The 283,619-nt window shown below is 42.9% G+C and overlaps 5 protein-coding genes and 1 long non-coding RNA gene across 8 annotated transcripts; 2 read left to right on the plus strand and 4 right to left on the minus strand.

The window, feature by feature from the left end:
- Positions 1 to 49,489: 49,489 nt before the first annotated feature.
- On the minus strand, positions 49,490 to 54,579 carry SEC61B (SEC61 translocon subunit beta). Its single transcript, XM_051611496.1, has 4 exons — positions 54,424 to 54,579; positions 54,231 to 54,328; positions 53,797 to 53,898; positions 49,490 to 49,823 (listed from the first exon to the last, which is right to left on the minus strand). The coding sequence occupies exons 1-4, from the start codon at positions 54,424 to 54,426 to the stop codon at positions 49,736 to 49,738; spliced, it is 291 nt and encodes a 96-aa protein (XP_051467456.1). The 5' UTR covers positions 54,427 to 54,579; the 3' UTR covers positions 49,490 to 49,735.
- Positions 54,580 to 54,852: 273 nt separating this feature from the next.
- Positions 54,853 to 56,601, plus strand: ALG2 (ALG2 alpha-1,3/1,6-mannosyltransferase). Its single transcript, XM_051611497.1, has 2 exons — positions 54,853 to 55,258; positions 55,681 to 56,601. Exons 1-2 carry the CDS (start codon positions 54,908 to 54,910, stop codon positions 56,581 to 56,583), a joined length of 1,254 nt encoding a protein of 417 aa, XP_051467457.1. The 5' UTR covers positions 54,853 to 54,907; the 3' UTR covers positions 56,584 to 56,601.
- Positions 56,602 to 113,768: 57,167 nt separating this feature from the next.
- GLIPR2 (GLI pathogenesis related 2) lies at positions 113,769 to 154,716 on the minus strand. 2 transcript variants are annotated; one of them, XM_051609141.1, is made up of 5 exons: positions 143,020 to 143,274; positions 129,554 to 129,662; positions 125,981 to 126,084; positions 116,357 to 116,434; positions 113,769 to 115,376 (listed from the first exon to the last, which is right to left on the minus strand). In XM_051609141.1, the coding sequence occupies exons 1-5, from the start codon at positions 143,030 to 143,032 to the stop codon at positions 115,216 to 115,218; spliced, it is 465 nt and encodes a 154-aa protein (XP_051465101.1). In that variant the 5' UTR covers positions 143,033 to 143,274; the 3' UTR covers positions 113,769 to 115,215. The 2 variants fall into 2 exon arrangements, with proteins under 2 accessions (XP_051465101.1, XP_051465102.1); XM_051609142.1 differs by lacking the exons at positions 129,554 to 129,662; positions 143,020 to 143,274 and adding an exon at positions 154,664 to 154,716.
- On the minus strand, positions 154,363 to 160,925 carry BLOC1S4 (biogenesis of lysosomal organelles complex 1 subunit 4). Its single transcript, XM_051609140.1, has 5 exons — positions 160,685 to 160,925; positions 160,225 to 160,296; positions 159,120 to 159,221; positions 158,285 to 158,419; positions 154,363 to 154,915 (listed from the first exon to the last, which is right to left on the minus strand). Exons 1-5 carry the CDS (start codon positions 160,898 to 160,900, stop codon positions 154,820 to 154,822), a joined length of 621 nt encoding a protein of 206 aa, XP_051465100.1. The 5' UTR covers positions 160,901 to 160,925; the 3' UTR covers positions 154,363 to 154,819.
- LOC127380367 (uncharacterized) lies at positions 160,680 to 162,628 on the plus strand. 2 transcript variants are annotated; one of them, XR_007888488.1, is made up of 3 exons: positions 160,680 to 160,717; positions 161,982 to 162,144; positions 162,306 to 162,628. It is a non-coding gene; the product is annotated as an uncharacterized LOC127380367 (long non-coding RNA). The 2 variants fall into 2 exon arrangements; XR_007888487.1 differs by lacking the exon at positions 160,680 to 160,717 and adding an exon at positions 161,503 to 161,701.
- An 859-nt stretch (positions 162,629 to 163,487) lies between these two features.
- Positions 163,488 to 230,490, minus strand: PARD6G (par-6 family cell polarity regulator gamma). The gene is made up of 3 exons (XM_051609138.1): positions 230,406 to 230,490; positions 216,964 to 217,186; positions 163,488 to 166,065 (listed from the first exon to the last, which is right to left on the minus strand). Exons 1-3 carry the CDS (start codon positions 230,475 to 230,477, stop codon positions 165,206 to 165,208), a joined length of 1,155 nt encoding a protein of 384 aa, XP_051465098.1. The 5' UTR covers positions 230,478 to 230,490; the 3' UTR covers positions 163,488 to 165,205.
- Positions 230,491 to 283,619: the final 53,129 nt, after the last annotated feature.

A 283,619-nucleotide genomic window follows, 5' to 3' on the forward strand; every position in this document is an offset into this window, starting at 1 on the left:
TCTTAAAAAGAATAGAGATTTTTTTCCTCTGCCTCCCTGAATCTAAGTCATCCACTTGCTTCCCCTTTCTTTCCAGTCTTGCTGAGCTCACTATCATCTCTATAAGTCTTCACAAAGCTGTTCCACTTCCTCTCTTTATCACTTCTCATCTGAAAAGATCCCCGCTTTCTGATTTGCCGTCACCCCTTATCCCCGGCTCATCGCTCATCACTCCTCACTCACACACAGAGGTACTGAAGAGAGATTATGCTGATGTACATGAATCAGTCTTCTTGAAGGCTGCAAAGAGTGGAATAAATGGGAAGGGCGCTAAAACTCTATTAGTCTAGTTTGCTGAAGCAACTGAAGGCTGCACAATGTTTGCCTTTAAGGAGATAAAGGACAGAGGTACTGTGCTGCTCACAGAAGCTTCAGAATTTAGAAGAAAAAAGGAAACTGCTTTGAAATTCTGTCATGGGAGTGTCCACTTTGAAGCTGTGCCAGAAAAACTCATCCTGGAGTGTTTATGCTCCTGGGAAAAGTCAGCCCAGATATGACAGCAAAAACTGTGATGTTGGAGCCACAGTTACAAGACCTTGCCATGAGGGAGCACTACCTGAGTGAGAATGAATGGAACCAAAGTACATTTCAATCAATGAACATATGCTGATACGCTTTGATTCAAACAAATAAACTTGGGTCTCTACTGATGCCTCCAAGGATGGCCCTGGGGCAATGCTGTTCCAGGAGAACAGAAGAGATGCATTAGTATTTCTATGGCATCTATTAAAAGACTGATGGATCAGCCTGAACAAAAACAGGCCTAACTCTAAACAAAGTTTAGGCGTGGCCTAGGACTGAATGAAATTTTCTAGGTGTACATAAGCTTTTGTGGCCAAACAAAATCTGGTCTTCAGAATTACTTTTTGCTTATATACAACGTCATGTGTATACGTATGTGTATATATACACACACATACATTAAGGAATATGAATCATACGTTTGCATAATCAAGCCTAATGGTGAGACTACAGTTAGTTATTTGACTTTCAGACAATGAATGGTAAGTGCTTGGTAAATGCAAAAGCATGTGGCAGATGCATAGGCATTCTCTTACTTTGACTGCATCACAGAAAAGTGAACTTGTGTGTTCATGCAGCTCACCAAGCATATGAGGGAGCTGAAAACCCTCTGATCTTCGCTAGCTCACTGAAGGTCGTTAGAGCACAGCACAAGGCAAATTTCAGCCAGGCTTTGAAGAGACTGTCTTTAAGGTGGTTTCTATTTCCACAAATGAGGGCCACCACAGTAGCTGGAGAGAGCAGCTGCGAGGCCAGTGGTGGGCAGGCGAGAAAGAGGCATCTTCAGTGAGACATCACCCATGCTGAATAAGAAACGTCACTTCACAGATTTGCTAGCATGCAGAGCTGGTGGCCAGCAAGTTTACATCATACTACTAAATGGGATTTCCTGAAAGGGACCAGCTATTGGATTCCTTTCACACTGTAAGTCTGCAGTTTAAAACAGGCCTTTGGTCAAGAGGATTCTGCCAGTTGTGAAGCATGGTGACCCAAAGATGACCTCAGGAGTTTCAAGCTGTCTGACTACTTTGATTTTAACGCTACATAAGAAAATGCCTCTATCATCTCAGTAGCATCTTACATAGCCATTCCCTACCTTGTTTTTACCTGCAAGTAAAGGAGTCTACGGTAAAGACCAGATGGCTAAAGAAACCATTTCAAATCCTAACCACCGTGACTGCCTTGGTTTTACACATCTAGTGGACATAAATTCTTATCATCTTGTTTTATGTGAGCAGCAGGATTTATAGGATCAGGCAAGTCATTAAGTAATTTTTTTCTATAATAATGTCTTTGATTCAGTGAAGTCAAATTTATGCTCTGTTATACTGTGCTAACAGCTATTTTTTGGCTAGGAAAGTCAGCAATAAATCTGAATTTAATAATCTGACAATAGATCTCAATGTGAAAGAGATTCAAGCCACTCATTTTTCCATTTTTTTAAACACAGTGAATCCTTGCATAACTGCAAGACTAATTTCAAATCAAAAGCATATTCCCTCTAAAAATATCTCATTTATCACAACATGCAATTCCACTTAATGTGGAGATTATTTTAAAAGCTATCTATCAATTGCCATAGTTTCCAGTGGCAGGATGCTCTTTTCACCTGCCAAAGAGAAAACAGAATTTGGGATTGCTCTTTTATGAACACAGTTCTTTTATGTTCACAGCTGTGAACAAGCGCATACACACCTCTACGTATACACCCTCCTCCTCCTGCTGTCTCCATTCTAGGCATGCATGCACACTAAACACAAGCACACAGAAAAAAAGATTTGGAGCTGGAGAAGCATGGTGGAACAAGTTGCACAGAGAAGTTGTGGAATGTCCATCCTTCAAGCTTTTGAAAACTCAAGATGGACAAAGGCTCTGAGCAATCTTGTCTTGCTCAGAGGCCTACCTAAAGACTGTGTGTAGTTCCAGAAAGCCTTGGTTGGTGGAATGCCTTTGACAGCTTACTTTATTAAAGCCTGCCACTTCATTCACCATCTTCAGTGGTGTTGCACCTGCCACTTAGATAGCTTTGAAGAGAGAAGGCATGTGTTGATCTGTTCTAGAGCACTGTAAAACAGAGGCACCAAAAGAACACCCAAGATATCAATCTTTTCCTGTGTGTCTGGCCTAGATTTGTCTCCTGTGCAACACGGGTTGAGGAGGCAGAAGACCTGCAGTCACAAGGGAATTGTCTTGTGCCTATGATGGAGCAGAAGATGATGAACTCATTGCTACAAAATGGACCTACCCCCAGCCCTTCTGGAGACAGTCATAAGGGTAAGAATGTCACCTTTCAATATCTGAGCCCTGTACTTGAATTCTCTTTTCACACCTCTTCACTTTCAAGAAGAACCCCAGTGAATCATACTGTCTGGCTATAAAAAGGGAAACTAAAGGAAATGTCAAATGTCACGATGGCTTTTTCGTGTTATCTCTCTGTTGTTCAGACAGGAAGTAGGAGTGCATCCTACTCATAGTACAGATAGGGGAGACAGCTGCCTCCAGAGTTTCTTTGTCAGGAGGGACTGCCCCTTTCAGAGAACCACAACTGTTTTATTTTCTTCTCAACACAGTTTTGTTTTCTGACCTCCTGCCTAAGTAACTAACTCTTGTCAACCTAGCTCACCCTCTGGGCCTCTCAGAAGAACCCATAGATGAGGAGCAATGTTTCAGAGTGTCCTACCTGTTAAAATTTGGTGTCATTATAGTTTTTAATCCAAATTTTGAGCCAAATATAGCTACTCTCAAACCATAGGAAGTGGTTGAAATAAAAAGTACTTCATTTCAAGTTTGAAAGCCTGATTGTCATCTCAATGAATTAGGTTAGGAACTGGTTGAAAACCATGCCACACTGGGTAAAAGAGCTCAAAACACTTTAATGCTTGAAGTGGAGGAGTATAACAGCCTTTCTCAAGCTAGGCTCAAACTTCTTCTCAGGTAAGGTCAGTTAAAACCTCTTACAGCCACATTTTCACACCACTCGGAATGAGCATCCGTTGCAGAGCCGCCATGAATATTTACTGCCCCAGCTGCACAACAGGTATGCGTTTTACACATCTCAGTGTGGAGACAGCCTATCAGCTGCTCCATAGCCAAATCCTTTCACTCTGTTCACAGCTACATTCCCACCTGGTAAGGTTCAAAAGATGTATGCAGTCCAAAAGCTAAAGTACCTGGCAACTACAGCGCAACATTACAGACTTGGGGAAGAGTGGCTGGAAAGCTGCCTGGCAGAAAAGGACCTGGGAGTGTTGGTTGACAGCCGGCTGAATATGAGCCAGCAGTGTGCCCAGGTGGGCAAGAAGGCCAATGGCATCCTGGCTTGTATCAGTAATAGTGTGGCCAGCCAGACTAGGAAGTGACTGTCCCCCTCTACTCAGTGGTGGCGAGGCCACACCACAAGTACTGGGTTCAGTTCTGGGCACCTCACTACAAAAGGACATTGAGGTGCTAGAGCATCTCCGAAGAAGGGCAACACAGCTGGTTAACAGTCTAGAGCACAAGTCTTACAAGGAGAGGTTGAGGGAAGTGGGTTTGTTTGTTTATTTACATGTAACAAAAAATAGGACAAGAGGAAATGGCCTCAAGCTGCACCAGGTTTAGATTGGGTATTAGGAATAATTTCTTCACTGAAAGGGTTGTCAGGCACTGGAGCAGGCTGTGCAGGGAGGTGGTGGAGTCACCACCCCTGAAGGTATTTAAAAGACATGCAGATGTGGTGCTTTGGGACATGGTTTAGTTGTGGAGTTGGCTGTGCCAGGTTAACAGTTGGACTTGGTAATCTTAAAGGTCTTTTCCAATCAAAACAATTGTATATGCCATAGTCTATATGCTAATAAGGGTTGCAAAGATATGGAGCAACCTGTGCAGATAGCTGCAGGATCACTTTCTCACTTATATGACTGGCAGGTAGAAAACTATCAAGTATCCTCAGACAGGCAAAGTAATTTCTTCTCTTCAGGAAGATCAACAATTGCTGCCCAGTCTGAATCTTCCTCTTTCTGGAGACTACAATTAATAACATGAAGAGACCAGTCTGTGATTAGACCAATGACATCTCAAGCAGATTCTCTCCTTGGTTTTGGCCTCTACTTAAATCTGAGGTTGAATTTCTCGGGGCCATAAATAAGCTCTCACAGATCCAAAAGTAGTGTTTGCAGCCCAATTAGCTTGCAATGGCTCTTCAAGCAGTTGATGATAGTAATCTGGGCTTGAAGTCTTGGCATGTAAGGGATACTTGTGATTGTAGCTCATGTTGTCTTGCATTGGCTGAAGCCGTATAGAGAGGACAAGGGTCACTTCGTGCTATCACAAACTAAGGCCTCCGACATAAGGCACCCCTCAGATATGTTCCCTATTGCTCGTGTGCTGAGCTTTGTTACTGAGATCACACCAAAGCTCAGGCTAAAGAATTATCAGCTCTCTGAAAGAACAGCATTATAACACTGCAGACAAAGCGCTCTTATGTGCTTTCTGCAGTGCAAACTGAGACCAAGTGGTAAATGTGTCAGTTCAGGCATGTTTTAGACTCGAGAAGCAATGGAATGTCCTTTATGTCTTTCGTAATGAGAGTCTGTTTGGATTTCAATAATCTCCATGTAAGCAAAAAAATTACCAGCCTTCCCATTTTAAAGCTGGCAGGGCATCTTACACAGGCCTCTATTCAAGCAGGCCCCTATTCAAAGGAATAGGGGACATTTCTGTTTAACTCAAATGCTGTGGTGTGTATTTCTAATATAAAAAGCAAGACAGAAAATGAACTCTGTCTAAGGCAAAAGATTTAGAAGAAAAAGGAAAGTATGAATGTTGGAAGCTGTCTGAACACAAAGGCAAGGAAAATGAACACTTTCAGTCACGGACGGAACATGTTTTTCTGAGTGTTAATAGAAATTTGGTGTGAGGATTCCTACAGTGACATCCTAGCCAGTACAGCTGGTCTGCAGATAGAAAGGCAAGAAGCTGGATGAACAGCAGGATCCATGAAATGTCTTTTGAGCATGTTTCAACAACAATTTCCAGCATTTTGGGAAGGTCTGAGATTGACAACCTAGTAGTGTTGAAAAACATGGTTGAAAACAAGGAAATTACAGCTGAAGTAATGCAAATCTATATATCATCTAAAAAATTACTGCAGACAGCTCTCCTACCAAAAACAGAGCCCAGGAGAGCACTGAGAAGTGGTCTGTCTATGCCAGGATGCTTTTCTCCAAAAGCTGGCAAAGAGCAGTGCTGGATATACGATTCCAAAAAAGGTCACTGTGTACAATTTTGCCACAAAAATGGACGTAAGGAAAATGTATGTTTAAGATAAAATTATTAAATACAGTTTACTATCTCAGGCTTAATTCTCAGGTACCCCTGCTAAGAAATTTCAGCTACCCCTTTCCCTCTACTTAACTTGCATTCACCCCACAAAGGAAATACCACCCTCTGGCTATGCGAGGAAGTACCAGAATAGTTTTCACAGTGCTTCCCTTTCTCATCCCCAACCCCACCCCCCCACTCACGCCCCCGATGAAACTCAGCTTTCTAGCTTTTATCTTACTCCTCAGAAGTTCTTCCCCACATACTCCCACATACTCCCAGCACTTGCCTACCTGCTCTGCTTAGGCCCTTTGCTTTCTGTCCCACTCACACTTCTGCCTGATGCCTTCCCCAATTCTCACCTCACTCGGTAACACAAACCCAGACCTCACCTTGGCCTTCCTCTGTTGCTCTTCTGATGACACTTGACCCAGCCTAGCTGCCTGTCCATCTCTGCACTCCTTCCTCTTCACCACCCTCAGGAGCTTCTCTTGCTATAACCTCTCCTGGCAACACGCCCAAGCTGAATACTTCTCTACTCAGTTTTTCTCTCTTGACCCTGGTAGTCTGTTGCATGACCATTCCGTACCTAAACTTAGTGCAGACAGCCAAACTATTTTCTCCATTACCTCCCAGCCCTGACAGAGACATGGTTTTTCTGCTGTCACTCTCACTGAAGCCATCCGTTCACAAAGATGCCTCTTCTTCTCTCACATTGCCTTCCTTTTCTCTTTCTTCTCTTCCTCCTCCTTTCTGCACTTTTGAGTAACCCTTTACCCAAGCCCTTTCTCTGCTCCCACGTTGCTTTCAGCCATTGTGCTTCCTGAGAAATTTCAAAGTGTTTCTCATCCTCTTTCTGCCCTCACCCATCCCTGGATGCAGAAGTTTGTGTGCTGATGACAAGCTGATCCCAGAGGTCTAAGTTTCTTCACACTTGTTTCTTCATGCTGTCTGCAGCCATGCCTCCACTTTCCTTCTTACCTAAGAGGCCACTCATCAGGCCGTGTTCTCTCTCTTTGTTCCCTCCATTGTTGAATACCCCCTCCTATTGTGACCAAGCCTCATTTATAACAATCCATTGCCCCTGGGTACAACCACTCACCTGGGATTCATGTGCTTTCCAGTTTATCAGCATCTGCACCCAGCATTTTGTCCTTTTCCCCTACTAATAGTTTTGCTGAGGCTCTCTTGATGCTCTGATTCTTTCCCCCCTTTTTCCCACTCCAAGTCTCATACTGGCACTGGCTCAACTGCAAGAACTGTTCCTCCAAGAGCAGGCTGACAACTGCCACTATGAGCTTGTTCTCTCCTTTTTTCCATTCACCAGTTTCATGCAGCACTTAGCACAGTGGGCTTCTGGCCCACAAGCGAGGCATCTTAAACACTGCACTGGATGCAAATATAATCACATGGCTGTGGAAGTTGTTCCTGTCATTCGTATGAATAGTTAACTGCTTTTTGTTCATTAACTTTTTGCCGCCATGAAGTTTTGTAGCAATCTTTATGCTGCTCAAGACCGATCCTCTCCTGCAGGAGCAGTTGAATAATAGCACCAGCTGGATGTGTCATAATTATCACAGCCTCGGCACTGTGGAAATATAAGACTTCTGGTGGGTGGAAGCCATTGCCTCTTTTCTTTTCCTGTATGCTTGGACTTATCACAGGATGTCATTCAAGGTTAAAAAGCTTAGCATCCCTGCTGATCATGCCTTTCCCCCTGGAAAAAACATGTGATGGATACGATCAAAAAGGGTTGTATTTCAGCTGCACAGTCTGTTCAGGCTTGTCCTTCTTTACCTAACCCATGGTGTCCCAAAAACAACATGTGACCCTGTGCACATGAGGGATTATTAACTGGGATTCCGTTTTAGTGACACTGAAAGCATCAGATCATTGTTGTGGGTCACTTGTTCAGAAAGCTGAAAGCAAATGAGCAGAAACCCAGTGCTACTGCTTGCCTCACACCAGAGAGAGGGAGCCTGACTTTGGTTTTACCACTTCAATGTCTACACCATTAGGGAACATTCACTCTAGTCACATTTGAGAACTCCTTGCCCTGCAGTCACTTTTTCCCCTTTCTCTTGCCTGTCAGTGATGTTCTCATGGTATGTTATGGAAAAGGATGAATATGTATTTCTTGTTCTTAGATGCTAACATGGAATTTCCATCCCTGTGTCTTCCTCTCTATCTATAAAAGGGTGCCACTAGGTATTTGAATGCTACATTTTCTGACATGAACATAGCTGATCCTGTATTTACACTTTCTTAACATCCCTTTCTATTCTATATCTGCTCTAAAATTCAGCAAGATCAGGCAGGAAGAGGAAATGGTTTACTCCTGCAACTCAGACAGGTAAAAGTATTAATGTTTTGAGAAAAGACACTGTCTTGCAGTTCCCATTGATCATCCTACAGTGAGCATATGCCTGGAAAGACTGTCTTGTCCTTCTTCTTGAGGATATGGTTATGCCTCAGTTTACCTAGATTTGGGATTGAGGCCTCACATACTCCACAGCCAACTCCACTGTAATTGGATTGGAAGAGTTCCTAGATTCTGCAACAATCTGGTGGAGACAAAAGCCAATTCTGACACTGCTTCTTCTCTACGTAACAAAGGATATATTTGATCAAATAAATATCAAGATTAACAATGAGGACAGTGCAAAGATATCTCTGCTACTGCCTCAGACATCACTTTTCCTTTATTTAATAATCTCCGTTTTCAGTACAACAAAGTGCTGGGCTGTTTTTTTACAGCAGCAGCTTTTGTCTCTGTTGTGGTGTTTGTAGGAAGGATTGTCCCCCAGGCAAAATCAACAAGATACTTCATAAAAAGGACATTGCTGTTTAAAACGATGAGGACTCAGTTGTAACAAAAACTGGTCTCAGGATGTGCACTTTTCTGAGGTTTAAATATGAGATCTCTATGCTGCCTCTTTTCTTCTTTGCCAACGATTTGTGTGTTATTCCACTAATGTGACATGTCAGATTTCTGCTTACATATCCCCTGTTTATTCCTTCTTTTTTTGCTGTATTGCCAGAGTACTTCATAAATACAAGCAAAACCAGATTTTTGTTAGGTAGCTACAAGGCTATATTGGTATAAGGTAAAAAACCTATGGAACTGTGAACTAATTTCTGACCTGAATGCAGGGCATAGTCTCAAATTTGCTGATTGTTAAAAATGCAGATAATGTTAATGTAAATTCCTTGGACAAACTAACTAGACAGGCTGCAATATTCATTTTCCTGGACTGACATTATGACTAAAAGATTGCCAAAACTTTACACATTTTCCTGTGGTCTGCTCTCCAGACAATGAGATCCAAGCTACCAGATTTTTCATTAATTAGTTCTTCAGTGAATGGTAGAAAAGCAAGAAGAATATAACCTCAGATGTGTTTGTTTACTTAACATCTGCTGCCCCTTAACCTCCAGGTTCCACATTTCTCTAGCAAATAACTTTTACTTCATTATCTCAAAACTACAGTGCATCCAGATTTTTTCTTTCCATTCCTTGTATGCTTTTGCCCCTTTGCCTTCTCTTTCATTACTGTTTTCCTGCCATTGACTTGAGGGCACCTTAATCCAGTCACTGACCCACCCCACCTTTTCCTCAGAACTGCTCTGCTGTGGGGTGAGATGACTCAGGAAAAAATGTGATCTTTCATCAACAAAATGTGCACGAAAGCGGCTCTGTGACACCGGTCAGGTCTGGAAAGGCAGATGAGCTTCTGTCAATACAGAATCATAGATTGGTTTGGGTTGCAAAAGACCTTAAAGATCATCTAGTTCCAAGCCTCCTGCATGGACAGGGACACCTCCCATGAGACCAGGTTGCTCAAAGCCCCATCCAACCTGGCTTTGAACACTTCCAGGGAGGGGACATCCTCAACTTCTCAGGGCGACCTGTTGCAATATGTTAAAGAAAAGGGAGCCATTCACATGAGTCTATTAAGAAAAGAGAACTGCCAGAATCTCCCTCTCTTCTGCCTCACTCTCCTGGCTAACTCTGTAGGAGTCACTGCTGTTCTTGTCCCTGGGGAAGAAGGAAAGAGAAGTGAAAGCCTCCAGGGTATATTAAAAAAAAACATTAAAGAGGGGGCAAACACTGTCTGAACCACAAAAAAGGGATATAGAGAAAAGTGAGAAAGTAGAAACTGTACCTCCTTTGGAGAATGCAGCAGGGCACAAACGCGGCCAGGGGAATGTGTGTGGGCAGAGCAGCAAGGGCTCACTGATCCCTTGTGCAGCCGCTCCTGGCTGGCATGGCCAGCTGTCCTGTTACACAGCACAGCCAGGGCCTGTGTCCCCCCAGTGCCCCCATCCCGCACCCCCACAGCTCGGGGGCTGCCCCACACTAGCCGCCCTGCTCCGCTCCCCTTGCTAGTCAGCTGGGGCGGGCACGGACCCCGTGGTTCTGTGGGGCGGTGGAGCCTCTCCCAGCTGCTGCCTCCTTGTGCCTTGACTGTGGCCTCCAAGAGAGCTTCTGGCTATCAAACAAGGCATGAGCACAAAGCACAGGCTTGGCCTTTAAGGCACTCAGGAGCGGAGCATTCACCCCTCTTCCCAGCCACCTGTTCCCATGAAGTGTGCAGAAACTTAACTCTGAAATTTCCACCTCTCTCTCCAGCTTGATCCATAAGGACAGACCCATGTGCTCACCACAGACCTGACCACAGGCACCCTCCTTCCTCCACCAAGACAGCACCAATACTGAAGCCTCCTAGTGCTGCAGCCATTACAAGACAGAAACCACCAAAGGCTTCTATTCATTTCACGATCCCTGCTGTATGACCAGCCACTTTGTACGTCACAAATGCCCCTCATCCTAAAATGTTCTGGTGCACTGATAGCACTTTGTGCTCAGGTGGCCACTTGTGGGTGGTCCCCTGGTAATAAAGGTAAAGGCAGATCAGGGTGAGAGATGCCAACACAGGAAGGTCTGCATATCCTGATTCATGCTGTATCCTCATGGTTAGGTTTGGCAGGCAATGCATCACTGAGACTGACAGACCTTATGCATAAGTCAAGAGGGGTGAAAATTTGAGCCGTCTGAGCTTGCCTGGCCCAAGGCTCTGGACAGGTCTTGACCAGCAAAACTGATACTTCTTCCCTGCTGTGCTAGTAACTGCGCATTGCCAGCTCTCTCATTCACCTTCTCTGCTGCCCAGTGGTTTTCCTTCTTCCCGGATACTGCTCTTTATCTAAGGATAAAGGCCTTCCTTTATCCTTACACTAATTTTCCTTCTTAGTGTATGCCTCTTGTCTCCCCTTTCCTACTCTCACACAGGAAGTTTACAGTAGCAGATTGAAGGAGGAAAAAACAATTTTCAAGAATCAAGTGGAGAACATGGAGAATGAAGAGAGGACCTAAGAAGACCTAAGAGGACCTAAGAAGATGGCCATTGTGGGACAGACAGGTTGAAAGGGAGAGCTTCTCTAGTGGTTCCTTAAGGTTGTTTCTTTCAAGTTGTCCCATGTCATGGAAGCCAAAGAATGAACAATCCAGCTCACGCACATCCTTTTTCTGGGCAAAACCTTGTGTACTTGGTTAACAGCCCATAAAGCAAACATAAATGCCTAAGTCCAAGAATGTCATTTCAGCTAGGAGCATCTGTATCAACATCATGGTGACTTTGCTTGCCTCCTGTTAGTGTGCCCTTGAGGAAAATACATATATTATTTTTTATTCATCTTTAGGAGTTTGGGCATGCACTGTACCCAACCCTCAAAAGTCACTGTAGTTCCAGCAGAGTAGATATGTGAGATCAAACAAGGTAAGCTCTGAGCTTGTAACAATTAATTTTTTAGCCTTATTTAAAAGTAGAATAAGCAACGTTAACCCAGGAAAGCTAGTTATCATGCAATAATACCTACAGGGCCCACATCAGCTGAATAATTTAGAGTAAACTTTGCATAGAGTGCCATAAACTATACTGTCCAAAAAAAGTGTACACAGTAAAATCAGTTTGTTCAGCTTGAAATAACCAGGTCCTGATCCAGGATTTTAGCCTGTATTTAAATCACGTTACCCTCAGTCTACATATCCATCTCCAGTGAGAAATGCCCATCTGCCTCAATCCACACAGAGCAAAGTCCAGTACAGCCTTAGCTGTGCATTCCAGTGCAGGACTCAGGTTTCCTCTGGGACGGGCATGTGTCTTCTCCACACACATCAGTCCTGTCCAAATAATACTGCAACCCTGACTGACCTTTCAATATTAATGACAACATAATCAAGAAAGCATTAGGAGAGAGGGTTTTCAAAGCTGCTGAAAGACATAGATAGTTATCTTATGGGATTTTCAAATGTGACTAAACAGTAACAAAATCAGTAAGAGCTGGGTACCTAAATTCTTCAATCATGTTTGGAAACCTTGCTGCAAGCATCTTGAAAAACTAAGAAGGTATGGACATTTGTCCTTACTTGTAGATGAAGCCTGCCCAGGCACCCAGTAAAACCAAAAAGAATCCTCCCCAAACTGAGCCTAGTACTGAGTACATGAGAGTGCTCAAAATAGCTGAGTTGCTCCAGACAAGACTTACTGACTCAGTTTTAGCTTTGGTTCCACACGCTTTGTATCTCAGATTCAGACCCAGCAGAAACCAGGATGGCACTGTTTTACTGAAGCCTGAGCATCCTCAAGGCTAACAGCAACAGCAATGTGAAGCAGGAATCATGAGTGGAAAGCACTGGCAATTGGGACAGCTGCTTCATGTACTTGGCTTCTGAAAGAAAAAGGGAAAAAGAAAGGCTCTGCATCTCCATAACTGTGCCTGCCTCCCAACCTGGCAATCTGGAGCATTTCTGGCAAGGGCTGCCAGGTAGCCTACAACCTGGAGCTATACTCCAGAGGCCTCTCACCTGGGAATGCTAACCTAATTGTGGGCTGTGATCTGCTCACCCCCATTTTGCCTGCCACCCCAGATGCAATGCAGGAGACTACACTTCATTGACAACCTCTTGAGCAAAGATTTTTACCTCTGCCATAGCAAATAAACAGAGATTTGCAAGAAGTGCAACTTTCAGTAAAGTTAGTTCTGGTTCAAGGAGTAATTGTTCATGGCTGTCTTAATCATTAAACTTTCATTTGCTTCAATTGTTATAGGGGAAAAAAAAAAAAAAAAAAAAAGCGTCTTTCTGTATTTCTAAATTTCAGTCTGATGTAGAAATCACAGTTCACCACTGACCTCATCACTAGCATTTGAAAAATATTTTTGGAAGTCACATCACACAGGTCTTCCCCAGAAATGGACCGAAAAACATATACATCACATATATTGCTCATCACTTCTGCACAGATCTGGGTTCATCAAATTTGAGCTTTGATTCATTTTATCCACATGGCCTAAATGATCCGTATGAATCTGCATGAAATCATCTGCTTTTCTGTTCCAAGCTCACACCTGCATTCAGAACCAGCAACAAACATGCACCAGTACTGGTATTCATCTTCTGGTTCCTCCGACCAAGCCCCCACCTCCAGCAGTATTTGCATTCAGGCTGCAATAGGAGGCAGCACCCCAGCAGGGAACTTGATGTGAAGCTCCACATTTACAGCCCTGTCACCAGGACTAAATCAAATGGTATGGGGTCCATAACACTGTCAGGAAGGTAGGGTATGCTGTTCTGCATCTGATTAGGAGTGATATATTCAGTCAACCCACATAATAATGTCGGTTTAGGACTAAAATGAGAAACTATTGGAAAATGCAATCATCTTCTTTCACAAATGATGAAGAGGATGTGCAAATACACCCGGAGTATAAAACCCTAGCCATCCTAACGATACAGGGATCCTGGGATCAAGACTGGGATGCTTTACAGCCTGTGTGTTCTGCCTTTTGCCTCCTGGTAGTTGTTTACGCTCAGGAATAGAGCTGTGGGGGACGGGGTACTTAGGAACTGTCACTGCAGGAATGACATATGGGTGCTGCCTGGCTCATGGCATCTTTATGATGGTGTGACTTCTAATCCAGACATATGCAGATTAGCAGCGGGTTCAGTCATGCTGAAAGCATCCAGGGCTTCCTTTTAAGCACCGATCCCTTTCTGACTGGCAGTGATGTGACTGTCAGCTACTGTTTCTTGATGTCTCTCTCACATGACTCCTGGGTGCCGTGATCCACCGCGCTCGGACAGCTATCCAGTTTCCAATCAGCGTACCGTGGCAGCCGACAGTAACGGGGGTTTCTGTTCCTGGCTGGGTGCCACAGTGTACTTGGAGACATTTGCTGCTTGCATGTGAGTTTTGGAATCCCCTTTTACAATCAGGAGGTCTATGGAAAAAGAAATCCCTAACACAGCATGAACATAATACTGGCTCCGTTTGATGCCAAAAGCAGTAATCTCCTCGGCCTTAAGGACGTGGGCCTACAGACTCCAAATGTCCTGGTTCACTCAGCACATTTCCCTCGACCTTATGCATGATTTTTTAAGAATTATAATGTTACATGATAGCACACTACACTGTCTTTGAATTATGAAACACAGGCTTCACATCAGTAGAAAAATACAGGTAATTTTTTTAAATCACTCATAGGAAAATGAAGAAGCCATTAACCTGGACTGCAAACCTAATGGTAGTGTAGCTTCCAAACTTCGGGATGAGTTGCCTTTATCTTGGTTAAATTATGCTCTAGTTTAAATTAAAATATCTCAGTTTCATTTTCATTGAAGACCATGGAACTCTACCCATAAGTGTCACTGGCAATAGAGCTCGCAGCCCCACTTAATTCAAGCCAGGATTCCACTTAAAATGCATATAAAGCAGGAACAGGTGACTAAGTGGTCTGCAGAGAGGCACATCAGAAATGCTTTTGGTAGACAAAATTTTTGGCTTTGTCTTTTGTACCGAGTGCTGAGTAGTTTTTCAATTCAAAGAGGTGTTAATAAAAAAAAGGGCTGTGAGCTCTCCTCCTCTCTTACTGTCCCTCACAACTGCTCTGTTTTCAGTTTTGGTTTGCTTGTTCTGCCTGCCCAGGGAGAGGGCAGTCCTGTTTTCCAAACCACTTTGGAAGTATATGATTATCTTCCCTTTACCATCTCCTGCTGAATGTCTTTTTAACCCGTTTTTTATATCATTCACAGCATGTGAATAGGTCAGTGTCACTGTCCCTTGGTTGCCCACTGGGCATAATTTAGACACTCAGGTTACTGAAGAGAAGGGAGTCTGAGGCAATGCCATGCAAGTGTGGACCATTAGAAACTGAAAGCATGCTTTGTTGCCTCCAATTTGGGCACAGAATGGCTGCAGTTGTTTGGCAGGTCAGGAAGGGCCAGCAAATTTATTTTTACAAGACTTAAGAAATGCAGTAGGGATGAGATCAATGTGATCCTACAGAAACTTGTGAAAAATCAGTAGAATTTATTTTTTGATACAGAAACGTCTCCTTTCTGTTGAACTTCCAAAACAACTGGTCTATAAAACATGCAAGTTCAGTCACACGGTTTATAAACACTGCAGGAAAATTACCGTTTTCTGCACTTCTCTATAAATGCAGCTCCTGTAGGGCTGACAGAGAGGAAGCTTCAGGTTTCTCACTTTCCTTTGTATTACTGAGTGGGACCCACGTGCCTGGATCAGCTGAGCGTGGGTCACAAGACCAGCAACAGCGAGGTTCACCACAGATCCTCCTGCCTGCAGCTCTGGTCTGCCAGTCATCAGTCGAGGCACAGGACCACAGACCCACTTCAGCTGGGAGGGACATTTGTAGGTCACCTATTCCAACCTCATGCTCAAACAGGGAAACTTCAAAGTTAGATCATTGCTAATTAACAACACAGTGAAACACAACAGAAATACTGGGAATGTACGTCTGCACTGGATGTGCAATATCAAAACACAAAATGCAGAAGAATTTCTTTAGTACCTTCATAAGTAAACACGTGGCCATAAGTTAACCACTACCTTAATTTTAAAGGTGTATTTTAATGTGCCACTGATTGATGATCAGCTTTCTCACATAAATACAGCATACCCAAAAAACAGAAATTGAAAGCTGCTCAAACTTAGTAACAAACTGACCGTAGGAAACTTAATGCTTTAATCCAAACACAAGCAGCAGACAAAAAAAATATGGTTGTCAAACATAGCATAATCTTGGCTTTTACTTTATTTCAGGTTTTAATGTTTTTATTTTTTTTTAGGAACTGTAATTTAGCCTTGTCAAATAGGGGTTTTTTTCTGGGGGGATGGGCTCCCTCCAGATCAAAGCAGAGACATATGAGGAGAGAACTGAGAGCAAGCATGTGCTCTTGCAGTCACTGCTGGGCAGCTGAGGGTGACTGAATCTGCTCCTCGTTTATTTCTGTACAGCTGGGGATCTCTAAGAGTACTCTGCTTGCTCTGCTCATATTTCCTTTTTACAGGGGAGAGCCTTTCATCAGAAAGCTGGAACAAATCGCACCTTTGGTTAAACCATCATGCATGCTAACCATTGCTTCCCCTTTCCTGGTATCTGACATCAGAGCCGTGCTGTTCAAGGAAGTCACAGTTACACGGGCTGTTTCTAACCACTGCTCCCTTGTGGTTTAGACCAGGTGAGAATGATCCCATCCCTTCCTACACTGCTTCTGGCTAAACACACTTATGTCTGTAACCTGTATATCCAGAAGACAAGAGGCCAACAAGACATTTCTGTGCAGAACAAAGAAGCAGAAAAGGAAAGCGTGGCTCCTTTTTATTATTATTTATTTTGTATCGACTTGAAATTCACTAGCCAGGGCAGCACTTTGATTGATGCCAAGTCACAATGAAGCCGCCGCAGCCTTGGCGGTGTGATGAATGCTCCTTTGACCTTTAGAGATGGTTGGCCTCATTCCCCCACCGCTGTGCACCTTGGGTTGTAATTTATACCTGTGGCAGAGCGGTTACCGAAGCAGCATGGGAGCAGTTTATAGTGACTTGTGCGAATTGCAACACAAGGAACAAGGCGGCGGGAAATCAGGCCCAGCGCCTTCTCCCACAAGGCATCAAAGAGACGGTCTTTTATAATTTACTACAATGCCGCCTAAGTACCCACCCGAAGCCAGGCCCTGCCAGGCACCCCACGGATGGCTGCTTGCCGTAGCCCGAGGGGCTGGTCTCTGGGGGGGCAAGCTGCTGCTCATTAAATGAAGGTGTGCTCGGGGAAAGTGGCTCTTTGTGCCCTGGGAGGAGACGGAGCTGCCTGCCGGCTCCCGGCTCGCCCCAGGGTGCAGCGAGCTGCTGGGCTGACTGCAGGCTCTGTGTAAAACTGTGGGGCTGCACGGCAGAGAGGCAGAAGGGCTGGAGCCCCACTAGTACCCCTCCTAAATACACCCTGCCTCCTGAGCAGATGAGCCCGGGGAACAGGTTCCCAGAGCTGTGTACAAAATCCTGAAAGGACGGTGTTGGCCACATCTACAGGACCTTGCTGGAACACTCCTGCCTGTCTCACCGTGCCCCAAAGTGGAGGAACCTACCTGCGTCCACACTGAAGGTCTTCAGGCATCCCATATCCCTTCTGAGGCAGAGACCAGTTCTCTGCTCTCTGGCATGAAGTCAGTCTCCAAAGCCCACCAGGAGAGAAGGGGTCCATCATCAAGGCCCTTTACTCATCATATCCTCAAGGCAAATGCACCATGGTCACCCTCTAACCTCACCATGAAGCCCTACAAAGGCATCTAGCTTTACTGTGCACTGTCCAAGATCACTCAAAAGCAGATCTAGACAATCAGGTGTGCCAGGGCTGGGGCAGAGGGAACACAATCCATCGCCCCTTTGCCAAGGACTGAGGGCCAAAATGCTCCTTTTTTTTTTTTTTTTCCTTTTTTTTTTTCTTTTTTCCCCATGAAAAGAGTGTGCAGACTTGAACAGAAATAAAAAGAGGTCTTATACAGCAGGTGTTTTGAACACATAAGTTCCTGGGCCCTCACAGGGAGATGGCTTTTCAGATGATTCAAGGCAGGTTTGTCAAGGTGCCTCATGATACCTACCTTCACTAAACACAGTGATCACCCAGTCCCAGGGCTTAGGAACAAAACCAGCTCCCAGCAGAAGAAACACAATCCCCCCAATTTCTTCCAGACATCCAGGGCAAGTTCCAGGACCATCTTACTCCCTTGTCTTTAGGGGCATGCATTTGGAGTCAGTGATACACAGCAGTTTCTGACCCCAAGCAAGCAGCACAAGCAAGTGTCCTAGAACAGGGCAGTTTGGGCTAGGAGTCACAGCCTGTGACCGTAGGAGATGGCTTGTCTTGCCCTTTGTGAGAAAAGCAGGAAAAGCCAGAGAGCAAGGGCTGATCAGGGCCTATGAAATGACACACACAAGTGTGCACTCCCTCTTCTGTTTTTTGAAAGTCCTGCGATTGCCCTGTCTATCCCTAACATACTAATTTTGAAATTGGCCAAGAGGAACTGGGATTTGGCTTATTTATCATGTTGCGACAAGCAAGTTTGTATGAAACCTCTGTATAATGTCTCCCTGGACATCAGCAGCTCCAGGACAATGCAGGCTGTGTGTGAGTCCAGAGTGCCTGTCTGCACTTCATGCATTCCCTTGCAAAAGGCAGGGTATGTTAAAATGGCCAATTCACCATGATTTTGCACACACACACCTGCAGCAGCACAGAAAATATAGCAGACAGTGGATACACCGGGGGAACCAGCATCAAAAGCTCATCCAGCTCTGACATGTGATAGAATGTCCTTCCTTGAGTAGACACGATCTAAGACCATGTTCAACCCCACTCCATATCTCAGTCCTGCCAGCATCAACTCTACCAACAATTTCACAGAACTCCCCAAGACGTACATCCAGAACTATATCTCTGCTCCTCAATAGCCAGATATGATGAAGCCTATGAGGTGTCTCAAGCATAAAACACTGCAGAGTTTGACTTGTGTGGTCTTACAACTGATGGCGGATGAGTCAGCTGGCTAACTACTAGAAAACAAAACCATACTCATTGTAAGCTTTCAATTAGAAACCATAAACTAACAAATACACAATTACTTCTTAAAAAGTTCCTTTTCAAAGCAAGCCTCCTCTGCTGTACCTGCTGATTTCTTTCAAGATCCGAGGTGAAGACAGGCTCCACCTCCTTATGAAAGATCAGAGGGGAGAGCAGGACCAGGTGCAATCTAGAACAGTAATGCTAAATATCAGGAAGATTTTGGCTGGAAGTGGTCTCTAGAGGTCTCCACTTCCACCACCTTCTCAAGGCAGGGCTAGCTACAAGGCAGACCAAGTTGCCTTTCAAGTTTTTAATGTCTCCATGGACAGAGACCCTGCAACATCCCAGAGAGATCTTTTCCAGTGTTTCCCTAGATCTCCTGGTACAGAATTTCCTTCCTACAGTCAGAACTTCCCTTGCTGCACCATTGCCTCTTGTTCTTTTGCTGAGCAACTCTGAGAAGAGTCTGTCTCTGTCTTTTCTCTAACCCCACCCTTTAAACAATTGAAGACAGCATTATATCACCCTGTCGAGGTTCAGTGCTCAAACCAGGACAAACCCCTTGTCCTTTTCTTCTCTGGGCCAAATACTCCCAGTTCCCCCAGCCCACCATGCTACATTACACACTCCAGCCCACAGCACAGGAGCATTTAACTCAAAATTAATGACACTATTCCATTCCTGCAAAGGTCAAAACCAATGACCTCAGGATGTCACCCTGTGTATTTTAATGATAAAATGCTGTCATTTCAAAATAATTTGAGGATTTTTTTCCCTTGTTTTATATAGGTTAAATGCTCCTCTAACACCACAATAAATTGAAAATTATATGGAATTAAAATTTATTACAAGTTGCATAAAATACAGCAACAAATCACATCCTGGCAGGTGACCACCCCTCTCTGTTTTGTATTAAGCCTGTTGCTTGGCCAGCTGAGCTACACTGAGTATCAGATAAAACCTGCAGATTGATTAGACCCAACTGGCACCTGCAGAATTAACACCTGCAATTTTGGTCAGCTAGCTAAACTAATTGAACTGAGCAGCACAAAGCTATCAGATTTCACTCCTTCTCTTGTCACACATAACTCTTGACGTCCTTTGCAAGCAGTTGTGAGAAACTGCGTACTTGATTTAGTTTGAAATCTGAGCATTTTCGCAGGTGACTGCAGCTTTGTAATGCAAACATGGGAGATACCTCTTTATTCTCACTACAAAACAGCGTGGGTTTGGTTTTTTGTTCTGCTTTAGGGAGCTGCTGTTGGATATTCAGTGACAAGCAGTTTGAATAGATAGATTTAATTTTTGCTACAGCCCCGGTTACAATAACAATCCTTACATCTCTTGTAATTACCACCCAGGATTTCATCCATAACTACATAACAGCGTCTCTTTCTGTATATTTAATCATCCTCTCCTAACCTCCCAACTCAATTAATGGAGCTGGTGGTTGATTAGCAAACAAATAATCACCAGAGTGCCAGATACAGACAGCTGCTCCGTGTGCGTGGCACTTGCGACCCATCTGCAGAACACAGCAAAAGCCAGATGCTTGTCTTGGAGCAAGCTCTGCAGCAGAGCACTGGACACCAAGAGTGGTGCATACATGCATGTGTGTGCTTGCATGTACGCAGATAACTGGGAGCAAGGAAAGCCTGGAAAATGTAATGGAAATATTTTTATCTTCTCTCGTGGCTAATTTGTCTCTTAGCATTTCCTCAGCGTCATGACTACAATGCCATCTGCTAAGGAAAAAAGTTTGGTGCAAGCCCAGGTAGTTAAAAAATGAGCTGGTTGCTCAGACTGTGCAGTGAGAGTGAATTTTGAAAGTGGTCCTGACTAATGTGGTGTGTCTGTCTCACAAGCCTTATAGTTTCTAAACATTACAAGACGGCAAGCAATTACAACTAATACAATGTTTGGCAAAATCTCCTGACTAAACCCAAATTTTACATTTCATTCAAAAGTGAGTGGGCAGTTCAACAAAAGGTGGCCTTGTAATAATTGTTGGCATTGTTCACACAAATTACTATTTTGATATTGTACACATCACCTCGAAAAGAAGTGAGAGACTCAATGCCAGCTTCAATGTATAAACACCAGAATTCTTCCGAGGTACATCTGAGAATTCTCATTTAATGATGTGATGCTTTATTTTAAAATATACATTCAGGTGTGTGGTGATCATTCAGGAAAAATATAAAGCTCACTCAAATCCATTGGCTTCTCTAAAGCTACATCTTGCTTTACTGTTTTATTTTCTTGACAAAAATGGCATTAATACTTTAGGGCAAACTGGGATTATAACAGAGCCTTATTAAACTGAGCACCGTAAAAATAAAACAAAAGAGAGACTAAACTTCAGAAAGTGAAGATTTGTTTCCACTTGGAAAGAGGCAGTGATTAGGCTAGAGGTAGCCCATCGTTTAACTAACCTTGAGCAAAGCTCAGACTTGTGCCCAGTGTAAATGTCCATTAACACCGCATTAACATACTTACTTTTCAGTGATAAAGACAGACATTAGCAAAGACAGACAAACTGAGGTAAAGAGGTATTCAGTTTTTCTCTTACACAGGTGTAACTGTGAATGTCGGATGATATGTTGCAAGCAGAGAAAACACACAAATGGTGGGAGCAGCAATAGACTAGCAGAAATGTCTTCCCCATCTTAGGTAATGTCTGCCCCATTACGAGGGAAGAAGGGAGGGGAAGGGGAAGTCCTCTGTTTTCTTTAGACTTACCTCGTCTGTCCCCATTAGGCTTTAAATGCCCATTCATTTGCTCAGATTGTGCTCTTTCTTCAGAGCAACATGTTTTCTTCTGTGTTTGACACAACTTCCTTAAACATCTCCTCTAGCTGAAATTGACCACCAAACTAGAGAAGTCCCTAGGTGTAAGTCTATGTGAGGAAATGCAAAAATCTTATGCAGTGCTCAACCAAGTATTTCCTTGGTAGAATAACACCACTGTACCACCAGCAATCCCTGTTTGTGCAAACTAAACTTGACAGATGAACCTTCTGAAAGATCTAATCTTAGAAAGTGTACTGTGCTGCTTGATCCACATAATTAAGTGCTTTGTGGGTTATATCTACACTGCTGGATCAAAACTTCCATCGCTTCTACATTTTTCCATCCCCATCTTGGCATTCATTATGAATATATTTATATGGAATCAGTCATAATCATCTTTGCCATAGGTGAGCTGTTACCAGAACTAGAGGGTATTAATTGCTAGGAAGAAACTGAACTAAAAACACACTTGGCTTTGTGTTGTAGTATGTAAAGGAAAGAACAGATGTGAACAGCATCCTGCCCTCCTGCTCTGCTGGATACCATTGCAGCACTGACTCCACGGTAAATTGTGTGTGCATGTGTGTTGATAATGCAGAAGCAATAGTAGCTTTCTCAAAGTAGGGAAGGGAGGGTCCACAAGCCCATCTATATTGGCTGCATACCAGTGCCCACCAGTATCTGCGGAGAGTGAACTTCTGTTACCCGCAATCTGTCAGATCTCACAAAATGAACCCGACTCTTTCCTTCAAAAAAAACGTACTATATGGAAGTAATCTCCAGAAATACAGTATAGATGGAGGGGGAAATGCCAAACTATGTATTTAATCATTTGCACTTAATGCAGTGGTATGAGAAGTGGTGTGAACAATCCCCTTCCTTGGAGCAAAACTCAGTGCCTGAAGGTTTTAAACGCTGGCATCCACCTGCTGGGTCACAATTCATATAATCTGCATCTATGTGACAACTATAAATTTCCTTTCAAATTGTTGATAAAAGTATTGAGCAATGCTGAACCAAGAACAGCTTCTTATGCAACTTCAGCTCAAAATTTACAAAGCTCCCCTGCCACCTCTTCCAAACCAGAGGTTTCCAACCTGACAGTCCACATGCAACCTCAAAGGAGCAGCCAAACACAATTAAAACTCTGTCCTGCTGCTTTCTTCTGGAGGAAATGACAGAGTGCTTGAATAGGTAAGAACTTACTGTCATACTTGGGCTCAGTCTCATAGAGTGAAGGGAGCTACTACCCTGCAGCTGCTGTCTAACAGCCTCTTCTTCCACCGTTTAAGACTACTACAGTACACACAAGCAGAAACTGAAGGCCAGCTTTTTTTCTGCTGAATACAACATCACCTTTGCTTTCGATTTCACCGACAGCAGTATTTGCTCTGAATAGCTCAAATACAGAAATCACTACATGATCATCCTGTGCAGGGATAGCAATGGAAAGTGGAGAAGTAGTACCAAAGTAAAACCAAAATGTACGGCTGAAAAAGCTGGACGTGGTAGTAAAATCTCAAATCATTAATAGAAACTAATTGATGAGAGCTATAATCCAGTTAATAGCCAATGAAAAGGAGGTGAAGTTGGAGAAACAAATGCAAATAAAAAGATCAGAGAGGACAGAATCAGGTAGCACCTCACAGAGCAGCAGACATTCAGATATGAAATAGGAAGTAACAAAAGAAAAAACAAGGAAGATAATGCAACAGTTACACAGAGGAATGGAAACCACCAAATATAACAAAAAAAAAGTCAAGGAAATAACATTCATAATCCCAGCAAATGTCCACGTCAGTCCCAGAAAACTGTATATAGCTTCTGGAAGTTGAATTCAAAGGGTGTTGTTTTTTAACAAAGGCACACCGGGGAAAGTGGGACAGGTGAAAAGACAGACAACAAGCAAAAACAACTCTTCCAGTATGTTTTGTTCATTTCACCATTGCATCAACATATTCCCCTTATCCCATGTGTGCGCACACACACACACACATGCTCCATTTCTTTCCTTGCTTCAGCCTGTTGAACCCTGTCACTCATCAGCTGTCTTGGGTCTCCTATAGTCTTTGTTCCTTTTCTGTACAAATAACTAGCCCAAGGAAGCTGCTAGGATTCCTAGTTGTGTAGCTACAGAAAAATGTACTTACAAAGTCCAAGATAAAGTCCAGCAAACTTTAAAAGATGTTTGAGGAGTGAGAGTATCTGAAGAAGTTATTGTGAAATTAAGAGCTGAAAGGCAGAAATCTTTGGGTCTCTTGAAGGGGATGCCTTACATTGCACTTTCTTTGTTGCCTTCAGAGGTTGATGGGAAATTACCTGCTAAATATTTTTGTTATTGTTATCAAATACTTATTAGTCAAATACAAACTTTGTGGGGAAATAGGGCAGTATTGACAAGGAGAGCCACAATTTTTGCTCAAAAATAGGAAGAAAGTCATGCCAGGATAGCTACTAATTTGCTTGGGAGGGAAATTCGCATGGCATGTGAGAGAACCAGACACAAGTCCCAGCTCCGCCTGATTCACAACAAGAATGTGAAGGAAGCCAAGTCAGTCTTTCTGTGGTTCAGTGACTATTAATACAAGACAGAACAGACGTAACTGGAAAGCTTGTGAAAGTCCCACACACACTCCCTTGCAAAAGGTGCTGTCTGGAGAGTAGGGAGGCCGCAGCCTAGTTTCAGCAGAGCAGACACTTGCAGCAACACTGAACTGTCTCAGATTTATGTTAAAATGTGGAGGGCATATTTATAAAATCTCAGTGGGTTTGATGGGCTGCTTTGCACCTACCTCCATGCTCCTCTTTCACAGCCCTAAAAAAATGTACGATCCTAGTGTCTCCACTACACCCTGCTCTCCTCTGAGAGTTCAGAGGAGCAACAAGTTGTCTGAACTAAGTCCTTTTTGCTTAAAAATTCAGGCACTCTAAAAAGGAAGACTGCTAGTTCCATGAGCTACTCTTTGCCCTGTCACCTCTCCTGAGCCTTTGCAGGAGTTTTATGCATCCAGTGCTACTACAGAGTAACTTCTTGCTTCTCTCATTGTTTTAGCCTGCATCTAGCTTGGCTTTCTTTTGTTTTTGTAGAAGCACAGGAACTCTGTGCCCCCTAATACAGAGGAAACTGAAGCAGAGTATCTGAGAAGACTACAAATTAAACTTTTATAAAACTTAAGCTCATTGCAGTTGTATGATCTAGGATGAAGGTTGTTAAAACCAATAACAGCAACAAAACCCAACCAAACCCAACAAAGAAACCCAAGAACAGAAATAAAATTTTAGGAGTCATGACTCGGGTACCAAATGATTTTACAAGTCCACAACAAAGGAAAGTTCAGCAGAAGTGACTTCAAACTCCCTGAGAAGACAGATCAGATACACAGACTAATACTGGGAAACAGAATGTTTAGTGGCTATCAGGAAGAGGAAGAAGAGTGTTTCAGGAACCATTTCCTGGAGGCAGAAAAACAGGACCGTTCCTTTGTCAGGACACATGTGAAAGGAAAATGCAACATCACAAAAACAACTCCTAGAGATTTTTGCTTTTGCTCTAACTCAGAAGCCCATCTCAACTTGATGATACTGGGTTTTGCCTCTGTGCAATCACCCAGGTATCTCCTGTGACTTACAGATTATATTTATCATAAAATCATAGAAAAGTTGCTTGAAAGGGGCCTGAGATCATTTAGTCCCTCCTCTGCCACATACCGTGGGTATCACCCACACTAGCTCCCATCAGCTGTGGTTTGTCTGGACAACTCTTGAGAATTTCCTGGGGTGGAGAATGCACATTGTCTCTCAGTAACTTGTTCCAGGACTACACTACTGCTCTCATGGGTTTTCCCAACCATCAAACCTGACCCTTTCAACTGCATGTCTTGGTTGTTGCTCTTTGTGATACTGTCTGCTAGTAGATGGTAGAGCTTGGCTCTTGACTTTGCTGTTTCCCCTCCAGTTGTGGTAGGCTCAAGCTATATAGTCTCCTCTTCACCAGACTAATTCCTGAGCTTGTGCTCTTGGTCCTTCACTATTCTCCACTGGACTCCCTTCAGCTTCTTTACAGTCTCCTTTGAACTTTGAGGAGGAAGGAGGGTCAGTACAGGATACATGATTCCAGGTATGGCCTCACCAGTGCCAAATAAAGATGGATGAGAACAACAACTTCACTTGATCTACTGGGTATGCCCCTTCTGGCTCAGTGTCTAGTTTACCTTACAATGACTTCTGACTCAACCATATGTGGTTCAAACAGTCCACCTAAACCCTGAGGTCCTTTCCAACCAGGCTGCTTTTATCACTTTGTACTAATGCTGCAGCTATTCTGGCCTAAGTGCAGAACCTTGCATTTTTTCTCTCTTCATATAATGAAAATTCTGTTGTCCCCATCTTAAATTTTCTGAAGATTCCTCTGGTCTAAAGCTCTGTCATTCTGTGTGTCAATCACTCCTCCCCACTTAACACAGTCTGGAAATTTGCTAACGGTGCCATCTGCCTCCTCATACAGGCCATTGCCTTCTTGTCTTGTTTGAAAATGCATTTCAAAAAGATGTTCTTTTTCAGTGACTGAGGTGAAAATAACTGGCATATTGTTCCCTGGATTCTCCTTTTTGCCTTTATGAAAGATAAGCTTTTAGCCTTTTTCCTGTCTTAATGGACCTCCACCAATCACCCTGATTTTTCACAGATGATAAGCAGCAGGTACCTCTTTCAGAACTGCTAGATGAATCTCATCAGGCCCTATGGATCTCAATACATCCAGTTGTTCTCTCTAATTCATTGCTCCTTCCTCGTAGACTATCCTCCATAACAAATAGTGCTGGTACATATAAAGCTGGGAATATACTTTGTCTGTAAAAGCTGATGCAAAAATAACACTGGGCACCATGTTATGTAATGTTTGCCCCTGTGTTGTTCTCCCCCATTCATCAGTGGGCCTACAGGCTCTTCAAAATTTATTTTGTAGTTAGTGTCCTGTACAATCCCTTCTTGTTACTCTTGATGCCCTCTCCTCATCTTAGCTCCCACTGGGGCTTGATGTTACTAATTTTTTTCAAAAAGCGCTCAAACAATATCTTTGCATTCCTCCTTTGTTGTACATTCAACTTTTCAAGTCTTTGGTTGCATTACTGGCTCACCTGCTTAGTCAGGAGACCTCTCTGCACCATGCAGCTCCCTGCTTAGTCAGAAGAGACTTCTGCCGAAAGTCTGTCCTGCACGATGACGCAGTTTGCTCCTAACCTCTTAGTAAGTTTTGTTTTGTTTTGTTTTGCTTGGGTTTGCCTGGTTTTTGCTTGGTTGGTTTGGTTGCTTTTTTTTTTTTTTAAATCAGCCAGCCCTCTTATGCCCTTTTCCCCTTTGGTAGATTCCCTCAGAATTTTGCGTATGAATTCCCTAACTAAGGCAAACCCTTCTCTGTAAAATCCAGGGCCCTACTGCTGCTGCTTCTCTTCTCAGCCTTCCCCTATACCTTGAACTCAATAATCTCATGGTCACTGCAGCCCAAGTTGCCATTTCTGACAGTTTTTTCCCCTCTTTTGAGCAGCAGATCAAGTACAGCCCCTCTACTATCTGCATTATAAACTGTCAGCAACATTGTCTAGGGACTTCTTAGGTTGCTTACCTGGTGCAAGCCTAGCCATACCTATCCGGATAGCTGAAATCTCCCACGGAGACAAAGGCTTGCAATCAGGAGACTTCTGTAAATGCCTATAGAAAGCCTCACTCTCTACATCTAGTTCAGGAGCTGTTGGTCAGACCCCACCACAGGATCCTCAGTGTCACTCTGCCCTCAGACCTTGACTCTTGACAGACACATCCTTGGAGTTCTACTCTCTGCAAAGTCAAGGAGCACCTTTAACAGAGAGCATAGACCCCCCTGCTGATCTTGCCTAAACAGCCAGCGCTCAGTCATGACAACAATCCAGTCAGGATCTAACAGATAGTTATGTTTCAGAAGACCTACCACCAGAAGTCGTCGTATCATGCATTTTGTTTAAGACAGTGTTACACAAAATATTTCTGCTCTGTTTTCACTTTTTTTCTCCAACTTTTCTCCTGTCATCCTATTAACGAGTATTTCAGCTCTTTAGGGCTAAGCTTGCCCTCTAAATTTGTATTTCACACACTTGAATTCCAATCCTCACTGGCATTAGCGTAACCATCATCTTTTTTAAAGTGTAATGTAACTGGGGTGAGTGTTGGAGCTGGAGGGAGGAAAAGAGGAGTAATAGGCTCCCAGTATTCATAATCTGCAATTAATCAAACTCAAAAAAGATGAACGCACCTTAAAACACTCAAAACAATTTAGCATCATTTACAAATGTAAGCAAACCTCTAGTTACGGTCATTTATCGTTATTAGGAACAGGAAAAACATTTTGTTTTGAATCCATTCAAATGAATGGGAGACAGACCTGTAGTGATCAAGAAGAGTGAATAGACTGTAATTACACTTACTTTTACTTGAAAATTCATTGCAAAATTATGCGCAATAATTATGCCATTGTTGCACTGAAGCAAAAAATGAATTTAAAAATATCCTTTACTTACACTGATTACATTCTACAATACTTTTTATGAGACCTAAGAGGACAAAACCAGGTACAGACACTTAAGTTTCTGTGTTAATCTTTCAACAGAATGCCCTACTGCTTATTGATGAATAGCAGTTCATGTCCTCTAAAGAATATTCAAATGAATTCACAACTCTGTGGTCTCCAGAGGGTGAAAGCAGATGCTGCATACTGACTTCTCCCTATCCTGTGCCACCTGCAAGGTGTGCTTTTTGAAATTTAGGAGGCCACACACCATAAGCGTACCCTCCAGAAGGTCTGCAGCATTCATGAAGTGACAGCTTTCTTGAACACATCCTCCCATGCTCACCTTTGCCTTCTATTCCAAGTCTGTCTCCCTGTCAATAGCACCTGAGACAGAGACATTTGCTTTCCAGATGCTCTATCTACTCACATATACTGGTGCCTGCTGATGCCAGCAGCCACATCTACTTGTCCAGCTGGCTGCTGGGCTTGATTCAAGTGATAGGGAAGCAATCACCTCCATCTAGCTGAACCACCACATCCTGGGTCGTTATTTTTGTGAAGGGGATTTCTCAGATCCAGTGAGCAACAAAACAATAGTGAGATTTTAATCCACTTTTTACTTCCACTGTAAGTATGGCACAATTCAGATTTTATGTCAACTTGCAACTAGTATCCTCACTCTAAAATGTCTGTTAAAACATGGTTCCTCAAGGAGCAACATCAAAGCAAACCTGCTGACTGAATTAATTGCCACACCCAGACAGTCATCTGTCTGTCTCTTAAGCTCTCTTTCCTCCTTATGTGGCCTAAACAGAGCATCTTTTCACGTCAGTTTTTCTACTTAAGTCTTCATTGTGAGGAATAATAATCAAGGACACAATTCTGGCAGTAGGTAGCTTCTGTGTAGAGCTCTTCTTTGCTCTTACCAAGACGAATAGTGCTGCCCCACTCGCTCTTGCCCAGCATTTTACAGGTGAGGAACCAGAGGCCCCAAAAGGTGATTTATTGAGCTGTTAAATGACAGAGCCAAATGTCAGAAATAGCCTGCTGTCACCATCCAGCATTCTAGCTAGAAGGTGGTTTGTTCTCTAATCTCAACGATCGCTACTGATGTGAGTCATGTTTCCCACGCTGTCACTGATTCCTCACCTTCTAAACCGAGGTCTGAACGGGGATTTTAGAGACCAGCTCCTGTCCAAATTACTCACACAGACTTGGCACTGTTATGCAGAGACCGATACAGTAATTAGACCTATTTCCCATCTCACAGCTTAAATATTGCTCAAGGCTCCTTACATGCAGGATTTCATTAAACAACCTTAGATTTTCTGAAAGCACAATCATGGCACAGGTTGGTTCGAAGAATTTTAAGGTTTTGAGAGCAATTTTTGTTTAGTTAGTTGGTGTTTGGTTTGGGGTTTGTTGTTTTTTTAAAGTCCATAAAGAGTAGAGCTTCTTTTTGGCAAGTACATGTAAAAGCATGAAAGCAATAAGACAGTGCCAGCCTGACTCTCAGTGACAGACAAGATCTTTAAAATCATATTTCCGCTCCTTTTGAGGCTACAGCCTGTGGTTTCATCTGAAGTACCTGTGTGGCAACCTATTCAAATGAGCCCACAGAGTCTCATATGTTGAAAGACACACGAAGGAAAGAGGAATTTCCAGTGGAAAATGTGATTGAACGGAGAGACGTTCACTTGGACAATCTCTTACCAAAGCAGCACAAACGACTAGAGGTATCTGCCAGTCTGTTTTTCCATGCCATGAGGCACTCTCTCTTTACTGCTTACATCAATCAGAACTCATAATGCAATTACTGGGCACATCAAAGTATCGTGCCTCCCTTCAGAAAGACTCACAAGCCTGCCCACTCACATTGTGGTCTGCAAGTAACTATGAATCCCCCAGCAATTATTGATGTGTTTCACACCTCTCAGCTCAGGGCTCTGAGTGATGTTTCAGGCTCTTTTAGCCCTGGCAATTACAGACACCACCCCTCAGAAACCCTCAGGCTTAGTCAAACAGTGTCTCTTTTCCGTATTTGTATATTAATAAGAACTACTTTTAGAAGACAATACTCACAATTTAGTATATAGTTAGGAAAAGAACCATTAACCGAGTATCTCAAAACTGTGGTAGTAGTACAAAACACTGTGAGCACATATGTATTTACACACTTCAAAATAAATTGTTCTCAAAATTTGCATGTGGGGTTTTCAGATTCTCAGGGAACTTGTATGTGCATGTATATTTATCAGAATCACAGCCTTTCTGTATGCATCAAGCTCTTTTCCAGCTATAGATATTAATTATACTGATCACTGAATTTGTCAACATGCCTGGGTTCAGTTTTTTTTGTAACCTGGAATAATCTCTAAAGCTGATGTTTAAAGGCAATGTCAGGGGAGACAGGGTCAATTTGAAAAGGGCAAAGGGAATAGAAATGTCATGGTTTGGGAGCTTTTTTCAGACAAGTCTCATATTATTGCTTTTCATCACAAATAACCCTTTTAGTTTCAGTGACAATAACTAGAAATGTATTTCGTCTACAATTACAGGGGCCTGATCTGGACACAGGACATTCTCTACTAGAAATAATCCATGTTGTGTCCAAAACCTCCAAAGCAAAGCTAGGTCCAGGCCCTGAAAAGAGAGGCCTGAACAGAAGTTGAATAAACCAAATACTCTTGCTGATCTGAGCCTTCTGTTCTGCACCACAGTTCTGCAGGGACTCATCCCAGCTGTACATTCAAGCCTCCTCCCTGGCATGAGATCTCATACTCCTCTGCTCTACTGGTGATCCAAAAGGGTTCCCTTCTGTTAAGTGGTCAGTTTTGTGATCTACTCACAGTGTACAGTCACCTGAGACACCACAACAGAAATGACACAAATGTGTAACTGGGGAGGGATATTCAGCAGTGGTCCCAATTTAAATGTTGCTTATCTGCAGCCTGAGAATGTACAGCTTGTGAAAATACCCAGGAAAGTGTAGTGAAGGGATACTAGTGAGAGGTCAGTGCTAACAGCCCTTACATATCTCTGGGGCTGAGGCACTTCTGCCCGCTTGCCTTCCACCTTGGTGTTCAACAGGGCCAAACCTAAGCCCAGAGGATGCAGCTGCCTTGGGCAACAGGCAGCAACCACAGTTCTGATGTCTGTCCTGAGTACCTGGAGCTGCAGAGAGCCAGGTCAGACCAGCTGTTGACACCAATGAGAGGGTGGACACAGAAGTTTCAGCTGGGGTCTTTGCTCTCACTCATCCAATTTAACAGCAGCAAGAATTTGCATTCCCCGGGCTCTCCCCTCTGTCTCTAAGTTAGCTCCTTTTCCTCTTTTCTCCTCTCCCACAGCCTGGGTCCTACCCAAGCATCTCACTTTGGAGCTAGCAGCACTGAGTTTGGTTTACAGTGCTAAGAAGCCCTAATCAACCTTTGCCATATGGCTGTGAGTAGCCCAGTGGCATCGCTGTGATCACAACAGCTGCTGGCACTTGTGCTTCATGCAACAAACAAAGCTGCAAAGGCCAGGAGGTACAGGCCTCATCACCCTACCCTAAATCTTCAGCTAGTGCAATCCACAGTTGCTTGAACTCCTTTGGAGATAAGTCATCAACGGTCTCTAGAACTATGGCTATCTGCTGCATGCAGCCATGGACATACTGGTCACTGTGGGTCAGCAGACACAAAGTTACCATAGCTGGTCATCAGCCCAAACAGACAAAATGAGAATATCCAAGGGTAATGAAGGATTATACTGGTATCCATCCAAGTGAACCTCAAGAGATTTATACAACCCTTCTGTAGCAAGCAACGGATCTCAAGGCCACCATCTTCTTTGGGATGGTTTCTGCAAAGCTCGAAGCAGCTGAATCACTCCAGAGACAAACAGCACAACTCTCTGCTGTTCTGGATCTCAGTAGTGGGACCAGCACAAAGAGCTGCTTGTGGAGATCATCACAATAGTGTGACAGGAGGGTTTGTGGTTGGTTGTTTTTGTGGGGTTTTTTAAAGGTCAAAATAGCTGAAAAATGCAAAAATAAAATTTACAAAAATGAAGTTTTGCAAAAATGAAGGCAAATGCAGTCCTTTGCCCAGCTGGGTATGTAACTGTAGTTTCCTCCCATGTCCTAGTACAGATACATCTGAACTGGAAACAGGGGTGATCTTAATAAACGGTGTTAAACTGTGTATTTTTCATTGGACTGGAGGGGATGGAAGTGAGGAGCAGAAAGCTAAGACACCTGTTGCAAGCCTCCTTCAAAAGAAGCTATATAATACTAATTGTAGGCTGCAATAAAAAGCTTTATAATGCCTCAAAGGCATTGGGTCAATGTGTTAACAATTTGGTTCATATACTTAGTGGAAAATAAAGAGGAAAGAACTTCAAGGTATGCTTGTTCCCTGCAAACTAAAAACTTCAGCTGTATAGTTTGATGAGTGGCTTAAAGTTGGAAATGCCTTTATAGTTATAGAAAGAGTAAAAAATCCGGCAACATTGCAGACCTAATATTGAAATAGTAACAGTGAAGGAACAAAAGAGAGGTTCCCCAGGAGTGGAGGAATTATTGATAAGTAATCAGAGGACTATTTTTTCTTCCTTTCTTTCTCAAAGCAAAACTTTGGTTCTAGTCTCTCTAAAAAGAGCGTCTTTGCTTTTCAGGTGATGTCTGCTTCACTCACTGAGCAAAGAAGTGTTAGAAAGGACAGAGTCTGGGGAGAAACAAAGCCAAGAGCATTTATTGGAAGATATTAACTGTATCAGAAAGGGTACTTCAGACTCTGATTTAATTGAAATCAGGAATGTAGCTGGAGAAAAGAAACATCACCAGAATACCCTAGAGAGCAATTCTGAAATCTCTGCTACATTGACCACTGACAATCCATAGAGAGCTGGCAGGTCACACAGTGCTGGCTCTTCTTCTTGTTTCCAGCCACTAAATTACATTAAAGTCAGCTTAAAATTCATTAAATGCCTTCCTATTATTTCTTTTCCATATACACAGTTGTTACAGCTGCTGCAGAGATATTGTGTGATGGTGACAGTGAAGGGAGAGGCCTGAGTAAATATGAATAGAAAGGAGAGGTGATTTTAACCAGGTAAATGTTTGGGAGCTTTTGCTTCAAAATTTAACTGCTCTTCAAAAGATTAAAGCAGCTACACAGTAGACTGGGGATTCAGATGCTTAAATGCTCTAGACATACCTTCAGACTGAATGTGGAGGTCACATTTTCTTTTGCAGTTGTGTATAAATTCTGAACTAGCGAGAGTCACCAGTCTGTGAGACTGTCACTGCAATGATGCTGACCCAATGTCACTGATAATTACAGGTAATTTCAAGTGCTGTCATTAATTTGCCTTTTTCAATCACTCAGCAAAGCCTTGCAGGCTTTGTCCTGTATATAATGATATTGAAGGTAATAAGATTTCTTCCATCAGGGATCTAAGGAATTGGATTTAACTTTTTTTTTTTAAAAGGCTTTGCACTATTTCTTGCAGGTTTTGGAGAAAAAAATATATATATTTTTAGCAGTTTTCACCAATTTCAGTGGGAGTTTTTTCTAGAACAGGATACCAAGGACTGCAATTCAGGTGTTACCAGGAATATACTGCAACTCAGCTCAGAAGCAAAGCTCCTTTACAGGTGGAAGTTGAGGAAAGAGCAGGGGTTCTCACCTCCACCTCCATATAAGCCTTTTTGTGTATATGTTAATTTTTTATAAAAGATCTTTGCTTGAATTCTGACCTTTAATGGCATGTCACATGCAACAAAGAAGAATCAAGTGGCATGAAGTAAGTGTGGCTTTGCCAACAGGACAGAAATGAAAGTCCAAACTGAATATTAAATGGTATTTTGAAGGCAGACATCAGTCACAGTGCTGTCCTTTCATTACCTGCATAATCTGATGTACGTGAGAAAAACATATCAAAGGGCCTTCAACACCCCCTTTTAGCCTGACTGAAAGAACAAGCCCATCCGTTTTTATGGGAGAGCAAAGCAAGAATCAACTGGAGAAAGAAACTTTTTAAATCTAAAAAAGAAGATGCAAGCCCTTTTTAGTGACTCATATGACTTCGCTGTAGAGACTTTTTAAAATAGTATTGGCAATTTCTGCAGGGAAGACTTTCAGAATAGCATCACTAAAAATACCCCAAATGCCTTTAAAGATTTACTGTCCATGTCCAGAATAATATAGATCCTGCCAGAAAGCCATGCATCTGCAAATCTTACAACTGGAGTGAACATGGGTGATGCAGAGGTCCATACACTCCAGACTCCTTCTGCGTGCTGGGCAGTCCCTCTGCGTGTGCAGTTCCGACTGGCGTCACACTTGACCAAGCCTACACAATGATGCTTCCAGCACACAGGAGTCATGTGTACTGTTGGCTCGTTCTGATCTTTGCTAAACATTTGCAGCTGAATTTAGCTTGCTTGACAACTCAGGTGCAGCAGAAGGTATGAAATTTCTCATTATGGTGGGCTTCCTATGTCTTGGGACTATAGCAAAAAAAGTAGGAATCAGCTATTGTAAATATGCAGAAGGACAGCATGAGACAGATGAGACTCTCCTGAATCTAAGGGGCTTCTAGGAAGCTCAGTTTATCCTCCAGGTTTTCTCCGTGGAATACATGCTCCTGTGGAGAGATGAGCTGCAAGCCACCGGCTCTCTTGGGCAAAACTCATTTCATGCTCCTAGGTGGAGCGGTTCTGCCCCCGCATGGCAGGTCACCAGCAGAGCATGGAACCAGACCTCTGCTTCACAAAGACAAACCCACCATCTCGTTGCAAAGCATGCCGAAGACTTTATGCCACATGGAAAGGACCTGTGTTGGTGTTCAGAGCGTTGTGTTCTGTTACAATTGCACATGACAGAAAATTGCCTGAGCGAGGCAGCTGTAGGGAGTTTATAAAAACTTAATGGCTGACATAATATCGACCTCCGAACAAAGAATGGTCAGAAGTGAAGATGCAATAGAACTGAAAGTTGTGACTTACTATGGGCTTTGTGATGGGTTCTCATTTGGAGTACTGATTTTAAAAGATGAGGAATTAAAGGCAGCTTTTAGACAGGATGCAAACATGGCCTCCTGAGGCAGAACCCAAAAATGTGTATAGGGTGCAATTGGAAAGGAGGGCCCTGGTGATGTAAACTGCTCCATAGATGCAAAGACTGAAAAAGAGAGGAATGAAGCAGAAAGCTTCAGTGGAGGAACTCAGCGTTTGAGGGGAAGAGGAAGACTATGTCAGGAGAGAAAATTAAGACTAACAGCATGGGAAGTTCAGAGGAACGTGGTGAAATGTTCTTAAGAGACAAGACAATCTGTCCCATTCCCCCTCCCAGGAGACTGTAGGCAACACCAGCAGTTACTGAGAGCTAAACAGGGGCTAGGCTGCATTCAGCTGACTCCTCGGAGAGTGGGAAGAAGATCGTGACTGTTTCCTGACTACATTCAAACAAATGTATAGAGCTTTTATGTGGGCAGGGGCATCTGGTCTTCACACCATATGCTCCTTCTGGAGTATAAGTATATAGCTGAGTAAATGCAAGGGGATGTTTATATGATGAGCATGAAACAGTCTGAGATTACACCAGAAGCCAATAGTAATACATGAATTTTGATTTCCATTACAGGACTCCAAATTCTCTTGGTAAACTTTACATTATTCTACTTGATCTTAAATGAGATGGCACTTGGGCATGGAAGGGGGGAAACATACATTATTTTTCAAGATGTGCGTGGAATACACTTGTTACTTCCCAAACATCCAGAATATCATCAATGAAACCAACAGAGAAGAAGTAAAACACAACCAAACCTCACAAAATTTAATCATGTCCCAATCAATAGTCTCAGCCTGCAGTGCTTACTACCAAAGATGCTGTAATCATTGATGCTACTATATTCATTGGCAAAGTGGCCTCTTGCCATTCAACGTAGGGAAGCTGTGACCAAGGAACTAATAAAAGAATAAAGAATTTAAAGAATAAAAACCCTGAAAAAAATAAATAGTGTAATTGATGCAGAAGTGCGAAATTTAAGAGGGCACCACGGGCTTCATTATTTGCCAGTGCTGAGGGATCCTTTCTGTCTTGAAAAGGTTTCCACCAAAACCCTTCTTACAGTTAACACAATAAGGAACAGCACAGGCTATTAGTAAACGAAAGAATAAAAAAACAATTTCACTGCCTCTGGTGACTGAGTTTATTAGTAGTAAGCTGTGAGGAAAGACAGTCAAAACTAAACTACTGAAGACTACTGAAAGGAAAGCATCTGCCAAAAAGAGGTTGCATGTCTCAGAGTGAAACCTCTGTAAGTCAGTGCACATGTATTATTTGCTACCAGTTTCTGCTATTTTCAGTGAATTTCATACCAATGTTACCTCCCAAGGAATGAAAGAATCGTTAAAAAAATAATGTTTTCCTGGAAGAAACTTGAGGAAAGAGCTTGAGGTGTATTGGTGCACACCCAAACTAGTTATCTGTTGTTAAGAGTATAAATGGCACCAAATAATACTGCCAGTACTGGGAATAGGCAAATGTACAACCAGCATGAGCAATTTTCCTGACATGAAATCTTTGAAGAAAGTTGTCCAGCAGAGAAAGCCTGAAAATGTGCCAAACATTATGCAACCATGAAGGCAGGACACAGGGCAACCATGTAGAGAAAGTGATACAAGTGTCTGTTTCTAGCCAGGGAAGATGCCTGTGATTGATTAATTAGTAGTTGGTGGATGCTTGACATTCCAAGCCATGCTAAGAATTTTCAATCAGACCTACATTTCAGAGTTTCCACAGAGGAACACGTGGATTTAGGAAGTACACATAAACTCCTGATGGATCAGGTACACACGAACATACATTTATATTTCTTTGAACACACATCCATATATTTAGGAGTACAAATGCAGAGCCATCAATGTATGTTTATGTGATTATACCTGGATGTAGTTATACTGTGATTTTATATTTGCACCTGTAATTATAGATAACATTTTGGCACTGTTTAAAAATACGGATATATACTGGAGATTTCTTTCTATAGCCAGAAGAAATAGGAAATGCGTACATGAGATAAAGCTGTACATGAAGATCTGGCAGCCTGACACACTGAGTAGGCCTGTGCCTACTGAAGGGTTGGGGCTGCATTAATGTTAGTTTCCTTTCAACCATGACAGGGAAGGAGGAGGGAGGTCTGGAAAGCACCATCTGCTTTTCCAGATTGCTGTTAATCTGCCAATAATTCATATTGGATATAAAGAATTAATGCTATGGGAGAACATTAAAAATATGCAAAGCTTTCATCTTCAGCATATGGGCCAAAGACCAGCAAAGAACAGGCATCAGGTTCTCCTCATGGACCAGGAGACTGAAGAGCCCTCAGAAGTGGCTCACCTTGTGGGTGAAAGAGAATGCAAACACAAACAAGCGTGGAAGAGGAAGGGGATATTTCTTTGACAGTCAAAAGAAAGAAACCTGCAAATCAACAAAAATGCTTTACAAAGAACATTTTAATGTTGGGCAAGCAACACTGGAGAAACAGGGCCCAGGCCTGGGCATGTATAGGAACAAATGAAAACCTGGCTTTGGGCAACGTGCAGGCTGTGCTTCATAAGCCTGTGATGGCTCCTCTGGGCACACACTCTGGAAACTGCCATGAGAAAAAGTTTGCATGAAGGGAGCCTGAAGACACTTGGAAAGGGTGGCAGGATGGCACCAGTGAGAAGCAAAGCGTGGGGTGAAACACTAATCCCGTAACAGTTGATCGTGGTTTTTACATTGACCAGAAAAGGTCAACATATGGTGTGCCAGGAAAACTGCCAGCAGCACTACTTCTATTTTTTGAATGTTTTTAATACAAATTTCAGCCTTTTCCTTATCTATGCAGCTCCATTAGAGAGAAAGAAAAAAAAAAAGAAAAAAAAAAGTGCAGGTTACTACAAGGAGTGATCTCTACTTCTTGTAGCTCCTCTGAAGATGTAGGTTGAGTAGTAGTGAGCTACATGCAGCTGACCATTTGCTGTAACAGGACCGGTCTGTCCTGTGCTTGGCCTTCCAGCATGACACAGGCATAGGAACCTCTGACTACCTATCCAAGTAACCTGAAGAGGGTGTGGGCATGGACATGAGTACTGATAAGCAACCAGCCTTAACACGAAAACATCAGCACGGTTTCCAACACAGCTTTGGCCCAGGCCAAATGTCATTGCTGATCTCTAGGAACACTTCAAGAGCCAATGCAGGCCAACAGCCATGCCAGATGCGCCCAGCCTCCCTGATGGGGAGGGTGGGTTAAGAGAATCTAGCTTTATAAAAACGACCTCAGCAATTCCTGTTGGATCCAGGATTGGAGAGCAGTCCCCAGTCTACCTTTTTATCAATGCAAATACAGCCTTTGTGTCCTGACTCCATCCATTGTATGTGCCTCTAAACTTTGCTCCTATGGTCTTCAGGCAATGACACACTGCGCTCTTTGGAGCAACGTGCCAGTTCCAGCACTTGAATCCAATCAATCCAAACAAGAATGAAGGCTTTTACATCTACCAGGATGGTATTTTTGATCCATCCTTCTGACTCTTCCCATCTGAGGTGGCAGAGAAGCTTTATAGTGGTCAATAAATAATCTTTCAAAGCTACTGCCTTTACATTCCTACAAAGGTCTCGGGTGTCCCAGGTATGAAATTGTCTTATAACAACAACATTTAAGTTTCATGCCAGAAGTGAAAGAAGTTACCTACTCTGACACTAGGAAAAGAAAATCACCCATCTCTCTGAGGACAGAAAGCTGGTGCTGCAGCATAAGTGATCTGGCAGTTCTTGCATAAACAGGAAGGGAAGACTTCCACAAATTTGATGACATGTGGTCTTTATTTTCAGAGTTGTTTGATTGATGAGTGCTGTGAAGGGGTGCTGTGTATGGGGAGCTCTGCTGATGGGCTTCTTGATCCAGAGCTGGAAGGAGCTCTAGATTGGTAACATTGCTACCTGATGACAATTTTCTGGCTCTGGGGGGTATTTCTTCTGTCAGACATACTGGATTTTGAGTGCTATATCTCCTTCATTTCATATGTCTCTTTTTTTTCTCCCCCCTTTTTTTTTTCCTTTTTTTTTTCCCCCCTTAGGTTTTGCGTTTTTTTTTTCCTTCTCTGAGTTTTCTTACAGTATAAAATGTGTGAATGGGTATGGGCTGTAGTCTGAAATGTGGTGTCATGAATGTGGTGTCTCTGTTTCACTGTAATTTTTACAATCCTTGCTTTACACACAATAAAAACTACCAGTAAAACAACTTTTTTATCCTCCTCTCTGGTAAATTTAAGTCGCAGGTTAAGAACTTCTTTAAAGTTCAGCCTTTGTGAAAAGACTACAAAAGGAACAGGGGTCAGAGTCTAACGCTACAATACCTTAAGACCCTCCATCAGCAAAAGCACAGACTAATGTCTCACTTTCTAGAAGCAGCACAAGGTTAGTAAACAATAACATTTTTGGACCAAATAACATATTTGTGGGGGGAAAAAAAACAAACCAAAACAAACCCACACACACAAAAAAAAACAAGGAAAAAATAATAATAATAAAAAAAACACCAAAAACCCATAAAATTTTGTGCACACCAGCCCTTTAGGGAGTTCCTTACCACAAGATACTCTTGGTTTAAAGATTTAGTATTCCAGATATTAGCCTTAATTTCCACAGATGCAAAATGATTTTTAAGGGGAAAAACTCAGCACACTAAGTAATGTTCAGTTTACCTGTGACTTGCAAAACACAAATTTCAGAAATTACACTTCTGGCTATATGAAATGCACTTGTATTCCAAAGTATATGTTGTTTAACTTAGTGGTTTGTTTTATGAAAAGAAAAGAAAATACGTCATTTGTATAGCTGCTTAATGTTTATTCCTGGCTGGGTATTTGGACTAGGAAAACAGCTGCTTTCCTTTTCCCTGCTAATGTTTAATTATTCAAATTCAACAACCAAAAAGTAAGCTGTTAGCCCTCCTCCTCATCTTCACAGCTTTTCTCTCCCTAATGGGTATAAATCTGTCCTTCACGCATATGAAGAGCAATTTGAATTGTAGGGACAGCATTTTGGCCTCAAAGGAAAGAGCCTATGGCTTAACAGTATTTCCTTTTAATATCGGTGTGGTTCGTGCTCCAGTCTTTCAAAACAGCACAGTAGCAGCTTCATTTCCTCTGTCTCTGATTATCTCCATTAATCATCATTGCAAACCCTCCTTCTTCACAGACCTGCTCCCAAGATAAGCTCTCTCTGTACAGTTTCTGAAATGTAATTACTATTCTACCCAAAGAGCTGCATCTGCTGCTAGACAAAGTAAACAAGCTATAAACATGGTGGCTTTACTCCTGCTTCCTCAGAAATCTTAATAGCACTCAAAAGGTCTAACTAGATTCAATCTAGAAGCATTTAAAAGTTTCCTTGAAAGACAGCAGATCCTGGTACTAGATGATGATGGCTGCTTGGATCATCCCCAAAGAAAACCTTACAAAGTATCATAGAATCATTGAATGATTTGGGTTGAAAGGGACCTTAAAGATCAAATAAACCACATGTTCATTGTATCTGGTCAAGTGCGTGAAGGCCAAATCCATTAGTTTCATCTTAAGTAGTGTGCAAGCTGTCTTCTTCTACAGACTCAAAACAGTCACACATCTCGCTTCTTCATGATGAGAGCAACTCATGACACAACCACACATCTTCATTGAACAGAGTTTTTCCCTCTACTCTCTTTTGAAAACATCTCCACCAACCAATTCATCTGCTGCAGCTAAGCATGACAAAAAGTGCGTGCATACCCCTCCATGATAAGTCATCCCCAGCTACTTTTGCTGTATCTACCATTTATGACTGATTCCTAATCTTTGCTACCAAATAATTTCATTCAGGTTACATTATAAACTGCTTGGATTCCCATCAGTCTGATACACTTGAAATGTTAAGGGCAAAAATAACACACTATATATGCAAAGCCATCAACTTATTGTGAGTCTGGCTGAAGTCTCATGAAAGAATTACCCGCCCAGCTACAATGCTGCAAACACCTCACAGTTCAAATTATATTCAGTTAAAACTGTATATATAGAACATTTCAATATTTGCCCATTTGTCTGATGCTGTGCTTTCCTTTCCACTGCTCCATTGGGCCTTAATGATGATAAATTCAGTGCAGGTAGATGGAAGCTGTGAGCTATCAGTATCAAAGTCTTTTGCCTATATGATGTTGATGGTTCCTTCCTCATCAACTTAGGATCTGCTTTGGGTCCTTCTTACATGTTTTCTTACACACTCTAAACCTTGGTCTCTCCTCACTCGTCTCCAACTCAATGTTATACATGTACTTACTACATATGGTGTGTATTACATATGTTGGACACTTAATACTCTTTGATATCCCTAACTGGTTTTACTCAGCTTTAAAGGCTGCCTTCCTTCCATGACTATTAAGCGATCCCTGTGAGCAGTTCATAGCCCTGGGGCCTTTGGTATCACTCTGTCCCTTTACTCTCAAGGTGTTTTATTCTAGGATCAGTCATACATAGCTCACTCTACAGAGGGTAAATATTTGTTATTAATATCTTCTAGTTACGAAAAAAAATTAAGAATAGGTGTTACACCACACAGGTGAACAAAGCTAATCAAAAGTAATAGTTACCTGGCCATTAGACAACTGCTATTATAGCTAAACAAAAGAAACCCACAGGCAGGCCAAGACAAGTCTATTCAAAGGTCGAGCAGCCTCCATCGTTACCTTCTCAGGCCTCTTACAATAAACAGCAACACCGTATCTACTGGGCCACAAGGCTACAGCTTTTTCTTGAACACTAGAAAGCCTTATGTCAGAGATCTGAAAGTCTGCAGCAGAAAAGCATCTAGTCAAATTGAAAAAAACCTCTCAAGACTGTGTATGTCTTCAGATCAGAAGTGGACCTCTGGCAAGTGGTGGGGACTGTGATACAAACTCATTCTCTTCCAGATCAGATATTAGATTCAAAGTAGATTACAAGAATCCAAATTTCATTACATGTCATTCAGCCTCTATGACAAATGTCTGAACTACAAATTCACTGTCAAACAGTAAACAAACAGGCAATTTTATTTGTTGCAAAGAAGAGCAAAACTGAAGATTCCACCGCTGTGAAGAATATTGTTAACATCCTCTTTGGTCCAAATTAAAGCTTACTTTGAGTATGATGAAAGGAATCATACCCCTGAAAGGTGCTCACTGCTCCCTCTCTAGCTCAAAATACAGGAATAAACAGCATATTTGAGTCTCCAGGAGTCAACATAATCCTCAGCATCTGCCTGCATATCCAAACAAAACCACAGATTTAGACTGAGGCTCACTCTTTCTCTGACCTCTCTCCATTTCAATGTCTGTGTTACTTAAAAAAACCTAGTTGTTACTGATAATATAATGATAATAAAAAGACATCTATGCAATCCATATAACTCTTAGCTTAGCTTTTACTCATTCTTACTGTTTTGGTTTTTTGGCTTTTTTGTGAAGTTCCTTCATTTCAATAGAGAAATCACTATCAGAAATGGAATCTCATAGCTCATGGCCAAAGCAACATGACCTGTATTCCTATTGTCTTCCAAAAATATATGAGATTTTACTTCTATCCCAACATGCTTCATGTTATTTTCAGACACCTTCAACACCATCATTCTCGTTTACCTCAGTCTAGATTAATTCAGGAATTTGGTGAAGAAACTTCCAGCTGCTGATGTTGTGTAGAGAAGTACTATTCAGGGACCACTGAGCTAAGCCCTCTACAAACAGACAGAACACAATCCTGGACCACAAAGACCTGATCTGCTCTGGATATTTTGACAAATCTGGAAGCCAAACATTCTCACGTTCTGAGTCCACATCATCAAATTTTTCAGGACTGTCTCTTCTTTGCAGCCCATCAGCCATACTGATTTCAGCTACTCATCTTGAAAAAAAGGGAACAGGACAAAAAATTTCACCTGCATAATTTTTCAAAACCCAAAATTCCCCAGACACGTTAAGATCTCCTGTCTGTCCTGTATAGCATTAGTAGTACAAAAAGAAGGACACTTGCTCACAGACACAAAACAGATTGGAAAACCCCTGCCTTTGTTATTGGAGAATGTCTGCACCTCTAAACACTGGAGGTTGTTATTGATTTCCCCACCAGATGGAGTAGCACATACAGATTTGATTCCTGCAGACATGTGATGTATTTATTTGGCATACATACTGTATTCTTAGCTCATATCATGGGACTATCTCTACTCAGTTGAATACATAAAAAATTCAACCTCTAAAGACTGAATAAAATAATAGATAAACCCGAGAATTTTCTTTCTTTGCACAAGTTTCCAGGACCTTTGACAAACTGAAGTAGGCTTTTATTGAGGTTCTGCTCACCTTCAGCTCTTCACCTCCACTTCTGTCAGCAGAAATATCCCAAGTTTCAGAGAATGCAGACATTTAAATCGGTGTCAGAAAGGTTTAGCAAGAATCACCAGATAATTCCGGTCGGAAGAGACCTTGAAAAGTCATCTAGTGCAGCTCTGTGTTACCTACAACTCAAAGATGGGTCATCTACGAGATCAGACCAGGCTTTCCAGGCCTTTATTCATCAGGTCTTGAAAACATCCAGGGGAGGAGACCAAACAGTCTCTCTGGTCAGCTTCTTCCAGTGCTTGTCCTCATGGTGAAAAGGTTTCTCCTTATATCCAACCTCTCTCGTTTCAACTTACACCCATTGTTTCTCATCCTCCTGCCACGTACTGCTGTGAAATCATGACCTCTGTGTAGGTACAGGAAGGTTGCTATTAAGCCTTCCCTTCTCTGGGCTACAAGGGTCCAGTCCCATCAGCCTCCCCATATTATGCCTCCAACCTCACTGCTAAACGGTGCATTTTCACATAGGGAGATAGATAACTGCTGCATGTATTCCCGTGTAACTTGTCAGATAAGACATGGGAAGTTCATATATCTTAAATGATGGAGTTTAATCAGTTTATAAAATGCTTTTTTGTTGCATTGACTGCAAGAACAGGGAAAGTGAACTCTGTGGCACTGGTGTTATTTTCTCCCTCTAGGCTTTGATGTCTATACGACGGAGAGAGACAAGTCTAAACATCCAGACAAATGTTCCAGCTATTTTGAGTTGCTGTCCACAGTTCTTCAACTGCCTGGAGCAACAGATAGCTTTTCACCTGACACCAAAACAGGTTAGCAGAACTAAACCCTACAAATACAGGTTTGTCATTAGTGTCTACAAGAGGCGCACAACGATTAGCAGCTACACTGTGGAAATCTAAAGTTAATTAATCTAAAGTTAAATCTCACCTTAGAGAGGTGAGATTTCTGTATCACTCACATAGAGAAAAGGAGTTAATCAAGTTACCCATCCTCAAGAAATGCCAGGAAAAAGTAGGGAGAAAGGGCTATCACTGAATTAAACAGTGCCATTCCTTAGATGTCAGGAAGGAACTATTAGGTGAACTACCCTGCTTGGTCTCCAGGACAAATAAAAACTTCTGTGCTATCTGTAAAACATAGATGCTTTTTCAGAGAAGCTATTCTGCCGTAGCCTCTACAGCCTAAACAAGAGATTCAAGGTTTGCTGCAGGAAGTAATTTTACTAAAAAAAATTCCCCCTCAAAGTGGTCAATCTCCATGCAGTGGTCCAAGACAAGAGGTCCTATCAGATGCTCTTCTGTTCTTGAGTTTGCCACGGGGCAGAAAGTTGTTAGAAATAATTTGAACTTAGAGGTGGAAAACATCCTTGGAAGCAGAACTAGCAAAACCATTTTTCTTCTTCCTGCAGGTGTTGTGAGGTTCTTTCTATCTTCAGAAGCAGGGAGATATCTCACTCCACAAACTCTTCATTCAGTAAAGGCAATTTCATTGTAATTTTGCATGTAGACAGCCGGGAGATCAAGATTATTTAATATTCCACCCAGAAACAAGGACAGAGAGGCTCTAATTCTACAACCCACCACTCTGAGTTCCTCCATTCATATTTTCGAGCTTGTGTAAAGTTTTTGTTTGCTTAAGTCATGTCTAAATGCCATAAAACACAATTAAAAAAAAAACCCGTAACTTTTCAGCAAGAAGCATGGAAACAACAATAGAACAAAATTAGACAGCAAGGTCTACCAAGCCCCACAACTGCCTCAGGTTCAGATTCACACTCTATTACAAGAGTTTGGTGCTTCACAAACTTCTCAGAAGTTTGTATCATGCTGTTATGTTTTTTCCCCTCACAGATGTCTTCCTGAGGTGAGGAACACATATGCTCTCTTCCAATGATTGTAACATATGCTTGTAGTCTAACTGTACTTTTATGTAAAAAAGGAATAACATTACCTACCAGCTATCTTGAGAATGTAAGGCTACATTGTTTTAGGTTCTTTTCATGTTACTATACTACAAAAACAATTTGATCAGGAGCTAATAAGCTTGGAAGGTCTCACAGAATGGTGCTCAATAATTACTAGATGTTGGGGATGCAACCCCTCTGGAACTGAAACATACTGACCCTAAATTTAGTCCTGATTTTATTTTGGAATAATGAGATAACACTGAGATAACGTCTTACTCTGCAGCATTTGTAAACAAATTTGGTATCTGTCTGTAGCATCAGAGGAAGAAAACATGTTGGTATATTTACTCAGTGATAAATGCTTGAACTAAAAAAAAAAAACAAAACAAAACACTAAACTAGCTAGAATTTCATTTTGTTAACATTAAGGCAAAGAAGTCTCTGGAAAAGGCAGTGCATGAAAGAAGATTTGCTTAATTTTGTTTTATGAAATGATAGCATAACTTCAAATAATTCCTCCATTTCTGGTTGGTCAAAAAAACACACACATTATTCTCTAATAAATCCTTCAAAATAATTATTTGCAACATGCAGCCTAATCTGAGAGAAAGGTGTCAAATTTCTGGCGATCCACATCTGAACTGGGAGTTTGTCATAAGTAAAATGGGTCTGTTCTGTTCACTATTGTTACTACCTGCCCTATCTCTGCATCAGAGCATTATCCTACTCCATGGCACAATTCAGTATAATTGGCAGTCTCCAGAAAAAAAAAAGAGACAACTGGAATATAAAAGGAAGAAGAAAAGATCACAATGGGTTGTACTCAATAACCACACCTGCTCTTGCTTTGCTTGCCTTTCTTTTAATCAACTTCTGAAGTCAAAGCAGAAATCACAAATGCTACACCTTTTCCCCTCAAAAAAAACCCACAAAAAGGCAGACAGTCCCCTCTTGCAGCTCACTAATTTACTAAAAATGACAAGTCTACCAAACATAGTCTTCTATGATACAAATTCATACAAACAGCTAATATGATAATATAAAATGCAGCCTTATTATCAACACTGGAAGTAGGTAACAAGTTAGCATTTGAAGAAGTAAGAGGTATCTCTCTTTTCAGACACATACAGGAAAAAAAAAAAAATCAAGTCCCTCAGAGAATCCATTAATATATTTATAAAATCGTTTAGCCCTCACCGCATGATCTCAGTATAGCATCCACTCATCTCTAGCCAACACAGCTGAAGAAGAGAACACAAGCTGTTCTGTTTGCTTCTCTGCACTGCTGTCATGGTGCAGTTGAATAAGGGCGTTCCATCTTCCATTTTCAGAGACACATCCTTCTGTATTTGTGATCTGATGGAGCAACCACACACATGCGGATGCATGTATCAATACAGATATTTATGTATGCCAGTGGTAAAGGCATTGTAACTTACTGTGAACAGTACTGAAGAGAGCTTACACCAGTTTATACTGAATCTGATAGGCTCAGAGAGCTTAAGCAACAGCTGGAGATAAATGGGATGTAGGAAAGAGCCAACAGGTTCTTCTTGGAAGGTAGATTCAGTGTCTAATGTGATAAAAGAGAAAAAAAAATCCTTTTGCTGCAAAAGAGCTGTGTATGTATGGGGCAGTCAGGAATTATGCACTTGAACAACTGCCCTCCCCTTTGGTCCCTTCAAGAATGAGAAACCTTGTGAGTGATTATGAAAGGCACAGTATATATCATGACATGACGGTTAAAGATGGACACCAGCAAGTAGTGAAACCTGGAGAAATAAAGAGATATATATTGGGTTTTGTGTAGTACAGCTGGCTTCTGCACATACAGCAAAAGTAAAATGGTAGCTCTGCAACATCTAATGAAACCCCCCATCCCTAGATGATGATCCATAGCTTGTGGGTGATTGACTTCAGCACATACAAAGGTGCAAGAGTGCAGATTAAAGCTTTTCCTGTCAAAGCATTTAAGAAGTGCAGCTCTCCTCCTATTATCCCTAGGTAACAAGGTAAAAGTGAAAGCCTTTTGCTAAGAGGGAACTTCTGGAGTCTCCTTCCACCAGCTACCTGTTCCATCCAGCTCTCAAGAACAGTGTCTGTCAGCTTCTACTCCTCTGTGAAATCAGACTGAAGTTGGCTTACATGCTCAGATCTATTACAGGGGGAGGGAGGGAAAGTTTAAGTGACACACATGAACTCATGTACAATAGGACCACTTCCTTATAAAACCCCTTCTTCACTTGAGGAATAAACAGCGCCTGAGGTTGCAAATATTTTTATTGGTTTTTAAGTCAACAATAAAATGTTCTAGTACTTAATCATATCTTGTATGGAAACAAAAGTTCTTCCAGATTTCCTGAACTTTTATTTTTAAGGAGACAAAATAAAGATTTTTGTGGACTTAGCACTGTAGCACTTAAGCAGACTATAAAGATATTTATAATTTCTAACAGTCAGCTCAGCCAAACTTGTATTTCGATTGCTTACAAGTAGGTGTAAGAATTGAAAGTCTTACTCATTTCTAGTTGCCTGATATGAAGCTTTGAAATGACCATCCTTTCTTTTTTTCCACCTATTACTAGAAGACACTAGTTTTTCTGTATTACAGATTAGCTGCTGTTTATCAACACGGTCGTAATTCACTCACCCAGGCCAAACAGAACTTCATATTCAGTACTGGCCAAACTTCTGGTAAGTCTTTACAACCTGCATTTCTTTATCTGTTCTTCTGTGAAGCTGACATCCTTCTACAAAACACTGACAGCAAGAATCCACTATAGCTCATGTGCATTAAATGCTAAAAATACAAGCATTAATATCTTGCACTTTCACGATCATCATTAAAATCATCACAAATTGAAAAGATACACTAGAGAAACCTGTCCTTTTATCATGTACAAGATCATCAAAGGAAGCTATGGATGTTTCAGCGTGCTGAATCCAACTGAAGTATCACTTCTTTCATTAATTAAATCAGCAAGTCTTTTTTTAAACCATAGAAAAGTTCATACTCCCAAAACATAAAGCAAAGAAGGGATGGAAAGTAATCTGCACAAAACCAGAGACATTAGACTCTTTACAGTGTATGCAAAAATCTATGAAACAGGTAATTCTAGAAAACAAAGTATTTGATCAAGGACAGCACTGTCAAAATAGTCAACTTTTTTATACTCAGTTAAATGAAACGTAGGCTGCACAGAAGTAAGCCTGTCCCTTTTCTGAGTTCATAGCTGATTTTGTTCTATTACAAGCTGATATTCAAACAGGAATCATAGCACACCCAGCAGGCTAAAATAACGTCCAACTGAAAAGGCCTGATTTGGTTACCCAATTCTCAAGACCACACCAGCAGTGAGAAACAACTGAAACATGATTCTAATGCACAAGTACCTGTGTACCTTTAACTAGAGAAGGAAGAGCTGCCTGTTCAAAAGGAAAACAAAGAACAACACCCAGAAGAAAACTAGAGTAGATATGTGAAGAGCCACTTAGCTGTAGCTTAACTTGTTTGCATGTCCTACTATTTAAAATGCAACCATTGCTTTTACAGTCCTCCCATTGCATTTTCCTCCCTAAGACTCCTTGAAAGAGTCTGGATCTGCAGAAGAAACATGTCTCTGAGAGCCATGCAATTATTCTTTTTAAAATCAGCTACCAGTTCATATTATTCCTGAAGTGCAGTTTGAAAAACAAGCATACTTATGTACTTTTATGTATCAAGAGCAATGAGTAAAGTTAGAAAAATGAATAAATCCAGCTATTTTTCTGGAGTGAATAGAACATGACCAGCTAAGCTACCATCTCAGTTTTACTTCAACAAACACGTTTGTTACCTTCGCATGTTTGTGCATCTGATTTTGCCTCTTACATTCACAAAAATGCCAGATCATCTGGCATAAAATTATACAACAAGATATACTTTAGAAGAATCTGGTCTGAAGTGTCAAATGGCATTTACTCTGGAACATGATTATATATGAAAACCACAAGTATAATGCTTTAGTCATGGTAAGTTGGAACAGGAGGAAAAAATACAGTTAAGACTGTTTCCATTTCCATATACAACTTTTATTGCAACATCTCTTTTCTGAGTGTACAGATACAAATATAAAATGACGTATGACAGACTTTAAACCTGCCCAAGTAGAGAACTGAGAAATTGACTCGGTTTTAGAGCCAAAGTTGATAGGACTTCAGTAGGTGATACGAAGCTTCCCCAGTCTCTCTCCAAGAACAACCAGGATCCACCATACTTTTGGTCCAAGATGTATGCTTTAAGCTGGCAGCTGCATCTATGAACGAGTGTATTTACCCCAGATGTGCAGCATAAACACAGAAGCAATAAAAAGAAGACTCATGACCAAAACTGGAACAGGCCCACTAAAAATAAAGAAAAAAAAAAAAAAAGGCATTAACACAAAAAAGGTCTGTTTTGTTCAAAGGCCAGTCATTATCAGCCAAGTGAACTCAGTTCGTAAGTTTTGAAAACCCTTATGCCATTCCCACAGAAATACCTCAAAACACACAGCAATTAGGTAGAGAGGGCTATCAAAAACTGCTGCTGCCCCAATGTTTTTAAAGATAATTTTACACCCCATAAACCCCAGTTATTTAAAAAGTATTTAATGATTCATGATTACTCATCATTGTAAAAACAATCTCTGGAAAATTATCATCTGTATTTACTACTTGGATAACCACCTGAGCAGAGATTAGTCAGATACAAAAACCAAGAGAGTCCTCTAGCGGTTAGTAAAATTTTGGCATAAAATTCACATTTGCTGGTTTTTGAGGTTTTATTTCATTTGAAAACAATGGCAGCAGTGGGTGAGAGACAGGGACTTCTGTGTTTATTTTAAAAAGATACAAAGAATGTCAAAGTTAACTCCATCAGTAAATCATGACCTAAAATGCATAAATTAACAAATCTCTTAACTTTTTCCTTCCCACTTTTTTACATTGTTTAGAAATTGTACAGTGATGTTTTTAAAAAGCAGTTTAATCCTAGGGTGCACGTTGAGAGGCCAAATCAGCCATTTCACATGGTTCTGAGCCACAACAATTACATACACTGTTACACAACTACACACACTCAACACTGCTTCATACCACTCACTTCATACAATCACCTTTCTGATTTTCAACCTCCTGTTGGAAGAAACACCCTGGATTTACAACGTGAATATACAACCTCCAGGTTACTGTTTATAAACAGATAAATGTTACTTGAGCAAAAAAGAAACTGAAAATGGATTGAAGCAATCTATTAACAATTTTTTCATGGGCCAGGTACTTAAAATGTTCATAATCATAATCCTCCATTGAGTTTTAAAATTCAGTTATTATTTATCATGCCTAGTCTTATTCAGGTATAGAGAACCCTGAACACAGACATAAAGCATTTAGAAAATAAACCAATGACAAAACACACAAATTAAAAAAAGTCTACACACACATTGACTAGATAAACAACTCCTATTATGGGATATCTTTCACTAAGCAACAGAAGGTACTTCTCAATCCCATATGTAGTAAGTATTTGAAGTGTATGTCCTAAATAACATAAATTGTAATGGCATCAGGTGCATGAAATCCTTACAATGTATCTATCTGAATTAGTTTGAGCCTTTAAGGAGTAGCAATGCACAAGCTACTCTTTGCTGAAGGCACATAGGAATAAAGGAGCACCACTAACCAGAACAGAGCTACACAGAAATAAACAAGATTGTTTGTGTATTTGGTGTTTTTTTTAAACATGCAGGTTAAATTGATTCCCTACAGAACAATCAGCTTTCCAATACTGACACATATATCTCATTTTCTCCAGTCACAAAGACAGCCTGCTGAAACCCTGCAACCTTCCTCCATCCACCTGGAAATCTTCTCAGCCCACCATGCAGTTTAAATCAAAAAATAAACCTGATTCAGGCACCACTAAAGATCTGGTTCTGTACATTCTCAGAATGTCTTTCAAAAGGCTGCATACTAGTCCACAATCCCAATTTGATCCCTTGTCGTGGCTCCACAGGAAATGCTCCCTGTAGCTCTTTAAGCAAGAAAGCTCAAGACAATATGCAGGAATCACAGGTACCAAGTGCCACAAAAAGAGCAACAAGTTTGCCTTTAGTTTTCTTTTCAACGTAGGCAATACTCATCTCAGTTGTAAAGAGAAAAATACCATCTCCCACTCTCAACCACATCCCCATATAGCTCTATTTTCCTAATTCTCATTTTTAAAATATACGTATCTTGTAGCAACGTGTACTATACAGAAATGTACCTTCTTGAGGCAAAGAAAGCTTGCTTATTCAGCATATTTACTCTTTATTATTAGGTTGAGTAAAGATACTAAATACATGAAGCACCAGAAGTATAATTACACACAATTTAAAAATTTGAATCTACAATGCAATTCTATTGATCACAGCTAGCATCACATACCTTGTTCTCCCATGGTTTTATGTATTTTTTTCATGGTAATTCTAAGAGCTCATATTTTTAAAAATGTGAATAAAGAAAACACACCAAAAAATCCACCACCTGGCTGAGCTTTTACATTGCTTTATACAGTAGTGACCACAACCATTTTTAAAAACAACTTCAGCTGAAGCACGTTACTGAAGACACCACAACCTCTCTATAATCCATTTTTATTTTTAAGCCTACTGAATAGGGCAGAGATCATAATAATTGGTTGCTACAGAAAAAAACAGATACAGAAAAATACAGGGAGAGCTGTAAGCAAGAAAGATGCTCCCAAGCCGTGGTTCAAAAAAATGTTACATCTCATGGACAGATGATCTGTCAAACCAACTAACTTTAAAAATATTGGGTTTTCTATTAAAAGCCTGACCATACAACCACCTATGGTACCTTTCAAAAAACCCACTCCCAGTGCTCCAGAACCTTCACATTTGGAACCACTGTCCTGCAGCATAAATAGATGGGAAAAATCTATCTACTGACGTGCTTGTATTGAAGATTAGAACAACTGAGTGACCATTCATCATAAGAGAAGGATTCACAAGGAACCTTACTGAAATTGGCAAAGTTGCTTTGACAGCTTGTATCACAGGTCTATTGGAAAAAAATACATCTACCTAATGGTAGAACACATCTATTTTTTCCCCTCAGATTGTTGGTTTGTTGTTTGGGTTTTTTTTAATTGAGCCTTAGTAGACCAAACAACACATCAGATAGTTGCCTTGCCCATCTGCATAGATTTGCTCTAGAACACTATTGTTGCTCACTCTTGTTTGCTTTGCTTTGCCTTGTCTCTCTGGATCCAGAATGGAGAAAGGAAGACCTGCAGTAGCAAAATGCCACTACTTTCTTGGATGGTTTGCTGTATAATTTTGCTTTTTAAAATATACATACGAAAACATGTAAGACAACTTCAGAGGAAGGACTGCTCACAGCACAGTCACTAACTAGACTATGACCAGCTCTTCCCCAAATGTTCTGTTCCTGCAGCCAGGAGCAGCACTCTTAAAAACACTCCAAAATAAAAAACTAATGGATTTAAAAAAAAAAAAAAAAAGCAGCAATGGGCATATCCTCGAGTGTCTTTAATCTCTTCAACACAGTAATAATAAGAGGCCTTGAAGCGTAACTCTGCAAGAAGCACAAACTACCCACTCAGGTTAGGACAGCACACCCATCAGGTGAAACACACCTCCCTCTTTTGTTATCCAAGTAGCAGGCTGCAAAGCTTACTTGGAGAACTTATCAGAGTGACTCAGACTGGCCAAGAAGTAAAAAGTTAGGCTCTCTTTACAGCTTAAGGGACACTACCACCATTTGACCATAATCTTGGAATATTCACCTTGTAAAACCAGAGACCTGCAAGCTACTGCAGTGGTATTCACTTTGCAAGTTCAGCTAAAATAATTTATCTTCAGCTTTTCAATGAAAACACTTGAGATTCTGCAAGCACATTGCAGATCAGTAATGTTTTCAAGAGGGGACAAGAAAAGCACAGGATGATAACATATCTATTAGTAAAGAAAAGAAAAAAGCTTTAATTAAAAGAGAACAAAAACATGCATGTAAATGCCTAAATTCACTGCAACAAGTAACGTTTCCCAACTGCAGCCTTCAAAGACCACTTATGGTATGTCTATAGCCAGTTACAAAATATAACTTGTACCTACCTTTTAAAGGCCACTATGAGTTTTAAAACTACCTCTCCAGGTTTAGAGATGAAATATTCCATCCCAAGCCTACCTAAGCAGCCAAGAATTCAGCATGTTTTCCCACGCAGACCAGCACACTGAACTCTCAATTCAAAGACGGAATAAGGAGAGGAAACGTAGAGCCCCCGTGCCTGCCACCACCCACACCTCCAACTTACACTTTGAGCCCTGGAGAGTCCTCAGTGTAGAATCGCCACATCCCACCAGTGCCCGTGGACGTGGCACGGCCGGCACTCCTCGTCCCGCAGCTGGCATTCTTCCTTTACAGGCCAGAAAAGAACACAACACAGGCCGAAACACGTGAACCGCCTGCCAGCTCCTGGCAACTCACCAACCCCAAGAGACCCCCGCGGGCGGGTCACGCAGACCACCCTGCGCAGCCAGGCCAGCGGCGGCCGGCACAGCCCCGCCGGCGGCGGCAGCCGGGGCACCGCGGAGCCCCCAGCTGGGCCCGCAGGAGCCCGCACAGCCCAGGGCAGCGGCCGGCTCCGCCCCCGAGCCCCCCCCCCTGGGGCTGCCCAGCCCCCGGGCACCGACGCCGGGGGGGGCTGGAAGGGTCGCCGGGCGCTACGACCAGGCGGCCGGTCCCTACCTCTGCCGGACGGTGGATCCCGCCGCGCGGGGAGCCACGGCCTTGCTGGGGGAGCGGCCAGAGGAACCGACGCTGGTGGCGCTGGGGTTGGGCCCGGGCTGCGGAGAGAGGAGGGAACGGTGAGGGGCTGGGGGGGGGGCGGCCGGGAGGGAGGGAGGGGTGGGGTGGGGGGGAGCCCCGGGCAGGGCCTCACCATGGCTCTGGCGGCGCGGCTCGGGCTCGGCGCGGCGCGGCCTCACACCCGCTCCTCCTGACACACACCCGCACTCACTCACACCCTCACTCACACCCTCACTCACTCACACCCGCTCCTCACACCCCCACTCACTCACACCCGCTCCTCCTCCTCACACCCGCTCCGGACACGTCCCGGCCCGCGTCAGGCCCCACCCCCGAGCCGCGCCGGTCGGGGGCCTGGCGGCTGCCCTCCGTGCTGCCTGAGAAGCGCCGACCCCTTTCCCCTCCTCGCCTCCCGCCGCGGCCGCTTTCGGAGAGCGCTGGCTCCGCACGACGCCTCACTCGCCCCCGCTCCCTTCACCAGCGGCGGGGCCGGGGCAGCCGAGCGGGGCCCGGGCGGGCAGAGGCAGCAGGCAGCGCGCCGGGCGCCCGGCGGGCGGGGCGGCAAGGGAGGCCCGGCAGGAAGGCTGACGTGTCGCGCGGCGGCGGCGGCACCGCGCATGCGTGCGTGCGTGCGTGCGGGCATGGCGGGCGCGGCGGGCGGGCCGGGCCCGTCCGTGCTGTTCCTGCACCCGGACCTGGGGCTGGGCGGGGCGGAGCGGCTGGTGGTGGACGCGGCGCTGGCGCTGCGGGCGCGGGGCTGCCGGGTGCAGATCTGGACGGCGCGCTACGAGGCCGAGCGCAGCTTCGCGGAGACGCGGGGCCTGGCGGTGCGGCGGGCGGGGGGGTGGCTGCCGCGCAGCCTGTGCGGCCGCGGGCACGCCCTCTGCGCCGCGCTGCGCATGGCCTGCCTGGCCCTCTACGTCCTGCTGCTCAGCGGCGAGCGGGTCGACGCCTTCGTCTGCGACCAGGTGCGGGGCCGGGGCGGGCGGGGGGGAGCGGGGCCGCTGCTGCTGCTGCCGTCGTTTTTGTCCCCGCTGCTCCGGGGGGAGAAGGCCCGAGGGGAGGCGGGAAGGCTGGCGGGGCAGGCGGAGGGGTCAGGAGGGCGCTGCCGCTGGAGGTGGGCCTGGGGGGGAGGAGGTGCGTGGGGAAGGGTCGCGGCGGAGCGGGGGGCTTGTTCGCCTGGCAGGCCGGGGGAGGGAGGGGAGCCGGAGCAGGAGGGCCTGGGGCAGGGAGAGCCGCTCGGGGCTCTTGCGGAGGGCGGGAGGGAGGAGGCAGTGGGCTTGCAAAGGGCTGTCTCTCGGGCCGTGGCTTGGAAATCAAATGTACAGCCGGCGGCGCTAACGCAAACGACTGATCCCTCCTCTCGTTCTGCCTCTTCTGGTTGCACTAGGTGTCCGCTTGCATTCCTGTGCTCCGACTGGCCAGAGTCCGTAAGAAGGTTTTGTTTTACTGTCACTTTCCCGATCAGCTTCTCACCAAGAGAGACTCTCTCCTCAAGCGCATCTACAGGCTGCCACTTGACTGGCTGGAAGAGTACACCACTGGCATGGCAGACTGCATTGTTGTGAACAGCAAGTTCACTGCCAGTGTGTTCAAGGACACCTTTAAGTCCTTATCTCACATAAACCCAGATGTTCTCTACCCATCACTCAATATCAGTAGCTTTGAAGCAGTAGTTCCTGCGGACATAACTGATCTGATACCCAGAAAGAAGAAGTTCCTGTTTCTTTCCATTAATAGGTATGAGAGAAAGAAGAATCTAGCGCTGGCTCTTGAAGCTTTGCATGAGCTTCGAGGAAGACTAGATTCTCACGAGTGGAATGAAGTTCACTTGGTTATGGCAGGGGGTTATGATAAACGAGTCCTGGAGAATGTGGAGCACTACGAAGAGCTGAGGAGGCTTGCAGCCAAGCTTGATATTCATGACCACGTCACTTTTCTGAGATCGTTCTCAGATGAACAGAAAATCTCTCTTTTTAGTAACTCCGTGTGTGTGCTCTATACACCAAGCAACGAGCATTTTGGCATTGTTCCTCTGGAGGCAATGTATATGAGGTGTCCCGTTGTAGCCGTTAATTCAGGAGGTCCTTTAGAATCAATCCTGCATAATGTCACAGGATTTTTGTGTGATCCTCTGCCAACGCAATTCTCTGAGGCCATGGAAAAAATTGTGAGAGATCCTCTCTTAAAGGACATGATGGGAGCAGCTGGGAGAGCCAGAGTTATGGAAAAATTTTCCCCAGAAGCATTCACAGAACAGCTGTACCAATATATATGCAGATTAACACAATAAAATTATGTTCCCATAGTATATTTACTGTTTTGTGTCTCTCATTTGTAGAGGGAACCAGTATTCATTGTGACTATGATGAAGAACCTGGGACACATGAATTTCCTTGTTACGCTGCTTCTGCCTTACCTTGCTTGATACAAAGAAGGAGCAAAATATGTTGCGCTGTTTCATTAGAAGGTTAAAATGTCCATGTGGTGGACTGATCTGCCATTGCAGGAGTTCCTTTGTGTACTGTGCCTTGGAAAAGTGCATCGTTAAATGGCAGGAACTCACTAGGAAATTACTGCACATTTTACTTTATTACTGTACAGTATGACTGATTCAGTTTACAAAATGTGGATTTGTACATACCACAGCTTTATGTAGTTAAGATGTTCATCAGTAATTTTTAATAAAACAGTTACTCCTCTGAAGTGTGGAGAGAGTCGAGCCAACTGCGTTGTTTACAGGGAACACCACCATTAAGAATATGAATGAAGTGGTTTTGTATGGTAATGGTAAGATGATTGACCTTTTCCTGTACTTCTCAAGTTGCATCATGTAATCACGTTGGGTGTCATAAACAAGCATAAAGGTGTGTGTGTGCAGGAGGAAGCAGGGACTAGAATAAAACCAAGGACATTAAACTATCTGGGGCAAAAATGTTGCTGTTGAAATGCTCTGCAGGTACCCACAGTGCTTAAGGGTGTGATTTTACTTTCCAACTTTATGGTTTGTAGAGACTTAAATGGTGTCCCCCTTGTTGAACATTTCATTATAAATGATATAACACATTTTTTTTTAAAGGTGGTAATCTGGAGCAGGCAATAAAGACCTGTTGTATTTTGCCTGTTTTAGTGATAACTTGAGTAGTTTAGCTTGGCGATACTTTTCTCCTGCTGCAAGTGACTGCCCACATGTCAGTAATTTGACTTGTTTTTTCAGGTGTAATACCTGATCTGGGTCCAGAGATACCTGATTTTTTGATCTACCACTCTTCTTAGCACATCTTCATTAGTTGGCTGTTCTGTTTGGTTTCCATTAACACACAATCCATACATTTAAATTTTAAGTCTGAAAATGTCTTTATTAACTATACCGTTTCCTCATTCTTTGAAATCCAGTTTTATCTATAAAATACGATTTTCTAGTCCAAGTTCTGCGATTTGTATTTAAGATAAAGTTTAAGGCACTGTCACATTTAGTACTTGACAACAGGGATCAGTCTTTCCTTCTGCAACCTAAGTCTCGGTATAAGGCATTTATTTAAAGTAAAACAAGAATCCACAAAGTCTGGCCTTGTCTTTAATCAGGAAGTTAGGGTATATGGCATAACCATTATGTTTATTCATTGTGGACTGGGAGTAGGTGGTTTCACAGGTTTCACAATGTCCGACATTTCTGTTCATGTCAGAACTGGCAAGCCTGAATCTGTCATCTCTTTAGTCTGTCCCTGCATTTCTGTTCCTTCCCCACCAATTAAATGTTTTCTATAAATCTTTGTGCCAGTTTTTCAGGGTGAGTATAGCAATGACTGACTGAAGGGTCTGGAGAGAGAGAAATAATTTCTGGTCGTTGATGTGAACACTTTCAAGAGATATTTGGTCTGGGTTTTAAGCTCTAGTTAGTGCAAGATGGTTGGAGTTGATTCCTGTAGCTGCTAAGTTTATCATAGAATCTTGGGATGGCTTGGGTTGAAAGGGACCTTAAAGATGATTTAGTTCCACCCCTCCTGCATGGGCAGGGACACCTCCCACTAGACCAGGTTGTTCAAAGCCCCATCCAGCCTGGCCTTGAACACTCCAGAGAGGGGGCATCCACAACTTCCCTGGACAGCCTGTTCCCAGAGTCTTCACAGCCCTAAAAGTGAAGAATTTCTTCCTAATTTCTAATCTAAATCTACCCTTTTCCAGTTTAAAGCCATTATCCCTTGTCCTATTGCTACATGCCCTTGTAAAAAGTTCCTCCCCAGCTTTCCTGTAGGCCACCTTCTGCGGGGAAGAACTTGTGTTCTTCTCTTCAGTCTGTACAGGAGTTAACTTGGTGCCTAAGGTACATGGCAGTGCATGCTTGCCAGCAGACTGGCACAAGTAGCTCCGTTTGACCCCAGATCTTGTCCTCCAGGCCTTTCCTGAGCTGTCTGGAGGGCAGGTGTATGCCTATCTATTCCCTGCAGCTCCTGTTGACTGAATTTCATGAGTTGCACTTGGACTTGACCTATCTCACATTTACCTGGTGATCACTGGGCTGTCAAGAGACACTGTCACCAGGCTGCCCTGGTTGGCATTGTGCCGTGGTTGGTGAGATCACTGTCCCTTTGTGGTATGGTCTGCCTCAGCTTTTGATTCATCCCTTGCAGAGCAGCCCCAGTCTTGCTGCTTCCTGATGGGTAGCTTGGACCACCTTAAGCCCTGAGCTGACTGTCACAGAGCTTGGCCTTCAGGCTGCCCATCAGCTGCAGGTTAACCTCAGAATCCTGCAGGAAGCTGTGGTCAGCATGGAGAGGCGTGGCACAGGTTTTCAGGCTGCTTCTGCCTCTCTTTCTTCCCAACTTACAAAACCATTCAGTTGGAACTTGGACAATAGGATCAGGATTTATTAGTCAGATGTGGCTAATCTTTACAGCCTATCCAGGGACTGTTTATCCCAAGGAACATTAGGTGCTCAGCAGTAAGAATCTGCTGGAGAGCAGCCCTGTGGAAAGGGACCTGGGGGTCTTGGTGGACAACAGGCTCCACAGGAGTGCACAGTGTGCTGCAGTGGCTAAGAAAGCCAGGATGCTGGGCTGCATCAACAAGGGCATCACCAGCAGAGATCAAGAAGTCATCATCCCACTCTACTTGGTGCTTGTCAGACCACACCTGGAGTATTGTGTTCAGTTCTAGTCCCTGCTCAACAAAAAGGATGCAGACAGGCTGGAGAGGGTCCAGAGAAGGGTCACGAGGATGATCAGAGGACTGGAGGACCTGCCATATGAGGTGAGGCTAAGAAAACTGGGTTGGTTCAGCCTAGAGAAAAGAAGGCTTCTGGGAGACCTTGTTACAATGTTCCAGTACCTAAAGGGTGGCTACCAAGAAGGTGGAAACTCCCTATTTACAAGGAGTCACATGGAAAAGGGGTAATGGGCACAAGTTAGTCCTGGGGAGATTCTGACTGGACACAGGAGGTAAATTTTTCACCATGAGGACAATCAAACATTGGAACAGTCTCCCAAAGGAAGTGGTAGATTCCCCCACAGTTTTAGGAGGGACAGTTTTAAGTCTCAGCTTGACAGGGTGCTGAGCCATCTCAGTAGTACCTAGAAAGGTTGGACCAGATGATCCTTGAGGTCCCTTCCAACCTGGCATTCTATGATTCTGTTGAGGGACCCTGTGACTGCCACTAGACTGCTTGGGTATGGTGGAGCTGTGGAGCATCCTCACTCCTGCAGCTCCCTGACAGTTCAAACACTCTTGAGCCAGCTATGATTTCTTTGTGTTACTCAAATAGATTTCTCCTCCATCACTTTGTCCAGTTTCCCTTTAAAATTCATGTTTACATGCATAACACCCAACTACAAGGGCTTCCACATGTGGCAGAAATAGTTTCAGTTATTCTCATGTCCATTAAGCACTGCATGTGCTCTTTGGGTGCCTCCTTGATAATTTCTTCCGCAGTTTGGGACACTTTAGGATACAGGGGTTCTGCCTAAGAACAGAAGAGGTCTGAATATGGATCAAAGGTCAGACTGGATTGATATTCCATTTTCAGCACTGTCTGAAAGCAGATGCTTATGTGTAGTATCATTTGTGTGTTATCTAACAGTTTCCAACTCCTAATCCTCAGTTATTGATGGACTTCCTAAGCAGGGGCTGAATTTGGATCATCACTTTAAAAATCAACCTATTTGCCTAACCTTACTTTGAATGCATTTTTGCAATAAGGAAAGGAGTTCCTACAATGTAACTGTGCTGTGAGGAAAAAGATGTTTTTGTTTTAACCCTGCAGGAAGCCTGCAGAACCTGCAGTTTAATGATAATGTTAAACCAGTGTCTTCGTGCAGAGAAGAAAGCAGAATAATCAACAGCATTAGAAAAAATATTTTGTACTTTCCTATCTAGTGAGGTTTTTTGTGTGTTTGTTTTTTCCTGCTGGATATCAGCACAAGCACAAGTTTAACACAGAAGCATGATACTGGGTTTGCAACACCTAAAGCTAAGGAATAGACTGAAACCCAGGAAGCAGTAGCAAATAATTTCCATTCATACAGTGATGTCCAGTGGGTCCCTCTAGAGGCTTTCTTCACTTTTGGTTCCCATCCTTTAAGCAGGAATAAATGGTAGATTTTCAAAGCAATAATTATTTGTACCTGTATCAAACCTGTTTTAGAAATCCATACTCTGTGTGTATAACTTTCTTCCTTTCTCCTTTATTAAAAAAAAAAAAAAAGAGAGTTTTACTTAAATCAGATTGCAAATGCCTTGTCAATCTGCAGCCAGGAGATACATTAAGTATTATACTAGTACAATTAAATAACTTACAGTTAGCCCAGAAGAAAATGAAGGTTTTAAATTCATATCTCACTGGTGTGATGTGAAGGATGATGCAACAGGAAGAAAATGGTTGCAAAGAAAAAATTCATGTCCTTATCCTCTCCCATATCTGCATAGCTTTCTACCTTCAGTTAGAACCAAACATATAAAAAGAAGTCAAATAGAAAAGCTTTTTAAAAAATAGTTGGAGAAATAAGGGCAGAGTACTAGTGTGAACAACAGAAGGCAAGAAGAGAGGTGATTAGTTTGCAGAGTTTCTTCACTTACCAATATTGTGGGCTGGAAAGTGGAAACCCAGAGTTTTCCTTCTCCAGTTTACCTGCAGTTCCTACAGTAAATAAGGTAAGCCACAAACAAATGATTTTGTATGTGTAATTTTTATACTCTCATTTTCAGATTATAAATATAAATCAGAGTAACCACAATCTTAGGATTAAACCAGCCTGCTAATGCAGCTTTATTTCCCTCTCTCCCACCCCTTCATAATATTTTTTTACAATTTCACACAATATAAAAGATTTATAGACTGTAACACTTACATGGAGTCTATAAAAACCTCATGCTACATTATCATCTTGCTAAACTTTAATCCTTTTTTATTATGGTTTTATTGTTCTTGCTCATGATGAAATGGCTGATATTTTATTTTGAATTGTAATTTATTATACAGTTAATATCACTGGGGTATTTTTAATGAAATGATAATGGTAGAATACTGAAAAAAAATATTATTATGAAAGGGGTATATTCAATAGCATGAATATTCACACAAATAGTAGAGAAGGAAATAAACACTTTAATTTTAGTTACCTTTATCTGCTTTGATGGTGAAAGTAGAACATGTGACACAAAAAGAAATAAATCAGAAGTTAGTCTCTATTGATTTATGGATAAGCAGTTCTTCAGTGCCATTTATTTATGCCCAAGACTGATTGAGTTCATTCCAGATTTTTGCACAGTTAGTCATATGGGAAGACCAACAAGTTTGACCTCATGAACTCTAAAACAAATCTATTAGCATTATGGTATGTTTATCACTCCAGTTCCTGTGCACTGAAAGAGAAGAAAAATGTAATGATTGACAAAATGAAAAGAAAAATAATTTGGAGTTGTTTCACGGGAAGAAAGGAAGAGATGCTAAGTTTTAAAACCCTTACGTAAGATAATCAATCCCTGGGAGATAAGCTTTTGAACAACCTACACTACAACTACAGGCACGTGCCATATTTAAATTTTCAATTGGCACCCCTCTTCTAGGACCTGGCACATGAGACAGACCATTTGCCTCCTGCATCCTCCTTTCAAAAAAGCAACAACTTTTCTTTACGGAGTGAAACCCACACAGATTAACATGGCAAAGGACTGCTCCGAGGAACTCAGTGACTGGATGCTAGCAGGACATTTGACCATCCAACAGGGTGACAGAGGTCCAAGCAGATGTCCTACCAGAGCAGCACAAGTAATGCAGCAGCTGAATGAAGATGCCTGTTGTTCTAGTGGGAGCTCATTAGTGGTCAGGAAGAATGGAGCCATCTTTGGTGCTAAGGAAGGAAACAGCACTCAGGCCAGGAAGAAATCCAGGACCACCTCAATAATCCCCAGCTACCTCAGTTTCTCTGCAGTCAATCCTTTCTCTTACCTCTCACTACCTGTCTGGATCCAGTCAGGATAGAGTTAGACTTCCAGGGAGAAGCAAAGGGCCATTTGGGCCTTAATGATAAGGGGCAGGGAGCCAGGAACTGTGTAATAATGAGGTGGGAATCTCACAGGATGCACCAAGGTGAGCAGGGCAGACCTGGGGACAACAGGATGTGTGAATTGCTGAGAACAGCTGTTGCACAGCTGTGAACTTACTGCAGCAGAAAGGTACCCAGAAGGCAGTCTGTACTCTAGGCAGGTTAGTGTCAGCTGGGTGAAAGAACTGGCTGTGTAGCTGTTTGTCCCCATATTAATCAAAATACTGCAAATATATCATATTGTGAAAGTATCTACTTTCCCAATTATACTGAGAGGGAATGTTTGTTTCGCTCAGAGCTAGTTTCTGCTTTAATAGTACTTAAAGGAGAGAATGCCTTGTCACATGTCACATGTCAGCATGGCAAATATACCAGCCCAATGTAGAGTATGAAATACAAATAACAAACAGGAAGAACTCTGGAGAGAGCTATTGGCTGGAGTGAGTTTCAGTCCACACATCCCCTCAAAGAGGCTGGAATACCAGGCATCATGATGGTGAATATATTACAGAGATCAGTAATGGAAATCACATTTGAATTGTGACTCTGCTGCATATTACAGTTGTGATACTCTCCTGATTTTATTTGTGATTTAAAGACATTGCTACGTCACTGACAGATCAAAATCCTGTGTAATATAACTTGCAAGTAAACCAGTAGACTTGGTGTTAAATATTAAATCATTTCTGCATGGAATATGTAACAGAACCTGATCAGAGAGCAGCACGTGCCCTGTGAGGAGAGGCTTAGGGAAGCAGGCTCATTAAGTTCCAGTTCTTGCAAGGGGTTTCTGGAAAGGAGGAGGAAGGCACTTCACCCTGGTGCCTAGTGGGATGACAAGGGAAAAAGGGCATATACATCAAATCAAGGAAGGTTCCAATTGGATATAAGGAAAATTTTCTGGTCACCATGAGTACAGACAAGCCATGAATCCAGCTGCCCAGGCAGTTAGCACAGTCTCCATCTTTGGAAGCTTTTCACGACCTGACTCAATAAAGTCTTGAGCAGCCTGGTCTGATCTCATAGCTGACCCTGCTTTGAGCAGGAGGTTGGACTCTGGCCAGAGTGTGTGAGTACCTCCGAAGTCACTATTGTGTCCAATAGTATTGAACATCTTTGTGAACGATCTGGATGATAATATTGAAAGCACCATCACCAAGGGTGCACTTGACACCAACCTGGGAGGAGAGATATATGGGCCGGAAAGTAGTGCCAACATTCACAGAAGTCCTGACTGTCTGGAAGATTGAACCACCAAGAGCTGAAGACGGCAAAGATCAATGTAAAGCCCCACACTTGGGGCAGAGTAGGCTGGGGTCTGACTGGCTTGGGTGGAACTGTCTAGTGAATTTAAAAAAACCCTAAACAGCCTCTTACATATGTACTGTCCACAGCTAGTGAGCAAACAGTTAATTCCATTTATCTAAACCAAGTCTACTGGTTTATCTGTATTCTGGCACTGTGAGAAGTCCCAATGGTCTGCAATTGTGATCTGAAAGTGATACTAACAGGACTACTAATTCCTGCTTAAAGGATGGGAACCAAAAGTGAAGAAAGCCTCTAGAGGGACCCACTGGACATCACTGTATGAATGGAAATTATTTGCTACTGCTTCCTGGGTTTCAGTCTGTTCCTTAGCTTTAGGTGTTGCAAACCCAGTATCATGCTTCTGTGTTAAACTTGTGCTTGTGCTGATATCCAGCAGAAAAAAACAAACACACAAAAAACCTCACTAGATAGGAAAATACAAAATATTTTTTCTAATTCTGTTGATTATTCTGCTTTCTTCTCTGCACGAAGACACTGGTTTAACATTATCATTAAACTGCAGGTTCTGCAGGCTTCCTGCAGGGTTAAAACAAAAACATCAAGTTTTTTTCCTCACAGCACAGTTACATTGTAGGAACTCCTTTCCTTATTGCAAAAATACATTCAAAGTAAGGTTAGGCAAATAGGTTGATTTTAAAAGTGATGATCCAAATTCAGCCCCTGCTTAGGAAGTCCATCAATAACTGAGGATTAGGAGTTGGAAACTGTTAGTAACACACAAATGATACTACACATAAGCATCTGCTTTCAGACAGTGCTGAAAATGGAATATCAATCCAGTCTGACCTTTGATCCATATTCAGACCTCTTCTGTTCTTAGGCAGAACCCCTGTATCCTAAAGTGTCCCAAACTGCGGAAGAAATTATCAAGGAGGCACCCAAAGAGCACATGCAGTGCTTAATGGACATGAAAATAGACTGAAACTATTTCTGTCACAGAAAAAAAAAACAACCTATGCTTCGTCAGAAACAGCAATACACTAAAAGAATTCTACTGAGAGGGGATATTTATTTCACCCAGGGCTAGATTCTGCTTTAATAGTACTTAAAGGAGAGAAAGCTTTGTCTCCTATTCCAGGAGCATTTAATTTTCTGCATAGAAGTATTCTTGGAATACTTCAGTGGGAATTCAGGACAAGAAATGGACACTTTTAAATTAAGCTATCAATTTGTGACTTACTGTGAATAAGCTGAATAGTATTGCAAAACATAATCTATGAATTTTTGATCACTAAAGCTACATGAAAGTTCTTTCTAGACGGACAGACTAAAATTCCTCCGCTTGTGTTCCTGCTATATTTCATAAATAATCTGGGACTCTCGGTTCTCAAAATACTTTGTATATATACAAACCCACTGTGGAGATCTGACCTTTTGAGAGAGAGAGGTCCAGTCCAGGCTGTCTCTCGTAGTGACAGAAATACTTACATAAGTATTGTTTCTGCCTATATGTTCTTAAAGGGAAGTCAGTTCCCAGAACTTGAGCGTTATGGGGTTATTAGTGAGACTACATTTCTAGAGGCTGAAGCAGATAGGAATTAGAATTAAACTTAAAATATTCTCTACAGTGAATAAGGGGACTTGCTATTCATCTAATATGGTAGTCTTCCTTTGCAACTCTAACAAACTTCTGCATTTGACTAGGAAAAGAAATTTTGTGTTTGTACCTGTTTAATCAAAATTAGGCAAAACAAACTCTGTCTCATGCAGATGAAACGGTTCCTTAAAATGTTATTTGAAAAAAACACCAACTCCGGTCATCTCAAACAAAACACCTCAGCAAGGATTGTAGAGGCAGATTTTTAAAAGGTTAATAGACAGCAGCCCAGAAGGATTAGAGAACATGCATCAATCTGATAGCAATGATTAAGCATTAACATTCCTTCCTTTAAGGTGCAAAGAACTCAGTACCTACATTTTTTAAATATTCCTCGATTTGTATTTGGTTCCAAGCATGAATACTGTTCCCAAAATTAACTTAGAGCAAAATTCTGTAGTTAAGCAAAGGAGACTGTTCCATATGTTCCAGATCTCACAGTACTAAGAAATGATTAATTGTTCTGTTAATCCTTATAAAAGGACAAAAGGACTCCTGAGACCACTATACATAGAAGGGCAGCAAGTCTTGAAGCAGAAAGATCCATTTTGAAGAAGCAGATCCAGCGAGCACAAAATGACCACAAAAGGTATTAAAATAAATGGTTAATAAAAAGGATTGGAAAGATAGGATATGGCCTGAGGGAAAAAAAAACACTCTGTGCCTGGATCTTCTTCAAACTGAGACTCAGGAGGAACCACCACTTCCACAGGTGATCATAATAGCAGGATTTTCAGTAAAAATGTGGTTTTCTCCAGAGTAGGTAGGTTCCACCCTGAACCAGTCTCCTAAAGGGCATTTCTCTCCATCAGTTTTAAAATAGGCCCTAGCTACATTCAATTCTTAAAGAAGAAACTTGGAGTAACAGCAGTGAGTCTACACATACAAGAAATGACACATAATTTTCCTCACAGTTACAGGAATCAGAATGTATATACACACGTGCATATTTATTTTAATGAACTGGAGGAAGGCACAGCCTCTTCACCTAAATTCCAAGTAGATAATTATGTTCTGATTTAAGAAAATATTTAAAACAAGATTTTCTTATGAACTCAGATGGATACAGTAATATTTTAATATCTTCATCTAGAACCTGATATAACTTCACTTCAGTTGCCAACCATTACATCATTTTATGTGGGAGCAATGGTGGTAAGAGTTTTATGCCTTCTGAAGAACAGTCCAGAAGAGAGGAAGAAACTCACTGAAAAAGAGCTGTATTGTGCTATGAGCAGCCACATCTCAAGTCCAGGGTCACACTGTGATAAGCAGTGGTGATATTGTCATCAAGACCCTGTGTTTCCTGTCTCTCACTCTCTCCCCTCCCATGCAATACACTTACTGTCTGCTTTTATCAAGTTTCATTCCCTCCATCTCTTTATCTCTTATGATAGCAAACACACCTTGTTACAAAATACTCAGGAAGCTGTTTGGCTCATCTCAGACAGTTTGTCCTACAACACCCTGTGTAGTCACCATGTGTAAGAGGAAAGGAGCAGAAATTTCTGCCTATTGTGATTAGTACTTCATGTAACTGTACACGGCACAGAGGTGCTATTCTTTTAGGAGCATGTGAAAGCCATATAGAAGAGTGAAGGAAAGACTAAATCCATGACACACTAGGATCTGTGAGATTTTTTCCAATGACCACGGTATGAAGTGGAAAAAAAAAAATTATGGTCACAAGTGGTGCTCCTCAGGGTTCAGCACTGGGACCAGTTCTGTTTAGTATCTTTACCAATGATCTGGATGAGGGGATTGAGTGCACCCTCAATAAGTTTGTAAACGACACCAAGCTGGGCCGGAGCGTTGATCTGCCTGAGGGTAAGATCGCTCTGCAGCAGGACCCGGACAGGTGGGATTAATGGGCGGAGGCCAATTGCGTGAGGTTCAACAAGGCCAAGTGCTGGGTCCTGCACTTGGACCATGACAACCTCAGGCTTGGGGAAGAGTGGTTGGAAAGCTGCCCAGTGGAAAAGGACCTGGGGATGTTGGTTGACAGCCAGCTGCACATGAGCCAGCAGTGTGCCCAGCTGGCCAAGAAGGCCAGTGGCATCCTGGCTTGTATCAGGAATAGTGTGGCCATGCCCTTGTACTCAGCACTGGTGAGGTTGCACCTCAAGTTCTGTGGTCAGTTTTGGGCCTCTCACTATAAGAAGGACATTAAGGTGCTGAAGCGTGTCCAAGGAAGCGCAACAAAGCTGGTGAAGAGTCTGGAGAACAAGTCCTATAAGGAGCATCTGAGAGAACTGGGGTTATTTAATCTGGAGAAAAGGAGGCTGAGGGGAGACCTCATTACTCTCTACAACTACCTGAAAGGAGGGTGTAGTGAGGGGGGGATTGGTCTCTTCTCCCAAGTAACATGTGATAGGACAAGAGGAAATGACCTCAAGTTGTGCATTGGAGAGGTTTAGATTGGATATTAGGAAAAAATTTCTTTACTGAAAGGGCTGTCAGACACTAGGACAGGCTGCCCAGGGAAGTATGTGGTGGAACCACCATCGCTGGAGGTGTTTAAAATACATGTAGATGTGGTGCTTAGGGACATGGACTTGGCAGTGATAGGTTAATGGTTGGACCGTATTATCTTAAAAGCCTTTTCCAACACAAATAATTCTGTGATTCTATTATTCTATCCCTGGTGCTCAGATGGCAGTACACAGTCACTGCAAGCAGCTGCTTGAATGGAAACTCCTCTGGATAATAAGCAGATGATAAACAGGCAAGAAGATAACTTCTTTTAGAACTTAATCCAAATCTCCTTTCTCTTGCCTGCAGGACTACTTCTAGTTTTCACCTTCCTTCTTTAGAGCCCTTTTATATCAAATTCTCTCACCCAGGCAAAGAGCAAGCTCAATTACAATGGCAATAGAAAGTTGATTAGAACAAATAACAAAGGCTGTAGTTTCACCAAGTTAAAAAACTTTTAGAGCATTAAACAAACAAAAGCTGGGCAGGATCTGCTTATGTCAATAGACTCCCACAGTGGCTTTTAAGACAAGTGTTCCCTTTTCATAGGACTCTCCATGTTTCCCCCACTGTAGTGATTCTTGGCTCAAAGTTCACCATAGAACTGTGCTGTTAAGAATTAGTGCACGAAAGGCCAGTGTCATGGTTTGACTCAGGATCAGCAATTAAACCAGTGACAACAATGCTCTTGATTCTCTCCCCCTCCCACCCAGGTAGGGAAAGGAGAAAGAATAAGGAGAAAAGCTTTCCGGATTGAAAACTAAACTAGACAGATTTAATTGAACACAAATCATAAAAGAAAATATGTATTATTGTATACAAGTATGCTCAGGAATGTGCAAAACCCTATTGCTCCCTCCCACCCCCAGCAACTCCCCTGGCATCTCCTGAGCTGTGAGCAGCTCCAAAATATCCTGGAGCTGCTGGAGAGAGCAGCAGAGCAGACAGGAGCTGAGGGGAGAGTGGTGAGGGTCAGGAATGCACAGGCCTGGGGATCAGTGGTGATGGACAGATGGAGTCCTCTCCGGATGTCGGCCATGGATGGAAGAGAAGGGAAGAAGAAGCAGGAAGAGGCTTGACTTCTGTGATCCCGGACTGTATACCAAGCTTATGTAGATATATGGATGGAATACTTTGGTCAATTTTGCTGTCTGTCTAGTCCACTCCTCCCTAAGGGAAGGTTACAGATACGACTCTTCTACTCCTGTAGCATCTGAGGCAGCAGAGCAAAGTGACCTTGAAGTCTTGGCAGTTACATAAACATTCCAGTGTTATCAGTCCACTACCTGAAAACTTGCTACTAGTTAAAAGAGAGCTTACTGAAGTAAAAAAATCAGTAAAAAGAAAACTGGCTTCATCCTGGCTCAAACCAGGACAGCCAAACGATTGATTCCTAAGATGCCTGCAAAATAGCAGGCTACACTCCAGGCCTTTACAAGCTGAGAGAAGTAACTAAGTTCAGATTTGAAACTCCCACCTCCTCAAGATATTAAAATTACCCATTAGACTGTTCTTACTTCTGGTCTTGGTGGATGGGGATAGGAAGGATAAAAATAATTTTTCCCTTTTCAATGCTGTTTGCATTATCCGAGTAACAGGCGCTCTTTGCTCATTGCAAAGAATATTCCAACCCCTAGACAGGGAAAGAGCAGGAGAAATGGATAGAGGTGGGCCTACAGCCAGAAAGTTATCCATAGACTTTCAGATGACATCTCATTTAGGCTGGTGAAATGCACTTTCACATGAGTTATGACATAACTGTGTCAGGAACTGACAAGTGTCAAAATCTTCCTGAACAAATAAGATTTCAAGTCCTGTTCCTCTGCACTGATGAAGAGCCAGTAAATATTACACATTTATCCTGCCTTTTCCCATGGCACTAACTCCTCTCAGCAGCTTCATTGGCTCTCTATAAGAATGAACAATTCTTGTTTTCACTTAGAATAGCTGCTGCTATTTAAACTGAACTTTTCATGGCTTTCCCTTTGGGGTGGGATACCTTTCTAAATATCACTCTGCTGTGGGGAGAAAAGTTACTGGATGCCATCAGGATTGGGGTTTCTGTGCTGATTCTTGACCCCGAGAAGCAACCCCTCCTGTTGATCAGGAGACCAAGGAATTATCTTATTCACAGGCCAGAACATCTCTTGTCCCTTTTTCCAATGCTTTCACCACACACCAGTGTCTTAATGGAACAGACCAAACAGTGTGGGCCTGGGCATAAAGGACAGATACTGGAAAGAAACAGATAGATTTAGGCTTCACTAGATCATGGTGGAAACGGGGAAATTTCCAGCAGCTTCTTCCCCCTTGCAGTCACTTAATAAGCATATACCAAGGGATATTGTGACCTCTTGAAACTTATTAGATCCTTACTTTTTTCCCCAATAGTGTCTGCCTGATACTGCTGTATAGAGACAAACCACATGACAAAGTGGCTTCCTCATAGCCTCTCACTGTGCCTGCAGCCACAGCCATAGGTGGTGTCTCCTGGCAGCTCTCATCCCCACCACTCAGCCCAGCTGCTGTGACAGGCACTAGGTCTGCAGACTTGGTGTGGCTGAAGGAGTATGGAAGACCATCTCAGAAAGCAGAACCAGCATGACCTGGAAGAACTGCAGTTATTCTATGTTGGGAAGGAAGAAGTGCTACGCAAGTGTCCGTGCTGTGCCTTTTCGTCTCTCCATTCCCTGCTTTACACAAGTGTAAAGACGAAAGTTGCCTTTTTCTCAGTCACCCTCTTCCAAGGAAGGTTTCTTCACATGTCTAACTGTGTTCTGACAGCTACCCCAAACCAGGCACAGCTTTCCTCAGGACATGTTCCAGTATGGATCATCAGATTTACCAAGGAGTGGAGCATCTCAAAACAACAGAATGAGACAAGGTGAGCTTGTCCATTTGCTCTGTCAGAGCAGGCTCAGGAGAAATGCATAAATGGCAAACAGAACAGCAAGTTCAGGAACTCTTTTGCTAGTGAACGTCCCTTTGCTCCTGCATGGATTTCCTCCTGGAACTCTCTCACTTCCCTCCTTCCAGATGTATGTTCCCTTGGGATTGTACATATGGGTGAGCCATACTCATAGTAGGCTCTGCTGCTAATTCCAGGCTTAGGGGTGGAGGAATAACCCGCATACACCATGGTAGAATAATCTGCTCTTCCTCTTCTGAATCTGTACTACATCATCTGCTTAACAAAGTGGACAGTTCCCTGCCGTCTCAATTCTCAAAATTCACACATGCCTTCAGAGTGAATGCTGATGCATTCCAGGTTTCTCCTCTAAGAAGAATAAGTCTTATAAAGTAACATCAAGGGGCCATCAGTTCTAGGTCCCTTATCCATCAAAAGTAAGATGGTTGTCCCTTTCTGCTTCCGTTGTTTGCGATGCAGTCCTTTTTCCCGGCAATTCCTCTTCATCCTCCAGCAACTCAATAGTGCAATCACTTCCTTGAGGAGTCAAACCAAGGTCCACAGTTCAGAAAGACGTGCAATATCCAGTGAACAGGGACAGTACAAAGGAAGCCTCCTTGGCAAGGGAGGGCCCTGCAACATAGAGCAAACCTCTTCATGAAAGAAAAATTTTCCTTGTGGGATTGACGTGTTCTACAGAGCAAACATGACTGAGGACAAAAAAGTTCTCCAGCCTATGACTGCCTCACATATGTCTGGGGACTTTTGGAGGAGAAATTATGAAGTAAAGAGAGAACAGCATAAAACAGAAATAATTTCGTTCTGAATCAATAAGGTGTGGTGGCAAAGGAGGGAAAGCATTTGAGAGACCTGGTAAAGGCATCCACAGCTCTATAAACCCCAGATTAATGCTTTTTCACTCACTGGTGCCATCTGCACTTGTGCAGCATCCTGAAGAGAGATGATCATGTTATCTCCATATCTGGTGAAAGTTTTCTCAAGGCTTTCCACAGAATCACCAAATTGTCATGGTTGGAAAAGACTTCTAATATCACTGCATCCACCCATCAACCCCCCACCCCCCCCCTAGGAAAAAAAAATTAATAACAATAATAACAATAACAACAACAATAATAAATATAAATATAAATATAAATATAAATATAAATGTAAATATAAATATAAATATAAATATAAATATAAATATAAATATAAATATAAATATAAATATAAATATACTACACTAGAGAATGTCCTGAAGTGCCTCATCTACATGGTTTTTAAATACCTCCAGGGATGGTGGCTCCACCACCTCCCTGGGCAGCCTGTTCCAGCATCTGACTGCTCTTTCAGTAAAGAAATTCTTCCTAATTTATAGTATAAACCTCCCCTGGTGTAACTTCAGGCCCTTTCCTCTAGTCTTACTGTTATTTACTTGAGAGAGGAGGCCAACACTGACCTGCCTACAATCTCCTTTCAGGTAGTTGTAGAGAGCAATTAGGTCTCCCCTCAGCCTCCTCTTTCCAGAAACTACAGAGAGCCAACAAGGATGTTGAAAGGCTTCACAGAATCATGGAATCTAAGGGGTTTGAAGGGACGTCAAAAGATCAACCAGTCCAACCCCCATGCCAGAGCAGGATCCCCTAGAGTAGCTCACACAGGAACGCATCCAGACAGGTTTGGGATGTCTCCAGAGAAGGAGACTCCACAACCTCTCTGGGCAGCCTGTTACAGTGCTGTCATCTTCACAGTGAAAAAGTGAAAGGCTTGTTGGCCTTTAGTTTGCCCTTGCTGTAAACAAGATGAAGACAAGCCATAGGTTCTGTGAGGCAGGAGTTCAGGGCCTCACTGAGACCTCTGAACATCCTCTGACTGTGGCTACACATCCCAGAGTGTCAGGCAGCCTCAGTGCTGTAATGCAGAAGGGTAGCCAAATATTGAAAGTGTCAGTGTGCCCCAAGGGACAGAATAGCAGTTAGTTCCTGCAGGAAGACATCATGGACACTGTTCAATAGAGTACATCACCGTCTCTAAGCCATCTCATATCCCCTCTCAATCTCCTAATGCCCTGCTGGATCATGGATCAGCATCCCTTCCAACTACACATACTGCAGAAAGCACGTCTGTCTGCAGGGGATGGTGCCACCAGCACAGCTTGTACATGATGCAGTTAAATGGGGAAGGCTAGTACATTAGATGGGTCTATGTTGCATGAGCAGAAGAAATGAGAGAGGATTGCTCTTGAAGCTTTGATACATTCCCAACTATAGAGTACAGACAGGGCTTGGGACCATAAAGGCCCTGATATGTGGACAGCACAGGCTCATACCAGTCTGCTCTCTCATCCAAGTAACAGAACACAGAAATAATCCATCTAGGACAGATTGATCCATCTAGGGCTGCACAACCTACCTGAAGTAAATAGTTTATCCAGTGGCTTACCTGCAGCCACTAAAGGCAACAGAAATCTCTCCATTATTTATTGTTAGTACCTTATGAGTTGACATTTAATTTAAGTCTTCCACTGTGTCTTGCCCAGCAGCTTTAGCATTATAAATAGAGAAGCATTTTCTTTCCCATTTAAGAACTAGCCACAAGGATACAGATTTGCTTGCTGAACCTTTTTGTAAGGCTTGCATTCTGTTGTCATAAGTGGGTGATGTTCAGAAGTTTACAGGCAACTCTTTTTTGAGGAAAGTTACCTAATTGCTGAAGGCACTATTGCTTCAAGGCATCTACCAATGTCCAGCCTTCATGGGCAGACACATTTCCCTAAGTGCTCTAGAAATGAGGAAGTGGTTTGTTTTGTTTACGATTGCAAACTTCTTTACAAACTGCTTTCTCTGAGAAATTGTATTTTCTTTGTTACAAAAGCACTCGGGATACCAGGAGCTTTGACACAGAGAGCAGTCAGGATGGCCATGCACAATGTGCCCGTGGCAAATCCATGTTGAGCATTGCTGATTGCTTTCTCACACATCATATGCTCAGGTATGGATGCCAAGAGGACACACTCGCACCATCTTTCCAGGGAGGGCTTTCACTTTTCTCACTGTACTTCATCCTTACTCATGCTGCTATGATTGTCTATCCTTTACAATGTCTCAGATGCTGTATTACATTTATTTCTAACAATGACATTAAGAAGACTCACCACTTTCCTTCAGACGGCCCTTGATCCCCAGCACTACAGTGTAAGTCATACACACATAGCCTACATTCTCGAAACAGAATAGACTAATGCCAAATCCAAACACCCATCAGATGCAAAAACTAGCCAAGAAACATAAAATAAGAGCTTTCTCCTCATTGGAACAGGCTGTTAGGACCTAGAAGAGTCTAAAAGAAGCATCCACTCTCACTGCTCTTCCAAGGCAACCTCTCAGTCTTTTGTAAGCCTGGCCTGAAACCTATCCATATATCTTGCAGCTGGAGCTGAGAAGTAAATCAGGCCATCTGGGCTTCAGACCCTTTGCCCATGTAACAGATTAGCCACTTCATCATCAACAGCTTTTCAAAGCACTAATAAAAGCACTTCCACCACTTAAACTTTCATAGGAAAATTACCTTCAACTTACAGGCAAAGAGAGGTTTTAAGCTCTCTCTGCGCAGCCTCCATCTTCTGACAAGACTTGCCATTTTATTTCTGAAAACAGGGCTTCACTTCAGCTTCTTGGACCTTGCAATGCTGATCACAGCCACACATGATTAGAGCACACCCCTTGGATACAGAGGCTGCAGTATGGGAGATAAGGAAGAGAGCTGACAACCTACACATCAGAGACCACAAGTGAACTTGTCTCTGACTTGGGCTGTAGGTGGGAAGCATCATAGCCACCTTTTCTGCAAGCTGCTTCTGTGTGGAACTGGACTCACCAGGCCCGTCCTAGGAGCATCTGCTAGATCAGGTTCACTGGCTGAGGAAGCAAGTGCTCGGAGGTACCTGAGCCATTCTGCGCTGCTCAGAACTTACCCTGGAGCACAAATCGTGCCAGGGGCTTATCCATGTGATGCCCATGAACTAGAAAAGGTTCCTATGTTTATATATGCAAACTTAATGTTTGTAGATGGTGTATTTTTGGAATGGCTTTCTTAAGCCAGCAATTGTGATTACATTTGAATAGCAGTGGGGATTCAGTGTTGCTAAAAATAGTACTTTGACCATTGATTCCATTTCTTGAACTTTTATTTTTGTTTTCACCACATTTCTTTCAGAAAAACAAAAAACAACCAACCAACCAACCCATCTTGAATTCTCTTAAGGGAGAGGTACAACCAATTATTGGCTTATATACTTGGTCTATTGCTGTCATGAATATGGTTCTTAGGTTCCAGAAAGAGTTTTCCCTCACATCTGTACATCTTGAAGACTGCATGAACTAATTAATACTCTTTTCCTTCCTACAGTCTAGAATAGTCTGTATTCCTGTATCCTGAGGTTTTGTTAATACAACTGTACATGGCTGCACCCTCAAGATAAAATGGAACTTTTACTCAGAAGATGGTTTCACCACTTATCTGTGTGTTTCTTTAACAGAATAATGTATAAGGGAACGATTCGTCTTTATCTTTACCTCCATTTTCAGGCTCAAAAAGTAAAAGACCACACTGTTGACATTTATTTGTCAGCTGAAGTAACTTTCCATGCTTTGGAAAACAAGACTTTTAGCCCTAAGGAAAGGATCCTTCAGTGCAGGAATAATGGCTTGTGTTAAATGTCTTTGGGATAAAAAATGACTTCACTAAGAACATTAAGCACTGGCTATTCCATGACACCTTTCAACTACCTCTCTCCTTGCAGCAGAATCTAACAGCCTTGAGAATGTTGCCCAGGCTTTCATTTCAGTGCCTCAAGAGATGTGATAGCTCAGGATATCAAATACAAGTATCAGGGGGAAGCCCAGTGAAATAATGAAAACTTCCTTGGAGGCAGAGGCTGAGTGGAAATAGGCCTCCATGGCAGAGTGGTGCTTCTACCCCTGGTTCCTATGGTGCTGCTCTCAAAGGGCTGAATCCTGATCTGGGTGAATCCTCCAAGCTTAAGCAGAGTCTGTTTTGAGCAGGGCCTCATCTGATAGGTTTGGATTAGGGAGCAAAATCTTGACATAAACTACAACATCAAGACTGACTATGCTCACCAATATACTATTAAGATCAAAAGCAAAGGTGCCAGTGTCAGGTGAGATCCAGCTGGGGAGACGCTCTGAGGAATACAGGCTGGAATTCAGACGTGTGAAGTGGACATCTGGTAAGATCTTGCCATAAAACTCCATTTGAGGTATAGACTTAGTCTTCTCAGGCCACTTACTAAAAGGCTTTATTTTATTTTATTTTATTTTATTTTATTTTATTTTATTTTATTTTATTTTATTTTATTTTTAGCTGGAAAATCCATAGGATTTCAGCTGATATTACAAGTATGCAGTGCATACAGATGTTACACATGTCTATAGTTTTCTTTTTATTAGCACACAAAATCAAAGCATCTTCTTCCCCAAAAAAGCTACCAGTGCAACTTCGTGATTTGTTTTATCAGTAATGCAGGGATAATGATGCCTTGTTTTTGATAGATGAAAATTCTAATAAAAATCCAAGTAAAACCCACTAAGCCCGATAAACTACTTCCTGACCTTGGTTGTAAAACTTCTATTTCAATCACTTCCCACTCTTTTCCTAGCTATTGTAAATTTCACTAGGAGGAAGACCAGCAAGTTAAAGGAAGTGATTCTTCCTTCTATCACAACATGCTCATGAGTACTTATCTCCACTTTAGAAAGTCAGATAACAAATCTGCATTAATTAGGGTATACTCTCAAAAGACCTCTAAAAGTTCTTGAGAAGCATTATTATTTATTTCGGAGGGAAAGTGTTTTGTTATATGATTAGAGATACACCAGACATGTACCTAAATAAAGTTAGAAGGTAATTTTTTTTAGGTATCAGAAGTGTCCCCACAAGCCCCTGATTTTCTATCTGTAGCTCTTTAGCTACTTATGTCCTAAAGGTAGGGTTTTAACAGTGCTCTTTAGATCTGAAATAATGAAGGGTGTAATGAAGATGGAGAATCTCCTCAGAGGTGCATTGAGAAAGGGCAACAGACATAAGTTGCAGAATTCTGACTACAGAGTGAAGAAAAACCACAGTGTAAGGATGGTCAAATTCTGGAGCAAGTTGCCCAGAGAAGATGTGGAATCTCCATCCTTGTCGATACTTAGAACTCAACCAAATGTGTATCCAAGCAAGGAACAGGTTAAGTCCCTGGCTGGACCAGATTGTCTCCAGAGTTTCCTTCCATCCTAAGATTTTTTTTTGATTCTGTGATTATGACTACATGAAGTCTTCTTTCACATTCACATGAGTCATGTGATGTCACAGCATGAGCTCATATCAGTCCTTTGATGTCATAATATCAGTCTTGTGGGGTTAATTTCTGTTCCTATCTTATACTGTGTCAGCCCTGACAGAGAGTGAAAGTTTTTAAATCAGAACATTATGCTTGCTGACTGACTCTAAGCATGACTACGGACACATGCTAAATGCCTATTATGTTAATTGTTGGGGTTTTTTTTGAGAGCTTACCTAATACAGCTTGATAGCAAGGTTCCTAATTTTTCACAGCAAATGTAGCTTTATAGCTAATAAAACTAGTGACACCTGTATTATGGAGAGTTTCAACATTTTTTACTTGTCTAGATGGCCTCTTATTCAAGTGGAGTTACTTTGGAAGTGCCTTGGAATGTGTATATCAGTTCTATGAAGCTTGTGTATTTCTTTTGGGTGAAATGAAAAATTTAATTATATGAAAAAAATGCAAATTGCTGCCAACTGTGTTAACTGTGAGAGAGTTGCATTATCTTCTAACATAAATTGTCAGTGAATTGAAGAAAAGACGTTTTGGAAGCTGATCTGATTACTGTCAGGGAAAGTGCTCAAACTCAATTGTTGGCAAATGTCCAGTACCCATCACTGAATGATCATCACCTCATCATTCAGCCTTCTCAACTGACATGCAAAACAACATCCAAATATTCATTGCACATCTGTGCTGGACAGATTATGCATTAGCAATTCAAATCAATTCAATGTACAGGCAGTTTCTGTAAAGGCGTCTGTTTGGGTGAGATGCCTTGTTGTCTGGGATGGATAATAAGGCAACTCTGTCTAATCTTGGAGAACAATCAACCCATCTTGAGAAGGTGACTGACTACGTATGCTCTTGCCCTGACAGCACTAGAACAATGGCCCCATAATGCACTTGACTCAGCTGGTAATAAAATCTACTTTTGATTAGCAGCCATGGCTTGTGTCAATCACTGCGTGATGTACCATTGTCCTCTGGTCCTGAACACCATTTATTTACAGGGAAACAAAAGCTTTTTGGATATGGCTGCTGCCCAGAGATTGCAAAATAGATTGAGCTGTCAGCCTCACACACTAGATGAAGATTAATGAGTTGTGCAGACAATAAATATGAAGCAATGACCATAAATATGCTAATAGGTATTATCCATATGCACTATAATTGCTACAAAAATTAAAAAGTAGTGTGAAGGAAATAGGTCACGGGGTGACAGATAGATAATCTTGGATGCTGAAGATCTTTGGTTCAGTCAGATTCTCTACAGGTTTATTTCCTTCAATTAGACCCTTCAAAAGAGTAATTGTTTAAAAACTGTTTGAATAATCTCTTTTGAAACAGAGGTTTCTGGGAAAAATGTTTATGAAAAAGTGATTTCAATGAACATGTTATTGGAATGAAAAAGGTGACTACCAAAAGCAGGGAATGCAGAGATTAATGTCTCTGATCAGCTGCCCAGCTTCACCACAAGGAAAATATCTCTAAGTGGCACATTAGTGAGGACTTCAAGAAAAACATACCAAAGAGACACAAAAGTTTATATCCACAGACACAAGTAAGTAAGGTCATTTCCAAGCAAAATATAGTCTGGTTATGTTGATATGTTTGGTGCTTTCAGTTTATCTCTTCTTTTTTTAAAAAAAAAAAACACACACACAAAAAAACCAAACCAAACCAAACCAAACCAAAAAAAACTGAAGAAGGGAAGGATGCCCAACTAAGCCTTTGGTTTTCCAGTTCCCTTCCAAGAGCACACAGTCTAGACAGCACGATTTTTAACATATAAGGATTTCATTTGAACCTGCAACTCAGAGAGTTAAACATCAAACTATGTTAGCTACATGTATAAATGTTTCAGCACCTAAGGCTACTGAAACTGTAGTGACACTGAAAATAAAGGTGGTTGTATTTGTGGTATTCATGCCTTTGACTCTGTTCTCTGAGGCTTAGAAGTGTCACTGAATGTTTTTCAGGTCAGCTTACACCACCCATCATCTCTCAGATTTTTAGTTTCTGAAGAGGGGAAATTGCTAAGATACTCTCCTAGATCAAATTTAATGTTATAATGTCAGGCTTGGTGATACAAATGAGTTATTTTCTCTTTCCCTTCATACTTCGACTAGATGTTGCAACAGTTAGACTCTTAAATTATCACTGCTAGTATTTTTGGCAAACAGTCCACAAAGACTTACAGCTGCCTTAGTGCTTCTGTGCCAGGCTCACTGCAAACTCAGCTGAACATCATCTGTTCTTGCCTAACATCTTGGAAGTTATACTTTCTAACCAGAAATACCAGTAAAAAGAAGCAAAAATCCCCTTGGGGGCCATTTAAGAAAATATCTTATATAAAGCCAGCAGGTGAGAGGAGAAGCACGTATTTCTGTATGGATTGGTGGAGGGAGAGAATGTCCGGAAGGTGTAGGCTAAGGGATTGAGTTCTTGTTCCCAGTTCCACTTCAGCAGAGACACAGGGTCTTCCTAAACTGGAGGCTGTGATTTTAGTCATGTTGGGTGTTGCCAGGGCGCAGCAAGACCCTGTCCCACCATCCCAAGCAACGTGAGCACAGGAGACCCAGATATGATAGGCAGGCTGAACCAAGAGTCCAAATCATCAGATGAGTTTGTAGTGATGGGGCAAGTCCAAGGTCAAGCCAGAAACAAGAGTCAACTAATCAGGTTCAGGTCTGGTGGGAGTAGCCAGGGTCAGTCAGTGCAGTGATTGTCAAGCAAGTCTGTCCTTGCTAACCAGGCAGGTCCAAGGTCAAGCCATGCAGACAGGCTGTAGGTCAGTCTGGATCCATGAGGTATGGCTGAGATGGAGCTGCAGCCAGGTGCATCCACAGCATCACCCAGGCAGGGACTGAAGGCCCAGGGGAGGCAGGCCAGGGCTGTTGAGACCTAATAGCAGACTCAGCCTTGACACAGGTACAAAAGATTGACCTTGTTTTCATCCATTTTCATACAAGAGATTGTCCCATGTTTTCATAATAGGCTGAAAACAAGTAAAAGCAAACCCCTTCCAGGCCAGAACTTCTCCATAGTTTACATTTGCCGTGCCACTACTGTAACAAAAGCATGAAGGTAGGCAGAGGTCAGCTGTTTTTAGCACTGTGTCATCTAGGCCTACTTACATGTTCCTCATCAAACTCACTACAACCACGAGGCAGATTTTAGAGCCACTTCCATGCTGACTAGGTCCACGGCACACTTGCAAACAGAGGCTTCCACTGAATCCCTTTGGTGGCTTCCCTATCCTTATTGCATTGAGGTTTTTTGCCTTGCTTTTATGAGACTGCTATTAATTTCTCCTTTCCGTGCTTATTCACTGATATTTCTGCCAATCATTAATTGCTTTGAGGCAGCTTGCTTGCAGAAAACTTTTATTTGATCTAATTATAACTATTTTTAGTTAAACAACTTCGTGTGTATCCATTATGAATCGTGTTTTAGGACTGAAAAAAAGGTCAGCACATATAGTCTCTGCAACTTTGTGAAGCCTTCACTTCCCATGGCTTTGCCAGACTTCATAATCATTTCCTGATGGGCTGTTTGGAATATTAAGTAAATGTTATTAACAAAGTTCCAAAAGACTTTAGCAGTTTTGCATGAAGGATCTGTAGCAATATGTACGAAGAAAGTGATTCTTTTGGGTTTATTGTCACTTTGAAGAGGGTCTATAGCATGTATTTTCCTACTCTTACATGGAATTTTACTTGCAGCTGCAGGTATTTTATAACATTAAATAATTCAAAATGTTAAATGAAAGACTTGAGAAATTATAGGGATAAAGATGCATCATAATTACAGAAGCCCTAATGCAAGCAGAGAGGGAAATAAAGATAACAAACATTAGAATTAAAGAAAACTAACATTAATTAAAAAAAAAAATCAAGAAAAGAGTTTAAAAAGCAGTGCTGCTCAGGGCTATATGGGGCAGATATCCCACTGCTCAGGTACATCGTATATATGAGAGGAATGGACTTTGTACCCTTTGTTCTACAACTATGTACAAGGTACAAATATTATACAAGCATAAAAACATCAGATTTTTCATTCCATAGATTTCCACTTCGACAGTCATCCCTGTTGTAGTGTGACCTAATCAGATACTCCTCTTTACCTAAGGAAAGAAGCCCATGGATTTTTAAACAGCTTTATTTAAACTACTGGCTAAGAAAAACTGCAATAAAGGAGTGTGTGCAGTTTGCAAAGGCCTGTTCATTAAAGGCAGAGGCTCTGCTTTATCAGGATTTGCATGGAGAACAAAATATCTGTGTCAGTTTCCTCATGTGACGCCAAGTCCCCTAGCAGCTTCTTCCATAAGTAAGATGGATTAAGAACTGGCTGAAGAATAGAGCCCAGAGAGCTGAGATCAACGGTGCAGAGTCCAGTTGGAGACCTGTGACTGAGTGTTCCCCAGGGGTCAATACTGGGCCAAGTCACGTTCAACATCTTCATCATTGACCTAGATGAGGGAATAGTGTATCCTCAGCAACTTTGCTGATGATACGAAGCTGGGAGGATTGGCTGATACGCCTGAAGGCTGTGCGACCATTCAGCAAGATCCAGACAGGCTGGGGAGCTGTGCAAAGAGGAACCTAATGAGGTTCGACAAGAATAAGTGTCGAGTCCTGCACCCGGGGAGAAAAAACACCATGCACTGCTATAGATTAGGGGCTGACCTGCTGGAAAGCATCCCCATGGAGAAGGACCTTGGAGTCCTGGTGGACAACAAGTTATCCATGGGGCACAGCAATATGCCCTCATGGCAAAGAGAGCCAATAGTATCTTAGGATGCATTAAGAACAGTGTGTCCAGCAGGTCAAGGGAGGTTCTCCTTCCTGTCTACTGTGCCCTAGTAAGACCATGTCTGGAGTATTGTGTCCAGTTCTGGGCTTCCCAGTTCAAGAGGGACAGGGATTTACTTGAGAGAGTCTAGCAGAGGGCTACAAGGATGATTAAGGGACTGGAACATCTCTTCTTATGAGGAAAGGCTGAGAGACCTGGGGCTGTTTAGTCTCAAGAAGACTGAGAGGGGACCTTATTAATGTCTATAAATATCTGAAGGGTGGATGTCAAGAATGGGCCAGTCTATTTTCAGTGGTGCCCTGTGATAGGATGAGGGGAAACAGCACCAAGCTACAACACAGGAAATTTCACCTCAAGATGAGGAAAAACTTCTTTACTGTGAGGGTGACAGAGCACTGGAACAGGCTGCCCAGGGAGGTTGTGGAGTCTCCTACTCTGGAGACTTTCAAGACCCATCTGGGCATGTTCCTGTGTGATCTGCCCTGGGTGTTCCTGCTGCAGCAGGGGGGTTGGACTCGATGGTCTTCAGAAGTCTCTTCCAACTCCTATGCTTCTATGATTTTTCTTGGAGTTCTGATTTCCAGCTCTGTGTAAACCAGGTTTTTGGGGGGTAGCTGTACCACAGCTGAACTCTGGGTTCTATAACCAACTCAAGCTGCAGTTTCCACATGACCCCCACCTTTGCTGCCTTTTTGTCTGCTGCCTTTACTTGGAGTTGTATTAGTTCTTAAAATGAGGAGCTGTCTTCTACAGGTGCTATTCATTAAATTAAAGTGCAATGCAAAAGAATGAAGAAGCAAAGTTCTCAGCCACATCGGTTGCCAATCAACAATTCATATGCCACTGATTTTTTTCAGTATGATAGGAGAAGATAAGTTGGTTTGCCAAAACTGCACCAGGACAGCTGTAATAAAAAGACCTGTTCATATAGTTTAGTTTCATGTCCTGAATGGGAATGTGTTTCCGTTTCTTTTCTCTCTGATCATGGCAGCAGTTTTGTGTCTTTGCTATCAGCTGGGCAGTGTACAAAGACTGGCTGGCCCCCAAAACGTCCACAATGCTGGTTTCACTTCCTCTGGGATCTCCAGAGGATCTCTTGCTTCATCAATGATGTCCCAGGAAGCGATAGCATCTGAGGGAGGTTTGCATTCTGGAGGCCCTACCTCACCTCTCCAAGAAATGGGTATGAGCAATATTTTGTGGTTTTGTGGTTTAGTGCATAGGGCCGAGCAATATTTTTTCCTCAAAAATCAGCTTGCCAAGTAACCTCCTCTCTTACATTCCTGTATTGCACTGAAGACAAAAAATTCCTATATTCAACTGCACATTATGAGTGGGATGCTATTAAGGTGTTTTCTATTAATGTACATATGCATGAATGGACACATCCATATGTGGTATTCATGAGGTTCAGGGCAGTGTTTATTTGAAGATTGTGCTATCTCTGCTTTCTGCTAGGAATCATCAATAATATGCAAGTCACAGTAGCAATAAGCAACAATGCATTTATGCAAGACCATGATCTGTGTACCTACATTTCATATAAATTATCAGATTTCCCTTGCTCTTTACCCACATGCATCCATACAGGGAGAACCCATAAAGCCTTATACAAATGGAGGGGAATTAGCTGCAGTCCAAGAGCTGAATTCACAAAGAGAATATATACACATCCTTGACAGCACATGTCTAACTGCTAAAATTAGGCAGAACAGGTTTTCACATGAGCTAACCCTGCCAGTACTTGCTTTTCTGTTGCATGCACAGAGCAATCCCTACCTGACAACTCTAAACAGTTTGGCACTTGTTTAACCCCAGATCCCACAGGATCATGCACAAGGTGTTCTCCCCACCAGTCCTGCCTGTGTGACCTGACTCAGCAGGTGTAACTCGACACAAGAGAGTGCCCTGTGTGGTCCTGCTTTATCCAGCAGCACAATGGCTTGGAAAAAGCACACTGACCTTGGAAAAAAGCTTCAAAACTCCTTCTGCATTAGGGGTCTTGGACCCACATCTCTGACATGTTGGGAGTTGCTCACCTCCAGGCTCATTAGAAGTGGAGATCTCTGGCATACTGGTCAACAGCTGTTCTCTTCCATTTGTAGTAAGCAGCTAAAAGTCTACTGAAGGATGGAGCTGAACCTGACTCTTCAAGCATTAAAATGGGTGGTTGGCCAGATGAGCTGGCCAGAGTCCAGATTTGGGCCATCCTTTAATAGTAAAAAATCATAGAATCATAGAATCATAGAATCCTAGGGGTTGGAAGGGACCTCGAAAGATCATCTAGTCCAACCCCCCTGCCAGAGCAGGGTCACCTAGAGTACATCACACAGGAAGGCGTCCAGGCGGGTTTTGAATGTCTCCAGCGAAGGAGACTCCACAACCTCTCTGGGCAGCCTGTTCCAGTGCTCTGTCACTCTTACAGTAAAAAAATTTTTCCTGATATTCATCTTAAACCTCCTATGCTCCAACTTGTATCCATTACTCCTTGTCCTATCACTGGTCATCACCGAAAAAAGCTTAACTCCATCGTCTTGACACTCACCCTTTACATATTTGTAAACATTGATGAGGTCCCCCCTCAGTCTCCTTTTCTCCAAACTAAAGAGACCCAGCTCCCTCAGCCTTTCCTCATAAGGGAGATGTTCCACTCCCTTAATCATCCTTGTGGCTCTGCGCTGGACTCTTTCAAGCACTTCCCTGTCCTTCTTGAACTGAGGGGCCCAGAACTGGACACAATATTCCAGATGTGGCCTCACCAATGCAGAATAGAGGGGGAGGAGAACCTCTCTTGACCTACTAACCACACCCTTTCTAATACACCCCAGGATGCCATTGGCCTTCTTAGCCACAAGGGCACACTGCTGACTCATGGTCATCCTCCTGTCTACCATGACCCCCAGGTCCCTTTCACCTACACTGCTCTCCAGCAGGTCAGCCCCCAACCTGTACTGGTGCATGGCGTTTTTCTTCCCCAAATGCAAAACTCTACACTTGCTCTTGTTAAACTTCATCAGGTTTTTCCCCGCCCAAGTCTCCAGCCTGTCTAAGTCTCTCTGAATGGCAGCACAGCCTTCTGGTGTGTCAGCCACTCCTCCCAGCTTGGTGTCATCAGCAAACTTGCTGAGGGTACATTCTGTGCCCTCATCCAGGTCGTTGATGAAGATATTGAACAACACCGGTCCCAGTACCGACCCCTGAGGGACTCCACTAGTCACAGGCCTCCAACTAGATTCTGCCCCATTGACTACAACTCTGACTTCTTCCTTTCAACCAGTTCTTGATCCACTTCACTGCCTGATCATCAAACCCATACTTGATCAACTTACCTACAAGGATGCTGTGGGAGACGGTGTCAAATGCTTTACTGAAATCAAGATAGACCACATCTACCGCTCTACCATCATCTATCCACCTAGTAATTTCCTCATAGAAGGCTATGAGGTTAGTCAAACATGACTTACCCTTGGTAAAACCATGTTGACTGCTCTTGATGACCCCCATCTCCTTGATATGTCTAGAGATAGTGCCAAGGACAAGTTGTTCCATTACCTTTCCAGGGATGGAGGTGAGGCTGACCGGTCTATAGTTACCCGGGTCCTCCTTCTTGCCCTTCTTGTAGACTGGTGTGACGTTTGCTATCCTCCAGTCCTCAGGCACCTCTCCAGTTACCCATGACTTACCGAAGATGATGGAGAGTGGACTAGCAATGACCTCCGCCAGCTCCCTCAGCACCCTTGGATGCATTTCATCCGGACCCATGTCATACGCTTTATTGAGAGGAAGTTAGTTATAGGCTTTTAATAAATTATTTATATTGCTGCCAATATTATTCATAGTGCAAGGCTCTCTAGACAGTGAGCAATGACATAAGGGTCATTTAAAGAGATCCTGCCTGTGACTCCTGTGAGGCATTTTTTAACTTTTACTCTGTATGCTTTGATCAGTGAGATCAGCCTACTGAATACAGTGTTTATTGACTATAAACAAAGCTTAAAGAGCTTAAAGGATGGTAACAGCAGAGGGACAGAATATGAGAAACAGTCCAGAGAGATGGAAGGAGAGTGAAGACCTGCTCAGGCATCACACTGCATTGGCAGCAGAGATCCTGGTACACAGGAGATGCCAGTTACTTAGCCTAGTTGTAGACTAGAGCAGAGTCAGCTGCACAGTCTTGCCTTCTATTACACATAAGGGTGGTACTGCAGTACTCAGCACACCCATAACCAGTGGCAGTCTTCAGTGGTGACGCCCTATATAGAGTATGAAGGTGCAGTTTCTAAACTGAAAGACTGGTGGCTTGTATCCCTCCATGTGCTGCAAAACTTCAGAAGAGAGAGAAGAAAAGTAAACAACTAACAATGCTTACTTTTATTCTTGCAATATCTGTATCAACTATGGACTTTTATGAAAACCACTGTTTTGGTGAAGGGAATATGAATGACTCTAGGAAACTTTAGCCATGCTTACAGGAGAGACTCCGAAAGCTTTTATCCATGTGTTAAATGCTAGCTCTGTAACATTGCCAAGGCAGGTGTGAGCTTTGGCTCCCTGCAGCAGGAGAGCTTGCCACACATTCTTTGCCTGATTGAGAGCTAAAAGGGCCTGATTTCATTTCCGCAGGTGCTCACTGAAATCTCTCACTCTTCAAATGCATCTTCTTAACCTTTTCATTCAGACTATAACCCCTTCTCCCCCCAGAACAAACATGCTCGAAGGAGCGTCTGATTCTGCAGAACATGAGTATTGTTCAGTATCACTTTACAGAAGATGTTATAACAAGCTCATCACCAAAATATTTGAGCATCCTCCAGGAATGCTTTAAGCATTATCAGTAACATTTGTCATCACTGATGCTTTACTCCTGCCCCAGGAGTAGAAGAGTTTGCAATCGATTACTTTGCTTGGGGCTTATTTGTAATGAGATGGAGACATACATATGAATTGGCCACTGGCTACCACAGCTTGCTGTGTTTGAGTTCTACAGGTATCTATTATGCATAGGTTTATGCTGTGGAAAGTGAAGTGAAAGGACCATATCCATGACCCGGAACAGTAAGAGGTGAGATTGGCAACAATCCTTACTTCCTGTAGGAGTTTGATCCATAGTCCTCAGGCAGCTCTGGCCTGTTACCCTGTATATTTTCCTGTATGGCAACTTTCCTTTAATTTGGTCTCATGTGTTTCTTTGTATTTGTCCTTAGCAATGGGTGGCAAAGGAGGAAGGTGCTGAACAGAAGAGAAACATCAGTCTAGAAGAAAGCTCTGCAAGCAGTTCATCTTTTACAAACTGTTACTTCACAACTTCTCCCCTTCTTTGGCTCTGTCTGTCACTTGACTTGAACAGCAGAGCTTTTTTCACTTGCACAAATAAAGTTTTTACTACACTGATGGATTCTTGCATGAAATGCATGGGGATGGGGATGAGGGGTTAAACATTTTTGATCCTTGGAGAAACAAGGAGAGGGGTTAGTAAAACTGCCACCTTAGAATTCCAGAGGGCAAACTTTGACCTGCTCAGAAGACTGATTGACAAAGACCCTTGGGTGGATGCCTTGAAGGATACAGGAGTCCAGGAAGGCTGGACATACTTCAAAAAAGAAGTTTTAAAGGCACAGGAGCAGGCTGTGCCTGTGTGCTGGAAAACCAGTAAGCGGGGTAGGAGACCAGTCTGGCTAAATAGGGACCTTTGGTTGGACCTTAAGAACAAAAAGAGAGTCTATGACCTTTGGAAGAGGGGACAGGTCACTTATGAAGTCTATAAAGATGAAGTGAACCTATGCAGGGTGAAAATTAGGAGAGCCAAAGCACAGCTAGAGCTCATACTAGCTACAGCTGCTAGGGATAACAAAAAATGTTTCTATAAGTTCATTAACCACAAAAGGAGGATTAGGGAAAATCTCCATCCCTTATGGGATGCAAAGGGAATCTTCGTAACAAAGGCTGAGGAAAAGGCTGAGGTGCTCAGCATCTACTTTGCCTCAGTCTTTAGCAGTGGAACTAGCTGTTCCATGGATATACAGCCACATGAGCTAGGAGACAGGGAGGAGATGCAGAATAAGGTCACCACTATTAAAGAGGAAGTGGTCAGAGACCTACTACACCACTTAGACACACACAAGTCTGTGGGACCAGATGGGCTACATCCAAGGGTGCTGAAAGAGTTGGCAGATATGATCACCAGGCCACTTTCCATTATTCAACCTGAAGTCCTGGCTAACTGGGGAGGTCCGAATGGACTGGAGGGCAGCAAATGTAACACCCCTCTATAAGAAAGGCAGAAAGGAGGATCCAGGAAACTACAGACCTATCAGTCTGACCTCAGTACCAGGGAAGGTAATGGAGCAGATCATCTTGAGTGTTATTAGAAGACATAAAGAGGATAACCAGGGGATCAGGCCCAGTCAGCACGGGTTTATGAAAGGCAGGTCCTGCCTGATGAACCTGATCTCCTTCTATGACCTGATGGCCAAACTATTGGACGAGGGAAAGGTTGTGGATATTGTCTATCTGAACCTCCAAAAAGCATTTGACACTGTTCCCCATAGAACTCTCATAAAAAAACAGGCTGCTCATGGCCTGGATGAGCACACGATCTGTTGGATCAAGCACTGGCTGGACAGTTGGGCCCAAAGAGTGGTGGTCAATGGGGTCAAGTCCAGCTGGGGCCAGTCACAAGTGGTGTTCCTCAGGGCTCAGTGTTGGGACTGTTTCTGTTTAACATCTTTAGTGATGATCTTGATAAGGACATAGAGTGTATCATCAGTAAGTTTGCAGATGACACCAAGCTAGGAGGGAGTGTTGATCTGCATGAGGATGGGGAGGCTCTACAGAGAGACTTGGATAGATTGGATCATTGGGTTGATGTTAATGGTCTGGGCTTCAACAAGGCCAAGGTCTGGGTCCTGCACTTGGGCCACAACAACCCCAGGCAATGCTACAGGCCTGGGGAAGTGTGGCTGGAAAGTGTCTGGCAGAAAAGGACCTGGGGGTTCTAATTGACAAGAGCTGAATATGAGCCAGCAGTGTGCCCAGGTGGCCAAGAAAGCCTGGCTTGTATTAGAAATAGTGTGACCAGTAGAAGGAGAGAGGTGATTGTCCCCCTGTCCTCAGCACTGGTGAGGCCACACCTGGAGTATTGTGTCCAGTTTTGGGCACCTCAATTCAAGAGGGACATCGAGGTGCTGGAGCTAGTACAGAGGAGGACAACGAAGCTGGTGAAGGGCCTAGAGAATCAATCTTATGAAGACCGCTTGAAGGAGCTGGGAATGTTTAGTCTGAGGAAGAGGAGGCTGAGGGGAGACCTCATCACTCTCTACAACTACCTGAAAGGTCGTTGTAGAGAGGTTGGTGCTGGTCTCTTTTCACAGGTAATTAGCGACAGAACAAGAGGGAATGGCTTCAAGCTGCAACAGGGGAGGTTTAGGCTGGACATTAGGAAAAAAAATTTCACAGACAGAGTGGTTAGACACTGGAATAGGCTGCCCAGGGAGGTGGTTGAGTCACCATCCCTGGATGTGTTTAAGGGTTGTTTGAATGCGGTGTTGGTTTAGGGGAGAACTTTGCAGAGTAGGGATGATGGTTGGATTCAGTGATCCCAAGGGTCTTTTCCAACCTGAATAGTTCTATTATTCTATGATTCTCTGAAGCATGGGCACATGCAAACACAAGCTGATGAATGGAAACTAAGGTGCTTTGGACTACAAGGGTGTCTTATAAAATATCTTGGGTTTAGCAACACTAGACTCTCCAATGAGAGGCAGCTTCCTTTCTTTATTTTTAAAAAATAATCGCAGTGCAAAAGTCACCCTCTTGTGAGAGCACAAGGCAAAAAGTTCGGCCAGACATAAATGATACAATCTGGAAATCCCTGCCACCAGCCCCTTAAGAGGGAAGGAAGAAAGAAGCTCCTGGGTTTATTCTGACAAAGTTTTTGTCTGGTTCTTCTGTTCTGCTTGTCCCTGCTTGTAATAGTCCTGGTTTTCCCACTCTCCCACCAAAACATCCTTCAGGTAAGCACTCCCCTCTCCTTCTCATTATCAGACTTGTTGCAGAGTCATCCTCAGTTCATTTCACAGCAGCAAACTCACAGCTGCTGCAGGACATGAGCAGGGTCCTGTTACTTTCCTCTCCCACCTTGGTTCACCCTCTGTGAGAGCTGTGTTGGAGCACTTTGCTGCCTTGCATTCTGCTTCCCTGACCTCACGTCACCTCTAAAAAAAGCTGCAGCAGCTTTGTCAAACAGCTACAGGGACACAGGTGGAGAAAGCTGGCTACGTGGCCAAAAGCACAGCTAAACGTTTCTAAGGCACTTAACGTTCTCCATTTGTGGCTGCTTCACCACAGTTCTGCCATGTCTTCACACGGGGGGGAGGGAGCATAAGGTCAGTGTACAGCAAATGCGGTTTTGACTGAACAGCTTTTTGTGTCTATTTACTACAGATTAAAGCATGTGGGCAAGTGAAAGGCAAAGGAGAAGCTGCTTCTTGTCTTGATTGATTTTTACACATCACCAGTGATTCTGCTTTTGCAGCCCTGTCCGTCCAGCATAGTAAGAATAAAAGCATTGAAACTGGCCATTTGGCATAGCTTCAGTGCATGTGTGCAAAGATGGACTCAGCAGTTTGCTGGTCTTCAAGTCAGGGCCAGTACATGACCCTAATGAAGCCACCCTACACTTTCCTTCCAAGGCCTAATGCAGCAGCCTGTGACTAGCAAGAGGTAGCCGTCATCTACCAGCAGATCTTTATTCCCTTCTATGCCCTTAGCACTGGCATGAGGTACAGCAAGAAGGTCTGTCCTTGCTGTTTCCCATTCAGAGATTCTCCCATGTGCAAATGCCAAGAAAGCAACCGGGGCCTACATTAAACACATTAAAGACATTAAAACACCTGCCTCAGTTAAAATGATGCTGGAGTGAGTCCTAACCATGAAGCTACTGCAAGAATGACAAGCAATATTAGAAAAAGTCAAGCACATACAAAACTTGTCAGACAAACAGGTTTGTAAACTCAAGCTGTATTACCTGAGAAATAATGTGCGACCATTTCATTACAATTAAATACCCTGTTTCCTATTTTCCTTCAGAGGGGGAAGATTTTAAACTAGGTTTCAACTTCAATGTTGGCATTTCTTTGTCTTAAGTGCTTTTGCCTTGGTTAAAAAATGGCTATCATTAGTGAGAGCTGCCTAAAAGACAGAAAACCAACACAAACTAAAGCAAGGATCCTTAATCACAAATCATTACACTTTTCAGTACTTACGCCATTCTGGCAGTACTAGTTTGGATTATTTTTTCCATCTTTAGATCTAGGTGTGTTGAGAACTATCCTAGATAGCTTTACTGAGGGAGGGAGCATCCTCAGCTGCATTTGAATTCACTTCACTGAGTCAGCTCTGATAGGTTTACAGGAGAACAAAGGTAAATGCTTCCTCCTGAAAGCCTTACTTGCTGACCACTTAAGCAAATTCACATGTACATTATTACAAATGAAGTATTTACAATTTTAACAGAATGTAATTGAAAAGGTCAAATAACAACAAATATGGCAATCTAAATCCCTCCTGTCTCTCAATCAATCTTTCCACAACAAACAGACCGAGAGCGAGCAAAAAGGAAAAGAGGCAGCCGTGTGTGATTACCAGAGCAATAGCACTGAAGCAATACACTGCAGAAAGCACATAGCTCCCTGCACAGAAATCAATTTCTCCCATGGGATGGGGTCGATAGTTGTATGACAGGACAGGATACCGGCAATTTAATAGCATTTTATCTAAATGAATCTACTCCTCCCCCCCACCACCACCAGCCTCACAGATCATAAGAAGGTTTTCTTAGTAAAAGAGACTAATTTATTTTTTATCATACAGCAGGAAAGAATTTTTCATTCTGACGACACTACCATTGTCTATTACAATTAATTTATCCCTGTTAGTTACTCATCACCTGCAACTCTTTCCAAACATGGTTGTTCTAATTAGGTAACTCATGCACGCAGCCCATAAAAATCACTTTCAGTTACTCTGGAAACATTTTTCTTACCCCAAAACATTTTAAACCATAGGTCACCCTTTCAGGAAAAATAAATCCACAAAGCAAGAAAACTCATTTGATTTCAAGGAGTATTGGTACCTGAAATGATATTTTTTATGCAAGACAAAGCTTATTTTTTTTGAGGGATGGATTATACACAGAAATTGGTTATCCAGTATCTATTTTAATAGTACTTAATAAGCAATAAATAATAAAGCTGAGCTGATCTTATTAGTGGATATCTGTGTGAAGTAAATGGTAATGAATGAAAATCCCTAATAAGCATAATTCCAAGGATGGATCTTCGGCGCTCTGGGAGTTTGGTATTGTGCCCCAAAGGCTCTTGTAAATCCAGCTGCAGTTCTTGCTCATCATTTAGAAGATTAGGGGCTGATAAGTGACAGTCAAGCCTTATTAGAACAGGCTAAGGCAACAGGAAACATTAATTGGGTAATTTAATGCACAAGGAGACAATAAATGCCTGCATTGTGGTTCAGGTGCTGTTTCCTCTATTGATTCGCACATGTCTTATTTTGCAAAAATCTCACAAATTCTTGGTGGAGAAACTGCACAACAAAATCTAAGTTTAAAAACACCAGAATACTTTTATTTCATATGGTTCCCCTTTATGTTTTGTGTTACTAAGAAACCCTTAGGTAGCTCTGCCTTTGGAAACCAAAGAATGAAGACTACTCCCTTTCCTGAGGACTCCTCCAACAAAGCAGAAGAGAGACCCAAGCTACAGCAGCAGTGAAATGGTGTCTCACCGTCTCACTTGTGCTGTGGCTTCATCACAGCATGTGCACACAGCAGGAGCAGTGTGAGCCTGAGAGGATGTCCAGTCCCTCTCTCCCTCTGGAAAGCTGGGAGCACTTAACAAAGCCCTCTTCTTTTCCATTGTTCTGAAGGAGATGTAGAAATAGCTGCTTCCTCTGAAAATAAGGGAGAGGAAACTCCTGACATGGGTGTTTCTCCTCTGCCTAATGCCAGCTTGAATCCACTCGTGAGTGCATTGACTCAGTCCTGTCAGTGAATGGTATTCCTGTCTAGAATGCCAAAAATCTCTGTTATATACCAGCTTCTCATTCTGATCCCATTCTGAGATTTTCTTCCCTGAGATATCTTTCCCACAGCTCAACAGGAAGGAAAAGAGGTTCTCTTGCCAGTGGAAGAAATTCAACATGAGAACAGACGAGTCTTTCATTTACTTCGCTGACCTAGACACTCCTTCCCTCTCATTCTCTAGCACTGTAACTTGGAAGACTGGGGGGGATAATTAATGGACACTTTATTTAAATAATTTACACTTGCAGAAATTTAAATATTAAAATGCATTTTGAAGGCATGGAAGCATCATTAATTTCAAATAAACATTGTACCTTATGCTCTGTTTAACAGCATTCACTTTCACTTTTTGTAGCTTTATTCCGCTTTCAAGCATGGATTTTGAGTCATTCCTTTCAAAGATTGCCAGCCAGTCTCTCCCTTCCACCTGGCACCTTGGCACCATTCCTGCTGCTAGCAAGGTTCCCCGTTGCTGTGGCACTGGCTGGCAAGGTCACTCCTCATTCCCTGCTGCAGCAAAACTTGCTGTGGGCAGAGCACCCCTATGCTTCAAGCTTCTTCAGGACTGTCACATTTGAAGTGGGTGCCCTCTTCCCACCTCCCTGTATTTAAGGAAGCAGGTGGCCTCTCTGGCTCCATTTGGCATATTATGTAGTGCTGCAGGGTGCTAATTAACAGATACCTGAAGACACAGAAGCCTTGGTAGAGGAGGAAGGGTCCACCACCAGCCCAGCACAACATTCTCTCCACCACCATGTTAATCAGTGCTCCAGCTGCACTTTTTGCATCTCCCCAAGAACTGACAAAATCAAAACAATCTGAGAGCGTCCATTAGACCAAAAACAGGACACGTGCACACTTTCTTGTTGACACAGATAAGTAGTTGCACTGAACACTATGCAGGACAGGCAGTAGCCCATTCCTGAAACCTATTCTGCTGGACACTGTGCAACTATATGTCAAGGCACAGCTCCACATCTCAGAAGATCTGACAGTCTACTTGAAGCAAGACCATCCTTTCAAACCTGCAACCCAGCAGCTGGGTTAAACAGGTTAGCCTTTTTCCTCATCTGGAGAGGAGATCCCGGTGCTCTTTCTTTGGGCTCTCATTCCACTGAAGCTCTGAGTGTTGGAACCATACTGAAAAACAATAAAATTATGCAGGCTGCCCACAATGGGCCCATTTCCATAAGGCTTCACATATTAAAAAGGCACGATTAATAATTCCATACAAATACACAGTAATCCAAAAGATTGTAAGCGCATTCCCTAATAAAAATATTCAGCATTAATGATTACAGTAATTAACATAGTTTCCAACCTTCTCTGCATCCCCTTGGGGAAAAGTGAGTACTGAAGTATAATCTAGTTTAGTGCTCATCTAATGCAAGCAATATTTTGTCTAATCTATCTTCGTTTTACTAATTGTTTGTTTGGGTTTTTTTGTTGTTGTTTTGGTTTTGGTGGTGATGGTAGTGGATTTTTTTTAAGAATGCCTGAATATGGAAATAAATAAATACATAGATTTCCCTTAATTTAGTAAAATTTAATAGAAACTATTGTCCCTAAATAAAAGTTTATGCTACAAAGAAGTTATTAAAATTATGATGTTACTTTTTTTGCAGTCTTTTGAAATTGGAATTTCCAGCCAGCCAAGATTTTTACTGGCCAGTTTTAAGCTACGTCTGCAATTTATGTTTATACATAAACAGCTCTGATTTTAATTGCTATCAACTTCCTATACTTGATAGATGGTCTTAAACATCTTTTGCCTCCAGAGACTCTTTACTTTGCCAAGTATTGACACACTTTCAAGATTTATACTTCTTTACAGAACAAAATTTACCATAAAATATAATGTATTCCGTGGCTGTGAATGATAATGTTACTAAGCATCTAAAGATATTTCACAACTGATAGTTATTTCCCTCACACTCAGCACAGCACTGGTTTAATCCTACTATAGACTTAAGTTTTTTAAGAAAATGAAAATGCTTAATTTGCCTAATATAATGTTTCAGAGATCCAATATTACTTAATTTAGATTTCCTTCCACTATAGTAATTATTGGACTAATGATTATATTTTCTTTTTTCCCAATAATTATTTTAAGAGGGTGACTCCTGTGGAAGGGATTCATTCACTCACAGGATTGGAATAAAGCCTTACAGAGCTCAACTGTTACACTGCAGTTAGAAATAGGAATTGGTACAGAGGCATAAAACACAATGTCAGCTGTTCATGTGGTTACTGATTATTAAAAGACATAAATTGGTAGATGAATGAAATCGTATCTAGACCTAAATATCTGGATTGGATCCAGTTTACTGGTAGCAATCATTAGTCACATTGCCTAGAGAAACCCCAGAGGACAAGGAAAGGTTCCTAGAAAAAATACAGCAAGTTTTGCCATCTCCATGCAACTGCTGTTCCATTAGTGCAGAAGCAGCATTTTCAAGCTCTACTAGGAGCTATTTTAAAATCAGCCTAAAAGATCTCCAGCACTGAAACTATTGGTAGATGTTTATTTAGTGACAAAGCACAGCTCTCAGCCTTCTATGGATAAACTTTAAATGGAGAAGCTTGCATTTTCCTTTTTCTTCCCCAGCCATTTCAGCTCTTTAATACAGACTTTTATATGTATCTATTTTGCAAATAGGTAACTTGATATCACACAAGCAAAAGGAAAGATAGTTCTGTTTTGCTCTCTTTTCATCTTATTGTTACCCCTTCTCAAAGATGAGCAGGCTCTCCAACAATGAGAGGAAAGTCTTCCACTTGTACCATGACTCATCTACCTCACCAACTGGGGAAAGGAAAGAATGCAATCCAAGAGGGTCTGTAATTTCCCTTGGCTAGGCCATGATGCAACCTGTACAAGAAGAATCTGCGGTGAAGTTTTGAATTCAAACATCCCAATGCCTGCTCATGGTGAGACTACAGTTCCAGGTTACTTGGCTTTTGACCTGGAGATGGACTAGACATTCCCTACAATTTCTGAAAGAGATGCTATAAATCCTAGGAATAAATTATTGTGTCAAAGTAATAAATTCTGTAATTACTCACTGGGAGTTCTTGCCCTGGCAATCCTCCCTCTTTCACCCATCTAAGGATTTTTCTACAGCAAAAAAGTTTAAATTGCAGACAGAATAAAAACTGAAGTATGATGAGACAGAAATGAGCAGTTGCTTAAATCTGTGAATAACCAGATATAGAAACAATGAATTAGAATGATCAGAGAACTGAAGAGACCAAATAAGAAAATATTCTTGCATATTTCATCCCTGTAGGAGAAAGCAATAGAAATGGAGACCTAATTCAGGTTATGGTTCAAACAGCATGTAAATGCTTATTTAAACACTTAGTAGCTTACATAAACATTCATACACAAATGCTTAAGAAGTTCTTCACATTCTGCCATCATGAAGTTAGTTTTCACTTGGGCCTGGTATTTTGTGTTGCAAAGATTTCCTGCAATATCACTAGTAGAATTAAAAAAAAAATCATGAGTGAGGATGGAAATGAACACTAGGAATCTGTTTCAAGATATACAACTAATAATTCTTCTGTGCTGCATTTTATTTATTCCTTTTGATGCAAGGATATAAATCTGACAGTAATTTTGTACCAATACAATAGAGAACTTAAAAAAGACAATGGATGAGATAATGAATTTCTGATTATTCATGTTTGGTTTATATTTAGCATAAATAGATTATGAAAATGTTCTTTTCCTTGGCTGGTGTTTTTCTGATGAATTTCAAATTATTTATGGAATATTCTTAAGAGGAGAGATACTGAAAATATAAATTTATTATTTTGAATTCTGTTGCCTCCTGTGCTCAAAACAAAGAGGTTAATGGCATTATGATTCTCAGATAACCTGTTTTTAAGCTGCTGACTTGAAAACTGTGAGACTAATAGCACTGAGAACATCTAAAGGTAATAGGATTACAATTTAATATTAACAAAGTGTTTCTTGAAGGTCTGTGTAGCAGTGCCTCATCTCTGAGATCCACTGGAGTAATTAGTCTGCAGTGTCATACAGTGGTGGTGCCTGATAACTGCAGCTTCTTCTTGCTGCAGTTAGGGCTTCCCATTCTCCGGGAACTAGTTTTTATTTGTAATATTAAGAGGCACAGACCAAACTTGCAATGCTCTTGCCCTGAGCAGATGCCGACTGGGGAGAAACCAGTTCTCAAAGGGTCGCATGCTGATCCAAACACACAAGGAAAGATTTGTTTGCTTTTATTTCAGATAGCAGAATTGAAAGAAAAATCTGCTCTCACTTCTACTGCACTCCAGGACCAGTGATGTGGCACAGGATCTTTAAGGGAGCCTGTTGCAGCCCAGGGTGGCCAGAGGTGGTGGGCATTGTGCTGGCTGCAGGACAGGAGGGCAAAGGGAGAGGCAGCTCCTGCCATACTATAATGTAAATCTCTATTTTTAACCTCCTTATTTGCTAATTAAAATATATCCATGTGAAAGGGAGTTGGCCTCCTCCATCCCATGTTGCAATTCTGTCTGGGACGAAAGGGGGGTTCAGTTCATGTATGATTGCTTGACCAACCTACACCTGAAACAGCAGCCACAGCTAATCAGGGCAGTGGAGCGAGGGTTGTGGAGACTTTCCTCCTTGTTCCTGCTGCTCACACTATTCCTGATGCAGACCAGGACACTGCTGGCCTTCTTGGCCACCTGGGCACACTGCTGGCTCATGTTCAGCTGGCTGTCAATCAGCACCCCCAGGTCCCTCTCTGCTGGGCAGCTCTCCTGCCACTCCTCCCTAATCCTGTAGTGCTGCTGGGGGTTGTTGTGGCCAAAGTGCAGGACCCAACATTGGGCCTTATTGAACCTCATGATACTGGCCTTGGCCCATCGATCCAGCCTGTCCACATCCCTCTGCAGAGCCTCCCTGCCCTCATGCAGATCTACACTCCCACCCAGTTTGCTGTCATCTGCAAACCTACTGAGTGTGCACTCTATCCCTTCATCCAAACCATCAATGAAGATGTTAAACAGGAGCAGCCCCAGCACTGAGTCCTGGGGAACACCACTCATGCCTGGCCACCAACTGAACTCCATTCAACACAACTCCTTGGACCCAACTGCAGTCAACAGCAGCCAAGCTCATACACATGGAGGAAGGTGTTGTTTACATTAAGATCAAAAGGCCCATGCTTCAGTAAGGCCAAAATACAGCTGAGTCAGCAGAGGACCTTGATGGGAGGATGGCAAAAAGGCATTCTGTGCCTGACCTTGCTCCTCTTGCTTTCCCATTGGGACATAAACCAAGCTTAACATTTACACATTATCTCATACTAAATATTGAGCTTTAGAAGGTCAAACAGACCCTTCCAACAAATCACTCCATGATGACCAGTCCCTGCCAGCTGCAGGAGTGCAGTGAGGACTCTGCAGCCAGAGCCCCTTGTCCTCCAGATCACACAGAGGGATGTCTACTCACTCCTTGAGGAGACATGCATCTCCCCGTTTGCATGCAGGCGTGGGTGAGTGAAAGCTGGGAGAGCACTGTACATTTGGTGAGCAAATGGAAGCATTTAAGTCAGAAAAGTAGACTAGCAAAATATACCAAAGCCCCTGTACATCTTCATAATCATTTGAAGTGGGATATTTTAATAACCTCAATTTGCAGGATATCCTCCCAAAACACAAAGCTTGAAGAGTTTACATACTTCAAGGACTGTTCCCCACAGAATGTTAGTTGGAGTTAAATGCTGTAATTTGTGCATTTTAAACTCTACCTTTCAAGTAATAAGGAGTTTTGAACCAACAACTGCATGTCACCTGGAAAATTTGGATTCACAGAGAATCTCAGGTACTGCATCCACTTCAGAGTAGTGTGATGCTCAATACTGACACTCTTTATACCTTCATTCAGTTCAGCTGTTCAGATTTTCAGCTATTTTCAGACAGCATTTTTTACTCCTTTGCTTGCTAGGGTATGTATTTGTACCAGTAGGAAAACAGTTAACAATGTAAAAGGGATAATGACTGAAAGAGTGAAAACAAATAACAAACCCACAAAGGTAATACATAGAATACAGAAAAAAAAGGACTGGGTTCTAGTCACAGTTTCTCTCAGTCTCAACACCTGCAGTTTGATGAACCCCATTAGGCTGGCAGATGTGAGCCCACTTTACACTCACAGTAGCTCTGTGACGGTACCCTGAGGCAGAAGATGTTATCTGGGAGCAACTGAGGGCAAGAGGAACCTGAATAAGCTGTTCATGGCCACAGAGCAGAGGAGGGAACCTGAGACTTCCTAGATGATACTGATACAGACATTTTTTTTTCCTCTAGGGAGTCACAGGGGCTCAAAATACACCTTTTCAGTCACTGACATGACAAGAGCCACTGACGATCCCCACTTCTTGACTCTGGTCCCTCCCTGATGTGTTCCAGAGTCCATAAGCCCTAGTCAGCTCTAGCTGTGCTGCAGTTCCCTTCTCCTCATACACAGGCTTCCCTTGTCCAGAGCCCTCTGTTAAAAACCCGGTCCCACAGTGTCAAAAGACACACAGAGCAAATGGAAAACAAATTGCCCAATACAAGTGAAACATACATTGAAAACATGTGGCCACCTGCAAACAGATACCAGAAGAATAAAGAAGAGGAAAGATGAAAGGGAAGGTAGGACACAGGTTTATAAGGGTAAAAGCAATGGCAGCAAACCTCTGGACTGAAGGGAAAAAACTAAGTAAGGAGCAGCCGTAAGCAACTCTAGCTGAGAGGGTAAGGACAACACCTCAGCACACAGTTCTCCTTTTAACAGCTTCTTAACAACAATGGGTCACAGAAATGCTGGCCAGAAGAGACCTCTGGAGGTCATGTCCCACTCAAAGTGGGACTGCTGCCTGCACCGGATCATGTCAACTTTGTCCAGCTGTCTTGAAAACATCCAAGGACGGAGGTATCAAGTAATGTCACCGACTTCAATGGAATTTGGAAATGCAGACACATACACAAATCTGTGTGTAAAACCATAAAGCAAGCCAGGTCTTCCACTAGTGGTAAAAAAGTCACTGCTCTTTGAACTTGTGATGATTCAATTTATGTAAGCTGTGTTAGAGGAGTACCAGCATATCTTGTACAGGTTAGCTTACTTCTTCTTCCCTATCTGAAGCACAGAAGCTTCTGTAGGTGCACTCGTGCGACTGTCATATCCCTTATATGCAGCAGAAGACTAGTGACATGAGAGCATTCCTTGCAGGACCATAACAGTGTATCTGCAGTGCATAAAGGACTGTCTAAATTGACCCCTTCTCGTGACATTTGCAAAAGCAAGCAGGCAGTTGTTCACTACATATGGTGACCAGCTTAGCCCTCCCAGGAGTTGTTTCAGACCATTGCTACTGATCGTTACCTGTAGTGAGCTAGCTAGGAAAAGTATTAAACATTAATATATTTCAGTCGTGCCTATTGACTGTGCATTTTAAATAGACTCTGCTATGCCCTCCCAGTGGAAAGATTTTACTTTAAGAATATATAGGGCTGTGCTTTCAGTACTTTTTCTTTGTTTAACAAGAAGCTCTTTTACTGAAAGCCCAGTAGACCACAAAACCAGTCAAGGGCTTTTATCCAGGATGTCTGACCCTTTGCCTGACAATAATTAGTTCAGGTTAATTACAGCAAATCTGTAGATTTGCAGCCTGAAATCATCTCATCCCTTAAGCTGAACCCTCCAGAGGTTTCTTTTATGAGCTCTGCATCCTAAGGGTGGACTTAAAGTAATGAATTTGTCTCTAATAAGATTCATAGGTTGGTTCCCTAAGCAATGGTGTCAATTACAGAATCTAACACTGATGGCTTATTTTGCTGAAAATGGAGAAATGGAGAGTTTTTAATGAAGAATGCAGGATTTTTAACATTCTTGTTTAACTCTTTGCTTTGTTGACAAGTATAAAAATACAATGATGTGAAATACTGTTCCACTCTCTATGTATTTCTGTGTGTGCCAATAGCTAATTTCCTTCTGCTCTATAAAGGAAAAGGTTAATGTAATGACTCTGAGATTTCATTTGGAAATGTTCCAGAAGAGTGTCTGAGTATTTGCTGCACTTAATGGCAGGAACTAATAAGTGAGGTTATGTATTGGTGAAAAATGTTTCATGTGCTGAGAAGATTAACACTGGAGAAAGGCACAGGGGACACAAGCCTGAGGCTTCCTCCTCAATTCTGACACAATATAATATCTCCATACTTGATACATGCCCTTCTGTAGTTAGTTCTTAATCATTAACAAAGCAGACATTAAGTCTCTGGGGGATGTGGTATTGGGAGAAAAGAAGGAACCAGCCATAGGATTCTCTTCTTTCCTACAAATGACTGGCAGGCACCTCCAACTGGGAACACAGGACCAGATGGCACTGGTACCAGCAAGGTATCTACATAGCAAGATGATGCTGTAACACCCTTCAAAGGTTTGACTCTGTCCTGAGTATTTCATTGTCTATACTAATTTTTGTGCATATTGTACGTGGCACTTCTGGAAGATTAAACACCATGTCACAGCTTTATTTCAGCATTTTATTTCACATTTATTGTATTAATTACAAAATATTTAGCATTATTGTGTATGAGATATATAGCCCCTTCCTTTATTTCAGACTTCCCAAATTTACTTTTAATTCAGATCTCATTCCTGTTGTCTGAGTCAGTCCAAGTCACAAAATTAATTAATTTACTCAAGTCTGTTTTGCTTGCGACAGTAATTATCCTTACCTTGATCCATAAGCTTTTCATCCTGTTTTCTGCCCCTGTCCTGCCAAGGAGGGTGAGTGCTGGAGCTGTTTGGTGCATTTCTGGCATCCAACCAAGGTCAACCCACCACAAGTACTGATTTAATGGAAAATGACCTGATTTCATATTGTCCCACCAGGGTCCTGGATTGCATTTCTGGAAACCCATACCTAAAAAAGCAAGTAGACAGATCACTTGTCTCAGCCAGCAAATGTTTAAATTTCAGCTGCTGTTTTCTCTGGTTTAAGGCAGGGATCTGAACTTGCAAACTGGGCCTTGTACATGGGTATCCATTCTGCTTGAGAGAAGAAAGGGTCTACACCGGCTTGTCTGTAAGACTGACTGCCCTCTTACTCATTCATGCAAATAAAAAAACTGTTTCAAGACAAGCAACTAAAGATACTAACTACAACCTGGCAGTTACATCACTTGTCTTGAATACAACTTGGATCTGACACTTATATTACTGGGGAGAGGGGAGGGTTGGAGGATCGTATTAGAAAAGGCTCATTTTTCTTCTGATGTTGAATCAAAGAAAAATTCTGCAGTCTCTCACAGCTCTCATAAAACTAAAAAAAATTTTTTTTCAGGCAGCCCTGGTGAGTAGCAAGTGGTATGAATTACTTAGAAAATTACTTTGGCCACCTCTTTGAAAATATTTCTATTACAAAGTTATCAAGCAGGGGTTTAGTTAGGTGAGGCATATGCTACTCTTGGTTCAGTTCAGCCTGTTAAGTCAGTGTTGAGATGTGTTTTGCCACATAACAACCTCTCCCCGTAGAAAGACCACAGGAAAGCTCAGGTGTACAGAATATTCATCTTTTAATCCTGTATTGCAGTCGGAACTCTCCTCACTTAGAACCTGTAACCTGTTAATTGTCTTAGCCTCATTTATATGATAAGTGGTTCATTTCCTTTATTGTGATTGAATCCCCTCCCTATATTACAAGAAAACTGGAGCTGCAGAGAGTGCTTGATTGGATTTCATTGCTGCAGGCCATTTCTTAAACAGGTTACAGGTTGACAAACATAGAAGGGGGATCAATATCCATCCTTTGCCTCATTGACAAGCTAATCTTTTCAGTAAACATTTCATCAGTACCTGCCATTTGTATACATACCTGCCTCATGCAGATGGAGAAAGCTCTGCTTTATAAGGTTTAGGTAACTAATAAATTAAAAGGCAAGAATATAAATGGGGCAAAACATCAAGACAGCATTTTTAGGAAAATAGCCTTTCATTGCCTGCAGAATATAACTGAGCACATTTCCAACCATTCTTAATTTTAATTAGGTTGCATTACACTCAGACCTGGTGTCAGCTCTGTTTCTGTAACTCATCTCATACCGCTCTCTCAGAAAGGTCTGCCCCTCAGCCCAAAATCTCCAACCATGTTACAAACGCTTTTGAAGATCACACTCACCAGAACTAGAGGTATTAAATGAGCTCAGCACATGTAACAGGAGAACTAAACTGCCACTTTTCAGTGCATGGGGCCTGCCTGCCTTATGGCCTAGAGTCTAGAGAGGAGGGTCACCATGCACAGGAAAGTGACATCCTCCTCGTTCATCAGATGTTACAGGACTATGTTGAGTGGGGGGTTAATGAAGCTGAGGCTCTACTAATCACGTAAAACTCATGAGTCATGCTCCAAAGGAAAGCAAGGGAGTTATGTTAAGTGTGTTTGGAGACATCTTTTTTTTTGTTTGCTTTTGTGTCACACGTTGAAGTCTCCTTCCCCCACAGCTATGTGGGCTAGAAACTGGCATTGTCTCTGACATAAATGAGGGCCAAGATGATCACTATATTTAGGCTTTTCTTACAGTCCTGCCTATTAGAATTGCATGGCTGAATGATAAATGCTACAAAATTTTGCATTGCCTAATTTTGGTCTAATCTGAGACCGAGCATAAAGGCAGTCCCTGCAGGGTCTGGGGTGAAAGAAAACAGACAGCAAACACAAAACTTTAGGTTCACAAGAAAATAATTCTGTTGTTGATACTTTAGTAATAAGTTTATTATTACCTTCATATCTTCAATATCCAAAGAAAATATACTAGTGATGCAGACAGGCAGTAAAGCATGGCAGGTAATCAATTTCTCTTACAAGCCCTTCTTCTGCTTTAGGATCCAAATCTACTACTAGCCATACTAGAGGACTGTACTATTTCCTCTTTCACTCCTGAAATATCACCAAGCAGAAGAATGCATGCATGGAAATAGCCCCTTTCCACATAGACAAGTTTATCTTCATTGCTCCAGCCTCAGCCTTTTCACTCAGGCTAATAGCAACAGGCATGCTTGTGCAAACTGGCCATTGGTGCACGTTCTACATTATCTAAGCTGCTTCTCATCACAGTTACAGGCCCTGGCATTTTTCTAGCTGTAGGCAACATTAAGGCTTCTAGACCATCTCCACATAGAATTGCCAGTGGATGCTACAATGGGAGATAACATTCCTGTGCATTCATATCAACACACCTAGGATACCGCACTGATGCTGCTTACACTGTGCATTCATTCCTTTTGACATTTTTAATTTGCCATCTTGCCAAGTCCTACAGACCAGAAATGTTCCCTGCAATAATTTTGGAGACAAACTGTCTCTTCAATTTCTCACTAACTTTCCCATTTTCTTTCTTCTGTAATGTAAAGAAGCTCTATTGAACCACACAGTAATGTTTACCAGTCAGATAAACTTTGTAGAAAGTATTAAATATTTGAGGTGAAGAATACCCTAGATGTAACTTTGAAGACTCCACTGAAGCAACAAATATTTCAGTTCGGCACCTGAGAGTGAAAATTGAGGTGACATAACTGTTCACTGCTTAAGGAACAAGAATAGAGTGAGGCAGTGTAAAGGTGAGGAGAACACATATGCATTTCCTCTTCTTCCCAAGGGAGTCCTTCAATAAGTCTTTAAAAATAAACATTAACCAACTGCAACATACCTCAAACGTCTCTTCATCATCTAAATGTTAGGAAGAGCAAGTGGAAACGAAGAGCTCAGTTAATGTTCAGCAGTCTGGGAAAGGAGTTAATGTAAAATATTTCCAGCACATCAGATGCCCACTTTTTCATACCACGCTGTTTCATGTAGATCTGAGAACTTTTGTTTTCTAGTGTTTTAAATTAGCAAAAGTAGTGTTGGGATACATCTTCTATTTGACGTGCAGATTAGAACAGAAACGTAACAGGGAAAAAACATTCCCATAATCATAGGTTAATTGCTAGTAAATGTTGCTGAAGCAGTCTTGGGTATGTTGATTAATGGCCTCAGTGAGCAGATGAAAAATTGCAAGGCTGTTGGAAAGATCATTAGCAATTTTAACTCTACAGTTATTGTGATGGGTGCAGAGAAACAATGACATTTATAATACATTTCACTGAGTACAGTAGCACACTGGAATGCAAGTTACAGGGAGGCAGAAACAATCACTGAGTTTTTCTTGTATTCAATTTGAAATAAGTTTAAGACAATGAGAGAAAATAATTTTTTTAATATTTTTTTTTACTTCTTTTTGTAAAGCTTTTGGACATATCCTTGACAAATGTATGGGAGATTTTATACATAAACACAATTAATCTGCTCATTATTCTTATTATTTGAAAGAGGAGAGGGACAGAGATGCTGCATGAAAGGCAGCATGCTGGCAAACAGACCCTGTTTTAGCTCATAGAGGCACAGCAGTATTAAGCTGTGCCTTGCAACAGCACAAAGCTTGCAGTTCAGGGACTGAAGAAAAGAATTATAGGCTTTCAAGCTGTCTCTGATCTTTTAAAGCTGTGAATACCATAGCCTCCCTCAGAGCATCCAGGAGACCAATATGCTTGTGGGAATTCTGAACAATGTGTCTTCTTACTGGGACCGACTGCAGACCCTGACAGTACACAGTGCCTATTGGAGCTTCAGGGAGGGGATCTCTCAGCAGTCAGAGAGGGGATTTCAGAGCTCTTACAGACCACTCAAGACTATTTACACCTCATGAAACCAGGCCAAGGATCTCACTGTCAGCCTTCAGATAGGCATCCAGCTCCACAAACACAGTAATAAATTGTCTTTTTTAACCTAGTCCTCAGAAAAGAAGGAAAGCAGTACTACCACCCTGATCTTTCCAGAGAGGCTTCTACAGGCTAGAGCATGGTCCCACAAATACCTGAAACACTGCACCCAGGAGGGTGGGAGCATTAGCAGCTGAGCTCACCAAGAGAGGCCCACAAAAACCCACATGCATGCTCTGCAGTGAACACTGTTTTGTTCAGATACAAGGCAGGCTCCAGGAAGTGTGATCACGGTCCCTGAAATGATGTATCTTTCAGCTGCATGTGCAATGTTTTGGTAGGTAGGTCTGCCAAAATTAACTCTACATTGCTGAACGCTCCGTCTGGCCCTAAGTTAGAGCCTTCAATGAAGTTCAGGTGCAGCTTTGGCAATATTTGAGATTTTTCTGCAAAAAACCTGGCAGATTTGCTGACTTTTTTTCACTCCTCCAATATCCTTTGGGCCACTGTCCACCTTCTGCCCTAGGAATTGATCAGTTATTTCAGTATACCAAATAGTCTCTTTACTGAGAGTAGCATAAGGGTGGTAGACAGTCATGAACAGGCATCTGACCATCTCTTGGGAGGCCCTGATCTAGGGTATAAGCACGATATAAAGCTTTTATGAAGCATATGCAGTGCTTAGAGCCCTCTCTTCTGTCCTCTCCTGTGCTAACCCAGGTGAACTTGTGCCCCCTACCTTCAAAGACTCTATGACCCATATTAGCATTCAAATCCCAGGAGAGGAAAATAAAACAATCCTGAACTGCAAAAGGATGGCAAGAAGCTGAAGGCTGTGTCTGGCTGGTAATGAGACAAGTTCAGCTGTAGCAGGCTCCTGGGAAGCTCATCAAGAACAATCCCTCACATGGTATCAAAAAATATGCAACAGGAAATTACAGCCCGAAGGCAGTGTTCGCTAGCAATTCCCAACCAAGAAAGGGAGAGAGAGGACAAACCAAAATAATTGAATAAGGCTCTTTGAGTTTCATGTGCAAGCTCTGCACTTGCCAAAGGAATTGGGCAAGCAGCCAAAAGGGACATGCTATATCACTAATTAACAGAGAGAAATGGGCTGTTTGTTGAAGAAACAATTTGTGTAAGGCTTTCTCTATAGTTCCTACTGTAGATGCTGTAACATTGGCAGTACTCAGTAAAATTATGTATTTTCCACAATGTAACTTTGCCTGGAGTGAGGCGTTTGGTAATGTAGCTATGACGGAAGGGCAGGGGGAAAGTCCACTCCCATACTTCCTAAATTGACATAGCTTTAGTGTTGGCACTTCTAAGAGGAGACAGCCTGTGCATAAAGAATGCAAGGCACTGCAAGCTGCTTCATGGGAGAAATATGTGGGATAGACAAACATATGCAGCAATTTGCCACAGTCATGCAGCACATGAACCCCTTGCTGGCAATACCCCAGTAGCAGCCAACTCAGTGTTGCAGGGGATTTCTTCTCTACTTTACAGAGCCTAAGGAAACGCTGGGGAATGAAGAAAACTGGAGGCAGAAGGAGAGAGGAAACCACCTGCATCCCCTACGTCTCCAGGCAGGACATTGCATCCCCTCAGACGGGAGCACTGCAGATCCTGAGTGTACGCAGAGAAGCTGCTCTGAAGCAGCCTGCCAGCACCAGTTCCCCTGGAGCTGTGGCCACAGCTCTCCTCCTCCGTCTTCTCCCACTCCCACACACCCACGCACCCCCGACAGGACACTCGCAGGCACGTATCACCTTCTCTCTGCGCACCTGGCCAACTCAGCGCTACAAAAAAAAAAAAACAAAACACTGAGGCCTGCAACACCCAGGACACTTCAGCAACGGCAAGCTTTTCACGGCACAGATGTCCTTGGGTTTTTACTCAGCTTTCGGGAGTGCATGCTGGACGTGGAGCTTGGAGGCGGACACAGACAGAGCCCCCGCCCCGAAACTGCTGCGCCGTTCGGAGTGGAGCCTCCAGCCCCGCTCCGGGAAAAGGACAGGAGGGAATACAGGTCTGCTCACTCTTCTCACCATTTACCCGACGCTGTATTTGTAGGGGCTCGGCCAAGCCCCTCCCAAATTACATTTCCTGCCAGATTCACGCAGCAAAACAGCCCCGACCCACCTGTCTCCATTCCCCGCGACGCTGTGGCTGTTTTAAACACATCCGACCGCCGAGCCCTAAAGAAGGACGCGGGGAGCCGAAGCTCGGGCGTCCCGGAGGGCAGGGCGCGGCAGCCCCGGGTGCCCTCCCCGCGGGGAGGTGGCCGGGGCGGGAAGCGCGGAGCCACGCTGCCACCTGCCGCCCGCTTCCCGCCGCATTCCCGGCGGGAACACCCTCCCGCCAGAGGCAGGCAGCCGGCGCAAGCCTGTGCTCTCAGCCAAAGAGGGAGGGGGTGGGAACTGTAAGCCGCCGGCCTTTCAGGAGGTTTTGGCAGGCAGTCGTCAAGTAAGACAGGTTAAGTCTCTGATGAGAGGTCCGGGGTGAGGCAGACGTGGCTTGAGGAGCGTGGAGGAAACCTGTCAGAAACGCCTCTGCACGGGTAGCAGCACGGCCACCACTGCCCCTCGCTGCCTGCGTCCTGCACGCTCCAAGGTGATGGAGTAGTGGCCCCTGATTTCCACGGCTTTTCCAGCACACACCGTATTAGCCGTATTTCACAGCCTTGGCTGCCTTAACAGAGAGAGGGGATATATTTAAGGCCTCAGCTTTTATTGTTGTAGGCCTGCAATATGATAGACTCACTAAACGTTTTGGGTTGGAAGGGACCTCAAAGATCACCTGGCTCCAGCCCCCCTGCCTGGGCAGGGACACCTCCCACTGGACCAGGCTGCTCCAAGGCCCATCCAACCTGGCCTTGAACGCTTCCAGGGAAGGGGCACCCACAACCTCCCTGGGCAACCTGTTCCAGAGTTTCACCACCCTCACAGTCAAGAATTTCTTCCTGCTATCCTGCCCCTGGGCTTTACAGGCTGTGCTGGTTTGGTTTGGTGGGTTTTTCGGTAGCGGCAGAAGGGCCCCAGGGTGGCTCCTGTAAGAAGCTGAGAAGCTCCCCCTGCTCCAAACCCAGCCAAGGAGCCATTAGAGGGACAACTTAAAAAAAAAAAAAAAGCTGTGCTGGGGAAGGAGGGCGGTGCTGGTGGTTGGTGAGGAAGAAGGGGAAGAAGGTGCCCAAGCAGAAGTTTCCCTGCAACCAATGGCGAGATGGCAGCTGTCCCCCTGCACTCGTGGAGGAACGTGGTGGAACATTCCCTGAAGGCACCAGGAGGGGTCAACTTGGCCAGTGGACTTGGATTTTGTGGCCAGTGGACTCAGATTTGCTGCCTGTGGACTCTGATTGCACAGCTTTGGAAGACCCCGGCACCAGGGGAGGTGGCTGTTCCCGAAGCAGCCCCTGACTCTGTGGGAAGCCCAGGCTGGAGCAGCTCCAGACCTCGTGGGAAGGACTCATGAAGGAGAGGTTGGTGGAGGACTCTCTCCCATGGAAAGGACCCCATGGGGAAGCAGAGAAGGACTGTAAGGAATCCTTCTTCCTGAGGAGGAAGGAGCAGCAGGAACCACCAGCCTGTGAAGTGACTCTAAACCCCATCCCCTGTCCCCCTGTGCCGCTGGGGGGAAGGAGAGAGACAAACTGGGAACAAAGGGATTTGGGCCACCCCCGGGTGGGGTAACATATGTAAGCCCTGCTCTGTGTGTTGTCTGTGTCCTGTGTGTGTTTGATTAGTGTGAAATTAAATTAGTATTTTTTCCCCAAGTTGAGTCTGTTTTGCCTGGGACCTTAATCAGTGAAGAGCCCTCCTTGTCCTTTGTCTCCACCCAGGAGCTTTGTCCTCCTCATCCCAAAGTGTGTGTGGGGAAGTTGAGTGAGTGGCCACAGGGCTGCTCCTCTGTGGTCCTGTTGGGCCCAGACCATGGCACAGGCCTTACTGGGCCTTGCAGCAGGACTGTCAGGCTTGGGATAAGAGGCTGGGTGTCCCAAGTGTTCCAGCTCTCCCTATTGCTGCTCCGCTAACCTGACACCAGAGGGTGAGGAGGAAAGGGGAGACTGCAGCCCTAGAGAAACAGCTGGGGGCAAAGGGGCCCCAGCTGTTGTCTCCAAAATATGGGCAACCAATGAGACTTCCTGACACATCGGTGAGCCACCCCAGTGCTGGTAGATAGAGAAGTTGTGCTGAATGTTCACAGCCTTCTGGGATATGAAGCCCAGTCTGGATTTTAATGACCTGTCAGTACAGCTTTACCCAGATGGGTTGCCCCCAGCCATTGCAGATAATCAAGCTTTGCGCCCTGGCTGTGCTTTCGTTGCTCTTACCCTCCACAGAGCTCTTTACAGCTTTTCCTAGGTTGCTGTTAAATAAGATTCTCACCTGCATGTTGTCCATGTAACTCATATCTGCTTTTTCTGTGTTATCTCCTTGTAATTCACCTGGTATAACCAAAAGCCAACTGCATTTCATTGCATTGATGAAAAAATTTTTGCAATCGTATGTCTTGTTCAGCATCCTCCTAGACAGAGAGCCAGAGGAATTAATTTTTTAGCAAAAGGAGAGAACTTAAAACTTATTAGGGGATGTGGAGCACCCTGACAGCCCTGCTCAAGAAAGTAAAGCAGCTCAGAAGAGGAACCTTGTCAGGTAGGTGTACAGTGGCTGCTAGGTCATACAAGGCCAAACTCAGCTAGAAGACCCTGCTGTCTGTGAAGGAGCAGAGGAACTATGAAGTGTATGGGAAGGAGTGCAGCAGAGAGGTGGTCGACCAGCCCCAACACTGCTGTTTGGGCCACGGGGGTGTGCGGGGATGCACCCACCATCAAAGCATGCCTCCAGAGAGGGGGAAGAGAAGGCTCAACCCAGGCATTGCTGCAGACTCTCAGGCCTTCCTCGGCTTGCATCATTTAATATATTTCACAAAGGGCTTCCTTAGCAGCTCACAGAAGCAGATTGTTTTCTGTCTTGTGACTTGCTTCAGGCTGATCATACAGGAAAGGCCAGGCTTTGTGCAACTCCTGTTCTGTGCTCCTGCCACAAGAAGTGGAATCTTCACCCAGAGTCTGGTGTGCAGGGTTTTGGGAAGCATATATTAACCCATTATGTCCCACAGAGAAGCAAAGGGAGAGCTGAAAGGCACTAAAACTCAGTCCCTCCATCTCCTTCTGCTGCGGTTTGGGAAAGGCAATACAAGGATGCAACAGCTCACTGCGGAGCTGGAGATGCAGACAGTTTTTTTGTGTTAAGTGAGGGAGACAGAAATAATGATGTCATTTTCAAATTTCACTTTCCTACCATGTAACAATTGGAGCAGCCTAACCTCTGACTTTTTCCTGCATTCTCCCTGGGAATGCAGTTTTCTGAGATTTCTAGTGCCAGGTTCTACAAGGGAGGGAGGTAGCTTTGGCTCACTGGTTTTCTTTGTGCCATCTCAAGCCCCTTTTCCACTCTGCCTGGGGTAAAACAGCCTTCAGCGGCCATCTAACACACAGCCCTTCCCTCCTAAAGCCTCTGGAGAAGAGAAGAGGTGGCACTTGGCGTGTCCTGTGGCCGCAAAGCAGCAGCACTGGTTTTTGTAATCAACAGACCAGGATGGTCTGTAGCTTTGCTCACATTACCACATTCTGGGCTTTCCCATACAGATCAAAACAACTGTTGTACCCTGTGGCAAACAAAATGCCAGTGAGCACCTTGCCTTCTTAAAAGCTTTGTTTTCTTAAGCTTAAAATGTTCGATACCTCAGCTGAAGTAATACCTAGCTTTTTTGCAGTCAGCTGCTTGGATATTGTAGGAAGATAAGGAAGCAGATGCTGAAAAGAGGGCTCTAATTAGCACTAAAACCAGTCACATAGAAAAGTGCCTTTACATACTGAATAAGATAGAGGACAAAAAAAAGCTACAAAAGTCAGAGATACCTGCAAAAACATTCTTAGGGCATGTGTGACACTGCAAAAGTCTGCAGGTCAGAGGTGCACCAGTCTAACATGATTTCTCTGCAATTCACCCCATCAAGCCTACCATTTCTCAATGTCATCTTCCACTTTTTGAAGGAGAAATTGCCTGGGTTTTGTCCTTTTGGGACGATAACAGAGGGAAGTTGGAAAACAAATAACTGTTAATGCAGGCTTCCTTTTTTAGCACTTTTTTAAGACCAGTCCCAGTTCTTCCTTAAGTTCTTCCTTAAGAAGACCAGAAAAGAAGCCTCAGACCAGCTAGAATTCCTCCTGTTCCTGCTGCAAAAAGACCTTAGAAACCATCTGTAGGCTTCTAAAGACAGGTATTTTTCTCTGGTATTAGAGCTGTCAGATCAGCCTTTTCTTTATTCCCAGGGCAAACATGACTTTGTGTGTACAACCCTGGCAGAGGAAGCTCTTAAACACCTTGTTCTGCTCTAACATGGCACCAGATAACCTTTCTTTGTCACATCCCAGTCTCCACAACTCTCCAAGATGTGGTTGGGAGTCAAGCAATCCACCTCCACTGAGTCTTTTAATACAGATGACTGATAACTCAGGTTTCAGTGAACACTTCCCAGAAATCATATGGCTTCTGGGTGAGTCACATCAGCAATGTTACCCTTCCCTTTGCTTTTGGACTCCCATGTACACCACAGTTTAGTTTGCAGCCAGATTTCATTTGCAGAAGGCATCAATACCATGATCTTGGGTCATGAAGAACTAAATTGACAAGGGCTTTTTAATTGTTACAAACGTACTCACCCCTAGGGGTTCTCTGTGGAATGCATAAGCATGCATTTGGTCTATCCGAGTGGTTTTGTTCTTCTTCCACGTCTGATTATCTCTCACTCCTCCTCAAAATGCTCTATCTGAAAAGCTCTGAAAGTTCACTTACCACCATAATTTAAAATAAAGATGACAGGTTTGTTTTGTCCTTTCCTTACCCATCTTCCCAGTTCTCTCTGACAGTAAAATAAAACCTAGGTGGCAGCAGAGAGAAATTCTAACTTGACTCCTTCAACCAGAACACAGTTTTACAACAGTTCTAGGAATTATAGGGCCAACAGCTGCAATGTCCTTGGGGGGGGGGGGAAGAGTATTTTAAGACCATTAATATATTTAACAACAGTTTTTAACTTTATGTCAGCTGGAGCTAATTTTTCAATGTTTATTTATTTATTTATAGAAAGTCCTGTTTATTCTCAGGGATGATGTTGCTCTGCATATAAAACATTAGCCTAAATGGAGATGCAACATTTGTCAGCAGAGGGTTGAAGAGGGGAAGGCCCCAAGGCTGCAGTTATTGAAACACACACGTCTGAGTGGGAGTGGAGTGGGTATTCTTTACTCAGAACATGTCAAGTGAGAGAGGGGGCAGCAGAAATGAAATGAGATACAAAGCAGGAGTTCAACAGAGGAGTACGCCTCTTCAGCTTCAAGTGTTAACTCAATCTTTGTATAAAGGGTATGATTTATCAATTCTTAGAAGGTCTCTTCTTTCGTTCCTGGAATAGAACACTTGCTTCTCTTTTTTTTTTTCTTTTTGCTCCATGTTGCAAAAGTAAAAATGTCAATGTTTTGGAAGTAAAATTTGAAGATTATTCAACAAATATTAAGGTAACAGCAAAGACTTGAGTAGTTCATAATAAAAAAGATTTAATTTTTGGATGTTCAATAGTTGTGTTAAATTCTTGGTTGCAGCAAAAAGATTGTAACATACAGCATCACAGTGACATATAATCAAGCCGTAACAGTGCAGTTTATTACAACTGTGTAAAATAAACTGTGTAAACAAAACCAGGTATTTCTGTAATGGCACTCTTCATGAACCCAATTCTGGCACACAAAATCTCAGCAGAAGTCAAAAGAAACATTTACAAAGAAAAGAAAACCCCACGTTGAAGCACACAGTATATGAACCTGCCCAAAATGGACCAATCTGCATTTCAGAGGAGAAAAAAATGTTCTCAGAATGTTTGCTTGGCTGCTTTTAAGGAAATTCAATCTGAATTTTTTCAAGGCATCAATCCAGTACACAAAACATTTTTGTTATTACTTAACGATATGAACAAAGAGTAAACATCTCTTAATTATGATGAAGTGAGCACCTCTTACAGTGACATTATTAAAGGAGACGAGATGATTTGGGAATGTTATTGTCTGTATAGCATGACACCTGCAGAAGATATTCCCTAGGAAATAAAAATAAGTTACTGAGAAATAAAATCCAATGTGCTCCATCCAGGAAACTTTTAAGTATCTAAGAGGAAAGGCAGTATCTTGCCTTCTTGTAACTGAAGTAAATTATTTGATTATAAGACAATGTACATACTGTAAACGGTATAATGAGGGTTCAACTTGAAGTACACTCATCTCAAAGAGATTTTAAAGATTAGCACCTAAAAATGCAAGGCTAGGATTTACAAATTTTTAGTAGTTTTCAGGCCATGCATCAGTTATAGCTTGCTTGACAGATACCATTTTGCCGGCGACATTTTAGTGTTCTGTGAGATCCTCTTAACAAAAAAACTACAGGTCTGAATGCCACTACTTTTTTTCCACATGTACCTTTCATACGGGAAGTTTTGCGTATGCTCCATCTGCAGAGAGTAGGCCCCATAGCAGCAGGAGATATAGACAGAGCAAAGAATTTACAATTATTTAAAAATACTGGAAAACTGGGAGTACGTGATTTAATTCCAAGCTGGTGTCTTCAGTTTACAGAAAGCTATAAATGTGCCTGCTTAAAAAGAGACATCCGACATGTGCTTACTCACATGCCGACACAGAATTCATGCAAACTATTAAAAAAAAAAATAAAAAAAGAAACCCTTATAAATTTTACCCCTCAGAAATGCTGCATATACTTCCTCCTTGCATAAACTGAAGCCCCGTCAGAAACAACAGGGACCTAATGTGCAGATCACATTAAGCAACATGAATTGCTTCCTCTATCATGAGAAGTGAATGGCAGTATCCAACAGGAAATTTCACTGAATCCTACTTCATTCTAAACACCGTAAAGTCCAAATCCAGGTTCACTTGTCATTAAGTAATAAGACTACCTTACAAAAAAAAAAAAGTTATTTTCTTGGAGGAAGGACATTTTCTTCATAATAGCCTGGATTTACTACATTTCCAGCTGGATCATATCTAGCCACCACAAATGTTGAGCCATCACTAGCAGATGCTTTTCCGACTCCCATCTTTTTTGTGTTCTTCCAGACCATTGCTGTGAAGTGACCTGAGGAGAGTGAGATAAGCACATGCATTAATTTTAGATACTAAACCTATAGCATTCCCTTTAACCTGTGAGGGGGATAAAGAAAGAACAACATAAACCAGTTTATTTCTCCAACAGAAAAACAAGGAACGGACATAAAAGATAAAGACATTTAGCATCTTGTCCTGCAAAAGCCTGATCTGGTTCCACACTATTGTTCCCAATTCCATGTCCTATATCCAAGAATACCTAGAACGAGAATCATGAAATAAGTAGTTTGATGAGTATCTGATACAAAACTTGACAAGGAAATCATGGTCTTTACTCCCTGCAGTGTGACTAGCAGTTCTGACAGTGATGAGCAATTGCCTTGACCATCTTGTACTCTGCCAGGTGACTTCAACTGCAATTATACCACGTAACACTGGCGTTGTGGCTTCTGTACACAGACAGATCCCATGGGAGAAGAACTTCATTTTCTTCATCTGAAAGAAGCTTGGGTGTATCACCTGCTTGATCATTACTGCAGGAACAATATTCCTATGTTCATTCAACGCTGGATTGCCAATAGGCAGCCAAAGGCTGATCTCCAAATTAAACATGAAGTTATCTCTGTGATTGGAGGAATATAACTTGGTAGAAGACCAGTGTCTATGCAAACAACAGCATAATACAGTTACTGAGACACCTCTATGATTCCAATTTAGTATTTTCTACAAATTGATTTCCCTTAAATAAAGTTGCCTTCTAAAAACTTAGGAGTCAGTGGGAAAATACAGTATTAAAAATAACTATATTTTTTGCTTATTTCCTCATTTCTCAGTTTCCTTTTACCCTTTTGTGAGTTTCTAACATAAACACTTGAAGAAATTCTAATATTTTTTTCTAAGAACTGAAGGTAGGTTTTTTTTAAAAAAATACAAAAAACACCCAAGCTGGCTAGCCAATTTCTTAAAATAAAAGTTGTGTTGTTGAAGAAACAGGACCCAGTCTGAACTTACCTGTCCCTGAAGAAAACCCTGGGTTTTGAAAGCTGTAATTCTTTATTTCACTGTACCATCTGTCAGCCACATCCTTTCCTGAAAGAAAAAAGAAATCTGCTGTGGAGTCAAGACATAAACACGGAAGTGCAGCTCACTTACAGCTGGCCAGCAAGATCTTCCATTAATAGTTGGCAAGAACTTCTAGGAACATGGAGAAACAGTCTTTTTACTGAAAAGATTTTGAAATGTAGGTAACATGGCAATACATGTAACTTACCAAATACTTGTTGTTTTGCAACAGCTGTTGCTATTTAGTTACTAATTAGTCCAATGCTTTTGGTTAAGCATCTCCTGTCATCAATGACTTGAGTTCTGCTGAGTGCAAACACAGTCCATCAGCTCCTCCAGTGGACTGGCAGGGCCTGCGTGGCCAGCACAGCCTGGCTCAATGCCTGGGCAGGCCACCCACAAAACAGCTGTAGAAGCAGGTAGAGTTCATCCCATTCCAGGAAGAGTTCTGCAGCAAGGTGCTCGTCTGGTAAGACAGCGCCGATGAAGAGCGCTATACTATCACCAACAGATCAGGAAACAGAACCACCCACCAATTCTCGCCTGTGGTTAAAACTGTACAGCGCTGAAGTCAGAAAAAACCTGAGACATGAGGTCTGTGTGGCACAGCATTTGGATTGAGTTGAGGTGGAAATCCCTTTAGTACTCAGAGAAATCGTCTGGCAATTTAACACATTGAGTTTACTTCTTTTTTCTGCCCACAACCACCTGTACCTTTCAGCCTGGAAGGCAGTGAAGACACTTCTCCCTCACCTTAGATGGGTGCTCCTGTCATTAGCACTCTATATACAGCTTTCAGCAGCTATTCCCTCTTGGAACATGTTTGAAAAGACTTAAATGGACCTTGCCAGGTTTTCTGAGCAAAAGGGCACAAGGACCTTTTCTACAGGGAGGTCTCCCACCTGTGGATGCAGGTGTATGAAGCTATTCCCTTACAGCTCCAAGCAAAGTAAAGCAAAATGAAACTTCTTTCAGTGCTGTCATCAGGATTTAATACTTCAAATTTTGGAGTGCATTTATTTTCAGTGGTTCTTACTTAGCACTTCAGCCACCGTGGTTGTCCACTTTGAGGCATTCTAACTTGGGGTACTACAGTCAGACACCTCAAATATACATGCCAAGGAGCTGCTGCTATGTGAAAGTCCTTGTGTGCAGCACATTCATCAGAGGCTTTCACAGCTGTACAGGGACTATGACTATGGCCAGTGATGCTGCACTACATGTCTCTGGGTCTGTAAGGTTGATGTTTGCCAAATAAATAATCCTGCCTTGTTTTCTGATGAAAGGAGGACATTCTGATAATCTGCAATGGATCCAGGGGAATCATAGAATCATAGAATCATAGAATCATAGAATCATAGAATCCTAGGGGTTGGAAGGGACCTCGAAAGATCATCTAGTCCAACCCCCCTGCCAGAGCAGGGTCACCTAGAGCACATCACATAGGAACGCATCCAGGTGGGTTTTGAATGTCTCCAGTGAAGGAGACTCCACAACCCCCCTGGGCAGCCTGTTCCAGTGCTCTGTCACTCTTAAAGTAAAAAAATTTTTTCGGATATTCACCTTGAACCTCCTATGCTCCAATTTACACCCATTACCCCTTGTCCTATCACTGGTCATCACTGAGAAGAGCCTAACTCCATCTCCCTGACACTCACCCCTTACATATTTGTAAACACTGATGAGGTCACCCCTCAGTCTCCTTTTCTCCAAACTAAAGAGACCCACCTCCCTCAGCCTTTCCTCATAAGGGAGATGTTCCACTCCCTTAATCATCTTAGTAGCTCTGCGCTGGACTCTTTCCAGCACTTCCCTGTCCTTCTTGAACTGAGGGGCCCAGAACTGGACACAATATTCCAGATGTGGCCTCACCAATGCAGAATAGAGGGGGAGGAGAACCTCTCTTGACCAACTAACCACACCCTTTCTAATGCACCCCAGGATGCCATTGGCCTTCTTGGCCACAAGGGCACATTGCTGGCTCATGGTCATCCTCCTGTCTACCAGGACCCCCAGGTCTCTTTCACCTACACTACTCTCCAGCAGGTCAGCCCCCAACCTATACTGGGAACAGGCAGCACAGAGGGCAGGAGCTCAGCCCAGAACTTGCAGATGCTATGTACTCAAAAGTCAAATGTTACTTCTTTTCCATTGCTGGTTGTTAGGAAAATCTTGTGTCAAACACTGCAGGATAAAAAGGGGCAGGTTTTCCCCTGAACTACATCAATAATGAAATTTCTGCTTAGCGTTCCAGGAAGTTGATTTCATAGCAAGTTGCCAATGCTGTTAAGCCTACCATCATGAAGAACGCTGGTCCCTGGTGGACTGTTGGCTGCAGAACAGCAGTGACTCAGTGTTTTGCTATTTTGCAGCAAGAAAGTCTTAAACTTGCACTGTTCAAGCAGTCAGGCACTGAGCTGTTAACTCCTTGAAACTTCACTTGCTTTATGAGTGCAGTCTGCTAAGAGGATGGTGTTGCTAGCCTGGCAAGTTGCCTGTCAGAACTGTCACTGAAAATAAAATATTAAATGAAATGCCATCTCTTGACAGGTTTGTGAACTGAAAGTTATATGAACTTATCTGTGCCACACTGGTTATCAGGAATGATGATCTCTTAGTAAAGTCAGTTTATATTTTCTGCCTAAAAAGGTGGCAAAACCTCTCTTGGTTCCTTTCTTCCTTGCACAAACCAACAAACCCTATTGACCTGTTCTATGGCTCAAGTCCGTATTGGAAATAAAATACCTGTGCATTTGTTACTCATGCTACAGCTAAAAGGAAGACTGAAAAATGTGCAAAGAGCAATCTTTATGCAATTCAAGGGGAAAAGAAAAAGCACACAGTAAAAAAAACCCCAAAACCCCAAAAACACCATCCTGTCTCACCCTAGACTTCAAAGCTGTGAAGGAATTAGATGTGTTTGTGGCAAGCTGGATGGAACAGAAGTACAGAATGTGACTGCAGACATGTCAGATCTTATGAAGCGTATGTATTTTGCATGTAAAAGTGCTGAAGTTACTATATTCTGTAAGTAGTATTTTTACAGATGTAGGACTTCATTCCCTCCATTATTACATCAGTGTGGCATAGCATAAAGAGCAGTTCAAGAGAAAGTCATTCCCACTCTGCCTACTGCAGGTCTAAGAAGTGTACCCAAGCTCCACATGACAAGAACTTGAAATCTCCATAATGGAAATGTGGAAACACACATGGGAGTTTTGACAAATACAGTATCTCTTCATCATTATTGATTTAAAATATATATATATATAAAATAATACCATCATATGAGGATTTTGTGACACTTTAATTCAAGAGAGATGGCAATGGCATCAGGTAAGACTACCTCAGTCCCGTACATGAAAGACAATGGGCATAGTTGGGTAGCACCAACTATGATGTGTTAATTCCCAGCTTTTGGGAATCAAAGCTTGCCATTTATTGCAGCCAGGCAGGAAAAGCCTAGACACTGATAGCTATGCTCCATTTATTCATCTGCAGGGTCAGGTTATCATTATGGGGCATTGTTGTCATCCTCTTTGAATTGAAAGGGTCATTGCATTAATAGGCTGTGAGAAATGAAAGACTGACTTCCTCCTGGCAAAAGAGAAGGTGAACAAAGGACAAGGCAGCTTTCAGAGAATCATAGAACAGTTTGGGTTGGAAGGGACCTTAAAGATCATCTAGTTCCAAACCCTCTGCATAGGCAGGGATACCATCCCACTAGACAAGGTTGCTCAGGGTCCCATCCAACCTCGCCTTGAACACTTCCATGGATGGGGCTTCCACAGCTTCCCTGGGCAACCTGTTCCAGTGTCTCACCATCCTCACACTAAAGAAATTTTCTCCTAATGTCTAACCTAAATCTATCCTCTTCCAGTTTTGATCCATTACCTCTTGTCCTCTCACTACAAGCCCTTGTAAAAAGTCCCTCCCCAGCTTTTCTGTAGGCCCCCTTCAGGCACTGGAAGGCTGCTCTAAGGTCTCTCCATAGCCTTCTCTTCTCTAGGCTGAACAACCCCAATTCTCTCAGCCTGTCCTTGTAAGAGGTGCTCCAGCCCTCAGATCATCTTTGTGGCCCTCTTCTGGACCTTCTCCATGAGCTCCTTGTCCTTCTTATGTTGGGGGCTCCAGAACTGGATACAGTACTCCAGGTGGGGTCTCATGAGAGCAGAATCACCTCCCTTGTCCTGCTGGCCACACTTCTTTTGATGCAGTCCAGGACACAGATGCCCTTCTGGGCTGCAAGCACATGTTGCCAGCTCATGTTGAGCTTCTCATCTACCATTGCCCCCAAGTCCTTCTCCTTCAGGCTGTTTTTGATCCATTCTCTCCCCAGCCTGCATTTGTGCTTGGGATTGCCCCAACCCAGGTGCAGGACATTGCCCTTGGCCTGGTTGAACTTCAAGTGGTTTGCACAAGGCCACTTCTCAAGTCTGTTCCTTCTGGTTCTTTGCCTCTTTGGGAGCAGTAAGCCCTGCAGTGCTGGGACACAAGCCAAGCGAGTGTTGAAAGTGACAGCTGATATACAGGAGACTAAGGGAAAATTCTGTTTTGAACCTAGAGAAAATGACCTGAGATAAAACAGCAGAGGGGTCGGCAGAGCACTGAGCCCACCTGCTTTAGCAGCAACTTGCACACTCATACTTGCTGGTTCAGAGAACTGACCAGAGAATTTCCATTTCAAATTATTACAGAATAAGTGACAGAGTTAAATTTAGTGTCTGTTTTCCCTTGCATTTAAATGTTTCATTGAAAACAGTTCCTCCTTCCCCAAAGCCCCCTCAAAATGAGGAGTTCATTCTTGTTCAAAATGCATTTCAATCAGAAGGAAAGAAGTTTCACTCTCAGCGCTCATTTCAAATTATAGCAGAAATGATTGAAGTTTACTTCTACAAAAAGCAGGCAGATCTGTCCTACAGTCAGCACTGCAGCTTCTCTTCTGTTGCTCTGCTTGAAGAACCAGTCAGTAGATTGCTACTTTTGTGGGTTTTGTTGTTTTTTTTCTTTTTTAAATATCCTTCCTCTTTATATTGCTGTAAACCACATTCACACTTTCAACACTTTCTGTATGGAAACAGTTTGACTCCACCCTTCCAATGATAGCTGACTGATGACCTACTCAGTTAGACTTATGAGATGTTAATTTTGGAACAGGCTCTAATGAGTGTCATCAGTACCATGCCTCTGGACATAGCTCCATCACACAAACCGGTAAAACAATCCTTGGATTAATACCCAGGTGTATTTCTGCCCAAAACTAGGTCCAGAATCATCACAGTGATTTTACTTTATTTACTTTATTTGCACAAGCTATGAGGTAGTAACATGGACATAATGACCATGTCTCGAGCTGCCTCATGTGGTCAGAGGATTGACCATATGAGGTCATGCCATTCATAGGACTAACAGTCCTGGTGTAAAGTTTTTCTGCTGATACCAGTCTCTGAAGGAAAGAGGGAAGAAGGGGCCACTGTGTGTAAACAGGCATCAGTACTCTTGTCTGTCCTTACCCTGCATCTCATCAGGTGTCCTGTGGTCTCATTAAATTTTTTACATTTCTTCTGGAAGAGGACCTTTACCCTGTGTGGATGGGAGGGGAGGGGGTGTGTGTCTTAGTGCCAATAACTGGTATCAGATCAAGGGTTGCAGGGATATGGGTGTCTGTGGTGCCAGCAACTGGAGCATTAGTGCAGGTGTGACTAGCAAAGCACAAGCTGGACTAGCTGGGAACAGGTGAAGTAGCCTGGGAGGAGGTGCTGAAGTGTATGGTCCCCACAGGGACAAGGGGCATCCTGGCCAATGACCAGGGATCTGCCTGTGTGTGAGATGCACTGTACCAGCAACTGGAGTGGAAATGCATCCTCAAGGGCTTGTATGTCCAGGTGCCAGTAGCTGGGGAGACTGGGATACAGAGACAGCTACTGGGCAGACTGAGTGTCTGAGCCCAGCTGCTGCACGGATCCACACTGGAATTATCCTTCCACTACAGAAGTGTCTATGTTAGATAAATTATTTTATGCTATAAAAATATACATGTTTATAAATATATGAATACATTACTGGAAACATATATGGATATGTGCATATTATTTTTATATATTGCACAAACTGGAACACAGGAAGTTCCATTTAAATATGAGGAAAAAACTTCTTTATGGTGAGGGTGACAGAGCCCTGGAACAGGCTGCCCAGGGAGGTTGTGGAGTCTCCTTCTCTGGAGATATTCAAGACCCACCTGGATGCAGTCCTGAGTAATGTGCTCTAGGGGATCCTGCTTTAGCAGGGGAGTTGGACTAGATGATCTCTAGAGGTCACTTCCAACTCGAATGATTCTGTGACCAGACTTCATCATGATCAGCCAGAAAGGGGAAGTGGAAGAGGCCAGTGGTGCTGTTCCTGTGAATGCTGACTGCACCTCTCTGTGCTGATCTGTGTGGCCACATGCACATACACACACGTACATGCTGGATATGTATGTTTGTGTGCATCAGCCTGAGAATACTCTTAGCCTCACTACAGGGGGCACAAAGCTGTGGCAGCCCTTCTACTGTATTCTGCTCCCCACAACATTTATCTGGGCCCAGCCTTACTGTTTCTCTTCATACTAAAGAATCCTTACATCAAGTAATCCCACTGAGTAAGTTGCTAAAAACATTATAATGAAATCACACAGGACATATTTCTATCTGAGGATGGGCAGCACCATGGTAAACTACTTAAAACCAGCACCTGAAACCTCAATATTTTTTTTTCTAGCTTTTGTTATTACAACTTTAATTCCACCAGTCTGAGGGGAAAACAAGTAGATTTAAATTTGTCTCAGAAATAAAATATCTACCCAGCTTGAAGTAATACTAATGGTTTTGGGAAGTAATCCTCTACTTCCAGCATTCCTCATGCAGGTTCTTATTTTACAGTGCTGTATAAGCCTGGTGTTAGACAGCAAGAGATGCATCAAAGAAGGCTCTCAGAGCATGCCCCTGCTTTTTTCAGTGATGACCAGTGATAGGACAAGGAGTAATGGATGCAAATTGGAGCATAGGAGGTTTAAGGTGAAAATCAGAAAAAATTTTTTTACTGTGAGAGTGACAGAGCACTGGAACAGGCTGCCCAGAGAGGTTGTGGAGTCTCCTTCTCTGGAGACATTCAAAACCCGCCTGGACACGTTCCTGTGTGATGTGCTCTAGGTGACCCTGCTCTGGCAGGGGGGTTGGACTAGATGATCTTTCGAGGTCCCTTCCAACCCCTATGATTCTATGATTCTAGGGCTGGAGCAGAGGGTTCTATACTGCTCAGCTAGGCCTGATCTGTAGGCAGACCGAGGTCCCTCCTGTAACACATACAGTCAGTGTCTCTTACGAACTCTCTGGGGTTCATGAGCTGCAGCATTCTCACAGGCAAAATGGCACATTCTTCACCACCACACCAGCCATCCCAACCAGAATTTAGTCTTCCAGTGCTTGCCTCCAGCCTCCCGACACATGAGAAATGAGATGAGGCGTCCTGAGAAGCCTGACATGCTACAGCTGCCAAGGCAGGCTGCGGTCTCTCACATTAATGGCAGATGACAGCTCACTTATTTGAACACAGACAAAGAGAAGTCTGCCACAGAGCAGTTCCTCCTGGAGGGAGGAAACAGCTGACAACTATTTCTTGGATTACAGGGATAAACATATTTCCAGCAACAGCTTTAGGCTATGTAACTCTAAAATCCTGAATATAATTCAGGATATTCTTGTATCAGGAGAGGGGTCAAACTAGAAGTCTCCTATAGCTGAAAGCTTGAATCCTCTCACAAAAAAGAAATTCATCTTCTAGTATGATTACAGAACTTGGTAAGAGCCAAAATAAGCAACAGCATCACTTTTTAAAAGAGAATACAGAGTATGCTGAAAGATTATTGAGTTTTGCTTTATCTGGGAAAGAAACCAGAAGATGCTGCCTGCCTTTGTTAAGTCCTTGAATGGATGCCTTAATACAAATTTCAGGCTCACTGAGCAGGGTACACATTAACTATCCAAAGGAAACTATATGAGAAAAAGAGGAAGAATGAACCAGCTCCACAGAGATGAAGACTAAGCCCAAGCAAGAGAATAACTTTCTTTGAAGAGCTATTTTTCTCATTCTGGTACTCTGAATGATCCTGCTACATAGGAAATGTAGAAGTGTTTTACAGAACAAAAGAGGATGTATCTTAATTTTCTCAGTAAGTCATTCAATCCCGTGGATAAAAAACTAGCAAGAAAATTACTCCAATCTGGCAAGTTATGTATGGAAACAGTGCCCTGAAGACAACAAATGGGATCCAGAAAAAGACAGGCATTCGTGTTTTGTTTCCAGTTCTCTAAATGGGAATTCTGTGACTTTAACTTGGGGGGAAGGAGCACAGGCCATTAACAAAAACAAGAAAGAAGAAGTAAGCTCAGGCAGTGAGTCATAGGCACTCTGCAAACTTTGCTGTACATCTGTGTTTTCCCATGCTGCTCTGAACCCTTGCCTCAGACTCTTGCAACGGACAGAATGCCAAATATGTGTAGATCAAGTTGTATTTTTCCACCCTGGGTTTCTTTTTCAACATTAAAAAGTACCCATTAGGGACCAGAGTTGGCACTTGCAGAGGAACTAAGTGGATTCACTGCATCTAAAACTCACTCAAATGTCCAGGTCCTTCAAACAGCCTGTAGAAATGAGATTTTGTCTCCCTGAAACAGTGCTGGAAATTCTAGTGGTAGGTGGGAATAAAGCAAGCAAGTGGTCACTTTTAATACATCCCACCTGCTGTCTCAGCAGGCTAAGGCATGAGCCCTGCCCACTGTAGGAGTAAGGAAGGAAGAGCCTGCTGAACATCACTCTGACTGAGGGCTCAGCACAGGCTCTCAGCCTGGCCAAAATTGAACTCCTCTTCAGGCCTCCAAATTGAAGGCTGCCAGTTACATGTTACATTTATGATCAGAAAAATGCATGGAGTGGTTTTGTCATCAAAAGTGTGGGCATGGAAAAGGGCTTAAAGCCTGTTTGCTGAGAGAGCAGACGAGACTAGGTGTCTAACAATAGCCTCTGTCACTTTGGTGTCTGCCTCCACTCTGGTTTTGCCCCCACAAACAGGCACTGCTGTGTAGGATGCAATGGCTGTTTTTCCAGCTTCCTCACTACAGCTGGTCTCTGGTCAGCCCTCTTTTTGACAGGGACAAACTAGGGATAAAGGTGAAGTACAGTGCATTGACAGCTTCCTCCTCTCCTCCTATGAACACAGAAGTAGCACTCAAGACAGATCCACAGCTAGGACATACAGAGCAGCAGAGCTGCCATGCCCTACCTCCAAAGGGACAGAGCACACTACCAGTCCCTTACCCTCTCTGTGTCTACATGTGCTCCTTACTTTCAGCACATGTAGGTGACTGCAAGCCACCATCCTGACCCCAAGGAGCCTGGGGTGGTCTGGGTTGTGGTAGATGCATTTTCAAAGCAGAAAAAATGCCAGTACTCTTGCAACCAGATGCTCTGAGCCCAAAGCACATGAGACAAGCCCTGTATCCAGTGTCTGTGAGACAAAAAGAGAAGAAAGCTTACCTGGTTGGTCATAGGATGCCCATGCTAGGTTTTCTCCACATTTTCCATTGGCAGACTCAGAGCTGTGTTTGAGGACCCTTGTGGAAGCCAGTTCTTCTGCATACCTAGCAGAGAAATCCACAAATGGTGTCACAGACCACAGGAACAGCAAGCAGAGAGGAGAGGGAGCGGCAGGAAGAGAAGATGCAAGCAAGAACTTTTGCTGGATGACAAGAGTTTAAGCCAACTTACTCAGCTGCAAAGCCCTGAAGACAGGGATGATTTAAGCTTACACAGATCTAATAGTTAGGCAAAGGGAAGGCCTAGAAGCCATGTTCCCTGTCTTTCATGTCACTGTTGAGAAAGGCCTAAACGAAATCAGAGGACAGATCTTCCCCCACCATGTTCTGATCAGCACCTGGAAATTCACTGGACATCCTTAGCTGCAGCTGCTGGTGGAAAGGGAAATACCTGCAACAATAGCTACAGGTGTCACCTCCTGACATTTCTAGGCCCTTCACAGGAGTACCTTAAATGTTTGCAATGAAATGGAAAAAAGACCAAACTGAGGATTCAGTCAAAGCAAGTGTAAAAAAAGAGCTACATTCACAAATGGGAAAAAAAAAAAAAAGGCAAATGCAAAACAAGAGCAAACTGGCAGCCAACAGTATGGAGGAGAAGGGGACCACACGAAAGTCTGAGGCAACAACTGGGTTTACCAACATAAGGATAAGCAGCATTGTTTCTATAGAAGTTGACATGTGTGAGAGTGTGGGATATATTTTATTGTCTTACAACGACAGGGTTAAAAAGAACATCATGTGTAAAAAATTATTCTCTTTATTCAAAATTGGAGAGGCTTCAATATAGAGACAGTGACATTGGAGAGACTATTTGTTATTTCTCATGGCACAAGAAACAGGATGCAATACACAAAAATCATCAGGTCATAGATTTGAAAGTCAAGTAAGACAAAGCACTTTTTCCACACTGTGCAGCAGAAGTCATCAGCACAGGATGATGCAGACACCAAGGTCCATGTGGGTTTCAAAAAGAGCTAAACAAATTGTGTGTGTGTGTGTGTAATCTTCAGAAGTTTTGAAACAACAGCAGCAAAAAAAAAAAAAAAAAAATAGGATACAACAATTTCCAGGAGAAATCTGTAATTTCTGGGAGAAGATAATGGGGAAAGCATCACTACATTTGTTTTGTCCTGCTATTCCTTCCCTAATCATGAATTGCTAGTATCTGCCAGACAGAAATCTGTCCAGCTGAACATTTTGGCCCAAGCTAGTACTGCAGTCATTAGGTTTCCATTTCCTTTTGTCCTACTCTTCCAAAAAACCCAAACCAAACCAAACCAAAAACCACACACAAATAAAAACCACCAATATATTTAATTACCTCCATTATTTTAGAAATACCAAAAAGTTGTCAGTTGTCTGTCTCTTAGATCCTGAAGTAGAGGTTCTGCAGATGCTCCTTCATGCCCAATATTACTACAGTCCTGTAATATTTCTCTTCACAGATTCCCAAATCCCAAGCAAGAGATAAGACTGGAACAAAGTACACATTGCACCCAAAGTTGCCAAGGATTTGAGACAAAGGGTGATTAATACACTCTAGCTCAGGCAGTTGAAAGCACGAGATTTGCATCTGAGATCATCACCCTATGCTTCATTACAGTCAGAGATAAACAAGACACCTGCTGAGGGTGACTCATCTCATGTTCAAGCAGGGATCCAATAGTCAGTTCATCTAACCTGTCAGTGTTATTGGAACTGAAAATTGTAGGAAACAGACCATTTTCAACACCGACAGAGAAGCACTAAAACATACCTGGAGGTATACCAGATAAATACCAACTAAGTTATCAGATATACCTAAAGAAAAGGCAAAGTTTTTCTTTGAATTTAAGATTTTGCATAATCTGTCTTGACAAGTATGAGATCTCTTATATTTCACGTCTTCTATTCAGATCAAATAATTTCTGGTTCTTGCTATCAACCAGTTTCACCAGTCTCTGAACTTCTAATTCTTACAAGTGAAGCTACAGACCACAGCCAAAGGTTTATTCATCACAGCAGAGAAAGTCAGCTGAGACCAGAGGGGACTGCGAGGAATTCCAGAAGGACCTAAAAATACTCAGCAAGGGCAACAGCACACTTAGAGATAAATGTGGAGCAATGCATATTTGATAGAATAATCTGAACTATTCATACAAGTTGACTTGTTCAAACTAACTGCAGCACTTTGGAGACACAAGTGTTATTGACAAGTCAATTAAATTTCTTCCTTGTTGTTAGGCATCATGTAAAACAGAAACAAAACAACCCTTTGAAGAACAGAAGAAAAACCCCAGCAGATTACAAAGGTATGTGGATGAGCCACTGGCATTCCATCTCCTAGAAATACTGTATCCAGTTATCATGGTGTCTCAAGAAAAAAAAGGGTAAAAAAATTAAGACAGAATCAGATTTTTCATGCAGCCAGAGGGCATGTCCACACACGGTGTACATGGTGCACTGCACAGCACAACACCCAGTGGAGATCTCTGGTCAAGGAGTATTGGAGCTGGTGCATCTGTGTGACAGTGAAGCACATGCTGGGACCAGCAAATCAGGTTCTGGAAAGGCTACAGATACTCTGGCTCCAAGCCAGCCAGCATGGAGAAGTCTGCATGGTTATGGTGGAAAGCCTAATGAGAGATGAGATCTAATGTCTGCAGGAATCAAACTGGCCACTATTTAGCTATTACAGAAAGACATTTGTTTTCTGAATAGTTTAATCACCATTTACTCCTTCAGGAATCTCCTCTGTGCTGTGAGGAGCAGTCTGAAAGAACTGAAGATTTTCAAATATACTTTGAAAAATGTTGCTGTAAAGGGAAAGGAAATAATCTGGCTGTCGTGTCTACAGCAAAGAGGACAAGCAGTACCAGACTCAAATTTCTGTAAGGAAGACAAGTCAGACAGCACAAATGTGGATCCACTGTACATTAGACTGACAAGAAGTTCTGCAGGCTTCAGCTCTGGAGAAAAGGCAAGATGTGTCCCTCCTGACAGATTACAGAACAACATATACTGATTTTGCTTTTGGGGCAGGAAGACAGCCAATTTGATCTGAAATTACTTCCTTCTGATTTCATTTATCGTAGACCAGTCGTCACTTCCTACCATGAAAAAGTTATTTTCTCACTATTATAGCAGCAGTGGATACTCTCCTGCAGAAAACAATCCATCATATGACAAAAGTTTTGCTGAAGCATGGTTTAGGCAACTACCCTCTGCAGAGGAGACACAGCAGAGTAGAAAGGTGCAGCCCACGTCTGGAAAAGGGTGCAAGAAAGATTTATATGTCTGTGACCACAGAAGTGTCCATGTGACCAGCTGGTGCTATGTGGTGGAGAAAGAAGGAATGAATGAAAAGGGTTGGGTAGATAAACAGAAAGAGTAGAGTCCCTTACTCTCCACCCAGTAAGTCTTCACTGAATATTGGCACCTCAAAAGGCAAATTTTTTTGCAGTATGCACAGCCAAACCAAACAGATAAAGTGTCACAAATCTCATTAGAGAAAAGAAAGGACTGAACTCACTGTTGGGCTCCTCTGTTTAGCTTCTTGCAGAGTTTTAATGGGGGGACTCCGTGTTTCTTCCTGTAGTCATTGTGTGCTTTCAAGACTTCTTCAGCAAATTGTTTGGAAGCTGAAAACACATCAAAAAAATTGGAAAGGTCTGTCAAATACAGACATTAGTGAAGACAGAAAAAGCATATCCTGGAGCTAAGATGCTGGTGCAGGCTGAACTGAAGAATACCACCCTCATTACCTGGGAGAAGGATGAAATGAACTGTTAATGCCTTCCATCCAGGAACTCTGAGAGACACTCCCACTGGGATGATACAGACTCACTAAATGTTGAAGAAAAATGTGAACCTGATTCCTTTCCTCAATAGCAAGGTGATTTGAGGTTAGTCTGACTGACTTTAAGATTTCAGTGCACAGCTCACCATTGCAAAGAAGTCTCACAGTAAGTGACAAATAGGTTCCTTGAAGAGATGCACTAAAAATACAAGTTATTGTCACCCCATGCAAGAATTTTCTGTACTAGTTGAGACACCTCCTGAAGAAAACGGAGATACTAAATCATCTGGAACTATGCAAACACTATGAAAGACACATCATTCTTTTTATTCATTATATAGTACAAATTCATAGAAATCTCAAAATGCACCTTTATTTGGCTCAAGACAAATAATTGTTAACAAACAGCTAGTGGTAAAGACAGAAACAACTGCTGGGGATGATTTTTTCCCCTGTGCTACAGTGCATTTGGTTAATAACTGAATCCCAAAGTTACTGCAAAGCTTTAAAAAAAGCTCTAGTTTGTACCCTGATAAACTTGGGACTTCCAGCTGTACAAGGCAGAGGACAAGTGATAAGTCACAGTGCAGTTCACCTTGATGGCAATTTCATGTTACCTCCTTTTAATGACATTGCTGATTTTTTCCCTCAAGATTCAGAGAAAAAAAAAAAAAAAATCTTCCCTTGCACTGATCACCCTGTGGAATTTGCTGCTTTAAGAGAAATTTGGAACCTGAAAAGGGTATTGAGGCAGATAGACAGGTATAGATAGCATCTTCAAAACAGAAAGACAGTTTTAACTTTGTCTGTTTTGCTGAAGCTTCTGAACAGGCCAAGACATCTTTGAACATTTACTCCACTGTCGCCACAGCGTAAGTTTCTACATTACATTTAGTAATGATTCATCAACTTCATTTTTTAATGTCTCAGCACAACTTCCACCATTTTCTTTGTAAGACACTTCTGAAGCTCAAATAGACCTCATGACTAGAAAGTGTTTCCCATTATCAAGCTTTGCTTTCTTAACTTCCTCTCACTACTCGATCCTAACAACTATAATTATTCTCTCCGCTATTAGTGTGTACACTATTCTGCTGCTTGCTATAATACATTTGCCCACAGAAGAGCTGTCAGTTTGCACATATTGCTCTTGTAACTTCTTCCTAAGGTGATTACCCAACCCCCACTCATGCTTTAAGCTGCTCTCAAGAATACTCTCCAGTTTCTCCAACAGCTTTAGGATAATACAACAGCCTAAGATAATCTAAATATCCTATGTACATAAAAAGCCATTACTGCTTCACACAGTACCTTAAACCTTTTGAACACAGTGTGACTCTGGGTTGACCTTTTCCAAACCAAGTATCATTGTGGACATATATTTAATATATTCTCCATCCACATGCTTTCAGGCTCTTTTTTTTTTTTTTGTGGTATCAAACTGTTGGCATAAGAGAACAACAGGAACCCTGTTGAGTGAGATGAGATCTGCCCACCACCTTCCTCTTCTTAGGTTTTCCTTTAATTTTGTGTGTCACAAGTTGCATATCATCAAACAAAATAGGCATCTCCACTCTGGTGTTCGAGCACCCACACACCCTTTTGCTAACAAACTTGCCCAATCACTCTCATTATCATTGCTCACAGTTCACTGATTCTATCCGGTCAGAGTCATAAATCTCTCATCTGCTGCCGCATGTGGAGTCATGGCCTATTTCTAAGGCATCTGTCATAGGTTACTGAGGAAAGCAAGTGTATGGCCAGGTCACTTCACTGATGCAGGAGTCCATGCTTCCAGCAGGGAAATTTTAAGACAGCCAGCTAATCAAAGAAATTGAAATACATGGCTTTGGAGTTGCATCACCTACTGCAGGCTGCATTTTTCTGCAGAAGGCCATCTTAAAGCTTGTGGCTGTTATTACCTAGACTTAAGATTTCTTCTACTCAGCATTAATAGTAGGTAAATTATCTGACCTGCAAGTGCTAAACTTTCTATTCCAAATGTTTGCTTTCCAGCACAAAACCAATTTGATTTTTTTTTTTTTTAAGTGAAGTGAAATAGAAGCTTTGTCAATTGTCAGTCCATTCATTCACTGCAGTATTGCATAATCCAGATCTGTGCTAACATTTTGACTTACTAAGACTAACAGGACATGAGCAAAATGGAGCTTCTTCTAAGCCACAGCAGGCACCAACCACCATGCTGTCCCTGGAGAACCTCCATCCTTCCCTTCCCTCACAGGTGGCTGCTATAGAAACACTTCTCTACCCTGACTCAAGCTCATGTGCTCATTGCCTCCCCCAGCACAGCTTCTCCCATGCAGGCTGATGTGTGGAGAGGGATGCCCAACTGCCAAGTGTATTTCAGTTTTGGTTTAGAAGATATGTGAAGTTTTTTCCATTTTACCAAAGTTCCATACACTGAGAAGCCAGACATTACAAGTGAGAGTTAATGGGAGTGTTCGGGCTCCCACCCAAATGAGAACAGCTTCCCAAACCAGCCCTGGAGACATACTTTTTCCCTTCATGTAGCTAGAAAACTGGAGCTAGAAACTTCATGCTGCTAGAAAACATTATTCCCTACTGCCAGAAAGTTAGGTTTGGTCATGAATCATTACACAGCTTAATAAGTAAAATGACTAAAGGTATTAGATACAGTTGCTTGCTTCTCATTATTCAATTATTTACCTCTATTTTGGATTCTTCTGGGACACTGGCTAAGATAATGACAGCATGTGACACCGAATTTCCAGGCTATGACGTGGTACAGAGCACACCTTAATAGCTGCTGCATGTTTGGGCTTCCAGTATCATTGATAAACTTTGTGTGACCACAGAAAATTAAGTGGGGGCATCTACGTTGCCTCTTCCCATACGATTTGTTTTTCTAGGTATTCTATTTCTCCATTCTTCTGCTCTCTCTAAACAGGGCCCATCATTCAGTCTTTGTCAAGTGAAGCACTCTTCATCCCTGCATGTAGTGATAGGACAAGGCAGAATGGTTTTAAGCTGAAAGAGGACAGATTTAGGTTAGATATTAGGAGGAAATTCTTCACTATTTGGGTGGTGAGACACTGCAACAGGTTGCTCAGGGAAGCTGTGGCTGCCCCCTCCATAGCAAGGCCAGGTTGGATGGGGTTTGGAGCAACCTCATTTAATGGAAAGTGTCCCTGCCCATGCACGGAGGGTGGAACTCCAACCCAACTCCAACCCAAACCATTCTATGATTCTTTGAACCCTGTCTTCTGCTCTGTTCTTCCCTTAGTTTGGACATCAAAATGAAGCAAGTTATGTGTCTTCCATGATACTAGCTGCTCTGCATCGTCTTTGCAGCCATCAACTGGACCTACTCTGCTGGTCTTGCAGAGCTGAAAGACAACATATGGAAAGAGTAACAGTAAAATATTCCAAAAAAATGAGCCCAAAACCTCTCTACCCATTACATACACAACAGAAGTGCTGTGGGCAGTTCTTACGTCACCAGTCAGGATGCACAACGTTATACCAGGCATACACTTGACTAGCAAAAATATATATACTTTTTTATGACAAAGTATCCACCCCAGTGATTCAAGAAAGAGCACAGTATCAATTTCGAGAAGTATCAGGTTCTTCTCAGTGTTCTCTAACCTGTTGTTTATGGATTAATCTTTATTGGCATTCCTGTACTTTCCATACATACTAATTTTTGCTGTTTAGACTTCAGATAATAAATACACAGTGCAGCCAACTAGAAACAGAGCTGATGCAGAATCCTGCACATAAGTGTACCATTACGTTTGTCTCAATCCCTCTTTGAACCATGACACAGGCTTCAACTCTTCATAGAGTTAAAGACATTGAAGGTCAGGCTTGATGGGGCTCTGAGCAATCTGGTCTAGCTGGAGATATCCCTGCTTATTGGGGGGCGGTGGTTGGACTAGATGACCTTTAAAGGGCCCTTCTAACCCAATAGATTCTATGATTCTTCATCCAATATGTGCATTACAGGTAAGTGAAGATAATGATCTCACCTTTCCATTCTGACCAAAATAAATAATTAGAGAAGTGCTCACATCACGGCTAGAGCAACATATCTGAAGAAAGCTACAAAGCAACGCTTCAAGGACCCACCCTTCTGGAAAGGAGTAAATGCAAAAGCCTAATACCAACAACCTTGACAATGTGACTCATACTACTCAGGACACTGTGTGATTTCCACACTCTTCCCTGCCCAGAACACAGGGATGAACATTAGTTATGCAGGCAGAAAAGAAGCCAGGCACCCAAATACACGGAGAGGACACAAACGAAAAGTGGACAGAAAACACATAAAAAGGTCACCACTTAACCATTTAAGCACTGAGCACAGCTCTAATACTGAAATCCCTCCAGCCACCCTTGACTCAGCAGAATGGCTCTGCCCTACCCTGATAGCAGCAATGGGGCGTGGAATGAGAATGCAGCAAATGCAACTTTTAATATGCCCAACAGCTCTGTGAAAAAGTTCTTTAGAAGCTCCAGAGAACTGCAAAGTAATTACATCAACAAGCCCTTTATTACTGTCCCAAATAACTGAAGATGCCTCTATTTTTCCAAACTTCTCAAAGCACATTAACAGATTGGAAACAAACAACATTATTGGGTAAAAGATGTCCCAGTTTGTAATACCCACATTCTCATGTAGATCTTTCTAACAGACATGACATATTTATTATTAATAATCTTTATTAATAATCTTTATCCTCACTTGAAATGTAATTCCCTGGGAACTAGCTTCAGATGAATCTTTCATATTCTGAGAATAATGTTATTTCAATGGAGAAGTGACAGATACTTAAATTATATGAAAAATGTTAAGAGGGCAGTTATGCCTCTACTGCATTTTGACTCAGCACTTCGGTTTGAAGTCACAAACATCCCAGGAAGATCTCACACTGATTGGCTTCTGCAGTGCCACAAGGAGTGAATAATCCATGTGTCTTTCTCCATGTATTTGACTGCACATTCTTGCTCCTCATTTGAGACAGTAATATCTTCAAAGACTGGCCCTTAATGCTATTTCTAAATATGCCATTTGGCAGCATGGATCTGATGCTCCAATTTGTGAATCACTTCCAGCCATTAAAATTTACTTCCTGCAGTTCTAAATTCCCCTGTACTCCAAAACTGGCTGATTGCTTGGAAACACACAGAAGAAAAGAAATAATGTATACATCCTGGAGAGAAGGAAAGATAAAACGTCACTATATTCAGAACACATTATATGCTGGGTGGGGTCTCTGTCTTTTTTTACACCTTTGGACTAAGAATTCAAGAAAGGAGCAACATCTCCATCCCAAGCAATAGGCATTTATGTGAGATATTGTAATTGTTGGTACACTATTTCCCTTCCAACCTGAATTCTTCTAGAACTCTACCCAAATCTAAAAGTGAAAGCATTGCTTATGAGAATGGAAGGAATTAGGGGTTATAATTAGGCACAAATTTTAAGGGGAGTAGTTTCCTGGAACATTCATGTGTTTATCAGGCTGCTCAAAACAGCTTTTCCTTCAGCTGAAGAGATCCCTCTTCAGGGAAGAGATTCTCTGTCTTTCAGCATTCAGTTTTGCCTGAACTTTTCTTACACACCTGCTTATCACTGAGGTGAGCTTCAGGACAACAGTAAGATGCCTGAGTTAATTGAACCTGATGGAGAAAATGCCCAGTCATTTTATTACCTGGCTTTCCTGTACAGCAAACTGGCAGCTTAATAATCCTGCATTACCTGTGCCATATGACATAACATACTATTTTCCCCCATACCCAATTTGAGGCACGTTGCCTGAGAACATGAAGCCGCCGGTGTAATAATGTCTCAATGATATTAGTCATGTCACTATTTGATTGCATATCCTATTCTTGCTATGATAGACAGTGTTGATTACTTCCTCACTTAAGACGTTTTATAAACTGGTAGGCAATTGACTGCCCTGATTAAAAAGGAACACCTGGTAAACTGGAAACTGTGTAGCTCTGAGAGGCAGCAGAGCTTTCTGTGATACAAGCACCTAAAAGAAAAAAAGCAACACTAATCAGCATTCTTGAGCACTGACAGAACCAAGTTCTCACTTCCACTGGAGGTAAGGGTGGGGGAAGAAGTCCTCTGGTTGCAGCCCCTCTCTTCTCTGGTCTCTTCTCAGGTAATTAGCGACAGAACAAGAGGGAATGGCTTCAAGCTGCAACAGGGCAGGTTTAGACTGGACATTAGGAACAATTTTTTCACAGACAGAGTGGTTAGACACTGGAATAGGCTGCCCAGGGAGGTGGTGGAGCCACCATCCCTGGATGTTTGTAAGGGTCGTTTGGATGTGGTGTTGGTGGATATGGTTTAGGGGAGAACTTTGTAGAGTAGGGATGATGGTTGGACTCGGTGACCCCAAGGCTCTTTTCCAACCGGAATAGTTCTATGATTCTCCAAACAATCAGACCAACAAGCCTGTCAACAAGCAGTCACTACCATGAAGTGGCCACCTTGCATAAGGTTGGAACTGACTGCTCATCATATCTAGAGAAGCCAGTGTTGGCTTTGCATGAGACAATAAAAAGTATTTGGTTGATTACTATTCTGCCATGGAGGACAAACTAAACATCATGATTGCACCCCACACACAGAGACCCTGGCAGACAGTTAAAGAGTAAGCTGCTAACTCTTTTAAAAAGGCTAAGAGTATCCTCTTGTTAGTAAGGCCTCGTCTTCTTAAATTTCATCACCACACACTTCAAAATACAAAGCTCCACACAACCTCCATGTGTTAAAACTGACCACACTATGCAGGAGGAGACAGTGAAGCAATCTTCTCTGTTTCTTCTTTTCCTCCCCCCCTGCCCTCCCCCAATATCATATCTGCTTAGAGTTTCTAATTACAATTATTTGTAAAGAAAATAAGGTGCAATTGCATTCATTAATGAGGAAGACCAGACACCAGAACTTCCCTGCTACAAAATCTGAGCTTCAGCCATTAGGTTGTGATTCCACCTTACAATGAAGTTTGCATGAGACCAGCAAAATACTACACCCTTCAGCAAGTCATGACTCTTCTAAGCACTCTGTAAGTCATGTGCATGTCTAACTTAAATAATTTTTGCTGGTCACTTACACATATTTTGGATGCTGCGTATTTTTGTGCTCCGTGTATGTGGTGCTTCTAAAGGCAGCAACAGAAAGAACCTTGTTGGTACACAGTGCCAGGCTCATTTTACATAGCACTTTTAGCTGTCTGGTGCCAACTCAAGTCTTTGCAAAGCCAAGAATTTTGCAAAGAAGAACTGCAGAAAGGCAGAACAACTATCCCACTTTTCCTAGGCTATGCTCCACCATTTTATACCTTTACCATTTATGTCCTACAATTGCTTGGCATAGCTTTCATCACATTAGATCAAATGCCCTCCCACCTTGCTTTTCTGCCAAGGACATCCAAGCTGGCTGGGGCAACGCTCAAAGTATGTTTATTTATGCACCTCCCTGAGGCATGGAAATGCAGACATGCAGACTTCTTCTGAGCACTGATGTGTAAACTCACCTATCCGGTAGCCCAGACCAGGCAAGGAGACACAGGAAGATTTCTTTACCCATATTTACTGTCAATGATACTGTCTCCTTCTCATCCCCCCACCAGGCTAAACCCCAGTTCTCATATAACTCATAATCTTGAAAAACTATGGTCTTTATTTCACAGAATCATAGAATGGTTTTGGTTGGAAAGGATTTTTAAAGGTCCTCCAGTCCAGCCTCCCTGCAATGAGCAGGGACAACTTCTGCTAGATCAGGTTGCTCAGGGCCCCGCCCAACCTGACCTTGAGTGTTTCCAGGAATGGGGCATCTACCACATCTCAGGGCAACCTCTTCCAGTATTTCAGCACCCTCATAAATAAATTATTCCTTATATCTAGACTTAATATATTGAAAGATCAAATGGGCATACAGCCCTCACACCATCCTCTGGAAGGTAAAATTCCACCCAAACCCCAAAATCTTTAAACCTCTTTATTTCACTGTTCCTGTGGCAGCTTAAGCACTGGCCCAGCACTTGAGAGCCAAAGAAAAAAAGAGACTGTAGATAGGCAAGGTATGTACATACATGCCCACACCCTGGGCAACCAGCTCTAGATGCCATTGACTGAGCAACAGGGTTGAGCTGACTTTCAGAGGTCCCTTCCCATGTCAAGTATTCTGAGATTCTAAGCTGACAGCTCTGTTTTAGTAATAGGTCTTCATAAGGTAAAAATGCCAGAACAGGTTATACCCTACCACAGTTCACCCCAAATCCCTTTTTGAGGATCACTGATTAAGTGCCCAAGACGTGCCAATGGCCCACAAAATGTACAAGTGTGACAAACATATAGGGTATAAATTAAGAACACATTCAGTAATGTCTTCACATCTGCCCATCACAAACTACCATCAGAGCTGTCTCAAAGAAAAGAGTTCCCCTGCCCTTGTATTTACATTTACAATAGAGTATGGAGACTTCAGTAGCACATGCAACTCCCTTTCAGCTTTGTGATGTGCAGGCACATACATGGGGACAGCCCTCAGTCTAAATATAGAAGATGGCTCCCACTACAATGGTGGAATCGCAAAGCTTCCTAAAGACAGTTACCATTTCATGCAGCTCTGCAATGGTCATGCTTAAAGCTGACACCAGGCAACGCCCCACGTGATTTCTGTTCAAAGCTGAGACTAACTCTGTAACTCAGCTCACTCAGCTTTAAGTGATACTAAATGTTTGTGGTGGCCTTAACAGGCCCGTATTGTCTTCCTCCACAACACCCCAGACTACGACTGTAGTTGCACCTGCTTGTGTAGAAGCCAGTTCTGACCCCGAGCTGTTGGCCACCCACCCACCTGGCCCCACCTCGCCACCCTCTGCAGGGCCACCCAGCCCAGCGCTGCTGTTCAGACCTTCAAAAGACTGGGCAGAACTTGCTTACATCTGCTTGTAAAAACACAACATAGATATGCTCCAGCTACTTTTTTTTTTTGAGAACAGCATAGCCTCTACCAAAATAGTGATCTGACATAGCCTTCTGGTCTTTTGAGATATCCAGTAAATAACAAAGCAGTTAAAATCAAGAGACTCATTTTCTCATAGTTTTTGCTCCTTCACAAAAGAGCAGCAACTGCAGCAAATTCAAATCCAGGCAAGATAGTCACTACCAACTGTACTGATAGAAAAATAAGAGTTTCAGTGCTTCCAGAAATAAAAGCTTTCTTCATGCCTATTTTTTATTTTATTTTTGCAAGATTTCTTGAAAGATTCAGAAAGGAGGGCTAATGTTCTTTCATGTGCAGCTCTACAGCATGGAAAACCTTGGTAGGTATCTTGGTTACTACAGATCATCACATTCTATCTTATTCTTTGTGGGACCCTGATAATTGTTTTGGTATTTATCTGCCTTGAGCCTGAGGAGCTAAGGCTACTTATCTAACAGCCAACAGGAGTAACCCCTGTTGCACAGCACGGCTGCATCCTCCTTCTCTCCCCCATTGATGGCTCAACTGAGAAGTAAAAATTTGGCCCAGAATACTGTTTGTGAAAGTCTGGTGCCTGACTGGCACATTTTTCCTCCATTTGCCATTTACTGAAGTTGAACCAAGTAATCAGGATCTTCTACACACAAAAACTGAAGTAATGTGCAGTTTTTTCATTGAACTTTAATCTTTGAAAGGTCCTTTTCCTACCACACCTCCAGTTCAGTTCTGGCTCAAAGAGAACCATTAACTTGTAATGACAAGTTCTGCAAACGTCCTGCTGTAACCAAATGTGAATGCTCAGTCGCTACCAGTTTAGACCAATCCCCACCAGTCCCGTAGAACCAGGCAGCATGAAAAGCCTGGTCATTTTGGCAGCCTGCAAGTATCATGTTTCTCAGAAGGCAAACAAGTCCCTTCTCTAGCACTCTTGTACTTCAGTTATCACCTGCTATGGCTGTCCTACCGAGATGCTACAGCACAAGCTGGCCCTTCAGAACAGCTGCAGATGGAGCTGGCTCGGCAGAAAATCCTTTACACTGTGCTCCATATGCACCTTAAAGAGTTAAAAACCAGCACATGCTTCAGAGGAAGATTAAAACCAGCACGGAAAACTGCACCGAGTTTGGTTCCTGTCTCTTTTTCTCAAACCCCTTATTTTTGTACTGACTCACCAACCAGCACAGTGGGTAACTCTCACCCACGTTTGCTGACGGGAAAAAGAAAACAAAAGAAAAAAACAAACCGTGAAAGAAGATTATTTACCGAGCCTGTCCTTGTCTTTGCCTGATAGCGCCTGCACCCATTAGCCAGGAGAAACAGGGCAACTCCCCTGCCGTTACCTCCACCTTAGTTTTTAGGGAGCGAACGGGACAAGCTCCCTTCCTCCACCAGGCAGGGCCACAGGGAAAGCGGAAGAAATGAGACTTGCAGCAGTCGTTTTCTGCCACCATCCCAGCCGGCTCGGAAACTCCCACCCAGCAGCAGCAGCAGCAGCAACCCCGGTGTTCCAGAGCGGAGGAGTGGGGCTGGCCGCCAGCGGCTGCTTCCCTGAGCGCCTCCCGCAGCTGCTCGCAGGGCTCTCCCCTCTGGGGCCGGGGCTCCGGCCGAGCACAGCTGCGGGGGACTCACAGCCCTGCCGCAGCAACCGGGCAACAGCGAGAGCAGCCAGCTCACCCCGCCTCATTTCCTGCAGAAAACACTCACCACGATCTTTCCTGTTCGAGCTCTGCAGGACCCGCGGGGATGGGGGAGGGACCCTGCACCACCCTCTAACCCCAATGCTGTCCAAAAAGAGAAGACCCGGGAGAGGGCAGATGGGGTCCCCGTGTTCGGCCTAAGTATTTCAGGTGTTTTTTAGTATTTCAGGTGTATTAAGGTGTTACGGCCATGGAAGATGTTTTCTAAATCTGATGAGGGAATTCCAGTATGAATTCGGTTTTAGCAGCCTGCAGCTTGCAAAGGGGAAAGCTGAGTCAGAGGTACTGGTGTCTTCTGACGCTCAGCTCTGTTCAGTGAAGCACAGCCATCCCTAAGTCTGACAGCTGCAAAGAACACTGCTTCGAGTGTAATCCAACAGCTTGTAACAACACACTATTAGGGAGTGTTTATCAAGGAACTGAGATTTTCAACAGCAGGATTGCCTTGCATGGGGATACTTAGGCCTCAAGACAGACTCACCAAAAATAGTTAAAGAAGTAAAAACATTTATTATAAAATAGTGGCCTTGCTATACATTAATTAGAGCCCCTTTAAATGTATACCTGCAGGTAAACTCCACCTTAGCCTTTCTGGCCCAGGAGGCATGCAAGCACTCTGCTTGGAGGTCAGACAGAGCCCAACACTTCCATACATCCCACTATAGAGAAACCTGCTTGCATCGTGTCCTCCAGAGTTCTACAGAAGGAACATGGGGTATTTTCCACAAAGCACAGAGAAAGTGGCACTCTCTAATGTAGCTGCTCTTGCCCGTTCAGAGGCAAACCACACTGAACGATCTCTGACAGAAATTTAAAGACTGGAGTTCACTGGGAAGGGCAGATGGCATTTAGTCAGCAAACCAATTGTTAGGACAGGATCTCAGTTTTATGATTCATCTAAAAATACTGCACACAGCTCAAAGACGGTAACCTAGACCGTCCAGTTTACCATTGATTTGAAAACATGACAAAAGTGACAAAATATTTTCAACGTCTGCTTATATTTCAGGCTCTATTTGTATAACTACTTAAGGATTACAAACCATACCCAAGCCTTGGTAAAAGCAGTTTCTGGTCTGTTGTTCCTCCTAAGCTCAGAACAATCAACTTAGTGCAGTGATAAATGTGCAGGAAATAACAAAGACAGTAATTGCCTTATGACTGTATTAGCGATTTGAAACAGAGACTGTACATATCTTAAAACAAGATGAGATTTTAATAAATTTGGGGCTGGGAAGTGTACACTGGAATATCTCTACCGCTTTTACTCAGCTTTCCTAATGTAATGTACAGACAACTAGACTTACCTGGTGTTTGTACTTTGTATGAAATTAGTGAGGAAGTGCAGAAAATGATGCTTGTGAGTGACTGCAGTTATTTACATTGTTGTTAGATTATTTACTAAATCCCAGTCCACTTGAAAGCCCATGCAGCTCCCAGGACACAGGGCCAAAAACAGCCACTGACAGCTATATGGTGCCTTGCCTGGACTGAGTGTCATACCAGTAAGCCCTTTACAGTTACATTTGCAGACAGCTCTGATCTCATCTATGATGCTGACCTTTAAAAAAAAGAAAAAAAACCCAAACAACTCAACACACTCATTCTGAGACCCACAAAGATCTTCAAGTTTATCTGGAAGAGTCTGATGGTTTTGAGTGAATCCAGTACTAGGTTTTGCTGAACATGTCCCATACATGCTGTTTATGCACAGGACAGACAGACAAAATGCCACCAGGCTCTGTTTTGTCATAAAAAATAATATCCTAACCACAAGAACAAAAATAAACCATCTAGTTTCACAGCCTCTTCAGAAGATCAGCACAAATTTTCCCTCATGACTGGAACAAGACAAAGATGTACCAGAACCCGGGCACAAGCTCTCTCTTCTTAAGGTCCCCAGCTCCCTGGCAGCTTTGGAGAAGCATCCCCCAACCAAGACTGCTGGAGCAGGGCACACAGAAAGCCAGCAGCAGAGAGGAAAAGACCAACAATGCAGCTTGCAGCAAGAGGCTTCACGAATATCTGCACAGCTGGGGAGAGACTTAGGAGCTGAACAAAGTTATCTTTAGTTAAACGGTAACCAAATTTTAAATCTAAATCCTCCCAACAGGAAGTGTAATAAAAAGTTTCACCCCCTCAAAGCATCCTGCTGCATATCTGCAAGGCAAGTAGGTTTTTTCAGACAGCTAGATGCTAAATAATTCTAAAGCTATAGGGGTTATAATTATTTCAATCAGAAAAGTAAAGCTACTCAAAGTTACGAAATGAATGCCATGTATAAAATACAACTCCTTCTGCACTGCGCAGGCTGGGGAGGGGGAGATGGTTTTCCCTCTTTTTGAGTCTAACCCTGTGTCTGAGAGAAAGCTCCTCCCAGGCTGTACCATGCACAAATGAAAGCAGCTTTCCCGCAGGGAAGCCACTAAGGCTTTGTCAATGCTTTCCGAGCACAAAATCAGACATTGTAAGAACAGACAGCCAACTGCACGAAGGCATTTACTCACCTGATTTTCCCATGATCAAGTGGTGTCGTGTTGAGTTTGGGATTTTTGGTGTGGGTTTTTTTGTTTTGTTTTGTTTTTTTCAAATTTCACCTGCTGCTTCTCTTGCCAGAGTTTCGCTGCTAAGTGCCGCGGAACGAAGCGTTTGCAATTTCAGTCCAACTTCTTCAGCCGCCTGCGACCGCTGCCGGAGAAAACTCAGCAGCATCAACGTGTTACCACCCCTTCTCCAACACTGGAGTAAGCCTGCCCACGCCTTATAAGGCACAGGGACACGATTTTTTTTTTTTTTTTTTTTTCTTAAAAAGATCCTCTTTAGGGTCAGCAGCTATTTATCCTCCACAGTAACCAAGCAGCTCCAAAACACCATATGGTTTCACATACCAATTTAGCTTCGTAATCGTGGCTGTCTTCTGATAAGAATAGGCTGAGAAAAGAGATTCTGCTGACAAAGAATTCTGCTGCCACAGCAGGCAGAGCCCATGAAGTTAATTCATTCAGCTAGGTGTTAAACTTTTACCCGGTTACTGGACGTGAAGTTGAAACTGGCAAGTGATAAGGCAGTTTGAAGTACAACAATGTTTCATGTCTAAAATAAATCACATTCTGCGCTGTCGCGGCGTGATCCGTGGGAGGTATTCGTAAAACACAGCAAAAGACTTTGCAGGTTAAATAAGAACTGTGCTGATGATGTATTTCTGTTAAAAGAGCTGGATGTGCTTATGTCTCATTTTTATCTGCTCTCCTGGTTTGAGCCAGGACATCTGTGCAAGCACACTGTGCCACCGTTATCTTCACACTACATCAAAACACCTCAAGCTCATCTGGCAAATACTAACTACTTCAACTACAGCACACACAACACTTTGATTTAACTTTAGAAGGGCTGCACCTCTCCGAACAGTAATTCAGTGATGTGTTTCCAACTTTCATCTTTTCATCATCGCAAAACATTATCTGAGGTTAATGCCTCCCACTTTTTTACACAGTCTTTCACAACGTCAAGGTTATGCTTGGCCTTGTGCCAAGTCCACTGGCTCAGCAGGTTCTAATTATCCTTTATCTACCTCTGGAGGCTGAGCTCCATGATGAAAAAAGAAAACCCAAAAATAGAGAGATGTGGGTTGTTGTTTTTTTCCTTTTGAAACAACAAGCAGCAGCAGGTGGGCAAAGACACTACCCCTTCACCAACACATTGCTCCTCCTGAGGCTGAAACACAGGCCAAGGGGCTGTGACTAACTAATCACCGATGGAATCACTGAGAAGTGATATGGGTGTAACTGATCACCATCCGGAAGAGGAAAGGGAGGGTGTGAGGTCACATTCATCCTCCCTTTGCTGGTAACAAGGCCCACAGCTGAGCAGGAGCAAAAAGTCAGAGAAGGTGCTGGACAACTCTTCCTACTCCCTCTGCTGTGAGAGTGGTAGCTGCTGGCTGAGGAGCTGGGTGGAGAGCTGAATCTGGCAGTGTCAGAGCCCTTTATCTGGAGGTGAAAGCTGCTGTTTCATTTGCTTGCAGGACTCAGCAAACCATGGGCCTGTCTGTGAACCCTAGCTTCTAAAAATATTCTGCTGAACTTGAAATACTGGGTCATACTACTCCTAGGACATCTATCAACACCCAGCAATACCCTGTGCCACTGTATGGCTATGACAAGGAGGAGAAGGAAATTGAAATTTGCATAGCTGGGAGTCTCTGGTATTTGAAATGTTCTTTTATATCCTCATAGTTACTGTAACATTTTATGCTGCTTATGTTTTAGATCTTTAGAATATTCAACTGCATTATCAAGCAACAACCCCTTGGGACCTGGACTGCATCAAGATCTTTTTAAAAGTGACCAGAGACACCTGCATGTGATTTTTGCAGCATCCTTTGCAACCACAACTTGGAAAAGAGGGTTTTTCTGATCTGGCAAAATATCCAGTGTTACCTACAGGGAAAAAAAAAAAAATAGTGCTTTTTCTGATCAGAAAATGAGGAAATCAAAATCACTGCTCAGGCATGAAATGTGAAAACTATCAGTACAAAGTGAATGCAATGACTCATCAGAGACTGGAAAGCGATGTAAGCTGAGATACCCAAAAACAAGAGGAAGGAGGGAGCTGGGCTTTTTTAGCATTCTAAAATTACTTGATGAAATTTCCACACTAATGAATATTGCTGATCTTATCAGATGGAAATCTGGAGGAAGTATGTACACTAATTATTAGAATGCAATTGAGTCTTTGAAAATAATGAAAGCAATTAAGTAAGAACCACTGCTAGGGAAATCTGCAAACTGTAAATTGTTAATGCCCTTTTACCAGTTTCAGGTTGTATTAAACATACAGACATATGAGTGGAAACAAATGGGATTTCCCATTTGTTTGATGATGGACCTCCAAATGCATGCTTAACTACTGCATTAATCTTTACAAAGAAAATACTTAGATGACACTCATATTATACAATAATGGGCATTGGAAACTATCTTACAGAAACAGAGATGCCCTGACACAACCAGATACGAGTCCAGCACTTGGCATCCTTTAGCAACACCTATTAAACATTTCTGGAAAAGATGCAAAAAAAAAAAAAGTACAGTGTGGATTGTCTCATTTTTAGTTCTTCCATCTTTATGCTAAAAGGAAAACAGAACATAAACAGCTGGCTAGAAAAAGTAACACTTAAGTACTAAAGACTGGTGTAATAAATATTCTTTCTGGAAATAGGTTATACAGCACATAAGAAGGAAAGATGCAATTTGAAAGGAAGTGCTTGAATCATTACAATCAGGGAGTCGGAGATAATTCATCTGCTATTTCATCTACATCCTAAAAATCTGTGGCTAAAATTTTGGTGTCATACTGAATATGTGACATTCAGATAACAAAACGGATTCCTCCTTCTACCCTGTCTTCTTTTCTCCCACCAAAGCAAATCCATCTCACCCACCTGCATCAACCCCTTTTCTTTATCTTGATGTGACTGACCCTAAAGCTCACAGTCTCATAATCTTCTCTGGTGCTACCATATGTAAACCACGTCCTTTCCCTACTTTGCTTTCCTGTCTCCTCTGGAAGCTTTCTGCACCCCTTCCCATCAGCATTTTCTCTTCACTGTCCCCCAGCCTGCTCCGTGAGACCTGCACTTTGCATTGTGATCAGCCCTGGGTAGCCACAGGCACTCTTGGGGTGCCCCACAGACTGCCTCAGGGCATGTGGACCCAACAAGGCCAGGATGGTAGAACAGAGAGTGTGAATTTCCAGGCCCAGCCAGGATTATGCTATTGTGTGTTGTCTCATGCTCAGTCTTTACAGCCACATGAGGAAAGCCTCCTGTATTATTCCAGTAGCTTCCAACAGCCAGCCATATATGGCTAAATCTGTAGAAACCAAGGACTAAAGAGACGTCTTTTCGACAGAGCAAGAAACTCCAGGTGGACCCTACGTTACCTGTTGTTTTCCCAGAGGTTTGCCTCGACACAGCTCAGCACCCATCTCCCTCTGGCAAGATACCCACCCAAGCAGGACTCTGCATCAGCTGTGTGTCTGTTGTGAGGGCCCCAGCAGCATTGTGGATTTCTGCCTGCAGTTTCTGTTCCAGCAGCTGTGTGAGTGCTGAAGTAACAGCCAGCCAGCTGCTGGCTGTGCAGATCCCCAACTGCTTTCAGGCAGGTTCAGACACATTTAAGAAGGCCTGAGACCTTTTCACATGTGCAAGCTCCAATGGGCCCAGTTGATGCAAATGGCTGTCATCAATAATTTGAATCATTAATTCATTAACATCAATTGGTATGAATCAGGTACCACTAGGAGCCTGCACGGACTGGGACAGACACACAACACCACTGTCGTACATAAGCCCTGACAAGGAGGTGTGTATACCCCCCAGCCTCCTTTTAAAAGCAACACTAAGCTGTTTCTCCACAACTCAAACCATGCATGCAAAATGTTTGTGAGCAATAGTAATTGCAATAAACCCAGTTCTCCCCAGAGACAATTAAGAAGTGACCCTAAGGTCCAACAGTATTCATACGAATATAGATACATCACATATGAATAACATCATATGTGGGTGAACAATAAAATGATGCACCAGACTATCAACCAACTACAAAACTGCATATTGAGGTAAAGGAAAACGGGGCAGAAATTATGGTAGAATATTTGAGAATATTCCTTCTGTTTCAGTTTTGCCAGGCTTTGCTTGTGGGACCTAAACTGGTATTGCCTTTTCACCTGTAAAAGAATCCAGGCTGCGTCGCAGGTCACAAAAATTCAGCTTTAACACAGTTGGAGAAGTTTACTTTTATCACAATTCAGCTCTGCTTTCTAGTTTGACGATAACTCTCAGATTCTGAAGAGACTGAAAAGAACTGAGTTGAAAAGAGCAACAGCACAAAAGCAAGGCTCTTCTGCTTTTCTCAGCACTGTGCTGTTATCAGATGGCCACATCCAAAAAACCCTCACAGAAAACTGGAGACAGTCACTGCAGAGTAGTCATTGCCTTCAACTTCTTCCTACACATTGCAAGATAAAAGTAGCGCGTGATTTATCACCAATAACAGTTTTATGGGCTAGATTCAAAGCAAAAGTTTTGGGGAGAAAGTACAGGAATACTGCTATCCACAGAGTATGGCACAGGCACTGGCCTTCTCTAGAGTTCCAGCATTCTCCCCAGATGACATTCTTCAGACTTGGTCCTTGACCATCTAAATGTTTGAGAGCACAAGTACTCAAATGTCACCAGAGCAGGGCAGTGAAATGCCCACTTCAGGCTCAGGGTGTTCCTCAACATGGACCAAATTATTTGGGTTCTATCTTCAGAAAAAAAAAAAAAAAGCCCTGAGGAAAACCCTCAGCATGGTTGTTATCAACTGCCTCCAAGCAGGATAAAAAAGATATAGCACAACCTCCATAAGAGGTGTCACCTCCCACCTCTGCGAATGCTCATTGTGCTTCCTCTGCCACAGAGAATGACGTGGAGGCCTTATTATCCTGTAGGAGACAGGGGTGAGCTCAGCCTCGAGGTACAGAGGAGTTCCGGTAAAGAAGGGGAGGAGAGGGTACTCTGGAAAGACTTGCACAAAAAAGGATTTGAGGATGTTCAAAAGGAAGAGGGCTTCTGTCAGCACTACAAAGTGTTACCTCTGTCCTCCCAGGCCGTGATGGGCTGAGCAGCACCTGGCACGTGGTGTTAGGACGTTACAGACTCTCTCCTTCAGCACAGAACCTCGGTCTGAGGTTAAACCCCACTTTTCCAGGGCTCTGTGGCAACAGGCGATGAGGCCAGCTGCTGACCTGCATGAGTGCTATATCCATACATAAACACACCGACTCCCCATCATCTGTGATTTTGCCTTCTTATGTATGGCCACACAATCTGCTACATTTTGTATCAGATCCACACAAGCAGTAACCTTAGTTTAAGCAAAACCATCATCCTACTAACTCAAAGTGCTTAACAGCCACATATTTAGCCATTACATTAAAATATCCTTGTATATGATCAACTTTATGAGTCAGAAAGTAAATTTGAGCAGTTACTCATGAATAAGATCACACAATTATGATACATCCTGAAAACATCAGTTTCAATGTTCAGAAGACAAGAAAGTGCATCTGATATTGAGAATGACTAAAGAAACAAAGAAGGCAGACAATGTGATTGTGGTACTTCTGATTTGTTTGCACCTTGAATTACACAGGCAGTCCTGGTTTCCTGATCTCAAAAACTGTACAACAGAAGTTGGGAAAGGCAACAAGGGCATGGAAGCTTCATACACAAACCAACACAGCTTTAAGCAACTTGATTAAGTGGAAAGTATCCCTTGGAACTAGATGATGTTTAAGGTCCTTTCCAACCCAGACCATTCCATGATTCTATAATTCTTCAGCCAAAGGAAGAGATCATGGAAAGGGAAATTACAGACATTACAAGATGATGAACAACACAGATGGCTAATGACTGTTGATTATGTCCTTCAATAAAATAATTGGGAGATATTAAAAGAAGATTGTGGGAACAAGATTTTAAAAAATGGATGTGGGATGCAGCAGAGAAGGGGCTTTGGCAGAGAATTTTTATTTTTGTGCACATTGCCTCTTGTCCTACCAGCAACCACTGCTGAGAAGTGTCTGTCTCCCTCTCCTTCTTCCAGGTATTCATACATGCTGATGAGATCCCCCCCAAGCCTTCTTTCCTTCAGGCTGAACAGTCCCAGCTCTCTCAGCCTCTCCTCATAGGAGAGATGCTCCAGTCCTGCAATAATCTAATCATCTTTGTGGCCTGCACAGGACTCACTCCAGTATGTTCCTATCTTTCTTGTACTGCCAAGCCCAGTAAAGGCTTGCCAGTAAAGACTGAGGCACAGAAGGCAATAAGTACCTCATCCTTTTCCATGTCCTGTGTCATCAGGCCCCCACTGCATTCAGCTGTGGGCCACATTTACCCTGGTCTTCCTTGTGCTGTTTACGTACCTGTAGAAACCTTTGCTGTTACCCTTCACAACCCTCAAGTTCAGGTCAGCCTTTTCTTTCCTAACCCTATCCCTACAAGACCCAACAGCAGCTCAAGCATCCTGCTGGGTCACCTGTCCCTGCTTCCACCTCCTGTACACTTTCTTATTATCCCTGAGTTCAGTTAGAAGGTCTGTTCCTCCATGTCACTCCTCCATCATCTCCTCTCCAACAGCTTTCCTACCTGACCTTTACCTCAGACTCTCCGTAATTCTCCTGCAACAGTTTCATTTCCACACCAGCAACCCATTGCTCAAACACAAACTCCAGCACCACCACATCTGCATTCATCACACCGCTTGGGCCAGCAGCATGGTATGAATACCCAACAGCAGCTGTAGCATGTCAGATAGACTCCCGGAGCAAGGGTTTGTATATGTGTGATCCAAAGAATCCATTTCACACTTAGAGACAGTTCCATGGTGCAAACTAATGAGTGCCAGAATGCTAACTGAGGTGGGCACTGGAATATCAGCTAGTCCTGCTTTTGCTGATGTCTTCCTATTGTTGATTCTGTGTTCTTCTCATAATTTCATCCAACTCACTTGGCATAGTCTTGACTTATCTCACTGGTCCATGCAATGAGTTTTAAACAGAAGTGCTCATCTACCTTGTTAGCTAACAATATTATAGTTTTTCCTTTGGCAAGATTTCTCTGGCATTACTGCTTCGTGTTTTCCTTCTTTTGACTACAGAAACACAATTAAATCCAGGAAAAGTCAAGCTAATAAATCCAGTAAGAAAACACGATTTTATTCAATTATATTGTTTAGCATTTTTGCCCTCAATGAATACTTTTTCCCTTAACAGTCTTCCAACACTGAATTTTAGACGCAAAAGGCATGCTTCCAAAAAAGATTCCCAGTGATCATTAACACCAAGAACAAGGGGCACTGCTTATCACCAGCATCTGAACCAGTCTTGGAGTTGATAAAATGGAGCGTATCTGCAACAAGATTATTCCCAACACCTAATTATTTGTTCTTCTTTCCCTCTACAGTTCCAAACAAATTTCAAAGCCCTCCCTGCAGAGGAAAGGGCTAATCAAAGAAGTGTGAGGAAAACAGATGCTAATTCTTTGGGACAACTCATGGAAAAAGGAGTTCACTACTTAGCTCAGTGAGGTGACAGCCTGGAGCATTTCCCTTGCTGCACATCTCCCCAGTGACACTACCAGGAGAAACAGGTCCCGCCAGCACATGGCTTTGCTTGCCTTCTTAGGGGGACTCCTGGGAGCAGAGGGATGTCACCCCTCATCCCTGTGCCTGGACATCAGCGCTGGGGCTGGATCCTTTGGCTTGGCAGGACTGTTTTTTAGGCAGAGTAGTCTAATGGTCTGGCTAACTCCACCTGCAAGTCTTACTGCTTTTGTGAAAGAAGCAGTAATTGTGACCTGCTCCAGAATGTCCTTTCACAGTTTTTCTAGCATGGTTAAAGCCCTTCCTAAAACTGTGTACTTGGAAGCAATGCACCATGAAGCAAAAAGGAAACTGAACAAATAACAGGACTGCATGTCTATGCCAGGTCTGCTGTGGATCTTCATCCATACCTCCCAGTTCAGGGATCTTATCCTCATCTGTTAATGCCGCTCAAAGCTCTGTCACCACAAGTTTACACCTTAGCATTTGCCCAGGCTTACCTCCCGACTGTGTTATTTTCTGTCTCTTCCATTCCTGCATGAGCCTCTGACCATTCATTTTCTTTTTTCTTCTTTTTTTTTTTCTTTAATGAATCAATCCGAACCAACTTTTCTGCCAGTTCGGAGTTCTCTGTATTGACTCACATTCAGAGAAACATTTCAGGTGCTCCTGTCATACTTATTGCCAGCTCTCACTTTTAAAGTCCTAGGATTGTGTGAATTTCAGCTACTGCTTTTTCTTTTTTAAAAGTTTGCTTTCTAGACCTCTTGCTTGTAAAGAAAATCCTGACAGTACCACCTGTTAAGAAACAGATGTCAATTAATTTATTTTTAAATAATGTGGGCAACAAGCTATTCTCAGGAAACCTAGTTTCTGAGCAGTGGGAGACGATAATTCTTTCTGGCTCTATGGGATATACTTTCTTCATTGATGCTCAGCAAGTGTTTTTTTTTTTCTCCATTAATTCTTATTCTCCCTTTTTCTTTTCATCAGAAACCTGTAAAAGAACCCCTGCTAACATGCAGCTAATTTTCTTAGCTCTGTTACCTCATTTATATACCTGTATTTTCAATATATGGGGTTTTTTTAAAGACTAATGAAGATCCTGTATAGGTAGCACATTTGACTGAAAACATATTTTATTACTAGGTATATAATTTTGTCTTTTTTCTATTACAAAAATGAGTAGCCCATCAACTAATGTACAGCAAATATTAAAGCTGATAAAAAAATTGGTTTGAGTCATTCATGTGGCTTTTAGACAGGATACTTTGTTTTTTCTGTCTTTTCCTTTTGTCTGATATTAGAAAGGCATTATTTAAATTTTTCTTTTTCAAACTATGTATCTACAGGGGACTGCATTCTGCCTCAGCAGGGTAAGTTCATCATTGCCTATGAATAGTACTTTCTGTTTTCCTTTTTATTTCTTTGCATGTTACTTTGCAATTTTAAGACATTGATCATCATGTGTAATTTGAATACTACTTGTGCTGCTTTGCAAAATTATAAAAATGACCAGCATTAAACGTTTGTGAGTAGATAACAAGAGGGAAAAGAGTGTTATCCAGAAGCCCGGGATCAGCTGGAGTGGGGAGCTTGTACTACCACCTTTAGGCTGTACTACCACCCATCGGCTTAAAGTAGAATCTACAAGAGCAGTGGAGTGGGCAAAGCTTCAAGCCCCCTCTTGCAGCACGGCCTGGCACACTATCCTAGCTCCTACAAGGTTGTGCATCCCAGCAGCTGAAGATGCCTCATTCCTGAGGGATTTAGCTGCAGTGGATAGATACTACTAACCCCCGTTAGAGAAAGAGTACCCCTCTTTACTCATAGCCAAATGTAACAGGGGTTTGGGCTTTTCAAGGCAGGGCTTCTGTCTGGCTGTATGGAATTTTCTTGGTAGCTGGTCCAAGAAAAGAATTTTTTTTGCTATGAAAACTAAGGAAGTTTAGAAGTGCCCTGACAATTTTTAATTTTTTCTTCCTGTAAAGGAACCTAAAACATTTACCATTTTCAAGTGTAAAGTTCTCTTGATAGATGTAGGCTCATGCTATCTTGCTCTTCTAATTCTGAGGTCACTTGGGTTATTCTTGGAGAATACATTTGGAGAAGAGGAGGCTGAAGGGTGACCTCATTGCAGTCTATGCCTTCTTCTCAAGGGGAAGAGATGGGGCAGGTACTGATCTCTTCACTCCTGTGACCAAAGACAGGTTCAAGGGAAATGGCAGGAAGCTGAATCAGGGGAGATTTAGGTTGGGTATCAGGAAAAGGTTTTTCACACAGAGGGTGGTTGAGCACTTGAACAAGCTCTCCAGGGAAGTGGTCACAGCACCAAGCCTGCCTGAGTTCAGGAAGTGTTTGGATGATGCTCTCAGGCACATGGGGTGATTCTTGGGGTGCCCTACACAGGGACAGGAGTTGGACTCGATGATCCTGATGGGTCCCTTCCAGCTCAGCATATTCTATGATTCTATGATCTGGAAACAGTTCCTGTGCAGGACAGAATCCAAATTAGGCCTGCTATTATTTTCATAGTATTGCAGGTAAAACTGCTTAACCTTGAAGGTTATTATCAGTAGAAGCAATAAACTGCTATGAATTTTGAAAACATCAATTAACCCAGTGCCTCTTTATTCCAAGAGGTGTACAACACCTTTTGGAAAGGCAACTGTTGCTGCAGTGGAACACTTAAATAATGAAATATTTAGATGTTGATGAAATCAAGGCATATGGGGAGTGATGGGGGGGCCTTCTTCAAAGTTAAATGCCTGCTCCTTTCTGCATGTTTGCATGTAATTATTTTTCTAGACACTTGTTAAAATTCAGGTAAGTTTTACATTACAACTGCTTTCAGAGCCTACTAATTTTGACTTCACAATCTTTGTTTTAATATTTACTAAATGTTGCTTCAGGTACTGTTCAGAACCTGGTCCCTGCAACAGTTGGGAACCAAGACCATAAGGTTTTCAATTCTTTATCTGTTAATATATAAACATTGCTCTACAACTGCACACCTTGTTCTGTGCTTATAACACAAAATCAGCAGACATGTTGTTGTTTCCCTAACGCATTCCTTATTGCTCTGAATTTTCAATTTGGGGTGTTTGCATTGAGTTACATTGGCAGTAAAACAGCAGTGGTAAAGGTGTCGACAATTCATGATTAACACCTGCCAGAGATCCTACAAGACTGTAAGCAAAAAGGTTCTCAGAAACAATGGTTCAGCCTGGTACTGTCAGGTGGAATGCAAGACCACAACAGCAGTTAGAGAGCCATGAGTTTATTGATAATATACTCACAGTGCAGTCAGCACGGGGAGCCCCAGCAACCACAGGGAGGGTTGTGAGGGGAGAGCAAGGCCTGGCGAGGCGCCTCATCGAGGCTCAGGCCAGGGACATCCCTGCCTCCACACAGATACTTCTTATTTTCAACAGCAGGGTTTTTTTTTTATATAAATATATATATCTATACCTTGTGCCCACCTGGTTACACATCAAACCATACAACACTGCAATAAATAGAAGCTGAGGTCACTGTGACCTGATGATCAGCAGTGGGGGAAGGACATTTACGTTGTGAACTGAGACCAGATCACACGCATCAAGCCACATCCTTGACTCCTCCATCATCTTCCAAGTCCTCCCCTTGCCACATGTACATCCCAGTATGGTACATTTCTCTGTACAAACTGCAGGGACCAAGTTCCAAAACACAGAGTAGATTATTTTATGCATAGCTTTTCTTTCACCTCAATCAGTACATTAGAAAAAAAAACAAGAACAAAAGACGTTTTGTGGTATGGCTATTTACAGTTGCAGCAGCATAGATATGTGTGTGTTAAAAAGATTTTTGATATAAAAGTATGTCTCCCATTATTTCCCTATTAAAAAAAAAAAAAAAGCCTAATGCAAAAGAGTTCTTAAGTTCCTTTCCCAGCATAATCTGAAAACTTATACTGTGTTTTAGGAAGACTTTAGAAATAAGGTACACAAACAAAGATTACCTGAAAATACTGCCTGAAGGAAGACAATAAGAATCAGAATGGCAATATGCCATCAATAATGCTCAGAAACGCCGCTGGCTTGAGGTTAGCATTTCTTTTGTTCACTTGGCTGTCTCTGTTCTGGCTGATTCAAATCAATCCCAAAGCAAAAAATCATCAATAAGGTGCTTCATTAAGACATGGGAAATAGTCTTCAGTCTTGAAGAGGACTGGAGGTTCATAGGGGGTCTGTTGTCGTGAAGAAGATGGTTTCTGCAAATTAGATAAGTTTATTTTTCTCCTTCTTAAAAACCCCCAAGTTTTAAAATAAAGCCTACAAAGATAAAATGCAAAACAAGAAAAGTTTTATGGGCATATATCCTTAGCCAGGTGAATTTTTAATCATAACTTCAGTGGGTCTGGCATATTCTTAATGTTAGTGGAGAAAAGCAGCCTTTGACTTTTGCCATTCTATCACCTGAAGAAACCCAATCCTGGGAAGTGTAAGATATGCCAGCTCTGCAGGAGCCAAATGAGTAATCTCTTCCAGCTGATGGTACAGTCATTGTAGCATTCATCCTTCCAAAGCCTCAGACCTTCACCTTTCTTGCTTTGCCCTTTCACTTCTCCTCAGCCCTTCCTGTGAGTTAACCTGTTTATTTAAGTTAAAAATGTCTTCATATGGAAACACACCTAGTAAATGTTTCCTGCTGAGCTCCCTCATCAACTATATGTTTAGAATACATGTAGTATGACATACTAGTGAAAATAATATGGTAGTGGACTGGCAAGAGCTGTCACACAGCTTTTCAGGAAAACTGTACACATTTCTTTTAAGCATTAACTGTACCTTGTTTTACTGTACCTAATGCTTAATTTAAACAGGCAACAGCAAGGACCACTACTGACAACTGTGTCAGCCTACCTGCACGTAAATAAAGCTGCAATGCAACACAGCCCCTTGTGTATGTTTTCAATATATGGTCTTAAATAGGAGGCTTGGAACCACAACTTTGTGCATTAAAAATTATTTTTGACTCATGAAAATATTTTTATGAACTGTTTTGCAGAGCTCTCAGTTTGTCTGCAGAGTCTAGATACTTTTTTGTTTGTCTGGGATGAGGAAATTAGAGTCTTCACTAATTATAAAGTCTAAAGCATACCAAATATCATTTGTATACTTGGAGTTTGGAATGCTTTCACAGTACCAAAATGCAGATATAATTAAGCATACCTACCAAAGAGCTAAGTGGAATTTTTCCAATATTCAGTTGAGCTATGTACTTGCATTGCATATGAAATCTCCCGTACATACAAAATTGCTGATTTATGGCATTTAAATTATATGTCTTTAACTTTACAGTAACATGAACTTCTCTGAAATAAGTTTGCTTTGCCATTCAAGCTGTATGGAAATAAATACAAAGACCAGATCTGTAAGTAGTGGATACTAACAATGTTGTCTATATCAGAAATTTTGACAAATGGAATAACAATCTTTGAAATCAAAGTTCAGTTTTTAAAAATTATTTCCTATCCTGTAGCATCTTATGAGAAAATATCTTGCAAGCAAGGGAAACAAATGTCACAGGTGTTCTAGAACTCATGACACTGACTATGAGGCACTATATTTGCATATGTGCAAGAAGGGGATCATTTCAATCCCATGGGGAAAGTCATAGGCAGGCAAGGTACCCACAATTGCCTAAGCACACATTTATGAATAGTTATTTTTGTAGCTGCTTAGCAGATACTTTTAACTTTTAAAGAGTCTACATCCATAGTGATATTGGAAGTCTTAAGAGTACTTCACACTGCCTGGAATTCACAAGGGAAGAACTTGGGGCAAAATCTGAAAGGGAGGTAACAAATACACAGCTTGAGAAATACAAAATACATCCTTATGTAAAGAAACAGATACATTTAAATGGGAAGAGAGTAAGGGGACTGGACTATATTAAAATTGTAGCAGGAAAACATGAAATACCGCTACAGTGAAAATCATGGTAGAGCCTTCTTTTCAAAAGGATTGACATACTCAGCGAGTTAAATGTTAAGATATGAGAAGAAATCTCTACAGACATTTTCATTCAGACATGCTTGTGTCTGCTAGTGAAAACAGGCATTTTACTATATAATACTCAGTACCACTGCAGAACAGTGACCTGCCTTTTAGTCAATCAACTAATACCAGTAACTGCAGAGGGCTGATTTTACTGCTGTCTATTCCCAAACCAAGTAACCACTGGATATGCCAGGTTCAGCTTGCTGATGCTTTGAAAGACTTTCCGCCTTATTAATTGTCGAAAAACTGCTAAACTGACAAAAGTTTTCCAATGCAACAATAAAAAACCACTTTCTTAGAACTTTTAAACTTTTCAACTGAAAATTAGAATTCTGTGGTTGACAAATGTTTTTAGCAATTAAACGTCAAATACTGTTCCATATTCTTCAAGGCAATTGCTGCAGTTTGTTTTTGTAACTAGCCCATAAATAGCAGCTTTGTGTTGGTTTTTTTCAGAAGAAAAAATGACATCTCTCTAAACTTAAACACCAAATAAAATGATGGAGTGAGAAGTTAACTAATTGCACATAAAATAGCAATAAGGAATAGATTCCCCTATCCTTTCCATTGTCTTACCAAGACAATACATATTCTTTTTACTTTTCTTCTTCCCTGTTGCCACACATGCTTGCAACATGTCGGAACACAAATACCTCAAATAACCACAACCATCTTCCTCTCCCCCTCTGCAAACATACCTTATTTCAGCATTCTCACAAGTAGTATGATACAAAAACCTGAGCTAGTGCAGGATGAATATAGGAAAATATAAAGAAAAGAATCTAGGAGCTGACAAGACTCAAGGGAATGACACATTGGCAGGTGATGCCAAGAAGCATGAGGTGTTCAGAAGATTTTTTACATCAGAAAGTTATTTTAAAACCAGGGCACAGTGGGAGTTCAAGGCTAGGTAAGGCATCTCTTTGAGACATACTAGAGAGAGTACTTTAAGTCCTATGTACAGAAACAGTCAACATGAAGAAATAAGGAGAGACAGAGAAAAGCTCATCCTCTGAATGTCTAACAAGGTGCTTACAGGATGACTGACCTGTGTGGACTGAATATAAACAGAACCTGATTTTTAAAATCTTGTCCTGTCTAGCTTTCATTTACTTTTTTGTAACATTTCAGTAGTGATATTAATGCAGTATGGTTCTTTAACAGCATTGTCTGTACAGGCTCCTCCTACTTTCTTTGCACACCATCAGAGCTCATGGATGCTTTAATATAAAGGCTTGTGCATTATATACCTGTTTGTGCCCTTCGTGTTCCCCTCTTCGTGTATTCAGCCTTATTTGGTAAAGTTACACAAACCCTTGTAAGAATTTGTGATTTTTTTTTTGTTAGTTTTGGGTTTTGTTGATTTTTTGTTTTGGTTTTGTTTGGTTGGTTTTTGTTTGTTTGTTTTCTGGGTTTTTTTAATTAAGCCTGAGAACTCTGCAAAAATATTAACACAGTATACAGAAGTTTTACAGCTAAATTCAGATACATGTGTAACAAACGTCTTATTGTTTTCATCATCCACTCTGGTAAGGAGAGAAGCTAAGCTGGTCACATGGTAACAAAGGCTTACTTACATTAAGGAAGGATGGCATGCTTATTGTGTGCAAGATTTTCTTGAATGTGCTCGGAAAAGCTCCAAAGTCTGTTTCTGCCTTTATGACCCGTTCTTCAAGTTCAGCTACACTGTTTCCAACCATCTTCACAAAAGCCTAGTGTGAAAAAAAAACAAAAGAAAAAAAACACCAACTTTTTCACTAACAAATTAAAACAGGATTATGTATTGCCTGACAGGGGTGAAAGTTCCATGACTTAAATGAGGATTCACAAATTCCATGCTCTGCTTCCCCTCCATGCACAAGTCCATTTTCTTGATGCAAAAACAGGTTAAATATAATAAAACAACCAGTCTTGCTTTTCCTATTTGCCTTTCAATAATTAATTTAGACTTCTATCTGCCTTTCTATTAAAAGTGGGACCACAGATCTCAATCACAGTTCTGAAGCTTTACCAGGGATTAACAGACCTCTCATTCTACTAGTCACCAAAAAGCTCCCAAAACAGTAACTTTGAGAGATACTATTAAAAAAAAAAAAAAGAAGAAAAAGTGGTACTATTGCTTTCTGAAAGACAGATGCCCGCTTTGCTTCATGTGGTAAATAAAACAAGTATTCAGATTTTTTTTAAAAGGGCATGTTGTTTTAGAATGCCCACAGTCTCCAGAAATTCTTAATAAATGGTGTTCTCTTTATTAACCCTGAACTATTGAACCCAGATTGGACACTGAGACCAAAACAGAACTGAGCCCATTCGATGTTGATGCCTGTGTGCACACACACGCAATTATATAGTATCATTAATTCTTCCCTGTCTTAAGAAACTGAGTCTATCTAGAAGATATCAAATACATACCTCTAGTTTGTCAATCTTCCTGTATATCTGTCTCATTTCTGTAGCTTTTGAGTAAATCTGAGGTAGACTTTCATTGACAACCTGAGAGGAATCACTTCGAATCTAGAGGTGATGCAAAGACATAATACAAAAGTTGATGAAAAAATAGAAATGTTTAGTACATTTCCTTCTCTAAACTGGAACTGTGCTCCAATTAACAGATTAAAACTCGGTATAAAAATATCAGATTACCGTTAGTCAAAAAGCACTAGATTAAAACAAATCAACTATGTATAGATTAGTAAGCACCTTTAAAAAATTCTTCTGCATAGGCAAATCTTTACCTTTATAATGATATTAAAAATAGGCTGCTACAACCTTATCAGAACTAAGAGATGGAACATTCCCCAAGACATATTAAAGAATTAAATATATTCAACTAAAATTTTGATTTAAACTTTACTACCTGTACATTTCCTCAACTTTACTTAAAAAAGCCAGACCACAGAATCTTTTTTTTTTTTTTTTACTTTATTTAAAAAATAAAGTTTCCCTTAGAGTAGTGCAGGAAACTCACATGTGCTATGCTTTAAAAGACAGCCTTGTGTACCAGTGTCAGCTTATAGAAACTCCCCATTCAGTTCCCTCTCTCCTCTAATGAGAAAGTGAAAACAAAGCTGCCTTTCTGATGCAAGGATTGCCTAAAGACAAATCTAGCTTGGGAGGTTTTACAACTCCCATTAGACGTTTGATTACAAAACCCAGAGAATACTGGGATGCCTTATACTGGCCTTCCAGTGCCTGAAAGGGCCTTCAGGAAAGCTGGGGAGGGGCTTTTTACAAGGGCTTGTACTGAGAGGACAAGGGGTAATGGTTTTAAACCAAAAGAGGGTAGATTTAGGTTAGACATTAGGAAGAAATTCTTTAGTGTGAGGGTGGTGAGACACTGGAACAGGCTGCCCAGGGAAGCTGTGGCTGCCTCATCCCTGGAAGTGTTCAAGGGACACGGGATGGGGCTTTGGGAAGCGTCCCTGCCCATGCAGGGGGTCTGGAGCTAGATGAGGCAGAACACGTATTAGACTGTACTCTGACTTCAAAAACGCAGCTATATGCAAGCTCCACGTACCATGTCCAGCATTCCCACAAACTCATCCACTCTGGTCAGCAAATCTTCTAGAGTCTTGTCTAAGCTTTCTATCTGCAAGACAGGAAAAAGTACTTGGAAACGTACTTTTAAAAAGCGCTTGGAGGACACACAGACACAAACACAGACACACAGACACAAACACAGACACACAGACACAAACACAGACACACAGACACAGAACCCCGCTACCAGATCCTCCCGAACCACATCTCCGAGCACAGAACATCAGCCAGGGCTACTCGAAGCGCCGGTGACCGGACACACCGGTAGATCCAGGCTGGCACAAAACCGCGCCGAGGCCGTGTGACCGGCGCTGCGTGCCGGGCCGAGCCGAGCCGGGCCGGGCCGAACCGGGCCGGGCCGCTCCCGGGGCAGTGTCAGCCGCTGCCTCCCGGGCCCACCCGGCCGCAGGGGCGCTGCGGAAGCCCCCGCCCCTCACCTGGTCGCTGAAGAGGCTGCGGTCGGCGAGCAGGTAGGCGGAGCAGGCGGCGGCGATGGCGCTGAGCGACGCCTCCGAGGCGTCCTCGTCCTCCGGCTCTCCCAGGCCTGAGGCGCTGCTGTGGCTCTGCGAGACGTTCCCGCTGTCCGCGCCGGGGCAGGGGCCGGGCGGGCCGCCCGCACCGCCGTCCCCCCCTCCCGCCTCCGCCTCCGCCATGCTCCCTGCCTGCCTCCCTGCCTCCCTCCCGCGGGCGCAGGCGCGCTCTCCCCGGGCAGCGCCGGGGCGGAGCTGCGAGCCGGGCGGCCCAGGGCCTGCCCCGGCGTGTGGCGGGGCTCTGGGGGCGGAGGAGCTCGCCCTGCCGTCGGGGTCGCTGCCTCTCACCCGCCCCGGGGCGGGAGCCCGGGTTTCCCCGCTTCGGGCTGCCCCCCGTCTGGGTGCCGGCCGTGCGCCCGCAGAGCCCGCGGCAGGCAGACCCCTGGGCTCCTTCTGCAAGCAGGGTCGTGGGGGATTTGTCCCGGAGGGGAGGGTTGGTGTGCCCGCGTTCCCTCCGCCGGCCGCCTGTGAAGCCCCGTGCAACACGCCGGGGGGAGACTCTTGTCAGCGGAGCGGGAGCGGCCCCGTCTGCCCACCCGAGGCTCCTGCCGGTGACAGTCCGAGCTGGGAAAGGGGCTCCTCCTAAAAAAAGGCAACTTCAGTCGTCAAAATCGTGCATGCGAAAACAGAGACGTTTTGGTTCTTCTTCCCGGTGGAGCCCTCAATGTTTGCAAACCTTACCAGTCGTTTCACGGTGTTAGCTCTGCAGCTGAAACACCAACACTTCGCTGTTCTCAGCTTGTGATTGGAGCCTGGGGTACAGTGCTTCCATGCCGACGTGTGAAACGCAGCTTCTGTTTCCTACATCTCGGCAGGAAGTAGGCGGCAGCGTTTGGATATTCTGCGCTAACACGCTGCCCTGGGACAGCCACCCCGCAGGCTCCAGGCTCCAGTCTGCAGCGTGGCCGTGGCCCTGACCCAGAGGTAGAGCGGGCTCTTCTGAGGAGCCACAACTACCCCCCAGTCCCCAGAGCCATGAGATTTAATGTGAGCCACGCTATGAGGAGTGCAGCAAACTACTTAGTTCCCGTGGGAATCAGGATAGCAGTAGCCTTTAAGTAAAAGCAGTACTGGAAAAAACCATGATGGAGTGTAACTTGGTATTGGAGGAATCAAAGTCCCTATACTGGTAGTGGGGATAAAAACATTACTAAAAGGTAACGTACTTGAAGAGTCATCAAAACCAGGCCCCTTGTTTCCACAGAGAAGGGAGATACTTCTACAGAAAGGCGTGTGTGGGGAACCGTCCATCTTCTCTCCCCCCACAGAAGACTAAACAAAATGCCTTCCAAGCCAGCAAAGCAAGAGTGGCATCTTGTTGCAGGTTTAGCCAAGGACAGACTGGAACAGGCCTTCTGCTCTACCAGGTAAGTCCACAGCAAGAAAAGAGTATAAGGGTTATGATAACTGGCAGCAAAATGGACCATAGGTAAAAGCCTGCCTCTGACAGAGTACGTACCTGGCCAGTGCTAACTGGCTAGTTTGATCAGTGGTACTTTCTCAAACAGTGATTTCTGATCTATAAAAGAGGGCAAGTTCTGCAGGCCCACAGCTCTCTGCCTGCCCGGGAGGAGACCCTGCTGCAGGACCAGAAGCCGCCTGGAACCCAGGGGGGCTGCCCCGCAACCGCTGCCCAGAGAACACGAAGGGGGCACCTGTACCCGCTCTGCGGGGATCCAGCCCGCTCCCGAGGGACCACTGCTCGCCGGAGCCTGCCTGGCTGGAGCTGCCCGGCCTAAGCCTGCCAGAGCTGAGCACCGGAGCCAAACCGGACCGGAGCCCGCAGCTGCCTCCCGTCCACCTGCCACTCTGCCCCGGGATTGGAGCCGCATTCACCTGCTGCTGCTGGGCGGTCACCCCTGTTACCGGGGACCCGGCCCCCTACGGACCTGCTGCTGAGCCCTGGAAAAGAAGTTGCATCCCAGGAGCCACACGGTACTGAAGGGTAAACACACACACACAGCTACATCTCTAACTTTCCTACTGGGCTCAACTCCTACCCTTTTACTCCATTGATTCCACACCTCTCCTTCGGTGTGTACATTTAATAAGACCATAGTATCTTTGAATCATTTTCCTGGCATATTCCTAAGCCTACCTCTCCTAAACCTTGGTCCCTCAGTTTATGTTAAGCCTTAATAAACCGGTTTAATTTGTAAACTAAACATTGGTCTCAGTAACAATTTGTGAGTGTGGTGAGAGGGTGGTACTGAAACACGGTCCCGCAGCGGCTGTTCCTCTGCGAGAGGCAGCGCCACGTGTGAGCCCTTGGTCTTGTTCAACAACCCCTCCGCATTTGGGGGGAAGTCACAGAAGCACCTGACAGCTCGTAGCCCCCCAGTATCGGCTCGTGACAGTGTGCTTGACCACAGGGGAAAGGATGTAGCACAGAAGTAAGACAGTGCATATTTTATTGCAGACAGGTCACATTTTTCATCAATTGAGTAATGTAAAATGAGTAACTTCAGCCAGAGAAATCCACTTATTCATAAAAGTAATCTTATTTAAGGTGTAACAATTTTCCTGATAAGATGGTCTGATTGACTGAAGCATATCCAGCTATTACTTTTTTTTTTTTACTGCACCAATAATAGTTTGTTGTGTTTTTTTTTTAAATGAAAAGCTTTGGTAAAGTACAAACAGTTTTAAGATGAACAGGATCAATGTTCTATTCTTACTGTGCTGGGAAAAATAAGTACAGCTCTATAACTGCTGTGATACCGAGAAGAGGTTTAATCAGAGTAAGTGAAAGAATTTTAAAATAAACTTTTAAAGCAAACCTAAAAGAAATAAACTAAGTTCAATGTCCCAAAGATCTTTATCAATGATCAGAAGACTGGTTGTTCCACAGGTATTCTAAATTAGCAACAATTAGTTAGTCCACACATCCTTTGTCCAGCCCTTAAGAGATTCCAAAATGGAATGTAATACTTTCAAACCAAGACTTCTGAATTTTCATATCCATACAATATTTAAGAAATGTCTATTCCACCATATAAAAAAGCTTTAATGTACTACAAAGTTAAAAACAAAAAGAAAATGACACAAGCTAAAAGTAGAAAAATACATTGTAAAACATTTATGTGTTGTTCCTTACACTGATCAAGATATAACAAAATATTTTAGATTAGACCACTTCCATAAATCCAGAGCATTTTGAGAAGCAGACAGTTATCAATTCCACAGTCATTGGTCACCCACTAGCCAGCTCCCAGTCAAGATGCCTGACCATCACAAACATCCTGTCTATTTTAAGTTTCTAGAAAGCCTGTGTAGACACTATTAGGCTTTATGTTTACTAGAAGAGTCCAAAAATAACAGAAATATTCTAAGTTAGGTTTGATAGTCAGTCAAGCATCCTTCCTCTGTATAGCAAGCAGCCAAATGTTTTGTAAGGAAAGACCTTGTGGATTTAGGTTGCCCCAAAGGTACAGCAAGAACCCGTGTCAGCTGTGAGGTGAAGGGGACAGTCCTAGCATACTCTTCCACTTCTGTTGCCTACTGCTTGCATCCCTAGAATTCACATAAACCATGATATTAAAAAAAACCAAAAAAACAACAAACAAGAGATGATTGGGGTAAAATAATGGAGAGGTATTATCTAATAAATATCGAAAAAGAATACATTTACACATAATGGTGCTGAAATTAGTTTTAAGCCCTTAACTGCCATCTTTTTCCTTCCCAGTGCAGCACAAGTCTGTGCTGCGAGCAGGCCTTGCCTCTCACCAGTGGGTGGTGCTGATCTCACAGCAATAACAGCAACATCCTCCAACGCCACCTCCTTAGGCTTTTTTTTTTTTTTTTTAAATACATACTTATGATTCATTTGGAAAATGTATTTGCAGCATCTCCCTAGCGTTGTTACCACCAGGGTAGGAAACAGCTACTTTCATAGAGCTTGTCTGGATTAGACGTGAGGTTGCAAATATGGTGTAAACAAATTAGTGGAAGGTCTGTAAGGTAATGGTAAAAAATCAGATGGCTACTAAGAAGCACTCTCTTTCAACTGGTATTAGAAGAAAATCGGATTTCACTTCAAATAGACATGTCTGTTACTATTAAAATCTAATTCATATACATGCATGTATAAATACATCCATCCATGCATTCAAACCCACATATGTAGCACTGCCATTGGTAGCCTGCAAGACTGCTTAGGTTTATACCGAGTAAAATAAATTTGTGTTACCACTTTAGGGCTGGGACATCAACTAGGTTTTACACTCTGGCTTTCTCCTGACAAATTTTGCAGTGCATGACAGTTTTATGTCTAACTCCAGATGCCACGTTTCCTAGAAAGCAACAGTCTTCTGCACTTTTGAGGTCTATGAGAAGATCAGCTCTCTGTTTTGTGCATAACACGTTGCAAGAGTCAATTGTCCCAATTGGCACTTAAGACTGAAAGGAGAGTTGTGGGAATTGCTACTAAAGTGTAATGACTGTTCCATCCTCTTCAATACCTCCTCTGGGGATAACCAGACTGTGTCGGGGATCAGTTTTTAAGGAACTGAGTAATTTGTGGATGTTGCCATTGCTTTCTCGGCCAGAGTTGTTGTTGAGCACCAGGTCCCTTTGAAGTCTGTGGCTAAGGCTGCTCCCATTGATTCGAGAGAGGCTACTGGAAGTGAGGCTGTGTAGTTTGGGAATGTGCTGTGGCTCCAGACCACCCTCAATGACAATGTCAGCCTCTTCGTCACTCTCCATTTCATCAGGGTGGAAGTTCTGCAGCACATGGGATGTAGGCAAGCTATGGTGACTTGCAGTGCTGTCTGTAGACTGGCCAGAGCTACCAGACATCCTACTGCTTCGAATAATATTGTTCCTCTGGTTTGCTGGCTTGACCGTGATAATAAGATTATGGCTGTTGGCAATCATCATGTCTGTGACTTGGTCAAGAGTCTTTCCTGCTACTTCAATGCCATTAACTTCCAGGACTTCATCATTCACAGCCAGCAAGCCTGTGCTCTCTGCTAAGCCTCCAGGAACCATACGAGAGATGAAGATACCCGGTACCTTTTCTAGTCCATGAGAAGTAACCCTTACGCTGGTGCCATCGCGAATGTAAAATCCTAAGGGTTTCTCACACCCGTGCCGATACAGTCTCACTCTCCTGTGTGTTTCAGGAAGAATGTCCACATCGATTATGGAAGACACCGGTCTAAAATCATGAGGCATGCTAATGTTAATGTGAGGACGTCGGCGGAGGTTGTCATTGCGGAGTGTCACCAGAGCCTTCTTCTTCCTTGATAGGGTGTTGGTCCCAAAATTACTGTAGTCCACTTCATCTGAAAAAGAAACAGTACCAATGTATCAAGCAGAGAATATTTCATTCTGCAGGGCATTTTCCTTTTAGATCTGGTTCAGTGAAGCCACACTCCTAATAATATGGAAAAAATAAAATTAATTCTTCCACTAACTCTAACCTTTGTTTCACTTTAGGTCCATCAGCACATCATTCAAAATGAATTAGTTGTTTTCAATGACCACCCATATGTCTTCGGTATTTTGATAGAAAAAGACTTCTGTTCTCCCGTTGTCAGCTGTGCAGAATGCAATTACTTACAGCTGCAGGTCTGATATACCATCTTGAATGTTAGACCGTATTTTCAGAATTGGATCGTAATTTTACACATACAACTCAAGCAGGCAAGGAGCGTATACACATTCCTAACCTAAAAATCTGAATTGGGGAGTATTTTAATATCCAATACACAGCCTTAACTGATAGCAGACCTTAGGTGCAAACACAAAAACAAGGCGTGGTGAGAGAGTAGTTGGAGATGTGCTTTTATCCTTGCCTTTCTTAGTAAGGGATTTATATTAGTATTTATCTCTCAGTACAGCACTTTTCTTTTTAGAATATTTTACCTCATTTCAGCTGAATGTGACAGCAATAAAACACACTACAAGTCCCAAGTACCAAAGAAGGTCTGTGTAAGCAAGCAAACTGGTATAAAGAGAAGGGAGAAAAAATGCTCTGCAGTCTAGCCCACATGCTAAGGTTCACAGAATAGACACAGACTCACACACACATTCCTGGTTTTGAGGGGAAGATCCACAGGAAAGCAGCCCTTCTAGGGTCTACTGTTTAAGGAATTAAATGTTTAAGTATTTCACTCTCTACCAGTATATCAAGGGCGTGTGCAAAGTGATCAACTTTAAATCACCCAACTAATTTGACAGGTTATTCCATATAAGAAGCTCACGTGCTTTGCATAAAAAACACTTAGTCATGAAGTTGTTAAGTGTACAAAATACGTCACTGCATTTCACATTAATTGTACTGTGCAGGTTTTAAACATGAAGCACACACCTTTCAGATTAACTAACAGACTTCCAGTTTATCCTACTGTTGAAGATCAGCAGTACAATACAAAAGTACAATTACAGAACTGCCAGGAAATTTACCTTGCATAGTAACGTTTGAGAAAGAAAGACAATACCTCTACTTGATAAAAGTAAAAAATAAAAATAAAAATCAGTAAAAACACCTTAGAATTACATTTGTATTTCTTGCAAGGTCTCATTTTCAAGTCAGTTTTCAAGGCATATTATTGACAGACTTCAGTTAAGTGACATAAAGTCACATACAACTCAAAGGACACTAAAAAATAGAGCTAAGCAGCAAACTGATCTAACTGAGCTTGCTTGGAGGAGGGGTGTTGCAATTAGTTCGCCTCCAGAGGTCACTTCAAGCCTAAATTATTCTGTGATCCTGCACAGTCCTTTGGGCTGGAAAAAGAAAAACAGTTTAAGACTTAGGAACGTCTACTTCTGTATTCTCCCGTAACATATTTAAATTGACTATATTAACACTGAGGACATTGCAAGGCATCTAGAAGGTCACCCTGAAATAAATACTTCTGTGAAAAAAGGATACACCTTGGATAAGTTTGTCATGTTTTAAGTTCACACCTGCCTCTTCTCTCTTCTCCCAGGCCAGTCAGAGCTGTACCAACTGCACAGGCCCTACTGCATTATATAGACTAGTGAGGCACAGGACTGAAGTCCTTAAGGTCACCCAAACACAAGAGGATCCCAACTGGTTCCTGGAAGTGTATTCCCAGCCAAAACAGTGACTGCGGAGACAGCACTTTCTGAAGTCCACCTGGTGAGCAGTCAGAGCAGTGCCTACTCTTTGAACGCACAAGTCACCTGTGGCAGCCAAAGCCAGGTATTCTATCTCTTTCATCAACAGAATCATAATCTACATTCATCTAGACTTTAGACTTTTAAGATTTGATAGATGAATCTGAAGGTTGGCAATAAATTATTTTTTTTCTTTGCAAAGTATGGGTCCATAAGAGATGTCTTTCATCACTGAAGTCTCAAGCACAGCACCCTCCTCACCCTCACAATTCACTGATAAATTTCCATAATACTCTTATGAAAACAACTTGGAGATTCAGGTTTAGAATAAAAATTCTTCCTCACTCGAAACACAGCACTGTAGAATAGTAGCACTGTACCTTGAAGCTCAAGACAACCTCTATCCCAAAATTTCAGTTTAACATGGCAATCAAAATTACATGTGGGTTCATGGGTTTAAGACTGTCTCTTGCAGTACTGGGAAACCAAACTCAAAACAAAAGCCACATGCCTTAAAGACTCAGAAAATTAGGTTGGCAAGTAGAGTTTATTGCACTGCAGGTAAAATGAAACACATGTCCTACTTTTCCTTCTATTCCCTGAAAGCACCCAAATAACCTATCTCTTCCTCTCTATGTTAGTATATTAATACTTCAAGGCAGACTTGCAAAAGCTTTACCAAATAATTTACCTAGGAAGATTTGCTGATGAAACTGTTTTCTTCCCCTTAAATTAGCTACCCAGAGAGTTAATTCTCACAACATGCAAGTTTGTGTTTATTGAGTAGTAATGTCACAGGAGAAGTAAAATGGTCCTCCTAACACACATAGGTCACTTCTGAAGCAGCTTTCCCTGGGTGAACCAGCACCAGGGTAATGGCACAAAGTAAGTGGCTGCTTTGTGCCTGTGACCTCCTCACCTGTGCTTAGCCCATTAATCTGTCTCCCCAGACAGATCACCAACCTCTGAGCAGCTTCAAAACAACCACCTCCTTTAATAACAAAAAGCCAGGCTTACCACAAAAACGCTATTTTTTTCTTCAAACATGAAGCAGGCAGAAGCAGGGATTACATTACCCGTGCTATAGGCTACTTTCAGTATTAGACCACTGACTATTTGATTTAGTATTTCAGGGCTGCAGCATGTTAGAAAAGGAAGTCCATGTCCTCTTACTGACTGAAATTTGTTTTTAAAACAGTGCCAAGCATTAGTTTCCAACTCTGACCCTAAACAGGATTACATATGAGAAAGATGAAGTCTCAATTTTAACAGGTGAAACTTAAAACCATTATAGGCTAAAGAACTAAGAGCTAACTTGGAGAGCTTTTAAGAATAAATACCAATTAACTATTTTCTAGAAAAGTTCAAGTATAGAATGTACACTCCTTGATAATACTGGAATTATTACATTATTTGTATTCAAGATGACCTGGTCACTAGCAGTTACACTTGTTTGGGACACCACCTTAAAATTATGAAAAAAAAGTAAAAAAGTAAAATTACAAAAAAAACCCAAACAACAAAACAACAACAACAAAAAGACACAACACCAAAACAAAACAAAAACAGAACAAAACTGCTGCCCCCTGATGCTATTTAGAGCTACTACTCTTGTGGCAGGAATAAAGCAGAGTATCTCAACTGAAGTTTTAACATTAGCTGTTGCTATGGCAGCAGAAAGTCATCAATCTTTAGCACATGGAAAAAAAAAAGTCCTTCCTCATGAGGAAACTGGGAGAAGGAATCCAACATCATTCATGTTTATCAACTACAGGGTGGGCACACAGTGGTGTATTACCTATTTCCAGTAATAAACTGCCCAGGTGCCATGTGTCATACTGAAATGAAAACTGTATCATTGCATAATTTACAGTTATACACTTTTAATGAAGGTCAGCAGCAACTTGTTAGGTTTCAAGTTTCCCACCATATAAAATTTCAGGCTGCAATGCCACTTCAGCTAATTAAATGGAGTGTGCTGGATGCCAGGTCTCAGCGAAGACCAGTATATGCCATATGGAACCAGACAAAGCTTATTTTTCATGTTTCATTTATTGCAATATCATATTCTCCTATTGCAGAGCAAAAATCAACAGCAACCTGCATGCATGCTGGCAGGAGAAGTACCATCAACTGTCCCATCTGAACTTTAAAATTGAGGTTTAAAATCTTGTATTTTACAGGGTGTCATGTTTTTCTATGTCTTGAATGAGTGAAATATTACATGCAGGTGACAGAGGCAGAATTAGTCCTTTAGATGCCTAATATAAGCCCCATTTCTTAGAATAGGGCAGACTACAAGGAGCATTTTCATGTATAAAAAAGATGTATTTATTTCAGATAAAGATGAGGTGGATGGATATTCCTGGATAACCACTAAACTCTGGAAGACTTAGACCCAAATTTTACTTGTGCCCATAATTTGCTTCCTACTGAAAATACTGTTCCTCTAAAGAGAGATGAAGAAGAACATTTACCAAAGTTGGTGAAGGACTCTTTGGCTTTCCAGTTCTTTCCTACTTGAAACCACAACCCAAAGCTACACAAAAAAATACCTCATCTCTTCTGTAAGTATTGAATAATTACTGCAACACTTTTCCCCAAAAGCTTCAGGTTTTTGGTACATTTAAAGAAACACTCAGATATCTGGCAGTGAGTAATATAACATGTTAATGAATCTTGTTGCATCCTTTCTGTTAATATGTGCTTTTTTCCTATTTCCTTTTTTTTTTTTTTTAAGAGTTGTGACTACCTGCTTACCCATGAGGACCTTCCTGTTACAGAAGATAAATCCTACAAATCTTTTCATGCAGAGATATATGTATCTGTGCTCACTGTCTTGACAACAGTGGTGTCTTTTTTTTTTTTTTTTTTAAACTGGTGGAACTACCTCCACCCAACTACCTCCAACCCATTCAAGAAGGTTTTCACTTCCAGACATGGATATTTTACTATCAGAAGATTACGTTTTAAAAAACATATCTGGAAAGTTATAGATGGTAACATCTTTGAGATACTCTTCTAACAATTCTGTAGTCAGTCTGTGACTTTACAGAATACATTCTACCTTCCTGGTGGGCATCATGAATCCTATCACTAAGTCATACAGTGCATAACAGTAAAGCATACTTAAAGGGCTATTTATAAGGCAAAGAAAACTGCTTAGAGCATCTGGTTGTAGCCAAGACAGTATTGTATTTCTTTAATTTACATTAAACAAGAAATTATAGACCTTCTGAAAAAACCACCAGGAGCACCACTCACACTGCTTGGACAGCTGTTTTTCATAGGAACTGCCTGCCAGATGAAATACCAAAGCTTAGCCAGATAAGATTGTATAAACAAGCTGAATTCCACAGAGCAGCAGACTGCCAGGCTCCTATAGGAACAGTTCATTTCAGACTACGTTTTCAGTGTACATGCACTCATGGCTTATTATTTCCTCTGGGAACTGTGGAACATTAGTTGACAGCTCTGGAAAGTACTTCAAAGACAAAATTACTTCCAGTAGGGAGAGCAGCACTTCAGGCAGCTTGGGAAGGAGGCCAGTGAGTCATTAATAGTGAAGGGTAACCCCTCCATCCAACAGATCTCTGTTATTGAGCATTCAAATTAGCAGCAGTCATAAAACTATTTCAAGGGAATGTGTCATGTTTAACCCTTCTATCTTTCTGCTTCTACCCAGCTACAAAACACTGTTTTTGTTTGACACAAGTTGCATTCAGTGTCTATCTTCGCAGAAAGATCAAAACCAGAAGTGTTTGTAAAGGAACCAGACAACAAATAAGCTGGCAGACTCTCATTTGTGACCTGCATGGCTGACCACCTGCAACGGGATTTTAAAGGAAACAGATATGAAGTGAACTGTGGCTCGGGAGGGAAGTCCAGGGCCAGTATCACTCATCAAGGAGTACCTAATGGGGGGAAAAATAAGGTTACTTGAATGCTAAAATTGCATTCTGTGTGTTACAGGAGTATTAAAAAAAATCCAGCTATTGCTGCTGCCAGCAGCCTCTGGGCGAACCAATCTGAAAAACACTTGGTACGTAAAGTAGTTGTAGCTGGTATTCCATCAAAAGTAAAGTGATGTATTCCACACATGCACACTCCTCTCTCCCTTTGTATAACCTTATTACAATGAACTGGACACAATCTCATCAATGTTTAGAAGACTATCTAAACATTACAATTTATCTATGACATTGAGCAGGGCTTCTGAAGCACAAACAGGACCAAAAGGGATAAGTTTGAATTAACAAGAGAACATGTTATTGTTCACATTCTTGATCTCAATCCTTTAGTTTCTAAATCAAAGCTTTCCAAACACATTTGTAGACTGTAAATTCAATGACGTATTTCTGATATGAAATTTCACCAAGTAACTGCACTAGAAAGAAAATTTGAGAACACCATCTTACTCTAGTCTAGCCCCTAAAAAAATCTAGTAAACTGCAGTTTTGCAAAAAGCAACCTTCCTCCTATAGCAATTCAGTTTTAAAAAGATAAAATTTGCTTTTCTACTCAGGAAATGTTCATTAGTAGGTTAGGATTAAAATCTGAGGAACATAAATGTGTCTCAAATGTGTCTCTCTACTCCCAACAGGTTTGTAAACTTAAAATAGCCTACCCTCTTTCAAGAAAGTGAACGTTTTGTTCCTTGGTTTAACATGTTACAGCAAGCAAAACTATAATTGCATTAGGCTCAGGCTCTCTTTGTGGTGTCAGACATGCCTAAAAAACATTTTTAGGCTGCTTGCCTTGAGGATGGAGACAACCCCTGAGGAATTCAGCCTGTGCTGCTGATGTGGTCTCCTGCACTTCACACTGCTTATCATCAGAGGCCACTGTTCCCTTGCTGAACCTCTTCTCAGCAGATGGCCCTTTATTTTTGACTCACTGCACTGATCAGAAGGAGCAGAAGCTGTTGCTCCACCTGCAGGTTAGCCCCATGAAACAAGTGAGGCCTTTGGAGGATGAAGGTGCTACAAAATCTGAGCAAGGTCCCAGGCCTGCACCTCCCAAATCTACCCTTGCCCACAGAGACATCCAGCCCAGTTCCCCCAACTAGCCCAAAAGCCAGCAACAGGACTCCAAATTTTACAGGTGAAGTTGTGGATGATGTTTCTGAGGATTGTATTTATTAGTACTGTCAGGGTCATCTTCTTTCAAGTTTTGTATGTGACTTCCACTCTAAATTATTGCAGAGGCAGCCGTTCTCCCATTGTTTCCTTCCACAAACCACATTATGGGAAAGTTATGTTATTGAAGCATTAGAAAATTGTGGGGGGTTGAGCTTTGGCTTTGCTGTTGTTTTGTTGCTTGTTTTGTTGTTTTTTTTTAAAGTATTTTAGTTAGTATCTTCTTTCCTGCATGGGGTTGGTGGGAGGTTGGGGGAAGTCATATTCTCTTGCAGATCTCAGGCACCAATCAGGTGGAAATTCTTCAGTGTAAGGCTGGTGAGACACTGGAACAAGCTGCCCAGAGATGTTGTGGGGGCTCCATCCCTGGAGGTGGTCAAGGGCAGGTTGGATGGGGCTCTGAGTAGCCTGTTCTAGTGGGAAGTGTCCCTGCTCATGTCCCTTCCAACTCCAAACATTCTGTGATTCTGTAAGCATTATGATGTTCATCCCAAGGCAGCAAGTGCTGCCAGGGAGGCTGTATTGGTGAGATGGTTTCCCAGGCCAGGCAGTGCTGAGCACACACACAGAAGCAGTTAACAGGTGGGTAATAGCATGTAAGCGGCTCTCCTGTCTGAAGCCTGACAAATGAAGCCCCTCACCATGTACCAAATAACTCCCAGCAGCCATCAGAAGTTGTATGCACTCAGCTGATCGTATCAAAATGGGAAGGTTATCAATCTTATTAAAAGATGCCTAGGAAGGAAAAAAAAAATCCCCCCCATCCCAACAACAGCCACCACTCTCCAGCCTATAATTACCTGCAATCTCTTCAGCAACTCATCATTATAAACTTCAGTTATTAAAAAGCAACCCTTTAATTATTTTATTTCACCCACTCAATTTTTGACCTGCAAGAAACACACCAAACCTCTTCTATTCACTCAGAAGATCAGGCAATTGAGGGGAGCACCATCTGCTTGCAAGAGGCACAAAGAGAGTATCTTCTTTGCAAAACAAAATGTGTATGTGTTATGCAAAGCAAACCAAAACCAAGCAAAGTGAGAGACCAAATTACAATAACTCTTACTACACACTACAGATGCAGTAAAGATCTTAATGACACCAAGACAGTGGATTTTATAAAATATTCTGTGATTACTGACTGTAACAGTTTCCCAACTCGCAGTATAAAAATAGTTACTTTTTGCGCAGGTCTAAAGTTTGGAAGATAAGGAAGGTAAACTGAGTTGACAGGCTGAATGAAAAAGCAAATTTGGAAAAACAACTATTCTGTTTTTTACAGCTGCAATATTTGGAAAAAACACCAACAGTAATAAAATTAAACCAAATTCACCTCAAGGATCATATTCATTCAGAATACAAATTTTATACCCTCTGACAAGAAACAAAATTTTTTGTCTCATGGTAGTCTCAGAAGAAGCTGAAGACAAAGCTTTAAAACACAGCACAAAACAAAGGTAATGCATTTGTACTAGACTATTTACACAGACATAGGTCAACATACAGGGTTTTAGAAGAACTGCAGCACTGAACCTGATCAGAACCTTCATCCTATAGACCCTGACATGAAAACAGAGCCTTCTCCTTCTTTCAGAAGTAACTTCATCAGCATCGAATGATATTTCAGGGCTCTGCTCAACAGCCAGCAGAGGGAAGTCATGCTGGGAAGGCAGAACCCATATTATGCAGGTAATTCAGCCTGTAGCTGAGTTAAGAAAAACTGAATCTAACCTGGTATTTCACACTCCCTCCTGCTGCTTTCTGCCACATACTTTCCTCTTGTCTGCTGGATGCTCTCCTCCTCTCCAGTCCCGAGCGATCCACCCTCCCCAGCTAAAAGCAAAACCAATAGTAATCAAGAATTGCGTTATCCTGTGTTCAGGGAACTGTTAATCGCATTTCCATAGCATGCATTTTTTCTGTTAGGAAGGAAAAGATATCCCAGAGCTGGGAGTATCAGTAGCTTTGGATGAGGTATACCTGCAGACCTCCTTGGTGACTGTGGCTTAGCTACTAAATTCAGTACGCTTTATCCCCTACACCTCCTTGTAATTCTTTCAAGAACAATGTAATGTTGCCAGGACATGCACTTTAAAGATTTCAGATATCTCAAAACCACAGCAGTGAGGACATTCAATTGTTGCAAAATTTAGCAATGTGAGATAGAAGGGTACTACCAAGACAGACTGCCTTCTGTTCTGAAGTAACTCTTTCTCATGCATTCTTTTGCTGAGTAACACCTCATCCATCTCAAACTAGTTCAGACAGGCAAGCTAAAAAGTACCTTTTCATTTATACTTCTAAATTCCCAGTAAAAATAAAGAAAAATAAATCCCCAGACCGTGAAGAAGTTTACATTTAATGAAGACTTATGTCATCAATAAATAAATGGTGGTCTCTTCCACACTCTTTAACCTGGATTGTTCTAAGAAGTCACTACCATAGTTTCTCAGAGAAGGATGTGTTTTTACAGTTAAAATTCTTCTGGGATGCATTTGCTTGCTTAAAAAAAAAAATTAAAAAATGCAACCATGTTTTCATAGCTTCGGTGTTGTGATGTGATAATACCACATGCATCCTGCAATGGGGGAGGAGGTAGAGAAAAACATTTACAGTGCTTTACAAAGCACTTTTCTGGTTCCTGCCTCCAAGCAGATTGTAAACAAAGTCCCAATTCTGCCTCTTATCATGGAATTGAAAAAGTTTCAAAACAGATGTAGCATAAGAACCTAATTACAACACTTGTCTTTCAAGTCACGACCTCTGGGAGTCTCCCAAACTTTGCTGGCTGGAATCAAGATTAGTCATAAGATGAGCACCCCTCTGGGCGCAGCCCTGCTCAAGGCAACCCACAGCTGCACCCTCTCACCAGCTCCACACAGCTGCTGCTCCCACTGCCCCAGGACTCAGGGTGCCTCCACCTGTGGCCTCCCAAATGCACTGTGATTTATGCCCTCCTGGCTGGTGGGATGGGGGAACTGCGGGAATCCCACACAGTGTACCTCCCAGTCCTGCTGGGACAGGAAGAGGTGGCACTGCCCCAGCACAGGCACGTTTTCCAGTCCCCTGCATCCCAGGCTGGAGCAGGCCATGGTGGGTAGGAGCAAGCCTGCAGGTGGCAGGAGAACAGGCAGCCCCAAGCCCTGGCAGAAGGGGATCAGAGCCAGTCACCCTCTGCACCAAGGAAGCACAGCTGGTGCAACCCTGTATTTCCAACGTGGGAATGACGAGAAGGAAAAGGAGTAAAGCAAAAAATAAGGGCCCCTCAGGTTGCAGAGAACAAGGGAGGTGCAACCTCGAAGCGCTTCTAGTACAAAGCAGAAGAGCTGCAAATAGGTTTCATTTAAACCTATTTAATGGTATGTTTTCTAATGTGGAGGAAAAGCTCCACAGGAGCTGCTCAACCCACAAGTGGAAATCATTGTTTCTTCTAGTTATAAACAAAGCAAGCCAGGCAGCCCTCTATCCTGATGACAGGTTGCAAAGTAGTAAAAGCTGCCTGCAGAGTGCACAACAGGATTTTACTGGGCTGAACACAAGGGCACAACCAAATGCTGCTCTTTTTGAGAGTTGAATCACTCCTGCGGAGGCCCAGCCCTGTACCAGGCAGTGTGGAGTGGACCCACCCTATGGAGAAGGGCTGGGGAAGACTCCCTGCTTGAAGAAAAAAACACCAACCCCATCCCTAGTGCATGGTTTCCCAGCTGAGCCCCGCTTCTGGGGTACTCCCAGCCCCTGTCTATGGGCTAAGGGAAGGCTGAAAACAGTCTGTTTGAGGAGGGCTGCCTGTCTGGGATTTGTTCCATGCACATCCTCCCTATAGAGCCAAGCACATGCTGGCCATCTTGGTGAAGGGAGAAGCTCCACAATAGACTTTTTTTTTTTTTTTTGCAGTGCAACAGTGGTTATTTAAAGATTGAAACGGCATCACACAGATTCTCAATATGAAGTTTATAATCACTCTGTGATCCTCCCTCCCCTTCGTGTGGCACATTACCATGTGGTGCCCAAAACTTCTGCTGCCATGGCAGCACTTACCTGGGCTACAGCAGCCTGTTACCATCTTGTTTTCTTAGCAGCCATAAGAGCTTGAAGCAGGAGGATCAGTGTGATGTCCCCCACTCTCTTCCTCAAAACAGAAAGGAAGCCTTGCCTAACATACAACTACCATGGCTTCTCCAGCTGAGAACAAAATAAATTTGTTACTTTTAATGTCAGAGTGGCAATATCCTTTCCTGGCTGTCACCAGAAAGCAGAAAAGACTTAATCTTCATCCCCTCCTCTGTCAGAAAACACTGCATGTTTTGCTTAAAAGTAGCTTAAAGGATCATGGCCATTTGGGCAGAAGGATAAGTTTTGCAGAGTTACTGGCTAAATTATTTTGCCAACGGTATTTCTAAAATGCTAGATTCTTTTCTCCATCACTGGCTAGGGCTCCATGCCTATCTGTGTAGACAAAGTAATGATAGGCTGCAGCCTGGGAGAACTTGGCACCTGAGGGGACTATTCAAGACCTGTAAACATTAAGAGAACACACATACAAGGGGTTCAGCCCTCAGATGACCACTAAACGCACTGTGAAGCTTCTATTTTTCTAGAATATCAAACACTGATCTTCAAGACCGAAAAAGCAAACACGCAAAAGAAAAAAAACCCAAACCCAGAATACACCAGCAGTGTTTACTCCACTTAAAAAACTTGGCTGCATTCTTCAAACAAATTTTGAGACACCCTACCATTATCTAAGTGTGATAAGCTAGTGGCTGATGTACTCTTTCTTTAAAAAAATGTTTCTTCCTATGAGCACATGATACAAACAAGGGAGTGGCAGATAGGAAGTGATTATTCAGAAATTAAAGAATTAGATCAGGTTCCATGATATCAGAACAAAACATGACACATGGCAAGTGAAGCTGACATTTACTGGCTCCAATGTAAGAAAACTCTTTATTTACTAAACCTACTTCAGGGGTCATATAAGTATTTTGTCTCCTTACTAAACATCAGTGTTGGCAGCTGCAAGCATTGATATGCCTCCTGGGGAGGACAAGTTACTCTATATATTTCACCAGCAAGGTTATATCAAACACTGCAGTACAGACCTCCAGCTTCTTTTCAAACAAGTTTTTTGAATGAAAGCAAAGCTATGGCAGCAGTAGCTGCAAGTCTCTGATGATACTACTGCTCAAGGTTTGACTGGCACAGCTGCTCCAGAGGCACTAAATGCAGGTACGGCTCAAGTTCAGCCCTCATCCCTGTTAATAGCAACGTCCTGCCACTATGAACAGAGCAGAGGTTCCCAGTGCCACACTGGGATACACTCAGTATTCCTGCCACTGGGAATTCCCTTCATGATCTCAGTTTTCCTGTTACACAACAGATAACACTGAGTCATCACTGCATACACATGTAAAGGGACATTGTTGGGGGTTAGGGACAGATATATACCCAGAAGAACATACAGTATTCACAGCCTAATCCCTGCTCCAAGGTAAGTGCAGAGACTACCCTAGGACATGGCTTTTCCTGTGCCTGGAAAAATTGTGGCCAGACCACAGCCATGCAACTCCTTAGTGTGTGCACTGAATGATTTACTACCATTGTAAGTTCCAGCAAAGTCACCTTAAAGAAAAGCATCCGACACATGCTAATTACATAAAGCACTTTTCATCTGTGGATCCCGAAGTGCTAAAAATAAAAATCTACTGTTCACATGAGACTAAGCTCCCATTAGAATAGTTAAGCTAAAAACCTGGAGAATACATCAGAGGTTATGCAAAGCCCAGCAGCTTCAAAGGAAGGAGGAGGGATTTGCACTGTTCAAAGGCAGGAAAGAACAGATGCAGTACGTTAGGACTTATTTTCACTACACTGCATAGCTTGTTTCCAAGAATGCTTTCAACAGAAGGAGCCTCTCAATACAAAAGGCAAGTGCTTGCTAAGCTGACTCAGACATGCTTTGATACAAGCTGCATCCCAGCCCAGAGACAGTGACCTGCTACCAGTAACCTCAGCTTACCACTTTTTTTTTTTTTCACCTGTAGTTGAGACCTTCCTCCTCCTTCAGCCTCTCCCAGGGTACTACTTTGAGCAGAGAGCTCATGTCTTCATCCCCCATATGAAACAATAATGAATTAAAAAAAAAAAAAATTTAGACAAAAGCCCAGTGTTCCTTCTCTCCCTCTTTCCTCACCTCATTCTCTTAAATTGCTAGACAGCATCAGGAATTGGCAAGACTTTTAATAAGATCAGGCAGTATTACTAAATCCACACTTAATTCCCACAATGGGAGCCAAATGGAGGACAAGGCAAGAATTTTTACTTGATGATGCATCCTCTATCTTCAGAAAAAAACAGTTCCAGGGACATGAAAAGCTATGACAAATAGTTACATGGCTCACAGGTTGATGCAATCAAGGTAGCTTATTACTAAGATGCTCTTGGGGAGAGGGGATAGGATAGTAATACTCAGCACTAAGGTATGCTGCATTTTAACATGCACTTCTTAAACTAAATGTGAAAAAATCAGCTTATTTGAAGTCTACCAACTTCACAAAGTTTTGCATCTCCAGTGTAGAGAGGGAAGAAGTTTGTGTTGTCCTTATGTTAAGCCTGGCAGACAGGCTTAAAGGCAGTCATGAACGGAAGTGCAGAACATTTGTGTTAGGTACAGCTCTTGGAGACAAAGCATCAACAAGGGGCACCTCCTGAAGAAACACAGTCCATGGCTATGAATCACCTGCTTGTCTGGGCAAGAAAGAAATCTGGAAAATCCTGATCCTAAGAGTACCTGAAGTATACTGAAAGAGTGGTGAGGCATTCAAGACCAGCTAGGTTTTATGGATATCAAAAAGCCAGTCAATGGAACGGAGAGTATACTTCTGACACTCTTGTCTCCTGGGAAAGCCACCACCATCCTGTTTGGTTTTACACCTCTCCTGTCAGATCAGTCAAAGGCCAACGTAATGTTAACATGCCAGATTTCACATCAGCTGCTTGCCCAAACAACTGGGCAAGCTTTTAGCTGAGCTCTGCTCTTTTGCTCGCTTCAGATTGTTGTGTTAATTAAAAAGTCCTGCTCTCATGTTACACAGCCCACAGGAAGTGAGGAGATTCCCAGCTTTATAATCATGTTGGTCAATAGCTCCCAGCGCTCTCACCGTTGCTGCACACAGGCCCATCAGTGTGACAGGCTGTGGGAGGATGCTGTGTAGGAGACTCATCACGTTATGCAGAGTCAGCCTGAGCTCCTTCACAACAGGAGCCTTCTGCAGAAGCGCAACATTAAAAACCTCCCTAGAACAACAGGACCATCTGAGCAAATTTCCCAGAGAGCTAAGTCCTGCAAAAATTCACTTGACAGACAAGATGCAGTTGCTACCTGGCAAATTACTGGATATGGATGTGTCATCTTTGGGTTCACCCAACCCCTAATCTAACAAGTAAAAAATATTACTATTGTCACCTCCAAGCTTAGACTTAAGAATTTCCATCTTGGAAGCACTACAAGAAGTGAGTCACTCTATATACCTTGGCAGTCGTTTGCAAGCCAACAGGGAATATCCAGAAGGAAATGTCACCAATTGGTGAGGCAGCAGCTATGTTTGTCAGCTTAAAAAAGTTGGTGTCTCAGTACCTCTAGTTAATATAGTCAACAGCGAATCTCCAATTCACAAGTTGTAAAACTTTTAATTCAGAATTCATTTACAACTTAACAGGCCTGAAAAGTAGAGATCTTTAGAAGTTATCTGAATTGCTGAGGAATTTGGAAATGCCTTAAGTACAGAATAAGGTACAACTGATTAAGATGCTTCAGTCCTCTAATTTTATCTCCTCTGCAGTGTACATTCTATGCCCAATCAAGCTGCCAGTGGTTAAGAGGCAGAAAACGTGGCATATGTTTTTAACACTGAACCCCCAAATCCACAAAATAAAAGCCTTCTAACAGCCTCATTTCCACTTAATAAAATACTACATCTCTGTGGTCCACTTGGTAGGGCACGTTATTTTCTAAGCTGACAGAAACTGCCTCTGCAAACACAAGGCATCATTACAAGACCTGTACTAATTTGTTCTCATGAGGAAACAGCTTTCTGAAATTTCCTTTAAAATTCCCATTTTTGAGGTACCAGTGTGTGAGGCAGAACACAGAAAGTGTCTCTAACTGGCATCTGCAGTTATTGAAGATTGTACTAGATGCTCATGCAGATATTACAGCTGTCAGCACACACATATCATCAACCACAATTATTTGCAGACTCTTCAAACAAAAAGCCTACCTTTTTCCAATAGTGTTCTCATGATACCCATTTCAATAAATCACTTGTGTTACAATGGAGATAAATGGATCTAGGTGACCATCTTGCTAAAGCATTTAGAGTAGAAGTAACTTGTAAAGTTTGAGGACTTGGTGTAGACAAAACGTTTGCACAGCAAGTTCTCTTTGGATGACTAAGTTGTCACTGCAATAGGCTGAAACTGGGAGCCTCGGTTCCTCTCACAGGGGGCTCTGCCAGCTCTGCTGCCTACTGCCAGTTTTCACCAGCAGCCACCATCACCTGACAAACCACTTCCAAATTCAACATCTGTATGGAGCCTTGCAGTCTAGGGGCAAGGTAAGGCAGCCAAGCATGGCAAAGAAGTTCAGAGTTCTTGCACTGTGGAATGTAATAATGCAGAACAAAGGAGTTTTGGGGTTTTTTTCATATATGAATTTACACAAGATCAATCCTGACAATTTCTCTCTATTGTTATAATAGGAAAACGTGTGTTAAAAAAAAAAAGGAAGGACGACTGTATCAGGCTTCCTCCCCCTCCTTCAATATTTTCATTTTCCCCTTTTCACAACTCTAACGGACATGAAAGCTGTTGCTTTGTCTTACCTGCTGTAACTCTATGTGCCAGCAACACAGCAAAGTGATTAGAGCTCTAAAAACTACAGACTGTGTTATAACCCAACAGTAGCTCTGATGTAAAAAATATGCTGGATTGCACCCTTCAAATAATTTCAATCAGAGGAAGTCATGCTGTCAGTGGGGTGGAGAAAATGGAGGAATTCCTGTTTACTGTTAGTCTTGAGAACTTGCTTGGGAGGGGACTTACAATTAAAAGCTAACACCTGAAATGCCACACCAATTTGTGTGTCATCAACACATACATTTATCTAGAAGACCAACCTGAAGTTTGTTGATGAAGAATCATTGCAGAAGGTGAGCAGCAACTAACGTGAGAGGAATGGAATATGCAGGAAAACATTGCTCAATGCTTGTTCAGGGTAGGAAGAGATACCAGAGGAAAGACGTGGTTCTGTCCTCTCAGAGGACACCCATGCAGAAGGGTGTATGCTGTGTCACGCTATTGCACTCCCAAATGTCACTGTCAGGACTCGAACTGCTATACAGATTCTGATACTGAGCTGCCAGGAATGCAGACACTTCAGGTTACAAAAGCTATGAGCTATCATTTTACTTTAGGACAGGCTCGATTTTGTGATGTTCTACATTTTAGACATTCAGTATTACTCTTACAGGTCCCATGTCCTTCCAGTTAAATAATGAGCTGTTTGCTGGATGTTGGCTCACTAAGAGGTACCTCAGACTTGCAACTCAAACCTGATCACATACAAATGTCGACAGAGAGTTACTACAGTTTCCAAGTGCAAGAGTCAAGTAACATTGGCAAATCTGGGACCGTGGCTGCGAAGAGAATGCAGCTAACATCCCGCAGCATGCATGAGTGGCTTCCACAAGCTCCAGCCAGGACTTGAGCACAGCTCTGTCCTACTGCCAGCCAATTAATCACTGCAGAACAGGGAGATGGGAAGTATACGCACTGTGGGTCTTCTCATGAGAACTCCCATCTCCAAACAAAAGCCAGATTCCTACCCAGTGTTGGGAGAGATGAACGTAACTACTCGGACTGTCATTACACCTCTCATGAGCAAGGGCAGCAAGATCCTCAGAACAGTAAATGGCTCATTACTGAACTGTAACACACACAACAGATTTGAGTTCTGGCTGTTAATGGATGACCCATTATGTACTAATAGTGCACCTTTGCCAAACCCACCCAGCAGGCTCAGTTTGAACCCTCCAACGCTGCCAGCTTCCCATGGATATACCTGATCTTTACTAACTAAACTACACCCCCCACCCTTTCATCCTGACAAGCAACTAGATTTTCCAGGATGCTCCAGGCTGATAAGCACACTCCTTTTGATTATTGCTGATTGTATTAAAGCAAGCAGCACTTTAGCAGCTGACTCCACACAACACAGAAAGGTTGAGAGAGAAAAGAAAAACCCTAACACACCAATTAAAAAAAACACCTGGAGAAGCAAATAATTTTCCAGCTATTGTCTTTATTCACTCTGCTCAGGTAGCAACCCTTTCTGTCTAGTCTGTCCCAACAGCTTCAAGGCAGAGACTGCATCCATATTTTTTGTACATTAAGTCTTCAAATTTAAAACACAACACAGAGATCGTTCAAGGTTGTGGAAGAGAATTCTTGCAAAGAAAGTACTTGTTTGTAAACAACTTTCAACATTTCCCTGTAAAAAGAATGTGTTACTTTTCATATATATATATCTATATATATATATATATGTGAAATATATCTTTTTTCATGTTCATGAAAAATACATATGAGCATTTATTTCACAATTTTCAATCATGCCTTTTTATTTGCTTTGGCCCACTGCTGTCTGGAAGAAAGCCATCCTATATCAAACATTGAATTGTTTCCAAATCTAGGCAGAACAGGCCTAAAGATGATCTGGATTTAATTAAAAAAGCAACTTTGCCTTGATTGAACTTTATTGATGATTCTACTTGAGAAGAGGCAACCTAAGAGAAGGATGGCCCACCTCAGCTTTACATTCCACCACTCTGGCTGCAGAGAGACTTCCAGTGTGAAAATGTTGCTGTTTCCATCACCAAGGGCAGAAAAGCATTATGGAAAACAGACTGGAGAGGCAGTAGGAAAGAAGTATCAACCCTATTAGGTTCTGAAGAAGGGCTAAATACACACATGTGAGTTACAAGGACTACATACAGCCTGTTGCAAGTTTCTGGACAGATTATATCCATGAGCAATTCCAGCATGTATCTCCACGTCTCATGCTAGTTCAAGTCTCAGACTGAAAACTTAACCCACCTGACATACCCAGATTTGAATTTGGACCAACTTCTTGTCCATCCTTCCATCTAGCTTTTGTGGCTAATTCAGTCAGTCCCTGACTTCTCAGGCTGCTGGAAGCAGTGCCATGGCATGACCCTAGCTTTATCTCAGTATTGCTCCAGCAAGACAAACCCATTGCTGTGTCTTCTTCCAGTTAGGATAGTGGTTTTTGTGGCCAGATAAAAGCACTCACTACGCAACAGCGTCCGAGGAAGTGGGAGGAAATTGTTAACTAGCTCCTGCAGGTAACTGACTACAGCTTTTAGCCTCTCCTTGTGGGAATCTAGAGGTTTGGGCTTCCTCAGGTTAATGAAATAGCAGAAATGCTACCAGCAGTTCTGCTGACCAGTATTAACAAAGTTATTTTCACCTTAACCTTTTCTTGACTGTGGAACACCAAATGCATTAAGTGGTTATTCTTCTCAGTTCTCCTAGCTAAACACATAAGTTTCCAGGCCAAGTCAATTCAGCCAGCCCTGTCTCAGAATTACTACCATAAAGTCCCCACTTCACTGTCCTCCTGCTTCCTTCCTAAAAAGTTCCTGTGATTAAAAAAAAACCAACAAAACAACACACAAATATTTTGTGATTACAGGATTATCTCATGCAGTTTATGTGCAGGTTTATAGCAGAAGGCTACCAATTAAAGAACAACAAGTTATGGTGCAGGCTGAAAACACCGGTCCTTAGAGGTAGGTATTTCCTTTGTTACCTTAGTTCAAAAGCATAAACCTAGTCTGCTCCAAGTTTGATTTTACAGACTTCACTCTGGAAAGGATTATTTTTAAGTCAAGAGAGGCCTGTTAAATAAAGTCAAATATGTATGATAGCTCTATAACAACTGTTTCTGTATGTCTTTACAGTAATCAACACTCTCATGGATGTTATCCCTTGACTACACAGACCTACCTCTAAAGAAGCTACTAGGAAAGGTGGCAGGAAATAAAGCCATTAGCTTTGCTTTGAAGATAAGGCACTGGAAGAAAAACATTTGAAGAATCATTAGCAAAAATTGCAATGATAGTGAGCTAGTAATTGGCTGTCCATCTGCCCTGGCTTCGGAATATATCTTTGGAACTTCTCTATCAGTGCTTCAGGACCCCCAGATCAAAAGGACAGGGAAGAACCTCTGTTCTCATCAAACTCCTCCTGGGAAAAGAAACAAACATGTACACACATATGCTGCGGCACAGATACTGAAAAGCTCTGCAGAGTACTCCCTGAAGCTAGGCCATGTGGCTAACACCAGCAGGGCAGTAAACTCTGTGAATATATCAGCATAGAAAAAGGCCTTTAAATTAAGATTACTGACTGCATGACATGCACTGCTTCTACCGTTACTGGCCAGCAACTTGCTCTGAAAGGATGACTGCTGTCTGAACAGCTGCTCGTAGCCTTCTAGAGTGAAAGGGAAGCTGGCCTGTGGATCTGTAACTCATGGATGTAACACCCAAGTACCCAAATACAGGACTGTAACACGGACTCTGCTCTCAGTGTGGGAGATCCTCCCAGTCCAATCTGCAGAGAACTGACAGTAAATTACTTCAGTATAAGCAGAGGGACCTGGTGACAGGACAGTGCCACAGCTCACTTTGACAATCTGGTCCAATTTTGAAGTGACATCCTCTAAGGAAAGGTTTACATCTGACATCAAGTAAGATCTGGAGTAAGAGCAGATAAATGACAAGGTTGTTTGTCCTAGGAGGTTCTGACAGGAGCTTAAAGCAACGCTTATGTTCTGGCCAGTGTTACTGACAGAGGCCAGCAGAGCCATGGTGACGTGCCAGCAGATGAAAGCAGTGTTAAGTGCTACTGTGGAGGGAGCAGAAAGCATCTGAGCATCTGCTAACCCCACTAAAACAGTGGCTAGTTAAGTAAAAGAAAAGTCTTCCAGAAAAACAGAAGTAAGAACAGCTTGTTTTTCAGACTGTTGAGCTTATAGGTATCTACTCAAAGAATTTGGATTACACAGCAGAGGAGTAAAGGCAGTGGTTCGGTGCATACACCGACAGCCAAGGCTGTCATGGACACTCAGTCACAGAGATATTTAACGCAGTACAAAGGGGAAAAAGAGAAATAATCAAAATGAGGAGGAAAAGAGGGAGGGGGAAAAGGGAGGGCAACTGCTGAGCTGATGACTACATTACAAGGAGCACTGACTATCAAAAAGAAGCATTAAGAGTATTTAGAAGAGTCAAAGTCTAGAGGGCTGGCCACAGGGGAGGAAGATAAAACAAGACAGTCAGGCTTCAGATCATGAGGTAGAAAGAAGACTGTGGCCAGCACTAAGGAAAGCTGAAATTCATTATTTGGGAGAGGAAGGATCTGAAACTGTTGCTAAAGACTGAGAGGACCTCTAAATAAACCTAAGTAAGTTTCCTTAGCCATCTCACTTGATTATGAGATACGCTTTCCTTAATGAAGTTTACAGGAAGTAGATGAAGGAAAAGTTCACAACTCACACCATCTGGATGCAAATTGCTGATTTATTTGTATCCTCTCTTTCCAGTACTGGCAGTAGTCAGGCAGAAAACTCTGTTCCAACCTGGCACTAAAATCTTATATTTTCTTCGGCAGAAAAAGAAAACATTAATGTGTCATTTGAAGATGAAAGCTAAGAACTCTAATTTGTAAGGCATCCATCTGCTGTGGCTAGGTTTGCAGGGCCACATCATCAGCTGACATATATCATTGTTACTCCACTGGAGTCAGTGGAGCTGCAGCTGGATCTGCTTCATGAGCTTCATGGTTTAAATATCACAGTCTGATGTGCTTGTCAAGTTGCAGAAAAAAAAAAAATTTCAGAGATTTATCAACATTTTATCAAGACAGTCAATCCTGCCTTTTGGTTTTGGTCAAGTCTTCAAGTTCTGGGCCTAGTCTTTTGTGATCCTCTTGCTGCTTTGTCACTCAGTCTGCATCAAAGCAGTTGTGGGCCTTGCAGTAAGCACTTGGATTCATTATGAAATTCTAGTTTTTAGGGACAGTTTGGGTCCATTAACTCACAGTATTTGGTGGAACTTCACAATGTCACAAAGCTCACTGGACTCTAAGGAGTCATCAGCTTCCTAAATGGCAGAGACAATTACTTCCATGCCACCATTATATCCAGCTTCCCCAACTCCATGTTGCTTGAAGTGATACCTGTCTTCTCACCTTTCAGGAAAGAACGTCAGGACATCACAGTGGTGCTGCTTCCGTCTGATCTGGAAGTATTCAAAGGTGGTACCTACCTTAACTGTTCAGCATTTGGCACCAAACACCCCTTTCAACCTTACAGTGTTTTACTGTTTTACTCTGCAGAAGCAAGTGCTGAGGTATCTTCTCTGAACAACCCCAGCATCAGCTAGGCAGCAGTCCCACTATGAATATTTACTCCAGGCAACATGCAGACAGGTGGATTGCATGGCCCAAAGTCTGCACAGATGTTCAAGGAACAGCACTTTTTAAGCTCATTAGCCTACAGGGATGGAACACATTTCTAGGCAATTTCTCTATGAAGACTAAGCATAACTTAAAAGTGGGCAGGAGGTATACCACCCCCCTTTGGTGCTGCTGAAAGACAGGAGCATTGCTTAAAATCAGGAATTCACATGGCGTCTCCAAGCTAGCAACACACTATAGAAAACAGAACTTTGATCTTACCCTAAAGCCACTTCTTGTCTAATCCCCATGTTTCTCCTCTCAGCCACTTAAGTTAGTGAGTTGCACTGCTCCGCTTCTAGAGCACAGCATAAAAACAGTACTAAAGGCAGAGGAGACAGAAGGTTGGGCCAGCAGCTGTGCTGCACCCAGTAAAGAATTCTTGCTCCCTGCAAAGACAAGACCACAGGGAAAAAAATCTAAACCTGCACAGTGATGTTAGGTGTTGGGAGGAGGGATAAGGGTGGTGGGGGTGGTGGTAAAAGATGATCTCACACAGCTATCAAGAAAAACAGGAGGGAGGGAGAGGAAAGAAAGCACACCTGACAAGACATGTTAAGAGATGTCTCAACAAGAACAGGGCTGGCCCAAAACCACACTTCAGTCTCTTGTGAGCAGTGGAAGTAAAAGCAGTTCCACAACTAAAGGCTTATCGATCGCTTCTGTGTGCTTTACTGAAATCCTGGAGAAAGTTAACTTAAAAGCCAGGAATCAAAGGATAGCTAAGAACCTCTCAAAGACAGGAAGAGAAGAGCAAAGGAGACAGCCTATAAAAACAAGTGGCAGCTGAAAAGAAGGATGCACCGAGTCTTCAGTTGACTTACAAGTCATGCAACTCAGTCAAAAGAATAACCTGCAGAACCATTCTGTGGAACAGGAAAAAGAGCATTAGATGCTGAACTATCACCATTAGTCGACTATGCACATTTGGATCCACTTTGTCCACAACTATAGCAATCCAGAAGAGGCAGTCAGCTTACAGCCTAGGGAAAAAAGCGAGCCAGCAAACACTAGGTTACAGACTTAATCCTGCAAAAAAACGACCCCGCCTTGTGAAAACATATTCCAGCCTAAGCTTGTTTAAGCAATTAAGACAAAAGATCTTCGACCCTACCTTCGCTGTAAGGTATTCAAGTACAACTGTACCCAACACTTAGCCTCAAAACATGCCCATTCAAGTTTGGATACTGGATTCAACCCACTTAAAAATTCTTCTGCATAATTTGAAAAACTGAACATATACTTTATTAACAGCTGGTTGATTAGTATTAATCAGCCATTTTACTCATCTCCCATTGTCCTTGTAGCTGGGGGCTGAAAGCATGATGTGTAAGTCACTCAATTTAAAAAGCTTTATCAGATGATAAATATGGTCATGACTCAAGATTCTAAACAAAGCCTTTCCTGAGTTAGCACCACCAAACTGACCCACCTCCTGCAGTGGGTATCTGCCCAAGCCCAGCCACATTACTCTGAGTACACACTCCAGCTCTTATTTCTGGCAAAACTGCTCTATCCTCACCAGAACAGAATTTCCCTTGTGTTAGAACTCCAACACTATGGCATGGAAGAACATGTCTGTAAATATGTAGCTACAGCTGTATGTCAGTATTCAGCACTACAGGAAGTTAAAAAAAAGTAGACAAGATGCTAAACTGACTTAGTGCTTGTTATAGTTCATCAAGCTCACTTCTGTTTGCATATATAATTAACTTTCCAGAGTTAACTCTTTGGACAAGGACAGCATACTCAGTAGCAGCACAAGCCTCTCTCACACAGTTCCTCCTCAACTCAGAAGCAGAAGCACTGGAAAGGCAGAGGAAGGCTTTTGTAAGCTTTCAGGTATGGAGGGAATTTCACTGAGTATGTGCCCAATCCCCCAGTACTATGCCAAGTATTATAGGGAGCTCTCCTGAGGCCAGTTAGATGCCTTTTTCCACTTTGCATCCTGGGAGCTCACTGAAAGCACTGATGGTCCACCTGAGCTGCATCACAGGTGTATTTCTGGTCAGTTCATAGGCATTTTATTCTCATGCCAAAACAAACCTTCAGCTTCCTCACCTCCTTCCCCTTCCACAGTCTCACACATCAGTGCTTCAGATATCGACATCCATACAACTTGTTTTTACATGATTCTTTCACTTGGGGCAGTGACCTTTGGACAGGTACAGCCAGGTCTTTTGCCATATAACGAGGTCCAAGTTTCTATCCTTCAGTCTCTGGGTCATTTCAAGTCATCTGCCTACAAGGGCCTGGACTGCAAGGAGATGCATTTCAGAGCTGCTGTTCCATTATTTCACCTACGACAAAGTCAGGAGTTTACACAGGAACACAGTAAGAATGGGCCTCTCTGTTTTGATATGTTGAGGCTTGAAAATGTGAGTGGAGGACAACGACAAGTAAAAAAAACAGTGAAGTTCTTTGATGTTTATTAGAAACTTACTGAGAAAACATTCATGTTTTCTAGCTATATTTAAAACTTCACCCTTCACTTTCACATAAGTTAACAGAAAATAATTAAATCCTTTGTTTATTGCATTGGCTTATTTTGCCCTTTTCTTGGCAGGGGGATGAAAGAAAAATCCGCGCTTTGGAATCTCTTCCCTCTGCTCCTCTGATATTCCTTGGCACACCAGATCTGATCACAAAATACTCCAACAAATTGCTTGAGGACTTTCAAGTATGTCAATTCAGCATTACCACCCCTCACCTAGTCTGCCTTCCCACACCCCAGGTAAAGCTATTCATTGTACAAGCACCACCTGCTCAAAGAATAGAGCTCACACAAATTCTCTCAAGGTGGTCACACACCTCCAGCCACTCACTCTCATGTGAACATCCAGCAAGGATGGTCTGCTGAAACTCCAAGCATGAGAGAAAAAACAAACCAGTCAAGTCCCAGCTTCACATCAGCAGAACCCAATGTCTCTTCTGCAGCAGGTAGTGTGGAGCTTCATGACATTCGTCACTGGTCCCCTGCAGACTCCAACAATTCTATCCTTTCTAGTCAGCCGAGAGCCCCTTACTTCACAGGAGCGAGGGGATAAGAAGACAACTGTCCCACACAGTCATGGTCCTGTGAGACCGTTGCAAGAATCAGCTTGCACCTTGCCAGGACAGACATATTTGTGAAGAAATCAAAGCAGCTTGAGAAACCCTCTGCATGGCCACCTACGCATCTGTGAGAGTCACAGCTTGGCTTAGCGTGCTGATGAGACCTACATAATGCTGGCAGAAACAGTGGCCAAAACCAGCAAACTGAAGTGGCATTAGAGTCAGAGGGAAAGCAGTGGTTAAGACCTACTGCTCTAAGCAAGGGAGGCTTCCAGTGAACAGCTTTTCAAAGGCACATAAAAGATTTAACTAAGTCCCACAGCAAGGACAAGAGACTATTAATTTCAGATGTTTCAAGCACAAAAACCTGTTCATTTCTACTCCACCATCAGACAGCAAAGGCAGGTTCAGTGCAGCTAGAAGTAAGATAAAAACAATGAATTCTCCACTCCTCATACATAGCAAGACAGGGGAAAGTTGCTTTCCTAGTTCAGCAAAGCAGCTGCCGAAGGCAGAGAGAGGGCCGTCTGGAGCAGAGGGAGTGATATTGCCAAAATCAGCAACACAAACATCAGAACAGCTTCAGCATCTCATCCCCTGCCGGCTGGCGAAGCAGCTCTGCTGCCAAGGCACAGGGAAAGGTGAGTCGTCAAAGTAATTGAAACAGATGAATGCTGAGGATAGATTCCTTGAAAAGTCTCGTGAGCAGAGCAACTAGAGCCTGATCTCCTCCCTCTTAACTATACAAATATAAAAACAATACTCTTTATTAAACTGTACTTGCAAGTGATTTCAGAGAGACTGGCAGAACGGCACACTTAATAATAGAACATGACTAGAAGGGCCAGACCTGATTTAAAAGGTCAATAAAGCGTGTGTTTTCATTTAAGAAACAAAACTTAGACGTAGTTTTAATAAAAATCCAACCCTTATTTGTTTTGGAGGAGGAGAAGGGAGATGAGTGTGCTGCTCCCCAGTTCTGAATCCATATCATTGCTCCTGGCAACAACAAACAAAATTCAGCTCATCCCTAGGACAGGCTTGCTCCTAAAGAGATGGGAAATTGAGGCACATGCTGGGTGGAGAGAGGAAAATCACTTGGAGATTCTTGAATTGCTTCAAAGATTTAACATTTTAATTTTAGACCAGAAGAAACACAGCAAGATAGGGATTTTGTTTTTAAAGGGCAATTAGAGCCTTCCTCTTCCATTTGTTCTTTCTTTAGAAGAAATGTTTCTATTGTCTCGACATTTTGGAAAGGAAGAGCCCCACTGTGATTGTTCTATGGCAGTTATGAAATCCAGCAGCCGCACAACACGCAGCCCTAGGTTTGTGTTTTTGGTTCTCTTTTAGGTGCCCAGCCCAGGCTGTGCAGGCATGAAATCTTTTGCCCAACAGCTCAACTACTGGTCACTTATCTAAGGAGAAAATCACTGATGACTGCAAACCAAGATAAACACCCCAACATGCACAATGGAAGAACTCTGAAAAACAGTATGTTCTTTTAAAAACAGCCCACACATTAATGACCCATTGCTTTTCCACCTTAGTCAGTGCCTCTACCACAGTCATATCTTGCTATCAGCCTATTCAAGATCATTTTATTCCAATGAAGAATATAAAAATATTTGGCTTACAGAGCATACACTAAGAACAAGATAACTTGGAGAGCATGGCTGCCAGATTTATAGTCTAAAAGCACCAGGACTAATGACCATTACCAACTCTACTGAAATGGCACCCAAAGAACCATCTTAAAAGACCTTTATAATCTCTTGTCCTGAGAAAACTTGCCAGGACTGAATGAATTGCAGTCATACTGCCTGGTAGCTAAGGTAAAGAGTTCTACGACACGTTGCTGTATGCTTTTATCAGGCATGAGAAATGCGGAGCACCTTAGATGGGGCAGCAGCCACCCCACAACACTTGCAGTGAAAACAGGCATATACCAAGTGAGTGAATAAGGAAGATTAGCTTTTTAACTGTAAGCAGTTCCCTGGGGACATCTCAGATTCCTGAAAATCTTGTTGTCCTTGAGGTGCTTCATTCTTCTACAGCAAGACTGCAACTTTATTTCAGAGTTAGAACAAGGAAATTTTGGGCAGCCCTTGTAAAGACACCCTAGGACAAAAAGCCCACTGCATTTTTAAAGGCAGGGTTCTTATATACCCCACAAAGCAGTCATTAAAAACAAATCCAGATATCCCCAGGATTTTAGCCTCAGTTTAGGGAAAAAAAATGTTTAAATATTTGATTCCAGATTTCCCACAGTGATTAACACAGTTAAAAAAAGTTCCCCAGTAAGACGCAAGAGATGTACTTATCCAATCGATTTCATGCCATGACACTGACAGTAAGACGCCTTCACCTTCCTGCCAACAGCTGGCTCTTACTAATCCTTCTATTCAACCTGCCGAAACATGATTTTGCACCCAAGGCCACATGCAAAAGCATCTGGCTCAGGAGCAGAAAGAGATGCTGTTAAGCAGGATGAGCTCCACACCTTTCCTCTGTCCTCATAAATGAACATAATGTTTAATGCCAGATCTCACAGGTCCTGAGATGGAAGCAACAGACAGGAAATGCATCTTCAGAACTGAGGGCAAAAGCATATGCTAGAAATTAGGTACTGCCCAGGGCAGGCGGCCACAAGGTTGTAATGCAAAGCAACATTAATTTTATATTGAATTAATCCTAAACCTGGAAATTAACAGTACATTGCTGAGATCTCTTCCATGTACTAAGTAGAATTGACTTAGATATGAGGATCAAGGAGGTGAAGAGCAGCTTCCAACATAAGTGAACTCCAGTAGAGTGCATTTTAAGAAGTTAAAAGCAACTGGGATGGACAACAAAAAGTCTAAATCCAAGCAGGTTCAAGGCACTCCAGCCCTTTCCTGCTATAACAGGCCATGTTTAAATGGAATCAAGTTTTTATGCCTCGATCCAGGGAGGATTTCCTTTTCTAGGACAGAGTAGCATACTATTTCCTTTCCTCAAATAAAGGCAGCAAAACTAGGTCTTCTGAACTTAACTTGATCCAGCAATGTTGGCACTGAGAGCTGGTGAAATGGCAGAGAAACATTATTTTTTTTAAAAGTAATGTAATAGTTCACTTGGAGACTACCTTTATGCAAAGAGTCAGGAAATAGATGGCAGAAGTTTTATTATAACTAGAGGGGGAACATTTTTCTTTAATAATCTCCACAACTGAAGTTACTCAGGTGTCTCCAGCAGACCTAGTCTCAGACACGTTGCATAGTCAAAAGATGAAGTCATCATCACTGCAAAAACCAGTCTAGCCACCAGAGACAGAGGCTTTTCTCCCACTCAGCTACTTCACAACAAACATCTGATGTACCTGAACAGAGCAGAGCATGGCCAACCACCACTGCAAGCAGCAGGCTCCTCGAGAAGAGGCAAGATAAAGAACACAAGTTACAAACTCTGTAAAAGAGCACCCCACAGAAGTCCGAGTCACTGAACTGCGCAACTGCACTACGTCACCGACATCCCCAGGGTTTAAGGAACACTGACACACATCCACCTCAGAGCTTCAAAACAAGATGACTAGCAAGTCTTTAATGCATCACTGTCTCCCGTGTCAGGAGTACATCCCAACCACACAGGCAAAGAGCAATTAATGCCTGGTTAATGGTCAGAATTGCTTCCCGAGCTGGCAAAAGCCAAACATACAGCATGATGAGCTTATGTGACGTGTGTGCCATTTAGGACACAGAAATTCGGATTAGATTTTATTTATGGACTTTTCACATCGGTCAACAATCGCTCCTCTCCCATCTTAAGCAATTTCAAATATTTCAGGCGAGAGGGAAGAAGCACTATGATCTTCATTCTTCCATTCTCCTAAAAAAAAAACCAAACTGCAGCTTTGGGATTCCAGCCTTAACAGTAAAGCAAGTAGTCATACAGATTTGTGTTGAGAATTGCAGCAATGAGATCAAAATCCAATGACAAGAGCACAAGTGTACTTGCATTTTCCAACCTGTCAGTCATTTATTACATGAGGCAAACAGTAGACTTGGACTTCAGAGGGTCAGAATAAACAAAGTCATCCAGACACATGGAGGGCAAAGGGTGAGGAGAACCATCTTCATGAACGTAGCAGACCGCACCATGGGATCTCTAGCATATATCTAAATTATGTTGTTTTGGAACAAAAACTACCAGTGGGATTTAGGAGATGACAGAGAAGTTGACTTGTTATTTGCTCCACTCGCTCATGCACAGGTAAAAGATTTGCTCAGCCAGAAACTGGCTGCAGGCAAACTGCAGCACACACAAGACAAACAGCATCAATTCCACCTGTGCCTTGCTGACATGGAATAAGAAGTGCCCAAGAGACAAGGTAGTACTTAATTTCTAGTGGGTCCCATCTTTCTCATGCTACCCTTTCTTACTCTGTTCTAGAGAAAAGCACACCGCATCTTCCACTTTGTATGATTTTCTCCCATTCACCTTCCTAGCCATTTGAATCTGGGCAAAACACCCTAAGACTGCAACAAAAACATATGCTTATGGTGAAAGATACACATGTATTTCTAAATAGCTCTGCAGGAACACACAGATGCCAAGGAAAACTACCATGTACCACTTGTACAGGAATCTTGTATGCTGGAAGAGAACCTGAAGAGACCATTTAGAGCATCTTTCTACAGTGAGACAAAAGTCAATTACCTCCCAGGGAGAATCAGCAAGATGATAAGAAAAGGGCTCCTGGCAACTTTTCAATAACAGTGTGAAAGGCAGTTATAAAAAAATAATTATAGAATGGCTAGGGCTGGAAGGGACCTTCAAGTCCCAGCCCCCTTGCATGGGCAGGGACACCTCCCGCTAGATCAGGTTGCTCAAAGCCCCATCCAACCTGGCCTTGAAGACCTACAGGGAGGGGGCATCCACAACCTCCGTGGGCAACCTGTTCCAGCATCTCACCACCCTTACAGGAAAGAACTTTTTCCTAATGTCCAACCTGAATCTCCCCTCTTTAAGCTTCAAACCATTGCACCTCGTCCTCTCACTATACACCCATGTAAAAAGCCCTACCCCAGCTTTCTTATAGGCCCCCTTCAGGTATTGGAAAGTTGCTATAAAGTCACCATGGAGCCTCTTCTCTAGGCTGAACCGCCCCAAATTCCTCAGCCTGTCTTCATGGGGGAGGTGCTCCAGCCCTCTGATCATCTTCATGGCTCTCCTCTGGACACACTCAAAAGAGTCCTATGTCCTTCTTATGTTGGGGACTTCAGAATTGGACACAGTATAATAAAAACCCCAACAGTTTTAAAAAACAGTATAATAATAAATCCAAATCCACTGGAAGGGAGCAGAAAAGTCTGATGCATATCTCCATTGTCACGTGGGGGTTTGTTCATCATGTCAGCAGTCACAGAAGGATGAGATACACCATTTCCGGCCTTCTGCCTGGGCAATCTGTCCTGCTACACACCAACACATTAAAAGCTAGCTCTATACGACCAAGTAGTTTGGCTCACTTGAAGCAATCTGTAAGACAACAATATAGAAGGTCCTAACATCCAGATTCAAGGTTTACAATGCTTTTACTTCAAACCAGATGTCTTGCCACAGACCAAACACCCAACACATCATGTGAGCTGGGTGGGCTTTGGGAATGCAGCCTCTGGATTTTAGGTAGAAGGAACTCAGCTTGCATACTCTGATGCTGCTCTGCAATGCTAGCCAGCACACAGGGCAGGGAGTGGGGGGAATCAGGACATTTATTTCAGAAGCACCTTTCTAATCCAATTAAAACATGAAAAGCAGACATAGTTATCTTCCATTGCCTTTACCTCACACCACTGTAAGACCTGTTTCTCTTCCCTTAATTTGTTTTATTTGGGAAAAAACAGAAGGAAAAGTTTCCTAAGCATCTTTACCTTCTCACTGCTCAGCTCTGGATTTTTCTTTCCCAAGAAGAAAGGTTAAGGGCCAAAAAAGGACACAGGACATTAAACAGAGAATCCCCCTGTACCAAACTGTTTCTCAGATGCCAGTGTGTTAGTTGTATTGATGAATAATACATCCTGATATGTTTGTCATTGCAGCATGCTCTTCTGAGGTGTTCTCTAGTTTGCCATTGACCATACTAGATGAAACTACTGACTTTAACAACAGCTTTTACAGCTACTTTTGAAGTGACCTCCCTCTCCTGCAGCATTGCTGACAAAGTGGCTTGAGTTTGGGAGCTGTGAGGGAAGAGGATGACACTGCACAGAGACATCCATTACACCAGCCAGGTGCTGGGCTGCTACTGAAGCAGGCAGGGAACCAGTGGCTGGGAAGCAGCACCCAGGACAGGGACACTATCACAGAGGGTCCAGTAAGACCACTTACTGGTGCAGTGGGCAAAGGTGGCACCTGCCCAGCTGGTCTGCTAAGTCCCCCCCTAAAAATGGGCCTTATCACCAGCTTCCACCAGGCTTTTGGGATGTTGCTGTGCAGGGCCATGGGACAAGAAAAGCTGGATGCTTTGCTAGACTGCAGGGTCTGATAGTACAATTCGGTCCTTTATTATAAACTCTCTTTTTAAAGAGACTGTAACTTGTGGGAAGCTTTGGCAGAGAATATAAATTCCTCCCCCCCCTTTAATATTCCTCTAAGAGCTGCAAGTAATAGTCAAAACACTCCCAAGACTTTCAGCTGCTGTCTCAGCTTAATACAGAACCATATACTTTCTTTCCCTCCTACATGCAGATGCTCCCTACTTTTCTAAAGATCCACCTTTGACAGGCACGAGTTACACTTCTGACAGCAGGAGGAACAGGCTGCACAAACTACACAGCTGATCTGCAGCAAGAGTGCTTGGGAAAGGGGACAGGGCAGCACAAGGGGAACAGTGTATTTTTCTCCAGATTGAAGATACTGAGTGGGAGTATTTTTATTCATTTCAAGGGCAAAAAACAGTAGATTCTTATAAGCATGCATACTATAATACAAAGTCTTACAAGCCTCAGTGCAAGGATATGCACTGAGAAAGACATTGCCAAGCAAATAAGTGCTGTGCTGCAGAAAACTGGGTGTAAGTAGAAAGCCTTCAACAAACAGGTTTTCCTTTTCTTCAGGAGTTTTACCTCACACTAGCATTTCATTTCCTTTCTCCATCACCCCAGCCACTAATGCTCTCAAGGCCGATAGCAACTGCCTGCATTGTTTTCCACAGCTGGTTCAGAAAGCACTGACCAGGGTAATGTGGTGCATGCAAAGGGGGATTGAAAACAAGCTAGGAAAGCAGTGTGAGTAACAAAGCCACACCCTCGTGATTTCAGGAAGGTTTGCTTCTCTGCCTTCAAACAGCAGCCTCCTTCAGCCTCCACAGAGGCATTCCATTTTCAGTGAGGCCACCTTTCCATTTAGTCCTCACAGTTGTGAGTCATCATAGAAGGGCAGAGGTTGGCCTCTGGAAGTTCTCTTCCTTCTTGTAATGTTTAGCAATAGAGCCCATGTGAAGTTTTGAAGAAAAATCTAACCCCGAGGGATATACATTTGTTGGCTGTCACCTAGCGACCCTGTTTGGGGCATAGATACCTGTATTAACACTGCTGAAGAACTATTCACACAACACATGCTAGAAAAGTCTAGGTGTGGCAGAGCAAATATCTGTTTATAGTACAGTGATTATCAGGTGCTAGCCACACACTGTAATTCCCTTCCTCCCCCAAAAAGCAGGCATAGCACAGGGAAGAAAAAAAGACACACAGTTCTGTTAGTTTACCCCTGCAGTGCCAAGGGCAAGGGCACTGCTCTCCCGTCCACTGCGGACAGCTGCTCTCCCAACCCAGTCCAGACACCAGGCACAGGAATCCAAGCTTGGCACCATGCTAACCCAACTATGTGGCTTCTGGAGCAAAACCAGTTCGTGTCCAGCCAGAGAACACAGAAGCAGACAAAATGCCTGTACGACTGCCTGTGCCACCAGGCCCTTAGATACTTGTTCTGCTTGTGTTTTCAGGTTGAAGGTTTTCCTTAGTAACTACAAAAAACAGACAACTTGCAGAAGCACCTCAGAAGTCAACCACAGGCTCTAGAAGCAAGGGCTTTGCAAACAAAACAGCCAGCATTGTCAGAGCTAAACAAAGCAGCTGCAGTTGACCTAACTAGGACTATGTTAACTATAACACACTTTCTCAGGAATTACTGCTTTATTCTTTGAAACTATGAGCAACAGCATGCACCACAGTGCTGCCTACCCAGCCCTGGATGGAGGTTATATCCTCTGCTACTTTAATTTTCTATTCCTTGAGTTTTTCCTTGAAAGTCTCCACCCCCAACACTGTATTCCCATCTATCCACCCCCAAGCACTTGGACTACATTAAGCTAAAAATCAAAGCCAGCTGATTATTTATTAAACAAACATGATACATTTTGTCTTTGCTAGAATCAAGCACCCCTGGTAGCTCTAGACTTTAAACTTTACGGGGGGGCAGGGAGGGAGGGAAGGCGCAGGGATAAAGGAAGGAAGTGGTGTTTCACTTTAGGAGAGCACACTGAGAAGTCGTTATTTTACTTAAAAGCCATCTGCCTATAAAATGAAACTGTACACACTTAAGCTATAAATGAGCATCAATAGCAACACTCGTCTTTCAGTGATAATAACCAGCTTTGATCACGTCTTTAGACTACCCACCCCTTCAACCATTTTCAACTCTCTCAACTCCTGTCAAGTCCATCTCCCACAAAAGGAAGAGGCAGAAATTGGAATAAATGGGCGTGCAGGCACAGAGCTAGTGTGCTTTGTCTCTGTGCCAAAAAACTATCAGGATGCAGAGAAGTGCCTAACAGACCCGAGCAACACGTGCAAATGAAAAAACAAAACAAAACACAGTTACGTACAAGGAAAGGCATTTCTAAATTTTTCCAGAGAAATTCTGAATGCTTTGCTTCCTGTGAGAAAGTGACCATTTGACTAGAGACCTCATAATCATGAAACAGACATATCAGGTATTTCTAGAATGCTAATGAACATACAGAACAGAGGAGGGATTATCTGCTGCCTGCCTCAGCTGACACCAGGGACTCCCAGCATCTGAACTCCCTCCTGCTTTTATTCAAGTCACAGTTTGCAGAAAGATCTTTTGCATGAAAACAAAACAGTACACAAAGTCAGCTCCCGAGTGGATACAGAGAGCTACATGTGGAGCTACAGGAAGACACAGCTTAGAAGCCACTTGCATCAGGGATTGTTTTCTTCTTCTGGTTGGGGAAAAAAGTGAAAACATATCCACAACAAGAATGTGCAATAAAATCAGATTAAGGAATGTTAGTAACTCCTGGCTTCCCCTCAAAACAGAAGTCAAAGACTTTCCACCGTTCATTCACAAGATGTCTAAACAGTGAGTCTTGCTGAAAGAAAGGCCAAAAAAAGAAAAAAAGTAAAAGTGAAAGGAGGCAAAGAAGGTTGCTCTTCTCAACCCACTAATAAGCTCCCCAAAGAGCTTTCCCCTGGTCCATGTGCTAAAAGCCAAAGCAATCCCTGCAGTATCAGCAGGCGCTGTGGTCAGGGCTGGGTCCTATCCAGCCAAGAGTGCAAATACAGTATTAAATACTTTCCCACTGAGACAAAGCCTGAAAAGACTAACCATTGCTCCATCCTCTGTGTTGCCTCTTCCCAGTTAAGCCTCCCAATATTGCTCCTAAACAAAAATGTCCCTGACTGCTTCCATCCATGTTTACACAAGGAAGAGGCTGAGGGTCATGGGCTAGAACATCAGAGAATAGCAGGCACATTGCTGCAAACGTGTCCACTTCTCTTTGGATTTGGCTTAGTCAGTGGCTTTGCCGTTGCAATTTGGCATCCATTTACACAAACACCAGTGTGGTTCTCAGAGAAAGGAGGATTATAATTGAAACCACCAAAAATAACCATTGGCACATGACACTTGTTATTTAGCACAGACCCCCTTCAGCAGTTTTCATGGTCATGATTCAGCAGACACAGTGGCAATACTCCAGGCCTAGGAGAGGACCTCATGCTCCAAGCTTAACCAGTTTACCACCACGCTGCATTCCAACCACAAGCAAAAATACAGACTAACACAGTTGCAGACAGAGAATCGTGCTAAGCTTTCACAAAGTCTCTCCCAGGAAGCCCTTTCCCCACAAGCAAAATGGACCTGGGCTGCTATTTCCAACAGCTGCTTAGTCAAATAACTTCAGAATTAAATACTTGCTTAAGACCAGAGTTGTTATTTAAGGAGTTGGTATCTCACCTGCCACACAAAGATAATACAGATACATAAGACAACGAACCCAGAACACAGCTCCTCCCTTTATCTCAAAGAGGGCCTAGATGAAAAAGTTACTGAATAGGACCTTTGGAGAACACTGACATTCAAAGCTGAGGTGCCAGGTTCAACACAAACCCTGTCAAGACTCCAGGGAGCAGAACTGTTTCCCCAAATTGGTTTAGAAGATTCTGAGTCCACATACATGAAAACAGTTGTGTCTGACAGCTCAGAGCATGTCATAACCAAGTGCAAGACAAAAGCTGTCATGTCTGCCAGAGCTCACTTGCCCAGTGGATGCATAAATTGGGAACTGGTAGCTTCTTCTCTTCAGACATAGTGTATTTGTCTGTTTTAAAAGCAAAAAAAACATGTTTAAAGGGAAGTCTACAAATGCAGCCTTCTTCCTCATGGTCATTTCTGTGTGCATCCCTCTGGAAATGCTAAATATGGTACCTTGTAGCTGAAGTTTGAGCACAGATTTCTAGAAAGGAAAATAGTTTTGTTTCGACTGTTTTGAAACTGTGTGGCTTAAAACCTTTTTTATTGAGATATATTTATGAGAAGTCTTGGGCATATGTTACTCCCCACTGCTCTCTGGGTGGCAAAATTTGGAGAGAAATATCACCTCTATAGCCATTAACTAACTTTTGCAGCCAGAACCCCCTGGGAAGGCTAAGAATCAGAGTACAAATAATAAGCAGCAGAGCATGGCAGCTGGATCATGCTGGTGTATGGAGAGACAGAAAATGACAGACAGGAAATAACTTTAAAAAAATTGAACTGAGTATTTGACAGTTTTGTTTTTTTAATCAAAGTAAACCACTCTGAGATATATATGCGTTTTGAGGAGATTACTCATCATAACTATTTTCAAGCCATTACCTGGCAACTGTTTCCCAGCTGATGTAGATGCCCAGTTGAAGGTATGCTAGACAACACATGCAAATTTTCCTCATTTTATCATTAAAAGTAACTAAGTGACACAGGATCCAAGTGTCTTAAAAAAACAATAAACAAACAAAAAAAAACAAAAAACAACTTGATTTTTTTTCCATCAGGAAAAGCTTATCAGGCCAGCACAAAAGCTGTTCACCCAGCTCTCAGTGGGATTGTGAGTTAGTTAGGCATGTAACCTGCCCATCACAAAAAAAAAAAAAGTAAAATAATGAAATCTTACCCACCTTCAGCTGTTGGGAAAGCAGAATTCTGCAAGTTGCAAAAGCTCACATGCTTATTCATGGAAATGATTACATTATTCAGGAGTGGCTAGCGGCAGTGACTGTGCCACCACACTGGCAGACAAACCACTTGTGTGAACTAGTAGATCAGTAATCATCAGCTTCCCACTCTCTGTCTCCAAAAGAAACATCATTCTGAATAGTAGAAAGCTTCCCATAGAAGCACTACAATGAATGTGAATTCAGGGGCTGTATTTCAGTAGCTCTGTTCTTCCACACTTCACAGCAGAACTTATTTGACTGACATCCAAGATGCCAAGAATTGATGTTGAGATTTAGATAAGCGTATCAAGCATACATAAATATTACATGCAACTACTCTGCTTCTTCCAAGTGCCAATGTTCCCAGTGCCAGTGACACAGACAAAAAGCTTGAACCATATTCTGGACTTCTCTACTTGAATTCAACATCCAGCCTCCTTGTGATGCCCTCCCCAGCAGGGTGTCTCCAAAAGCCATTCTAGACAGATAGCAGGGTATCAGCTCTTTCAGCCTCTCAAACTGCTGCTCAGAACAGCTACTGTTTCTGCATTTGCATTTTCAAGCCATCTGGTTGTAAACAGTAAGTGCTGTAAAGAAATAGTTAAGCTGATTATTTGTTTTAAAGTGAATGTTTTAGCTACATTAAAAAAAAGTCTTGAGGCAAAAGATCTAGGAAGTGAGGTTTTGCAGACAGACTGAATTCAGAACCCAAGTCCTTCTTGGGTTTCTTTTTAAAACCAGTGAGGTTTGGCTGGTTTTGGAGTTCTATTTTTCAGTTCTTCCCCCCGATCTTTCCCATTAGATGTTCACGATTTCCTGTATGTTCCTTCTTCCTTTGCTTTTTGAATTGTACCAACATTTTCTGTTTATGGGTAGGTAGGTTCTGGAAAGAGCCTCAGCAATATGCAGACTGCAGCCTCAGAACCTTAAGACCCTTCCTGCAAGCTAACAAAGCAGCCAAGTACACAGTTGCAAGTTACATGCTATGTGAGCCCAAATGGACCAAGACTGCTTCTGCACAGGGACAAGACTTTCCCTTCAACTGAACTCTGCCCTAGTGCTCTCCACTGCTTCTGGTATTCACGTCTTAGATCAGCTCACAAAGCCCATCCACCTGCACTGCAGCTGAGCACCACATTCAAGAGGAGAGGGATTCATTCACTGCATTGAGTAAAAAGCACTCCAGATCTATTTTAAGCTAAGGGAAAGATAATAACACAAGCAAATCTTATGTTTTCCTTGAAAGACTACAAACACTAATGGAACCATGTCTCAACAAGGCAGCAGGAACCAAATCTGAGTAACGGACTCCACAACTGCAGGTCATGGTGTGTGAACCTGCTCTTTAAGCCACACCAGCCCACATGAGCTGACACAGTCACAACGTGCGAGAGGTATGCGAGGCCATGCCAGAGCCTTGCTGCACCTTACAGACACAAGACTGTACCAAGCTGCCTTTATAGATCTTTGGACCTCAGCACAACCCCAGAAATACCTCTAGCAGCAATTCCTTCACAGTGATTCCTTCTCAGCAGGGATGTAACTTCTCCTTGTTATTGTTAAGTTGCCAACACTGACATGCCTTGTAATGCTGGGAGGTCTTTAAGGCAGGGAGACAGGGGTTGCTAGAATTGCTCAGTCGATACCAGTTGCAAGAAAGCCACCATGGAAGGGAACCACTCAGCAAATGCTAGCAAGCAACCTAGCTAACCAGGTTTACACCAACAGGGAAACAATTTCCTCTTATGACTGCTGCTGAAGCACATACTTCTGTATCTTCTTCACACTTCTTTCTTCTATCCTGGGACATCCACATGGAACTGGTCTGAGACAGTGGCAATAACATTCTTCAAGACAGACTGAGGTAGTGACTGATTTTCCAAGATAAGCACAACACACCCATAAACCAGACCAACAAGACACAAGAGCGTGCTACCCACCCACTGTGCGACACCCATCAGGGTAGATGTCACCTGCACCACATGTTGCAGTTCCAGTACCTCCTCATGATGCAATATGGCTCTGGCAACTTGGGATGTAACAGCTGAGAGGAAGGGTGTGGGACACAGCCACCACTTACCAACTGAACTGGGACCAAAAGAGGTACAGAACTGAAAAAAACACAGAGGGAAATACTGCTGCTCATCCTTACTCCATGCATCCAGAGGTAGGACAAGTGAGTTGCAGGGATGCTCTCCATGTGGTCTGGGGTTCTACACTGCTGAAGTCCACTGTAAGACAGGACTTTGTGTGTACCTCCAACAACACTCTTCCTCTTGCTCGCCACCATTAGGCACTTCCCAGAATTGAAGCAGATGATGTGTACCCTTGCTGAGGGTCATCTTAGCAGAGGAAGCCAAGTTTGTAGCAGCAAGCTGTTTCCTGTGATCTGCAACCCGTGAGTTGGCTCCTGCGGCCAGCTGCTTCTGGGAATCTTTCAGAGAGGGGAGATGTGTTTTGAGGTACTGCCAAGCCACTTTGCCCACAGCAGCACATGTTAAATCACAACGGATATCCAGACTGCAGCTTCACCCAGTGCTCCCTCTCTCCTCTCCATCCCCTCTGGATGACATGGCATGCCTGAGATACCTCCCCCTACCCCAGCATGTCCTGCAGTTCTTGGACAACAGTAGAGATCAGCGTACAGCAATGAATGACCTCTAACATTACAACCCACAGTGTGGGAAACTGTTCTTTTCTTCCCCACATAAGTCTAAACGCCCCGGTACCAGCTTGCGACACACAGGTACCATACTTCTTCATTATACTGTATGTCCCCTATAAAGTGACTGGGAAACTGTGCTTGTGGAAGGGACAGTGTGTTATGATATGGTAGCCAAACAGATCAAGGAAGGAGAAATTAAATCCCACTTAAAGCAAATTACAGCACAGGCCAGTGCTCTTCTAGGAGGCAACCTGGGACCCCCAGGGAGGCCTGCAGACAGCTATTAAATTCCTCTTTCAGTGCAAGAAATGTTAACAAACTTTACATTGTGACAAGAGTTGCCAGTTAATACTTCACATAGCCTTTGAAGTCAGTTTAAAAAAACAGGGAAGGGGAAATTCCGCAATACTGTCACAAGCACCTTTGCATCCACAAGCAAAAGGACAGACACCTGAACAGAAGACTGAAGTTAAACAAAAAAGTTTCCTGTTTTTCACAGTCGTGGTCCAGTGCAAGCACAGATACCTTGAAGGGGTCAGAAAGGCACCAGCCACACATGCATTTGATTACTCAAATCAACAACAAAAAAAGAATATGATGTGCCACTGGGTTTGGTCTATTTACACAAGAAGAGGTGCTAGCCACATCTACTGAAAATCATGACCAGAATTAGCATTTTCAGCCACCCTTGCAAATGTAGAGCTCACTAGCATATCATCCTCATGCCTGCCTGCACCTCAATTATTGTCTGTTCAGGGGAAACCCTTGGGATACAACTTTTCAGGTACAAGGTGATAAATGGAGATATCATGTGGTTGCCCACATGGAAAAGTAGCTCTCTTGCCAAGCAACCTAACATGAAAAAGCAACTTTTCAACCACAGCCCTGCAAGATCCAAGCTCAGTTTAAATCAACAGAAACAATCTCACATTTTGAGAGAGGTACAGCTAAAACCTATCATGAAGAGCTTGAGGAGTGATTCTGTAACCAGGGCTTGAGGCATAAATGTTAAGTTGGCTCCTTGCATGCCACCCTCTCCTCTAATACTCAGGCAGAAGATTTAAAAGCAATTAATACATTGCAGAAGTGTCTAGTGCACTTTTAAGTTACTGAGGAGTAACGAGGACACAGCAGATATTGTCATTTCTTCTCCTATTCATACTTTTTGTCTCAGCTAAGAATTGCTCTGAAACAAACATTTTAAAAACATGTTGTTGCATACACTATACTCCAAATGTGATATGCTTTTATTTTTTCTGCTCTGCAAAGCATAAGATATGTTAGAATTATACAGCTACACAGAATGCAAGCTTTGGGTACTCAATTTTTTTTTCATGTTGTTAGCCACAGCGACACTACCCCTGGACTTATTTATGGCCTCTATTATAAAGCATTCATTCAGATTCTTGAAGTTTTGGGGGAATTCTGAAGCTTCATGGTTTTCTGGTTAACACAATGCGTTTTTTCCTCCCCTTCACTTATGCCAGCTGCACCTACTAGACTTTACTAAGTATATGAAAGTCAAAATGTAAATAATACATTATTGTTTAAACAAAATAACTGCATCCACTGGATACATAAAACGAAAATTACCAAACTGCTTGGCAGAATGAAAATGAAGTAACAGCAAAGGCCGATAATAAAGCAAAGAAACCAGTTGCCAGTGTCCAACCCAAGGCCATAACTGACAAACCTGCTCTTATAACATCTCAGTGGCATTCACAGATGAGGAAAACAGCCAGAGGTGTTTTCAAATCCTCAGCTGTTACCACAGCTTTAAGGGAAACAATCACGTTCACCTACAGTAGCTGAAGAGGCAGAAACACTATCTCAGAGCTCCCACTGCCAGCTGCTGGATAGCCTTGCAGTGCCCTTGCCATGCCAAGATGGTGCCTTCCACCAGCTCCACTGGATTCCAGCTCTCCAGCTTCCAGACACCAGGCAGTACATTATTTCTAATTCATACATAAATTCAAAATAAACAAACATACTCCTGAAGAAATTCCCAATGTTTATTGTTTATTTCTTAACTCCTCTATTATTTCTACTGCAAAAGGATAACCAGAGAAGGAAACAAATTGGTCTAAGACCCATGGCAACAGGCAGTTTTTCCTCACTAATTGCTAGTTCCATACCTGCTCTGTCACTGCTGATCCACCCTAACAACGTCAATGCTCTCCAAGCTTTCTTCTAGCACTTGGAATACAGAAGGCACCAGTACCTGTGTGCTTTCACCCAACACACATTCTCAACCTGCCCAGTGAGTGACAGCCTTGCAGAACAATTAAAAACTATGGCAAGGAGTAGAAAGCTGAGTGGTAAAAGGAAGAGAATGCAAGAGATAGTAGAAAGAAACAGAATACAAACAAAACCAAAAAAGAGAATGGGGGAGGTAGGAAGGAGGCAAAAACTGGTGGTGTAGAAGTTGTTCACATGAAATCTTTAGAGGTTACTTAATGTCAGCACATGGCAAGGGACTGAAGAGCAACAGTGAAGTTTTCTAGGTTAATAGCTTCCTTAATATTCCCACAGGATTCTTTGCTACTCTAAACATAGCGCAGAGGAAAAAATAAGATCCAAACAGATCATCATCAGGGGCAGGTTCAAGAAAGAGTTCTTTCAACCTCCTTAAAACTGCTTTCCCTCTTGGAGTTGAAAAATACCCAGAATTCTTACACAGTATTAATTCTGACACATATAAATGTGGGGTGTGCAATCCCAACAACACAGGCAGTCTGAAGACAAAAGAGGAGCTTTCAGCCACTTTTAAAAATGGCTTGAGTTAAGTTATATTTGTTGAGTTATATTTCAAGCTAATTTTTCAATGTCCACTACAGCTAGCAGAAACATCCTCCACTGCATGCTTGGTTTCAGTGAGAGTCTACTGATTCAGCTGCCATAAGCCCTCTAGTGTATTTAAGAAATTTAGAATACTTCAGAAATTTAGGAGAAAGCCTATTCCCAAAGACCCAAATCTTGAGTTAACATCTGTATTTGCATTCTGCTATCTCCCTCACTACATAAAAGCTGTTTTAAGCTTGTGAGGTCTCTTCAGGTAAAATCCAATCCAGCGTCAAAGAAGAGCCTGTCAAGTGCATTTCACTATCTGCACATTATACTTGTTTCCATCAATTACCAAAGGGAAATGACAACTAGGCACAACAGGAAAAAACCTGAGCCATGAGCAGGAAACAGAATCTCTTGTTTTGACTGCTAAGGTAAGGAAAGATAAATAGTGGAAAATTCCCCTCATGGGGACTTTAACAGAGGTGGATCATTTGACAAGTCTTCCTCACCACTTTTTAAATGTTCAAGCCAATTGTTAGAGCAGCTTCACTATCTTAAATAAACAGGGTATTCTTTTATTTTTCTTCTCTTCTCAACCAAGGAAGAAGACAAAAAAGTTTTACTTGAGACTACTTTTAGGTAGACATAACTGGGAGGGTTCTTCCATTTTGCTTTTTTAAGTACTGTCAGGGCAGCAATCTGCAACTGTGAGACAACAAGCAGGAGTTTGGAGGGACAGAAAGGAGTGGTTATTTGTTTGCTCTTACGTGGGTTATGCTAAAGCAAAGCATGGAGTTGAGTAGAGGTTTCTATTAAAGGCTGCATGAGTTCCCATTGTAACCAAGTTTCTTTGCAGTAAGTTCTGCAGAACATGTGGTGTTGGTACCAACCTGATGCAATTTTTAAGAAGCATCAACTGTAAAGTTTTGGGGTTTTTTTTATCATTAATATGCTTTATAAAGTGTTTTTATTACTATGCTATTAAACTTTGAAAGTGAAACCAAATCCCATGTAGCTTTAACACAAGTGCAAGAAACGTTTCCTGCCAATGACAGAACAGCAGCAGCAACATTTTTGCCAGGCTTCTGTTCTGTGCTTACTGTACACTGCAACTACTGATATTCACACAGAGCATATTTCTCCAACAGTTCCCACTACCAGTTATCAACTGACTCTACAAAGCCTATCTGTACATTATGATGCTTCCACGTGATTTTCCCTCTTTTCACTGAAAATTCTTGCTTACCAGGTGTTCTGACTGCAATTAAAGTAACTGGTGATGAAAATCAAATATCCTCATACTCTAAAAATGGAGTTTTCAAGGAAGAGGAGATAAGTAGCCTTGTGCTGGCTCTGCTCAGCTACCAGGTATCACTAACCATGCCAGTAACAAAATCCAAGGCTGTTGTGGGTTTTTTTCTAACAAGCTGGCTAAAACAATGTTTTTAAAGATGTTTAATAAAGTAGTTGAAAGATAATGATTCCCCAGTCTCATCATTTGCACATGAAAGGTAGAGCAGAGAAGTTACAGTAATTTGTTGCCAGACTTCACTGGAACAAACAGCTGCATTTTACTTATCTTCAGATATCAAAGGACTTGAGTGGGACAAAGATTACTTGGCTTGACAAGCATTCAAAAGACCCCTCCAGCTCAAAACCAGAAATGTTTCTCAGGAAAATCATGAAAGGATTTAATTTAAGCCTAGCAGCAATTCCTATACTAGCATGAAATCCACCACCATCCCCTAATCTTGTCAAAGCTAAAACAAGATGCCTTGCCTCCTTTCCAAATACAGCAGAGTTCCACATTTGCAAAGTTCTTCCTCCCACAAAGCAAACGCTTCACGGCAGCGTTAAGCTGCTTTAAGTCTCCTGGGGTCCTGCCCATCCCATGTTAGCTCCTCACTCAAATAACTGGTTTTCTGCCAAAGAGCTTGCTGAGAGAGCTCAGCCCCTGTGACACCAGTTCCAAGGCAGAGAAGACAGGGTAGCAGCCCTGGGACAGTCTAACAGAGCTGCACCTCCAGTGCACCAATGCACTACACTGAGCATCGGAAGAATTTCTTCTCCCTCCTCTCCTCCTCTTATACAGGAGCAAATGAAGACGTCAAGTCACCTTCTCTGCACCCTTAACTTTGTCATACTGCTGCAGACTCATGAGAACACAGTGAAAAATTTACACAGCTCAACAAAGAGCAAGACCAGAAGTAGTTCAGTAGTTTCCCTCAACATGCTTGATTATTTAATATATCAGAAGCTTTTAACAAGAGCAATAAAAAAGTCACATTGTTCTTGTTCAAAAATTCAACATTTTGAGAAGGTGAAGTCAATGCCTGTGCTTTAAAAATAAACAACAATGTCACTTAAGAACCAAAAATATTATGTAAAAGACTTCAACTCAAACTTTTCCAACTATACCCACTCTAGAAGGACAAGCACACAGTTAAAGGTTTTAGGAAGCTCGAAATAGGTTTCATTTTAGTTGCTGCCTCAAAGCCAGTTTTTGTGCTTAACACGTGGTTAGACAGCCAACCACCATTCCTGGGGATTATCTGCTTAGAGTATGAAAGGCAATAAAACAACCCACCATCGGTTTTTCAGTCAGACCTGGGCATGATTCCCATTAGCACATTTTAATTTTAAATCTGAGTGTGATTGCTCTGGTTTTATAACAGAAGAAAGTTAAGCACAGATGTTGGTACTTTGAGCAGAGCAGAACTTCGCCAGGTAAATAACCAACGTGCAGAGTTATGAACTGCTTCTGAACACAGAGAAATAGGTTGCATGGCACAGCAGTTTAAATACATTAGTCACTGCATGTAGTGGAAGAAAAACAGCATATTCCAATCTTTAATTTAATGTAAATTAAAACAAGCCAAATTCAAAACCCAACCAGGTAAATGCACATTTTTCCCTGTTGACTTTGGATCAAGCTTTAAGTGAGAACTGATAGCAGAAGCAGTTTTAACTACTCAAGGAGAGAAAAGCAAGAACTGGTGTTCAGTACTGGTTTAGTGCTACAGTAATGGACTACTAAAATATAACTACAAAAGAAAAGACACCTACACTAAGTTTCTGAAGATGGTCTTAAAGGCTTTTTATATGCTATCAGTTTCCCAGACTGCAAAATGCAAGACAATACAGGCAGCAGCTGGTACTGGGACCAGCACTGTTAAACGTACTTGTTGGTGACATGGATGGTGGGATCGAGTGCACCCTCGGCAAGTTTGCTGACAACACCAAGCTGTGTGGTGCAGTCAACCCACTGGAGGGAAGGGATGCCATCCAGAGGGACCTTGACAGGCTTGAGGGGTGAGCCCATACCAACCTCATGAAGTTCAACAAGGCCAAGTGCAAGGTCCTGCACACAGGTCAGGACAACGCCAAGCAAAAATACTACAGGCTGGAGAATGGATTGAAAACAGTCCTGAGGAAAAGGACTTGGGGGTGTTGGTTGATGAGAAAGAAGCTCAACATGAGCCAACAATGTGTGCTTGCAGTCCAGAAAGCCAACTATATCCTTGGGCTGCATCAAAATAAGTGTGGTCAACAGGTCAAGGGAGGTGATTCTCCCCCTTTACTCCGCTCTTGTGAGACCCCACCCAGAGTACTGTGTCCAGTGCTGGAGCCACCAACAAAAGGAGGACATGGAGGTGTTGGAGCTAGTCCAGACAAGGGCCAAAAAGATTATTACAGGGCTGGAGCACCTCTCATATCAAGATAGGCTGAGAAAGTTGGGGTTGTTCACCTGGAGAAGAGAAGGCTCTGGGGAGACCTTAGAGCAGCCTTCCAGTACCTGAAGGAGGCCTACAGGAAAGCTGCGGAAGGACTTTTTATAAGGGCATGTAGCAACATGACAAGGCGTAACAGCTTTAAACTGGAAGAGGATAGATTTAGGTTAGAAATTAGGAAGAAATTATTTATTAGTGTGAGAGTGGGGAGACACTGGAACAGGTTGCCCAGGGAAGCTGTGGATGCTCCCTCCCTAGAAGTGTTCAAGGCCAGGTTGGATGGGGTTTTGAGCAACCTGGTTTAGTGGGAGGTGTCCTTGCCCATGCAGGGGGGTTAGAACTATAGGATCTTCAAGATCCCTTTTAACCCAAACCATTCTGTGATTCTTCATTTTCAGGCCACTTCAGATAACAGCTGCAGTTAATTTGTGGCATTTACTAAATCATTATGTAAGGCCCTGCTCCAGTTAGCTGTAGAGGGTGTTTTAGGTGGTTTTGGGTTATTTGCTGTTAGAATGCTCTTAGGTTTCTTAATTTCTTTTTACATTCCTGCTAGAAGTGTAGTATTTGACAAAGATACGCTGAAATATGAATCCAGCATCTGACACTCCAGCACTTCACCTGTCTCCTCCTACTTGCAGGACACTTATTATGAAACTATTTAAGCCTTTAGAAAGCTTTTAAATTACTATTATTGATGGAAAGATTCTGAATTTGACTTAGAATCTGCTTTAGGGTTGACCAAGTGCCCACATTCCTTAATTTACTGGTATTTTATGGAAGTTACTTAAGAGCAACAGTAATACGCACCAGTTACAGTCCCTACTGACATTCTATGTGTCTTGTCAAGACTAACTGAATATTTAACTAAGTTTGTGTTGTTTCTCTAAACCTCAACTCCTTCAACAATTCCTTGAGAATTGTTCTACTGAGTTAGACATTTTCATCAACACTACAGATTAACAGGAACAAAGCCACCTGCTGAAACTCGGGCAAAGCAAGCAGAGGTCTAAAACCTGAAACCATCAGGACACCTCCACTTGTTATGGGGACAAAACAAAAAGGCTTCCCAGAAGAAGAGTTCATTTGATCTTAGTCTGGTATCAAGATGACCATTCCGCTCACCACCTCATCTCTTTTTGCTACTTGAGCTACAGCAGCTTTTCTGTTATTGCCCATGCAAACTCTATAAACCTGGAAGAGTGATAAGAAGCAAAGGTTCCGACATCAGCAGCCTTCATCACTTATCCCAGAATCAGAATAATTAGTCTGGATTTACAGTGCTGTGCTCAGTTAGAATTATAGCCAAATATCACTCCATTCAGTATGCCTCCTCTACTTCAGCCTCCTGGTCCTGGATCTACCTTTTTTCCTTGTAAAAAAGTGCTACACAGAGCACTTACAGGGTCTCCAGCATTTTCATTTTCCAACACTTCCATGAGTTTCTGAACTTCCTAGTTTAAACACACCACAGTAGGTAACCCAAGCAAAAGGGGAGAAGCCTTGAAGTCTGTTACCTGGTAGACCTCCACTTATATCCTTATGCCCCACTTGAAAAATCAGAGTTGTTTCAGGCAGGTTTATGATGGAGAAGTAATTATAAATCTGCTATTTATTCCGTTCTAGTTAATAATTTTATTTCATTCTATTGGAATCCATTCTATTTCCATTCTGTTTATTCTACTGTATTTAAGCCTGGTTTGAACATATACTCTGTCTCTAAGAGATAGATAAAAAGCAGTATAGTATCATCATTCCATTTAATCATACAAGAAAAAATTTAATGCATTCACAGTATGCAATACTAACTCCTCTTAAGTTTTTCTGTTCTTTGTTTCTGCTTAAATTCCTAGCTTACAGTGAAATATTTTTCCAGTATTCAAGAGCTTGTCTCAAGTGCTGTAGTTTAAATTAGAGACAGAATAAACGGAGTCTTGAAAAAATTATGATCAGCTGCATCATCAGATAAGCTCTTCCTTGATGCAGGTCTTGGCTAGAGCACAAGAGTTCAGTTATCATGGAGCAAGTCAAAGGTATCCATAACTCTAATGGTTCTAATATCTTTGGGACATCCGTCCCTTTCTCAGCAGCAGGCACCTTCCTGAGAGTCCAGGGTATGTCTGGTATCAGTTACAGACAAGTGAATAAATTCTTGGGCTCAAAGCATCAGCTGATATAAATCACTACTGTGCTAATTAACTCAAAAGAACCACATCAGTTTACAATACAGGACACAACTCATACTGTCAGCCTGGAAAAGCAAGTCAAAAGAAAACTGCCTTTTCTTTTTATAGCCTGCTACTCTAATTAGGATTTTTGTCTGCACTGTAATTTGGTACAGCAAGGAAAAAAAAGAAGAGAGCCACATACTTTCAGCAGATGGATCACTATGAGCTATAAAAATGTATCATAGCTGAGTTTACTCAGACATAACCTGTAAACATCTCAGAGCCTTTAAGGCTCCCAAAACTATGAACAGTAATTGCTGCAAGCACACTGGCAATGGCAGGCAATTCAGGTCCTTAATTAAAAGGCTGGTTTATAAGCAGTGAGATTCTATGTCTGGGGAGGGAAAAGCTACTGTGATGCTGAAAAACTGGGGGCTTGACTTGAACAAAAAGGAGGAAATGGAATAAACCAGCTGTCCCATACCTGGACATCAACCTGACATGTAGGAGTTAAGCAGCAGGCAGACAGCTTGCTTCTGGGAACAAGTGAGAGAACTGCATTTGAATTGGAAAAGTGCAAGACTAAGCTCAGATAAGAAACAACTAGACAAACAAAAAACTCAACTAGTAAATTGTTGCGAGATCACTGTGCAAAGAGTAAGTTACCTATTCTGCCACTCTGGGAACAAATAGTTAAGCTGTTTTGACATGATTCACTTGACAAGAGAAAGGATAACCCAGCTATAAACTGTGAAAACAGATGACTAATCATGCAGTTGATAGTTTGCTCTGCTAGAAAAAGACCTGAACTTCAACTGTTCCATTCCTTCCATACTTTTGCCCAGCTCTCTCAAAACCTCCCTACTCTACAACATTGCAAGAACAACCTTTAGCAGCCACCTCCCAGGGCTTCTCCCACTGCAGGGCAGTGATCCCTGACTCAAACAGGCTAGAGAACCCACGCTCTGCAGTCTCTTTCAAAGTCACACAAGAGGCCTGGCCTCGTATTTTACTAGCATCCCTGTCAGCTTAATTTCCTGCTTCTGAAGTCATCAGAGTTCAGGGTGCGAGCTGAAGCGCTGTAGGCACACTACGGTTCCCCTGGATGGTACAATGATGTCTTGGTGCTAAGTCCTCTTATTCCTGCATAAATCTCAGCAGAAGGACCAGCATTGCTCCGTCACCCCAGTCTGAAGAGAGAGAAAACAGTGGGGGTATGATGAAGCAAAGGAAGAAGAGACAACAAGATTTCAGTAACTCCTATTACTGTTGAAAGGAACAAGTTCTAAAGGCTTCTTTGCAGAAAAGGAAGTGGACATGATAGTTTGAGAGCATCTGCTGCTACAAATCTCAATTACTAACTTCCAGAGTCCTGTATTAAGGGTGCCATTAATCAAAAGGGATGGGCCAGAATTTACTGTTCCCTTCAGCATTATAGAGGGAGTGCAGCAGAATGTGTGTAGGGAAAGTTTTCAAGCTTTGTCACATGAGAGGAGGCATGGGCTTGTCTACCCCTTGTATGAGCTTCCTTACTTGTCAGCACTATTCTTTCCACTGAGCAACAGGTAAAAGAAAAACTTTTTTTTTTAAAGGGAAATACTACACTTTTCCATTAAGGTTACAAGCTAGAAACCTCCACAACTAGCATACTTCTTTTGAAGAGGAGGGAGTATTTTTTCCACATGTAGTCAGCAGGTTTTTTCTCATTTGCCTACTTCAGCAATCAGCATTTTGGCGGCAATCCCCCTCCCAGCACAAAGTTAGAGACAGTCAGTGGCTTCAGCAATCTGCCCAAGCAGAGCAAGGACAGCTACAGGATTGATCCAGATACATGAATAAACTCAAACTGATGCAGGCATGACAAAGTCATGCAAGAGATTTCTCATGACCTGACCCACCATGAGCATTTACAAGCCCTAACAGGCATTACAGGAAGGAGACTCAACAGGAGTCATCATCCACCTTTGCATTTTCTGCACAAGAAGAGAGAGCTAGCAACCCAAGTCCCACAGACAGGTCCACTCATCTGACAGACACACAAACAAAACAAACTGCTCTAGACCCTCTTCTTCATTGCCTTCTTGAGCTCTTATCCCTACCTAAAAGGCAGTAATGGACAACATACTCTGGGGAGGGCCACATAGCCCTGGATGTATTTGACAACACTGAATCGAACCACAAACTGTATCAGCTCATACCAATGAGCAGGCTGGAACCTCCTGCTAAATCCTTATCAGTACAAACACCCACACAGCAGAGACTCCAGGCCAAAAAAGCTACATGACTGCTTAAAGTCTCAGATCAAGTCTGCTACTGACAAGATTTCAGCTCCAAAAGCCCTCTGCTATAAATCACTACATGACTGAAAAAACTGTGGAGGTAGTGTTAATGCAGCATCATGTTTCCCTGGGATTTAAGGAGCTTTGTGGGGAAGACACCTTGTTTATAAAAACCAATCCTCACCTGAAACAACTGCAAACATGATCTTTAAGAAGGTTTCAGGTATCTGCAATAAAAGCTTGACAAGAACGCCACAAAGCTACTTTAACCTGATGTCATCTTGACTCTTGGGCAATTCTGCTCAAGGTTTGCTTGATGATTTAAAATGGGAAGATTCAACACTCAGAGAATCACAGAACTATTCTGGCTGGAAAAGACCTTTAAGATCATTGAGTCCAACCATTAACTTAACTCTACCAAGTTCAGTGTCTAAACCATCTTCCCAAGCATTACATCTATACGTCTCTTACACAACTCCAGGGATGGCGATTCAACCACCTCACTAGATTGCAGAGATTGTATACACAATCCCAGCCTCTGCTAAATTCCTGTTCCACTTTGGGGTTTCCAATTAATAGCTGAAGAGGTGTTGTTCTGTACATTTAGATTAAGTTACTATTTTGTTTTCACTCCTTAGTGTAAGGACAGAGGGGAGAATCGTTTGTCTGCCAGACCAAAATAGTCAAACAAGATCTCATTTGTAACAGATCATAGGTAGGTGCAAAAACGCCCAACAAGCCATCTGTGTGCATTCACACACTATGCAGGCATGAATCATTTGTGTATGGCACGGACTATCAAGATGGATAGATAAGATAGAAGGTAGCAGTACAACGCTAAGATCCCCTCCCGCCTCACAGCTCCCTCAAACAAGTGGAGCGGTGCAGTTGGCATGCTCAAATGGTGCCACAGTACCAGCAGCACAAGGTATGCTTCCCTTGGAAAAGAAGGGGCTCATGGTGATTTTCAGCATGTTATCCTGCAAACACCTTTCAGGCAGAAATGAGTCCCTCTACCTACCCTGAAGTCATGCCATTCCTGCAAGTTGCAACGAAGTGCCTGAGAGGAGGAGTGAAAGGGCTTGTAGGACCCTTTTACATAATTTAATCCTTTACATGAGGGCTACAAATCCACACTTCATCTTGTCCCAGCACACTTCAAGGCACCAAAATGAAATTGCCTCTTACCTTGTCTTTGTATAAAAACCCTGAGCAGTGGATGAGCACTTGAAACAGCCTTGAAGAAGTTGTCATCATTATTAATTGGGAGAAGGTCTCCATGTACATCAGCATACCCAATCATCACTTCCAGGTTGGCTATGTGATGAATGTGAAGAATGAGTTTGTAGAAGTCTTCAAACTTTCCTGGCTTGTAACGATCCAGTGAGAATCTTCTGAACTCTGCCCCAAACTGCAAGAGAAGAAAGAAAAAAGCGCATCTGCTGTCAAACATCATCACAGCCCAGTGTTCTACCTTGGCATTTGAATCTGGCGTACATCACCTCTCTCTTTCTGTGACTGGTATGGTCACATATTGCTACATTCAAGTCTACAAATGGCTTTTTATGTCTTTACATTAGAACAGAACCATGGTGCTACTGAGACAACACCCTGCCTGAAAATAGATATGCTCAAGTGTGCCACCTTAAAAGAAAGGGTATTTTTAAAATATTACGTTTTCATTAAATCCTCTAGAGGATAATTGCATTTGTAGGATTTAACTTTGAAGCTCCATAGTTAATTGTCACCATCTCAGGCATCCATAGAACCATTCTTCTCCAAAGCAGAAGTGTTCACTCTACTGCTTTCAAAAGAAGTTATACAGCTATTCAAACCACCTTATAAAAATTCTTGACATGTTTCCGGCCAATACCACTAGGATCCCAACCACAAGACCTTTAAAGAAGCATGGTGTGCAAGTGCACAGCTTGTTATTAGGAAATGCACTCCCTCTACATGCCCCCTAAATTTCCCAATATCCATACAGAAGGAGGAAAGTTCTTATTCTAAGTTAGTTCCTGTGGATTTAATTTTTCCGTCACTCCACTGGTTGGTTGGTTGGTTTTTTTAAGCTTTACAGACCAGTAGGTGGTTGTTAAAAAGGGGGTGGAGAGTGATTTTGCACAAGACAATTGTAAAGTGCTATAAATCCATGAAGTTATAAAAAAATAAATCAGAAAGTGATTGAGGAAAACATTTCAATGGACCTTATTTCTGATATTAGAAACCAAATATGCTATTAAGAGCAGAAGGAAAAAAATTAATGCTCTAGTCAAGGAAATAAAGAGTGAAAAAAACATCTAGTTAAACTAAGTAGCTTAAATCTTTCTGGTACATTAAGTTTCATAACTCAGATTGTATAGTACTAGTAAACCCCTGTTCATCAAATGAACCTCTAAATCACATGAACTCATTCCTGAAAGCATGGAGCTGCATCCACAAATCCAAGAAAAAGAAAGACTGTTACCAGGATCTCAAGGAAGTTCTCATTTGCAGTCAGTCAATACCCACATAAGAAACCAAAGGCAAAAAACCAACAAGCAAACAAAAATTTTGAGAATTTTCTGTAGATAAATTCTTCCTCAAAATGGAGAATGACTTGCTTAGAGGTCCTCAACCTCTAAGGTTGAGGTTAAATCAACTTACACATGCAAACCACTCTTTTGACGGGACTAACAAAATTATGAATCATCACCATAATCATCTTCAAGCAAAAAAAATAACCAACAACCAACCCTACTGGCTCCAGCTTTGGGTGCAAACATATTCTCAAATTACTTCCACAGTTATGAAAACCCCACTTTTCAGCATCAAAGCCTAGCTATGATCATTTAAAAGCTTGTTTAGTCAAATTACGCTGCTTGTTTGTAATATTAACTGCTAGTTCCAGTTTGGATTTCAATTCAGAGTGCCCATCCAAACGCACAAAAGCTGAACAAACCACAGCTGGTTCCAATGGAGGAAGAACAGTCCTCCTTTGTCCTTCATTCCCTGTTGCTCTCCAGAAAAATCCAAGTGGCAACTTACTTCTACTGACACATTTCAAACAAACAAACAAACAAAAAAAAGCTAGTCTTTTTATTTAAAAACCATCTTAAATTTTTCTTTTTCCTAGATTCAAACAAGAAGCAACCATCTTAAAGTGTCAAGTTTAGCATCTACATGGCAGACTAAATGGGCAAGAACAAGACATTTGTAGGCTTTGTTTAGAACTGCATCTCCTGCTCTGCACACCTGAAGAGGAACCTGGGATTCCTTCAGCTGAAAAAAGTGCCAGGCCAGGGTATCCACACGTCAATCCCAGTAACCACAATTTTACTGGACAGACAACTTGTTCACAACCATTAGCATGCATGCTGCTTTGCAAGGACCCGGAGGCTGTGCAGTCTCCCCCAGCCAGCATACCCATCTTACACGACCACCCAGACCCTTGCCCCGCATGGTCTGTCAGGCAGCCCATCAGTCCTGCTCTGTCTGGCACACCCAAGCTCCCGTACTCTGGCATTGCACTCAGCAGGAAAGCGACACAGGAAAGGTGAGAGGGAAGAAGCAAAGGTGCTCGTGTACACCTTGATTTGATCCAAAGTTCAGCTTAAGCTACCACATGAAAGGCTGGTGAAAGGGCCCAGCAGACACATCTGTATCAGCAGAGTGTGACATATGGGTAACCATCCAGCCATTGGGACACAACTGCAGACTTGGGGTGCTAAGGTCTGACACAAATGCTGTGTAATCAAATGAACCTGTTCACATGTGCAGCCTCAGGAAAGCCCAAAAGACAATTTCCCTCACCTGGGAATTGGACAACCACAAACAAATCCAAGTGATGTCACTTGTGCTTTTTGCATGATGCAGCTCTTCAAGGCAAGGGAGCTGAAAGGAGTGTGCAGAGGGAAAAAGCCTCTTCAAAAGAGATCTAAGCAGATAATACAGATGTTTTGCTGTTTAAAGGTTAGTACTACTGTACTAGTAGTTTAGCTGGATAATTCACCCTGTGCACATTCACAGGCAGCAACCATTGTCAACAGGTCTTTTCAGAAGTGGAGAAAAAAAAAAATGCTTCAGCAGTGGTCGTTCATTCACCATCTCTCATGAGGTTGATACAGTATCACAGTAATAAGTTCTACAGTACCACACAGCTTGAAGACTGGCTGCTCTGCATTGTATTCAGTCAAGACTTCAAGATAACATACTCCACAGATCTTCCAGAAACTACAAATTCCGACGGCTTTACACAGATAGCCAAGATGACTATCTGCTTTTCTAAGCTACAAAGTTCATCTTAAGTATACTCCTCCATAGAAAGAGACACGAGGACTAGTGTCTGCCAGCAGTCTCTACCAGAACAATACTGTATTACACTGTTTGATAAACTAACAGTTTTAACAAGCAGATTAGTTTTCCATAATGAAGTCAACTGTTTTGACCTATTTATCTAATGCAAATACAGCATCTAGTATTGCAGAAGAGGACAGGAGAGTCCAAGGGAACTTTTTAGAAAAATTTGATCAGACAGAGCAGCACATTTTCTTTTACAAAGAATAAGATCTGCACCAAGATCCTTCAAAGTATCAGCCAGCAACTATACTTCCTGTCTGCAGCTAGATGACAAAAACCACCCAGCAAAATGCTATAATCAAGCAGAAGCCCTGAGCAAAAACAGATGCCAAGAAAAATTAGCAAAAAAAGAAAAATCTAAGTGTTCCAATAGAAGTTGTGTTAAAGAAGAAAGTCAGAGCCAGCTGACCAAAACTTACACAGGTTGACCAAGAGCAATAAAGTGCTTTTTTTCCCTGGTGAGGGGGGGACCAGAGGTCAGAAGAGAGGAGGGAGCAGGACTTTGAGGTTTGTTTACTTGATGGGCTGCTATTTTGTGAAATGAAAGAGTTATTTGCAAGCAAAACAGACCAATGTTTTTTTTCTTTAAATGTTAAATTTCCAGAGTTTACAGGAGCAAAACCAAAATGCCCTATTTTTATGAGGTGCCATCCCTCTAGTTTATTGCTGGCTTTGAGTTCAGGCTATTGTAGTAAGAAAACTTTAAAGAGCAACATTTCACAATCAACATGAATTATATTAGCCATCTACTTCTCCCATGAATTAAATATCAGGAACAGAAAGAAAAACAAAAACTTTAATCCTTGCATAGACTGTATTTTCTGCTTATCTGTGAGATTTTCAAAATGGGGAGGACCTGATCGTGGCTCCTTTATCAGTGAGAAGGAACAGAGGCTAAGCCAGAGGAGGTGGCATGACACTGAATGTAAATGGTTTTATGCTGGCTGACTTAAACTAGGACTTCAGAGCTTTGCTGTCACATTCATGTGTGTTTCTCTGTTCTCCCTTTCTCCCCCAGCCACGTCTTCCCCAGCTCACCCAGCACTCTTGCTCTGCTCCGACTCTCACAGCAGTTGTCACTAGTCTCAAAATGCCACCAGTTAAGCAGATGTTCTCTGTAACAAGTTCTGTCTTCTCCCCTTCTACTGCCTGCCCCAAAGCAGCTCTGCTCCATCCCAAGGATCAAGCCGATGGGAAGTGTGGGATTTTATGTTCTGCTCAGTTCCCTGCTCACCTCTTGCTATTTCTTCCAAGAGACAGTCACAAAAGCAAGACAGCCTCTTTTGTATGTGCCCTTCAAAGGAACCCCATCACAGACAATCTCACTACTTTCTCCCCCAAACTTTTTTCCTGATCGACATCGTGCCACACTCCTACACTTCTCCTTTGTATTCTTCCCTTTCACTCCCCCATAAAAATGCAGTTATGCTTCAACATCTTCAGCTCTTAGAACAGTCTCTACCCACAAAGAAACCCAGTGCTTCCACTTCTTTCTCATGCTTCTTGGACACAATGCTTCATGACTCTGCTTTTCATTTGAAGAAAGCCTTCACAATGTCTCCAATCCTCTTTAGCAGTCTGTGAGGCTCAGTCTATGACCACGCTGTTCTCTCTTCTGCACCTACTCAGAAAACAAATTCAGCTTCTTTCTCTGTCCCAAACACTCTCATACCAACTTCTGATTGTGAGATGTGCCTTCTATGCAATCTCTTATTGATCTCTTCAGAGATGCTCAGCTGTCAGCTCAACGAGGTAAGCTAAGCTTACCCGTTTCCCTGCTTCAGCTACCTTCTTTCATGATTATTGGGCAGAAGACCATTGCCTTCCCCAGCACCTGGAACTTCAGTACCACCTTTCATCTAGGCAGTTCCATATATCTGTGCATTAATTCCCCAGATCTTTTCTGCCCAGTATCTTAAACGTACCCCATTCAGCTACTTGTCTGCACAGCTGAACTTTGCCTTTATTTCTGCTCTGTACTTCTCCCTAGCTTTCCTAAACACCACTCTGTCTCACAACCACCCAGCTATTTCTTAGTTGGTGGTAGTTGTTAAAATAGCTATCCACAAAAGCTATTTTCCCAACTTGTTCTGAACTCATCATCCCTTTCTTTGCCACTCCTGCTCCAGTAGCTCCTCTCCTATCAGCTCACCCATGTAGCTGCTTTTTCTCCCTAACATCTCTCTCAGTCAGTACTGCCTCCAGGCAGCATAAAGTGCCAGCCTTCTGCACTGCCTCAACTCTTGATTCTTAAACCCACAGTGCTGTTCTCTTTCAAGAAGCAGTCATTTGTAGCAAAGCCTTTAAAATAAATCTTTGACTTCAGTGGTTGGTCTGCCTTTCCAAAAGGAAATGTCTTCCTTTCTTCTTCCAGTCCCCTATATCTCTGGAAACAAACCACAGTCTGTTTGCAAAGGATGTAGACCAAGCTTATCCTGTATTTTCAAGAGAACACTGAGCACCACACACACCATCTCACCACACAGCTTTAGCACAAATACAGCACAGGATACATACATCCATGGCATGTCACCATCAGCATTAGGACAAAAAGGAACATTTGGCTCCTTGCCACCCAGAGGGACAAAAGAACACTGAATCAGGTCTGCCAACAGCAGACTGGCTTCCTGCAGAAAGGCAGCCCTGCAGGTCTCCAGCAAGAGCAAACAATTTTCCGAGCACTAAGAGTAACCATCTGCATGGTTACAAACCACCTGTAACCAGTAAGGGCTCTGTCTGGTTCCAAACTGATTAAAAACCCTTTTAGTTTCTGCCAGAGGTTTCCCCATGAGCTCAGGGCCAAGAACAGCTGCAGAGAAGTAATTTGATGCACACGCACACCCCTAGCTAGACCTGACATGGACTGGAAACAGCTGTGCAGGGAGGAAGCAGGAGGGATGGCCCCAGGTCGGGTGGCCCTGGGGCTGGTGCACCACACCCTGCCCCAAACACTTCTGCCTCAATTAACTTCAGGAATTTCCAATGGGAACCGGACTAGACTACCTCTGCACTGGTATATTTTGCCTTCACTTAGAAGGAGGGAATGTCTCCAGAGGTAAATCTCATCTTTAACTTCTGGCCTGCATTGTAAAGGTAATTAGGGGCAAGCAATCAATCCCTGGAAGAGCATTTCTTCATTACTAAAAGCTCAGATTAAGTGCATGCAAAGTCTCTTGCAAATGGAATGATAAGGGACTACTGAGGCAAGCGCCATTAATTCAGGGGTGTCCTGAAGAGCTCCTTGGAGGTAGCTAGTCCTGCAGCCTGGCAGAGGGGGCCTCCACAGGTATTTTAACCTCACACGGGAGGCATTCCTTTCTGATTTGGCTGTAAACAACTTTTCAACTCTAAAGAGCACCTCAGCAAATTAAAGGTCTATTGTTCAGTGTCCCTTAAGACTGCCTCGGTGTGGTGAGACTAAAATTCAGAGACATAAAACAGACTGGCTGGCTGAAGTTTGAAGCAGATCAGAAATTCCAGGCTAACTAATTACTAGGCTAAAAATTATACAAGCAAGTGTGAGAACCTGGAGGCAGGATCAAGAATATGAGAGCATGAAAGATTATGAAACACAAGGTAGCAACCCTAGCCTTCTGGTCAATGCATCGTAGGGATACTGACAGCCACCCGATTAGCACAGCTAGCACCCAAGCCTGTAACAGTATACTAACTTCAGAACCACTCTAGAGGAACTATCATCTTTTGGTAACCAGGTTTTGAATTTTTGTTATGCAGGACCTGAGACTACAGCCCTACAGTCCCCTCCTCTATCCCATGCCCTGTGAAGCCAGGAAGCTCAACGCACATGTCTCAGCATTCCCCATGTCCTACAGGCATGACAGCTCTCATAGTGCCAAAGCATAGGTCAGAAAAGATAGTTACCTTGTGCTGGTGCTTTTTGCAGCTGACGCCTGAGCAGAATCATAGCAAAATGACTTGTCTGTACAACACTCTTTCAGCTAAAAAGTTTGGGACATTCATCTGTGAAGGACAGAAAGCACACACAGGACCAACTGTTGTGGCTCAGCTACTGTGTGGTAACTTTTTTAGCTGTGGTCACTTTCTCTCAAGTCACCTAACCATTTAAAGACAGACTTCAGTCTGCTAAGACATGAGCACTTCAGAAAAATTTCCTGCTATGAAAACCAAAGACTTGCAATAACAGAGAAACCAGGAGTTTAGTAGATGCTGTTTAGCACATCAGAATAAATACAATACCTGCTGTCAGAAGGTCAGCAAATGGGGAGGGAAAGGAACAGCGGCAAGACTTCATAAGAGATTAATGTTTACAGTTTCTTGACATTTTGCAACAACCCAGACTTTCTCAAGTTGCTATTGCTGTGGCATACTGTCTTCATTTGAGAGGGGGAAGCACCGTGATTTTCTGAGTCTGTGCCACATTTGGTTTGCATACAAATACGTTTTGAAGCTCAAAACCAGAAGTTAAATCAGCTGCTTACAGGGCTTTTCACTGCACTTAGTTTTATTCTAGGTCTGACATGTATGACTTTAACTTGGAAGACTCTAAAGTATTGCTTAAAAACTTAAAGCAGACATAAAGTCTGTTTTAACATCCTGTCGGTTGATAAAGAGTGATGCTTTTTTTATTAATTTTGAAGTGTGCTACACATGGAAAACATTTCTTAAAACTTCAGAAAACCTGTAAGGCTTCAGAGTTAGAGTGAAATCAAAGTACAAAAGGCTGCAAAACCACAATCTGCAGATCTCTCTCACTTAGTTAACACCAAACAGAGAAGAACCAGACCTTTAAAATCTCTTTATGGGCACTGGAAATAGCAAGTTTGCTCTTACTGCTATTGCTACAGTTACAACACTGATTGATGTTATACTTCACATTGTTCAAATACACAGTGTGTGTGTATTTGTGTGTCTAGCTATATATAATAGCTAGACAGTCAGGTGGACATGTGATATTGCTCAGGTGTCTGAGCAGTATCAGCAACTTTTGGAGGGGAAAAAAAAAAAAGGGACGTGAAAGGTTTAAAACAGCTATTGTAATGTTACAAGCACAGGTACACTCGCCCTAAGAAGAGATGACACATAAGCAGGCCAAACCACCCACAAGCTGTTTGGATATTACATCAATCTAGTAGCTGGGCAGGTCTGCTGTAGCCCTGACTTCCACACTTGCCTAAGACCAAAACACATCATTGTATCTGTTCGAGACTTCAGAAGAGCGCGGAGCACAGCTGATCCCAAACATGCTCTCTGTCTTTAAGGTCCAGAAAAGTATCACATCCGTACTCTAGATACACCAAAATATAATTGAAGATCTATTAAATACCCATTTGCAGCCTCCATCTGAACACCAGCATTTACTGGAGCAGAGTCAGAACAGGATGGGAGAAAAGGAAAAAAAATATGGTTATAGTTAACTGGATATATTTATCTTAATGAATTTGTTTATAGTACTAGGATGTTAATCACATCACTGTTAATTTGTAAATCAGTTTGTAATGCAAGAAAACATGACACTATTACCAAGGCAGAAATGTCACAGTCAGCACTTGAGTCAGGTAGCTGTGTTTATGTAATTCTCAGCCATCACCAAAAGTTCCTATGATTCAGCAACAAAAAGGACTTTTTTCCAAAGGACTATTTTTCAGGGAAACATGAAAATGAACTTATATTCATACATACAGCTTGCAAGAAATAATGAAGTAGTAGTAAATAAATGTTCTTCTGCTGCTTTTAAGCAAAAAACAAACTTGTCAGTTTCCACGTGCAAAAAATACAGTTTCACAAACAATTCAAAGGGCTACCGTTTAAAGGCCTGAGGCAATCTTATAACTCTACTGTTTCATAATATCCAAGTGACTCGAAAAGAAATATATACTTGGGCTGATAGTTAGCCTCCTATTTAAAAAGCAATTTAATTAGAAACAGAAAATTAAAAAAAAAAAAAAACACCCAAACAAAACAAACAAAAAAAACAGGAAACCTCTCTTTTCACTCAAAGCAGGACAAGAGATTTGCTACATGGAGGTGTAATTAAAGAGAAGTCTCATCATTGATGTAGGAACTCCTATTTTTAAAGTATTTGTTTTTCTGTAGACTTATACTCAAGAGGAAAGAGACCTGCAACCTCTCTGTAAAGCTACAGAGAGAAAATGAAAGTTAGGTTTGGGATCTTGTGGCCACAGGCAGGATTCTTAAGAACACAAAAAAAAGTGCCACCCATGGCATGTGCTGGAGCTCTTGGTAAAAGTGAGGAGAGAGAAAGGGTCATCTGGAAACCTTTTTCAGAGATTAGAGGCAACTTCTTCAGAGGGGACAGATACTTCACTTGTCACCCGATGAGGGAAAGGAGTCAGTGAGTACTCGACACATGAGAATACACAGTTGTTTTAAAGCCAGGAAGATAATGTGTTTTCAGATCCTGTCTAAAAGGGCTGAAACATTAATCCTGAGCTACACAGACAACACCTAGATAAGAACAGAGCTTCTAATGTACTCTGTTGTGGAAGACAGGAGAAGAGGGATAAGGTGTAATTACAACTCAATTAAATATTTTCCTACAACATGCGCCAATTTCTAAGTAGGTTTCTCTTTATCCTTCTGCTTACATATCTAGCCATAAGATTTTAAGTATTTTTATTATAAGGCCAGCTCTCAGGGGAGGAGACAGAGGAAGAGAGGAAGCACCGAGCCCAAGGGAAGAGGACTTCTTAAAGCAGAAGACTATAGCAATTCCCATCACTTTCATTTCTGAAAACAGAAGTGCACACAGATGACTGATGATCTATTTTCCCTTTCGGTATTTGATGCAACACAGTGATCTGGGAGGCTTCTGCAGTTGCCCAGAGAAAAAGTGACCTGACATACACCAAGAGGTATTACACAGTGCCACAAAGTTCATCCCTCTGCAAAAACATGTCACCAGAGAACATATCACTGCAGATGTTCCCACCAGGTAGCCACAAGGCATAAAAATATCCACTGACACGAGCACTGAAGCATGCTTCTGGGCCACATTCCCAGTGGGGTTGATGGGTGGGACAGGCTAGGTCCAGGGAAGGCACAGGCTGGTTTAAACCATGTGAAATCCGATCATGCACAAAGCTCAAACTTCTACTGGACAACAAAAGAGGAATACTGCCTGCAGTTTTTGGCCCTTCAGCACAAGAAGGATTTTGAAAAACTGGAGTGAATTCAGCCACCAAGATGCTCCCTACCATCTCTCCCCCACACCTTTTTTTTGTGTGTTTGTTTTTGTTAAATAATCCTGACACACATCAGGAATCTTAACATTCAAGGATATTAGGGGACTGCCAGAGAAATGTCTTATCCAGTATAGTACTATGGATCTGACAAACTCTCCCCTTCCAATAACCAAGTGCACAAACCAATTTTCAGGAACTTTATTTTGGAGAAAAGGAAACAAACTCAGGAAATCCAGGAAAATCTTCATCACTTTTCACAAAAGCCATTTCTGAATTGTGACTAATGCAACACACCAGCTGGGTAGTGGCTTATCCTTAAGGAAGGAACCACCTGGTTACTGTAACAGAGACAGGGATATCAAAAACCCAACCTTTGCAGACTATCATCCATCTGACTCCCCACAGCTGTTTTTTCCACAGCTCCTTCACATTCAACTCGATCTTCACAAAAGGAGAAAAGCTATTTCATGCCACTGTGTAAAAACAACGCTCTCTCACACCCGCTCCTACGCTAAAAGGGATTCCACCTGCCCAAGGCCCGCCACTTCCCCAGCCTTTGAAAAGCCACCTGAGAATCCCTTGATCCCTGGCCAGCAGCATGCCCTGGCGCGGAGGCTGAGCTGCACCCACCTCCACTCACCTGGCAGCCTGCGCTCCCAGGCGATAGCTGCAAAATCATGAGTTCTCAGACTCAACTTTCGAGTTCTCAGGCAGGTCTGGGCAGGCCTCGTACTTACAAAACACAGGCAACTAAATGTTCAAAAGGCTGACTACATACGGCTACCAAAAGCAGCATTATTGAACCTTTTTGTCTTCCCAGCCTTAAATAATTCACCCAATACAGAAAAAAAAACAAATGCCAATCTGTACCTGCAGCATGACAACCCAGTGATCCACAGGGAAAGGGGAAAAGACAGCCTCATAACTGACTCTAGATAACTATGTTTTAAGGTGTAAGGTCTTTATACAGTACCTTGCCATGTAACACTGGCTTTTCAGTAGATCTACTTCTAGCCATTGAATAACTCCATGTAAGGGAACCTATGAGCTTTACAGACAAAAGAAAACCATCTTGCAACGTCAGTACCAGCCTCTGTTTTCCAACAACCTGCAACAGCCTGCTACATAAACACTCTAAATGTTGATGTGCACAAGACACACTAACAGTATAACCCCACCAGCAAACTCAACAGCACAGCCTCCACTGACCCACACTGCATGTTAATGGACCATCACTGGGTGTAGGCCCTCAACCTGGTATTCTGAATTTTGCCTCTAAGTTTCTTTCCAATGCATTAAAGTTCCCTAAAGTTAACTTTTCGACTACCAGCAGCGACAACTCTGAGCTACAGAAAACCTCCAGTACACCCCTCCCATCCACACAAGTTTATTTTCCTTCTCTCCAGAAGTCTGCAGACATTCCTATACTTACAACCTCCCTAAAACACCCTGTGTCTATACAACAACATAGGACACACTTGCAGGATTCCTGCAGCTGTAAAGGAGGCTAAGAGCTGTAAATAGTGAGGTTCCTTTTTAATTGTTAATAGAACAAACTCAAGCTATAAAAACATAAAAGGGAGGATAACTTACAATATTTTTATCTGTGGTCGAAGTTTTAGTTTGAAGCTTATGAAGTGCAGGAACTAGAAAACAGAATCTAGAGCATTTGGGGGCCACAATGTTGCAAGTGGGTCACACCTTACGGTACAAATTGAACCAAAACTTTCCAGCAAAGGAATGCAGCTTTCCAGGCCACCTGAGCCCCCTTCAAGTGGCAACAGAAGGAAGGTTAGGAAACGCGGACTTCCACCTACGTTTCAAGGTGGCATGTTTAGAAGTGTTTGAAGAGTCCCTTGGACATCAGGTAGTTCTGCCACTGAAGCCATCCGACCATCCTAAGGCCTATGTGTTACTCAAGGCTGTTTGACCCGAAGGCAAATACTACCAGCAGCACAGGACAAAAGCTGGGAGCACTGAGCACAAAGGCCCAAAGACACTGCATCCAATACCATCTAAACAGGAGATCAGGTCTGTACACAATTCCAGGACACTCTAATGCTACTGCACACTCTTTTCAACGTACGCACTGCTTATGCCTTTCCTGTTAAAGGTATATAAGACACAAGCTGGCAGGGAAGTTTCTCCGTGTTGCTTAAACGCTACTTATTTTTGCACACAAAAGAGGCAGGCCAGATTTTGATGTCCTGGTTCAACCAAGAGTGGCCAGAGCCTCTTGAAGAGGCCTCAGCGTGGCCAACGACGGACACAGCCAACGATGCCATTCTTTAAGGAAGCAGCGCCCTGGCGGGCAGCTGTTCCCGCACATGACAAACCTGCAGGTCAGCATTGCAATACCCTAGCCCAGCAACACAAGCCTGCAAACCCTGGCTGGCTTAAGGCGGGTGCCGGCACCCGCAGGTAACACCTGGCAAAGCCGCCGCAAGAGGGTGAAGCTTCCCGCGGGCCTCGCTGCAGCTTCTCCCGCTCCCGTCTCCCGCAGGATTCCGGCACGACCAGCACCGTCCGGGGGGGACCCGGCCCTTCTCCCTCCCAACCCTCCGCTGCTCTCGCCAAACCGCGCCGGGGGACCCGACCCAGCGCCCGGGAGACGGCTCCGGACCCCGCTCGGCGTGCTCCCGCGGCTGTGCGGGGCAGGGGCACCGCCTCCGCTACCCCTCCCGGCCCGAACCCCGGCCCTCCCGCCGGCCGGGGCGGCCGCCGCTTCCCCAGCTGCCCCACAAAGTTAGCGGCGAAGCCCCCGCGGCGAAACAAAAGACCGGGCGGGAGCGGCGCGGCCCCGGCGCCCGCCCGCACCACCGCGGCGGCGGCTCCGGGGGCGGGCGGGGAAGGGTCGCGGCGCCGCCGCCGCCGCCTCACGCCGGGCACGGGCGGCTCGGCCGGGGGCGAGGCCGGGAGCCGAGCCCGGCGCGGGGATCCCGCCTCTCCGCGGGCAGCCGCCAGCCCGTCACCGCGCTGCGGGCAGCGCCGGGCGGGGAAGCGGCGACAGGGGGGTGCGGGGGGGGGGGGGGGCTCCATTCATTTTCGGAGCGGCAGGGGCAGGGGCGCCCCCGGCCGCGGGGCGAGGCCGCGCCGCGCTCTCCTCACCTTGCTCTTCACCTCCACCGCGCTGCACTCCAGGTACCGCAGAGTCTGAGACTTGTTGAAGCTCCGGTTCATCTTCCCGGCCCCGCTGCCCGCACCGCACACCCCCCCCCCCCCCCCGCCCCCCCCGCGGGCCGCGAGCCCCCGGGCCGCCCCGCGCGCCGATCGCCCCGCCGGCGGCACGCGGCGCCCCGCGCCTCCCCCCGCCCCCCCTCCTCCTCCTCCTCCTCCCCGCGCCTCGCGCCGCGGCGCAACGGCCACTTTTGTCCCCGCGCGCCAATGAGAGCGGCCGCTCCGCTGGGCTCGCGCTCCGGCTCCCCAGCAGCCGCGCGCCCGCGGGTGGCGGCGGCGGCGGCGGGCGGGCGCCTGGGCCGGCTGGCCACGCCCACCCGGCAGGCCACGCCCACCCCGCGCGCGGCTCGGCCCCGCCCCGCCGCGCTTGGCCACGCCCCCCGCCGCCGCCGGAGCCCCGCCCCGCCCCTCCGGAGGCGGCGGGAGATGGGGCGGCGGGGCCGGGGGGCCCGGGGGGGTGCGGGGGGGCTGCCGCACCGCGGGAGCTGCCCCCGCTGCGGTGGAGCCGAAGTTGGGCCTCGGGGCGGCGCGGGGGTTTGGCCGGCCGGCCTGCGGTGCGCACCCCGTCCCGCCGAGCGCGGGTTGCAGCCGGGGCTGGAGGGGCTGCCGGGCGCTGCTGGAAGGCGTTGCCCCCCGAGGGCTGGCAGCGGTGCTGTGGCAAAATGAAATCGCGCTGTTCTGGGGCGGTGTTGGGCCCCGGCGCTTGGCAGGCGTGTGTCCCTGCCTGGTGTCACAGGTGTTGCCGTCCGGTAAAAGCGCTTTGCCGCTGTTTTTACCATCGTGGAATCACAGAACGGGCAGGAAGGGACCTTGAAAACCCATCTAGCTCCAACCCCTCCGCATGGGCAGGGACACCTCCCACTAGACCAGGCTGCTCAGAGCCCCATCCAACCTGGCCTTCCAGGGAGAGGCCATCCACAGCTTCCCTGGGCAACCTGTTCCAGCATCTCACCACCCTTAAACTAAAACATTTCTTCCTAATGTCTAACATAAATCCACCCAGTCTACTTAAAAGACTTTACCCCTTGTCCTGTCACTACATGGCCTTGTAAAAAGTCCCTCCCCAGCCCCGTTAGATACTGGAAGGCTGCTCTAATGTTTCATTGGAGTGTTCTCCAGGCTGAGCAACCCCGACTCTCTCAGCCTGTCTTCATAGGAGAGGTGCTCCAGCCGTCTCAGCATCTTTGTGGCTCTCCTCTGGACTGACTCCAACAGCTCCATGTCCTCCTTGTGTTGGAGGTTCCAGAACTGGGCACAATACTCCAGGCAGGGTCTCACAAGAGTGGAGCAGAGGGGCAGAATCACCTCCCTGGCCCTGCTGGCCACACTTTTCTGATGCAGCCCAGGGTACAGTTGGCTCTCTGGGCTGGAAGCGCACCATGCGGAAAGTTCACCCAAAGCACTTGCTGGACAGCAATGTGCTGGGTGCTTGGAGGTGCCTGCTATGTGCCATGGAGACAGACCCATGCAAACTTTCCAGACACTGCTGGTTATTCATAAAGAATGTTTGGATCTGGGAAGTGCTGCAAGTCATTAATTTGACACCACAGATCATTAGGTTTGGGAGGAGAGTTTGCACCGCTTCCTCCTTGAAATAAATCAGTGGACTGCCTTCCTCTGCTAGCAGCCCGTATTAATTAGGTAGGTTATTAATTTGAGAATCTTGAAGGAACTTGTTTCTTTCCATCTTTTGCCAACAGACCTTTTTTCTTCAGTCAGTTTCCTTTAGTCACCAAGAGTCTTTGACAGTGATGTTTTTTCCTACACAGTCCTGCCCAAAACATCAGTCGTGATGTAAAGAAGCTGAGGACAAGGCACAGACCTGTGCAACCAGTTTTTTACTGCTCGACATCTCCTAGGATCTTCTGCCTGTCTAAGGAAGGAGCACAAAGCCCTAGCTGACGTGACAAATCACCTTAACCAGACCCACTGGGCAGGTGTCAATGACAGTGACAGGAAATATCCACAAGTTTAGAGGCAAAAAAAAAAAAAAAAGATGGAGTAGACTCCAAGTGGGAGGATCAAAGCCTGTACCCCAGATACAAACCAGCTCCAGCCTATTGGAAAATGGGTCTGAAATGAACATTTGCCACATGTTCTGGGCTTGCACAGTGTTTGGAAGGCTTGCTGTAAGTTAAACTGGAAAAATAAAGTCTAGAGAGCTGAGAAAGGAAATGTTTGTATGAACTTGATCTTTCCCTCTTTTTATCCTAGCTTGAGCAATGCAGCTGCTTTGCTTTCCTGCTGTGATGGCCAAGGCCAAGCTGTGGAGCTACAGCATCCCCAGGGTGCTCGGGGGCCGAACATCACTTTTGGGATGTTTCCATTTAAAGATGGACCTTAAACTCCAACAGCTGGATCCATATGGTTTACTGCTTCAGCATCTGGAGCAGCAAGGCCAGTTTACTGAGCTGAAGTTAATCAGTAGCTGAAGGACTAGTCTAATCATGTAACCTCCAATGGGGAAATACTGGTATTACTCACATTGCTGGGAGCAGTAGCAGTGACTTCAGGTGGGATGTTACTCCAGCCCACCTGTCCTCCAGCTGACCCTTGGAAAGGGACCGTGCTGTTTGCATTACCTCCTGGGTCAGGAAAGAGCCCTGTGAGTGTTCTTACACATTTCAGGCATGTGGTGACGTGGCTGAATTCAAAATCACAAGCACAGAGAAGGAAAGACCAGTATTACATTGGGTTTTTTTCAAATGTTTAGTTTGTTTATTTTTTCTAAGAAAAAGTTCTCAACAGCTGGCAATCAATAAGCAATTTAATTTTAGTCTTAACTTTAAATTGGGTACTTCTTGTATATGATGTTCAGTTGAGAAGTACAGATGAAACTCATTTGTCTTTTTTTTTTTTAATGCGTCCTTCATGGAGTGCTTATGCTTCATTACCATCTCTTTTATTTTAATAAAGACTCCTCAAACTAATGCTGCCTACCAAGCTGCGTGTAACCAGAATGGGTATCGAAAGGAAATTAACCAACAAAATGATGTATTTTGGTGAGAAAATGCTGCTAAGCCATGCTGGATTCATAAAGAATGAAGATATATTTTTCAAAGCATAAGACAGGGGTTGATTTACCAGCAGGGCTAAGGGGACTTCCACTCTCCCATCTCTGTCAGCAGCAGCCACTGCAGATCCTGTTCACGTTTCCACCACCACATGAATACACAATCCTCTTCTCATCTGCCCTGTCTTTGAAGCTAGCAGGTGTATTAAGGACACAAATTACTGTATCTGGGGAATGGAGCTAACACTGTCTCTATTTCTTCTATCCTACACTAATTTAGAAGTGATAGATCACTGTCTCTCCTTGTTTTTTTTTTTTTTTATTTTTTTATTCACCCGTAAGAGGAGCTGCTTTTCTGCTTCTCCTTTCCTGCCCACTTTTTCAGACTTGCATTAAACATTTAACACAGTAAACAAGGTGAATACACTGATGTGAGGAAATACGTGCTTTACATCTACACAGAAGCTATTTTTAGCAAAGGTTCTTTTCAAACTACTTCAACAAACTTTGGTTTCTGCTGCTTTTTCTCAGTTGATCAGTTTGCCTCTTTGAAAGTATCCATCAGCAAACCTGAAAAAGAGATTTTAAGTATTTTTGTTCAGGTTTTCATATATGTTTTCATGCCTTTAAAGGTAATGATGAACATACTTTAAAATACAAATTCTTCACTTAGAGGAAATAAAATTTGAGTTAAATATTCATTCTTTTATAAAAGAATATGAACAGTTTTTACCCACTCTGAGCCAGGGAGAAGACCGAGAGGGGATCTAATTAATATCTATAAGTACATGAGGCTGGGTGTCAAGAAGGCAGGGACAAGCTCTTTTCACTTGTGCCCTGTTATAGGATGAGGGGCAAATGGATTCAAACTGGAGCGCAGGAAGTTCCACCTCACCATGAGGAAGAACTTCTGTACTGTCAGGGTTACAGAGCACTAGAACAGGCTCCCCAGAGAGGTTGTCAAGTCTCCTTCTCTGGAGACTTTCAAGACCCGTCTGAATGGCTTTCTGAGTGATTTGCTCTGGTTTTTGGTCCTGCTCTGGCAGGAGGGTTGGACTCGGATGATCTTCAGAGGTCCCTTCCAACCCCTAACATTCTGTTATTCTGTGATTAGGTTAAAATAGGTGCATGCATGGATAGAGGGGCACAGTATGACAAAAGGGGAATGTATACTCCAATTATTTTAAAAATATTATATTGTTATTTATTAAATAAGATATTATTTTGTAATATTTCTAATAATGATATATTAATATCGTATAATAATTTATTAGAAGTGAATGCTTCTAAATTAAGCTTCACTGAAATCCAATTCAGTCAATTTTTGTAAGTTCACTAAGATACACTTTTTTTCCCCCACCCATTTCAAGAATTCTTCCAGGTTTAATCCCTTTCCTGCAGATCAGAGCTGAGGCATGATTAAGACAGCCTGGGAAAACTTGGTCTTCTCTTGCCTCCCCTTCCCGTGCCCACACTGTGCTGTGATGAGCAGTGACCTCAGCTCTATATACCAGCAGGAACCAAAACACTGTGTGCTCCCAGGCTGCCCTGGCCCCACCTTACACCAAGCACTGCAGCCTCTACCAGCTGCTTTCCTCCTCAGACTCTGTTGCAAAGATGGTTTTAATTTAACTGCTTTTGCTCAGGCACCTTTCAGGGTTTGTTTTTTTCTCATTGCTTGCCAAGGGCACCGCATTCCTGTGACAGTTTCTATAAATCTTCATCTGCTTTGGTAACCCATACTTAGTTTACCCTGTGTCTGACCTGTAGAACTTTTAAATCACTGTTTTTTTTCCCCAGGTGCCCATCTCTCAGCCCTTCCTTGCAGCTTTGACCCCAGGTGCATCTGGAGCACAGGGGCACGTTTGCTCTCAGCCAGCCACACAGCTCGTTCTTCCACGCAGCAATGGCACTAAATACTCTGGTTTCTTGCCCTAAACATGGCAGGGATGCCACAGCCCAGGGATCCTAACAGGCCATTTAAAAAATATTCAGATATTCCTGTTTTCAAAGCTCTTTGTTTACCAGACCAATAAAAGGTGCTGCAACATGTGCCTGACGAACACGCCTGCAATGCTGTTTTTCAGGATGCAAGGGGCTTCCGTCTGAATAGCTGAATGTCTCATTAGGATTAACAAGTTGTCTGCATGTTCTGAGAGGTGAAAAAATACCTCAGTCTCACATCCAAAAACGTATTTTTCTCCCCCTGCCGCTCCCCTCCCGCACTGAACTTGCAAGCGTTACAAACAGCAAGCCCTGAGGGTTTGGGGGAGCTGCTGCCATGACAGCTTGTTTTCGGTCTCTTTAGATGTAAACTAAAATGAAGCATGGCACGAAGCAGAGAGTGGGGATGGCAGCTATTGTTTTGCTTTTTGTGAGCGGTGTTCCTGCCACAGTGAGGATAGTTTCTACTCCATCAGGCGCAGAGGACAATACCAGGGAACAGCAGTTGCCTCAGCGCAGGAGCCTACCTAGAGGGGAGCAGGAAGGATTGTGCCACCAGCTACGGCGTTAATGGATGCTTCAGGACAGGAGACCAGCTGCTTCAGTGGTTTTCCGTTGTCCCATTTGTCATGGGGGTGAAATGTCTTCTTTTTCTTTCCTTTTAAGAGCTTTCACCTTCAGGCCTTCGAGAGATGTGTGTGCATTTAGTAGGAAAAGAGTGAAAATAGGGAGTAGGGTGGGTTGTCAGACTGATTGTTTGCTTTCCAAATTACACCTAAATTGGGGTTAAAAGCAGTCCTGTACAAGGATGGCAAAGGTGGGAAGAGGGAGGAGAGAGGATAGTGCTTCTTATTCTGCTCCCAAAGTAAACCCTGGCTGTATGACTTGCCAGGATATTGCCCCAAAATACAGAAGTATTGAACTATATTTGTTCTGCACATGTATATGTTGAATTTCTTGTTTTGTTTTTCTTTTTCTCCCTGTGAATTGTTTTGATTCTTCATTTTCTGTTCTTAACTAAAGAGAAAAACAAAGAAGTGAAAGAATTTCCCAGATGTCATCCATTTTGACAGAAAAATGGATCCATGCTCCATCATTTGTCCAGAAGTAGATCCTCCTGCTTCTGCATTGGTTTAAAATGTTGTACAATGTGAATTCTTGCCATGGAGCACTGGAATTGACACAAACTTTATGAGCAGTAAATCATATACCTCACAGAGCTCAGCAAGATTTCTGTGTCTGCTGCATGCTTTTGTGGCTTGGTAGTAAGTGTAATGGAGATTAATTGGGGAAAAAAAAAAAAAAAAAGTAGGGAGAAGGAAAAGGGAGGAAGCTGAGGTTCTGGGAAAGAAGGTGGTGTGGGAGTATCTGCCTGGTTCTCCTCCTCCAAGAGAAAGCAGTTCTTTACTTTGTGCCTTTATTGCTGGTCCTACTTCTACTGTAAATTCAAACATTATTGTAAATTGCCAATTGCAGGTTACATCCTCTAATTAGTCCACTGCTCTAAAATAATTTATGCAGTTGCCATCATCTCTATATTCCCAAGTACCTTTTCTATGTGAAGCTATGAATGGGCTATTGAAACACATACCATGACACTGGAGTAATTTTTCTGCTGTAATTAACAAATTTTCTAAAGGAGTTAAACTGGCCAGGTCTTCCTTATATTAATAAAATTGAAAGAAAAGTAGTACTGTTAATTTTCAATGTTAGGGTCTACATGAGAAAGCTGCTATCATGAAGATGTAATCATGCCTTTCTTCTTGCTTAGTGAACAGAGAAACCTGCCTGTGGCACGTTGCTGCAATTCTTCTCAATTACAAACTGGGTTTAAGCTCTCTCAGGTAAACATTTAACTCATATGAATGTCATCTGCCATCTTTGTTAGCCGTGGCAGCTAAAGCATGGGGTTTGGTAACATGGTAGAAGAGTACATATTTTGCCCAGCCTAACTCAGTCCCTCACCAAAAGCACGGAGAGGTTTTTAGCCTGGCATGGGATGCAGTTAACTGAAAGGAGCAACCAGAATCTTCATGAAAATGGAATTTATTGAGAACTTCCATTTGGAAAGGGTCTAGAGGTCACTTTAAATAAATGACCCCAAAATTCCTGAATTTCAGCTTTAAGCAATTGGTAAACTAATATGTCTAGCTTGTAAGGTACTAGTCAAGCCCTCTCAGAAGTGGTGATTTGTGGTCTTACATGTTAATAAGAGAAAATAATAAGGAACTGTCCTAGCCATGCAAGTCATAAAACATAAGAAGCTTGACCACTTACTGACTTGAGTCCCTAAAAAATGTAGCACACTTCAGCTGAAAGCTTCTTAATTAAAAAAAAAATATATATATCAGGTGACTTTTTAAGTCTGCTCTTTGCAAGATTTTTTGGCAGATCTGATATACACTTGGCAGTGTTAAAAGATAGATTCAAAGATGTAGCTCCTCATTAACCATAATAATAAAGGGTTAGAGGGAAAGGTCGCATATATTCTACAGCAAAATCCATCTGATGTTTGCCAAACCATTGCACATAGTTATGCCAGGCTGAAACCACCTGATCCTGTCAGAACTACTGAAGTAATCTCCTGTATGGAAAGGCACTGTGAAGCTTTTAATTGTCTGGGACTGGACATAATCTGTTCCTCACTCACCTGATTTGCAAAGAGATTTGCCAAGAAGCAGCTTACTACATTAGAGATGTCTTTCTGCATGCGTTTGTGCACTGCAAACACCAAAGTTATAAATCATTTGTGCACAATTAGTCCTTCCCAGAGCTTTCAGCAAGGGCAAAAAGTCTCATGTGAGGCTTGAAGGAGTCGTTCAAAGCAGCTGTTTAGAAATACATGAAGCATGAAGCACATTATATCCTCTTCCCACGGGCTGAGGGCCAGATGTTCAGTGGGTGGAAAGTGGCAGAGCCTCAGTGCGACTTTTTCTGGGTCCATGGTGATTTATACCAACCAAGAATCTGAAACACCTATGTGTTTCAGCCAAGTGACTTCCCTGACCTCTGGTGCTGAAGGTCTTGGTTTTGTAATCCTGGTCTAACCCTCATCCCACACCGACATGCTCCGTAAGGAGATGGGAAGTGCTCATGATTGCTGGGTCAAGGTGCTGAAAAGAGGAATCTTTCTGAAGATTCCCAACACTGCTCATCCCAGCCAATTCACTGAAGCCATCACAGGTTTTTGGTTGTGGTGCATTTACATATTTTCCTTCCAATACTTCTGCTGAGAGCAATGTACATAGGTTCTTTATATCTATTTCCACCCAAAGCAAGTTCCCTTTTGCACCCTCTTAGGACCAAGAAATGAGAATATTTCCATGCAAAGGTGGTGCTCCTGTACCTTTTTATTTCCTTCACAACTTGCATCTTCCTGAAGCATGAACCAAGATTACTTGTGGGAGTATGGTTTTCAGAATCAGGCCTTTTGGCCATTTTGATAGTGTCATGGGAGGAAAAACTGTTTCCCAGAACCAAACAATTTTATTGCATTCCAGAATCATGTGCAAAACAGGGATCCCATCTGTTCAACAGCATTCCCACTAAGTACATTTCTGCCTGTAGCTCACCAACATAAGCAGTTAAACAAAGGAGCATCAGTTTTCAGTGATGAGGTTTTCTTAAAAATACAAGACACAGTAAAAAGCTTCATAATAATTTCCACATTTGTCAAGATATATTTTCTTATATACTGTTTTGACTGGTAAAGCCTCTGCAGAGTAATACAGCTCTATGGAAATTGCGCCTAAATAAAGCCTTCTCTGAGATCACTTTTGCCAATTCCTCCAAATCTGCAATAAATTAATAAATAATAAGAAAACATTAACCTCAAAACTGATGGATTAAAATTGGGCTGAAATAAACTTCTTTTTTTTTTTTTTTTTTTTCTCCCCTGAGATCTTGAAGAGTTTTGAACAAAGGGTGCTTTGAATGCCGAACTCCAGGGTTAGGCCAGTTTACCAGAGTGATTCTGCAATAAAAAGATTATGAAATAAAAAAGAGATAATTTAATTTATGAGATTCTTCTAACTGAAGGCTGGTGCCTGGGATTTTCCTTATCACCATGAACATCAGCAAGTTTTGCTTAGCAAGTACAATGAAGAACTTCTGGAAGCTCTAGGTAAAGGTTTTATGGTTGCTTAATTCTGTGTATTTCAATCTCTCAGTGTCTGCTTTGAGTCACCTTAAAGTCCTTTTAATGATCTCTCTGACTGTTAGAGATTCCCCTGACAGCTCTGCTTGTGCTTTTCCTTTCAGAAACTGATGAGAAAAATAAAATGCAATTTCAGGGGATTCTTGCACGTGGAAAGAGAGAATTGTTTGGTGAGGAAGTCAGCCTTGCAGGTGTGAAAACTTTGCCTGCAGGCACGGAGCAATGCCCACTAAGACTGGTTTGCCCCAGCCTCCCTGTTTCCAGCCCCTTCCCCATAGCTAGAGAAGCCAGGAAATATTTGTCTGCCTCTGAAAGGACTTAGCTCATGGGTAGCAGCAAGGAGGGCTGGAAGGGAAATATGTTCTAAGGCAAGGGCTGAAGTTGTTTTCTCCTTAACTGTGAAGGTTTGGAGGAGGTGTAGGATATCTGTCGAGCCTTTTTCCACCCTTTCCTGCCCAAAATTTACCTGAGCATGTCTGGTGCACCAGCACTGCTCTGCAGCTATGCCAGCCCTTTCCTGTAGTCTTCTTACCCACACAGCTGTGGGATGCATCGCTGAAGTGTGTCAGCATCCTGATCTCCCAGGGTGTTTCTCACAAGGTATAGGTATTACAGCTGTCATCCATTGCCTAATTTCCATGCTGGCAGGGATCTACCACCATGCAGACAGTTCAACATGGGTGCCCTGTGGGGCGCAAGGGACACAGGTCTGACTTTCAGTCCTTGAGCTCATCTGTAGCTGCAAGCATCATAAGAGCCATGTGCTGGGGAATGACAGAGAGATACAACTCAGGGGCAATTATGAGTCATCCCTCATCTGACTAAATTATTCATATGGGTACTGGTGCCTTCAGAAGTGCATCCATGGCAGGGCCGTAGCTGGTCCTTGGATTTTTAAGTGGAGCAGCTCAGGCTGGAGGAGCTTCCAGGACACCAAGGTAGAGAAAAGTAATGAACATAGAAACTCTGCATGATTTTTATCTTTGTAAGATAGCATTCTTAGGCTTTTGCAGGGGCACAGGTCAAAATATATTGATTTTCTGGCAGGTGGGAAGGCAGCTAGCAGATAAGGAGGAGAGGCCAGGCTTGGGCATCAGACCGAGTAACAGGTATAAGCTGGACCCTCATCTTCTTCATTTGTAAATCAGAATGAAAAATAAATAGCTGTATCTCTGCATCACAAGGTGAGCACGGGGCTTAATTAACTTGTGCTTATGACACCCTGCTGGAAAGGTGTTAATATAATTAGAAACGTAACTCTTACATCTGTTCAGGCCTGTTCCACTGGGGACACAACCTGTGATTAAGATTTCTAAGCAGATGTCATGGTGCATATTAATAAGTGAGAGTACAGTAAGGAGGGGCTCTCCTCCCTCTGAGAACAGGTATGCTCAAGCCATCACTGCTCTCCACATGCCCTCATGGCGGGTGAGGTCCCTCTGAGGGACCAATGCCACTTGACTTGGTGTCCAGGAGAGAAAGGAGACCATGCTGAAACATGGTATTTCATGATAAACATCTCCCCTCTGAAAAACAGACTAATCCAGTCCATGCCTTCTACTCTCACTGCATACAACTGTGGAGAGAGGCACTTGCCATTGGAAAGGGTGTTTTAGTGATGCTGTTATGGAGTACAGTGACATCATTTAAATTTTTTGAAACAATGACCTTTTTCCCACAACTGTCCTGGCTTTTGTTCCCTTTTCACTGGCGCCACACAACTGGCTGGGATCTGATGTTATTCCTGGTGCTGGGTGCCAGGAGAAAGCACTCTCTGGAGTGTGGGTGATAGGGAGGAGTCAGCAAAACACTGACGGGCCCTGGCTGGCTTTTTTGTCTGTCATGGGGGAGTGATAGTATTTGGTTTTGGCCTGCTCCGTGTTCCAAACTTTTACCTTGTTAGGAAAATGCCTGCCTGCAGAGCAGGGATCCAGCTTGTTGGTATTTGAGGTGCTGGAGGTAGTGACACATACAGATGAGAGGGAGCCAAAGTCAAGTTCTCTAGGTAAGGGTTGGAAGCTCCCTAGGGTGGGGTCAGGCACTGATGAACTCAGGACACACCAAAGGACAGAAATAAAACAGGATCCTATAAATAACAACTTCCCTCATTAATCTCTTTCCTCTCCCAAGCAGGTCAGTCCTTTGCATCAAGGTGAATCTTTGTTCTCCTGCTCTTCCCCTGCTGCTTCCCTTAAATTCCTCAGCTTTCTTTGTTTCACTTCATTCCTCCTCCTCAGCCTGACACTTCTTTCTTCTGGTGCAACCTGGAGCTGCTTCTCACTAAGCCCAGGTTTCCTGCTGTTCACAGTAGTGACAGCCCTCTCACCCCATGCAGGTATCTGGGACCAGTGTGACCTGTAAATTCTGCAAATTTAACCTTTCAAATCTTAGGTGGTTGTACAAACTAGGACTCCTCAAAAGCTAAGGCTTTGAAAAAATTAGATGCATGTCAGTGGTGATGCCAGAAATCTCCTACTCAACAAAACACTGTGCAAATATCTGTGTGAGTACAATCTTTTCCTCAAATCCTGCTAACTTTAGTAATTTCCAAATGAAAGATCACACCATTTATTTCTTTGCAATATGGATAAGAGGTACATTCCCTAGCCTCTTCCTTGGCAATGGTGGAGCTGTTTTGCCTGAGACAAAACAATACAAAATAATCCCAAACAGCCCCCTCCAAACCACAAAAATCCCAAACCAAAATCAACTCCCAACAAGTCTAAACTAGCCTGAAGTAGGCAGCCAGGGAAGATTCCAGCTTGCTCACTTTTGGCAGTGCCATAAGAAAGCAAGGGCAGGATATTGTACCAGGGTGCACCAAGCAATCTGAACCCAAGGCAGGCTGCCCATCTTGCTTCTCTTGCTGCAGATGGCCAGGGCACTCAGCATCCCATTTGGGTGCTCTGGCTGCATATGGCATGTAGCCTCCATTAGGAATTCCTGCTGGCAAGCTTGCACCTGAAGAGCAGCTCCAGCGACTTTCTATTTATTTATATATTTATTTTTAAATTCAAAGCAGTACAAAATATGTGAGGGAGTAAGGACTATGTGAGGCATTTTGGGTAATCACCGTGCAGAGACTTAGTACCATCAACAACTGGGACGTTGGTTCAGCATGTACGAGTAGCTGAAAAGGCAAATTGACTCTTGGGTTAATTAGGAGAGGGTGGGCAGATCTTCACCAAGGCCCTTGTAAATGCAGTGTGAATACCTATCTTGAATATCTGGTGTGTGGTTCTAGTCCCATCGCTGAAAGATGGGCATAGCAGAATTAGAAAAGGGGCAGAAAGGGGCAACAATGCTGACTGGAGATGTGATACAGCTCTTCTACTCTAGATGAACTAAAGCTTCAGTTCGGAAATAAAGAGGACTGAGAGGAGAATCTGGAGAGGTTATAAAATCATTAAGGGAATTAAGACAATGAATAAGGAGTAATTATTAACACTATATCATAACACAATATTTAGGAAGCTTCAGATGGAATTATCATGTGGTAGGTTTAAAGCAAAGAAGATAAAGTATTTTTGTCCCATAGCGCATGATTAAGCAGTGGGATGCCTGCTGCAGGATGCTGTGAAGGCTAAAAGATTAAATTAGTTCGAAAGCACTTCGACTCATGGAAGAAAGTCTATCAAGACTAATAAACAGAGATCTGAATATGTCCTTTGACCTGAAACCTCTGCTCTGCTGGTTGCTGGAAGCCAGAAGAGCACACCAGCAGGACCAGCACTGCGTGTTAGTCCTAGTACTTGATTACTTTTTCTTGTTTTGTATTATTTCCTAATTTTTTTTCAAAGACTCCAGCCTGAGTGGCATTACACATATGATGGTTGTTCTACTTACAGTGTAACAACTGTGGAAATGCACCATCCATCATTTGAGGGAACTGGAAAAGCAATGTGGTTGAGATGAGGTTCTCTAGGCTGGAAGTTCATTAACATGGCACCAGAAGAGCTACATCAGGGACCCTTTTTTACTCTTTATTTTCAACTACAAATACGTGCTTGGAACACTAGTCCTTTCCAGCTAGGTTTGGTGGAGTGTCCTTCTTTAGAACACTTACAGTCCATAAAATAGCCATAAGCAAGTCAAGTACAAAGCATGCTTTAGTCGGATGCTACTCATCTCTTTTCATAAAAGTGCTACTCATCTCTTTTCATAAAAAGGAGTAATATGCATCATGTTTTAAGGCATGTTGTAAAGTTGCTTCAACACCACTTCTTATGGGAACAATAATTCTTGGGAAGAAGTGCCAGCTAAGAATTAGTACTGATAAAACATACAGTTTTCTTTCTGGGAATTCCTGTGGGAAATGTCTAGTTTTGCTACTTGATTTTTGGAAAATGTGCTATCAGTTGTAGGTGTTCTGGAAGCAGATTAAGTGAAGGAGAGTTGACAGCCATAAATACAAAACAAGAACAGTGAACCCTGTGTCACTGAGCTTGTCACGTGTGATTTGAATCCTCCCAAGAGGATAAGCAGTACCTTACAACCTGTTAGGTTTTAAGCCAGCCGCCAGATTGCAGGAACAGCTCTCCCAGCTTAAATCAGCTTCAAGGTGAATGAATGAAGAATGTTCCTGGAAAAAAAGAGACAAACAAATCTCCAAAGGTTTTCTTTTCCCTTTAAGGGTTATTTTCCCTTTAATGTACTGCCAAGGGTTTTCTTACAAAGGAAGAGTCAGTTCACAGGGTCTGGAAAGCCAGGATTTGGGTCTCAGACATGCTAGTAGGAAAGTTAAAATGTGTGAAATTATGCTGCTAATGAGCCTAAGACAATTGGCAAGTCATTATCTCCTGTCAGAGAAGCTGGAAAAGTGGTGTGAGGAAGAAGGGCCTGTGTTGCCTGCAGGACTATTTTGGTTGCTAATGAACCTGTATGAATGAAAGAACATCAAATCCAGGCCAGGAGTCCTTCTCATTTGTTTATTTTCTTCTGTAGTAATGTCTCTGAAGCTGCTGAGTACGCTGCTGCCTGACGCCTTCAGGTCTCATCCAGTATCGTCCCACCTTTGAATAAAGGACCTCAGACCTGTTGCTGGTGGAAATGGATAGCTTTAGACAGCTGCATCTTTCAGATCCTTCACATTGTGCCTCCTCTGCTGTCCACCATCACTTTGTTGTGAGGCTGCTGATGGCACTGAAGTGGTGGCCACATCTGGACACGTCTGACACAGCACAGCTCCCTGCTGTTACCTCAGCATTCACCACCGTCCTTCTCCATGTGGCAGCCTGGGGAATTTTGATTCACCTCCTTGTTTCCCCAGCTGGGGACAACCCAGTGACTTTGTGATACAAGATGCTTCCTCCTAGAAAAGAAAGCCATAGGGATTTTTTTTTTGCTTTCCTTTTTCATTGACAATGTGTGTTTGCAAATTTCAGATTAACGACAGCTGACTGCCAATTTAGAACTGATTTTTTCTCTTATTGGTAGCACATCTGTGTTGGTATTTGGTTGCTGACTGACTACAGCCTTTTGTTTAGCTCTTCATGTCTCCCTCATCATCAGTGATAGGACATCAAACTGGACTATATTTACCTCCTCAGATTTCTGACCAAGCCTTTGATACTAGGCCCCAAGCCTCTGGCCTTTAAGAGCATACTACCCCAAGCTTCATCATCCCTTCTCCATCTGCACTTCCACATCATCTTGTCATTGCCTGATACAAGACTTGCTTTCCTTCAAGGCTACAGATGACTCACTGTCCAAGTGCCTTGTGTTTGTTTTACCAAGTCCTAATAACTTCTGTTTTTCGCACTTCCCTACCTATTTGGGCAAGCTGGTATAAAGCATTCCCAATTCTGTTCCTAAGAGGAAGGCAAAGCTCTTCTGCACTTAACGTGTTGCCTTATTTTAGCACTTTTGCACTAACCTACATTAGGTGCACCATGGTGTGGTAAACTGTCAGTCCAGTTTCCCTAGCCATTAGAAGATGACTAGCCTGTATCTCCCAGTGGAAAACAGGAAAGACATCTAGGGCTTTCAGGGAGGATGAGGGAGCTCTTGCTAGACAGTGAAACATGCCCTGGAATTATGCTAGGTTTTTTATGTATCAAGATTAAAATTTTCACTGTCCTTTGTCAGACATTTCACCACTGATTCCACACTTCACAGGGCAGAGAAAGCATCTTTATACTCAAAAAAGCCAACATTCAATATTCAGTGTGTAGAGGAATAGTAGATTCAGCTTTGCTTCCTGAAGCACAAGTTCACTGATAATAGCTGTTTATTTCCAGTGACAAAGAATGGAGAGAATTCGTCATTTCTCAGAGCTTATGGAAAAAAAAAATGGCTGACAAGGGAGGGAAGAAATTATGGAGATGTAGTCAGAAAATCTTGTTTCCCCACCCAAATAAATACACAGGCATTGTGTATTTTTTCTAAAATGACCTGATAGGAAAAACGTTATCATTGCTGGGCTATGGGAAAGGAAGCGCTTTGCCTTCTCATCTCAGCTTGGTTTCGACAGATAGGCAGAGCTAAAGCTGCCTTGCATGGCTCACAGAAGATGAATTTGCTTATCTTAAAACAGATTTTTTCTGACTGGAGCCTGAATCCTGACCATGCAAAGGTACCCATATATCCAGGAAAGCAGAGCATCCACAGAGCCATGATGCTAGCTGCATGCCATTGAAGTAAATTGAACTTTGGTTCCTGAATTCAGGAAAAAAGTTTTAGGGATTGCCTGGGAATTGCATATAATCACTACTTCAATAAAAGGGATAATTTATTAAGGATGTTTGAAGTAGAGTCCCATGATGGGCTGACTGATTGAATGACAGGGCAGGGGGGTGATGTTTATGCAGTTTGTGGATGACACCAAATTTGTGCTGCCTGGCTACAAACATGCAGCTCCAGGACCAAGGAGCACAAGGCTGGGACTCAGTGTGGGAATCACAAGCAGAGATGCAGCAAGCAACAGGAAGAGGAGTCATACGTGGATGTTAGTTTACTAGTCCAGCCACAAAACCACTAACGATGCCAGGGACTGTTCCCAGGAGACAGAACTTGCTTGTTGTGAACAACTTTGTTCAAGTTGTTGAACAATTGCAAAGTATTGTTAAATTGTTAGTATATCTCATGCCAAAGAGCGTCTGCCAAAGAGCTCCTGGCCCAGGGACTGCTCCCAGAAGGAAACATAGGTATAAGCACACTTTCACAGGTAGGAGAGGTTAAATATATGGTCATGAGGCACTTAGTGCTAGGGAGTGGGGTTTGGCACAATGAATTTACTCGTGCAGACATAGCTACAAGTTGCACAGAAGAGGAAGTAACAGAGCTTGATTTGAGTGCTCCTGAACAACCTTTTTGGGAACCAGCAGTGATTTAAAAAAGGGGCTTTTCCAAGCCAAAATGAATGCCTGCAGCAATGCTCTGGGTGATACCAACCCATGAAGGTCTGCAGGCACACCTAACTGCTACCCTGTCAAAAGCACACAACTAAGCGAGCAGCCTCCAAAGTGGCACTCGCTCTGTACCAGGATGTTTGGATACCAAGTGCTGGCTTTGTGGAGGAGAAGGAAGTGAAATCACATGTTACAAACCCTGTTTTTAATAAAGTTTTTGCTATCAAGTTTAAACATCCACGCAGGCAATTCTTTTGGGTTGTAAACGTTTGCTTCTGGCAGATTAACTGTGTTGTTGCTCTGTTTGTCACTCTAGTACTTGAGACAGTGAAAGCGGAAGTCTATAGAAAAAAAAAGGGCAATGGCTTCATCCTCTGAAGTAAGTAAATCAAAAAGCAAATTAATAGCACAAATAATATAACTGATGATTATAAGGCTATATAGGATCCTTCTAAAACATGGAATGAAACAAGCTATGCTCACAGTCTGCCTGCTGCTTATGCTGTTCTTGTTTAAATGTCATTGAAATAAGTGTGCCAAGAAATATAAACTGCAACACAGCATTTTAATAAACACAAAGTGAAGTAAAACAAGCCAGAACAGATCTGTTGGCTCTTGCATTTTTTTGCTTGCAAGATGAGGAGCTTGGAGGTGGGGGGCATTCAAGGAAGGTATTATTTCTTGCACATTTTCCTGGTGCTGATTAACAGGGGCAATGTAAAAACTTCTAGTGATTTGTTACAGGCTATAATCTTCAAATTTAGGGTCTTGTACTGCTCTAAATCTAGTCACACAATCCCCATTAAGGAGTCTGGAAAATCCTAAGGAGTTTGTGTAATAGGCTTTAATAGTGTCTAAGAAAAAAAAAATCTCCTTCTCAGTTGTGCCCAGTCTTTTCTCACATTTTGGAGAAGGACCTTGGGTAAAAATGTATTTTGCAATCATATAGTCTGTTGTCTTTCTAAGAGTGCTCATGTAAATATAGGCTTAAAGCATATCTAATTAATAGATACGATTACTTGACTAGTCAGGTATAACCACCACAGTGGAGCTGTGCTGAGAACATCCTAACCATCAAGAAAGTGGAGTGACACCCTTCCCTTCTCCCCAGGTTAGCCATACACACATCATTTACCCTGCCACATCCTCCACTTTTTTTCAGTGCCTTGGTTAACAGCAGCAATCTCTAAACTCACATTGCTCAGTTTTGCTTCTGCTTTGCTCTGTCAAAATCCTAGCGAACTTCTTAGCTGAAGCTCCCGCTTCAAATCCCAAAGGATCGAGTGCACTGGTGTGGACAAAAGGGCCTCATGAAAGGAAGAAGGGGAACAGCTTGGAAAACATCTCTCTAGCAAAGGCAGTGCCAGTGCGAGCCTGGGGGTGATGGGGCTCAGGGACCATAGCTCTGCTTCCTGTCCTGCACAGCATGGCAGCCCCAGGGCTACACCACCCCAGCCTCATCCCCTACCACGGCCTCCTGCCAACCCTCTGAGCAGGCTCCTGCCCAGCATGGTGGAAAATGAATCCTAAGTAGAAAATGATGAAAGCATATTACCTGTAAATTACCTGACTAATCATATTCTCTCTCTTGAGACCTATTAGGCTTCCGAGCCTGCAACTTACTCATCCTTTCAGGCAAGCTCTCCTTGTTGCCCAGTTTTGTTCATCAGGTTCATCCAGAATATTTGTTCATTTCTTTGTTTTCCTCTAAGCTAGCAATTCAGTTCTGCCAGGCACTCAGCTCTCCAGGCTCTCTCCGGGAAAGTAATTAAGCACGTTTGACTTTAAGCACATGAAGTTGATGGCAATTAGGAAGAGGGCAGGCTTCACAGCACTCTTTTTTTTTTTTTTTTTTTTTTTTTTTCCTGCTGGCAACTTCTTAGGTAGGTGAGATGAACTGTCCTCTAGAGACAATTGCCTCTATCCATTGACTTATGAGGAAATCCGTACAACCTATGCACCAGTGAGAGAAGCCTGAATATACCAGTCAAGATATATGTGTGCATCCTTTGAGTAGAGTATTTTGACTCAGATGGAAGATAAGTCACAAACTATTTTTAGCATCCTTTATTGATTCCTGTATAATTTCCCTTGCTCTTCCTGTGGAAGTTCCTTCCTTTCCAGTAACACCAGCATTTGAAGTAGCACATCAATCCCTATTATGTGTCAAACCTGACTTTTTTTTTCCCAAGCCTCAGCGTGATGCGGAAACTCTTAAACACAAAGTCTTCCTGTAATTTAAACACCCAACTGTATGTGTAATTCAAGTAAGATGTGGTGAGTACTAATGAAGTTAGCCTTGGGCTCAGCAGATAGTACAGCTGGCTGGATTATTCGTGGGAGGTTCAATATAGAGCCACTAAATACTTTATCTTGCCAGAGAAAAGAAGAAACAGCTCAATGAAGGCTAAACTCTAAATAACTTTGGCTCTGCTGACTCTGTAACATTGCTTTTGTGACACAGATTTATTCTGTCCTTTTGAAAACTGCAGAACACCAGTTATTCACAATTTTAAGACACTTTTTTACTCTCTCCACCCTGCCTCCCATACCCCAAAATCTCTTGGCAGAGTTGCTTCTTTTAAAACCCTTCCATCACCACAAAGAATTGACGTTTACATCTAACCAAAGTAATGGAGATTGCCTGGCCACTAGTTATGAAAGTCAAAATCAAGTGCCAGCACTTGCTGTGTCTCCATAAACAAAAGCAGGCTGTGTGAGATAAGCAGTACACAAGTACTCTTGTGTTTTCAGCCTCAGCCACAGCTCGGTTACATCAGAGCTTTTTAAGACTAATATCTGTGTGCATTTATGCCTAAAGCACAGAGCAAAGCAAGTGCTATGCAGTTTGCTCATTAAATATTTTTTCCTTGTGCAGTTTGTATTGGTATGCCAGCCTTTGTCTCAGGATGTAGCAAATGCTATTGATTTTGCATGGGATGACAGCAAACACAAAGGACCTTGATCATTTTCACATCTTAAGCACAAATGGCAGGAATCCCTGTTGCTTCCACCAAAGGTCTTAGGGCCATATTTTAAAGAAGCATCCTGCCCTGTAAAAATGCCAAGGAACACTCAATGGGACTGAAAAAATAGTTTAGCTTGACTCTTTGCTTCTACTAAATATAAAATATTGTTTTCCATAATCTGTTAGAGCTACACACTAGGTTTTCATTGCAGAAAATGTGAGTGAAAACATTAAACAAAACTGCATTGAAGCACAGAGACCCACCACCTCCAACAGAGTCACATACGTGTGCACCAGAGGAACACAGACAAGTGGGGGAAGATTTAGATACTTTTGCTACACATGTATAGCAGGGAAGCCAGCTGTAGGATGTGATGAACGCATGGCTTTCCCACACTGGACAAAATCCTCCCATACACTGCTGCATTTGGGAAATGAAGGGGTAAGTGATGATGCTTGTGACCCCACCATGCTTCTCAACAAATCCTACTTTTTAACCATCATCTAGGTAAGGGCTACCCAGGTCCATGCTGAGCTGCTCATTAGAACAAGGGGCTTCTTTTTGCTTCACACTGCTCAGGCTTCATGAGACAAGAGTGGAACTGATACACACCAAAGAAAGGAAAGGGGCTATTTTTTCCTCCTGAGGATATAATGACAACCAGCAAAGCATGGGAAATATGGGTGAACCTTTCAGTAAAGCTGTTTTCTCTCCAGTTCAGGTGAACCTTGTGGGGATGCGTGAACCCCAGAAAGCTTTGAAGGAGGCTTGAATATTTGGTCAGTGGAAACAAACTGATAGACTCAACATCACAGAAGAGTTTTCTGTTCTTATACCAAGGTGATCAGTTTGGGTTTTGAACACCAAAACCATATACTTAACAAATAATTCATAAGCTGCAATATTTTAAAATATTTTTCTTCTAAACTGTGAATAGTTTTAAATGCTTCATGAAACTCAAGTAAAAGGTAGACTCAACAGCTCAAAAATTTAGCTGTCTACCTTGTTTTGCAGTTCTGAAATGCTTTAGATGAATGTTCTTGTGCAACACTGGCCCTGGCTTTCACGGTGTGCATTAGGACTGTTATAAATAAGTTGTGATTTACATGGGCCTGACATGGTATTTATGAAAAGATCATATTTGTTCCTTTGAAATAGCCACCCAGCAGAAAGTCTGGCTCTTGTACAAAGGCATTTATTTGGTGCATCCCCTTTAAAGGTCAGGAAAGAAAACTTAGAAGATGGGTAATTGCAAAACTGGTTCTGGAAATGTGCTCTTATCTCCTGGACAAGAAGGGAATGCCAAGAAGGCAGTGAGGTGAGCTAAAGCAGGCTGGGGAAGATGCAAATTCCAGGACCCTCACGTAGGCAGATGTTACAAAAGGAATTCCTCCTGCCTTTGCCAGCTCCGAGGAGCTCTGTGCCGTCTCCAGCCAGCAGCAGAGGCATCCAAGGGAGGAAAGAGCCATGCACCATTCACCCCACCTACCAATTTCTTGCAAGAGTGGGAACAGGGAGGAAAAAATAATTCTGTATTTTAACATGGCATTCAGGCTACCCTGTTTTGGTATAGACTATCCTTTTAAATCCCAAATTAGCAGACATTCAATGCCAGACCCTCTTTTCTGTTGACTCCAGTGGATTTAAAGAGATTTTTTTCACCAGTGTTGCTGTTAATTTCAAGTAGACACTTGGCCTGTCTGGTAAATAATAAATCTAAAAATATCCTAGTGTTATTCTACTCCCTCTTCCTTAGGATTTTTTCTAGGACATTGATATTACTTTGTTTTGCCCACTCTAGTACTTTCTATCCACATTCTCACCAATCCCCAAGTTACGTCCATGAAGCACTTGCTGCACTTTGTTGCATGACAATGAAGACTGGTATTTCCCTCTGTAACATAAAGAAGCCTAATTAACTTAGCACACCTCTCCTTGACTTTGTTGGGACTTACAGCCTCTGCTGAGTAGAACCTTATTGCACCTGAAGCAGAAGACTTAATCCTTTGCTCTGTGGCTGGGCTTGCATGTGCTGAAGGGCTCAGAGTGGTCCATCACCAAGCACGGTGCAAGCTTTTAAGTGGGTCTTTCTGGTACAACTTCAAATCAGGTGCCATAGTGTGGGGGAAAGGATGGGCAGGACTGATCACCTGGCAAAGTGGAAAGTTTCTTATTCAGGAGAAGGTGCCCTTGCTGCAAGTGCTGCCTGTTCTCATGAGGAAGCATAAATTACAGTTTCTGAGTTTCTGGCACTGGATAGAGGGCCCAACACACAGGTGCAGGAATGCACTGGGTGTCATCTGGATCCACCAAGCCTCAAGCAGAAGATGCCCAAGAGTTCCTGAAGCAGTAAAACTTCTCCTCCATAGAGATCAGATAAAGATGTAGTTCTTCTGAAATCACAAGATGTTTGTAATTCTTCCATACATGCCAGTGTTCCTGCTGTTTTATTGATCTAGAAGTAACGAAATTAGTTGTCAGAGCTTGTCTGGAATTAGGTGGCAAGCACTGTGTGATAGAGGTCTGCATTTCTTAACTGTAAAATGAGACAGGTATCATGCCAGTGAGACCACAAAATAAGGAATAATAAATCATCATTTATGACAGCACCCTCAAGCCCTCACAATTTCACATCTCCCTTTTATTTACAGTATTGGTGGGTTGGTACCACTGCATGAGTTTGAACCACTCAAAGTAAGCAAAATTAACCCCCAAAGTACTTGTTTCTGAACTGGAGTGGGCCATGTCACCTGGGAGCAGTCCCTGCCCCATACTCTGGTAGGTGCAGGAGTGATCTGGGGCAGAGGTGCCTGGAGCCAAGCCCTGGAGGGGAGAGCCATGGGCTCCACTGCTGGCATCACCCCAGTCCCGCTGCAACCTCCGTGTCCCCACCTCTGTTATTCCCCACACCACTCTCACAAAGGTGTTAAATGCTTCATGCTTCCAAGGGCTGTTCTTTTTTAATAAGCTGCTACTTCATCCACTGTACACCCAGCCAGCTTGAAATGTTCTGTTTAGCTGGTGTTTGTGCCAATGCAGCGGGAGAAGAGAGACAGGCACAAATGCAGCAGCAAAACATGTAAGTGCTGAGCGTGTAGGAGTACAGGACAAGGGGTAATGGTTTCAACTGGAAGAGGGTAGATTTAGGTTAGACATTAGGAAGAATTTTTTTACTGGGAGGGTGGTGAGATGCTGGAACAGATTGCCCAGGGAAGTTGTGAATGTCCCTTCCTTGGAGGTGTTCAAGGCCAGGTTGGATGGGGCTTTGAGAAACCTGGTCTAGTGGGAGGTGCCCCTACCTACGCAGGGGGGTTGGAACTAGATGATCTTAAGTGTCCCTTCCAACCCAAACCGTTCTATGATTCTATGAACAGGCTAGGATATCCAGCTGTCTCCTGCCAAATGAATGAAACACTAGCTTTCTGCTCCCCATCTGATGTCTGCTAGCATTAGGATAAGAATAAAATATGAACGTAATGCGTCTGTACAACAGCCATCAGGCCATAATGAGATTTCTATCTTGTGGTCTCTCAGATATTTTAAACTGTCAGGCCCAGCATTTCACAGCATATGGTTTAGATTTATGTTATACACATAACAGACGTAGGGCATGCATCTGGAAGAATGTGGATAAAGGTGGGCTTTTGTGGAAAAATCTTGAGTGTCTCAAACCTGAGTTTCTATTCTACTCCGCTCTGTTCTATTTTATTTTTTTTTGCCTTCTTATGTCCCACTCAAAAACACACATGTAGGATCATACCTCATTTCTGTTCCTAGAAATGTTACAGGTAATTACTAAATTACGAGCCTTTTTTCCTCAGTATTTCTAAACCAACCCACTGGAAAAATACTAGAATTAAGCATAAGGAAATCTCAACACAGAGGTGGATACTTATAATACTTTCTGTGCCAGAAAAAATGTTTATTTGCAGACAGAAAGCCAAGTACTCCTACATACCCCTCTGCACTTGGTATAATAATGTAACCATCATTTCCAGCAACTATAAGGATTTGAAAAGAAGAGCTCCACAGTAAACTATCTGCCCCATCTAGCAAATTGTCAATAGCAAAGGGAAAGTTGGAGCTGACACATGGGAAACCCTTGTCCCCAGTTAACTTTGGGCCTCTGCAGGAGCATGGGTTGATGCTTTGCTGGAGCACAAATCTCAGGCCGTGACAGCACAACATTCATCCCTCACACCTATGTTGGCAGTGAGCCCATGTTGTGTCAACCCAAATAGACAGACCTCAGGACACAGGTCTGAGATCCATAAAAAAGGTACTAGCAACTGCTGTGATAGATCCTGACATCCTCCTTGTATGCAAATTTCTTCTTTTATGAGTGACACTCATTGGGGGAAGACAAGAGGGAAGGGAAGACATGCAGCTTGTGCTGCTCAGAGAAGTCTCCACATGATTATTCCTGGAGCTCCTTGTAGAGCTATGTGATGAGGACAGGTACTGAATTCTAGTACAGCTAGTAACTATAATTTTGTTCCTTTAGGTTATTAATTTGCCAACTGTGGACACCCACAGTCCTCTCAATGGCTCTGTCCACACAGAAGATGTTCAAGAGCCCTATCTGTATCCTGAAAGGGAGACCAGATCCTTAATTCATTTATGAAAGGGCTTTGAACATACATGTATTTGATTCTGTTGAGAACTGGGAGCCATGGTAGGGATATAAAGAACATGAGCCGGGAGGAAAGCTTTCACCTGTCTAGGAGATTAGAGAAAGTTGAATATCTGGACGTGCATATGAGCTGTGCAGAAAGTCAGTATGATTTAGACAGTGTCAGTGACTGAGGATGTGAAGGGACAGAGTCACAGGTCAGAGATGATGGATTAGCTGTGGGTGTACATGAGGAAGGGAACCTAATGGCATTGATGTCTGCAGCAAGCAAGGGAGCAGGTACCAAGGGCGACTTTTGGAGAATCGATATCACACTTTGTTGAGGAATATATTTATTCAGAAACAACTAAATGAGAGTGCAGAACAGCTGCCCCCTATAGATTAGCTCACTATTTATAGAAACCTCTCAAACAGCTTTAAAACCTTCTCCTTTCAGCCTTGTCCTTCTCTTTAGTGAGTATAATTGACTTGGTTGGTATTTCTCAAGGCCACTAACCCTAAGATAGCATCCCTGGGAAGGAAAAGTGAGAATCAGCTGGAGGCTGGTTGAGGAGGATGGCCTTTGCATCACCTCTGTTCTGAGGGAGTGCCCAGTGAGACACACCAGCATGTCAGTGAAAGCGAGCCTTAGTCAAGAAGGTGCCATCAGGTTTAATTCAGAGATTGGTTATGCCTGTTCTGTGAGCAGGTTGAGCACCTCTGGCCCAGAACCCCTTCCTTGGCATGTTTTTGGTGTCTTGTGTCCACTGTAAAGTGTCTGCCAGCGGCTATCTCTTGACTAGGTTGCATTTCCTACTATGTGCCTTAGTAACACTTTTTTAGGAAACAGATTCTGAACATTACTGTTCCTCATGAGGATCTGGGCACTTTTATGTTTGTTTTTTTTGTTCTGAGAACAACCCCTGGCATTAGTGAACAAACCACACAGGCTTAAGGCAAACTCTAATGGAAAGCAACAGGCTCATTCCAGTAAAGATTTTGCTTGACATACTGTTGATAAGCAACCTCTGAGGAGCCAGTAACAGCTGTCCTCTTTGACTTGAATGCCTAGAATACTTAAAAACCTAAGTAAATTGCTTTCTCGTGAGAGGTTCTGGACAGACAATGTCCCCTCATTTGTCAAAAGGTGCTAAATATAGACCTCAGGACTTCAAATTTGAGAGCACTGGCTGGTACTATTGCTGTCTCACTGGCTCAGTTCCTGGCAGCCATGACATAAACTGGGAGATGAATCACTTTCCACTGATCTCAGGCCACGATATGTCTGGTTTTATAGGCAAGTGTAACAGAGCAGAATTTGGGCCACTGGGTGGTGTGGGGAAGTGCAGGCCCAGGGATGTTAAGAGCTGACCACAGATAGTGCTTGTACACAATGAGTGTCCCTGCACATGCTCTAAGGTCAGGATAAATTTTAAGGGATTTGAGTTGATCAGCTAACCATCTCTTATTGAGGGTTAACACAAATTATCTTGGGCTAAAAGAATGTGTGTGGATAATTAGCACAAATCACATGGACCATGTTTACTTTGTGTGCCCAAATTCCTCTCTTTTCTGGTCTGTTGCTGAAGTGCACACTGTGTATGAAAGCTGGATTCTGGCTCTGCAGATCCTTGAGCAGTTCCAGTATGAACGACAGTGAATCTAGCCTCACAAATAATGATATTAGGCTGTTCCCTTCTAAATACCCCTCACTGCTGCTGAGCTTTGGTTACATATAGTTACTGAGATGTCTCACTGTCTGTCTAGCTGTGAACTTTTAGGAAAAGCTTTCTTTACACAGACTCCTCTTAGCTATGTCTGAGGTCTTTACCTTGCAGTCTTTTATCAGACAAAAATGCTGTTTCACTTCAAAAGGGGCTGCCAGCCAAATCAGCCTTATTTACTCTGAACATGACTTTGAAAGGAGTAACAAAAAGCCCAATTCTGGTCTTACGCAAGCTTAGGCTGGCTCAGCAGCTCAGACTTTGGTAGGAGCTCTGTGAAGTCAGGCATTAGTTCATATGAATAATACATTGATACTTTAGCAAAAAAAAAAAAACAAAACAAACCACACAAAACATCAGGAGAGTTTTTTTCCCCCTGTTTCTCCTTTCTATCCCCACTGTAAAGTGCTATTGAATAGGACACAATATTTGCTTCTCAACAGGAAGCCCTTGCGTGGCTGGGCAGGTTTATATTTAGAATGGGAGTGATTTAAAATGGGTGCTGGGAGTTGCCTCCAAACATTGTCATTACTTCTTTAATGGAATATACAGCTTGCCTCCCTCTTTAAATAGCAGAGCGACCCTGTGTAACCGATTATTAAAGCTTGCAAGCCTTCCTGAGGCCCATAGATGGCAGATTCCAACTATTTGTGTTCTGTGAAACCAGCAGTGGAATGGAGAGCAGAGCAACCTAAAAAGCAGGATTAAGACTGAAATGTTTCTTCACAGACACAACGGAATGGGAGGGTTTTTTTCCCTAAAATTCAAAGGCAGAGAAGTGAGGATCTCAGAGGACACTCAGTGAATGCCCACCATGGATTCTCATTAGTTACCCTTTGTCTAAGAATAGACAAGAAAAGCAATGTGATAGCACGAAGCATTTATGTTTTCTTGAAAACAAAAGCAGACTGAAAAATGAGGCACAAAATGTAATGCAGATGGGAATTACAAAAAATCACACCACCAATGAATTCTGCAAGACCCACAGACTCTCTTCCATGTGAGCTTCACAGTAGCCTCAGTGCTGCAGAGGTCCTTGTCACGCTTCCCTGGCAAGAAGAGCAATAGAAAGGAGAGAAAAAAGACCAAGGCTCAAGTCTGTTCTCTGAGAGAGCTAGTTGTTAAAAAGCCTGAAGAGGATCAAAGATGGGCAAGATGCAGTAGGACCCAGCTGACCCCTTTGGTCTTGAGCTTGCTATGCCAAAGCCTAATCCAAGAGCTTGTGTAAAACTAAAATTGTGTCTTCCTCTCCCATCTCAAATTCATGCAAATTATGCGTGCAGAACCTGTATAAAGGGAAAGTGAGCTGCAGACAAATAGTGGTGTAATTTGGGAATTAGTTATGGATGAGCAAGCTGGTTTGTGTGAAGAGAAGAAAAAGATCTTATGTTCTCAGAGCATTTTACAAGCAGACCTAATTATTGGCCTGCTGTGACCATCAGTGCTGCATTTTAGTACTGAAAGGCTCACTTGGGAACACAGGGAACAAAGCAACCCAGCACAGTGCAGGCTTCAGCAGGGGTAACCTGTTAGGGAAGATGTTCAGATCTTTTCTGATTGCCTATGTGCCCACCACAGAAGCCAAGTTCACTCCTAGGTCAGCAAAATGTGTGCTCACGTTTCACTGTGCAGCAGGAAGGAATAATGCTGCCTGGCATGACTGGTGGGGCAGTTTTTCATGTCTTCAGGTACATCTCTCCAGCCACAACAGCATTTATGGCAGGACATGATCCCCAGTGCCCAGGCCAAGTGGCACAGAGAAGGGTTCATCCATGCTGCTCATGGTAGCCAGCTCCAGTGCAGCCTGGTGACTCCTGCTCTGGAGAGTATGTGGCCTGGTTCTATTTTGTATGATGTGGCACTCCAAAAACACCTTTATTTTTCATTTTGGCTCATCTGAAATTCATGTATTATAGCTGGAATGGGATTGCTAATAGCACGATGATGAAGTTAAAACATTGTGTGCTCTAACATGTGGCCTGAGGACCAGCCTGAGAGGTGGCAAGTGGCACTGAAACCTAGTGCAGTCCCAGTGTTGCTCTTCAGAACGTGGATCCTTTAGTAATTTAGAAGATGAGCTCCAGACATTGTCCAAGTGGAAATCAGGAGGCTTGTTCCAAAGGCGACCCTTGGAAATCAGTATCCCCTGTGCAGTATGGATAGTTAAAAGACTATAACCCATCAGCAAATCAGACAAGAAATTTATCTGACATTTTAAATGTACTGTGACTCCTTGCTGGTTCATAGGTTAGCTAGGCCAGGATCAAATAACCCTTCAGCTCCATCCTTGTGAAGAAAAGACTGCACAGATCTGCCCATACACTTCCATGAGGAACATGAACCTGCTACGTTAGTGGAGAGTTCAGCAGCATGTAATTTTAGTAAATGTGTGCTATGCTGATAAGTCAGCCTTTATCAAGATTTGTCACACTTTTTTTGTGGATTTTGGCACATCCTGCATTGTAAACAAAAGAAAAACTCATGTTTTAGAAAGCAAAGTTTGCTGTTGCAGGGTTAAAGGTACCTTTGTAATCTAAACTGCAATCCATCTGGAGATCTGCAATAAAGCTCACCAAAACCTAATAAAATAAACAGTGGATGGAGAGAGTTTATATTGGAAATTATATCAATGACAGCATTAGCAAAGCAGGCCACATGCAAGGGTGCAGAGAATTAATCAAAATTGTTCTGATGTTCCTCAAATAACAAAGACTTATTCTTCTTTGTTTTTGCGACACATGCAATGATGAATTTTCCAGTGTCCTTGAAGCCTGCCAAGAATGGGAAAAAGGAAAATCAAGGAAAGAGAGGGGAATGTACTGCAAATATGGGATGACAGAGGGCAGCGAAATGTGGAATGAGCTTTGATGTGGAGCAGATGTAACCCTGCATTCCACAGGCAAAACCAATGCTGAGGCTGCTCCGAAAACAATGAGGAAGGAAACGTCTTCTGTCTCCTCTTGGCTTTAACACAGAACTGTTGCAGAAAATAGAATGGGTAGAAGAAACTTTTCTAATAAAACCCTCAAACTTTTTTCCATTGAAGGAGAGGAGGAAAAAGCAGGCAGAGAGAGAATTACACTCTTGGGCACACAAGAGTGTGCTGTTTCAAATTAATTTGGATTCAGACACTTTGCAAAGTGCCCTTTGTTACTCTCAATCTGGGAACATTTGCTCTGTCTCCTAGAGATAAAGCCATAGAGTAATATTTAATGTGTTTTATAAGTGTTCAATTGACTTAATATGAAAATAAGGAAATAACATTTTTTATATATTGCAATAGCAAAAAATACAAGACAAAGGCATAAGGAATGGCAAATTATGTTATTATTTCAAGTACTTTATGTTTTTCTAGAAACGTTAGATAAGATCCTTTCAAGATGTTAATAGTATTCAGAAAGGGATGGGGAGAGGAGGTGTCCACAGGTTATTTGATTAAGCATCCAGACCCATGTGGAAAGTCTGTGATGTTAACATGTCTGTTAATTTGGTCTGGGCAGAGGTTGGAGTGCAGTTCTGGCCTGACAAGGAGTTAATGGCAGAAGCTACACTGACTCCAACAGAACTCTTGTTTAACCCCTTGCATTGGTTCTGCTTTGTTAGAATCACCTATATAAGACACAAAGAGCTGAGAAGAAGATGAGAGGATATTCCCTGTGGTTTTACATCTAGAAGTATATTGAAATGTTTACATATACATGTGTGTTATAACATATGCACTTACCAGGTATATGAGTATGTGTACAAATACACATATATATAAAGATATGATGCTTTGAGATACCTTTTTTCCATGGGTCAGGATGAGCATATTTTAAAACTTTCAAAAATTTTTAATAAGAGGGAAAAAACCCCATTGATTTAGATTAATAGAAAAACAAAGTAAGAATCCCAGACTATGCAGCATCAGATACTTTGTCCAGTCAGAGGAAACTTTTCTAGAGAATGAGTTTTATATCGTACATTGCTTCTTTTCTTTCACTTATAAGGTTGAAAGTTAAAAGTGTTTGCAATCTTTCAAATGAAAATACTCTTCCCTTTCTTTAGCCTCGTCTTCAGTAGGAAGAAATTACATGTTCCAGCAATACAGCAATTTTATGTAAATTTCCTGCATGATGCAATAATTTCTATTGGACATGTGAAATAACAGTTGAAGCAAAAATTAAAACATAAGAGAATAATAAGGATGTGAATAGTTACTGAGGACACATACAGGTTTCAAAAATACTCCCTGCAGCATTTGGGGCTCCAATGCAGCATGCTGTTACCTTCCATACCAGCCCTGGAGCACGAAGAGTCGTCACGCAGGACCAGAGGTTTTGGAAGCAGGATGTGTTGGTCAGGCTGGGCTCACACAAGAGGATGTCTGGTGAATCAAGCAGCCAAGGACGAGGAGTCACATGAGAAGAGCTACCAGCACTTCTGAGTTAGGATTCAACCTGAAGTGCTCAGCACCTTCAGAAACTTCCTGTCATGGGGGGCAGTGGAATGTCCTCCATGTTAATCTGAATCCTGGTGGTGGCTACAGCCAGGAAAGAAGCATGGGACTCTGCACTGGCTACACTGTACCCAGGAACTCCAGCTGAAGTAACTGGTTCTCTTAGGGTATGAGCAGCTGGTGGCATTTCTTCTCTCGGCTGCTATTAGCGCCAGCTCCTGGAAACCAGGAGAGAAGCTGTGGATGAATCTACACAGACACAGCTGACAATTGATTCAACAGGAGATGACGTGCTGAGACAGGGAGCTGTAACAGAGATGTCCCTGGCAGTCCTGTGGGAAAGGCCCCCACAGAAGCCCCAGAGACTCCTACTCAGCAGAAGTCTGAAGAAAACAGTGATTTAATACAATCCTTTTTGGTTCAGGACCCATGGGTCTTGTTGGATGAGTGCATGGAGGCCCACCAGGCTTCCACAGCCTGTCCTGGACCATGTTCCCCATATAGGAGCCCACAGGGGAGGCAGGATTAGGCCTGAGACCATCAGCTAAGGTTTAAGCTGAAATAAAACCTGCTCCATGGCAGCAAGCAAAATCTGAGGTTTTATTTCACATGTGCTGGGTACTCACAGCAAGGGGTTCTTCAAAGTCCCCGGTGCCTGAATGAAATTGATTGAAGTGCAAAAAAAAAAAAAAAAGATTAAAAAACCCTTGAAAGCAAGGTAATTGCTTCCAGATGTTTTAATATTGCCTTCAGAAATAAATAATAAAATCATGCACTAGCAAGTCACACTAGCAGAGGCAAGAAGAGTCAGAAATATTTATGAAGAACACCAGGGAGGGGACCTCTTTTTTCAGCAGGGTCATAAAAGACTTAATAGTCAACAGCATCTAAAAATCTGTATGGTGGATTGTGGCTTGCTATAGACTTTCAGAGTGGCAGCCGGTTAAGGAGAAAGGATTGACATGCTAATTACAAGTGAACACAGCCATGACAAGTGTTGTTGGCCACAAGTTTTTCAGGCCTTAATTAAACGTGATAAGACACACAAAGCCTTGGTTTATTGAACCGACAGCGTGGGGCCACTGCCTGTCACTCATCTTTGCATGTGGTCTTATAATAAACAGAAAGGTAAAATGAGAGCCTTATTTCCTTTTCCACCGATTTAGTACATAGAGTATTTGGGCTCATTTAACTTTATTTCAAAATTAAGATTTTCTTATTAGGCCAGGCTGCTTTTTTTTTTTTGGTGTGGTTTTTGTTGGTTTTGTTGTTTGTTGTAGTTTTTTCGTAACTCCACAGAAAAGACATCTGTATTGCACTTTGAACTGCTGGAGAAAGGTCGCTGGGCCTGATGCCTGCAAACCCCCCTCCAGCAGATCCCAGGCTCAAGTATCACAGCGCTCCACCATGTCTTGAGTCACACGGTCAGTGTAAAGAACTGAATTGCCCAACAACGCATATAAAAAATCCTAGAGGTCCTTAAACTTCCTAAATAAGTGACAAGACCTCTGCCCACAGCATACTAGAGTACTAGAGAACATTATCTTAGCATTCACTGTCCGAAGGCAATTTAACAGGACTGTTTTTCAAGCAAGCTGCACCCACTATTAATGATCACTTTAAAACATAATCCATAACCGTATCAGCAGGTACCATAATGACTCACACACAGTATGTAAGTAATTGAATGGAGTATTGATGGAAATGAGAGAACAAATATGGCCACAGAAAAATATAAAATATACAAGTTCAATAACATTTACACAGTCAGTTTTGTTGTGTTGTGTTTTGTGGGTTTTGGTATTGGGGTTTTTTTGTGGTTTGTTTTTGTGGTTTGTTTTTTTTTAATGAACATATGTGTATATGTATTCCTTAGCTGAAAAAGCAAGAAGAAAACAGAAGGCAATACAGCTAAGTGTGGTTCCTATACAAAGATCAATGTGGCTGGACCATAGTTAGCTCTTCCATGAAAAAATGGGGTTGGATTTTTGAAATTAGAAATTCTTAATTCCTAGCTCCTCATTGGCCCCTAGGAAAAATAAAAGCTACTTTGTAGTTTCACCAGGCAGCTGAGGAAAGTATTAAAGTGATTAAACTGAGCTGAACTGCCAGAGTAACTTTCTGAGGACTGACCACACACTCCCCACCTTGGACCTCAGCAGTAGGTCCTTTCCCTGTGGTGGGGAGATCCCCAAGCACTCGGGCATCGGTGAGGGGTAGGGGAGCACAGGCAACATGCAACATCTGTAATGTCATGTTCTTTGTTTTCACTGAACTCTTCCCTTTTAGCATCACACAGAAGTTGGTGTGAGGCTGTTTCCTAGTATTGCACTGGCCTGTTGGCATGGTAGAGCCACAACTCTGAAAGACGCAGCACAGCAGATCTGTGGAAAGGGGAGAGAGCAGAGGGGCTGGGACAAGGGCTTCTTTCTTGCACTCACAGGTCCAGCTCCCTACCATTTTGCCCACTTTAGGGTCATTTTCACTGATGCAGGTTAAGCACATGAAATTACAGGTCTGGTTTTGTAGCATGCGGTTTCTCTCATAATGATATGAATGACCAGCTTTTGCAAACAATTCAGTTAAAAATGTAGAGCCTGGTTCTGTGAGGCAATATTGTCCCAAAAAGCTCAGAAAATAACATGTTGTTCTACCTACCAATTCAGTCTTCACTCTGGGGGTGGGGAGAGAGCGTCCTAAACTCTTTGGGGCCTAGAACTTGAAGTCACTTGCATTTCTGTAGAATATTTAAACAAGATAATTTTTTTCTAAATGTCTTTATGACAAAGCTACTATGACTTATTTTAAAGAAAAGACCATAGACCAGCTTCTCCTTCAATGGCTACAAATTAATTAAGATAGTTTGTGTCAGGGTCTAAATTTGTTGATGAGGTCTGTATCACTTTGTAAAGGATCCTTACATCTGACTGATAAAGATACATTCGGGACATGTCCATCATACTGTATTCGCAGCCTCACTGTTGGAATCTGCCCAGTTCTGAGTATAGTAATTTCTGGCAGGGCTGACAGGTCACTGAGGTCAGCAGGAGTTGCCCCCATGGTTAGCTAATGTTGCTTCTGATGCTCTACAAAAGCCAAAATCTTCCAGGGAAAAAAAGAGTCCTGATGTCTAGAAGGTGCTCTGTCTGCATGGGCAAATGATGCAGCCTGGGAGGAGGTTGATGGGCACTGTGTGCCAACACAAAGGATGAGGTGTCTTTGTTTTGGGCAGCCCTAGCCTGATCACCACTTGGAGAGCAACCCAACACCCTTTGTCAGTCTGATGAAGCTGGCGTTACATCCCCCTATGGAGCAAAGGGAACAAAGCTAGACATTATTGCTTCCTCCCCAGCAGGAGGGCACAGGTTGAGGCTCACAGCCCTCAGACTGGCCCTGGCTCACAAGCAAAGGCAGGTGTTGTTCAGCTTCTCACTCAGCCCTTTACACCCGCTTCCCCTTCTGGCACAAATGCTTGGCCTGGCCATTTGTGCTTGCTTGTGGTGGAGAGAAGGGCAGCAACGCAGCCCCCTTGTCCCAGGGAGGAAGACTTCTGCACCAGGGGGACTTATCCTGACAGAATAAGTAAAGCCCCCAAGTGAGAGAAGCCCACTGCACTACCTGATTTAGCAGAACATCTAACACCAGACAAAACCAAGAGGTCCTCAAAGTTTAAGGGCCACCAGCCTCTCTGGAGAAATTAAAGACCAATTCTAGGTTTATTCCTAGAGCTTACTCTCCGTCAGTCTGTCGATATGCCTAAGATTGACCAAAGTCAGCTCCATCATGATATGCTTTCAGACACACACAGGGATACCTCGATGATCAACAGCCTCCTCCTCTTTCTGTTTACCCCTACTTGTATTAATATGGACTATGAATGCGTCATGTGTTTGTTCAACTGAGTTTCTATCAAATAAATCATGCCAGAAGCAACTTCTTCAGCTGCCTTTGCCTCCCTGTTATGCTGCAGGCAGTGTGCCTGGGAGCCTTCCCTCCGGAGCCAAAGGCTTTGACCTTCTCCCATCAGCAGCCAGCATTAAAGTGTTTGTCTCTCTATAGCTCTTTTGCACCAGGAGGAAAGAAGGAATGAAAACCTCCTGTAACTGAGCTTGCTCCTGCCTCTTTGATGAGCCATTTAATCTTTCTGACACAAATCCTCCCTCTTGCAAAGAAAACTTTTGCTTTTTTAAAACGATTCTAGCTACACTGCTAAAAGCAGCATTTGAAACCAGAGGCGATGGATACGCAGTTGGACTTTCCCTTAATTGTTCAGAGCTCATTTCATGGCTCATCTCTGCTTGGACAGTCTCCTGCCTTCACAAACACTCTGGCAAGCCAGGACTGATAGCAAAAGCAAGGGCAAAACACAGTATTGCTACAGTGCACATAAATACTTAAATTTTCCCTGTCTGAACAGCTTTCCTGATGTCAATGGGATGGGAAACAGAGCACAGTTAAATACAAGCTTACATGGTTGCAGGGCTCAGGCCTTAAGCAAGCAACCAGTTGTTCCACTGAGAAGGAATTACTTGTCTTAGTCTTTCAGGGAAGACAGGCAGAATTGAGCAACGGTTCAATACAAGATAAAGTTTTTCTGCAGTGAGACACAAGCCATTATCAGCACAGAATTACTTGGGAAATGATAAGATGACCGTCATTTTCTAGACTCATGATTGACTACATTTGTACTCATCCCACACAGCGAGCTTTTTGACAGGTTAATTAGCCTGAAGATGTCTGCACAAACAGGAGAATATTAATAAAATGAAGACATTCTCCATTCAAGAAGTGGAATTCATTCTTTGCCTTTTGGATCACTTCCTTCTCTTGGAAGCAGAGACCCCCCTGCACAAATCATCTTAGTGTTATCTAGGTTTATTTTGCCCTCCAGGTTCTCGTCTTCCACTGCCTGCTTCTCTCCCAGTCTCTGCAAAGCGTGCACTTTATAAGGGTAGAAAGAATCGCCACCAGCACTGATTGATCAAAATGCTTTTCCAATGTAAGCAACCTAAAAGAAGAACCATGGGGAAACATACATATTAAAAAAAAAAAATCAAACAAATTCACTTCCCATAGGAATACTTCCAATGTTTGGAGTTTGAAGATTGGCACAGACTTTGGTGCTCACAGTCTGTATAAGCTACCACAACTATTTGTAAATTTAGTTTTTTTGAGGAGCTTTTCTGCTCTAGAACTGTGGCCTAATGCTTCCATAAAATACCTTATTACACAGCGTAGAGGAAGTATGAAAGATGATAGGAGCATATAATGTGTGATATAAACCTCCTTTCTTTCAAATACCCACTATTTTCTCAATTAGTTGGTCACAGTTAGTTTTCTGGAAGAGGGATGAGTTAGCAAAGGAAATACATAGCCAAGGAAAAGGAAGCTGACAACATTCTTTTCGTCAGCCCTGCAATGAATACACATAACACTAAGGGGATGATATCAGATTGCAGAGAGTAACTGCAAAAAAACCCCAGGGAGACAGGCAACTTGACTTCCAGCTGTTCACTCTCTTCGCCAAACCTTGAGTTGTAAAGGCAGAACAGTTTTTTCACAAGGCAGCAGAACAAGGTCACTTTTGCTTTAATGTAGGAGAATTGTTGCTCACATAACAGTAAATCAGGAGTAGAAAAGACTAATCAGAAGAGGCATTCCTGCAAGCTTTGTCTTCTAATCAAATCTTCAAGCAAAGATGGCAGCTATCACTGCCCAAATTTTCCATGTCATATAACTGAGGCCCCTGATGGCCTCCTGCCACTTTGAGGTCCTCAGCCTCTAATCATCATCAGCTGCTTCTAGACCTGTTCTAATGGCTAATCTTGAAGCTACATGAGAGGTCCATGTTGTCCAGTTAACCAATTTTGAGCTTCACTTAAAGACCACTAGAAGCCTTACTTTTGTAGATAAAATGCCTATCTATACATTTTCTTTCCTTTAATTAATCTTTTTCCTCTTCCTCAGGTGCATAGGACCCTGTGCATGGCTTCTGCTAGCTCCTTATTATGTTCTGAATTTACCCTGCTCTCCATAGGCTCCTGTTCAGCTGCATATTGTTCAGCTGTTTCCTGGTAGCAGCTATATTTTCTTATTTGCATCAGGTGTGCTTTGCAGTTTGAAATGCCTGGTTTTCAGTGTACAAGACATGCGAATCAAACAGCACAAATATAACTTGGTCAGCTGTTGGACTGCAGCATCCAAAGCATGATTAAGAGCTACCCCTAGGCTAAGATACTTGTTGGCACAGGCTGAGTTCTGTCAACCTCAATCTCATACACTAAGCAAAACTGCATCAGCTGTGTGCCACTGGAAGCCTAACTGTGCAGCTCCTTATGCATTTGTCACAGCAAGAACCTGATGTCTAGGTTACAAGCAAGAAAGCAAATGGAGATGTTTAGTGAATTCTAGGCCATCAGTGTTCAGCTGAGATCCGCATGGGATGTTTGCAGCCTTGTGAGGGGCTCTCTGGGAAGCAGCATGCTGCAGGCTGCCCTTCTTCCTGGGAGCACCTCCAGCACCAGGCTGCCTTTCCGAGCAGCTGTCCTGGCCGTGAGCATGAGTTGAGCAAGTCTAGGTTGTTACTGCCTTTACTGCTCATATCTGTTTTAGAATCTTTGTCTTTAAAAGGGGTACTGAAAGTTTCTTCCCCCAGCTGTCACCAGTTAATTACACTTAAGTGAGTTAGTTCGACATTCACATTGGCTTTATGTTAACAACAGCATTAACATCTGCTTATTTATCGGTATGCCTCATTAAAAGTAAGCAAATAATTTCCAAGAGTGTATTGCAGTTATTTACACACAAAGTGTGTTAGCACTACCAGAGAGAGCTCATATCGACCAGAGACAGGAGTTTTCTGGAAGCCACACTCAGCCCAAGTAGAGTAACTAGGTTACACAGCAATCCCATGCTTCTCAACAAGGACACATTTGCTTCTGCTCAGGTGCCAAGGCAAACAGCTCCGGGAAAGCAGAGACCTTGCACACATCTGCCTTAGTTGGTGCAATGAGCTTTCCTGGTTTGCTTAGTGAGTTTTGACACGTGCATGCTGTTCTTGCCAGCTACCCAGCAGAGAAGCATCTAAATAGCTCTGAAGGCAAATTTTGTCTTTTAAGTGCCATTGTCATTGCTCTGCCTTAAGAGGACTCGGCTGATTGAACTAGCACATTGAGTCTGTGATACTGCAGCTAAACAATACTTGCCCTGAATAGCTGGAGTTCATAGTTAGAAAAGCAGTGTTGGCTTTGTTAGTCAATTAACAGCTAAGAGAATCTATGGGGCTCAGGGAATTGCTGTTCTGCCCTATAGATATGTGACTATGCACTCTAAGGAGTGAAGCTGTGGACAACTATGGAGACCTATTACAGGTTTTCACCTTGTTGGAATACCAACTGTTTGTTATGAACACCGTAGGTAGCAGTTTGAGAGCAGGTGGTCTGAACAGCTTACCATTGTCTTGGCTTTAGTTGCTAGAGCTGAGACATCAGGGTGCAGTGCTTCTTGCAGGAGGCCTGGATATAGAGCTTTGTGTGAAAGGCAATGGCCAAGGGCTTGCTCCTGTGAGATCCCAGCTGCAGTACTGTGTCCAGTTCTGGAGCCACCAACACAAGAAGGACATGGAGCTCTTGGAGCAAGTCTGGAGGAGAGCTGTGAGGTTGATCAGAGGGCTGGAGCACTTATCCTATGAAGACAGACTGAGAAAGTTGGGGTTGTTCAGCCTAGAAAAGAGAAGGCTCCAGGGAGACCTTACAGTGGCCTTCCAGTACCCGAAGGGGCTACAGGAAAGCTGGGGAGGGACTGTTTACAAGAGCATGTAGTGATAGCACAAGGGGTAATGGCTTTAAACTGAAAGAGGGGAGATTTAGATTAGACATTAGAAAGAAATACTTTAGTGAGAGAGTAGTGAGACATTGGAACAGGTTGCCCAGAGAAGCTGAGGATGCCCCATCCCTGGAAGTGGGCTTTGAGCAACCTGGTCCAGTGGGAGGTGTCCCTGCCAATGCAGAGGGGTTCGAACCAGGTGATCTTTAAGGTCCCTTCCAACCTTCCATTCTATGAATGACGGAACCTGAATTTCCCTATATGACTTCACCCCTACTTTTGTACATCTAAATAAGTTACTGATGGCAGGGCAGTTTTACAGTGTAGGTTAACTCAGAGGTGTGAGATATTATAAAAGACTAGCTCACACTGTCTAAAAGTCTGGCTTAGGTACAGTGAGCACTGTTAACTGGAAAAATGGTAATTACTGTTAACATGTGACACATACTCCTCCTCTGAGCTTTCTGCTTAGTGCTGCTTTTTGAAGACATGAAACAGATGTTGTCAACTAAACTTTGGCCCTTCAGGGCCACTTACTCACCTGCCATGAAGTACCTTGACCCATAGCATCCTTTGGGGGCCATTTTGAAGTAGAAAAATTTCATCTGCCCAGCTCTCTTCTTCCCCTATATGGTCTCTGCAGGAGGTGGAGCATCATGGCTGCTTCTCCAGGCACCCCTGTGCAGAGATTTAATGTCACAGCTCTGTGTGATCAGTGAGTAGCTCCCCCCACCATTACCCTATAGGGATTAAAAGCAGTCAAAAGGTAGGCAAAATCAGTGGTGAATTCATGGCCTTTGGAAACCTCTTAGCTCAGAGGGAGGTCAGATAAAGTGAGGGATATTCCGTATTTTGGCTTTTGTATGCTGCAGTGGGTATGCCTTTACATCAGAGAAAGGTCATCACAGTGTGAGGTGAAGGAAGCAGGTCAACTTGTTTCCACCAGCCCTATCACCAGTAACAGATAATAGACCGGTCTGTGGATGCTGTATAAAGTGTGCCTGCCTATGTTCTTGGTGCCTCCTCTTGCCAATTCAGGAATCACAGTCTTCCATGACATTCTGGAAAAGGACCTTGGTGCATTAAGGTGTTTGCTAGCATGAAGGAGAGTGGCATAAGAAAAGAGCAAAAAAAGTGTTTGCTCAGAGGAGTAAAGTGCTCTGTAGTTTGGGGTACAGAGGACACCTCCACCAGCCAAGTGAATTTCCCCTTTATACTTTATGAAGATCAGTTGCATGGTAACAGGCTGCAGATCAGGCCATGTGGCTCGAGCTGTTGCAGAGAACTGCCATAGCTTTAGAGCTTCAATCTGGGACCATTTTCTCGTCCCAGAAGACAGGGCTCTCCATGGTGCTTTAGTTGTGCCTGTGAAACACTTTACTTGACCTTCCTGGCAGCAGCTCCGGCCAGGTTGAGGTTGAATATTTAAAGCAAAATGCGATGAATTATAGGTGGCTGCAAGGGAGCTTCTGCCTCCTCACGACTGCATGCAATTTTCCACTGCCCCCAGCCCCATGGTCAGCCAGATGCTGACAGTACCTACCATGATCATCATCAGTCTTCAACAAGCATCTGAAGATCTGGTAGGAAGAGGTTAAGACAAAAAGAGAGTTAAATCCTCCCAGCCAGGCAGCTATCTCTGTGTACGTACAGTGCCCAGCATGGCAGTGACCCTGATCTAATTTGGCATCCCTGGGGAAATACCTTTTGAATGCCATTACTTCGACAATAACTATGTTGATGTTTAATGGACAAATCATCCCAGGCAAAATAACATTGTTGATTTCATAAAATAAGGCAAAGCTTTCAGGGAACAAGCCAGACATGAGTGTTTCTTCAGAGAGAGGGTAAATGGATTTTCTGACAGAGCAGGCCTGCAGAATTACCTCACAGCAATGTCTTTTCAGGATTCATACTGAGACTCTGCTTTGCTTCTGCTCAGGTGGGTTTTCACAATTGGTCAACAAGCATACACCTCAAGAGGATTTGCCTTTTTGTGGTCTTCACTTGAAATGCAGGACTCAGAAGAAAAGGAGATCCTGATGCCAAAAGGAAAGGGTCACCTGCTCTGCAAACAGGCAGCAGTGCTGGAGTGTAAGTAGAGTGCAGATCACTCCAGACCCCCCAGGCTGAATCCTAACTGGGCTTATCCCCATCATGTTGACTTTCTGAGCCTTTTCATGTGCCACATGAAGCCATCATGCAAGCTGGATTAGCCCCTCTTAGCCTGTCAATGGTCTTGAATGATAGCATGAGAAAAAGCTGCTGTCTCTCCCAGAAGCAGTGGGAAACTTTTTTACTTAAAAATTTTAGTGGTGATTTCTATGATTAGAAAACATATCCAGACAGAAACAGATTGAAATTCTTTTCTTGTTTTATACTCTACACTGCAATGATCATATGAAGATAACTTCGAACAAGTAGTCTCCTGGGACAATGATGCTACATAATCCAAACGCTGTCCTTAATCCACCCTTCAACTGAACAGAAACAACTCCAGTCAAGCCAAACACAGTGAAAGGATGCATTTCATCTATATGTCATCACCTAGTCTTGCTATATTTTACAGATATTTAATGTTTTACACACTTTTCTTCAAAACATTGGATGTGCTTATTCCTCTTCAGGGACAGTACTGGAGGCCAGCTCAGCAATCTCCTGGTTGCAGGGAGCAAGCAGGACCCTCGAGCTGAGATGAAATGGTTCATGTCAGGTTGTTTTGGAACCCTTGGGTTGCTATAAGTCTGTTATAAGGCAGGATGATCTGCCAAAATTTGTTTGCAGGGCTTTTTGAAAACTTCCCCTCCACCGATTCACCTTTTTGATTCATGGTACCCAGTGGCTGAGGGGCATGTAGGATTTGCAAGTGCTTATTACAGAATTTCCACTCAACTATAAAGCTATATTTTGTGTTTTTCTGGCCACACCCTGGGAGCAGTTGCCAAACAAGGCTGTAAGAGCTTGGGGCAGGGACATCTTTCCTCAGGTGTATTGATTCAGGAGCTGGCACAACAAGGTTTTCAATCCTAATTTAATAATTACCTGCTACTAATAATTACCACCTCTTCACTAATAATTACATGGGATAGCTTTAACAATCGGTTGCTCCGAAAGGTGCTGTTAATGCCCCACACCCTGTTTACTGAGGGATTCTACCCAGTAGTGCTATGGAGCTCCCTGGCCGTGTGGCTGGTGGATGCATGCTGCTTAGTTCTGCAGCTGAGGAGAAGGGATGTCAGAACCTTCACCCCTGCCAACAGCAGAAATTGGCTGCTGGAGCGGACTGGACGAGACTTGGTGGCAGCCAGCTATTCCCAGCTCCACAGTGGCTCCATGGTTCCAAACCATCAGAATTAAATATTGGTCTGACTGAGTTGATTACACCAGAAATGCTAAATTACAGTGTGAAGCAAACCTCCAGAAGACTTGAATTGCTTAGAGGGTAATTTTACTCTGTCTCTGGCATCCTGTGTGTGCTTCCCTCTTGGCTTCCCCAGTAAGAAATCCCTAGATTTTTTTGCTGGGTTGAAGAGTACATGCAACCTCAAAATAAAATAAATATGCATATGCTTAGACACTATACAGAGATTCTGGCATTTAATCTGTGTATGGGTGTTAATATATTTGCATATATACAGACACTATATGTAGCAATTTGTGACTGATATAAGGTGCCCTCAGAACTTTGGGGTTGTCTAATTCAAGTTACAACTAAATTCTGGATTCCTGCCTATGAAGTCCAGTCACACACACCAGGTGTTACCAGCACTAGTGCCTCCTTGTTACTCTGACAAAAGTGCCAGCCCAAACTGCACCCACTGGAAAGAGTTCCTGAGTGAGGAATGTCTGGCTGATCTGCAGGTAGTGGCTCTGTCCTCATACAGACATAAGCAGAAGTATTAATCTGTTTTAGCAAAACAGGCCAAATAAGATAGATAAGAAACCAGGAAAAATTCTGGAATGTGTGGTTTATTTTGATGTCATGGTAAGAATGAAGCATATCTCATTACTGCTAACCATCAGCCTCTAAGAACTTCTGTCCTGACTTTTCCACACATGCTCCTAGACTACAAATTAGGAGCTCACTTATTACTGTTCAAGTATCTCTGTCAAATATTTACTCCAACTTCAATAAGTTGTGAGAAACTGGGAGGCATTAACATGGCATTTGTATCATTAACTGAACATTAGCCACAGTCCAGAAAAGAACTTAAAGCTTGTGTGACTGAGCTGCAGTCTCTGGCCAGCAAGACAAAGGTGTGTTTTTTTCATTTCTGTTGTGCCAAACTCTGGCTAAGCAGCTTCTGAGCTGTGGATGCAGCACTAGTTAGTGCTGCCACTGTGCCTGGCTGCTTCCCCACTGCCTGCACACCCTGCAGACCCCCAGGCATCTCCCCTCCCTGCTGGGCAAGGGTCAGGGAGTCTGTGGAGAGCAGAGGAAGCAGGTGAAAATAGTAAACCTCGCTAGTGGTTCTCAAGATCTTCTGTCCGTTTAACACTAGCTCCCAGTGTTCATATAAGGTGGGATGAAAGCAATGAAAGCCTTGTAATTGAGAATCAATTCCTTGCCCATTGTAATTACCTGAACTTGTCTCCTGGCTTTTACTACTCTTTCATCTTCAGTTATGAAAAAAGCAGCCCCTCATTATGGCTGCTCAGCATGGCTGCCATAAATTCAGCTTTATTATCCTTCTGCATCCTTTATAGACAGGAAACAGAGGAACTTAATTGCCTATTCTTAAAGGAGAGAAGCATAGAATAAAAAGGAGAGAGATGTGAAGGGACTGGTCATCTCCTGGAAAATGAAGCTGAGGATGGAGTGGGAGGATTCCTGTATCAGCTGGGGGACTGGCATGTTGGACTAATATGAAGGAAGAGCATGGCTTAGTACAGGAAGGCCCTGTGAGATGCCACCCTTGCACTGCTGTCAGGTCCAGTCAGGAGATGTTCAGCCATATGCTGTGGGGTGGAGGCAAAAGAGGCAGCTTGTGCTGTAGTCAAAATCATACAAACATCAGCTCTGGCTCTGCCATGTTGGGTGGAATTCTTCCTAGGCTGCTATTAGCAAATTAGTGGATTGCTTGTGAAATAAAGGCTAAGACAAGCTTAAGCTGATACTTAAAAAGTCTTACCAGCCATATCCTCCTTGGAAAAAAACTGCACTAATTAATGTAGCTCTAGCTGACCAAATGCAGCACGATAATGCTGCTTTTCTGTATTCAAAGAGAAACCCTGTCCTGGTTGAGCTAGGATGAAGCTAATTTTCTTTTTACTGTTTTGTTTTGTTTTGTTTGTTGCTTTGGTTTTTCCCCCCCTTCAGTCCCCCCGACTGATGACGCTGGAATGTTTATAGATACTGCCAAGAGACCAAGGACACTTTGCTCTGCTTGTTAAATCTGCTGCTTCAGATACTAAAGGAGCAGAAGACTTGTATGTACAAACCTAACATAGGGAGGAGCAGACTAGACAGGCAGCAAAGTTGGTGAACCAAAGTATTCCATTCCATGTATCTATGTAGGTCTCATTATAAATTCAGGGATTGTGGAAGTCAAGCCCTTCTTCTTCCTTTCTTCCATTCATAGCTGGCGTCCTGGGAGGACTCTGTCTATCCATCATTCCTGACCCTCATAACTCTACCCTCAGCTCCTATCTGATCTGCCTCTATCTCTGAAGGGGTCTGGGATATTTCAGAACTGCTCACAGCTCAGGAGAGTGCTGGAGGAGTTGCTGGGGGTGGGGGAAGGTAATAGCTGTTTTTGCACATTCCTGCACACACTTGTATATAATTGTACATATTTTCTTTTATCATTGCTATTTAATTAAAGCTGTCTAGATCAGTTTTCAATCTGAAAGCCTCTCTCCTTATTCTCTCTCTCTTTTCCCTACCTGGGTGGGAGGGGGAGGGGATCAAGAGCGTTGTTGTCATTGGTTTAATTGTTGATCCTGAGTCAAAAAAAGGCTCTTGCAAAGTTACTAAAAGCTCTATCAGCCCCACAGGCCAGTGTAGAAACCAGACTATGGCACAGATATACCACGTTTAACAGCTCATAAAGGGATGGCTGTGCAGCCCATTGCAGGAATATATTCCAGCCAGGAGCAAATGTCCAACATCTGTCCCCACGGTGGTACTGCTGGCATAGATTCAACAGGTAACATTTTCAGCACATCCCTCTATGTTGCTGTGTGTGTTCACCTTTGCAAAACCTCTAATTCGTGCATGAGTTGGCCATTTCCTTTAGTGCCATGAGGCAATTGCATCTAATTTTTTAATTTGTATTTTCAAATGCTTGCTTGCATGAGAAGTCATGTCTGAGAGCAAGAGGGCTTGACCATGCAAGCAGGGATGGCTACTGAATGTGGAATTTAAAGAACACTGGAAAAATAACAAACCTCAAGAAAAGGTTTTGAAAAATAACATCACCATTAAGTGGCGGCAGTGCCAATAGAAAACATAAAGAGAAGGAAATGGGGAGTAATTTAATTTGAGCTGATTCTCAAATATAATGTAGTTCATTAAAAGTTAATCTCATTTAATGTTAATTTTAATTAGCTCACATCTGTTGCAGTGATCCACAGGACTGATTTAACCTGTGAACTTTGGCTGCTGTTCCTGGCACTCCTTCATATCAATTACAGAATTCCCACCACACCGTAACACTACACACCTAATTGCTCCCCTGGGAAAGGAGCAGGGAGTGGATGGGCTATGTAGGATAGACACTGGTTGCTTTGCTTAATGTGCAGCTACAAGACAAATAGATTGTGTGATGACAAAAAGGAAATAGCTCTGACATACCTGAGGCAGAGCCTATCCAGAGCTATCTTAATGTTGACCCATACCTAATTTTCTGTAGAAATTAAGATGTGAAAATACTTACATGAGAACTGGCTGAATTTTAAAAGACCTTTGGCCTGTGGACTTGTTTCCTTCTTTTCTAGTACACTTATGACTGGCTGAAGTCTGGATTTCAGACTTGCTTGTGTAAGTGAATTTTAAGGTTGTAAAATAGTCCAAACTGGAAAATTGCACAGGGAACTTGAATGAACCAGACAAAGATGATTTTTTGAAGCCAGATTATATATTTCAATGTTGATGTTATGCATTGTGATGATTTTGTATGGATATAAAGTTGATGGGGATGTTAGCAGAATGGAGATCCAGATGCTCCAAGTACCCTTAACATAACTCTCAAATGAAATGTACAGCAACTTAAGCTAACCAATCACTATTTCCCCTCTTTTTCAAAGAACTCCTTTCACTGTAACAATGCTTCATAAAAACCCAGGCACACATGCCTGCTTATTTAGTTGCTGCGACTGAAAGTCTTGAACACAACCAATAAAAGGACCAACACCAAACGAATGGTGCAGTTACACCCGCTGTGGGTTTTCTCAGCTCTGCACCCAAGCACTGCATTTTATATTGCACCCATTTTTTGAAGAAGGGTTTCTGTGGCTTATGTGGCCCTTAAAGAGAAGGCTTTGACATTTAAAACATTTCCATTTATTACGGGAGAGAAATCTATGTCCGACAGACACATGAGCTAAATGAATTCCTTAAGCCTATTGCCCAGTGATAAAATTTATCTGAAGCAGAAGATGATAATGTACAGTGTGCTTTACAAAGCTGATCAAAGATCCCCCAGAAAGTGCTGAAGCAATCAGAATGACTGATCTGCTCCCAAAGATAGAAAAAGTGGATATTTTAATTGCATCAATTATTCACCACCAATTATTTTTGAGAAGTCTTTTATATCCAGGAGATTGAGAGGCCTACCTGTGTCTGCTAAAATAAGCTGAATATCCTATTATTTTTCTGTGGACACCAAGTTAGCTGTGGTGGTGGTTCAAATACAGAGATGGAGGAGCTCGCTTAAGTTTGGAGCTGACAGCTACTATGTGAATCCTTCCCTGCTAAAACCCCAAATAAACTAACAGTGTGGTAGGAAACTGCCCCTAAGTGATCTGGCCTTTAAAAAAAGGAAAAACAGGCAATCTTCTGAAGAAGACAACTATGTGCTATATTTAAACATACTAACATGTATCCAGCAGAGGATAACCCACACAAGTTTTTGGTTGGTGGTTTGTTTGGTGTTTTTTTTGTTGTTGTTTTGGTTTTTGCTTGTTTTTATTTGTTTGTTTGTGGGGGGGGTTGTGTGTGTTTTTGTTTTGTTTTGTTTTGTTTTTCTTTTTTTTTTTTCTTTTTGTGTTCTTCTAGTAGGGTATGAAACTTCACATCCAATTCTACCCACACACGATATGGTTTTGGGGACTTCTGCTTTCCTGTGTTTTTATCAAATCATTCATTGCTTTTGAGGAAGAGCAGTGCCCACCTGGTTAACAAGAAAGGAGTTCATCCCTTCTCAGTGCTTCTGCACCCTACAGGAACCCCTGCCTTTCTCACCTTGCACTTGGAACGGGACAACTCTGTGCAGCCAACTCTACATGGGCCAGGCTTTGGGCTCCTCAAAGCCGGGTGTGTCACCTGTGCTGCTGGCTGGCTTTAAACAGCTCAGCAGGGAAGGTAATAGCCCAGGCTGTTGCATTTAAAGTTCCTCTTACAGGTTTGAGGTTGAATTTCTTTTCAGTTAACAGTAATGGGCTTGTGTGGGTTGATATGAAGAATAAGTTTGACCTGGGGAACGCCTGTCTGTGCCACCCGAAAGGGTGAATGTGGGTGTTGATAAATCAGCCAGCTTGCTCACACCATTGGCTGTAGATGAACCTGAGATTATTTCTGTGCCATCGGGGAATGGCTTGACAGATGTTTCTGACACGGATTGTCCACAACATTTCATATGGAGCAGATACCTACAGCATATCCTACCTTGACCCAGAGTCTCTAGAAACAGCAAGATACCCTCTTCCCCAGCTGTTTCCTAAAGCAACCTGTATTTTCTGCCAAGCTGCTCTCCAACAGCTGTGGTTGGCATGAGCAGCAGTTAGTACTTTGTAACCCATGTCTGAACACCAAATGAGACACAGTAGTTGCCACAGAGTTATTTAAGATTCCTTAGGCAGAGCATCAAGAGATAAGAAATACAGAGGAAAGTCTATTTGCAAAGCTGAAGAAAGGCAAAGTGTAGCTGGGGTAGTGACCTGGTTGGGGCCTAACACGACAACAAAGAACCAGCCCTGTGGCCACTCACATAACTCCCCCACACACCCACAGGGATGAGGAGAACAAAGCCCAACTAGAAGGTCATGAGTCGGGACAAAAGACAAGGAGGGTTCTTCATGGTCTCGAGCAAAACAGACTCAACTTGGGGAAAAATAGTAATTTAATTTCACACTAATCAGATGCACACAGGACACAGACAACACAAAGAGCAGGGCTTGCATATGTTACCCACCTCTCCCTTCTTCCCCTGGTGCCAAATTACTTTTCCCCTGGTGCCGGGGTCTTCCAAAGCTGTGCAATCAGAGTCCACAGGCAGCAAATCCTCTGGCCACAAAATCCAAGTCCAGTGGCCAAGTTCACCCCTCCTGGTGCCTTCAGGGAATGTTCCACCATGTTCCTCCATGAGTGCAGGGGGACAGCTGCCATCTCACCATGGGGTGCAGGGAAACTTCTGCTTGGTGCCCTGCACCTTTTCCCCCTTCTTCCTCACCAACCACCAGCTCTGCCTCTCCAGCTCAGCTCTTTCTCCAATTGCTCACTCTGCTCAGGTGTTATCTCAGTTCTTTCATACGTAAATCACAGAGGAGCATCTATTTTCCCTCTAATGGCTCCTTGGCCGGTTTTGGAGCAGAGGGAGCTTCTCAGCTTCTTACCAGAGCCACCCCTGGGGCCCTTCCCCCACTACCAAAAAACCTACCAAACCAAACAAGCACAGGTAGGAAGAGCAACAGCCGAGAAACAGCTGGAGGCATTGCCAGACACAGGCACAGGATGAGTATGGTGTTAAAATTCCCAAGAACAGAGAAGCTTTGAACTTGCAAACATTTTGGGGCTTGTGACCACTTGGACACAAAGGTGTCAGCCCTGCCAGGTGCCTCTCACCAAGAGATGTCCCACCAACACAGTGGAATGGTCCAGTCAGATGGACTACATATCACAGTGCTGTGGTCACTAAAGCTTGTCCACAAGGTTGTGGGACTCTGTCTTGGTTACTGCTTTCTTCCCAAATTTACTACTTCAGGAAGAGTGCTGTTACCTATTCAGTAGGCGTCCAATGCTGAAGAGATACATATTCTGTGTGTTTATTATGGCATTGGAGCTGAATTTTAATGTTTTGGGTTGTTTTTTGTTTGATGTTTTTTTTGTTTTTCCCCATGAAAAACTGATGAAGTGGCAAAAATCAGCATAAAAAAAAAAGATCCGTTGTGAATTAGTTTTTGTTGCATTTTTAATGGAAAAAAAAATTAATTGGAGGAAAAATATTGGAGTTCAAGAGCTCAAAAATCACCCCTCTGGTATGAGCCAGTCCCTCCCTTGGGAGAGGTGCAGTGCTGAGCCATCAGTCGTGCACTGCTGGTGCCCCTCTGCAAGGCAGTTGACAGAACTCGACACTCTTGGAGTACTTTCCCCGGGTTGCTTTGAAATGTCAGAGGTACAACGAATTTCCTCAGCTCCTCTACTGCAGCCCTCACACATGGCTTTTGGGAGTTTTGCATGGTCAACAATGCTGTTTCCCCTGTTCAAGCCCAAGCAGTGGCTGTCTCTGCCTCCAAAAACCCAACAGGTTCACAAAGACACTTAAAAACTAGGAGTGTGACCAACAAAACCTGTATTTAAGCTTGTGGCAGAGGATACCCCAAGCACCAGAAACCTCAGAGGCAGGGGAAAGAAGTTGTTGAAGGGAAAGCCTCAGGCATTCCTCAGGGCCTTGTCCTTTGCCATCCCTCATGGCCCTCTCTGTGTGGACCAAAAATCCATACACCTCCTCGTTTCATTGAGCTTGAGCTCCTGGGATCCTGGTGAGTTTTTAACCAGCACCTCAGAGGCATCTCCTAAGTGCAAGGGAACAGAGCTCCACCTCTGGAAGAGTCAACAGAGGTGCAAAAAGGTGTGAATTTAGTCAAGGATGTGTGGTTGGTGATGGCATGGCATATGTTCCTGTCATCTGGCAGCAGGCTGGTGAGTACAGCCTCTGTTCTTCTTCCCACTTTCTCCTCAGGCTCATGCTGTGGGGAATGACCCTGGAGCCTGAAACAGGGACTCAATAGGAGAGTCTCAGCTTTCTAGAAAATAGCAACAGTAATAAGCAGATATAGTGCTTTGCGTTGCAGAGCAAAACTTCCAGATGTGGCAGCCTAGAGGCTCTGGACGGAGAAGGCATGAAAGAAAGAATCCCACAGGTTCTTTTAAAAAGAAAAGGCAATGAAAACATAGTGGGAGGCAGGGAGAGGAGAGGGGAAAAAATAGAGATTTCATAGGTTTGAAAGCCAGCTGCTTGATCTTGTGTGGCCTGATTCATAACCACTGCATGCCAGGTGTTGGCAGCAGCACTTCTGGATCCCACCAGCAGGAGAGCGGAAGTGGTGGCCAGGGATAGCACTCGCTAAATTTTAAAATCAGCAAGAAGGGAAGAGGCAGAATTGTGCTAGAATTCATTGGAACCTAAAAATAACACAAGATACTTTTGAAATTAGGGAATTTCAGGCTCTTAAAAATTAAAACAGTTGTGTAAACATCTTTAATATTGAGCTCATAGGATCTTTTGTTCTTTAGATGTAAAAAGAAATCCTTGCTGTAAGAGGATTATCTCTGCATTGCATGGAGATGGCTAAAGAAATTCTAGAATGAGTCTCTAAATGCCATCCTGTCATTATATCAGTCCCTTAAGGTCCTTGTAATATGCCATGCTTACTAGCATTTTATGCCTTATGATAAAAATGGAAGTATCTATTGATTTGCTTATGATCTTCTACTTAGCTGAAGCCCAAGCAAATCACTCTCAGCTTAATGACCAGGATATGTCCCGTTTAATGCTTATGCTTATGTGCACTTTTACTCATCAGGAAAGAGGAAATAGTTGCCTTTGACAAGCTCATTAATTGGGTCTTAGGCAAACAATCAAGTTATTGTGGTGCTTTGGCAAGCACTGCATGTCGTCTGAGCCGTCGTGTGCATGGTATCTGCTTTCAGGAAGACATAAAAAATGGATTGGCCTGAACTTCATGGGGATTCATGAGTTCCCCAATGATCCAGTTAGTGTGTCTGAAGAAGTCGTGCCTCCTTTCCCTAAGCTGCAGCAACCAGCTGCCCTCGCCCCGGCTGCCAGCTGAAGCAGGGCTCATCTAAAGGGCAGGTGCCAAGTTCCTCCAGGCTCTGCCACCCAGCTCCTGCTTGGATCCTTATCTAAAACCAGGATTTAGCCAGGCACATCCTGGCCCCTGCTGGCATGGAGAATGCTGGCAATTTTCTGGCTCCGGTTTTATATGTACTAGAGAAATGAACCCATTTCCTAAGGATTAACAACAGTAAATAAAAACTGCGTTTGGCCACACTGTCAAAGTTAGACAGCTGTTAGCCAAAATGACAGTGATATGTTCAAACAACCACTCAAGAAGGATTTCGGGGTGCATCTCTCTTCTCCATTTTTCTCTCACTGAAGCATTTGGAATAATACCTCATATGAGACTTTGCAGGGAATTAAAAATGAGAATGCATTCTCCTTATCTGTAGCAGTTGCAAGAAACCCCTTGACAACTGTGTTACAACCCTTTATTAATGTAAAGCAGACACAGTCCTAATTACAGCATCCCTTGGAGCTAGAGGTATTTGACTGTGGTGTCAACTTGAACAAGCCTTGATGCTGCCACTTTCTATCACTGGCACTACTTAATTTAGAAACTTGGAGCTTTAAAAGCTTTAAAATATGTCTGGGAATGAAGCCACAGACACATCTCCTACTGCCCTGAGCTGGCCAGGCTCCATCAGAGCTGAGGAGGCTCTGCTGGCTGGCAGCAGCCTGGGGGCAGAAGACTCAGCCTCGTGGCTGCCTTGCGCAGCTTCAGTCTGTACAGCAACATTAAAGCCCATCTCCCACCTCACAAAGAAATGCAGGAAGAGTGATGACTTCAGCCTCCATCAGTGCTGACCTATTTCCCATTTCTCTCTCTTTACACTCTGGCGTTGATTACTTTACCAAGCAGAACCATGGAGAGTTGCTACAGAAATTACTGTACGAGGATATGGGCCACAGCTGGATTTGAAATTATGTTAGGGCTTCAGTTCCCTTTATATTCCCCCATAACGCCTAAAGATGCTTCCCTGGGCTTTGTTACCATGGTCTGGTGCTGGAGGACCTCAAAAGGATGACAAAGTTCACCATAAAGTGCAGCCCATACAGTTCCGCACACTGGCCCCCTTAGCTCTCTTTTATTTGGGAATGTGATGGCCATTATTGTTAATGTATCCCTTGAAAATACACTTCCAAACCAAGATGGCTGATTTTCAACATGTGGTTATGTGCTTTCAGCATCCACAATGGAAACCTTCCCCTGGTAAGACTGAGCAGGTTGAAATTCTTTGAGCTTCACGGCTGCAATACCAGGGAAAGCAGGGACCCCAAACCAGGTCACTCTGAGCCTGGAGTGGACACCTGATCTCCAGCCATGTTGTCTAATACTAATAGCTCTCATGGGCCGTGGTGTCTCCATCAAATCCAATCAAAATAATTTTTACCAGCTAATCCAAAGACATACCAGGTGATGCCAGAGATGCAACCTGAGCACTTGTTTGCACTGGGTGTGCCATTGCTCCAGCCATTTTTCCTGGCTACAGACATCCTTTCATGTTCTCCCATTGCCCATGCAAAGCTCTCAGCAAAGCAGCAGGGCATTTTTTAGGGGCAACAGTAAGTGTGAAGGAACAAACCCAAGAGGAAGTGCAATGCCTGGAGCCAGCATAAAGGCTGAGTGTACGCCAGGTGGCAGCTGGACAGGTTGCCTTGGAACAAGCTTGTGAAAATTGGTGGTTTCCAGAGAAGTGAGAGAGGGCAGGGAAATGGTTTTACCTCAGGGACCCCATGGAATGTCCTTATATAGTCTCTTGGCATCAGGCAGGTGGTTCCCTTATTTACTTTCATTATGGTCATAACTGGCATTCTTTTGCCCCCTTTTTCCCATGTGCAAATGTTCCTTAAAATAAAATGCAATTCACTGTGGAATTACTGAACATGCAGGTGCCACAAAATGAGAGCTTTTCATTAGCAGTCAGGGTAGCCCTCACACAGAAATGACTCAGAGTTACTTTAACCCATGTAATTACACAGCAAAGCGCCATTTAACATTTCACTACGTAACAGCAACTTTCTATTTAAAATCAGATTAATGTAAGAGTAACCCAGCCATTTTGAGAGATAATAGCTGTAATTAAGGTGTTCCTCATGATGGGTTCCTATTATCATGTGGCAGATGATTTTCCAATAGTCTTGTTGGCTGCATTAGTCACAATTGTTTTCATTAGTATTGACATTATTCTCTTGCCACACAAACAGAAAAGCAGAATACTCAAAATATTGTGCTGATTTCCTGTGCTCTGAGCCCTTCCTTGGGGCTGATGCTCAGTCCTCAGCTTTCAACAGGAATAAAAAGTGGTTTTCATAAGATGTGCAGGCAGATTCACCCAGGCTATTTAAAGCAGTTTTATGAGAATAAATAGTGAAGTTTTTTACCAAAAATCTGAAAATAAAGCACCAAAAAATTTGAAATGTTACTCTCTGTAAACATTTCATCTGGTTTCCATTTGGGTATCAGTGATGTGAGACTGGTAGAGTGTGTTCAGACTGGGGAATGAAGTGAGGGTGCATATTTGCATTCATTATATTATGGGGAAAAAATTGCACAGGTCGAGGGATGAGTTGGCATGTCAGCAACTTAGGACTGTGAGGCTGGCTCAGGAAATTGGGCATCCCAGTGGCAGATCTCCATGGTGACAGCTTGGGATGAACAAACAACTTGCTGAGGTTCAGATGATGGGATGAAATATTGTGTCTTTATACTATCATTTGCAGTGAAATCAGTGAAGTTAAACAAGGGATGAATTTGAGTTAAAAACTCTATAAATGTTCATTTTTCATGGGTAACAGTTCTATACAGTCAACTGAAGAGGCGGCCTCTCCTGAACAAAGTTGTCATGGCAAGTCATCCAGAAAAACAATATGTCA

Source organism: Apus apus, chromosome 2 (assembly GCF_020740795.1).
Source record: "Apus apus isolate bApuApu2 chromosome 2, bApuApu2.pri.cur, whole genome shotgun sequence".
NCBI classification, from domain to species: Eukaryota; Metazoa; Chordata; class Aves; order Apodiformes; family Apodidae; genus Apus; species Apus apus.

What these genes read in the sequence shown, in the direction of transcription:
- SEC61B (XM_051611496.1), bottom strand. An exon ending in GGATCCACCGTCCGGCAGAG is followed by an intron (nt 53,899 to 54,230) that starts GTAGGGACCGGC and finishes TGGCCTGTAAAG; the next exon opens with GAAGAATGCCAGCTGCGGGA. An exon ending in GACTCTCCAGGGCTCAAAGT is followed by an intron (nt 49,824 to 53,796) that starts GTAAGTTGGAGG and finishes CTTTATTTTTAG; the next exon opens with TGGGCCTGTTCCAGTTTTGG.
- ALG2 (XM_051611497.1), top strand. Translation starts at nt 54,908, where the DNA reads ATGCGTGCGTGCGTGCGTGCGGGCATGGCGGGCGCGGCGGGCGGGCCG. An exon ending in ACGCCTTCGTCTGCGACCAG is followed by an intron (nt 55,259 to 55,680) that starts GTGCGGGGCCGG and finishes TGGTTGCACTAG; the next exon opens with GTGTCCGCTTGCATTCCTGT.
- GLIPR2 (XM_051609141.1), bottom strand. An exon ending in CTAAACAGAGGAGCCCAACA is followed by an intron (nt 126,085 to 129,553) that starts GTGAGTTCAGTC and finishes TTTCTCTGCTAG; the next exon opens with GTATGCAGAAGAACTGGCTT. An exon ending in AGGGTTTTCTTCAGGGACAG is followed by an intron (nt 115,377 to 116,356) that starts GTAAGTTCAGAC and finishes CACTCTCCTCAG; the next exon opens with GTCACTTCACAGCAATGGTC.
- BLOC1S4 (XM_051609140.1), bottom strand. Translation starts at nt 160,900, where the DNA reads ATGGCGGAGGCGGAGGCGGGAGGGGGGGACGGCGGTGCGGGCGGCCCG. An exon ending in TTGTGGGAATGCTGGACATG is followed by an intron (nt 159,222 to 160,224) that starts GTACGTGGAGCT and finishes CATCACCTCTAG; the next exon opens with ATTCGAAGTGATTCCTCTCA. An exon ending in GCATGCCATCCTTCCTTAAT is followed by an intron (nt 154,916 to 158,284) that starts GTAAGTAAGCCT and finishes TCTAATTTGCAG; the next exon opens with AAACCATCTTCTTCACGACA.
- PARD6G (XM_051609138.1), bottom strand. Translation starts at nt 230,477, where the DNA reads ATGAACCGGAGCTTCAACAAGTCTCAGACTCTGCGGTACCTGGAGTGC. An exon ending in CGGTGGAGGTGAAGAGCAAG is followed by an intron (nt 217,187 to 230,405) that starts GTGAGGAGAGCG and finishes CTTCTCTTGCAG; the next exon opens with TTTGGGGCAGAGTTCAGAAG. An exon ending in GGTTTTTATACAAAGACAAG is followed by an intron (nt 166,066 to 216,963) that starts GTAAGAGGCAAT and finishes TTTCTTTTTCAG; the next exon opens with ATGAAGTGGACTACAGTAAT.